This window comes from Chiloscyllium plagiosum, unplaced genomic scaffold (assembly GCF_037043375.1).
Source record: "Chiloscyllium plagiosum isolate Xiang-an unplaced genomic scaffold, Cpla_swu_hap1 HiC_scaffold_2, whole genome shotgun sequence".
Taxonomy (NCBI): Eukaryota; Metazoa; Chordata; class Chondrichthyes; order Orectolobiformes; family Hemiscylliidae; genus Chiloscyllium; species Chiloscyllium plagiosum.
The window spans coordinates 12,801,838-13,090,195 of record NW_028270140.1 but is presented as its reverse complement, the minus strand read 5'-3'; the positions used below and the strand labels follow the sequence as shown (position 1 = coordinate 13,090,195).

At 40.9% G+C, this 288,358-nt stretch overlaps 1 protein-coding gene and 2 long non-coding RNA genes across 7 annotated transcripts; 2 read left to right on the top strand and 1 right to left on the bottom strand.

Annotated features, from left to right (window-relative positions):
• Nucleotides 1-39,077: 39,077 nt before the first annotated feature.
• On the top strand, nucleotides 39,078-54,815 carry LOC148151821 (uncharacterized). Its single transcript, XR_015758966.1, has 3 exons — nucleotides 39,078-39,192; nucleotides 48,631-48,721; nucleotides 54,656-54,815. It is a non-coding gene; the product is annotated as an uncharacterized LOC148151821 (long non-coding RNA).
• Nucleotides 54,816-109,906: 55,091 nt separating this feature from the next.
• LOC122564492 (E3 ubiquitin-protein ligase RNF38) lies at nucleotides 109,907-277,312 on the top strand. 5 transcript variants are annotated; one of them, XM_043719481.2, is made up of 12 exons: nucleotides 109,907-110,081; nucleotides 137,626-137,696; nucleotides 226,100-226,293; nucleotides 229,847-230,060; nucleotides 245,339-245,506; nucleotides 248,056-248,226; nucleotides 248,724-248,885; nucleotides 252,898-253,001; nucleotides 257,890-257,974; nucleotides 260,471-260,592; nucleotides 262,938-263,037; nucleotides 271,050-277,312. In XM_043719481.2, the coding sequence occupies exons 2-12, from the start codon at nucleotides 137,631-137,633 to the stop codon at nucleotides 271,110-271,112; spliced, it is 1,449 nt and encodes a 482-aa protein (XP_043575416.2). In that variant the 5' UTR covers nucleotides 109,907-110,081; nucleotides 137,626-137,630; the 3' UTR covers nucleotides 271,113-277,312. The 5 variants fall into 5 exon arrangements, with proteins under 5 accessions (XP_043575416.2, XP_043575424.2, XP_043575407.2 ...); XM_043719489.2 differs by lacking the exon at nucleotides 109,907-110,081 and adding an exon at nucleotides 110,288-110,326; XM_043719452.2 differs by lacking the exon at nucleotides 109,907-110,081 and adding an exon at nucleotides 110,626-111,669.
• Nucleotides 139,473-159,234, bottom strand: LOC148151820 (uncharacterized). Its single transcript, XR_015759504.1, has 2 exons — nucleotides 158,789-159,234; nucleotides 139,473-141,561 (listed from the first exon to the last, which is right to left on the bottom strand). It is a non-coding gene; the product is annotated as an uncharacterized LOC148151820 (long non-coding RNA).
• Nucleotides 277,313-288,358: the final 11,046 nt, after the last annotated feature.

Below are 288,358 nucleotides of genomic sequence, written 5' to 3'. Positions count from 1 at the left end.
ACAGGTCTATTGAATGAATTTGCATGTTACTTTGCAAAGAGGAAGTGTTAAACTGCAAAATTGGTTTAATGATATTTAAAGTTCCAAACACTTGTGACGAATGTCATTTGACCCAGAAGCAGTAATGTAAAGAAATTTCTTTAAAATGTCCTTGGAATCTGTAATTGTTTGGAAGAATTATTGAAAAAAAGATTTTGAAGAATTTGTTTCAGTTATATTGGGAATAAATGGTCATCCTGGAATAGTAAGAAATGCTATCATAGAAGGACTGCCTGAAACTTAATAGAATGAGAGAACAGGTGATGGATTTAGTAACTAATTGCTAATTAGGTGCAAATTGGTTGTATAAATATGGGGAGCTAGTAATTACTGGACTGTGAGCTTTATGGACTCTGAAATAAAGCTCTCATTAAATGTATGGTCTGCAACTCTGTTTGAATACAAGTATCTTCTGATGTAGGTTAGCTCTGTTGACCGAACCACTGGTTTGTAATGCAGAGTGATGCCAACAGTGTAGGTTTAATTCCCATATCACCCCCCATTTATGACTCCATCCCCGAGGCTCCCAACCTCATTCCTGATGAAGGGCTTTTTTCCAAAATTCAAAGTTTGTGAGAAGATTTGTAGCTCAGGTGCTCGTTGTTGTGGTTCTGTTCGCCGAGCTGGGAATTTGTGTTGCAGACGTTTCGTCCCCTGTCTAGGTGACATTCTCAGTGCTTGGGAGCCTTCTGTGAAGCGCTTCTGTGATCTTTCCTCCGGCATTTGTAGTGGTTTGTCTCTGACCCTTCCGGTTGTCAGTTCCAGCTATCCACTGCAGTGGTCGGTATATTGGGTCAAGGTCGATGTGCTTATTGATTGAATCTGTGGATGAGTGCCATGCCTCTAGGAATTCCCTGGCTGTTCTCTGTTTGGCTTGTCCTATAATAGTAGTGTTGTCCCAGTCGAATTCATGTTGCATGTCATCTGCATGTGTGGCTATTAAGGATAGCTGGTCGTGTTGTTTTGTGGCTAGTTGGATGCGGATGGTTAGCTGTCTTCCTGTTTGTCCTATGTAGTGTTTTGTGCAGTCCTTGCATGGGATTTTGTACACTACATTGGTTTTGCTCATGCTGGGTATTGGGTCCTTCGTTCTGGTGATTGTCCAACATTTGTCCAAAATGTTGATTTTCCTACTCCTCGGATGCTGCCTGACTTGCTGTGCCTTTCCAGAACCAATCTAATCTTGACTCTAATCTCCAGCATCTGCAGTACCCACTTCTGCCTAGCCATACCAACAGGAAGAATGTTAAAAGGTTAGTGACTGGAAGAACACAGCAAGCCAAGCAGCATCAGGAGGTGAAGTCAATGTTTCAGCTGTGACTTCTCCACCTCCTCATGCTACCTGGCTTGCTGTGTTTTTCCAGCCTCCTACTTGTCTACCTTGGATTACAGCATCTGCAGTTTTTTTTTGTCTCTAAAGAAGTTACCAGCTGGCAGAACTAAAGGAAAGCTGCATAAACAAAGAAGTGATAAAAACAGAGGAGCTGGAGGATGAAGGCAATCAGTGCATAGATTCAGATACAGAGAACACAGTCAGTCAGAAAGAGGAACATACACAATTCTTATAAACAGAGGATGCAAACAATTGTCATGAACAAGTCAGTTTTCCTGATGAGTTTAGGAGTTCTTGTAGATATTGTGTGATCCTGCTGTAAACATATAACCCCTACAAAAGCTACATGGATATTGCAAATACTAAATAAACCAGTGTTTCACCAGAAGCAGAAAACCATGAACTGTAAAGTTGTTGATTGTTTGGTTGCAAACAAACTCTGGAACACTACACCATCGGAACTGTCATGACCTGAGGAAGAGAGAATTCATATCAATGAACCTTGCTGAAGATAATTGTACCAGTAAAACATAGAGGCAAAAGCTGCTGTTGGGTAGGACTCCTGATCTTCATTTATAATTAAAATACACATTGTGCAACTGTGGAACTATGTACTGCCTCATTTGTATGGGGAGTGATGCAAATGCTTAGGGTTTGCATAAGAGGTAGTGACGTCTTGTCAGTTTTCAATTTAATAGCCAAGTCCTCTGGACCTGATGGTCTGTATCAAATGGTCTTTCTTATGTTTAAAAAAGTGGCAGGAGAGAGAATAGAAGCCTTGGTTGTAATCTTCCAAAATGTCCTAGATTTTGGAAAGGTCCCAGTGGATTGGAAAATCACAAATATAACACTTTTATTCAAGAAACAAGGGAGAAAAAAAAGGAATCATAGGCCAGTTAAGCAAATACCTGTCGTAGAGAAAATGCTGGAATCCATTTTAAAGGAAGCAATAAAATAGCATTTTAGAAAATCATAATATAGTCAACAGAGTCAACGCGATTTTGTGAAGGGGAAATTGTGTTCAACTAATTAATTAGCGTTCTTTGGGAAGGCAACAAGCAAAGAGGGTTAGAGAAAATGTGCTGATGTAGAGTTCTTAGATTTCCAAAAAACATTCAATTAAGTGCCATATCAAAGTTTACAAAAACAAAAGCTCCCAATTTAGGGAGTAACAGGTCAGCATTGATAACAGGGAGAAAGTGAGGACTGAAGATGCTGGAGATCAAAGTCAAGAGTGTGGTGCTGGAAAAGCACAGCAGGTCAGGCAACATCCAAGGAGCAGGAGAATCAACATTTTGGGCATAAGCCCTTCATCAGGAATGAGGTTTGTGGGCCGGGAGGCTAAGAGATAAATGGGAGGGGAGGGGGTGGGGGTGATGAGTGGGGTGGTTGTGGGGGTGGGGGGAAAGGTAGTTGAGAAAGTGATAGGTAGATGAAGGTGAGGGAGAAGGTGATAGGTCGGGGGGGGGGGGTGGAGCAGATAGATGGGAAAGGTGATGGACAGATTAGGAGGGCGATGCCGAGTTGGAGGCTTGGGACTGGGATAATGTGGGGCAGGGGAAATGAGGAAACTGTTGAAATCCACATTTATCCCGTGTGGTTGCAGTGTCCCAAGGTGGAATATGAGGCGTTCTTCCTCCAGGCGTCAGGTGATAATGGTTTGGCGGTGGAGGAGGCTCAGGACCCGTATGTCCTTGATGGAGTGGGAGGGGGCGTTGAAGTGTTCAGCCACAGGGCGGTGGGGTTGGTAGGTGTGGATGTCCCAGAGATGTTCTCTAAAATGATCCGCAAGAAGGCGTCCTGTCTCCTCAATGTAGAGGAGACCACATTGGATACAGTAGATGACATTGGTAGAGGTACAGGTAAATCTCTGTCAGAAGTGGAAGGATCCTTTGGGGCCTTGGATGGAGGTGAGAGGTGTGGTGTGGGTGCAGACTTTGCACTTCCTGTGGTGGCAGGGAAAGGTGCCAGGAGTGGGGTATGGGCTGGTGAGGGACATGGACCTGATGAGGGAGTCGCAGAGGGAATGAAACGTCGATTCTCCTGCTCCTCGGATGCTGCCTGACCTGCTGTGCTTTTCCAGTACCACACTCTCGACAGCATTGATAACAGGTTGGTTAGCTAACAGGAAATGGAGAGCAGGGAATAAGTGCATCATTTTGGGGATTTACAAACTGTAACTAGTGAATTATCATTGGGATCAGTGCTGGGGTCTGAACTAGTTACCATCTATATCAATGATTTAGAAAAATGTGAATTTCTCCACTTTGAAGGAAGAATAGAAATGTGATATGTTATTTCATTGCTGAGATTCTGCAGAACTTTATGGGACAGAGTATCTAGGTATCTCCATGCATGAATCACAAAACATGAGCCTGCAGGTACTGCAGGTGATTAGGAAAGAAATGGAATTTAGATGTTTATTCCAGGAGTTTGGGGCAAAATCAAATAGAAATGGAGGGACACATTTCTTCTGCTATACAGGATGTTGATGCATTTGGGGTAGTCTGTACGCTGAGAAGGATAATTATTTAAGATACAGTTCACAGGAGATTTTCTAAACTGATTTTCTGGTATTAAAATATTGTTTTGAGGAAATGTTGGGCCTCTACCTAATGAAGATTAGAAGAATTAGAGATGAATGTTTGAAACGTATAAAAACCTGATGGGACTTAACAGGCTGAGAACATGTTTTCACTTGTGGGGCAGTCTTGAACTGGGCTCATCTTCTGTTTAAAACAGGCGTTTCTTATTTAAGATTGAAGGAAGGAAATACCTTTTCTCTCAGAGAGTTAGTAGTCTGTGAAATTCTCTTCCCCAAAGAGCCACAGAGTAGGGACATTGAATGGATTCAAGGCTGAGTTACATAGAGTTTTGACTGACAAAGGAGGCAAAGATTATGGGGTGTAGCGAAGAAAGTGGTGTTGAGACCATAATTAGATCAGCCATGATTTTATCAAATGGAAAAGCAGGCTTGAGGGTATAAATAGCCTCTTCCAAATCTGATCAGATACTAGAGGTTCACCTCCCTAGCCACCATTTTTGATTGAGGGTGATCCCTGAGGGCCTGCTGACCTCCTGTAGAACCATGGCATAACTCTTCCTGCGCACCTCCACTACCAGGGCTACATCATACCCTCACTCTGCCCTGGTTTCCCATTTGCCTCATTTTGAGTTGAGGAATATTATTCAGTACAGTGTCTCCTGAAGAGAGACAGATTGATTAAGGCTAGCAACATCACAATGCAACTCAATACCACACCAAATGCAAAAGCAACTGGAAGTTTGTGAATGCAGTGGTAGTCAAGAGTATGGCTGATGCTCAGTCTTGTTATAATCATGGTAGTAATGTGGCTGCACCAAATTTACGTGCTGTCCATCTTCAATGGAATTGACATGGGCAAGTTTTGAATTGTGACCCCATGCTTAGAAAATAAGGCCAACTTTTAGCCTGTAGATTTTGAGGAGCAACTTAAAAGATGGCAATGAAAATCCAAAGAGGTTTAGAGAAGATGTGGGAAATATAAACTGGTCAATTGCACATGACAGCAAGTGATTGTCTGAGAAGAACAGACAATGGTAACAGAATTCATAATATGAATAATAGAGTCTTCTAGTAACACGGGGAGTCCAGCATAGTTTTTTGAGTTTGCTCCATTGGTTGAATAAGATCATGCACAAGAAAGAAGAGAAATCTAAGCCAGTGTTTTGGCTGAGAACAGGGGTTATTGGTGGAGTAGAATTTCAAAACAGCAAGGAGAGTTCAGGAATGAAGAATAAGATTGAAGGGATAACAATGTTTGCATTGCCCCTGGTGTCCCATCCTTTATAATTAGGAATTTATTCTGCATATCAAAGTATGACTTAATATATTGGGATTGTCGCATAAATTTGGCAAGAAAATTTCTGGAAAAACCATTGTAAACCTTTTCTAAACCATAAGATCTTTTAGCAAATATACCATATAGAAACAAAAGAATATGTGTGATGGAAAATGGGATTAGAATAGTTAGGTGCTTGTTTTTAACTGGTGCAGACCCATTGGGTTGAGGGGCCTTTTTCTGTGTTGTGGACCTCTAGGACTTTATAGCATTCACCCCATGGTGAGCTATTTTGAGTTCAAGATTTATTTATATCTTTCATACTTTATGCAGAAATATCGTGCAGCTCAGTCATCCTGCCTATTCAATGGTAGGTTCAGGGGTGGGAAAGTTAAATCAAAGCCATAAGAGGATAATCCCAAGATAGTTGCAATCCAGAGTATTTCTTTGGAAACACCCCCCCCCCCCCCCCCCCCCCCCCCCCCCCCCCACAAGTCACAAGAAATCAGGTTTAGTGTAGAGATGTAAGGATATATTTCAGGCTAACACCAATGCAATCCTCTTCCAAGGTTGCCTACCTTGAAGAAGTTCTCCTCCTCTCTTTACAAGGATCTCAGTGAGTCTCTCTCTCACTGCAATCTCCAGGTCATCTCCTCTGCCCTGAAGCTCTTCAACCACATTCTGAAACAGACTCGATTCCTGAAGAAGGGCTTTGGCCCAAAACTTCAATTTTTCCTGTTCCTTGGATGTTGCCTGACCTGCTGTGCTTTTCCAGCACCACTCTATTCTTGACACCAATGCAATGGTCAGGGAGTATTGTACTATCACACATGCCATATTTTGAATGAGACATTAACCAGAGTGAAGCTTTTGCTCTCTTAGTTTATGTAAAATCCTGGAACTTCTTCCCTACTCCATCTGTGTCTGCAGTGCTTCAAGAAGATAGTTCACCAACACCAAATCCAAAGATATGCAGGTTAGGTGAATTGGCCATGCTAAATTATCCATAGTGTTCAGGGATGTGTAGGTTAGGTGCATTAATCAGGGTTAAATGTAGAGTAATAGGGTAGGGGAATGGGTCTGGGTGAGTTACTCTTTGGAGGGTCAATGTGGACTTGTTGGGCCCAATGGCCTGTTTCCACACTGTAGGGATTCTATGATTCTACGACCTCCTCAAGGGTAATTAGGGATGAAAGACATATGCTGGCTGCTCACATCCCACGAAGAATAAATATTTTACAAAATATATCATTATACTGTTTGAAGAAGATTTGTCCCCAGTGTTCATCCAATACTTATCCCTCAACCAATATCGCAAATAAACACACTTTCTGATTGCAAATCATAATTTGACAAATATTTTTACTATAATACAAGAACATCAACACTCTGCTGGCTTGCTGGCACTCCGAGGTCTTCACTGGCACTTTATAATTGCAAAATTCTTCAATTTGCTTTACTGTTTGAAATAAGCAGGTGCCCTGGTTACTCAAGGGAAGAATCTTATAACAAGGACAGTGTTGCAGTATCAGCATTAATAGCGATATGTCTATTGAATGCAATTTTGAGGTTAGTCCTACTCTGTTGGTCTGATTTGGCTGGTTACACATGAGCCACACTCCCATCTAATTCTGACTCCTCCACATAAGTGGGAGATATGCAGGTCCAGGACTAGGTACAGAGGATTGAGCAGTACTTGATTAATATTTATTCTAAAATCCATTGGCTATCACAGCAAGCTCATAGAGTTTGGAGTTTTACTTGAGAAAAGTACAGATTTTATGGATATTTGATTGAAGTATTTAAAATAATGAAAGCTACACTGTCTAAAATTTGACAGATTATTCAAATTAAATCAATTAGGAAGATTGAGGAGCTATGGGTATAAATGATGTAAACTTTGATTAGATTAGGTGGTTGGAATGTCAGGATGACATTCTTCCCCTAGAAGATCAAAAAACTTTGGAGCAAGTCGCTGGCTGATGCTACGGCCTCAGATTCACCACAAATATTTAGAGGTGCTGGCTATGTTTGTGGAGAAGATTGGTGTGACTTGGTACAGAATCTGGGGGCAAGGGGTTTTTGGGTAATGTAGCACATGGTCATTGTGATTATCTTCCAGGTTCAGAAGTGAATTTCCTAGAATCCCTTTCCTCTGAATCAGACTTTGATTTTTGAATCTATTCCATTGAACATAACAACTAGAAACAGGAGTAGGCAATTCAGTCTGTTCTGCTATTTAATACGATTATGGCTGATCTCATCTTGGCCTCAACTTGACCTTCCTGCCCTCTCCCCATAACCCTTCAGCCCATTACTAATTAAAAATCTATCCATCTCCTCCTTAAATTTATTCTATGTCCTGGTGTCCACTGTACTCTGGGGTAGTGAATTTGAGTGATGTAATTCCTCCTCATCTGTCATAAATCTGCCATAAATCTGCCTTCCTTTATCCTAAAACTAAAACCTTTCATTTTAGATCGCACCACACAAGGAAACACCTGTTCAATGTCTACTTTGTCAATCCCCTTTAAGACTTTATATACCTCAATTAGATCTCTTGTCATTCTTCTAAACACTATAGCCTTAAACTGCTCAATCTCTGCTCATAAGACAAGTCTCTTATCTCTGGAATTAATCTAGTGAACCCTCTCTGAATTACCTCCAATGTTCATTTCTCAAGTAAAGGGACCAAAACTTGAGCATAGTACTCAAGATGTGTTCTCAGCAATGCCTTGTACAATTGCAACACTTCTTTCCATTATATTCTATTCCTTTTATGGATTTGCCATAAATAAATGCCAAAATTCCATTGTCCTTTTTATTACCTGCTATACCTGCATGCGAGCTTTCTGTAACTCCCAGATATCTCTACACCAAAGCATTTCACAGTTTCTCTCCATTTAAATAATTTTTTATTCTTCTGACCAAAATGGATACCTCACACAATCCGCATTAATACTATCTGTCAAATTTTGGCCCATTCACTTAAGCTATCCATATTATTTGCAAATGTCTTAGTTTTTCGTTGCAATTTATTTTAGAGTCATAGAGTCATAGAGATGTACAGCATGGAAACAGACCCTTCGGTCCAATCCGTCCATGCCGAGCAGATATCCCAACCCAATCTAGTCCCACCTGCCAGCACACGGCTCATATCCCTCCAAACCCTTTCTATTCATATATCCATCCAAATGCCTCTTCAATGTTGCAATTGTACCAGCCTCCACCACTTCCTCTGGCAGCTCATTCCATACACGTACCACCCTCTGCGTGAAAAAGTTGCCCCTTAGGTCTCTTTTATACCTTTCCCCTCTCACCCGAAACCTATGCCCTCTAGTTCTGGACTCCCCGGCCCCAGGTAAATTTGTCTATTTACCCTATCCATGCCCCTCATAATTTTGTAAACCTCTATAAGGTCACCCCTCATCCTCCGTTGCTCCAGGGAAAACAGTCCCAGCTTGTTCAGCCTCTCCCTATAGCTCAAATCCTCCAACCCTGGCAACATCCTTGTAAATCTTTTCTGAACCCTTTCAAGATTCACATCTTTCCGATACACAATTTTCCAACAGTGGCCTAACTAATGTCCTGTACAGCTGCAACATGACCTCCCGACTCCTGTACTCAATACTCTGATCAATAAAGGAAAGCATACCAAATGCCTTCTTTACTATATATTCCCAATTCCTTTGCCTTCGCCGCATCTGCTCCCAGGAGGACCAATTCCAAAACCGAACAACCCAGATGGCCTTCTTCTTCAAAGACCGCAATTTCCCCTCAGACATGGTTGACGATGCTCTCCACCGCATCTCCTCCACTTCCCGCTCCTCTGCCCTTGAACCCCGCCCCTCCAATCGCCACCAGGACAGAACCCCACTAGTCCTCACCTACCATCCCACCAACCTCCTGACACATCGGATCATTCTGTCATTTCCGCCACCTCCAAACAGACCCCACCACCAAGGATATATTTCCCTCCCCACCCCATCAGCATTCCGGAAAGACCATTCCCTCCACGACTCCCTTATCAGATCCACACCCCCCCACCAACCCAACCTCCACTCCCGGCACCTTTCCCTGCAACCGGAAAAAAATGCAAAACTTGTGCCCACACCTCCCCCCTCACTTCCCTCCAAGGCCCCAAGGGATCCTTCAATATCCATCAGAAATTCACCTGCACCTCTACACACATCATTTACTGCATCCACTGCACCTGATGTGGCCTCCTATACATTGGGGAGACAGGCCGCCTACTTGCGGAACGTTTCCAAGAACACCTCTGGGACACCTGCACCAACCAACCCAACCGCCCCGTGGCTGAACACTTTAATTCCTCCTCCCACTCCGCCAAGGACATGCAGGTCCTTGGCCTCCTCCATCGCTAGACCATGGCAACACGACGCCTGGAGGAAGAGCGACTCATTTTCCGACTAGGAACCCTCCAACCACAAGGGATGAATACAGATTTCTCCAGCTTCCTCATTTCCCCTCCCCCCACCTTTTCTCAGTCCCAACCCTCAGACTCAGCACCGCCTTCTTGACCTGCAATCTTCTTCCCGACCTTTCCGTCCCCACCCCCTCTCCGGCCTATCACCCTCACCTTAACCTCCTTCCACCTATTGCATTCCCAACGCCCCTCCCCCAAGTCCCTCCTCCCTACCTGCTTGGCACACCCTCCTCATTCCTGAAGAAGGGCTTATGCCCGAAACGTCGATTCTCCTTCTCCTTTGATGCTGTCTGACCTGCTGCGTTTTTCCAGCAACACATTTTTAAGCTCGGATCCCCAGCATCTGCAGTCCTCACTTTCTCCTAGCCTTCTTCACTATCCTATCTACCTGCGACTCCACTTTAAAGGAGCTATGAACCTGCACTCCAAGGTCTCTTTGTTCAGCAACACTCCCTAGGACCTTACCATTAAGTGTATAAATCCTGCTTAGATTTGCTTTCCCAAAATGCAGAACCTCGCATTTATCTGAATTAGTCATAGAGGTGTATTGCACAGAAACATGCCCTTCAGTCCAGCTCACTCGTGCCAACCAAATATTCTAAATTAATCTAGTTCCATTTGCCAGCATTTGGCCCATATCCCTCTAAACCCTTCCTATTCATTTACCCATCCAGTTGCCTTTTAAATGTTGTAATTGTACCAGCTTCCACCACTTGCTCTGGCAGTTCATTTCATATACACATGACCCTTTGGTTGAAACAGTTGCCCCTTAGTTTCCTTTTAAATCTTTCCCCTCTCATGTTAAACCTATGCCTTCTAGTTCAGGACTTCCCCAACCCAGGGAAAAGACTTTGTCTGTTTACCCTATCCACGCTCCTCATGATTTTACAAACCTCTATAAGGTTACCCCTCAGCCTCTGACGCTCCAGGGAAAGTAGTCCAGCCTATTCAGGCTTTTCCCGATAGCTCAGATACCCACATCCCCCCCACCCACCCATCTTGTAAATCTATTCTGAACCCTTTTAAGTTTCACAACATTCTTCCTATAGGAGGGAGACCAGAATTGATGTAGTATTCCAAAAGTGGCCTAACTAATGTCCTGTACAGCCACATGACCTCCCAACTCCTCTGCAATCTGGTTATAGTATATTCTGTCACTTTATTTAACTCATTAATATATATTATAAATAGTTGGGGCCTGAGGACTGAACTCTATGGCACCTCATTAGTTACATCTTGCCCATGAGAAAAGACCCACTTATCCCAATGCACAGTTTTCTGTTAGTTAGCCAATCCTCTATCCAAGCTAATGTATTATCCCAAGCCCATACGATCTGACCTTATATATTAACCTTTCATGTGATTAAAGGTCATCAAATACATTATCAAATACCTTCTTGATGTTGCCTCTCCCAGGAAGTTAGTTACATAAATGCCTACATTTATACAGCACCTTTCATGACCATAGGAAATCCCAAAATATTGTCAATTTACTTTACCTTTGAAGTATAATCACTGCAATAAATAATGAAACAATTTGAACACAAAATCCCATAATAGCAATATGATAATGACAAAATAGTCTGTCCTTTATTTCAAAGGAAATGGAGTATAAAAATACAGAGGTTTTGCTAAAGCCAGACAAAATGTTATATAAGAGCATAAGAACTAGGAGCAGGAGTAGGCCATCTGGCCCTTTGAGCCCACTCTGCCATTCAATAAGATCATGGCTGATCGTTTTATGGCTTCAGCTCCACTTACCCACCCTTTCTCCATAACCCTTAATTCCTTTATTGTTTAAAAAAGTATCTAACTTAGCTTTAAAAACATTTACTGAGGAAGCCTCAACTAATTCACTGCGCAGAGAATTCCATAGATTCACAACCCTCTGGGTGAAGAAGTTCCTTCTCAATGCCTGCTCCCTCCAATCTTGAGGCTATGCCCTCTTGTCCTAGTTCCACCTGCCAGTGGAAGCATCCTGTCTACCTCTATCTTATATAATTTTATGTTTCGATAAGATCCCCCTTTATTTTTCTAAATTCCAATGAATATAATCTCAGTCAACTCAGTCTCTCCTTGTAAGCCAACCCTCTCAACTCTGGAATCAACCTAGTGAACCTCCTCTGCACCCCCTTTAGTGCCAGTACATTATTTCTGAAGTAAGGAGACCAAAACTGCATGCTGTACTTCAGATGTGGCCTCACCAGCACCCTATACAGCTCCAACATAACCTCCCTGTTTTTAAACTCAATTCCTTTAGCAATGAAGGACAAAATTTGATTTGCCTTTTTAATTACCTGTTGCACCTGCAGACCAACCTTCTGTGATTCATGCATAAGGACACCCAGGTCCATCTGCTCAGCAACTGTAATTTTTTTACCATTCAAATAATAATCCTTTTTACTGTTATTTCTACCAAAATGGATGACTTAACATTTATTAATATTGCACTCCATCTGCCAGACATTTGCCCACTCACTTGAAGTATCTGTATCACTCTGAAAAGCTTCACAGTTGTCTGCACACTTTACACTACTACTCATCTTAGTGTCATCCACAAACTTTGACATACCAAATGTGGTCCCAAGCTCCAAATCAGCTATGTAAATCATGAATAAACACTGATCCCTGAGGCACACCACTAGTTACCGATCGCCAACCAGAAGAGCACTCATTTATTCCCACTCTTTGCTTCCTGTTAGTTAACCAATCCTCTATCCATGCTAATACATTACCCATAACACCATGCATCTTTATCTTATGCAGCATCCTGTTGTGCGGCACTTTGTTGAATGCCTTTTGGAAATTTGCCTTTTGCCATTAGTCAAGCTGAAATACAGTGAACAGTTTTGGGCTCCTTATCTAAGATATACAGACATTGGATGCAGTCCAGGAAATGTCCATTCAATTGATCCTGTGTTTTGAGGGATTTGTGTATGAGGAGAGGTTAGACTTGTACTCATTGGAGTCTGGGAGAAAGATGTAATGTTGAAACATGTAAGATTGTTAGAGGATTTGACAGAGTGGATGTGAAAGATTGTTTCCTGTTGTGGAAGATTTTGGGACCAGAGGACATAATATCAGAAGAAGGGATTGCCTATTTAAATTACATTTAGGGGATTTTGTTTCTCTGAGGGTTGGGATATCTGGTCGGCATGGACGGGTTAGACCGAAGGGTCTGTTTCCATGCTGTACATCTCTATGACTCTAAGTGAATCAAGGATTATGGAGATTAAGCAGAAAACTGATGTTGCAGATTATCAGATCAACCATGATCTCATTGAATCCTTATCAAATACTGGAAAACTAAATGCCAGATGCTTCCCCTTGTAAGGAACCAAATTGCATGGTTTTAGATGAAGAGTTTCAGGTTTAAAACAGATAAGGAGGAATTATTTCTCTAAAGCGTCATGAAACTGTGGGATTCACTACCCAGAATGCAATGGATGATGGGACATTGAATAATGAGGAGTTGGAAAGACAGATTTTCACTTCATACTGGGTTAAAGGATTATGGGAATTGGGCAGGAAAATAGAGTTGAGGCTAAGATGAGATCAACCATGATCATATTAAATGACGGAGCAGGCATGAAGGACTGAATTGCCTACTCCTTCTCCTGGATCTGATGTTAAACGGTTGAGCAAAATCATTGGATTGAAGGCCTACTTCTGTTTCGACATTTTATAATCTTTGATGAGCACTAAGTATTGGCCAGGATAGCAGAGGTCCTTTCATTCCTTCAAGTAGTGCCATGGGATCTGAACTGAGAGCTCAGGCACAGCTGTGGTTTGAAGTGTGGCCCCTTCAGCAGAGCACTCCTACAGCCTGGATCATGTCGTCAAGAATAAGACCTGATAGTCCAGCCTTTGATTCAGCTGAGAATGTTACCTCGGCACTGAGTGTGGGATCACTAGAGAGAACTATTAGAAGATGCTAGCTGTGTCTCAGTTAAGGATGGACTCAGTCAATCAGCTAAACTGTTATGGGTTAAATCTTCCAGTCTCTGGATTGTTGGAGAACAAGAGTATGACTGAAGGTGTATGTCCAGATTCTATGGAATTTCTCAGGAAATTCAAACTTCTTAAAGGTAATCCCCCACTACTGGAGCCCTGAATCCAGGTGAGAACTGGAGACTTGGGAGACTTCTGTGAGACTGACCTAGATAATTACCTGGAATTGTCAGAAACATAAAAGCAGTATGATTTAATACCTAAGTTCCTGCCTATCTTCCCCAGCTGCCTAATAAACATCCCGATTCAACTAAATCACCACTAATCCAAACCAAAAAACCGCACCCCCACTTCCTCATCTGCAACCATTAACATCACCACCACCAACTCCACTACCACCAACAGGAATCTTTTGCCCCCAACTCATCCATCTCCTTGACCCAACTCATCTATCCCACCACCTGACTACCCCATGTGACAACTCAGCTACACCCCTGACCTGACCCAACTTGTTCCCAATCCAGTCTGACCACCTCTTCTACATGGCTATCTGCTCTAATCAAGCCCAACCACACCCCAAAACTCAACTATATCCCCAACCCAATCCTCAATTCTCCGACCACCCAACACCTCTGGCCACTTTCCTGGACAAACTTGACTGCCCCTTGACTAGACTGGATTATTTCCCTACCAAACATGACCACCATTTGACCAACCAAACCCATCCTGATTCTACCCGACCACCAGCGTACTCAGTTACCCAGCTGCTGCCTCTCCCACCCACTTATTTGCCTTACATACCCACTTTACCCAATTAGCAACCTACCGACTTCACTCACCTACTCTCCTCACAGACTAATTCACCTATTAACCTCACCCACTCAAATGTCTACCAACTCAGCCACCTGACCACTCAGTCTCTTACTCACCTCACATACCTGCCTGCTCATCCACCTCCTCGTGCACCCATCCTCTTACTCATCTACCTACCCATTAATTTGCTTTCACACCTATTTACATTCCATTCATTATAATTCAAGGACTGGACTTTTAATTTTGCCAGAATATCTTCGCTAATGCCATAAAAAGGAAACTACTCTGCTTCAATAAAATTCACTGGGTGCATTTCCTTAACAATTGAGATTGGAAGGTCGTGGACAAAAAAATGCACAGCATCTAGCACGACACTAGGAAAATCTTCATATGCAGCAGTTAGTAAGACCAAAGCATTTTCATTCTAGCTCCATTGCTGCATATTTAGGTCTGCTAAGCAATATTAAAAAGTAAGTGTTTTTGTCATGATATGCTGCACTCATTGTTACCACAACTTGAAAGATTCAGGCTTATGTGTTTTTCAAAACTAAAATGCAATTAAAAGTTACTGTGAATTTGTGAATGAAATAAAATGATGAGAAATGGACACCAAACTGATATTTTTAAAGTTGCTCAAACCTGGCAAAATAAAAGGATTAGGGGATTATCTTGCGGGATGATGAGCATCTCAGGAAGGAGAGGGGCGGAGTGACGCTGTTTATCAGTAGATTTCTTGAGTATTACTGAGGCAAAAGAACTGAGAATTGGCAGGGTTTGTTTGGGTGGAACTTGGAAGATAGGAAGGGGAAAGGATCAAGTTACTGCTTGGAATCTGTTCCAAGGTGCCAATAACTAAAAACACAGGATCGGACTGCAGTGGAAGAGCTGGGAAAATGAATGTTGAAATTTTAGTTGCAACAGGAAATGTTAATTTTCCTGACATAGACTGCAACCTACATTAGGAGACTGTCTGTCTGCCTGTCTGTCTGTGTGAGGCTACTTATTTTAGTATTTCAGGAATCTTTTTTTACAGCAGAAAAGTAACCCACAAAGGGAAAGGAGAGTTTGGACTGGCAATGAACCACTGATAGCCAAAAAACCCAGACAGGCTGCAAGAAATGAATGTAAGAAGCTGAGTACTCAGAAAAAAATGTTAATTTTAATGAGAACAAACAGATCATAAAATCTATTAAACTGTTGGGCAGCATGAAATGCTGTAGTGAAGTGGATAAAATTGAAAGGAACAATTAACAATGGGTAATAGATAATTTTAACTAGATCTGCTGGCAGCATTGGCCTTAGACTGCCTTGTTACACTTACTAATCTATTCCTGCCCAGTGTAATTTCTCAGGGCCCCTGGTGTGATTGGTTCCAGTATTGACTGGTTCCATGAAGGCACACAGTTTAGCCTTCAAACATTCTGTAACATGCTGGAGTTAACTGAATAGAACGTAGATTCTGTCCCTCAAGAGACGCAGCGCACATGATTGTCACAGCAAGACATGTCCAAAACAAGTGTAGAAAGCAGCAGTAATCTTTATTCATGGCAGCCTTTGACACCTAAAAGCCTTCAATTCAATCAACTGTGAGAGAAATTTATTGCATAACAATATGGAAGCCATGATCCTTATCAACTGATCCACCACAGACCAAATATGTGTGCAAACTGAGGTCAAGAAAGACTATGTATTTGTACTAATTATCCTGGCACTGTGGCTCAGTGGTTAACACTGCGGCCTCACAGCACCAGGGACCCAGGTTCAATTCCAGCCTCAGATGACTGTCTGTGTGGAGTTTGCACATTCTCTTGTGTCTACCTGGGAATGGGGTTGGGGTTTCCCTCCCAAACGATCAGATTAATCTGTATTCTGTGTGCATTGGAGGGGTGTTAAAGTTTTGGGCAACAGTAAAGCTCAGTTTTTGGGTTACACATTTCTTAGTACCTTTTACTGTGTCTGCGTGGGTTTCCTCCGGGGGCTCCAGTTTCCTCCCACAGTCCAAAGATGTGCAGGTCAGGTGGATTGGCCATGCTAAATTGCCCATAGTGTTAGGTGCATTAGTCAGAGGGAAATGGGTCCGGGTGGATTACTCTTCGGAGGGTCGGTTTGGACTTGTTGGGCTGAAGGGCCTGTTTCCACAGTGTAGGGAATCTAATCTAATCATATCCATGAACCTTCCTGCTGAAGTAGAGCTTTTCAACAGGAAGAGCAGGAAACTATTCAACCAGTGATGCCTCCAGTCCAGAACTAAGACCACCTCAAACACTGCCATTGAGCTTCAGTATCCAGACTGAGTGGCTGAGCTCCAAAGCATCATTGATGCGTTCAGCGAGGTCAATGAGAGAATAGGCCTCCATGGGCTAAACATCTACAAGACAAACGTCCTCTAGCAGCTTCCTCCAGCTACACCACTCTGTCCCCAGTTCTCAAGATTCATGGCAAGCCACTGAACAATGTGAATCAATTCTCATATATTTGATAATTCCTTTTCTATGAGCACAGACATTGATGATGAAATTCAACATCACATCCGGCCTTTGGCTGTCTGAGGGACAAGAGTGTTTGATGACAAAGACCTCAAACTGAGCACTAATCTCATGGTTTGCAGTGCTGTTCTGTTACCTGCCCTTCTGTATATATAGGAGAAAGTAAGGACTGCAGATGCTGGAGATCAGAGTCAAAAGGTGTGGTGCTGGAAAAGTTGAGCCGGTCAGGCAGCATCCAAGAAGCAGGAGACAGCAGAGATTGTAATTCCCCAGAGAAATATTACCAGCAATGCCTCTGCAAAGTCCAGCAAATTCAGTGGCAGGATACATGCTTTAAAATCAGCAACTTCTTTCAGGCCAACATCCCCAGCATCAAAGCATTGGCTACTGTCAATAATCTTGTTGAGCAGGCACCATCATCTGTATACCTGACATAAAACTTCAAAACAAGTTGTCTACTCTGAGCTCCACCGTGGCAAGCAATTCCCAGGAGGTCAGAGAAACACTAATATGAAAAATTGCAATAGTCCCACCAACTCATGGGAATCCCTTATGCAAGTATCCCAACTGAAGAAGTATCTGCCAAAGTGCCAACCATCTTGAGCATTTCTGACTGAGCCCAGGTGGAGACTAGCACAAACATGGGAGGGAGCATGTGAAAACCTGAGCAAACCACCTACCACCCCTTCAAATACCACATGCCCCATCCTTAAAGGGAATGCGAATCCAGCACTGGACCCTTTAATCCCCTCAGGACCCACAGCCTCTGAGTGGAAGAAAGTTCTAATCAGTCTCAGAGGACTGGTTAAGAAGAATATAACAACATACACAACATCCCAATACACTGGAGCAATGCAGTGGCTCAATATTTAACACTGTTGCCTCACAACACCAGGGACCCAAGTTCAATTCTACCCTCAGGTGACTGTGTGGAGTTTGCACATTCTTCCCTTGTCTGCGTGAGTTTCCTCCGGGTGCTCCGGTTTCCTCCCACAGACCAAAGATGGGCAGGTTAGGTGGATTGGTCATACTAAATTGCCTATGATATTAGGGATATGCAAGCGAGGTGGATTAGCCATGGGAAATGCAGGGTTATAGGAATGGGATGGTTCTGGGTGGGATGATCAGTATGGACTTGATGGGCCAAATGGCTTGCTTCCACACTGTGGGGATTCTATAATTATCGCATCCCTCTGTAGGAATGTGTATTGAGCAGGCTGACTGTTGTGGCTCAAGAATTTTCTTCTTCCTGACTCTGCTAAACTTCTGTCAATCAGATCCAACAAGTATGAACCACCTCCCACACTGATTGGCAACTTCCATGGGAGTGCAGCTTTAACATTTACAACTTGATTTAGCAGTGGGCGTTGTGTAAAGGTTGGTGGAAAATGTTGTTTCATTATATTCATTTGAAGTGCCTCACGACTTTGTGCTGTGTTAAACACAGTAAGTAAACCGAATCCCCCACTATTACCATTCTGGGGGTTACCATTGACCAGAAACTGAACTTGGATTAGCCACACAAATACAACAGCTACAAGAGCAGGTCAGTGACACGGAGTCCTGCAGCAAGTAATGCCTCTCTGAACTCACCATCCAGCTAATCTCCACCAGCTAATGTTAATCCAAATGCCCCATGTCCACCAATATTTGTTCTTAGATGTTAAGAGTTTCATTTAGCCCATGTAAGGATGCTCTGATCAAAATTTTCAATGTAATCCTGGGTGTCCCTCAGAGACACACCCTTCACATGAGAGGTTGAAGGCAGTATCATTGTCAGTACACTTCATGTACTGTGTCTGATTTTTTTACTTCAGGAGGGATAAACTCCGATTGGAAGCAACTCAGGAAATGGTTTGCTTGAGTGATTTTTGAGATGGAGGGATTGCTTTATGAGAAAGAGTTGTGTATGTTGGGCCCATACACTTTGAAATTTTAAAGATAAGAGAAGTGGGCGGCATGGTGGCACAGTGGTTAGCACTGCTGCCTCACAGCACCAGAGACCCGGGTTCAATTCCCGCCTCAGGCGACTGACTGTGTGGAGTTTGCACGTTCTCCTCATGTCTGCGTGGGTTTCCTCCAGCTGCTCCGGTTTCCTCCCATAGTCCAAAGATGTGCAGGTCAGGTGAATTGACCATGCTAAATTGCCCGTAGTGTTAGGTAAGGGGTGAATGTAGGGGTATGGGTGGGTTGCGCTTCGGCGGGGCGGTGTGGACTTATTGGGCCGAAGGGTCTGTTTCCACACTGTAAGTAATCTAATCTTGAAATATTTAAAATCCTGAGGGGTGAAAAAATGCAGAGAGGATGTTTCCTCTCATCAGGGAATCTCAAATTACAACCCAAATTTCAACTCCTTAGACACTGGTTCTTAATGGAATTACAAGCCCAAAATCCTGGTTCTGCACTTAATTGTTATCAACTTTTCATAATTTACAGAATATGCAATAGCTGCCGACTTGGGGTTTCTACTGATTTCAAAATGGAAACCAGAATTTTTGTCTTGAAAAGAAGATGAATACTTCAAATAGTTTGACATAATTTCTACCTGAAGTCAGTTTTTGCTGTGATTTGGCTTGAATATACAAGAAATTTAGGTATCAGATGTAATATTTACTGTCAATCTGACCCTATCAGGAAGGGTTCCTACCTTAAGTCAATGTCAAGCATGTAGAACACTGTTATTTAGGAAAAGCAACTGGATTCCTAACTGTATGGAGCATCAGGCCATGATGGAAGTGGGTACTGCAGATGCCGGAGATTAGAGTCAAGATTTGAGTGGTGCTGGAAAAGCACAGCAGGTCAGGCAGCATCTGAGGAGCAGGAAAATCGACATTTCGGGCAAAAGCCCTTCTTACAGGCCATGATTGCCCTACTGTCAATTTCTAACTAATCACTTTTTTGCTTACGTGAAAGCCAACCTTATTTAATTTCAAATCAGTTTAATACGGAGGAAGATGACATTATAATCTTTTTTTAAAAAGTCTTCTCCTTTGATTCTGCACCATTTGACATCAGTATAAACTTGCTCTCAAATTCCCCATTATTTCATGCGACTACCAAAGATCATTTCCACCCCTCTCACCCCTAGGTGTTGTACTAATGAAAGAATTGACCAAAAGAAGTAAAGCAGTAGCACAAAATCTGGGCCTCGGGTGCAGAATCATTCTGTTCCAGGATGAGAGCAGGTCTCTGCTCAATTTTAGTTATAACCTAAACCTAACATTGAGGAAAATCACTTCAGACTTTAACATTTGCTCATTGAGTGGAGGAATTGCATGAACCTTATTTAATTTAGTTAAATTTTGTAAAACTCGAAGTATAAAGATAGATCCAAAATACCAATAGCATTGTTTTCAGAAAATGATACTAGCGGATTTAATTTTTGTTTCAGACTCGTTTGTTTCCACTTTAAGACTGCTGTGTTTCATTGATGATTATGGTGTGCCAGTCGTAGCTTTATTTTATATCAATTCCCCTCCCTCAATGACAACTGAAGTTTCAGTTCAACACTAGGTTGTGATAAATCATGTAACAAAATTAACATCCTATTATTAACATCTGTGTCTTTGGATTCGGCCATTATTCGTGCATTAGAGGTTTGTTGGTTCTCATGTGAGTAGACAAGACCTTTTAATGCAGCTGCAGTCATTTCACGACCTATAGCATTGTAAATGAGCAATGACTGGTCAGGACCGCTTAAGGAACCTAATATGGGATTTACATTAAGGGACTCGAACCAGGTAACTATAATGGATTTCAGAGTTGGAAACTATATGCATTTTACATTTTAAATATTGAATACTGAATAAATGAATTTCCAGTTTATATTGATGACTTTTAAAATGTCTTAGTCACTTGTTTAATTTCCACCTCTGAATTACAGACAATGATTATTTTATTTGTTATGTTTTAATAATCAATTGTATTAGCCCTGAATCACAAAATCAGAATTAATTGGCAGGATCGTTTGGTTTTATCCCTTTACACATTGTCAGTGACCTGTCTCATTGCCTCATGGGTAATTTGAAGCATGGCTGCATTAATTCGTTGCTAACTACAGAATGGAAGGAATTACTGGCCAGTTGGAGGAATTCTGCATGTCACTGGGGGATGGAGGTATATATGGATGGAGCATGAAACTCCCAAAAGCTGGGAGGTGTTCGTAGCTGACTGTGAATGGGTAGATGAAAAAAGTAAAAGGGGCATGAGAAACAGTGTAAGACTGAGGAATATACAAACAGGGTTAAAGCAACCACGCTGTAAAATAAAGAACATAGATTCTACTTGGAATCCCAAGCCTACGTCTGGCATACCGACCCTATTTGAGGATGGGGATTTTATTCTTGGATATCCACTGAGCCCCTAACAAATACAAGAAGGGTAGTAGGGATATTCCAGAAAACTACAGGCAAGTGAGCCTGATGTCAGTGGTGGGAAAGTTGCTGGAGAAGGTACTGAGGGATAAAATCTATTTATATTTGGAAACGAAGGGCTTATCCATGATAGACAACATGGTTTTGTGCAGGGGAGATCATGCCTTACCAACTTAAAAGAGTTCTTTGAGGAAGTTACCAAGTTGTTAGATGAAGGAAGGGCTGTTGATGTCATATACATGGGACTTTAGTAAGGCATTTGATAAGGCTCCCGACGCTAAACTAATGGAGAAAGTGAAGTCACATGGTGTGCAGGATGTTCTAGCTAGGTGGATAAAGAACTGGTTGAGCAACAGGAGACAGAGAGTAGTAGTTGAAGGGAGTTTTTCAAAATGGAGAAAGGTGACCAGTGGTGTTCCACAGGGGTCAGTGCTGTGTCCACTGTTGTTTGTAATGTACATAAATGATCTAGAAGAGGGCACTGTTGGTATGATCAGTAAGTTTGCAGATGACACGAAGATTGGTGAAGTAGCAGAAAGCATAAGGGACTGTCAAAGAATACAGGAGGATGTAGATCGACTGGAGAGTTGGGTGGAGAAGTGGCAGATGGAGTTCAATCCAGACAAATGTGATGTGATGCATTTTGGGAAGTCTAATTCGAGAGCGAACTATACTGTAAACGGAAGAGATCTGGAAGTTCAGGTCCATTGTACCCTTAAGCTGGCTGCACAAGTGAATAGAGTGGTCAAGAAGGCATCTAGTATGCTTGCCTTCATCGGACGGGGTATTGAGTATAAGAGCTGACAGGTCATGTTAAAATTGTACAAGACATTTGTTTAGCCGTATTTAAAATACTGTGTACAGTTCTGGTCGCCACATTACCAAAAGGATGTGGATGCTTTGGAGAGGGTGCAGAGAAGGTTTATGAGGATGTTGCCTGGTATGGAACGTAATAGCTATGAAGAGAGGTTGAGTAGGTTAGGATTGTTTTCATTAGAGAAAAGGAGATTGAGGGGGGAACCTGATGAGGTCTACAAAATCATTAAGGGTATTGACAGGGTGGATACAGATAAGCTTTTTCCCAGGATGATGGATTCAATAATGAGAGGTCATGTGTTCAAGGTGAGAAGTGAAAAGTTTAAGGGGGATACACGCGGCAAGTACTTTACACAGAGGGTGGTGGGTGTCTGGAATGCGTTGCCAGCAGAGGTGGTAGAGGCAGGCACAGTAGATTCATTTAAGGTGTGTGTGGACAGATGCATGAGTAGGTGGGTAGCAGAGGGATACAGATGTTTAGGAATTGGGTGATAGGTTTAGACAGTAGATTTGGATCGGCTCAGGCTTGGAGGGCTGAAGGGCCTGTACCTGGGCTGTAAGTTTTCTTTGTTCTTTCTTTGTTCTTTGTTCTTTAAATGGCTTGTCAGAATCCAATGGACCAAATCTGGATGGTATGCTGTGGGTGGTCGTAGCAAGATGACTTCTGCCCCTCAGTGGGAAAATGCCCTGGTAGTGCCAGCATTTGGTAGTGACCATTGCCAGGACTACAGGCAAAACTGTAAGGATGGCAGCCAGGGGTCTGGACCAAGATAAATCAGGGGTATTGACAGGATAGAATTGGGCATATTGGGTAGCAGGATAGGTGAAGGATAGAGGTAGTGGGTTCGTAGTACAGACAGAGAACAAGGAAGTGGGAGTCCTGTTATTTGGAGTGGCTACCTGGATGTACAAAAAACACTCCCTGGAGATCACCATCTTGCTTCCTGCCTTTTTAAGAAAACATTTAAAACAATCACCTGCCCACACTAAATTTATTATAGCATGGACAGGGTACTACTATGGCTAATTGAGTTTTGGACCAGCTTAAGAGACCCTTAATTATTTATCTACATGTGGCAGGAAGGTTGTCAATTTTCTCACACACACACACAGACACACATATCCCTTGTGTTATGGGATAAGCTACAGTGGGTGGTGGGGTAGCCACCTGAACTATATTAATGCCTCCAGCCCTGCCAAACCAGATCTGGTGAGGGTTGAGAATGTGGTGCTGGAAAAGCACAGCAGGTCAGGCAGCATCCAAGGAGCAAGAGAATCGATATTTTGGGCATAGGCCCTTCATTAGGAATGAGGCTTGTGGGCTGGGGGTCTGAGAGATTAGTGGGAGGGGTGTGGGATTGAGGGGAAGTGGATAGGTCGGAGAGGAGAGTGGAGCAGACAGATGGGAAAGGTGATGGGCAGGTCAAGAGGGCGGTGCCGAGTTGGAGGCTTGGGCCTGGGATAATGTAGGGGGAGGGGAAATGAGGAAACTGGTGAAATCTACATTGGCAATTGCCAAACTCTCACCACCGAAGGAAGTGCGTCTCATATTCCGCCATGGGATCCTACAACCACATGGGATCATTGTGGACGCCTCATTCCTGATGAAAAGCTTATGCCCAAATGTTGATTCTCATGCACCTCGGATGCTGCCTGACCTGCTGTGCTTTTCCAGCACCACACTCTTGACTCGGATCTGCAGTCCTCACTTTCTCCCAGACCTGGTGCAGGCATGTAATACCCAGCCCAATATATATTTCATCAGCATGGAAAGAAAGTAGAAATAAACATCTTGAGCAATTGAATGGAGGGAAGGTAGAACGCAAAAGAAGGTCTGTGATAGGCTGAAGAGCATTAATGATTAACTGACAAGATAGCTGGTGGTACAAAGGCAGACAGAGGTAATCGATGTCGTGAAGAAACAAAAGATTTGACCAGGGAGGATCTGAATAACAGATTAATGAATAGTTGTGTCTGAAAGTAACAACATGAAAAACAAGATTAAGACCAGTACCTGCAAAACAACTAACAAAATTAGGAGAAGGGCTAAGGTCTGAAATTGTTGAACTCAGTGTTGAGTCTGAAAGGCTGCAAAGTGCCTCAGTGAAAGCTGAGGGGGTGTTCCTGAGCTTGAATTGAGTTTTACTGAAATGGCACAGGAAATGTCAACAAGTAAGCATGATGGAGAATTAAAATGGCAAGCCACCAGGAATCTGGAGTCATGCTTGCACAAACTTTATGGATCAAAGCCTTGAAAATTTCATAATCCCCGGATTTTAGGAGAGCAAGTTTCAGATTTCCACTATCAGTTTACCAGGGTCACTTCCGAATCATAGAATCCCTGAATGGCCTACTTCTAATCTAATGGTGATGCCACTTTGGTTTTCCTATGTGAAAAAAACATATAATTACTTTAGAAGCAGTTCAGAGGATCTTTGCTCAACTGATCCCTGATATTAAGGGATGATTTTGAGGAAAGGTTGGGCAAGCTGGGCCTCTACCCATTGGAATTGACAAGAATTAGATATGACCATATTGCAACAAATAAGACCTTGATGGAACTTGACGTGGGGGATGCTGAGGGGGTATTTTCCCTTGTGGGGCAGTTTAGAATCAGGAACACCATTTAAAAATTAAGGGTCTCCTATTGAAGACTGACATGAAGAAATATCTTTTCTCTTGGAGGGTCATGAGTGTGTGGAATGCTCATTCCTAGAAAATAGTGGAGGCCATTGAAATTATTAATGGCTGAGCTAAATATACTTTTGATAGACAAAGGTGTCAAAGACTGGAAAGTTGGGATGTGGAGTTGAGACAACAACTAAATTAGCTATAATTTTAACTGGTGGAGTAGGCTGGAAGGGCTGAATGACCTATTCATGCTTCTAAGTCCCATGTACCTTTGTTCTTATATTGATCCAGATTCTCTTACCAAAGAAAATTATTTCTCTATATTTACCCTGTTGAAATCATTTATCATTTTAATATCTCTATTATGCTATGCAAATTAATAATTTATCTTGTCCAAGTGATTTTAAATTATAAATCCTATGGATTACACCACATACCAGATACCAGATTATGTATCTATTAATATAGTACGGGACAGATCAAATAGAAAGCTGCCTGGTATGAGAAAAAACTAATATAAGGAAAGACTCAAAAATTGTGTTTGTTTTTGTTGAAACTGAGGAAATTAAGAGGCAGTTAGCTAAATTTGTTTAAGATAATGAAGGAACAGAAGAGAACAGATACAATCGACAGTTCATGTTGTTGAGTGTCTGGAACAAGAGAACACAAACATAAGGATAAATTAAAGCGTTTATAACATTGGGTGAAAGTGTTTTGACACAAGTTGTGATACTATGGTTAGTGACTGAAATAGAGAGCCATTAGTATTGAGAATCAGTTAGATAGGCTGTTTGAAGAAAGGAAGATGAAGAGATAAGAAACAGAGAAGGCACTTTGTCCTTTTGAAAAAATAAAAACTGGCACGTTGGTTGACCCAGGTAACCTGGAATTATTTTGCAGTTTTTATGTAATTCTATGTGGAAGATTTGTTTAGGTGCTGTGTATATATTAATGCATTGCATTCACTAAAGGACTTTGTATTGATAATATAGTAGTCTTTTAACATATTTCCTACCCATAATTTATTCCTTGTCATTTATTGTTGATGCACTCTGTTGATATAAAGCAGTATATCCTCCAACTCACTACAAGTAATGCTACAGGGCAGCTCTATGTATTGGCTGAGTAATGGGGGAAGATGATTCTGAGCGATGCTTGAGGCTGGCAATTACTTGCAGACCCATTGTGCACAAATCCAGATATAACTAGTAGCCCTGGCACCCCATCGGCATGCTGTCACATTCAACTCTACCAATAATCAGCTCAGTGGACTGACCCATTCCAACCCCTTCCTTGCATCAAAGCTAAATTCTCCCTATGTGAAAAAACTACAATCAATAAACATATGAAATGATAGACATGGGAATGAGACAACTGAACACAGTCCACATCAGAAAACTGTATAACATAATTACATTGTATTCTCTCTTTACTATATCAGAACCTCCTCCAGTAACAGAGCCAGAGCAGACACCATGATCAAACCACCCTGTCTGAACTATACACAAAGTGCACACCACTCATATTTCAGTTTACTTTTCATGCTTGAGAATGGTGAAATGTTGATAGTTGTATGGGAGACAAGGAGAAACTCAATATTGAATTGACTATGAACAATCCTTGGAGACAGCACTATCATTACTCCTGACTGAGCGTGCTGATAGATGGCACACAAAGAACCAACAGGTTTATTCAGAACACAGCACAATGTTGGACTTTTGACTTTGCACAGCTGTTCTTTGGGTTCATCCGGCTGAGCAGACAGTGAGCCCGGCTGGAGTGCACTTTTCCAGGTGGGTTCCCTGTTTTAACATTTACTCAGAGGGCAAAATATTTGAATTACATTGAGAGATGTGATCAGAATATAATATCACTGAATGACATCTTAACGCAAAGAGCCTTACTGTGGAAAGCCTTAGGCGTTGATGGATTAGGAATGTCGTGTCTGCTTGTTGATTTTTGAATTACTTTTGCAGCAATGATTCTGTCCCAAACTTTTTTAACTTGTTACGACCATTTCCCAGATGAGGTTCTCCAATTTATTACATTTTAGATGGGATATCCCAAATAGACTAGCTCTCCAGTGGAAGGATGAACTGGTTCTCCTTCTTTATACACCTGCCCCCTCAGTTGGTGACAGCAAGATTAATTTATTTAGGATCCCTTCCCTTGTGGATACTTTTTGCCCAGGCTAAATAAATTTGCTTTAAAAGGAGCCAATTCAATGAGACTTTCTTGAGTTAACAAAGACTGAGTTTATTAGTTACTAAATGAAAGAAGAACTAATAATGCACACACACACACAGAAAATGAAAAACTCTGAAGCAATTCCTGTAGGTTGGACAGTGACAAATGTAATCCTAGTACTTAATAAGGGAGGGAGAGAAAAAGCAGAGAATTACAATATGAGTAGTGGAGAAAATGTTTGAGTCTATTTTCAAAGTTGTGATAACAGAAAATTTGGAGAGTATTCATTGGATTGGGCAAAGCCAGCTTAGGTTTATGAAAGGCAAATCATGCTTAACAAATCCACTGGCATTCTTTGAGGATATAATGAATAGAATAGATAACGGAGAACCAGTAGATATAGTGTATTTGGTATCTCAGAAGAATTTTGATAAGGTCACTCAAAGAAGGTTAATGGGCAAAATTAAAGCACATGGGATGGGCCTAATACATTAGCCTAGACTCAGAATTGGTTGACAAACAGGAAACAGAGAGTGGGAATAAAATGGGTCTTCTGGGTTGTAGGCTGTGAATAGTGGGGTACCATAAGGACCGGTGCTTAGCCTCCAGTTACTCACCATGTATATAAATGACTAATACGACATTTCCAAATTTGCTGACAATCCAAAACTGGATGGGATTGCAAGGAGGATGCCCGGAGATTTGAAGTAGATTTCGACAAGTTGAGTGAGTTGGCAAGCAAACGGCAGATACAGTACAACAAGTTATACACTTTAGTGTGAAAGGAAGAGTATTATTTCAATGGTGATATACTTGGAAGTGAGAATGTACAATGGGAGCTAGATGTCCTTGTATATCTGTCATAGAAGTAGATAGACAGGTGCAGCAAGCAATTAAGAAGGCAAATGGCATATTGGCCTTCATTACAAGAGGATTCAAGTTCAGAAGTAGAGCTGTTTTTCAGCAATTACACAGGGCCTTGGTGATACCACAATTGGAGTATTGTGTGCAGTTTTGGTCTCCCTACCTAAGAAAGGATGTACTTGCCAAAGAACTTGCAAGGGTTCACGTGATTAATACTGAGGTAGTTTATGAAATAGTTGGTAAAGAATTACTGTACAGTTATTCGGATTTAATGTTAATTGCTGAGGACACAGAACCAGGCGTCTCATCTGGAACAGCTTTATGGGGAGAGATTTGTTCAACTGGGCTTTTATTCGCTACATTATAGAGGGTTGAAAGGTACCCGATTGTAATGTATAAAATTCTAACAGGGAAGGACTAGATATGGGAAAATGTTTTCACTAATTGAGGAGTCTAGAACCTAGGGTATACAATCTCAGCATACGGGTAATCCATTTAGGACTGAGATTAAGAAACATTTCTTCACTCGAAGAATACTGAACCTGTGGAATTCTTGATCGCGCAAGGCTGTGGAGGTGAAGTCACTGAATATATCCAAGATAGAGACATATAAATGTTTAGGTTTTTAAGGTATCAAGGGGTATGGAGAGAAAGCAGGAACATGACATTGAGATAGAGGATCAACCATGATCCTATCAAATAGCAGAGAAGGATCAAAGGGCCAAATGGCCTACTCATGGTCCTAGTTTCTATGTTTCTGTTTTGTCACCAGTAGAACAAACATTCTAGTTCATTCTCAATATGATATTAATCCTGAATGAAATTTTGAGGAAAGAAGGAAATTGGTGAGTAGAAAATCAGGAAAAAGATATAAAATATGATTGTTCGAAGAAATGTTCAGTGATTGATTTTGCATTAGTGAAATTAAGGACTGAGATTGTAGGCATAGCATATCAAAGGGAAATACTCAAGTACAATAGCTGGGGTTAATTCAAAGGAGTTCGACATGGAGGAGTCAAGAGTGTGGTGGTGAAAAAGCATAGCAGGTCAGGTAGCTGATGAAGGGCTTTTGCCTGAAATGCCGACTCTCCTGTTCCTCGGATGTTGCCTGGCCTGCTGTGCTTTTCCAGCACCACACTCTCGACTCTAATCTCCAGCATCTGCAGTCCTCACTTTCTCCTTTTTGAGATATCGAGGAGCCTAATGTGATAATGTGGAGACAGAATGCCTAGGGTCCAAAGTGGAACAGTAGGGTTCCAGTGGCTAGAATGTGAAACAATGAGAGAACAGTATCTGGGGTCTAGTGTGAAATTGAGATAGAGAAACAGAAGTCTACGACACAGTCGGTGAAGAGTTAATGTACAGTTACTAGGATTTAATGTGAATCTCTAAGGACACAGAACCAGGGTCTCATTTGGAATAGTTAAGGTATTCTGGTGTCTGGTGTGAAAAAGCGAGTACAGGGAGAAAGGTCAAGTGTGAGAAATGGTGTATGGGGGAGGGTATAGTCTGAGACAGAAGGAGTATGTGAACAGGAGACTAGTATGCTGTTGTTGCAGCAATTTTGCTGTATTTTAAATGTTGTCGTAATTAAAACTTGATCAATGCAGAGTACTCAATATGAACAACATTGCGATATGCAATGGATCTGCAAAATTATTGCTATCATCAGATTGATAATGCAGGAACAATACAGAAACTTCATGCATTTTTATCTTTGGAACAAGTAGTAGCAGCAATTGCCAGAGTCCCACATTCTCATTTCAGAGAGAGATGACTGGTGGTGTTTAATCTGAGGGTCACCACACCTTAGGTGAGGGGAGAGGCTGAAAAGGTGCAACATCAGATAGTGCAGGAATTGAAGCTATGCTGTTGGCATCACTCTGCATTATAAACCAGCCATCCAGTCAACTGAGCTAACTAACATCCCTTGGAACAAGTATAGTACTAAACCTTAAAATATTTTATGCTTGTGATGTTGCACTGAGAACACAATTCTTTTGATTATTTATCAGTGCAGAGAACCAACTGAGAGGCTACCATGATTACCAGATTGTGCTTTAAATTTCCAAGCATGACAGTTTGTATTCTGCAAAGGCATTTCAGATCCTGTATCTTCTCAAAGGCATAGGGAACTTTACTTGAATTATACCACAAATGCCAGGAAGCCAATGCTGTGCCCATTTGGACTCCATTCCTGAGCAGTTCCATTTTGCGCATGCCAGTTTAATTTCATGGGAATTGGCCAATCCACTTTCACCACTCAATTAGATAGGGAGGGTATGGCTCCGACCCCACTCCCAGCTCTACACCCACACCAGCTCCCAGCTCCCAGCCCTGCCGAGTTTTCACCATCCCTCCAGACCTCCCCCTCACTGAGGACGAACGATCAGTCCTCAGCAAAGGACTCACCTTCGTCCCCGTCCGTCCACGCATCAATGAATTTAATACACGCCGTGACATCGAACAATTCTTCCGTCGCCTCCGCCTCCGAGCTTACTTTCACAATCAGGACTCCCGCCCACCTTCCGAGGACCCCTTCGCCCACCTCCAACACACTGCATCCACCTGGACACCCCGCGCTGGCCTATTACCTGCCCTCGACCTCTTCATTTCCAACTGCCGCCGGGACATTAACCGCCTCAACCTGTCGACCCCCCTCCCCCACTCCAACCTCTCACCCTCACAACGCGCAGCCCTCCAATCCCTCTGCTCCAATCCTGACCTCACCATCAAGCCAGCGGACAAAGGGGGCGCAGTGGTAGTCTGGCGCACTGACCTCTACATCGCTGAAGCCAAACGCCAACTCGAGGACACCTCTTCCTACCGCCCCCTTGACCATGACCCCACCCCCCATCACCAAACCATCATCTCCCAGACCATACAGAACCTCATCACCTCAGGAGATCTCCCACCCACAGCTTCCAACCTCATAGTCCGGGAACCCCGCACTGCCCGGTTCTACCTCCTTCCCAAGATCCACAAGCCTGACCACCCTGGCCGACCCATTGTCTCAGCATGCTCCTGCCCCACTGAACTCATCTCTACCTACCTCGACACTGTCCTATCCCCCCTAGTCCAGGAACTCCCCACATACGTCCGAGACACCACCCACGCCCTCCACCTCCTCCAAGACTTCCGTTTCCCCGGCCCCCAACACCTCATCTTCACCAAGGATATCCAATCTCTCTACACCTCCATCCGCCATGACCAGGGCCTCCAAGCCCTTCGTTTTATCCTCTCCAGACGTTCCCAACAGTACCCCTCCACCGACACTCTCATTCGTTTGGCCGAACTGGTCCTCACCCTTAACAATTTCTCCTTTGAATCCTCCCACTTCCTCCAGACCAAAGGGGTAGCCATGGGCACACGAATGGGCCCCAGCTATGCCTGTCTCTTTGTTGGCTACGTAGAGCAGTTGATCTTCCGTAATTACACCGGCACCACTCCCCACGTCTTCCTCCGCTACATTGATGACTGCATTGGCGCCACCTCGTGCTCCCGCGAGGAGGTTGAGCAATTCATCAACTTCACCAACACATTCCACCCTGACCTTAAATTTACCTGGACCATCTGTGACACCTCCCTCCCCTTCCTGGACCTCTCCATCTCCATCAGTGACGACCGACTTGACACTGACATCTTCTACAAACCCACCGACTCCCACAGCTACCTGGATTACACCTCTTCCCACCCTACCTCTTGCAAAAATGCCATCCCGTATTCCCAATTCCTCCGCCTCCGCCGTATCTGCTCCCAGGAGGAGCGGTTCCACCATAGAACACACCAGATGGCCTCCTTCTTTAGAGACCGCAATTTCCCTTCCCACGTGGTTAAAGATGCCCTCCAACGCATCTCATCCACATCCCGCACCTCCGCCCTCAGACCCAACCCCTCCAACCGCAACAAGGACAGAACGCCCCTGGTGCTCACCTTCCACCCTACCAACCTTCGCATAAACCAAATCATCCGCCGACATTTCCGCCACCTCCAAATAGACCCCACCACCAGGGATATATTTCCCTCCCCAACCCTGTCCGCCTTCCGCAAAGACCGTTCCCTACGTGACTACCTGGTCAGGTCCACGCCCCCCTACGACCCACCCTCCCATCCTGGCACTTTCCCCTGCCACCGCAGGAACTGTAAAACCTGCGCCCACACCTCCTCCCTCACCTCTATCCAAGGCCCCAAAGGAGCTTTCCACATCCATCAAAGTTTTACCTGCACATCCACTAATATCATCTATTGTATCCGTTGCTCCCGATGCGGTCTCCTCTACATTGGGGAGACTGGGCGCCTCCTAGCAGAGCGCTTTAGGGAACATCTCCGAGACACCCGCACCAATCAACCAAATCGCCCAGTGGCTCAACATTTCAACTCCCCCTCCCACTCTGCCGAGGATATGGAGGTGCTGGGCCTCCTCCACCGCCGGTCCCTCACCACCAGACGCCTGGAGGAAGAACGCCTCATCTTCCGCCTCGGAACACTTCAACCCCAGGGCATCAATGTGGATTTCAACAGTTTCCTCATTTCCCCTTCCCCCACCTCATCCTAGCTTCTAACCTCCAGAAACTCGATCCCCTGACCTGTCTGGACTTGTCCGACCTGCCCAGCTCCTTTTCCACCTATCCACTCCACCCTCTCCTCCCTGACCTATCACCTTCATCTCCTTCCCCACTGACCTATTGTACTCTATGCCACTCTCTCCCCACCCCCACCCTCCTCTAGCTTATCTCTCCACACTTCAGGCTCTCTGCCTTTATTCCTGATGAAGGGCTTTTGCCCGAAACGTCGATTTTGCCTGTCCTCGGATGCTGCCTGAATTGCTGTGCTCTTCCAGCACCATTGATCCAGAATCTGGTTTCCAGCATCTGCAGTCATTGTTTTTACCACCTAGATAGGGAGGGTGCACTGCAGAAGCAGGACAGTCAATTAAGAACTGGGAGATGAAACAGGTCCGTAGCTTTCACTAATAGCTGTGTGGGAGTGCAGCTGTAGTGACTGAGATACCAGAAGAAGCACCACAAAGATGAGCTGGAATGATTATCTCAATCCCTAGCACTGCAGCATTAGTAAAATTTTTTGATGGGATCTGGGTGTCACTGGCAAAGCCAGTATTTATGCTCATTTCCTTGCCTAATTGCCCTTGATCTGAATGGGCATTTCAGACAGTGAAGGGTCAACCACATTACAGTGGGTCTGGAGTCACATGTAGCACAGATATTCTTCCCTGAAGGCTTTAGTAAACAAGATGGGATGTTATGTGACAATCATCAACAGATCAGGGGCAGAATTTCATAGGGATCTGCATAATATAGACTATGATGAGAAATATGTCAGAATTGCTTGAGAGATCTAGCAAGGCCCCTCAATAATGGGAAATGCTCACTGTATCTTTTAACTAAATTTGGGGTGTCAAAGTGAGGCTCTTGTTCGGCAACCGTGAGTTGCATCTTAATGGGGTTTATTGCTTTTTAACAATATTATTAATCGCACACCCTGCCTCATTGATATGCACCTTCCTGTTCTACTGCTTGACTGAGGCAAACAGAATGCTGAGAACCTTCATAGCACATCTCCGATCCACTTCCAGTTTACTCCAGCACTTCCACACTCAATGGTAGCTATTAATGCAGTGCTACAGCAAGGACACTGAGGGGTTAGGGACCTGCACCTAGCTTATGGACTGGGCCAAACTGCATATCTAGGGTTGTCTGATTGCTCCCTTCAAACATACCCAGATGCTCACAGCATCCCTGCCTTGTCTTACCTTGCCTTTTTGCACTTGGTCCCTCAGTCAGAAATAACAGGCTTACAAGTACTGCTGTATTGTCTTGACATTTAGCATAGACACAAAGCTAGGAAGTTTGTTGTGGTTGTTGGCAGTTCTCAGTTAAACCAAGGGAGATAGCCTTCAGTCAGGAGGTCACAACACAATGAAACAAGGGCAGCCTCCAATACCAGTCCAGGGGCTTTTACCTGGTCAGTCAACCACTTCAGAGTGACTAGAATCAGAATCTTTTTCACATAAGGGGTGAGGAGCCGAATGACAGACAGCCACCACCTGTTGGGCCTTTCTGCTCTATTATGGGCTGTTTCCTTCTGGAATGAGAGCACATGGAAAACATTAGCAGAATGGAGTTTAGATCAGAGTGATGCTGGAAAAGCACAGCAGGTCAGGCAGCATCTGAGGAGCAGTAAAATCGACATTTTGGCAAAAGCCCTTCCTCACTGCTCCTTGGATGCTGCCTGACCTGCTGTGCTTTTCCAGCCCGACTCTTATCTAAACTCTGGTTACCAGCATCTGCAGTCCTCACTTTTGACTAGCAGAATGGACATAATTGACATGAATTTACAAAAGGGAAATTATGATTAACAAATCTGCTGGAATATTTTGAGGAAGTAGTGCATTGAATTGACAAGGGGGAGCCAGTAGATATGGTTTATATGGACTTTCAAAAAGCTTTTCAAAAATAAATTAGTATGTAAAATTAAAGTGTGTGGGCTTAGAGTTAATGTACAGACATGGATAGAGAACTGGTTGGCAGATAGGAAATAAAGATTGGTATAAATGGGTTTTTGTCCAAGGGGCAGACAGTGGTTAGTGGGGTACCATAGGGATCAGTGTTTGGAGCACAGCTATTCACAATGTATATTAATGATTTAGATGAGGGAACTAAACTATATATCCACATTTGCATATGATACAAAACTGGATGAGAGGATAAACTGTGAGGAAGTTACAGAGATGTTTAGCAGTGATTTGGACAAATTGAGTGAGCAGGCAAATGCATGACAGAGGAAGTATAATATGGATAAATGTGAGGTCGCAAAAATAGGAAAGCAGATTGTTAACTGAATGGCAATGGATTTTGTGTTCAAATCTCTGGAATGTGACATAAACCCACAATCTACTGACTCAGAGGCATGTGTTCCTACCACCAGGTCATGTTTCCTCCGAAGTTTGAAGGAGAGAATTTTTCTAAAATGAGAGAAGCTCCTCTTTTACAATTCCCTGATTATCTACCCAAGCTTTCTGAGGTGCAGAACATGGAAACACAGATGGTTAGCACATTTTCACAATACCTTTTGGTGTAGCTACTGAGTGTGTAGCAGTGCAGAAAACTGAAATAATGTTTTTATCAATGATAAAGATTACTCTGCAATGTGACATTACTGGAAAAGATTTAATATTGAAGTTGTCCATTCATATTACAGCCCACAGGGATAATTGCTGATGGAGAAGTTAATATCATATGTTAATATCATATTCATATTTACAAAACCAGGCTTCGGAATTTTCAAAGTATTTTGAGATGGAATGCTGCCAGCTAATTTTACATTGTAATGTGCTATTATGAATACAGAGATAAATAAATTGAGATGGATGAATGGACAAGAATTTCAACTACATTCTGCCCATTTCTCACCAAAATTGGTGAAATCTTACATGTCAATTTACCTGCCTGCATCAACCTTGAGGCAGGCTTTTAAATGTGTGCCTAATCCATCAAATGAAAAACTCTAGCTGGAGAAATAAATCAATAGAAAGATAGGTAGATAGACAGATAAATGGAAAAGTACTGATAAATAGACAGACATACAGAGAAATAAATAGATATATTTTTTTGCCATGCAACAATTGGAAAAGCAATTGTGGCAAATTTAAGTTTCTCAGTGACTAAGAGAAAAGTTATAGCCTCTTGTGTATGTGATCAGCTGATTTGACTGTTGATTCTGGAAATGGCAGAATAATATTAGTACCTGATCCAGGATTTCTTAAATGCAATTTTGAGATCTGCAACCCCAAACTGTTATTTCATTATATCTTTCCTGCAAGTCTTCTTTCTGGAGCTTTCGCAGCCTCAGCCTTTCTATACATCTGTATTTGGAGATGCCTGTGTTGGACTGTGGTGTACAAAGTTAAAAATCACACAACACCAGGTTATAGTCCAACAGGTTTAATTGGAAGCACTAGCTTTTGGAGCGCTGCTCCTTCATCAGGTGGTTGTGGACCTGATGAAAAGGAGCAGTGCTCCGAAAGCTAGTGCTTCCAATTAAACCTATTGGATTATAACCTGGTGTTGTGTGATTTTGAACTTTATTCTCCTTTATGCAGTGTAAACAATACAGTAAATTTATGTTCCTAAAGGACTGCTCTGTGTAAATATTAATTCGATAAGCTTCTTCAAAATGTTACAAATATTCCTGTTGACTAATAAAAGGACTTTCGAATTTAACATGCAACCAGGGGCTCTCCAATGTTTTATGTTAAGTATTGACACTTACCTGACCTGCGCTAACATTTGACATTGGGCTCAAATGTCAGATGGCAGTAAATTTGTAATTCTATGTGGAATTGGGAAGGGTGGTAACAATGTGATTAATGGCAGAAACAAGGCAAGTATCAACATGGGCACTGAGACAGAAAAAAAGGGAATGACAGTAGCATTGAGATTGGGGACAAAAATGAAATGGACAATAAGTTTGGAATTGAAAACAGATATGAATTGGACAGTACCAATAGGATTAATGTAGACAAGGAGTAGGCAATAATATTGGAACTGGAAGCACATGTGGAGTGAGCAGTATCACTATGATTGGGAAAATAAGTTAAATGCACAATATCCTTCTGATATTGGGCAGGTATAGCATGACTGTATTCAGGATTTAGAACAGTTATGGCATGAGTAGCAACTTTGAAGTTGAGGGCAGACATCCAATGATGGGATGGCTAATCTACACTGTGATTAGAAGCAGATATAGATTGGGCAGGGACATCAGGATTAGCCTGGGCTAGGCAGTAACATTGGAATTGGAAGATGGTGGGGGATGAGGAAGAACATTACATTAGAGACAGATATGGAATGAATGGGAACAATGATTGACATTCATTATATACTGTTTGTGGAAAAATCTTTACAAGCTGTTTCTTCTTCTCATGTTGTTTGTCTTCCTACAGCTGTATCCAGCCATTAAGAAATATGATGCTTTCTTCTGACTGGACAGTACACTAGACTCAGCAATCCACAGATCAGGCCACTGACTAGTTACACAAAGGTATTATGCATAATGTATTAACATAATGATTTATTTGATTTAAGCTAATAAGTGCTCATTAATTATTTGTTTTCCTGTTCTGTAACTGCTGTGTTGCTGTATCGCTTCCAAACCAGACACGTGTTTACCTTGAGGACAGTTACATGACATCACAACATGTCACATTCTGGTATAAAGATATATCTGTCTTCAGCCAATTCAGCTGAACCCTTCGCATGAGTGCAGCATTCACAGCAAGGACTAGCTCAAAATAGAACTAGATTCCATGTTGCAAAACACAGACATCATCCAGAGAGTCAAACGTCGCACTGATTGATGGAGCTTCATTACTTGTGTTTTGAAGAAAGATGGCACTCTGCATGTATTTTCCAATCCAAGGTGACTAAATCTTGTGCTAAATGATATGCACATGAGATCCCTACACTGAGCTTAATTCCAAACTTTTCTGGGTCCGATGCCAAGAATGGATATTCATCTAAACAGTTTTCCCTGGAGACATGGGAACAGATAACTGTTAGTATACCTTTTGGTCAATACTGTTTCCTTGGGTTACCATCTGGACTAACCATCAACCAGGATATTATTCCAACAAGGTATGGATTGTATCATCAAGAAACTACCAGATTGTCTCTCTATTGCAGATGACATCACAAGACTTGGAAGAATTAACCATGAGCTTGACACAAATCTCCATCAGCTCATGACCTTTGCAGAAATAAAAATCAAAAACCAAAGCACCTCTATTTTAGAATCCAAGTTCCCAATTAATAGTAATTGTGTAACATTAATCATACAAGTTATATGTAGAAATAAAATGTAATAAAATCTGTACTTTGTTTAATCAATCACATGAGACTTATTAAACAACGCTCCTTTCCAAAATATTTAAATTAGGGAACTAGCCCATAATGTTGCTGAAGTTTTTAAGCAGAAATCCTACCTTACTATACTTGGCTACAGTGAATACTGAAAGGAAGATTGCAATGAACAAGAGAACACACAAAGTCACTAGCATCATGCTCTGTTGACTCCTAATGCTACCTTTGCCCCAATGTTTGGCAGTGTTCTTTCTCTCCCTGAGCAAGAAGATGTGCCCTGTGCTGGTCAATAGCAACAGCCTTTTAATGACTGCAGGTATCTAAAATTCTAGTCACTTGTATGACATCAATAATGTAGCCAGAGAAAGAGATTGTTCAAATAAAATGCCCAGGTTTTGTAAGATAAGATTGGCTAATTCCTGCAGCAGTCTGGGAGAGGGAGTACACTTCAACAGCACTAGTACAAACTTGATTATCAACATGCCCGCATACCATACAGATACTATAACCCTCTTGTAATGATTTTAATAAGGTCAGCCAGGTGGACCTCACAGAATATGAGTTCCTTGATTGAAGCTGTTAATCTGGTCCAATCAGGGAGACCTGGCTGATAGCTATAAACAGGAGTGTCCACGTAAGCATCATCCCTATCAGTCCTTGTTTGTTATTGGTTCACTGACCACATGGATGTTTTCTCTGGTGATGGAAATATTGAATCAAGTTATTTTTACACAATGGTGTCTTCACTAAGTCTGTGCTGTTACACAGAAACAACACGGGTGCTGTGGGGAAAATAAGCATAACTGCTGTATAGCATTACGTTACTGTATAGCAGCAGTGTGGACGTAATAAACAAAATAAACAGGAGTGTTATAAACAGGAGTCTGAAAGTTGTCTCTGAGAAAGGTGGATCAGTGTCTCAAGTATGATGCACGTGGAAATAAAGGGTGACTTGGTGACAGGATACTGGTCTCTGTGGAGTTATTTCACTGTTTACAAGTCTAAAGATAAATACTGAAAGCATTTCCTATTTTAGCTCCTCTAGGAGCTTGATGTTTAAGTGCATAATTTATAAAGATCAGGACATTGCCATAGAAAAATTTAGTATAGTAAAGTTTATGCAGCAAAGTTTGCTTTTGTTAGAAAAGAACTAGCAAAAGCTGGTTGAACCTTACTGCAAACATATAGACAAAAACCTACATCCATGTGCAGCCTATAAACTTATTGTATCCTAGACAGGAAGGAAAAGTGACAAGGTTTTTTACAAACCTGCTTTGCTGATCCAGGATCTGAACGTAACCATAAACTCTCAGGAAAGACAACACCTTTTTAAAATAACAGTTTTGAATTAGTGAAAAGGAAGGCAGATGGAAAGGGTTGAAGGCTCAGAACGGCTTGTACAAATATTTCTCAAACCCAGGAGAGAGGCCCAATGTTTGGAATATGTGAGCAAGAGACAACCGAACATAAATGCGTTAACAGTACAAGTACTCGACTCAGGACTAGAGACACAGCTTTCTGTATGTTACAGTTCAGAATAGTGAGGGTCACTGGTAAGAGGCTGTGCCAGCAGATTATTATCTCTTGATACATACTGAATGTCAGCTAACACAGGAACAAGCAAGACAGAATTTGAACATTTTATTTGTATGCTAAGGTTGATTCCAATACAAATGGAGCTTACAATGCATCATCCCAGATGAAGGTATTTTAGAAAATGCAGTGATTAAATCTTACAGTATCAGAAGGCCATCTCTCCCTCAGTCTTTCTCACACACACATCTATATATACAAACACTTCTATTAAATCCTCTATTAACATTCTCTGTTTTAAAAAGAACAATCATTGTTTCTCAAATATCTTCTCTAACTGAAGTCCCTTGCATCATTCTTGCAAATCTGCTTGTCACCCTCCCTAAGACCTGACATCCTTCCTGAAGGGTGTGCCTGGAGTTGGACAGTACTCTAGCTGAAAGATGAACAGTAATTCTTTTAATATTGCTTGTAAAATAGAAGTTGACAGCACAGAAACAGGCCATTTGTCCAAACAGATGTGTGCAGCATTAATTCTTCACTTGAGCCTTCTCCCAGCTGACTTTGTCTAACTCGATCAACATATTTTCTATTCCTTTTTGCTTCATGTACTTCCCTACGTTTATATTTTATGCTTCTATTCATAAAGGATCCTTTTTTAACTTGTACTACTACCATCTAAAGTTTACATATCAGAATCTCCACATTGCTCTGTTCCTGCATACCAAGCTTAACATTTTAATGTCACATTTATATTACTGTTCCTCATTCTTCTGTCCAACTGCATCACCCCACATCTTTGCACTAAAACCTGTCATGTGAATTTGCATTTCATTTGCCTATGTCTTCCTGACTCTTCGCTATGTTTACAAATTTTGTGCCATCTTCAGACTTTGAAATTATGTTCTTTATACTATGCACAGAAGCACCACAGTGCCTCACATTTTGAACCAGACTTTTGCAGAGTTATGGAGACACCCTGAAAGCCTTTAAAATAATGAATAGCACCCTGATCTGGAGGGTCTACTCCCATTTCCAATAGATCCCATTTTCACTGGTAGCATCAAAGGAGGATATAAAGCACACTACTTATCAGCTGAGCCATTTAAACTAACAGGATAAGAAGATGCGATTTTCAGGGCGAAAGTGAGGACTGCAGATGCTGGAGATTAGAGTCGAGAGTGTGGTGCTGGAAAAGCACAGCAGGTCAGGTAGCATCCGAGGAGCAGGAAAATTGACGTTTTGGACTAAAGCCCTTCATCAAGAAGCTGCAACTCATACTGTATGGCGCATGCTTTTATGGTGGATAAATAAACGTTCTTGCAGGGTGGCATGGCTAAGGAGCTGGTTTATGGGAGAATGATTCACATTTTTGGATCATTGGAAGCTGTTTTGGGGTAGGAGTGACCTGTACAAGAAGGATGGATTGCACCTAAATTGGAAGGGGACTAATATACTGGCAGGGAGATTTGCAAGAGCTGCTCAGGAGGATTTAAACTATTAAGGAGGGGACATGGGACCCAGGGAGATAGTGAGGAAAGATTTCAATCTGAGACTGGTACAGTTGAGAACAAAGGCGAGACAAACAGTCAGGACAGGCAGAGGCAAAGCAGAGAACAAGGTAGGACTGATAAATGAAACTGGATTTATTTCAATGAAAGAGACCAAACAGGGAAGGTAGATGAACTCTGGACATGGTTAGGAACATGGGACTGGGATTTCATAGCAATTACAGAAACATGGCTCAGGGATGGACTGGACTGACAGCTTAATGTTCCAGGATACAAATGTTACAGGAAGGACAGAAAGGGAGGCAAGAGAGGAGGGGGAGTTGTGTTTTTGATAAGGGATAGCATTACTGCCGTACTGAGGGAGGATATTCCCAGAAATATATCCAGGGAGGTTATTTGGGTGGAACTGAGAAATAAGAAAGGGATGATCACCTTATTGGGATTGTATTATAGACCCCCTATAGGGAAATTGAGAAACAAACTTGTAAGGAGATCTCAGCTATCTGTAAGAATATTAGGGTGGTTATGGGAGGGGATTTTAACTTTCCAAACATAGACTGGGACTGCCAGAGTGTTAAGGATTTAGATGGATAGAAATTTGTTTTAGTGAGTACAAGAAAATCTTCTGATTCATTATGTGGATGTACCAACTACAGAAGGTGCAAAACTTGACCTACTCTTGGGAAATAAGGCAGGGCAGGTGACTGAGGTGTCAGTGGGGGAGCACTTTGGGGCCAGTGACCATAATTCAATTAGATTTTAAATAGTGATGGAAAAGGATAGACTACATCTAAAAGCTGAAGTTCTAAATTGGAGGAAGGCCAATTTTGACGTTATTTGGCAAGAACTTTCAAAAGCTGATTGGGCGCAGATGTTCACAGGTAAAGGGACGGCTGGAAAGTGGGAAGTCTTCAGAAATGAGATAATGAGAGTCCAGAGAAAGTATATTCCTGTTAGGGTGAAAAGAAAGGCTGGTAGGTATAGGGAATGCTGGATGACTAAAGAAATTGAGTGTTTGGTTAAGAAAAAGAAGGAAACATATGTAAGGTATAGATCAAGTGAAGAAGGGCTCATGCCCGAAACATCAATTCTCCTGCTCCTTGGATGCTGCTGACCTGCTGCGCTTTTCCAGCAACACATTTTCAGCATAGATCAAGTGAATCCTTAGAAGAGTATAAAGAGAGTAGGAGTATACTGAAGAGGGAAATCAGGAGGGCAAAAGGGGGACATGAGATAGCTTTGGCAAATAGAGTTAAGGAGAATCCAAAGGGTTTTTACAAATACATTAAGGACAAAAGGGTAACGAGGAAGAGAATAGGGCCCCTCAAAGATCAGCAAGGCAGCCTTTGCGTGGAGCCACAGGAGATGGGGGAGTACTTAACGAATATTTTGCATCAGTATTTACTGTAGGAAAGGACATGCAAGATATAGAATGCAAGAAAAAAGATGGTGACATCTTGAAAAATGTCCACATTACAGAGGAGGAGGTGCTGGATGTCTTGAAACGCATAAAAGTGGATAAATCCCCAGAATCTGATCAGGTGTATGCTAGAACGCTGTGAGAAGCTAGGGAGGTGATTGCTGGGCCTCTTGCTGAGATATTTGTATCATCGATAGTCACAGTAGATAGCCAGAAGACTGGAAGTTAGCTAACGTGGTACCACTGTTTAAGAAAAGTGGTAAGGACAAGCCAGGGAACTGTAGATTAGTGAACTTGACGTTGGTGGTGGGCAAGTTGTTGAAGGGAATCCTGAGGGATAGGATGTATATGTATTTGGAAAGGCAAGGACTCATTAGGATAGTCAACATGGCTTTATGCATGGGAAATCATGTCTCACAAACTTGATTGAGTTTTCTGAAGAAGTAACAAAGAGGATTGATGAGGGCAGAGCGGTAGATGTGATCTATATAGACTTCATTAAGGCGTTCGACAAGCTTCCCCATGGGAGACTGGTGAGAAAGGTTAGATCTCATGGAATACAGGGAGAACTAGCCATTTGGATACAGATCTGGCACAGATTTAGAAGACAGAGGGTGGTGGTGGAGGATTGGTTTTCAGACTGGAGTGCCACAAGGATCGGTACTGGGTCTCCTACTTTTAGTCATTTATATAAACAATTTGAATGTGAGCTTAAGTAAGTTAGTAAGTTTGCTGATGAGGTGTAGTAGACAGCGAAGAAGGTTACCTTGGATTATAATGGGATCTTGATCAGATGGGCTAATGGGCTGAGGAGTGGCAGATGGAGTTTAATTTAGATAAATATGAAGTGCTGCATTTTGGGAAAGCAAATCTTAGCAGGACTCATACACTTAATGGTAAGGTCCTAGGGAGTGTTGCTGAACAAAGAGACCTTGGAGTGCAGGTTCATAGTTCCTTGAAAGTGGAGTCGCAGGTAGATAGGATAGTGAAGAAGGTGTTTGGTATGCTTTTCTTCATCGGTCAGAGTATTGAGTACAGGCGTTGGAGGTCATGTTGCAGACATTGGTTAGGCCACTGTTAGAATATTGCATGCAATTCTGTTCTCCTTCCTATCGGAAAGATTTACAAGAATGTTGCCAGGTTTGGATGATATGAGCTGCAGGGAGAGGTTGAATAGGCTTGGGCTATTTATCCTGGAGTGTCGGAGGCTGAGGGGTGACCTTATATAGGTTTATAAAATCATGAGGGGCATGGATAGGATAAATAGACAAAGTCTTTTCCCTGGGTTCGGGGAGTCCAGAACTAGAGGGCATAGGTTTAGGGTGAGAGGGGAAAGATATAAAAGAGACCTAAGGGGCAATGTTTTCACTCAGAAGGTGGTACGTATGTAGAATAAGCTGCCAGAGGAAGTGGTGGAGGTTAATACAATTGCAACATTTAAGAGGCATATGGATGGGGTATATGAATAGGAAGGGTTTGGAGGGATATGGGCCGGGTGATGGCAGGTGGGACTAGATTGGGTTAGGATATCTTGTCAGCATGGACGAGTTGGTCAAAAGAGTCTGTTTCCATGCTGTACATCTCTATGACTCTGTGATTATGACTTACTTAACTGCCCACATCATGACAAAGCTTCCCTGCTTCCTTCTCATACCGTATTCACCCACCCAGCTTTGTGATATTTGCAAACTTGGAGATGTGATACATAATTGCCTAATCTAAATTATTAATATATATTATGAATAGCTAACATCCAAACACTGATCCATACGGTACCCCATTAATTTTTGACCAGCACTCAGAAAAAGACCCATTTAATCCTACTCTCTGTTTCCTCTCTGCTCACCATTTCCCGATCCATTTCAGTACATGACTTCCACTCCCATGCGCTTTGACTTTGCATGCTAATCTTTTATATGGGACCTTATGTAAATCCAAGTGAACTACATCCACTGGCTCCCCTATCCACTCTACTAGTTACAGCCTCAAAAGGTTCGTCAAGCAGGACTTCCCCTTCATCAATCCATGCTGACTCTATCCAATCCTGTCACTATTTTCCAAGTGCTCATCTGTTACATCATTTATAATGGACACCCCCGGTACTTTTCCCAGGCTAACTGACATCAGGCCAACTGCTCTATAATTCACTTTTTTCTCTCTGCCTCCCTTCTTAAACAGTAGATTTACATTAGCTATCCTCCAATCCATAGGAACTGTTCCAGAGTCTATAAAATTTTGGAAGATGATCAGGGCAGTGTGGTGGCTCAGTGGTTAACACTGCTGCCTCACAGGGACACAGTTGTGATTCCAGCCTCAGGCTGTGTGGAGTTGCATATTCTCCCTGTGTCTGAGTGGGTTTCCTCCAGTTTCCTCCCACAGTCCAAAAATGTGCAGATTAGGTGGATTGGCTATGCTACTTTTCCCATAATGTTTAGGGTCGTTTAGGTTAGGTAGATTAGTCATGGGAAATGCAGGCTACAAGGACAGGGTAAGGGGTGGGTCTGGATGGGCTACTCTTTGGAGGGTCAGTATGAGCTGAATGGCCTGCTTCCACACTGGAGGAATTTATGGTTCTATGATCATTAGTACATCTGCTATTTCTAGGGCCACTTCCTTAGGTGCTCTGGGACGAAGCTTATCAAGCCTGTAGAATTTATCTGGTTTAATCCCTTTAGTTTCCCCAATACAATTTCCCTACCAATATTCATTATTTTTAATTTCTCCTTCACATTAGGCGTAATATTTGTGTCTTACTTTGTGAAGACAGAACTAAAATATGTATTTAATTGGTCTGCTATCTCTTTGTTCCCCTGTTTCTGACTGAAGAGGACCTATATTTGTCTTTACTGATCTTTTTCTCTTCACATACCTATAATTTCTTCACATATGTATAGAAGCGTTTGCTGTCAGTTGTATGTTTTCTACTGAGCTACTTCCAGCTCAGCACTGTCCCCATGACTTGTCCTACCTGCCTATCTTCTTTTCCACCTATCCACTCTACCCCCCCCCAACCTATCACCTTCATCCCCTCCCCCACTCACCTATCATACTCTATGCTACTTTCTCCCCACCCCCAACCTCCTCTCATTTATCTCTCCACCCTTCAGACTCTCTGCCTGTATTCCTGATAAAGGGCTTTTGCCTGAAACGTCAATTTTCCTGCTCCTCGGATGCTGCCTGAACTACTGTGCTTTTCCAGTACCACTCTATTCTAGAATCTGGTTTCCAGCATCTGCAGTCATTGTTTTTACCTACTGTTCCCAAAGGGCCCACACACTATTAGTTTGTCAATTATTCTTTCCTCATTACTCAAGACCCAATCAAGGACGGCCTTTCCTGAGTTGGTTCCTCAATATACTAATTTGAAAAGACTATCCTGTATGCACTCCAAAAATTCTCCTCTACAGTATTGCTGCTGATGTAATTTGCCCAATCTAGATTGAAATCACTTATAATTACAGCTGAATCTTTATTACTTGTAACTTTAATTTTCTGTAAATGCCTTCTTCAATGTTACTACTGGTTTAAGGGTATATATACAACCCCTATATTATTTTAATCCTCTTGGTGTTTCTAAATTCAATCCTTACAGATTTTACTACACCAGAGCTAATGAACTGCTATTATAATAGTTTTACCTGCCTATTATTAACATGAAATTACGATTTTACCTGGCAGAACCAATGTGATTTTGAGACAGTGAAGTTGTGTTTAACTAATCTATTAGTGTTTTTGATGAAGTAATATTCACAGTGGAGAGAGAAGAACTGGTAGATGGGATACACCTGGGGTTTCCAAAATGCATTTAATAAGGTGCCATATCAAAGATTGTTGCATAAGATAAGAGCACATGGTTTAAGGGGTAGCATATTATAATGTGTAAAGGATTGATTAGTTCATAGGAACTAGGGAGTTGGGATAAATGGATCCATCTTACTTTGACAAGCTGTCATTAGTGGATCATTCCAGATCCTTGACAGATGGAGTATAATGTGGCTAATTATGAACCTGTCCATTTTGGCAGGAAGAATACAAAGTCAGCATACTGTTTAAATGTATACAGGTTACATAATTTGGTGGGCCAGGGGCATCTGGGTTTCCAGGTACATGGATCACACAAGTTAGTATGTAGGTACAACAAGTGATTAGGAGGGCAAATGGAATAAAGCAGTTGGGAAGTTTTGCTGCAACTGTACCAGGCCTTGGTGAGATAATAGCTGGAATACTTTGTACAATTTTGTTCTCCATTCTTGAAGATGAATATGATGGCATTCGAAACAGATCAGAGAAAGTTCACTCAATTCATTCCTAGGATGAGGGGGATATTCTGTGAGAAATGTTCGGATAAACTGGGCATAATCCATTGGAATTTAGAAGAATGAGAGGGAAACTTGCTGAAGCATATATGATTCTGAGTAGACTTGTTAGAGTAGAAATTAGAAGGATGATACCTCTTAGGTGGGAGTCTAGAAATAGGGTACACAGTTTAAGAATAACAGGTCTTCCTTTTAAGAAAGAGATGAGAAAAATTCCCTATTTTTCTCAACAGCATTGTTAGCCCATGGAATTCTCTTCCCCAAAAGGTTTTGAAGGCTCCACCATTGAATTGATTCAAAGTTGATGAACTGATTAGATGCTTCTTTGGCCTCCCAAGACCTTGTCTTCTTTGATCTCCTTCTCCAGTTCTTTCACTTGCTGGCAGGAGCACAGAGCAATTGGTACACTAATTATAAAGTCTCTTAGTTACTGATTAAGTCCAGCAGCTTACAGCAATTGATGGGTGAAAATAACTGGCTTACTTTAGTTTCAGTTACTTCACTTACTTTTACTTTATCTTTTAGAAAGGTACAGACATGGAAGCTGTTCCCTCAGCAGCCCAGAGATTTCTCTCCCTCTATCAAAAACACATAAGCTGTTTATCTGCCCAGCAGCCAATCAATCAGAGTGTTGTCATCTTGCTGATGACCACCAACATCCATAACTGCTCATAATTGCACAAACTTCTCAGTGTCTGTTGTGGGACTTAGTCCACACAAATACACTGGAACTCTCCTGTCTTATCTCTCTTCCTCTGCTGCTTGCAAACCAACAGTGTAAATACAACCCACAATGAGTTCAAGTAACTGAGAGTCATACAGTCATAGAGATGTACAGCATGGAAACAGATCCTTCGGTCCAACTTGTCCATGCCAACCAGATATCCCAATCTAGTCTCGTTGCATTTTCCAGCACTTGCCCCATATTCCTCTACGCCCTTCCTATTCATATACACATTAAGATGCCTTTTAAATGTTACAATTGTACCAGCTTCCACCACTTCCTCTAGCAGCTCATTCCATACATACACAACCCTTTGCGTGAAAACTTCGCCCCTTAGGTCTCTTTTATATCTTTCCCCTCTCACCCTAAACCTATGCCCTCTAGTTCTGGACTCCCCCACCCCAGGGAAGAGACTTTGTCTATTTATCCTATACATGCCCTTCATGATTTTATAAACCTTTTAAGGTAATATTGCTGTTTGTCAAGTTTTCCTAGACGCACTCCGATGTCCAGTGATACATGAATTCAAACAGCAAATGCAGTAACTGTGCAGATTCACTGTTGTGTCAGTTAGCAGCGTGGGTTTCTTCCTTTCTTTCTCTCTCTCTCTCTCCTTCACTGTCCATGTGCTGCCTATTGTCTATCCTTCTTTCTTTTATAAATGTTATTATTTTGACATTTTTTTCTCCAAAGTTCCCAAACAATGCAATAGTTTATAAAACAGCATATAATTGCTGTTCCTGGAATTTGAGAAAATCATCTCCAAAATCTAAAATACCTCAAAAAAGGAATAGTTGTTACACCTATAAATGTTTCCCATCCTCCATCTTGAATTACCCAGAATCGTCTGTTTTTTAAAAGTGTAGCAATTCCTTCCACAATCCTTTTAAACAGTCGTTTTCCCAACAAAAGTAATTAAAAATTAAAAATGGTGGTCTTTACAACATTTATTTCAGTCAGAACTGCCTAACCCTGTTCTGGTTGTACGTATTCTTCCGAACTGAATTTATAGCATATCCAGTTAAGCTGGTATTTATACATCACACTTCACACATCACACACACCTCTTCCACTCTAATTATCTCTTCAAACCTTTGACCCTATGCACCTATATTCTCTTCTTTCTCCTTGTTCCTGCATCAAACCTCTCCTCAAATTCATCAATGTTACTTTCTTCAACTCATCCATTTGCCAGCAAGTTCCACATTTTCATGACTTCCTGTGCAAAGAATTTTCTCATAAATTCTTTATCAGTTCTGTTGGTTATTTAATTACACTAACACCCCCTTGTTCTGGACCCACCCAAAGTGAAACATTTTCTTAATATCTGCCCTATTGAAAAATACTAATCACAGCTACTTTTAAATCTCTCCTGGTTACCTTGAAGAGTGTTGGGTGTAAGAATGTGATGAGATGTTCCTTAGAGATATACTGCTTTGATTTTCATCCTAACCGATGTATCACTGACCTGTATATACTTGATTCAGTCTATAATCAGATTTGCTTGGATCTGGAATCTGCCTACAGTGTTTAAGGACTGATGTGAAAAGTTAAAGAACTGCTTCCTCTACTCTTGGGGTAAGTACAATAAATATGTCAAATATACCCTATTGTTAGCTGTGTGCTGAAGATTTGTTTTCTGTTATTGGATGCTGTAAGAGGTAATTTCGGTTTAAACTTTAAGATGTGCCTGGACCACAGACTGATCTATAATAAAAGACAAAACCTTTGTTTCTTTTCTAACAACCATTTTATATACTCAAAAGTAGAGTAGTTTAAATTGTGCAGAATGCTGACAATTTGTGAGCTATAGTGAAAGCGAGCAGGCTCTTGATTAATGAAGCCATTCACACAGCAGAGAAGGATGAGTCCTTCGCTGATAAGACTCCAGGATGGGAGTGCGACTTGAGACATCTGTTTCAAGATTAAAGCTTTTGACTGATAAGACTACAGGGTGAGAAAAACAACAAACTTTGGAGACTCTGGAGCCTTTTGTTGCAGACTTTGTGATAAAAATAATGATGTTTTTAAGAATGTGAACCTCATGGCTTGTTGGAGCCAAGGAGAGGAGGGACTTGTCCTATAAATAATGGAGACTTTGTAAGCCTCAGCGCGCCTTTTCTTTAAGGGTGCCCGACTCTGCAGACTTGACTTGTTAATAAAACTTTGTTTTCCTGAATTTGTCTAGAGCGATTATTGAGAAGCGATTTTCGTTTCTAACAACTTGGGGGCTCGTCCGGGATCAACACTCCGGCCGCAAGGGGAGTTGAGGAAGGATATCGGAGAAGGTGCACCCTGCTGAGTTCAGCAGTCCCTGATTCCTTGCTTGTCGCCCCGCGCGGCTTGAGCGAGTGATATCCGGGAGGCTCAGGAAAACAAAGGAGGGGTGTACCCGAGGCAGTGGGGACGGTTAACGATCGAGTAATTTCGGTGCACCGAACCCAGGTAAGACAAAACTTGCGGGGACCGTGTTTCCGGAGGACTGGGTACCTACGGGGTGCCTGTGGATTTTTTTTTCTACAGAGACGTGGGACTCAGGAATCTGGAGGCCGGGGCTCGCCTGTGAGGGATTTTGCAGAGACCGTGTTTGAGGAGGAACGTGTACCTACGGGGTGCCTGTGATTTGTGTCACAGAGACGTAGGACACAGGAATCCAAAGACCGGGGGTGCCTGCAAAGGAACCTGGGCGATCACGGGACTGAAGGTCCGGGAATTGGCTACATTGTGATAGATTATCACGGGAAAAATACGAAGTCCTCGGAAATGGGAAATAAGGGATCTAAGGTGATTAAGGGAAAGGTAGGCTTAAACAGGGACAATGACACATACCCCGGGGTACCTGACGATAGTCCGTTAGGGAGAATGCTAAATAATTGGGATCAGGCTGGAAGAAAGGGAAAATCTAAAAGGAAGATGGTAAAATACTGTCAAAAGTGGTCCCAGAAACCTATTCAGGGCGACTCAGTGTGGTGGCCTAGATTCGGTACTGACGAAGACTGGGTCCGGCAAGCCCTCATTTTATATGTCAATTCAAAACCTGATGTTAATCTGGAAGAAAGTGATTATGCCCTTTGTTGGCTGCCGGTTACGATATCTTGTCAAATGCAGGTAACTAATAAAGACTCGAAAGGGCAGAAAGAATGGGACCCTTTAGATCACTTACCGCCGCCCTACGTGACCCCGTCTGCCCCACAGAATGTTCTTTCGGGTGACGACGATTCAGGGGAAGGGGAAGAAGATGGGGAGGAATCACAAACTACCTCAGGGGTACAGACCAGATCTCAAGCTGAAAAGGGTCACAGACAAAACCCTGTCTCGATTGCAAGAATGAATCCACTCCGGGAAGTGCCCATGGGGGGCGAGGAAGGAAGGACGGGGTATGTGAACGTTCCCTTGACGAGTACTGAAGTACGGAATTTCAGGAGGGAGATGAAGGGTCTACTAGAGGACCCCATGGGACTTGCTGAACAATTGGATCAGTTCCTGGGTCCGAATACTTACACGTGGGAAGAGATGTGTTCCATCATGAAAACATTGTTCTCTAGCCAGGAGCGTCAGATGATACGACAAGCTGCGCTCTTGGTCTGGGAGAGAGAGGGGGGAGAAGGAGGGGAGCAGAAGTTTCCCCTCACCGACCCCGAGTGGGATAAGAACACGGAGGGAGGACGGCGCAACATGAGAGACATGCGGGAATATTGGATAAAAGGAATAAGACACGCAGCCCCAAAGGGGCACAATTTTACCAAGGCCTTTGGTAATCATCAAAACCCGGAGGAAACCCCTACGGACTTCCTAGACAGGATTAGGAAGAATGTGCAGCAGTTTGCTGGGGTGGACCCTGAGACGGACGTGGGGCAACAACTCATACGGGTAGAGTTTGTATCAAAGGCCTGGCCGGACATACGAAAGAAGTTAGAGAAAATGGATGATTGGGATAGTAAATCTTTAAGTGAATTACTACGAGAGGCGCAAAAGGTGTTTGTGAGAAGGGACGATGAGAAGCAAAGGAAGGCGACAAAGATAATGATGCAAACGGTGCAACAAATGACAGCTGGAAGAAAGGAAAAGGGAGAGCCGTGGCAGAAACAGGAAAGGGGAGAGTCGTGGCAAGAGCAGAGGAAAAGAGAACCATGGCCGGAACAAAGGAAGAGTGGAGGAACGCGAGACCACGACAGGGAAACGAAGAGGACACTCAGATGTTACTATTGTAATGAAGAGGGACATTTTAAACGAGAGTGCTCCCGCTACAAGCGGGAGGTGAGGTCGTACGCCCTGATGGAGGAAGATTAGGGAGGTCGGGGGTTCCTACCCTTGGGGCAAAAGGACTATCGACAGGAACCCCTGGTAAACTTGAAAGTAGGGCCCCAAGGATCGGAGATCACATTTATGGTGGACTCGGGAGCCGAAAGATCAAGTATAATCCAAATACCCCCCGGCACCCGAGCAGGAGGAAAAGTTATGGGGGTATCTGGAATTGGAGGACAGAAATTACAAGTCCCAGTGGTAGAGGACGTGGAAATTGGATATGAAAACAGAACTACTAAACGAGACCTCCTTCTACTGCCATCGGCGGGATTTAATTTGTTAGGAAGAGACTTGCAGGTCAAACTAGGGATCGGAACGGTACCAAGTAACGGGGAAATGGTGGTAAGGTTGTTCGCCCTCACCGAAGATGATGATCAACAAATAGACCCGGAAGTTTGGTACCGAGAGGGGAATAGAGGGGGTCTAAACATCAAACCTCTCCAAATCACCATGTTACCAGGAAGAGGCCCGGTAAGAAGGAAACAATACCCGATTGCTATGGAAGGACGGGAGGGGTTACAACCTGTGATAGAAAGATTAATCACAGATGGACTACTGGAGGAATGCATGTCCCCTTTCAATACTCCAATACTCCCTGTGAGGAAGCCGGACGGGACATATAGGCTGGTGCAAGACCTGCGGGGGTTGAATGAAGTAGTCCAGGCTAGATACACGGTGGTACCTAATCCCTACACGTTAATGAGTAAAATTCCCCCCGAACATGAATGGTTCAGCGTAATAGATCTGAAGGATGCTTTTTGGAGTTGCCCCCTTGACGAAGAAAGTCAGAACCTTTTTGCCTTTGAATGGGAGAATCCCTTCACAGGACGAAAGCGACAGTTAAGATGGACGGTCTTGCCGCAGGGATTCACGGAGTCACCCAATTTGTTTGGACAAATACTGGAGCAGATCTTAGAAGGATTTCAGTGTAACGCGGAGAATCAATTGCTCCAATATGTCGATGATCTCTTACTCTCAGGACCAAGAGACGAGGAGGTACGAGCAGACACCGTTGCCCTGTTGAACTTCCTGGGGAAACAGGGTCTACGCGTCTCCAGGACAAAACTCCAGTTTGTGGAGCGAGAAGTAAGATATCTGGGCCATCAAGTCAGTAAGGGGCACCGCCGTATCACGCCAGAACGAATATCAGGAATTACGGGTATGCCAATACCCAGGACGAAGAAGGAAGTCAGGCAAATCCTGGGACTAGTAGGGTATTGCCGGATATGGATTGAAAGTTACACCACTTTAGTAAAATTTTTGTACGACAAACTGGGACAAGAAGGACAAAAGGTGGACTGGTCAGATGAGGAGGAGCAGCGATTTAATATTATTAAAAATAAACTGATTCGAGCTCCGGTATTGGCTTTACCCACCCTGAAGGAACCGTTCCAGTTATATGTTAATAGCACCGGCGGAATTGCCCAGGGTGTGCTCACTCAGCTGCGGGCAGGGAAACGTCAGCCGGTTGCATTTTTGTCAAAAATGTTAGACCCTGTGTCACGTGGATGGCCGACCTGTATACAGGCAGTGGCAGCTACGGCAATGTTAGTAGAAGAGGCCCGAAAACTTACCTTTGGAGGAAGGATCACAGTATACTCCCCACATTCGGTTAGTGCCATACTGGCTCAGAAGGCTCACCGCTGGTTAACAGACTCTCGCATCCTAAAGTATGAGACGATTTTGATGACCGGGAACGATCTCAATTTTGCAAAAGATCTCAGTTGCAACCCAGCCCAGTTTCTGTACGGACGTCCTGCAGACGGGGAACAGGAGCATGATTGTGTGGAATTTGTGGACTTGCAGACCAAAAGCCGAGAGGACCTGCAAGAAGCCCCGCTGGATGAGGGACAGGAACTGTATATCGACGGGTCCTCCCGGTGCATCAGTGGGGTACGGTACAGTGGCTATGCTGTTATAGATGGTGCAACGAAACGGACGATTGAGTCTGGACGACTGCCCGGGAAGTGGTCAGCCCAATCCTGTGAGTTGTACGCCCTCCAGAGGGCCCTGAAGCTGTTGGAAGGGAAAGTGGGGACCATATATACTGACTCAAAGTATGCATACGGAGTCGTTCATACTTTCGGGAAAATCTGGAAAGAGCGAGGATTGATAACTTCCCGGGGAAAGGAATTAGCTCACGAACAAATGATCAGCCTAACGTTGGAAGCCCTGGCGTTACCTACAGAACTCGCAGTAGTACATGTACCCGGTCACCAGAAGGGGTCGACACTGGAAGCGGTGGGAAACCGGCTGGCAGACGAGGAAGCCAAGCGGGCAGCGGTCGAAAAATCCGTCCAATTGTTAACGTTAATACCGTTGAGGGAGGGCCTCGCTAAACAACCCGTCTTCACCCAGGGGGAGATTGATAAAATGGATCAATTGGGTGCCCGGCTAGATACTAACGGGAAGTGGACGGTTCCTGATGGGAGACAAGTACTGAACAAACAGATCACCCGGGGTATTCTGCATCGATTACACCATCAGACCCACTGGGGGGTGCAAGCCATGTGTGACACAATCCTGAGAGACTATGTATGCAGGGGGATATACACATTAGCCCAACAAGAGGTAGTCGGATGCCCCACTTGCCGGCGTATTAATCAGAAAACCATGCGTTCTATGCAGCTGGTGGTCAGCCCCTAGCGATTAGGCCATTTCAGAGGATCCAAGTTGACTTTACAGAATTACCCCCAGTACAGAGATGGAAATATCTGCTAGTAATAGTAGACCATTTCACTCACTGGGTAGAGGCTTTCCCAACTGCCAAAGACGATGCACCAACCGTGGCCCGACTGTTGTTAGAGAACATAATCCCGAGATATGGCATAATGGAATCTATTGACTCCGATTGCGGGACGCATTTTATTTCTAAGCTACACCATTTGATCTGTAATGCCCTGGGCATCCAATGGAAATTCCACACACCCTGGCATCCTCAGAGTTCGGGTCGAGTTGAGAGAATGAATGGCACGCTCAAGACCCAATTGACTAAGCTGATGTTAGAAACTAAGTTACCCTGGCCAAAGTGCCTGCCCATTGCCCTAATGAGGATACGTACGGCACCTCACCGAGATGTCGGGGTTTCCCCCTATGAAATGCTCTTCGGATTACCGTATTGGAGTAAGGTTGATGGATGTCCCACTCTACAAGGGGGGGATGTATTTATCCGAACCTATTTACTGGCCTTATCCCGTTCTTTTGCAGAACTCCGAAGGAAAGGTCTCCTGGCTCAGACTCCACCGCTCGACTTCCTCCTGCATAAGGTGGAGCCCGGAGATTGGATACTTGTTAAGACCTGGAAGGCCGAAAAGCTCCAGCCGCGGTGGGAAGGACCGTTCCTGGTTCTGTTAACAACTGAGGCAGCTGTTCGAATGAAAGAAAAAGGGTGGGTCCACGCATCAAGGATAAAGGGGCCCGTTCCGCCTGAAGAAGAAAGCACCTGGACATGCGAACAAGGGGACAAGCCGTTGTCGGTAAAACTGAAAAGACAGCAATAATGAACTCTACTTGGACTGTATTGGTGGGGATATTGATCAGTTTACTCCTGTATGTGGGGGAGGGTGAGGGGAGATGTGACAAATGTCGAACTACAGTAAGACTTGGGATTCGAATCTATTCGGGATCATTTGTGTCCCATTCCTATGTGGACGATAGGTGTTACGATGTGAGTGCACACCATGAACGTTGTGAGGCAGGGAGGGCCTGCTCCAGATGGCCTATTTTGGATATGCGGTAATCAGGCATACTCCAAACTGCCCATGGGATGGGCTGGGGTATGCTTCCTGGGTCTAATACGACCTGCGTTCTTCCTATTACCCCGGGAGGAAGGCGATGATTTGGGAGTTAAACTCTTTGACTCCCTGCGTAGGTCGCCAAGGGATATCCAAGTCGGTGATTGGGGGGATGAGTGGCCACCGGCCCGGATTATTGAATACTATGGGCCGGCTACTTGGGCACAGGACGGATCATGGGGATATCGTACTCCTATCTATATGCTAAATCGTATTATCAGGCTCCAAGCAGTCGTAGAGGTCATTACTAACCGGACTGCCCTGGCCCTAGAGCTGTTGGCTCAGCAGCAGGATCAGATGAGGGCTGCTATATATCAAAACCGACTTGCCTTGGATTATCTGTTGGCCTCGGAGGGGGGTGTGTGCGGGAAATTTAACCTGACAAACTGCTGTCTAGAAATTGACGATAATGGTAAAGCGGTTTTGAAAATTTCCGATGAAATTCGGAGATTGGCCCATGTGCCAGTACAATCTTGGCGTCCTCTTAGTGGCATCGGATGGTGGGATGGTCTCCTAGGTGGTAGCTGGTGGCGCACGGCGTTGCTGGTGGTTGGGGGCGGCATGATTCTTCTTCTCGTATTACCCTGCCTAACTCCCTGTATTCAGTTTTTAATTCAGAAAAATATTTCCCGACTCCAGGCAGTGGTGGTTCCACAACATGGGACACGGGAACTTAAAGTGATGTTGCTGCGAAAGACCAAGGATTTCCCGGGCCCTTGAGGGAAGGGGGGGGGCTTATCTTGGTCAGGCACATCTTAAAGAAAGAAAAGGGTGGAATTGTAAGAGGTAATTTCGGTTTAAACTTTAAGATGTGCCTGGACCACAGACTGATCTATAATAAAAGACAAAACCTTTGTTTCTTTTCTAACAACCATTTTATATACTCAAAAGTAGAGTAGTTTAAATTGTGCAGAATGCTGACAATTTGTGAGCTATAGTGAAAGCGAGCAGGCTCTTGATTAATGAAGCCATTCACACAGCAGAGAAGGATGAGTCCTTCGCTGATAAGACTCCAGGATGGGAGTGCGACTTGAGACATCTGTTTCAAGATTAAAGCTTTTGACTGATAAGACTACAGGGTGAGAAAAACAACAAACTTTGGAGACTCTGAAGCCTTTTGTTGCAGACTTTGTGATAAAAATAATGATGTTTTTAAGAATGTGAACCTCATGGCTTGTTGGAGCCAAGGAGAGGAAGGACTTGTCCTATAAATAATGGAGACTTTGTAAGCCTCAGCGCGCCTTTTCTTTAAGGGTGCCCGACTCTGCAGACTTGACTTGTTAATAAAACTTTGTTTTCCTGAATTTGTCTAGAGCGATTATTGAGAAGCGATTTTCGTTTCTAACAGATGCTATATCACCACTTTCACTGGACCAAATATGTAAGACAAAAATGTAGCAGTGTATTTGCTCCACACTCGTGAAAATGCAAAGTTTATATTGTTGATGGTGTATTTACATCCACCACTGGACTACTTTTTCTGTTCCACTGACTATTTGTCAAAACAGAACAGAAGAGTCAGCAGGAATTAAACTAGCTACCAATGACACAAACTCCCACATCAAGGTGAAACTAATACACAAACTTGTGACAAATTCTATTCACCATCAAAACATATCCACTCTGCTGTAATGATGTCACACATAACATTCCCCAGTGTCCTGAAAATGCACAACATTAAAGCAGACATGGAGCCTCTGCACTTATTAATGTTATATTTGTTTTAGTTCTTTGTTGTAAATCGAATATTTTCTTCCTTCCCTTTTCTCTAATGAAACTGATTTGGCTTCTCGACACAGTTTCACGGGTTATTATGTATCTCAGTAGTTTGCCTAAATGGTTGTTCTGTCATGTGTAAATCTAAGTAACAAATGGCCAGCTACTCGAAGTTCCACATACACACACTTCCAAGGACAGCAATCTGGAGCGGCAACCCTATATGGCTTTTTCATTCTTTCTTTAATTGGAGACACTTCAGCCAATTATAGCACACACCCTGTCTCCTCACCCCAGACTGATTAAGTCAACACAGACTAAAGAATGAGCCCTGAAGGCTCCTGATATGTCTGATTTGATTCAATGTACACTCTTTTTCTGATATCCAAAGGTTTTTATATCTGAGTCTCACTGGAATGTGAACAGTCAATTAGTTGCTTGCCCATTTTGTGTGGTAAACGACAGCTGATTGGTGGTAAGGGGAAGGGAAGTCTGAGGAGGCTCCCAGCAGATGGGCAGAGGAATAGTGTGAGGTTCTCACAGCTGAAAGGGGACATCTGAAACAGCAGAAGCATGGATTTCCCTTTTGCTTCTTTCTCTAATAAAGAAACTTTAAAGTAGGTTCAGTAGCTTCCCGCAGTTTTATCTGCAGAAAAGCCATGTGAAAAGCATGTAGTCAATACAATTCTATTTGGATCCTATACATTTCATGGCTCCCAGTGGCAGTGATAAAATGGAGCATCATTGGAAATTCAGTTTTTGTAATTTTAATTGCTGCACTCCTTCATTTCCTGCTCAGCAGGGAGAAGTTAAAATTTTTCCGTTAATGTTGTGAATTATGTGCTTTGTAGTTGCCCACTTTCTCATTTTGTTTCTTCTCTCTATGCATTGTACTGGCTCCATTGCCTTCAGCAGAGTCTAACTGCTCCTGCTTCATCCTTGTAGCTTGATCCCACGGTGAAAATACTTTCTGGTAAAGCAAGATGACAATTGTTTTTTATTTAATTAGGGCAGGTTCTGCAGGGAATTAAACAATATGGTACAGAACACAATCTATCCTTTCCTGGGGTCTCCATCCAAGGTTAAGTCATTGTCCAACTTGAGCCATTTTCTTGACAGTTTGTGTCAGTGTCAGTTTGCCATTGCCTTCCACTCTAAGGGGCAGGGCAATGAAGTGACCTGAAGTCTATCTCAGCCAGAACATTCTTCATTCATTCACAGAATGCTGACATCAATGGCTAAGTCAGCATTTATTGCAAATCATAAATTGCGTTTGAGATGGTTGTGGAGAGTTGCCTTCTTGAACTAATGCTGACCGTGGGGAATAAGTGCACCAACAGTGCTGTGAGAGAATTCCAGGATTTTCCAGCAACAGCAAAGTAACAGCAATATTGTTCCAAGTCAGGATGATGTGCAGTTTGGGGAGTACCTTCCTGGTTGTAGTGATCCCATGCATCTGCTACCCTTCTAGGCAGTAGAGGTCCTAGGAGGAGGAACCTTGTTAAAGGAACTTTGGTGAATTACTGCAATGCATCTTGTAGATGATACACACTGATGCCATTGTCGATTGGTGATGGAGGGGGCTGAATTCAAAGGTGCTGGATAGGATACAAATCAAGTGGGCTGCTTTATCCTCCTTGGCATCAGGTTTCTTCAGGCTGTACTCATTCAGGTAAGTGGGGAGTATAACATCACTCTTCACTTGTGTCTTACAGATGGTGATAGGTTTTGGATAACTAGGAGGTGAGTTACCTGCTGCCAGATTCCTAGACTTTGACCTACTCTTGTAACCACAGGACAATATTAAAATGCTGGTCCATTCACTTTCAGATCATAGAGTCATAGAGTCTTACAGATATACAGCATGGAAACAATCCTTCAGTCCAACTCATCCATGCCAACCAGATATCCCAACCCAATCTAGTCCCATTTGCCAGCATTTGGCCCATATCCCTCCAAACCCTTCCTATGCATATACCCATCCAGATGCATTTTAAATGTTGTAATTGTACCAGACTTTGCCACTTCCTCTGGCAGCCCATTCCATACACGCACCACCCTCTGCGTGAAAAAGTTGCCCCTTAGGTCCCATTCTTTCTTCTCTCACCCTAAAACTATGCCCTCTAGTTCTGGACTCCCCCACCCCAGGGAAAAGACTTTGTCTATTTACCCTACCCATGCCCCTCATGATTTTGTAAACCTCCATAAGGTCACCCCTCAGCCTCTGATGCTCCAAGGAAAGCAAACCCAGCCTATTCAGCCTCTCCCTATAGCTCAAATCCTCCAACCCTGCCAACATCCTTGAAAGTTTTTTTTGAACCCTTTCAGGTTTTACAACATCCTTCCAATAGGAAGGAGACCAAAATTATACGCAATATTCCAAAAGTGGCCTAACCAATGTCCTGTACAGCTGCAACATGACCTCCCAACTCCTGTACTCAATACTCTGACCAGTAAAGGAAAGCATACCAAACGCCTTCTTGACTATCCTATCTACCTGCAAATGTACTTTCAAGGAGCTATGAACCTGCACTCCATGGTCTCTTTGTTCAGCAACACTCCCTAGGACCTTACCATTAAGTGTATAAGTCCTGCTAAGATTTGCTTTCCCAAAATGCAGTACCTCACATTTATCTAAATTAAACTCCATCTGCCACTTCTCAGCCCATTGGCCCATCTGATCAAGATCCTGTTGTAATCTGAGGTAACCTTCTTTGCTGCCCACTACATCTCCAATTTTGGTGCCATCTGCAAACTTACTAACTATACCTTCTATGTTCACATCCAAATCATTTATATAAATGATGAAAAGTAGTGGACCCAGCCCCGATCCTTGTAGCACTCCACTGGTTACAGGCCTCCAGTCTGAAAAGCAACGCTCCACCACCACCTTCTGTTTTCTATCTTTGAGCCAGTTCTGTATCCAGTTGGCTAGTTCTCCCTGTATTCCATGAGATCTAACATTGCTAACCAGTCTCCCATGGGAAACCTTGTCGAACGCCTTACTGAAGTCCATATAGATCATGTCTATCGCTCTGCTCTCATCATCCTTTTGGTTACTTCTTCAAAAAACTCAATCAAGTTTGTGAGAGATGATTTCCCACACACAAAGCCATGCTGACTACCTCTAATCAGTCCTTACCTTTCCAAGTACATGTAAATCCTGTCCCTTAGGATTCCTCCAACAACATGCCCATCACCAATGTCAGGCTCACCACTCTATAATTCCCTGGCTTGTCCTTACTATCTTTCTTAAATAGTGGCACCACATTAGCCAACCTCCAGTCTTACGGCACCTCACCTGTGACTATCGATGATACAAATATCTCAGCAAGAGGCCAGCAATCACTTCCCTAGCTTCCCACAGTGTTCTAGGGTACATGTGAACAGGTTCTGGGGATTTATCCACTTTCATGTATTTCAAGACATGCAGCACTTCCTCCTCTGTAATATGGACATTTTTTGTCCTTCATGTATTTGTAAAATCCCGTTGGATTCTGCTTAACTCTATTGGCAAAGCTATTTCATGTCCCCTTTTTTTGCCCTCGTGATTTCCCTCTTAAGTATACTCCTACTGCCTTTATATTCTTCTAAGGATTCACGCAATCTCTCCTGTTTGCACCTGACATATGCTTCCTTTTTCTTAACCAAACCCTCAATTTCTCTAATCATCCAGCATTGCCTCCATCTGCCAGCCTTTCCTTTCACCCTAACAGCAATATACTGTCTCTGCACTCCCGTTGTTTCATTTTCAAAGGCTTCCCATTTTCCAGCAGCAGAGAGCCAACGGTCTTTTCGCAGCAGAGAGCGGCGGGAGCTGGGCGGAAGTTCAGGCGGAGCGCAAAGCCGGTCGGGAAGGTAAGTGATTGCTATTAGAGTGGGTGTGTTCTAAACCCCAGGTCCTACAAAGTAGGGTCTCCCTCCCTCCCTCCTCCTCTAACCTAAATTAAGAGTCCACAGACTTGCCACAAAAAGAGGATCTAAAGAAGTTTGGATCGAAGAGTGAGGCTTCAGCTCAGGAGTCTTTGACAAGGAGGTTGAGTGAAGTGATTATGCCACAGTTGAAGAGGGTGAAGACATAACTGCCCAGCTGGTTCAGTGCGCTACGTGCTTGATGTGGGAGGTCAACGACTCTGGTGTGTCTGGCTCGTATATGTGTGGAAAGTGTGTGCACGTTCAGCTACTGACAGAGCATATTGCAGCACTGATAAAAGAACTCGAGGACCTTAGGCTCATCCGAGAGAACGAGATCTTTCTGGACAAGACCTTCAGCGAGGTTATTACACCAATCATGCCAGAAGAGAGCAGAAGAGAGCAGACGATGAGGAAGGCAGAGAGGAGACAGGTGCAAGAGACCCCGGGGGAAGTACCTCTCAGGAACAAGTTGAAGCTTTTGGAAACAGTAGAGACTGATGACACTGCCAGTTCGCAAGGCGGCCAGGTCTGTCAATCAAAAGTTGGCGCAGAGGCAGAGCGGAAGAGTCGGACATCGCACAGAGCCATGGTAATATGGTACTCCGTAGTGAGAGGAACTGACCAGGGTTTTTGTGGCAGCAGGCAGGACTTGAGGATGGTGTGTTGCCTTCCTGGTGCCAGGGTTAAAGACATTACCGACAGATTGCAGGAAATCCTCAAGGACGAGAGTGAAGAGCCAGAAGTGGTGGTACATGTCGGCACAAATGATGTTGGGAAGAAGAGGAGGAACATACTACAGCGGGACTTCGGAGAACTAGGAAGAAGGCTGAAAAGCAGGACGACCAAGGTGGTTATCTCCGGTTTGCTTCCAGTTCCTCAGGCTGGTGAGGCCAGAAACAGGGAGATAATGGACTTGAACGTGTGGTTGGAGAACTGGTGCAAGAAGCAAGGATTTAAGTTCTTGGATCACTGGGGTATATTTTGTGGTAAGTATAAATTCTTCAAGAGAGACAGTTTGCACCTTAATAGGTTAGGGACCAGCATTCGGGCAGGCAGGTTTTCTACTGCAACACCACTACATTTAAACTAAGTAGCGGGGGGGAGGGGACAAACTGGATGTTTAAAAAGGAAATTGAAGGGAAAGTTAGAATAAGAGAAGTCAAGAAAGACAACTGTATCAATGAAGCAGAAAACTCGGAAAGGGATCATGCTGTAAGGTTGAGTGAAATAGGGGTTGATGGGAAGGGTGAGAGCAGTAACAAATTAAAAATACTATACATGAATGCACGAAGCATTAGACATAGGATGAGCTTGAGGCTCTTTTGGAAATTGGCAGATACGATATTGTGGGGATAACTGAGACGTGGCTTCAAGTGGACAAGCCTGGGAAATGAATATTCAAGGCTACACGTGCTATCGTAAGGACAGACTGACGGACAGAGGGGGTGGGGTGGCCTTGTTGGTAAGGGATGATATTCAGTCCCTTGCGTGGGGGGACCTAGAGTCAGGGGATGCAGAGTCAGTGTGGATAGAGCTGCGAAATACTAAGGGTAAAAAGACCCTCTTGGGAGTCATCTAAAGGCCCCCAAACAGTAGTCTGGATGTCGGATGTAAGTTGAATCAGGAGCTGAAATTGGCCTGTCGCAAAGATGTTACGACAGTTGTTATGGGGGATTTTAACATGCAGGTAGACTGGGAGAATCAGGATGGTATTGGACCTCAAGAAAGAGACTTTGTGGAGTGCCTCAGAGATGGATTCTTAGAGCAGCTGGTGCTGGAGCCGACCAGGGAGAAGGCAATTCTGGATCTGGTATTGTGTAACGAATTAGAATTGGTCAGAGACCTCGAAGTGAAGGAGCCATTGGTAAGTAGTGACCATAATACATTAAGCTTCAATCTGCAATTTGAGAGGGAGAGGGTACAGTCGGAAGTGACAGTACTTCTGTTGAATAAAGGGAACTATGGAGCTATGAGGGAGGAGCTGGCCAAAGTTCAATGGTGCAATACCTTAGCAGGGATGACAGTGGAGGAACAATGGTGGATATTTCTGTATATAATGCAGAAGTTGCAGGATCAGTTCATTCGTAAAATGAAGAAAGATCCCAGGAGGAGGCATGGCGGCCATGGCTGATGAGGGAAGTAAAGAAACATATAAAGTTAAAAGAGAAAAAGTATAACATAGCAAAGATAAGTGGGAAAACTGAGGACTGGAAAGCTTTTAAAGAGCAACAGAGGATTACTAAGAAGGAAATACGCAGAGGGAAAATGAGTTACGAAGGTAAACTGGTCAAAAATATAAAGGAGGATAGTAAAAGCTTTTTTAGGTATGTGCAAGGCAAAAAATAGTTAGGACTAAAATTGGGCCCTTGAAGACAGAAACAGGGGAATATATTATGGGGAACAAAGAAATGGCAGAGGAATTAAATGGGTACTTCAGATCTGTGTTCACTGGGGAAGACACAAGCAATCTCCCTGAGGTAACAGTGGCTGAAGGACCTGAACTTAAGGGAATTTATATTTGCCAGGATTTGGTGTTGGAGAGACTGTTAGGTCTGAAGGTTGATAAGTCTCCGGGGCCTGATGGTCTACATCCCAGGATACTGAAGGAGGTGGCTCGGGAAATAGTGGATGCGTTGGTGATTATTTTCCAGAGTTCGATAGATTCGGGGTCGGTTCCTGAGGATTGGAGGGTGGCTAATGTTATACCACTTTTTAAGAAAGGTGGGAGAGAGAAAGCAGGAAATTATAGACCAGTTAGTCTGACCTCAGTGGTGGGAAAGATGCTGGAGTCTATTATAAAGGATGAAATTACGGCACATCTGGATAGTAGTAACAGGATAGGATAGAGTCAGCATGGATTTATGAAGGGGAAATCATGCTTGACTAATCTTCTTGAATTTTTTGAGGATGCAACTCTGAAGATGGACAAGGGAGATCCAGTAGATGTAGTGTACCTGGACTTTCAGAAAGCTTTTGATAAACTCCCACACAGGAGGTTAGTGAGTAAAATTAGGGCGCATGGTATTGGGGGCAAAGTACTAGATTGGATTGAAAATTGGTTGGCTGATAGGAAACAAAGGGTAGTGATAAATGGCTCCATTTCAGAATGGCAGGCAGTGACCAGTAGGGTACCGCAGGGATCCGTACTGGGACCGCAGCTTTTTACAATATATGTTAATGATATAGAAGATGGTATCAGCAATAACATTAGCAAATTTGCTGATGATACAAAGCTGGGTGGCAGGGTGAAATGTGATGAGGATGTTAGGAGATTACAGGGTGACCTGGACAAGTTAGGTGAGTGGTCAGATGCATGGCAGATGCAGTTTAATGTGGATAAATGTATGGTTATCCACTTTGGTTGCAAGAACAGGAAGGCAGATTACCACCTCAATGGAATCAATTTAGGTAAAGGGGCAGTACAGAGAGATCTGGGTGTTCTTGTACACCAGTCAATGAAGGCAAGCATGCAGGTACAGCAGGTAGTGAAGAAGGCTAATAGCATGCTGGCCTTCATAACAAGAGGAATTGAGTATAGAAGCAAAGAAGTGCTTCTGCAGCTGTACAGGGCCCTGGTGAGACCACACCTGGAGTACTGTGTGCAGTTCTGGTCTCCAAATTTGAGGAAAGACATTCTGGCTATTGAGGGAGTGCAGCGTAGGTTCACGAGGTCAATTCCTGGAATGGCGGTACTACATTATGCTGAAAGACTGGAGCGACTGGGCTTGTTTACCCTCGAGTTTGGAAGACTGAGAGGGGATCTGATTGGGACATATAAGATTATTAAAGGATAGGACACTCTGGCAGCAGGAAACATGTTTCCGCTGATGGGTGAGTGCCGAACCAGAGGACACAGCTTAAAAATACGTGGTAGACCATTTAGGACAGAGATGAGGAGAAACTTCTTCACCCAGAAAGTGGTGGCTGTGTGGAATGCTCTGCCCCAGAGGGCAGTGGAGGCCCAGTCTCTGGATTCATTTAAGAAAGAGTTGGATAGAGCTCTCAAAGATAGTGGAATCAAGGGTTATGGAGATAAGGCAGGAAGAGGATACTGATTAGGAATGATCAGCCATGATCATATTGAATGGCGGTGCAGGCTCGAAGGGCTGAATGGCCTACTCCTGCACCTATTGTCTATTGTCTATTGTCCAGCCGTCCCTTTACCTGCGAACATCTGGCCCAGTCAGCTTTTCAAAGTTCTTGCCTCATACCATCAAAATTAGCCTTCTTCCAATTTAGAACTTCAATGTTTAGATTTGGTCTATCTTTTTGCATCACAATTTTAAAACTAATTGAATTACGGTCGCTGGCCCCAAAGTGCTCCCCCACTGACACCTCAGTCACCTGCTCTGCCTTATTTCCCAAGAGTAGGTCAAGTTTTGCACCTTCTCTGGTCGGTACATCCACATACTGAATCAGAAAATTTTCTTGTACACACTTAACAAATTCCTCTCCATCTAAACCTTTAACAGTATGGCAGTCCCAGTCTATGTTTGGAAAGTTAAAATCCCCTCCCATAACCACCCTATTATTCTTACAGATAGCTGAAGTCATAACTATTAGGATGTTGAACAATTGGGATTTGCCATGATACTGCCATTGAATATCAAAGGGGAGACAGTTAACTAATTGCTTTTTCTGGAAATTGTCATTGTCTGGCACTTTGTGATGCAGATGTTACTGCAAGTTAGCAGCCCAAACCTAATGTTGCCCAGATTTTGTGCATATGGCTTTGTGCTGCTTGAGTATCTGAGGATTTGCAAATACTGAACATTGCACAATCAACAGTGAACATTACCATTTCTGACTTTATGATGGACAGAAGATCATTGATGCAACAGCTGAACAATGGTGGGGTATGGACATTACCTGAGGAATTTTGACAATGGCGACTGATTTTGCTCGCACTCCCCATCCCCCAATCTGAAGCAATGAATGAATATTTCTGCAAACTGCTCTTTAGCAAATGTAGCAGCTGAGACCTGGCTAGCTTGAAACCTGTTTGGGATCTGCAGGAGGCTGGAGTTTGCAAACTTCACAACAGCAGCTGCTCCTGAATCAGAGTGAGACATGCCAACCCCACAGCTGCCACTCTTGTGATGTCAGTCAGTGAGAATACCAGCCAGTTAGAGTACAGCCTGACACCAAAAGCGTCTCAACACAATGGAGAGACAAAACTTCTTTTTAATCAGTTCTCAGAGGTAAACAGATGCTGGTACATTCCAGTCAAATGCAGGGATAGAATCTACTCATTCCTTGAATGATGTGGCAAGGAAGTTGGGGCTATGCAGTGAGGAGCTTCCTGACAAAAAGCAAAAAGTCCCATTTTCCAACCAAGTGTCAAATGATGAGACAAGATTCTTGCTAGTGAGCAGTGAAACACCTATCTCTCATTATTACGCTGTAGTATTGCATTGATATGCAGTTCCCCATTCTCCAACCTGCTGGATAGAATCTATACAACAATTTCTGATGTGAAAATCAGAGTAACCTGGTAACTTCAGCTTGCCATATTCTCCTCCAGCCTTCTTCTTTGATCAACAATCACCTACATCTCCAGACAAATGATTGGTAGTGCTCATATAGAATCACAGAATCATAGAGTTCTACAGGATTGAGACAGGCATTTTGGCCCAAACTGGTCCATGCTGACCAAAGTGTCCATCCACACTAACCCCATTTCCCTGCACTTGGGTCCCATATTCATGCCTCTGATGATCTTATATACCTCTTTCAGATCCCCCCACCCCCTCAGTCTCCTACATTCAAAAGGAAAAAGTCCTAGCTTGTCCAACCTTTCCCTATAACTCAGACCATTGAGTCCAGGCAATATCCTTGTAAATTTCTTCTGCACTCTTTCCAGTTTAATAACAACATTCCTATAACAAGATGCCAAAACTGAACATGATACTCTAAAAGTGCCGTGTATAACTGCTATAAACTTCCCAACTTCTATACTCAATGCCCTGACTAATGAAGGCCAGTCTACCTGTGAACTGTGAACCTGAACTCTAAGATCCCTCTGTTCCATTGTACTCCTTAAGGCCTTACCATTCACCATGAAAATCTTACCTTCATTTGACTTCCCAAAATGCAAACCTCATACTTATCTATATTAAACTCCATTTGCCATTTCTCAGCCCACTTACCCACTTACTCAGTCCTGCTGCAATTTCTGATAACCTTCCTCACTGTCCACAATACTGCATATTTAATATCATCAGCAAACATATTAATAAATCCTTGTACATTCTCATCCAAATCATTGATATAGCTAACAAACAGTAATGGGCCCAGCACCCATCCCTGAGGCACTCCACTAGTCACAGGCCTCCAATCTGACAAACATCCTTCCACTATTACCCTCTGCATCTTACCTTCAAGCCAATTTTGTATCGAATTTGCCAGCTCGCCCTGGATTTCATGTGATCTAACCATGCTTGGTCCTGTTCACCAGGACTTCCAGGTCCTCATCAGAAAAGCAGGATGCCAATTTCCCTTGTTTGACATGTCTGGGACGATTGACAGGAACCGTGTAGAGCAGCCCTGGACTGCCAGGAATTGACTGTGTATACAGCTGGGCTTTAAAGATGGTACATCCCAGCAGTAACTCGTACTTCCACCTGTGGTGAGTGGGGAAATATGACAAGCAGGTTGCTATAGGATTATGAGGTGAATTTCAGACAATAGAAGAGAAACCCATTAGGATTGACAAAGAGAATGTCTCCATGAGTTCGTCAAAAATGACACCCCATGTTTTCTCCAAAGATGCATAATACTGTGGCTACTAAAAATATTAAATTAAAACAAATTAAATAAAAATTGGGGCAGCACTGTGGCGTAGTGGTTAGCACTGCTGCCTCACAGCACCAGGGACACAAGTTCGATTCTACACTCGGGTGACTGTGTGGAGTTTGCATGGATTTCCTTTCAGGTACTCCGGTTTCCTCCCACAATCCAAAGATGTGCTGGTTAGGTCCTGTTAAATTGCCCCTAGTGTCCAGGGATGTATAGGTTAGGTGGATTAGTCATGGGAAATGCAGGGTTACAGGAATAGGTGGAACTGGGTGGGATGCTATTCGGAGGGTTGTTGTGGACTCGATGGGCTGAATGGCTTGCTTCCACACTGTAGGGATGCTATTCTATAAAGTGCTGGAAAAAAGTCCAGCTGCATCAGTGGAGAGAGAAACATAGTTAATGTTTTAAGTTAAATATGATTCTTCATTGAGGTTAGTGATATAATCCAGGACATTTAATTGTGGGGGAGTGGAGATGGTGGTCAGGAGTTTCCAGACAGCACCTTTTTACTTTCTGTACTTTTGATCCTACTAAAATAAGATAAAGACATTTTCAAAAACAAAGACTGGGGAAAGAATTGCTCCATTTTCAAAAATAAGTCACTGGAACTCATAATGAATTGGCCTCACAATGTTGCTTTGCCAGCAATGGGGGAGGGGAGTTAAGATGGCACTGACCCAGGGTGTTTGTGCCGAGTGAGATTTGGCTAGCAGTATGTTGCTGATTGGTTTGTGGAATTGTAACCACTTGCAGATGCCATTCTGCAAGTGTGCTTACTTGCGTGCATGTATGTGTGTGTGTGCGTGTGTGTGGGTCTGGAGATAGAAGGATTTCAGATCGGAAGAAGCAGTGTGTATCTCTATCTCTGCAGAATAGTGACACAAGCCTGAAGACAGTCAGTTATTTTCTGTAAACTGTTGTCTCTAACATGTAACTGAACTATTAATTTGTAAATCTGCTGCACCTTTGGCAAAGAACTGAAAGAACCAGGAAGGAAGGATTTTAGAGAATAGGTGATCTTGGGGAGAAAAAGGAACAGCTCATCGAAACCTGTGAATTGGTTCTATTGAATTGTGCTTCACCTGTATTTTTTCTCTATTCTACAAGTAACCCCAATGTTTTTTGTTGTTTGCTTGTTCTATGTGTGCGTAGTGGATTTTAAAGGGGGAGGAGATATTAGAGTCTTAACTAGTAGGAGTTATGTGTTGATAGTTCATTGCTTTGTCTACCTGTGGTTAGAACTCATTTATTTGTAATAAATGGTTGTTTTTATTAAATACAGAAACCTGTTTTGCATTAACCTGAATCAATCAGACAGGTAAACTGGGGACCTGGAAAAATCTGTTGTGGTCACCCTGGCAATAGTAGGGCTGGAATATCAGCACAGTTTCCCAAGTGGGTCATAACAGGGGGGATAAAATTGGAGAGGGGCATGAAGGTAGTGGTTGGGGGAGTGTGGCAATAGTAGCCAGAGGATGAATCTGATTCTGGAAGCGTAGAGATGATAGTTGGGAGAAGGATGTGCAAATGGGGGTGACGTACGATTGTGTAGGAGTGGAGTTGATGGTTGTGGGGAGGAGATTCTGATCATGGAGGGGTGAACATGGTAGTCAGGGATTTCAGTTGTGTCACAGAGTTTATGCCCATTATCTCTAAGTTCATTGGACACTGTATGTACAACAAGAATGAAATAAGAACATTGTTATACAAGAGAGAATTTTGGAAGTACAAGTTTCCACATCAGCTCAAAACTTGCAAAATATCTAAACACATGCTGCATGTTCCAGTGCTAATTGTCAAGTCAGTTTTAATAATGGAATTTATTTTAAAGCATTCAATTACTGTATTTAGTGATTGGGATGGTACAGGGTGAAAAATGTCTGGCCCGGAAATTCAGCTAACTCCAGAACCACTGCTGGCACAAGCAGTGTTATTATCAGCTGGAGCTGCAGGATGTGGGGCAGCTATTGACAATGCTGGAGAGTAGTATGATGACATTGGGTAAACCCCTATGCTAATTTAAACCTGACACACAGAGAAGTTCACACTGTTAAATTTCAAGAGGCAAGAAACTATCCCAGAGGTCACTATTTAAAGCAAAAGTTTACAATTTTATTCTTTAAGTCCAACAGAGAACATTAAAACAACAGCTATTTACAATTCCTTTCTCTTAAACCTATCTTTTACCTGCTACTCTACAATACTGGTCCGATAAATAAACCCCAGATTTACAAAAAAAAAACACTTTTCAAAGCCAGCCAGCTTTGCTGATTTTCCTTTGTCGATTTTCCTCTGTATTTTCCTGGGTCATCACTTCTTTGGTCTTCTGCTGCACAACTTTTCTTATGGACAGGTACCTTTCAGAGAGTTATTCGGCTAGCAGTCCGTACTTGTTGGTTTTCTTTGAAGGTCTCCCCTAACTGTTCAAAATGTGCAGTTTTATACCCCAAAACATAGGATCATTTCATTGGTTTGATGTCATCACAAACAGTTAAATTCAAATTCGATTGGATTATGGTTTTTGGGGCATAATTGACATTTGAAGTTGTTTTTGTACCATGGCAATACAGCACCAGCTATTTGTGTCAGCCAAATGTTACATTTTTAAATTGTTCAGCACACTCTGTGCTTTCAATCAGTCCTTGCTAGCTTCCTCTGTCTTAAAGTTACAGTACGTACTTACACCTTCATAACAGTAGTTACCTCTGCTTACTTCAATGCAGCACAAGGGTGGGGAAGCTTTTGCAAGCAGGCTTTCTTTAAACTACTATCACTGAGCTGATGACAATTGTAGTTAAAAGCACCATTTTTCTCATTTTCTCTGCACCTCCGCCATCATGCATTGTCATAGGGCACCCTAAGTGGCAGCAAAAGGAACAAAGGTTTGGGTGCAAAACCTGGAAATCTGGGTTTTTCACATGTGTGGAATCCACAGAATGTGTCTTTTTATACTTAATGAGCTTCTCTCCAGAGGTCAGCTTGATTAACAGGTTTGGCATCTAATTGGGTAGGGAGGACTCTGCAACTCTGTAGGACCAAGTGGATCCAAAGTCAAGAGCATTAGAATGGGGTCAGGGGAAATGGAATCCTAAAATCTGATCATGGTGTAAGGGATCTGGTTCCTCAATTCTGGATCCCTTTATATGTGAAGACCAGCAGCATCAGTACCGCACCTCCTGGTGCATAAAGCCCAGCCAACTGCTGGTAACACTGCAATGTAATTTAATTTACAAAATGGCCACTCAGTTTAAAATACCAACAGCCTCCTGGAAGTAAGTGGACTGCCTAACCTTTGTCCTACCTGCATTACTCCCAGAAGATCTTTTTAACATTTGATACAGCCAACACCCCCCTCTCCCCCACCACCACCCCCATTTGATGATAATCTAAGAATTTGACCTCAAGATTTTTTTTCTCCCCAGCTAAACATCTTAATGTTTTTGGATATAAATTATTTTTCTGAATGGAAAAAAGATGTCCCACCACTGATCCCAGTGCACTGTATTACTCATGCTCTGCCAATCAACATAATGCTGAGATATTTCTGGCCTTTGCTTCCTCTTGCCTAGCTATTTTGACACGAAAACACATTCACATCCTATATGCTTTAATTTTAAAATCAAACACCTCACATTATCAGATCACGTCTTGAAAACTACATGCAAAATCAGAGTGAATTTCAGAAGAATGCCTTTTCTCAAGCAATGTGATGAATATTTAGGGATAATCTGTCAATCCATGTAATAGAGAGACAGAGTGACAATTAAATGAGATTTCAAAATGCAGCTTGATGCCAGTCTGCATAAGTTTAGTTTATAACTGCATGAGGTTCAGTAGATGAAAGCCTTTCTTTAGTATTTGACAAGAATAATGTCTTTTGTAAGTGAGTTTTTTTTAAACTCTGGGATGTGGGCATCGCTGACTGTGTCATTTATTGCAGAGAGCAGAGCGGTGGACATGATCTATATGGACTTCAGTAAGGTGTTTGACAAGGTTCCTCATGGGAGACTGGTTAGCCAGGTTAGATCTCATTGAATACAAGGAGAACTAGTCATTTGGATACAGAACTGGCTTGAAGGTAGAAGACAGAGGGTGGTGGTGGAAGGTTGCTTTTTCAGACTGGAGGCCTGTGACCAGTGGTGTGCCACAAGGAAGGTGCTGGGTCCACTGCTTTTCATTATTTATGTAAATGATTTGGATGTGAACATAGGAGGTATAGTTAGTAAGTTTGCAGATGACACCAAAATTGGAAGTGTAGTGGACAGCGAAGAAGTTCCCTCAAAGTAAAATGGGATCTTGATCAGATGGGATCTTGATCAGCATGGAAGCAGACCCTTTGGTCCAACTCGTCCATGCCAACCAGATATCCCAACCTAATCTAGTCCCATTTGCCAGCACTTGGCCCATGTCCCTCTAAACCCTTCCTATTCATATACCCATCCAGATGCCCTTTAAATACTGAGGAGTGACAGATGGAGTTTAATTTAGCTAAATGAGAGGTGCTGCATTTTGGAGGGAGTGTTGCTGAACAAAGAGACCTTGGAGTGCCAGTTCATGGTTCCTTGAAAGTGGACTTGCAGAGAGATTGAATAGTGAAGAAGGCATATAGTTTGCTTTCCTATATTGGTCAAAGCATTGAGTATAGGAGTAGGGAGGTCATGTTGTGGTTGTACAGGACATTGTTTAGGCCACTTTTGGAATATTGCATGCAATTCTGGTCTCCTTCCTATCAGAAAGGTGTTGTGAAACTTGACAAGGTTCAGAAAACATTTACCAGGATGTTGCCAGGGTAGGAGGATTTGAGCTATAGGGAGAGGCTGAATAGACTGGGGTTGTTTTCCCTGGAGTGTCGGAGGCTGAGGGGTGACCTTATAGAGGTTTATAAAATCATGAGAGGCATGGATAGGATAAATAGACAAAGTCTTTTCCCTGAGGTGGGGGAGTCCAAAACTAGAGGGCATAGGTTTAGGGTGAGAGGGGAAAGATATAAAAAGGACCTAAGGGGATACCTTTTCACACAGAGCCTGGTGATATATGGAATGAACTGCAAGAAGAAGTGGTGGAGGCTGGTACAATTACAGCATTTAAAAGGCATCTGGATGGGTATATGAATAGGAAGGGTTTAGAGGGACGTGGGCCAAGTGCTGGCAAATGGGACTAGATTAGGTTGGGATATCTGGTTGGCATGGACGAGTTGGACAAAAGGGTCTGTTTCCATGCTGTATTTCTCTATGACTCTATTCCTAGTTACCCCTAACCCTGAAGGAAAAGTGATATATTTCTAAGTCAGGATTGTGTTTGGACTGGAGGTGATGATGTTGCCATGTATCTGCTGTCCTTGACCTTCTAGGTGGTAGAGGTGACTGGTTTAGAAGGCTTTTTCTAAGGATTCTTATGAATGTTTGCAGTGCCTCCTCTAGATGGTACACATTACTGCTACAGTAATGGAGGGAGTGGGTATTTGTGGGTGTTGTTCCAATCATGTGGGCTGCTTTCCTCTGAGTAGTGTTAAGTTATTGAATTTTGTTAGAGTTGCACTCACCCAGGCCAGTGTGGAATATTCCATTACACTCCTGACTTGTGCCTTATAGGTGGTTGACAATCTTTGGGTGGAAAAGCGATAAGTTACTGACTGCAGGATTCCTAAATTGTGGGCGGCACAGTGGCACAGTGGTTAGCACTGCTGCCTCGCAGCGCCAGAGACCCGGGTTCAATTCCCGCCTCAGGCGACTGACTGTGTGGAGTTTGCACGTTCTCCCCGTGTCTGCGTGGGTTTCCTCCGGGTGCTCCGGTTTCCTCCCACAGTCCAAAGATGTGCAGGTTAGGTGAATTGGCCATACTAAATTGCCCGTAGTGTTAGGTAAGGGGTAAATGTAGGGGTATGGGTGGGTTTCGCTTCGGCGGGTCGGTGTGGACTTGTTGGGCCGAAGGGCCTGTTTCCACACTGTAATCTAATCTAATCTAATCTAATCTAAATTTTGATCTGCTCTTGTAGCCACGTTATTTATGTGACTAGTCCAGTTCAGTTTCTGGTCAGTAGTAAACCCAAGGATATTGATGGTGATGGTAATGCAATTGATTTTCAAGGGGTGATGGTTAGACTATGTCTTCTTGGAGATGGTCATTGTCTGATACTTGTGCAATGTGATTGTTACTTGGCACTTGTTGACTCAAGCCTAAATATTATCCAAGTCTTGCTCCATTTGAACTGAAATGGGAGTTGGCATGGACCATGCTGACGCAGGCACACAGACACAAGATGGCCGCTGAGCCATAAGTTGGTCACTTAACACACAAGATGGCCGCTGAGCCATTACATGGAAAAATACAGCAACGCATACACAGATACTGCCTGAGGCTAACAGGATAACAGCACAATAGACATAGAACATAGATGATTAGTTTAAGGCAGGTGGGGGAGAGAGTACACATCAGTAACGTCCACTGCCTGCTGAAGTGTCTGAGTCCAATCACCACCTTCAATAGAAATGTTAACTACCTGAGACTGCTTGTATACATGTGTTAATACTTCAGATTTTCAGTAATGGAAAACGATCTTCCTTCTCAGGAAGAATTACTGCAGCAATGGACTTCTGAGTAGCTGCTGAAACTGACAATGACTCTGTAATGTTTTCTGTAAACAAACCATGCTGTACAAACACAGACTCCATACTTGAATAGGTGTTAGGTGAAGGGGTAAATGTAGGGGAATGGGTCTGGGTGGGTTGCTCTTCGGAGGGTTGGTGTGGACTTGTTGGACTTGCAAGTAATCTAGTCTAATCTTAAACTATTATACCATGAAATGTACAAAATGTTGTGACATGTGCACCGAGGGTGAGAGAAGGCTCGCAGCTGAGAGCCGTGCTGGCGGACCCCTCCCTCTCCCTGGAGCTCCAGTATCTTTTTACAATAAAGTCTGTCGTTGAATCCCAATTCCGACTCCAAGGCTGGTGATTTTCCCCACAACAGAACATAGACTGTTTCAGTGTCATACACTTCTACCACATGCTGGTCAGTTTTGACGAAAAAAGCACAGAAAAAGGCAAAAAAGGAAGAAAATAAAGAAATAAGGAAAAGGGGGAAGGAAGGAAGAAAGTGAAAGAGTGTGAGAGAGAGAGAGAAATAAGGAAAGAGGCAGAACTGGTATTTATCTTATCACAATCTCAAAATATCCTAGTATTTCACAGCAAATGAATTGCACTTCTGATAATTAGCTATGGCTGAATTGTAAAGAACCACAGGAGCCAATCTCCACACAGCAAAGCCCAGACAGAGAAAAGTAACCAGATAATCTGTTTTTGTTGATGCCAGTTCAGCAATAAATATTGGCCAACATACTGGAAGAACACCCTACCAATCCCCTGCCAGCCTTTGTCATAGAGTGTCAAGCTATCCGACCAGAGTTATTGCCTTAGGTTTTGTGTTGTACTACATTATCTTACATGATGTGGGTGTCACTGACTGGGCCAACATTTATTGCCAAGAGGGCGGAGTCAATTGTCAACCTCTTTGCTGTGGGACTGGAGTCACTATATTTCATTCTGATTTCACTTGGCTCTACAGGCCAAAACCACAAGTGCAGGTCATTGGGGAACACTCGTGTTGACATGCTACACAAGGCAGTTTAGCATTCCTGGCATGACTTAAACAATCCTGCAGCTGGTCTCAATAATGTCAAATACATGTAAAAGAACAGAAACAACTTCATCTTGATAATGGAAGGGTGTATTATGATAGGTTTAGCAGCTGTTGCTGTTGCCTGAAAAAGAAAGAGGAGGAGGTCAAATCCTTTGCTGCTTGTTTATCAGTCCTGTTTCCTGGCTTTTAATGAAACTAAGTTGGACAAAGGTTTCTGCTATAGAAACAATGCAACTTATATAGTCTTGTCTATAGATTCAAGCTTCAGCTGCCTGAACATTCACGTGGCTGGCTCTTTTTAATCTGTAGCCAGAAAATCACTGTGGCCCACCTTTAAGATATAGGTGGGTGTATTTATTTAATTCCTGGTTCACCCTTCCAGGATTTATTCTGTTGTCCAGGATTACCGAGCGCCAATGTAACTGGGAAATTTGTCCTTGCTGTTTGTCCTTGTGTTTTAACATAGTATCGTTTAGTGACATCTGACTACGAACATTTTCTTCGAACAACTTTGGATTATCATCAATAATTTTCTTAAGGCTCTCGTTTATATTATTTTATATGCTTTCCAAAGAGGAAAGTATATGTTAATGCTCAGTATTTTAGTTTGAATTTAATTTGGACTTTGATGATTCAGAATAGCTGTTTACAGGAAACTTGAAGGAAGACACCCTGCATGTTTACACACCATAATGTTTCCATTGAAAGGGTGTTCAGTGAATGGGTGTAGAGAGTGGGCTTAGTATGGTCCATTGTGAATGATGGTATTGAGAAAAGGGTAGAACTTTCATGCAATCAGTGAGTGAAATGCAGTAATCTCCTTTCACAAATGGCACCTTGAGTGGAAGACAGCATTGTCCACTTATGAATTAGAGCAGTGAACGGAGGGAAGAATCCCATTCATAACACGGATCAATGAATGGAACTCTCTAATTATGACAGGAAGCAATGGGAGAAGCATCACCTTTAGTTGGCCTTTCATCTGCTCCTTATCAGTTTCAAGGCCCCAATACATTTTCTTTCCAGGTGAAACAGCAATTTAATTACACTTTTTCGAAGTTACTATATTCACTGCTCACAATGCATTTTCCTCTACGTTACGGTAATCAAACACAGATTGCGTGAGCACTTTGCTGAACATTACAAGCTTGACCTTGAGATTCAGGTTGCCTACTGTTTTAATTCTCTTCTTTGTGGGTTCTTCATCCTCAACCTCCCGCAGTATTCCAAAGAAACTCAAAGTAAGCTCAAATAAGGACCTAACGATTATGACAGAACCACAGTACATTTCCAAGCTAGGATAGTATGTAGCCTGGAGGGGAACTTGCAGGTGGTGATGTTTCATGCTGCTCATGTCCTCCTAGGTGGTAGAGTTCACAAGTTTGGAAAGTAGTGTCAACGGACTTTTTGTGAGTTGTTGCCATGTATCATGTAAATGGTACACATTGCTGCCACCCAGTATCGGTTGTGGAGGAACTGATTATTGATGGTAATATATGGGATACCAATCAAGTGGGCTGCTTTTTGAGTGTATTGCAATTGTACTCATCCAGGCAAGTAGAAAGTATTTCATCACACTTCTGACATGTTGTGAGGATGTGCTACTGTACATTCTTCTCAGTTCTACTATTTATTTGCAGCATCTATAATATGCCACAATCATTATGTACTAGAGAAACTCCAGAGAAATTTGTGTTCTTTTAGAATCCAACAGCTGAACTCCGCTTGCCTGGGATTGCAACACAAATGTTGAAAAGAAAATGTTAAAATGCCTAATTAAATTAGATTCTAGAACATGGGTGCATGACCTTAAAATTAGAGCCAACATATCTTCTCACAAAATGAAAGTAAAACCTGCAACTCTATTCCCCCAAAACCAATTAAGACATTAAAAATGTTAAAACTGAAACTGATATTTTTTGGTCTATAAGGGACATGGAACTTTGGTGGGTAAATTACATTGATATAAATCTGCCATGAGCTAATTCAGTAGCTGTGCAGGTTGGAAAGAGTGAATGATTCACTTTTGTTCTTGTATATCTATTGATTTATTTTTGTTCCAGAGAGAATGTTTTCCTGCATACCTGATTTTATATCCCCATTATTCTTCAATTTTATAACGCTGCATTTAAGAAATAAATTCTAGCCTTAAGAAACAATTCGACTTTAGAAATTAATGATAAATTGATTTGTTGTTTCCATATTACAAAGTGCTTTCAGAAAGTGTGTGTTTGTTTGCTTATTGTTTTCTTGTTTATGTTGGACCAAGACACTTCCCTTGAGCTCAGGTCATTCCCCTTAACCAAGCAGTGGGGAAAGGCCTTCTTGTGCAATTTGAGAACCTTTACATTCCAGGAATCTTGCCAGTGATTTTCATAGGTCTTCTAATGGTAACTACATTTTCTTTCCTTGATTGACCCATAGTCCTTACTGAAAATGTCCTCTGCAATACTCTTCATCTGGTTGACAATATTAACTTCAGTAGCGATCTATGCAAACACCCTTTCACCTTTATAGATTAGATTAGATTAGATTAGATTACAGTGTGGAAACAGGCCCTTCGGCCCAACAAGTCCACACCGACCCGCCGAAGCGCAACTCACCCATACCCCTACATTTACCCCTTACCTAACACTACGGGCAATTTAGCATGGCCAATTCACCTGACCTGCACATCTTTGGACTGTGGGAGGAAACCGGAGGACCCGGAGGAAACCCACTGATGTGGCAATTTCTCCAAAATTTATTTCCAGGATCCAAGCCATCTTTATGTTGAAGGAAGGAAGTCCACTCTGGACTGAGATAAACGTGGCCAGGTTTGCCATAATCTCAACAGCATCAGCAGCATTATTGTCAGCTTTGTGGGGAACATCTCCTTGTTGGAGACCTAAGCTCTGAAATTACATCCCTAAACTTCATCACATTTCTCTCCTACTTAGGATTTTCTTTAAAACCTAGCTTTGTGATTTATCCAATGAGACTCAGTGTCGAGCATTGTTTGATAACACTCCTTTAAAGTGTTATGGTCTAATGTTTTATTACAATAATGGTGCTGCATAAATGTAATGCACTGTTTTTTTCATGAGCAAGTGATGGCACTAAGCTTGTACATTGAGCATATTAAAGTAAATAAGCACTTACCACTATGTCTAGGCAGCTGTAGGGACCAGCAGGGAGCCTAAACCTTATTGAACAACACACAAAGCCATTTGTTTTCAAGTGAGGGAACTGCGCCAACACATCTGGATCCTGCTATAGCACTGTTGCCCTCTAAATCAGTAGACCTGGGAATAAGAACAAGGAGAAAATAACTAAAGAATGGCAGCAAAAGGCATATTTTTTAGACAATTAGTTTGCAAAAGCAATCTGTGTAGCCATGAAAATCTTTCATTGTACAGTGACATTAACCTACTTTTCAGCAAAGAACTTGGGCTGAATTTGTTACCGATCCATATCAACTGAATTTGCAGTTCTTCCTCTAAGTGCTTCCTCAAAAACCTCTATGTCCACTGCTGTTGTTAGGCTTCATCTTTGTGCTTCTCCCTGATAGTCATCCTTAACAGATATTCTCCATCCATTTGTTTAATATATGCCATTAATCTCACACATGGGGTCTCTCTTTCTTTGAAGAAGAAAGCACCAAAGACCAGGAAAGGTAAAAAATCAGAGGTCCCTTCCTGCCATCACCATCGTGAAAACTGCAAAAGAGGGAGTGCTGGACATCAGTTGAGTCTTGACATGCTTGGTTGTCAGAAATGGAAGTTTTCAAGCTATTCTGTGACAGAATTAAGTATCAGATAGCCACACTGCACTCAGCACTCAGTTGTTCTCATTTGATTCTGGATCAGTGGTGCTGGAAGAGCACAGCAATTCAGGCAGCATCCGAGGACAGGCAAAATCGACGTTTCGGGCAAAAGCCCTTCAAGGGCTTTTGCCCGAAACGTCGATTTTGCCTGTCCTCGGATGCTGCCTGAATTGCTGTGCTCTTCCAGCACCACTGATCCAGAATCTGGTTTCCAGCATCTGCAGTCATTGTTTTTACCTCGTTCTCATTTGATGCCAGCATGAGTCAAAATTAGCATGTGCATAATCATTGCTTAAAAAAATTCTTATGCTGACAGTAATAATTCATCTGCAGGGGATGATGTAGGAGGATGACAAAAATCCCTCAGAGCATGTCATTCATTCTGCAGTTGTAACATCATTGGATTCTCAGATACTCGCACTTCAGTAGATCTGGTAAGAAAGATAAGGTGTGTTTCATCTGGTAACTCACAAATCAAACAAGAGCAGACAGTACAGACAGGAACAGCAATGAAGAGTCAGTGTTGCAAGATACAGGATGCACCAAGCTTTGCTCAGCTCAGCGCAGATGCTGTACCTCAGAAGCTGAACAGAAACGAATGTGCATTGATGTACAGTCAGTCATTTGAGGTGCATTATGTACACTTGCAGAGAAATTGGAGGAGCTTCACTTAAGCAAGACTGTGTCCAGAAAAAGAGTGACTGCATCACTACCCTCTAAGCTTTCAGAAGAGGGTGTGCACTGTGGGGATCTGGGGGAAGCAGGAATGCATTCATTCCCAATCTAACTTCATTTGAATTTAATCGCTTTCCTCTCTCCCTATCCTTTCTCACTTTTATTGTTGTTGCACTGCCCCTGACAGGCTTTGCATGTAAATTGGTAATTGAACCAGAAATGTGGAGTAATCTAGTAGTGGAGCATAAAGGAAAAAGTAATTGGATGATTTGATGATAGTAAAAACCCATTCAAACAGTGTTGTTTGGTATGTTTTCCTTTATTGGTCAGAATATGGAGATGCCAATGTTGGACTGGGATGTACAAAGTTAAAAATCACACAAGACCAGGTTATAACCCAACAGGTTTAATTGGAAGCACTAGTTTTCAGAGTGCTGCTCCTTCATCAGGTGGTTCCTAATGAAGGAGCAGTGGTCCGAAAGCTAGTGCTTCCAATTAAACCTGTTGGACTGTAACCTGGTCTTGTGTGATTTTTAACTTTATTGGTCAGAGTATTGAGTACAGGAGTTGGGAGGTCATGTTGCGGCTGTACAGGACATTGGTTAGGCCACTGTTGAAATAATGCATGCAATTCTGGTCTCCTTCCTATCGGAAGGATGTTGTGAAACTTGAAAGGGTTTCAGAAAAAATTTACAAGAATGCTGCCAGGGTTGGAGGATTTGAGCTATAAGGAGAGGTTGAATAGGCTAGGGTTGTTTTCCCTGGAGCGTCGGAGGCTGAGGGGTGACCTTATAGAGGTTTATAAAATCATGAAGGGCATGAATAGGATAAGTAGACAAAGTCTTTTCCCTGGTGTGGGGGAGTGCAGAATTAGAGAGTATAGGTTTAGGGTGAGAGGGAAAAGATATAAAAGAGACCTAAGGGGCAACTTTTTCACAGAGGGTGGTATGTGTATGGAACGAGCTGCCAGAGGAAGTGGTGGAGGCTAGTACAATTGCAACATTTAAGAGGCATCTGGAAGGTATATGAATAGGAAGGGTTTGGAGGGATATGAGTCAAGTGATGGCAGGTGGGACTAGATTGGGTTGGGATATCTGGTTGGCATGGATGAGTCAGACCAAAGGGTCTGTTTCTGTGCTGTACATCTCTATGACTCTATGACTCTATAAAAGCATCTCTTGATAGAAAAAAACAAGAAAAATGAAAAGAGTGGCCACTCCCATGAAGAACTAAATGTGGCAATTACTCAAAGGGCTTGCACAGTATAAATATGGGCTTCTTGAAACTGTAGCCATGGCTGCTCATCGTCCCACCGATCTACGGTTCATTGTTGACAGGGAAATGCTGGTGGTACATAAGAGGTATAATGCTGAAAGCCACAAGGACCGTGAGGATTTAACTCAAATTGTATCCACTTCTCACCTGCTGGCTCCCTAATATCAGTATGCTACTGTAAAGACCATTTCATTTTATTTTTCTGCATGTATAATTGTAGGCTGAAATGAGAAAGGAACTGTTTAAAAGCAAGGACTGTTGCATATCTTAAAAGCAAATAATCTGACAATCATTGTTTACACAGCTACTGGTACCAGCAATGATTGATGGTTGCAGATGAGCTGGAGCTGAAGGGTTCTGCACATATAGGGATATTTGTCTACCAACAAGAATTTGATTGAAAATTGGTGACTAGTCCACAGCCCAATGACAAAGGCCTTCTCTCTATCAACAACAACGTGATTGCTTCTCACTGAACTGAAAAGCTTGGGGTTGTTAGCAATATTTTCAGAAGCCATCAGAACTCCACCAGCTCAGAAGTTCTCTTGTTCTCTTCAGTAGAAGCTAATCTAAGCTTGAAGTAAAGCCTTTTATAAGTGTGAACCAGCCCCCTTGGCTTCCTGCAAAGCAGTGAAAACACATTGAGAGAAGGAAGATCAAGAAACAGTGTTCTGATCAGTGCAGGAACCATTTCAGTAGATCCTGTGAACAGAGACTACTGAACTGCTTTCCCAGTTATCCCCTATCCATGCCACTCGTATTGTTTCCCCCTGTTTGTATGTGTCTCTGCCAGTTTGCGTAAGGGAAAATTTATAAGGAGCTTAGAGTTTTGAAGAGCTATCTGCCAATTGTTCATAATTGTTACCTGTAGCTTTAGTCCTGTGCTGTACTGTTTTATGTTCTATGTTTGATTTACTTGTATAAACAGTAATTTTTGTGAAGGACAGAAACCTATGTACTTTCTATCAATCTGGGTTTATAATTCAGGTAAATTGGTGCATTTTGCATATTCAATAAAATCTTTAACTTTTGAGGTGATGCTGGGAATAGTCGGCTTGATTTTTCAGTGTGCTCTCCAGTAAGGCGTGACACCACATGCTGCTTTGTATCATGACTGCTGAGTCTGTGCCTGCTCAGTCTTTGGCAGTAATTTCACAGGCTGCAAATCTCAGAGAATGTCAGCCAAGAGCATTTCAGCAGTCAGGGCATGAGCTGCCTCTCTCCAGCTCCTGTGAATTCAAAATGGATACATGATATGAAAGTGAAAGGAAAAGTCAAAATTCATAGTTGCTCAGGTCATCTGGATTTTCTTTTTTTCCCTTGTTACATCAGATTCCCTTGTTTGCCTTTCTGCACCTCAGTGTTTCTTTTAATGTACCTCAGATCTTTTCCAATTTTGAATATTTGTAAGTCCGCCTGGCATCTAGGTGCTTGTTGAGCGCTGACATGGAACATCATCATATCATACTCACGCTTCATGTTCCTGCAGTTCATCCAGATATGCCACGGTATGTAGGTCAGGCTTTTTGGTGTTCTCTAGTCCTCATTCTGCAGAGCATTATGAGAACTCTCAGTGTAGAGACACCATCAGGATTCTCCCTCAGAGATTCCACCAGGTTCAAGGCCCTGCTGATATTGACTAAAATTTTCTTCTTCGTCCCCATCCACATCCTGATTCACTTCTTGGGTTTGCTTAAAGAATACTTTCCTTCTTTCCAAAAATATGGTGGAAGGCTATTTCATATCATTTTTTTCCACTAACATTTTAAAAGAGAGTTTCTGAGGTTGACCAGCTGTTCCCCCAAGGATGCTGTAAATCCTATTTAAATATATCTATGTGTATTTGATTTGCAATCATTGCATCATACTCCAAATTACACACCAGTTTGAATTGGCACTATATCAAGTGAAAGTGATGCCATAGTGGCAATATGACTACAGCCCTATAAGTGATATAGGACTGCACTAATTCATTGGGTCACAGGTTCAAATCCACCATGGTGACTGATATAAATTCAATGAACCAAATCTTGAAGTAGGAAAGATGAGCTTGTATTTTCCTCATCTCCTTGGTCTTCTTTCTAGCAATCATTCTCGTGATTCAATTAAAGGGGACACCACAAAAACTTTGCCAATTGTTATAAAACCCCATCTGGTTCATTAATATCTGACGTCCTCACCTGATCTGGTCTATGAGATTCCAGGCCCATATGAACAATATAGTTGTCTCTTTACTGTCCTCTGAAATGGCCTAGCAAGCCATGCAGTTCAAAGGTACACATGTTAGATCTCAGGAGTATGATGTACAGTTCTGGGCACTGCAGTAAAGGAAGGGTGTGAACGCACTGGAGGGAATGCAGAAGCAAAAATGCAGTTAGCAAGAATTTTTCATGGGAGGAACTTCAGTTCTGAGGGTAGAATGAAGAAGTCTGGATCGCTCTTCTTGAAGGAAAGTCAATTAAGAGTAGATCTGTTAGAGGTTTCCAAAATCGTGAGGAAGATAGACAGAGTAGATAAGGAGAAATTTTTCTTGTTTGTAAAAGGAACAAGAAAGTATAGATTTAAAGTGATGTACAAATAAGCAAGGATGAAGTGAGGAACTCTTGACATCAAGATGGGCCTCCTCAGACTTCTGTCCAAGGTAAACACCTTAAAGAGTTAAACAGAGGAATAATACAAGTGTCTGGCTAAACGAAGCAGCTGATCGGTGAATAGGTAAATTTTAAAAATAATAGTAAGGTCTTTGTGTTTAATTCACCACTCTTTTTCTTTCTCTTTTCATTCAAAATAATTTGTTAGGTATACGATTAATAATTGTATTTAAACAAGCACAATAAAATGCAAAGGAGCAGGAGACACTTCAAGACTAAAGAGAAGAGATGCAAGATTAATTAGTTAGTTAGTTAATTAATTAATTAAATACAATATTGATTGCAGGATAGGTGATGTGTTGCTGCTGCAGGATGTGGAACTTTCCATGCACCAAGGTGATCTAGTGAACATGACTATGTTGAATGGTTGCAGCTCAAGGAATGTCAGTTTCAAATTGAGATGCTGGGATCCAGCTGCAGTCAATCATTTATCACCTTTAGACCAAATGATACCAGCTTGTGCATGGAAGCACATCTGTTCTCCAGCCATCCCTGAACATTTGTTTTGCTCCTATTTAGCACAAGAACCTCCTTTCTCGTCTTATCGATGTAATCGGTACCTATCGGAAAGATGGTGTGAAACTTGAAAGGGTTCAGAAGAGATTTACAAGGATGTTGCCTGGGTTGGAGGATTTGAGCTAATGGGAGAGGTTGAATAGGCTGGGGCTGTTTTCCCTGGAGTGTTGGAGGTTGTGGGGTGACCTTATAGAGGTTTATAAAATCATGAGGGGCCAGGACCTGATCACTGTCTGGAACATGGTCGAATCGCGTCGCGCCTACCCTCCGGCTGGAGTAGCGGCTGTCGTCAGGGAGCCGTTGCTCAGGAATCCGCACCTCCGTACTCGCGGGTTCGAGTGGCTGTCGGAGGAGAGGGCCGCGGCGGCGAGGGTGACCAGGGTCGGGGACGTGCTGGGTGCCGGGGGCCTGGGCTGGACGCTGCCGCAGGACATAGCAGGCAGGGCGGCGGTAGACGTCCAGTACGTGGCCACCGCCATCCGACGCCTCAAAACGGCGGTGCTCGGACCCGACGTAGTACACCAGTTGGAGGACGCTCAGGCGTGCGGTGGGATCCCGTCCGAGCTCACCCCAGCCCGGACGGAATTTCACATTGGCCCCAAGGTCCCGTACTTCCCGCGGGAGCCTGTGCCCCACAACCTGAGCCGCCTCCGAAATTTTAACTTTGTTTCGTTTAGGGAGGTGAACAGGAGAGCCCTGTACAGACTGCTGCTGCACACCGTCCACCTCTTCTCCCTCATCCACCGTCCGGACACGCCTTGGCGTGCCCATTTGCCACCGGGCGGTGGGGATCCCCAGTGGAGGGCTCTCTACGCGGGAGTCCTCCCCCTTTCTCTCGGGGATCTGGGGTGGAGGGTGCTGCACGCAGCAGTCCCCTGCAACCGCAGATTGCGGTGGTTCACGGACTCCCAGCCCAACTGCTTGTTCTGTGGCGCTGTGGAGTCCGTGGACCACGTGTATATTGGGTGTGGGCGTTTGCACTCCCTTTTTGATTTTCTGAAAAACCTTCTCCTCTGTTTTTGGCTGCACTTCAGTCCCACGCTCCTGATCTTTGGGCACCCGGTACGGAGGAAGGAGGGCAGGTCTGAAGACCTCCTCGTGGGTCTGCTCCTGGGCCTGGCCAAACTGGCCATCAACAGGTCCAGGCAGCGGGCCGTGGAGGGGGTCGTTAGGGCCGACTGCCTGCCCCTCTTCCGCGGTTACGTTAGAGCCCGGGTGTCCTTGGAGAAGGAGCACGCGGCGTCGACCAACACCCTGGAGTTGTTCAGGGAGAGGTGGGCGCCGCAGGGAGTGGAGTGCATCATTTCTCCCTCCAATTCTATTTTGATTTAGTCCCTACCCTCCCCTTCACTGTTTTGATCACACAGCACTGTCCTTTGATGTGAAGGGCAGTGTTTGTCACTGGCCACCCGGGTGTTTTCCTGTCTTCCTGGTGGTGGAAACTGAATAAAGATTCGTGCACTTTGTGTCTTTCACAGTGTCTTACACCTGCACACACACAAAAAAAAAAGAAAAAAAAAAAAAAAAAAGAAAAAAAAAAAAAAAATAAAATCATGAGGGGCATGGATAGCATAAGTAGACCAAATCTTTTCTCTGGGGTGGGGGAGTACAGAACTAAAGGGCATAGATTTAGGGTGAGAGGGAAAAGATATAAAAGAGACTTACGGTGCAACTTTTTCACGCAGAGTGTGGTGCGTATATGGAATGAGCTGCCAGAGGAAGTGGAGGAGGCTAGTTCAATTGCAACATTTAAAAGGCATCTGGATGGGTGTATGAATAGGAAGGGTTTGTAGGAATATGGGCCAGGTGCTGGCAGGTGGGAATAGATTGGGATATCTGGTCGGCATGGACAAGTTGGACCGAGGGTCTGTTTCCGTGCTGTACATCTCTGTGACTCTATGACTCTATGAATGGCAATTGAATGACAAGACGGGGAATGTTACCTTGACACTTTGCTCTGGAGGCAGTCACAGCTCTCATTCAAAGTTGATTTTTAATGAAGGACACAAGAATGTGACTGTAGATGAAGCAGGTATGGGGTGCAAGGGGTAGCATTTGAGGTAATTCAGCTCCTGCAATTGTTCAACAATTATGAGATTCTAACAAGCTGTTGGATGAGAACAGGGTCTGCAGGAGGATAAATTGACCACAGCAACTTTGTACAAGGAGCCATTCAAGTAGTAGGGGGAAATAGGAACACAGTAGTGTTGGGGACTTTATAATTAGGGGGACAAATACTGTTCTTTGAATTTGTGGTAATGGAGATTATGTTGCCTGGAGAGAAATTTTGAGTGGGTGGGGAGGGATCCAATTAGTGTCATTAATGTTGGTACAAATTAAATCGATCAGACCAGAAAGGAGGTTATTGTGCTAAAAAGAAGCAAAACAAATGTTTAAGGATGGCTGGAGAAGAGATGTCAGCTGATGATTCTGACAAGTCAATCTACACCTTACAACAAACCGGTATCATTAGATTTAAATATGAGAAATAATTTGTGATGGTCCGAATGATGATGGTAGAAGAAAAACATCAAATGAACGCAGAGTATCAGATAGTAACTGGGAGTTTCATGCAACATCATGAGGTTTGCATTTCTCTGCAAAGTAGTTCATGATGTTCATCCAAAAATGAAGCCCTTGAAAGTAAGGTTGAGATTCTATAGTGGAACTATCTTCATGTCAAGATGGCAATTGAAACTGAGCCCAGAACAATGGGAAGACAAGGATCTGCAGTTCCAGATAGTAGTATCAATCATCTCAGCTGAAGCAATCTAAAAGCTTTGATAGTAGTCCTAAACATGCCAGAAGTCATCTGTCGCCTTTCACACACCACTAATTCATTGACTGCTGACCAGATTATAAAATATTATAAACATATATATCTGGAGCAGGAGTATGCCTTTCAGTGCCTTGAGCCTGCTCGACCATTCAATAAAATCACACTGAATCAAATTGTTAACATCAAATCACATTTTCAAATACCCTGATACCCTTTCAAGCCCTTGCTTAACAAGAATTTATTTACCTTAAAAATATTCAAGGATTCTGCTTCTATCACATTTCCAAGGAGAGAGTTTCAAAGACTCACAACACTGTGAGAAAAGAAATCACCTAATTCCTGTTTTAAATGGGCAGGCTTTTATTTTTTTAAACTAAGACACCATGGTCTAGATTCTTCCATAACAGGAAGCATCCTCTCCCTACCTACCCTGCCAAGAGCCTTCAGGATCTTATACATTTCAGCAAAGTCACCGCTTGCACTTCTAAACTCCAGTAGATACAAGCTTCACATGTTCATACTCCAATCTTTCTTCATAATGCAAACCGCCTATTTCAGATATTAGCCTAGCAAACCTTATCTCTACTGCATCAAATTCATTTACATATTTATTTAAAGAAGGTGCACAGTACTCCAGTTGGAGTCTCACCAGTATTCTGTCTAACTGAAGTTAGCCTTCCTACTTTTGCATTCAATTCCCCTCGCAATAAGTGGTGATATTCTATCAACTTTCCGAATTACTTGCTGTACCTGTGTCCCAGCATTTTTTGATTCAAGGACTAGGACAGCCAGATCTCAAACATTACAAACGTGTTTTTTAAAGGTCTCAATATCTACCTGTTGAAAATCATTTGAAGTGAAGGGGAGTGTTAGCAGCAAGCAGCAACTGTTGAGGAGCTACAGTTGCCCTTAAGTCTCACCAGAAAGATATGATAGAAGAGTTGGAAAAAAATGGGAGTCATAAAGTGATACCTTTGACAGAATGGATTAATAGCATGGAAGCAATGAGACGTGGAGAGGCATAGAGTCAAAGGACCTCGATAAATCTTTGTTGAGATGTCACCACCCCATACCAACGCTTAAGGAACATTTACCACAACTTGATAAGGCAAATGTCTTTACTCACCACAATATGAAGGCTGATTACTGACTAGCGAAGCTGGAAAGAAATAGCAGTTGACTACATCTACATTCAAAAGATACTTGCTGTTTGGTATTTCCACCAAGTTGAAACAGTAACTTTGCAGACAGTGTGGGATAGTCTTTAAGAAGAAAACGATGGTGGATGTTCTGCTTGTCTATGAATGTGGAGACACAATAGAAGAAACCATCACAGATTGTGATCAGTGTCCGGTGCAATTGCTGGAGCGATTCACCAAATGAACTTGGAAATGAACAAGATAAAGATGTGATTGAAGATGTCTGAAGTCAAGCACATGACAGCAAAACAACTTCATGTGGATCCTGACAAGGTGAAAGCTGTGGCAGAGATGCAGTGACCAACTGGCGTGAAGACAGTGAATGAATTGTTGGATTTGTGAACTACTTACCAAAGTCCTTGCCTAATTTGTCATTAGAGTGTGAACTTTTATGTAGACTTGCTGCTAAAGATGAACAGTGGCATTGGAGTACAGACCACAAAACACTGGAATCAAAAAAACTAATGGCAACAACATGAGCATTTAGGTACTATGGTTCATGATGAAATCACCTCACAGTGTGATGTTAGCAAAACAGGACTTGGAGCAACAATTATGAAACATGGACATACAGTTGCATTTTCATCTGGGGCTATAATGCAAACTGAATAATACTACATCTAGATTGAGAAAGAGTATCTGACTTTTGTCTTTGCTTGTGAGCATTTTAATCAATATCTGTTTGGGATAGTCAAATTGAGAGCAGAGTACAACCATAAGATACTTCAAATCTTGAACTCCAACCATTTCTATCTGATCTAAAGGATCTGTAAAGAACGTTACTTCATTTACGGAAACATCATCTGAAGATGTCATACAAGCAATGTAAACAGATGTATAATGCTGACATGATGTTGAGTGCAGTGCTTGTTACGAAGGAAACTGAGGAAGCTAAAACAATGTGAAATCTTCCAGATTCAATAAGAAGCACAACTTGGCTGCTATGAGTAATATTAATCCAGCAGGCACATTGAAGCTGAAAGACAGAGTATTGCTTAAATCACACAAACACATGCAACTCTCCAACTGCTACAGGAAGTAGTGATGAAAGAATGACATCAGGAACAGACCAGTCCGAAAGGGATATATTGAACTGTAGTGTCAGCCCACTCTTGTATGAAGAAAATGGGTGATTATCTCTAAAGAGATGAGAAAAGAGATGCTGAAGTGTATCCATGCAAGACATCAAAGAATTAGGACAAGCCTTAGTCAGAGAAGAGTACTGCTCCACTGGCCAAAGATGAGCATGAGATGAAGGACCGACATCACCCAGTTCAGTGCTTGTAACCAATACCAAGCTAAGTAAGCTCAATAACCATATATGACATAGAAAATACCACAGAGACCATGGATGCATTTTGGCATAGACCTCTTTACTCCCATAGCAATTGATTTTCTTGTCTCAATGACTACAATTCTGACCAGTGGAGTTAGATTAGCTGTCATCAAAAAACACCAATGTATTGTAGACTGCCCAGAAGCAGACTTCAGTCATTATGGCAATCCAGACATTGTAATGTGTGACAATGGCAATCAATTCACAAGTGAAGAATTCAGCTACTTTGTAAAGCATTGGGAAATTCAACACCATATATCATTTCTACATTGTCTCCAGTCAAATGGCAAGGCTGAGACTCCAATAAAAATCTCTGAAATGAACCGAAAGAAATTGAGTGCATCCAGCACAGAGTTATAAGAGGCAGTCTTCTAGTGGAGAAATACACTTAGTGAGTCCACTCCAAAGGCAGATACCACACTGTATCCAACTAATTCTTTCAATAGTGAAAATAAAACTACTGGAGCCAGAAGGAGCAATAGACATGAATGACAGTCCAAATTTCAATTCAACAAAACTGCCAAGTCATTGCTGGAGCTGAGCATCGGAGAGATGGACAGATTTTTGTTTTATTCATTTGCTGTCCAGTACAGTATTTATTGCCTATCCCTAATTACCCAGAGGGTAGTTAAGAGTCAACAACATTGCTGTGCATCTGGAGTCACATGTAATCCAGGCCAGGAAAGGATGGCAGTTTCCTTTCTTAAAGGACATTAATGAACCAGATGGATTTTTTTCCCCAACAATCATTTCACAATCATCAACAGACTCTTAATTCCAGATTTTTATTGAATTCAAATTCTATCATCTGCCATCACAGGATTCAAACCCAGCTCCCCCGAGTATTATCTGGGTATCTGAATTAATGGTCCAGTGATAATACCAGTAGGCCACCTCCTCTCCATACTGCAGATGTTGAATACCCAAAAAGATGTGGAAACTTGGGACACATGTTGGTTAGTTGTCACCTTGGTTGCATATGTTGAATATGAATAACATTTGCAACTGCAGACATCTACTTAGTTAGACTAGCTAGGTCTTTGCCATAGGCTAACCAAGTAGGTATAATCTCACCTCTGTGATTTCTGACCCTATCTCATGCTCGGTGAAATTTTTTTTCCTCATCCCTCTGTAATCTTCCTACCAAATACTTTAAATCTATGCCCTATAGTTACTGAACAATCTGCTGTGGTAAGTAGACCCTTCCCATCCATTCCATCCACACCCCTTACAATACTGTACAGTTCAATTCAACTTCCTTTAGCATCCTCTGTTCTAAGACAAACAACCCCAGCCAATCCAACCTTTACTTGCAGCTGCATTTTTCCAGTCCTGACAACATCCTTATAAATCCTCCCTGTCCTGTCTCTAATGCTGGTACATTCTTTTGGTAATGAGGTGACCAGGACTGTCAAGGTATTCATTTAACTGTCCAACTATTGATTTATACAGTTCTACCATATCTTTCCTGTTCTTATATTCTATTCATTTTTGTTTATAAACAAAAATGGAAGGATTTCATACGCCTTCTCAACCATCTATTCTGCTGCTTGAAACTCTCAAGCAAATGCCTTGTCTCCTTCGAATCCTCCCACTTCCTCCAAAACCAAAGGAGTAGCCATGGGCACCCAGATGGACCCCAGCTATGCCTGTCACTTTGTTGGCTACATAGAACAGTCCATCTTCCGTAGTTATATCGGCACCACTCCCCACCTCTTCCTCCGCTACATTGATGACTGCATTGGCACCACCTCATGCTCCCGCGAGGAGGTTGAGCAATTCATCAACTTCACCACACATTCCATCCTGACCTTAAATGTACCTGGACTATCTCTGACACCTTCCTCCCCTTCCTGGACCTCTCCATCTCCATTAATGACACCGACATTTTTTACAAACCCACCTATTCCCACAACTACCTGGATTACACCTCTTCCCACCCTACCTCCTGCAAAAATGCCATCCCATATTGCCAATTTCTCCGCCTCCGCTATATCTGCTCCCAGGAGGACTAGTTCCACCCTAGAACACACCAGATGGCCTCCTTCTTTAGAGACCACAATTTACCTTCCCACGTGGTTAAAGATGCCCTCCAAAGCATCTCGTCCACATCCTGCACCTCCGCCCTCAGACCCCACCCCTCCAACCGTAACAAGGACAGAATGCCCCTGGTACTCACCTTCCACCCTACCAACCTTCGCATAAACCAAATCATCCGACAACATTTCCGCCACCTCCAAACGGATCCCACCACCAGGGACATATTTCCCTCCCCACCCCTTTCCGCCTTCCGCAAAGACCATTCCCTCTGTGACCACCTGTTCAGGTCCACAACCCCAACAACCCACCCTCCCGTCCTGGCACCTTCCCCTACCACCGCAGGAATTGCAAAACCTGCGCCCACACCTCCTCTCTCACCTCCATCCAAGGCCCCAAAGGAGCTTCAACATCCGTCAAAGTTTTACCTGCACATCCACCAATATCATTTATTGTATCCGTTGCTCCCGATGCAGTCTCCTCTACATTGGGGAGACTGGACTCCTACTAGCAGAACGCTTTAAGGAACATTTCTGGGACACCCGCACCAATCAACCACACCGCACTGTGGCCCAACATTTCAACTCCCCCTCCCACTCTGCCAAGGACATGGAGGTCCTGGGCCTCCTTCACTGCTGCTCCCTCACCACCCGACACCTGGAGGAAGAACGCCTCACCTTCCACCTCGGAACACTTCAACCCCAGGGCATCAATGTGGACTTCACCAGTTTCCTCATTTCCCCTTCGCCCACCTCACCCCAGTTCCAAACTTCCAGCTCAGCACTGTCCCTATGACTTGTCCCACCTGCCTATCATCCTTTCCACCTATCCACTCCACCCTCCTCTCTGATCTATCATCTCCATCCCCACCCCATTCACCTATTATACTGTATGCTACTTTCTCCCCACCCCCGTCCTCCTCTTATTTATCTCTCCACTCTGAAGGGACTCTGCCTCTATTCCTGATGAAGGGCTTTTGCCTGAAATGTCGATTTTCCTGCTCCTCGGATGCTGCCTGAACTGCTGTGCTTTCCCAGCACCACTCTAATCCAGAACCTTGTTCAACTATATTCATGGTTTGTCCATGGGTGGAAGAACATCCCATAAGGTCTGCAAGTTTAGATTAGATTCCCTACAGTGTGGAAACAGGCCCTTTGGCCCAACCAGTCCATGCCGACCCTCCGAAGAGCAACCCACCCAGACCCGTTTCCCCTCTGACTATTGCACCCAATACTATGGGAAATTTAGCATGGCCAATTCACCTGCCCTGCACATCTTTGGACTGTGGGAGGAAACCCACGCAGACACTGGGAGAATGTGCAAACTCCACACAGTCACCCAAGGCTGGAATCAAACCTGGGACCCTGGTGCTGTGAGGCAGCAGTGCTAACCACTGAATTTAGTTAACTACCCCAGTTCTTGTGTGGAACAGGAAGAAGGGGAGAAACTAGCCATGAACCTAGACGTTGGCTAAGCATGGAACACAGCACCAACAAGATAATGTGATCTATAACAGACCCAGTTAGTGTCCAAAGACCTACCGTCAGTAGATCACCTGATTAGTTATGTTCTTTAGTTAGTTATTAATATTAACAAAGGAATAACCATTTATGGTTGATATTACAATAACAGCATGTAACAAATACTACAAATCATCATTTGACAGAATGCCAAAAACAAATTGCTAGACTAGGCCCACATCTTGCTAACATTACCCCATATTCCCCCCACTTGCCTGGATGGGTGCAGCTCCAAAAACAATCAAGCTTCTTGATGCCATCCAGGACAAAACAGCTGCCTGATTGGCACCCCAACCACAAACATCCATTCCCTCCATAATTGACATTCTGTAGCAGCACTATTTACAAGATGCACTGCAGAAATTCACCAAAAATCCACTGACAGCGTCTTCCAAACTAATGGCCACTTTAATCTAGAAAAACAAGGACAGCGGGTACACAGGAACATTACACTCTGCAAACTCCCCTTCAGACCACTCACCATCCTGACTTGGAAATATACAGCTATTCCTTCACTGTTGCTGGGTAAAATTTGTGGAACTCCCTTCCTAGCAATAGTGAGGATGTATCTACAATACATTGGCTACAGTGGTTCAAGAAGCAACTTGCCATTTCCTTCTCAAGGGCAAATAGGGATGGGCAATAAATATTGGCCCAGCTGGCGAAGCTCACTTCCACTGGCTAAGTTAAAAAACAATCACCAGCAATTCACTTCAAAACAGCCTCCATGGATTTGGAAGGTACTTTGCCTACTGCCCATGGTACAACCCTGGTGGATAGATGAACATTGATGTTTCTTTCCTAATGACTGCTGACATGGGTTGATAGTGCTTATCGTGTCTTGTAGCCTTACGGGCTCATCGATGATCAGAGATCTTCCACTGACTACACAATACTTTCCATGATTTAAAGGGTGACATGTCACATGCTCAAAATGTTATATTCTCAGCAAGTTGCTTTTAAAGCTTCACCACCTCTCAGCCATCATGTGATGTTGTCTCCAGTAGGACCATTTCCATGGCATGACTCACTGTAGCATAGAACTGCAGAGATTCCCACAACTCCATATTAATTCCAATATGGGGAGGAAGCTTAGTAGCAAGAAATCTGTGGGCATTCACTCCAAATTTCCACACTTTACACCTATCAGTATTCTGCCATTAATTGTGTATTCCTTTTTAATTTTTGACTTCGCCAAATCACTGTGAACTTCTCCAGCTGAATTTCCCTTACCATTTCTCTGCCCTGACAGCTTCATGGATACACACCTGGAGTCTACAGCTATCCTCCTCTGCAAATTTCTCAATCATGATCCCCACATTTCGATCCAGGTTATTAATATTTACTGCAAAGAACATGGGAATTTGTTCCTGCAGAATTCTGATGGGAGTCACGAAAATACCAGACAACCATTACCCTTAATTTTCCAACAATGAGCTAATTTGGTATCTAGCTTGTTACATGATGAATTGCATGGGCATTTATTTTATTGAAACTAAGCTCCAAATGGGATCTGGTCAAAAAACATGTTAAAGGGCAGTACCACCCAGCGTTCAGAGGACAGCAGCAGCAGGGACAGAGATGGATCGTTCCAGCGATGAGAGGCAGCAGCAGGGACAGAGGTGGATCGTTCCAGTGATCGGAGGCAGTAGCAGCAGGGACAGAGACGGATCGTTCCAGTGATCGGAGGCAGCAGCAGCAGGGACAGAGACGGATCGTTCCAACGATTGGAGGCAGCAGCAGCAGGGACAGAGTCGGCTCATTCCAGTCATCGGAGGCAGCAGCAGCAGGGACAGAGTCGGCTCGTTCCAGCGATCGGAGGCAGCAACAGGGACAGAGATGGATCGTTCTAGCGATCAGAGGCAGCAGCTGCAGGGACAGAGATGGATCGTTCCAGCGATCGGAGGCAGCAGCAGCAAGGACAGACGGATCGTTCCAATGATCAGAGGCAGCAGCAGGGACAGAGACGGATCGTTCCAGCGATTGGAGGCAGCAGCAGCAAGGACAGACGGATCGTTCCAATGATCAGAGGCAGCAGCAGGGACAGAGACGGATCGTTCCAGCGATTGGAGGCAGCAGCAGCAGGGACAGAGTCGGCTCGTTCCAACGATTGGAGGCAGCAGCAGCAGGGACAGAGTCGGCTCGTTCCAACGATTGGAGGCAGCAGCAGCAGGGACAGAGTCGGCTCGTTCCAGTGATCGGAGGCAGCAGCAGCAGGGACAGAGACAGCTCGTTCAGGTGATCAGAGGCAGCAGCAGGAACAGAGATGGATTGTTCCAGCGATCGGAGGCAGTAACAGCAGGGACAGAGACGGATTGTTCCAGTGATCGGAGGCAGCAACAGCAGGGACAGAGTTGGCTTGTTCCAGCGATCAGAGGCAGCAACAGAGACAGAGATGGATCGTTCCATCGATCAGAGGCAGCAGCAGAGACAGAGATGGCTCGTTCCAGCGATCGGAGGCAGCAGCAGGGACAGAGACGGATCGTTCCAGTGATTGGTGGAGGCAGTGGTGGTAGCAAAGGCGATCAATGGGGCATGTCCAGAAGAAGGCTGATTGAAACGCTAGGCCAAGACTAGACATTTTCCTTTTCTCTTGGATAAGGACTTTAAGAAGTGGACATGTTTATTTTTCTTTTGGCTCTGTTTCTTTTATTTCTTCTCCTGCTTTTTTTTTATAAACTATTCTGGTTTTGTAATTTGTATTTTAAGATGGCACCAGAGAATGGCGACATTGCACATTTTTCACTGTATTCCTGTACTTGAGTACACGTGACAATAAAACATAGTTGCAATTCCAATGGATAGCTGATTCACTACCACCCAGTTTTTGCCACTGTTGAATTGCACTCCCTATGCTTCAGCAGGGAAGAACATGGAAGTCCCAAAGCGGAGCATGCTTCAGGATGGAATGAAGACATAAAGCTGCAAGTGCTGGCATGGAAGAGAAATTGTTGAATGCAATTGAATAAATTTGGTAAAACAAGTAATAGTTGAATTATGAGACAAATGGTGTGGAAATCAAGTATAAAGGAGAGACCTTCCAGGAAAGGTAGCTGAGGGTGGCAATGAGCCAAACTAAGTTAAATGAGTAATAAAAACAGGAAGTGCTGGAAATACACAGCAGGTCCAGCAGCATTTTTAAAAATTCATTCATGGGACGTGGGCATCGCTAGCTGGCCAGCATTTATTGCCTGGCCCTCATTGCCCTTAACAAGGTGGGTTGCCTTCTTGAACTGTTGCAGTCCACATGCTGTAGGTTGATGCACAGTGCCCTCAGAGAGAGAATTCCAGGATTTTTATCCAGCGACAGTGAAGGAACAGTGATATATTTCCAAGTCAGGATGGTGAGTGGCTTGGAGGGAATCTTGCAGGTGATGGTGTTCCTATTTATCTGCTGCCCGTGTCCTTCTGGAGAGAGGTGGTTGTGAGTTTGGAAGATGCTGTCTCAGTACCTTGGGCGAATGTTTGTCATGCATCTTGTAGAAAGGGCACACTGCTGCTCCTGAGTGTCAGATGTGATTCCAGTCAAGTGGACTGCTTTGTCCTGGATGGTGACAAACTTCTTGAGCATTTTTGGAGCTGCACCCATTCAGGCAAGAAGGAAATATTCCATTATAATCCTGACTTGCATCTAATAGATAATGGATAGACTTTCAGGAATTAGGAGATGAGTTACTTGCTACCATATTCCTAGCTTCTGATCTATCGTGTTTATGCGGTGAGTCCAGTCAACTTTCTAATAAATGGTAACCCCAAGGATGTATATTGTGGGGGATTCAGTAATGGTAGCCTCTGCAGTACCCATTGCCTTCAAATGTTTCTTGATATATCACATGGAGTGAATCAAATTCACTGGGGACCATTGGAGGAGGCCAACATAGATCATCCAATCAGCACTTCTGGGTGATGATTGCTGCAAGTGCTTCAGCCTAATCTTTTGCACTGATGTGTTGGGCTCTTCCATGATTGAGAATGGACATATTTGTGGATCCTCTTCTTCCAGCGAGTTACTTAATTGTCCTCCATCATTCACGACTAGATGTGGCAGGACTGTAGAGCTTAGATCTGATTCCTTGTTTGTGGGCTCGCCTAGCTGTGTCTATCACATGCTGGTTATGTTGTTTGATATGCAAGTCCTGTTTGGTAGCTTCACCAGACTGACACCTCATTTTTATGTACTGCTCCTGCCATGTCATCCTGCACTCTCCATTGAAAACCGAATTAACATTTCAAAGGTTTTTTCCTCCTCAAATGGATTAGATTAGATTAGATTCCTGTTATCACACAAGATAAACCCTCCTGCTTAATTTAAAACCAGCAACACAAAAAAGTTTTATCCCATGCAGTAATCTGTAAAAATGTGAGTAGCCAAGTACCATTTAAAGTAAAATTAACAACGTTATTTCTTAAAGTATAACAGAGAATAATTAACTAACAACTATTTACAATTTTAGGATTGTCAGTATACTCAATTCAAACTTGATTGGAAATAGGTATTTTTATTGGGGGATAATTTAAACTGATTGGGGGATTCAAATTTGTTTTTTTGCCTCCAGGCAACTAACTACTCGAGTTGTTCAACCCAGTGATATATACATTGTTGCCTTATTGAGAACACTTAGTGCTGTCCGGTAGTTCTGCTGCTTTTAACTCTCTTAAAGGTATATCCACATCTTCATAACATTCCCTACAGTATGGAATCAAGCCATTTGGCTCAACAAGTCCACACCAACCCTCCAAAGAGTGACCCACCCAGACCCTATATTTACTCCTCACTAATGCACCTAACACTATGGGCAATTTAGCATGGCCAATTCATCTGACCAGCACATCTTTGGATTGTGGGAGGAACCTGGAGCACCTGGAGGAAACCCACACAGACACAGGGAGAATGAGCAAACTCCACAGACATACAGTCGCTTGAGGTGGGAATCAAACCTGGGTCCCTGGCAATGTGAGGCAGCAGTGCTAACCACTGAGCCACCATGCCGCCCAAAAAGCATCCTACCCAGACCCAACCCCCTATTTCTGTAACTGTGCATTTACCTAGGCTGCACATCTCTGGACACAATGGGCAATTTAATGTGGCCAATCCACCTAACCTGCATATCTTTGGACTGTTGGAGGAAACCCACGCAGACAGTCAATCGCCCAAGAGTGGAATCAAACCCAGGTCGCTGGCACTGTAAGGCAGCATCACTAACCAATGAGCCACCGTGCCACCCTGTTGTGGTATCAGATGGTACCATACATGCTGAGTATTTCCAGCACTTTGTTTTTCTTTCAGATTATTTACCATCCACAGTATTTTGCTTTCACTTCAGCCCCACAGGTGACCTTCATAAGTGCTTGAGTCACAGTGCTGTAAGTGGGTTGGTAATCGTGGACACACAATGCCCATACAGGTCATAGAGTCTCAGAGTCATAGCGATGTGCAGCACGGAAACAGAACCTTCAGACCAACCCGTCCATGCCGATCAGCTATCCCAATCCAATCTATTCCCACCTGCCAGCACCTAGCCCATGTCCCTCCAAACCCTTCCTATTCATATACCCTTCCAGATGCCTTATAAATGTTGCAATTGTACCAGCCTCCACCACTTCCTCTGGCAGCTCATTCCATACACGTGCCACCCTCTGCATGAAAAAGTTGCCCCATAGGTCTCTTTTATATCTTTCCCCTCTCACCCTAAACCTATGCCCTCTAGTTCTGGACTCCCCCACCCCACGGAAGAGACTTTGTCTATTTATCCTATCCATGCCCCTCACGATTTTGTAAACCTCTATAAGGTCACCCCTCAGCCTCCGACGCTCCAGAAGGTTCTGCTATAATATGCATTTCATCAACCTGAGTTGGCCATAATGCGATTGACAAATTGTAGACTTTGTTTGGATAATGTGAACTTTCTACTGAACGGGTAGAGCGATTTTCTATTTCCAATCTTCTACAGCATGATTTTCTATCGCGGTTTTCCATAGCACAATTTTTTATAGCGCAAGATTGCAGAGGAACACAACTTTTGCGGTACAGCAGAACACCCTGTATATATGATATTGTCTAGCTATCACCATTGTTAACAGCTAACCCGAGAATGCGACTTTAAAAAAAAGGTTTTGTGATTTACACATGAAAGAAGTGAAACTATCACTGTAATCTATCAGATGAAAGGCTTAACAGACAATCAATTTTTCAATGTATAATTTCAGTTACATCACACTGCAAATTTTTGCTATAAATTCTGTGTTATGATCGAGCCCTCCACTATCACCTGATGAAGGAGCGTCGCTCCGAAAGCTAGTGTGCTTCCAATTAAACCTGTTGGACTATAACCTGGTATTGTGTGATTTTTAACCCTGTATATAGTATTTTATGCAGCCCAACGATCTTGCCAGGTTAATCATCACGACAATATACTGTCAATATTTATTTTATTTCTTTACTATTTAATAAGATCAGGCTTAACTCAAAATATCGTGCTGGGCTCTTCTGTTGCTTTCCAAAAAGGAGATTTATAAAACAGCAGAGGATAGCAATTTTACCTTTTAACTTTTTAACCAGAAAAGTCAAAACTCTCCAAGCAGTGGTCCTCAGGGCAGAATCATGAGAGCCAGAAATGCCTGGAGACAAAAAGAGGCAAAGTACCCCAAAAATGTGAGAGTCCACAACAGGCAGTTGCATATTAATGTTGTCATTAATTTCTGGTCTCAAAATAATTTTGGAATACAACTCGAAGGACATTTTAAATGCATTACTGGAGTCTTTGCAAAATGGTGACTTTTAACCCAGTGGCTCAGAGAGCAGCAGTTTATTGGCATCATCATTTGGGAGTTACTTCATACAACAGAAGTTCAACTATTGCACAACATTCTGGTTTCCAGCCAGTATCTTATCCCACCAGGCACTGAGAATACTTGACACAGAAACTTAAAAGGTGGCGTCTACTGTTCTAGAAATTGGATGTGTCTGTCAGCATTTGGTCTGAAACATGATATTATAAAACCAGTATAACTGCTTCATTGAAAGCAATATTTCAACATTGTGCTGAATAATATTGAGCAAGAGCAAATAGTTTTTTTCTGTGTTCAGACTGTAGAGTTTTACTATGTGATAGCTCAAATGGAAAGTGCAGTTTGATCTTGAGAGAAATAGTCTTTTGTTCTAATGTGTTGGTAATTGTTCAGTTGGCAGCATTCTCTGTTGAGTTTGAAGGTCCTCAGTTTAAGTCTCACTCCAGCACCTGAACATGTAATAGAAGTCTAATACTCCTCCCACTCTACAGCAGTACTGAGGGAGTGCTTCATCGTTGGACATGCCATCTTTCAGAAAATACATTAAAATAATGTCTCATCTGTTCTCTCAGGTCAACATAAGACATACCAAGAATGGGAGTGGGAGTCAGAGAGAGGTTTCAAAATTTGAAAAGTTGAGGTAATAAGAACAGTGTATCAATCTGAGTATAGGTAAAGAAAGTAACAGAGAACTAATGGTATATGAGCTGAGAAAACCAGAAGGATCTCAAAAGCTTATCCACACATCTCTGAAGACGGCATCACAAGTTAACAGGGTAGTTAAGAAGGTACATTGGACAATTGTCTAATCAGTCATGGCACTATAAGAGCTGGGAGGTTATGTTGGAACTGTACTAGATTTCTAGTTAGGCAATAGCTGGAGTACTATGTAGAATTCTGGTCAGTACGCTGTAGGAAGAATGTGATTACTTTGGAGGGGGTACAAAGGAGATTCACTGGAATGTTGCCTGGGTTGGAACAGTTTAGCTATGAAGAAAGGCTGGACAGGCTTGGATTCTTTTCTTTAGAGCAGAGAAAGCTGAGACGAGACTTGATTGAGGTGTATAAGATTACAAGGGGCATGGACAGGGTGAATAGAAAGCAGCTGTTCCCCTTAGTTGAAGGGTCAATATCAAGGGGGCATTATTTTAAGGTGAAAGGATAGAGGTTTATAGGTGATTTGAAGAAAAAAACTTTTAACTCAGAGGGTGGTGAGGATCTGGAATGAACTGAGAGGGTAGTTAAGGGCAGAAGACCTTATAACTTTAAAACAATATTTGGATGAGCATTTGAAATGTCATAACATTCAATCCTATGGGCCTAGTGCTGAAAAGTGGGACTCATGTAGAGTTAATTCTATGATTAACAAATGCAAAGAATCGTTCTTAAAAATTAAATGCTCTGGATTTATAATATATTAATAACTGAAAATATTGATAATGAGATAGATACATTAGCAGTGTAAATAGTGATAAATTATCATCATTATAAAATCATGGCTGCAAGGTGGTCAAGGTTGTGAAATAAAAAACTGACAGTGCACAATAATTGAAAAGACAGGCAGAAAGACAAAGAGGAGAAAATGCCCCATTAACAAAGGATAAATTAAAGACAGTAGCAAGGAAGAATCATGAGTCAGAACGTCCAGAAGTAAAATCAGTATATATGAAGGCTGAGAACAGAACTGAGGATCAGAAACAACCAAATGTGACCAACCAAATTGAAAAAGATATGCTGGAAGTTGATTTTATCATACTTAGAAAACATATTGTAGAAAAAAAACTATTGTAGACCTTCTATTTTGTAATGAAAATGGGTTAATGATCAAATCTATTAGGAAAAGATCTTCTGGAAAAACAAAATGATTATAATTCAATTGAATTCCATATTAAGTTTCGGAGCAAATCTGTGTCTAAAATAAAAAAAAATCAACTCACACATGTATAAGGGAAGATTATCAGGTAAGTGCTGTGGTTAATGGAGTGGACAGACTAAAAACTGTGGTTCATGGGTGACAGTGAGTAAGGGATGTTGTTGCAGATGAGAGCATGAACCTTGATGAGAGGTGGACGTAATATGTCACGGCCCACTGGGATAGGGAGGTGACTGCAAATTAAGCCCTGTGATTCTTGCAGTCATACAGCCATGGAAATATACAACATGGAAACAGACCCTTCAGTCCAACTTGTCCATGCTGACCAGATATCCTAAATTTATCTAGTCCCATTTGTTAGTATTTGGCCCATATCCCTCTAAACCTTTCCTATTCATATGCCCATCCCCATACCTTTTAAATGTGATTGTACAAGACACCATCACCTCTTCTGGCAGCTCATTCCATACACAACATCATCAAAGTTAAAGATTTTATCAAAGTTCAGTAAAGTTTTGTTATAACCGGCGCCTTATCAACTGGCACTCCAAACAAGCAAAAATTATCTAACTCAAATACCACAATCTATCGCACTGTCTGAGTGTTTATGTCGTAAATAAAGTATAACAGTGATTTGTATATCCCTGCATTATGTTTCTATTACCTGCTGCATGTTTTTACATTGATTTTAGGAGGCGTGCTGTTGTTTTTACATAGATATGATTTATTCTTGCCACATGTACCAAGATACAGTGAAAAGTATTGTTTGCGTGCTAACCAGACAAATCATACCTTATATAAGTATATCACAATAATAGAACAGGATGCAGAATGTAGTGTTACAACTACAGAGAAGGTGCAGAGAAAGATCAACTCTAATATCCGTTCTTGAGACTGATAACAATGTGGAAGAAGCTGTGTTTGAGGGATTTTTTGATGGATGTTGATGTCTCATAGCTTTGCTTGGTCAGGGCTTACTGCAGTTATACGTACCTCTTGATTATCTGGAATATTTGATCGACTGGTGCACTCCTGGCCCTATAGATGGTGGTTCATAAAAGGTTTGCTGCAGGTAAAACTTTCTAAACATGTGTATTTCAGACATAGGTTAACAGAAAGCATAGACCAAGTTTCTCTTTAACAGGAATTATTTATTACAAATTAATAGTTTCTAGCAGGTAATCAACTAAGAATCGTCAACATATAATTTTACCAGTTAAATCTCTAACCCCCCCCATAAAGTCCCCCTACAAACACATCAAGACAAAAAACAACTATTGTTGTAACGACTGGAGGGAACATCTGGGAAGGCAGTTCAATGGACCCTGTTCATAGCATTTGCTGAGATTCTCCTTTTGGCTTGTGAGGCCTTGTTGCTCCTTGATCTCTCTTCTCCAGCTATTTTCATTTTCAGTGACTGGTTAACAACTTATACAATCTCTGACCTATTTTTTTAAAAGCAACAGCTTACAGCAATTGGTCAGAGAAAATAAACTAGCTTTCCTCAGGCTTTAGATAACTTTTTATTGCAAAGAAAATGGGCACAACCTCCCCTTCTGGAGGTCTAAGGCTTCTGGCTATGTCATTCACACCTACAAGCTGTTCACCTACCTGCGAGCCAAGCACATGGTTGTTGGCGGGCAGAAAGCCTTTGTCATCAATACCTGGCTGTCACTTCACAGGTTAACAAGCTACATCTTGCTGGCTGAATCTCATTTTTGCAAACACCCTGGTGCCAGTTTGTCTTCAACTATGCTTTCCTCACTGATTTAACAAACAACACTGTAAACAATATTTGCAATGAGTTTTGCTAACTTGCTTTGAAAGAGCGCAACATTCCCTTTCACAATCCCTGTTTTCAAACCCATCCTTTCCCCATTCAGTCTATGATCAAAGGTACAGAAAAGTAAAAAAGTATTGCCTTTACAAGCAGCAGAAATGGAATCAGTATAAGGTATTAGAGAGAAGATGGTGGTATTTATGCTACTAGAGGGGAGGTAATCAACCTTCTTCCCATATTGCTGTTCATTCCTTCCCATAGCTGTGAGTGCACTCAATCCAATGGCAACCTCAGACCGGGCCGGCATGGTTTGGTGTCATGACCTCCACTGTTGGTCCCTGGGGGATAAAGGCATTCTGTGTCTGCACCGCCCCCTCTAGCAGGACCTACGAGACTCTGCCCTCAATGCAGAGCACCAATTTCCACTTGTTACTGACAGCAGGAACCATGCAGTGCAGCTCCAGACTGACAGTGCTTATCTGAGTGCACAGCTGCATTTAAATCAGGGGTACTGGTCCATTCCAAGATATCACAGCAATGTTTCAAGAATGGCAAGTGGTAGGATGCAGCTGCAATCAGAAGAGAGGGATGTCATCTAGGCAAGATAGGTAGTTCATGAGTTGAGTTTGGCAAGGGTTTCTGGTTGTGAATCTGGCAAGATATAGCAAGAGATCTTGCCAGATTCACAGCAAAAAACCCTCTATGAAACTCAAGGAAACTGACACCAAAAAAGTAAGATTCAGACTCTACTGGTAATCCAATTGTTTGAACTTAGTCCTGTCCTATAAAATGCTTCTTTCTTGTCGCAACTTGTTTTTCCCTTTGTCCATTCATACTTGAACTCTTCTGATGCCCTTCACCATTTTAAACAATTCTAGTTTCCTGGCCTTGAACAATCTTTACTTTGAACATCCAAAACCTGTATGTTCATCCTGATCAGGATGGTCTGTGGGCCTTTTATATCTGCCTGGAGTAGAGACAATAACTAGTCTCCATTCATTAGCCTGGACAAACAAGGATATCACATTCATTAATTTCTCTTTTAATGTTTATCTCTTTGCCTAGAAAAATTGTGTCTTCAATAGAACTTGCATTGGTCCTGAAATTAAAACAAAAAGCACAAGGAATATTCCATTTCCTGTGGAGAAAGAACAGAGATAACATTTTGAGTTGAATATAACACTTCATTGGTCCTTGTTATGTCCATTCTTATAGTAGATAAAAATAAACACTCCTGTTCCTTCTTTGTTCCTTTCTCAATCACACCTCCATCTTAACTATTTTTCCCATTACAAGGATGTTGTTTCCTGTGTCAATCACAGTGACTTTAATAAATAATTTGATTCATTTGTCCACTCACTGTTGGTTTTAAATGGCAATCTCAGCTGCTTCATGGACTTTTCTCTTCCCATCTTTGAGAACTTAAATTTTGATTTAAAGAACAATCCAATTCAAAATTGTTGAAATGATCTGAATTGAGTGTGACATAAATACAAACTTATAAAGAAAAAGACATTGGATCGTCTTTCAACTATTAACACTAAAACTGTACAGTTCTATAACACAAAAGGAAGCCATTCAGCTTACTCTCAAGTCTGTGCAAGAACAATCCAAAACCAATCCCCTACTCTATTCTGTCCATATAGTCTACACATCCCTATGCCTCAATATCCATCCAAGTGTTCTGAGAAAAGATGCAATAATTACTAACCTAACCATTCTGTGTGGTAAAGTGTTCAATCCTACAATAATCTTTTCACAAAGAAATCATTATCAGTTCGCCAATTGGAAATAAGTCTTCCTAGAGTGAATAAGGCCATAGTAATTTTATAACCTCTTCTTTTCCATCCAGAATTCATAGTGATGGCAGCAAAGGAGGACACTCAACTCATCGAAGTCATAGCTCTCTGAAGAAGCAAATCAGGTAACTCCTGTAACTTTCTTTTTAATCTTAAAGAAGCTTATCCAACTGTCTTTTGGAAGTCACGCCATCCATCTTCATAACACTCTTAAGCAGCTCTTTCCTAACTATTCTCTGTAAAACAAATCCTTATTTTGCTTTTGATTCATTTGCCAATCATCTTATATTTGTGTCCTTGATGCTTCTGCCAAAGGGAAGCTTCTCTCTCATCTACTCCCTCCAAATATTTTGTGATTTTGAATGGCTATATCAAATTTCCTCTCAACCTTCTTTTTTCAAAGGAGATAAACCCAGCTTCATCAATCTTTCCAGGTAACTGAATTCCCTCACACCTGAATCCATTCTCAGAAATCTATTCTCCATCTTCTTTCAAGCCTTCACATTTTTCCTGGGTCAAGAAATGGCGATTTGTAAATGTTTATTACACCTTCCTTGGTTTTGCACTCTATGCTTCTATTTATAAAGCCAGAATCTTATAGCATTATTAAGCACATTCTCAACCTGCCCTTCACCTTTAATGATTAGTGTACATTTCGCCCAAAGTCACTCTGTTCAGGCAACCCCTTTAGAATTATACCCTTTAGTGTAGATAATCTCTCCTCATTCTTCCTACCAGATGTATTATTCCACATTTCTCTGCAATAAATTTAATTTGGCACATGTCTATCCTTCCCTTCAACTAATCCTCCTCACAGTTCACAATACTACGAAGACCTGTGTCAATTGCAAATTTTGAAAATGAGTCCTGTATACTCATGTCTAATTAATGTATTAGCAGGGAAATCAGTGTTCCTAGAACAGGGAGGCGGCACAGTGGTTAGCACTACTGCCTCACAGCACCAGGGGCCCAGGTTCGATTCCAGCCTTGGGTGACTGTCTGTGTGGAGTTTGCACATTCTCCCTGTGTCTGCGTGGGTTTCCTCCCACAGTCCAAAGATGTGCAGGTTAGGTGAATTGGTCATGCTAAATTGCCCATAGTGTTAGATACATTAATCAGAAGGAAATGGGTCTGGGTGGGTTACTCTTTGGAGGGTTGGTGTGGACTTGTTGGGCTGAAGGGCCTGTTTCCACACTGTAGGGAATCTAATCTAATCTAATCAGAACCAGTCTTGAGGGAATGCCACTGTGTAGCTTTCTCCAACGTGAAAAACTGACACTCTGTTCTTTGTCACTCCTGCAACCTTTTATTCATTCTGCTTCAATTTTACTGCTAAGTCTATTACGTGTCACTTTTCAAATGCCCTCTGGAAATCCATGTTCATCACACATTTAAATGCTTTCTTCTTATCTACCTACCATATGTCATCAAAACACTCAAGTAAGTCAGTTAGACAGGATTTGTTGCTAACAAATCTGTTAGGTTTTCTTAATTAATCAACACATATACAACACTGTTAATTTTGTCCCATTTTATCATATCTAATCACTTTGCTATCACTACGTTTAAATTTATTAGCATGCAGTTACTTGTCTTTTTTGTATCCTTATGCCCTTTTTTGAACAAGGGGCCAGATTTGCTATTTTCTGGTTCTTTGGTATCACCTACTGTTAAAGGGAGATTGGAAGATTATAGCTAGCCCTTACTTTTCCTCAGTATATCTGGACAAATCTCATCTGATGCTGCTTACTTATCCATTCTAAATACAGCAGCCTTTGTAATACCTGGTCTTTATTAATTTTTAGACCATTCAGTGTCTTAGTTACCTCCTAGATGGTAAAGATGCAGCAAAATATTGTTTACTGTCTCTGCCGTGTCTTCTGCTTCTGTGCACAGATTCCCTTTTGGGTCTCTCCTCTCCTCTCATTGATCTTTTTTGCTATTTATATTTCGACAAGAAGATTTTTGATTCCATTTTATATTATTTGCAAGTCTCTTACAATACTGTCCCTTTGCTTCTCATTTTCTTTATGCTTCAACTTTGTCGATTTTTTTTCCATCCAGTGAGTTTGTTGGCTTTGGTCACTTTTCCTTCTTTGAAGAAAGATCATGTTCAGTTACAGGTTTGCCAATCTTTCATTTTACAGAAGGCAAACCTGTTCAGAAAGCACTGAGATCCCCTCCCCCATTGAGGATTATCCGAGATTCAGTGTGTCAGTAGTTGGATGGCTGACACGAATAACAAGGGTCCAATTTTTGCACTGGCTAAAGACGCTCCTTCTCAACCTTTCCCATCACGTGGTGTGGTGACCGCCAGGTTAAACCACCATCAGTCATCTCGCTCTGAGAGCAGCTCTATTGTCTGGTGGGACAATAATGATTTTGCCTTTTACTCTGGAATAATTGTTTTTCCTAATTGGTATTTTTTTCTAAACCATATGTTCATTTGAGTGTGCTTCCTCTGCTGTAGCGGAAACAAGTCACAGCATCTCAAGTGTGTCTTTGCAGTGATAGTTTTCCGCCCTAAACACTGATCTAGTGATTCTATGGAAGTTCACTCTGTTTGTCTAGGTATCCTCTCAGTAATGGGGTGTCCAAAGCTGCACGAAATTTTAACTGCAGCTTAGTCATTTGTCAACTTATGATGACTTATTTTCCCTTGCACTGTGTGCTTCAATTTCTGATGAAGGGCTTTTGCCCGAAACTAGGAGAAAGTGAGGACTGCAGATGCTGGAGACCAGAGTTGAAAAATGTCGTGCTGGAAAAACACAGCAGACCAGGCAGCATCCGAGGAGCAGGAGAATCGACGTTTCAGGCATAAGCCCTTCTTCAGGAATCCCGCAACGTCGATTTTCCTGCTCCTCGGATGCTGCCTGACCTGCTGTGCTTTTCCAGCACCACACTCTCGCCTGCTTCAGTTTATAACCTCCCCAGATGCTGCTTTCCTTTTAATGGTTTTATAGATTTGAACTTGCACTCTCAAGGAATTGTACATTTGAACTCCAGGTCTTTCTGTTAAGCAACCCCCTTCAATTATTTTCCTTCTGAGTATAAATGGCGTATCTACATCAAATCGCTTACTTTCCTATTGACGGCTTGACAAATCTACATTTTTATCAGGGAATTTCAAAAACGCGTTCCCAATATTCTGGCTCAAATCATGTCCGTATATCGAGAACAGAAGTGGAGCAAACGTTCCTGGAGTACTGTACTTTCCAATTCGAGCAGTCAGGAAAGTGCTGACCTGCCAGCTTACCCATGAGGCTACATTTTCCGAATACCATATGGTCTAAATGTTTTAATAAACTTCCTGTCGAGTACTTTATGGCACGGCTACTTCGCAGGTGCTTAATGGCCATTCCTATCCAGTTCGTTGTGGTAATATAGTTTTAATATTAGATTGAATTTAGCTTCAACGTGGACCTGTTATAACAAAAAAAAGCTAATCTTCGACCTCCCAAATCTCTTATAAAAATGCCCACAAAATACTCTAATATGGGATTGCACACGAGAAAAAGTTATAGAATTTGAACTTTTATGAATAAGAATTCAATACGACTAATTAGTGATTAATAGAGATATGTTCATTTACCACCTTATATATACACACACACCATCACAGAAATATATCAAAATCTGTCAACCTTTCTGGGATTCAGCGCTTTTCGATTGACAAGACCGCAATGTGAGAACATGATGTGCCTACAAAAACAATGCCGGAGTTATTGGAATGGGGAGCGTTATGGCGCCTGAACCAGGAGCTTAGGAGAACTACTTGTTCCTTAAATAATGCCAGATGATCTTTCGTGTCCATTTAAACACAGAGACACCAGCCATTCGTTCCAAAGAAATAAGTTACACACACCATGGGTGATGGATTCTGCGTTGGTACACGAAACTTCATATCATCGAGGATGCTTCACCCTAGAATGAAGTGACTGAACTGCTCATTCATAGGTCGATCTTTGTTTTTAAAAACGCGCAGCTAAAATGTGAATTTTGTCAATGTGTGTCAAAGGTATTCTCAGACACCGACTTGGAGCTGTATTTCAGCGTCTGTGATTCTCAGTTAGAAATAACACCGGGAAAAGTAATAACGTGCAGCTGGGGAGAGAGACATGAGGAAAGGAAAAAAAATTGCGTGATTGCTGTGCGAAACCTAGAAAATAATATCACACAGGAACCTAGTGAGAAAATGAATAAACGCCCCTTGGGTAAACGCCAAATAAAGTAATATCTATTCAGTCAGAATGATAATTGATTTCCTATAAATTGTACTTCCACTGCTGATCCTGACAGCAAAATAAAACCAAAGGTCCAACTACAAAGGGGATTTAGTTACTCATCGATGTAACCAGAACAGTCATCCATTGGCAAGGCTTGTGTCTTTTTCTTTGCTAATGAAACAAAAGGATTCAAACATCAATTCGCTAACCACCCCATTGGTCAGCTGCTCTGAGCAGTCACACCCCACCCCCGACTTTACCTATGTTAGTAAATAACTGGCAGCTGCGTTGCTCAGTTCTCCTCTAGCGGAGCCAAGCCTGGCGCAATCGACATCAAACAGTCGATCATAGCCTTCGAAATTGACAGGCTAACTAATAAAGAGACGGGACAGCTGGGGGGAAAAAAACCTTTGTGCGTCTATATTTCTTTTACGGACCATCAATCGAATAAACCGGAGAAAGAAAATAAACAGCCGAGCGACGTGTAACGTATGATTGGTGCAGTCACAATTGTGAGTTGCCGATGTCTCATTTCCTGCTGCTGGTGTCGTCTTGGTTTGATGGGTTGAGTCTGCAGATGAAAGCGCTTTGATCTCCTTCACATTCATTCCAAGTGTTGCACCTATTCTACGAGAATTCCAGTAAAGACCGCACATAGTGAGGGGTGGTCAGCCCCACACACAGACAACCCAATCCCTCTCCTCCCCACACATCATGTAAACCTTTGCAATGAATTGGTTTTAGGAGTTGGTTTAAGGTAGGGTTTTAATCTAGGTTTGGATTGGGCTAAATGGAGTTTAATATTGAACCAGGGACTGAAACAGGTTTGGGTTAAGAATTTATACACTTGTGTCAGGATTTGGATGTATTTTAGAATAGGGTCAGAGGTTGATTTGGATTAGAATGGAGTCAAAAACTGGCGTGGGGTTTGGATCCGTTTCAGATGCGGATTTGGGGTAAAATATCGTTTGAATGAAGTTCAGACGTCTTGGGGGTGTTGTGTTTTGCGTGTTGTTTGGGGAAGAGGGGAATGTGAATGTTTCAGAGCCGGTGACTCAAATCATTTATTTATTCCTCCCCTCCCTCTGGCGAGGAAGGCAACCCATGAGAGCGGGTTGAGTCAGCAGCACATGAGGCCGCTGTAAATAACCCGGCCCCCGGCACAAGACAGCGAGAGAAAGAGGAAGAGAAACAAAAATCAAAACAAGCCGACCTCCTCAAAATAAACACAGGAAAGAAGAAGGAGGAGAGCGAGAAAAAAAGACCAGATTACAGAAACTTGTTGACGTTTTGTTGCAGTCGTCGAGCACGATCGAAGAGGTTGGGGGCGGGGGCGGTGAAACAAGCGACTGGGGCAGCCTGGAGCCCGGGACCTGACCCCCAGCGGCCTCGCTCTGCTCCTGGGGCCCGAAGGGAGTGAAGTGTAGGCGGCGGCGGCGGCCTCGCTGGCTGTGGAGAGGGGGAGCGGCAGCGGCCTCCTGCTCCTCCTCCTCGGCCTCGGTTATTGTATCAAACCGCGGCGACTGTGATAACAAAGTCTGCAAACTTGGGGATCGCGGGAGCCAGCCCTCCTCCTCCTCCCCGGATATACCTTCCCCCACCCCCTCCTTCGGCAGCTGCAGTAGATGCCGATCGCTTCCACTTCTCACTCGGCACAAGAGCCGTGTCTGTACCCGCGGCTGCGGGCCGGACAGTCCGCTCCACCCAAAGACGGCAGCGGGGGCCGCGAACAGGCTGCACCGGCGGAGGAGCCGCGGCCGCCCAGCAGCCAAGAAGCCGCAGGAGGGGGCAGACTGGCGCTGGGCAGCCCACACTCGGAGCTGGTTCCGCGCCTCGAACCGTGGGACAGGGGCGCCGGCAGTGTCAGCAGGTTCCCCCAGGCCGGCCCGCACCCTCTCCTGGAACCGCCCCGGACCAGGAGCAGATCCAGGTCGGGATTCAGCGGCAACTCCAACTGGCCTTACTGCGGCCAAGCGGGGGCGGGCGGGCTCCAGCTCCAGCTCCAGCACCAGGCTCAAACAGGCGGCCAAAGTCACGGAAACAATCCAGCTCTAGGGCAAGGGGCCACGGACATCGCAACTGGAGCAGCCCGGCCAACAGGTAAACCGCATGGCCTTAATAATCACTTAATTATAGAGACGTGGAAAGGGGCGGACCCCGGGTGCCAACGAGCTGGAGCGTTCAGTAACTTTCAGTAGTTGCTGCGCCGCTGGTTTGGGGTCGACTGGGGGAGGCAGTACGAAAGGCAGACGCGTGTGTGTGATATCAGAACATTATTTGCCCTTGTGATGGAAAATAAGATCGTTTGGAAATGTTTCCAGACTTGGCCCAATGTTAAAAATACAAACTGGTAAAGCTGTCTTAGTGGGAGAGATTGGTACACTAGATAATCAATGTCCAGGTCTGGAGGTGTGATAGTTGCTCAGAATCGTTGATCATTGGGAAAGGGCTGATTTATGTGGAAGCTCATGATAAAACGGTGTCGTGAATCAAAAGCCTCCTCCCCTCTCTGAATTTAGGAGGGAGGGGTTTAGTATTAAGGAAATAAACCTCAACCATTTTTGGAGATATTGCAAGGATTTTTGAGACATCTACAACTAAAACACCTTTTTTAAAATAGTTAAATGTCTCCAGGCACATCACGAAAAATATCACACTAAGCCATATAAGGAAATTTTTCATCAAATAACTAAAAACTTGGTCAAAGCAGTGGGTTTTTAAGGACTGACTGAAAGGAGGAAACAAGGTGGAGAAATAAAACAAGGTATTCCAGAGTTTAGGACATGTACATGAAGGCACAGCCAGTAATGGTGAAGCAAGTTAAAATGATAATCCATAAGAGGCCAGTATTAGAACTACAATTCTCTAACAGAGTTGTGGAGTTCAGGAAGATGCAGAGATAGGGAGGGGTGAGGCCACAGAGGGACTTGAAAGCGAAGAATGAGTTATAAAATCAAGATGTTTGACTGGGAGCAAAGTTATGCCAGGAAAGACAGAGGAAACATAATTTGATTTGAATTAAGACAGATTTAAAACCAATCAACAGTAGATAAACAAATTTTAAAAAGTGCTGGAAACATGCAAGTCAGGCAGAATTTGTGGGGAGAGACAAAGGCAACTAATGTTTTGTCATCTTTTCATCAGATATCACATCCTAAATCTTCAATATGTTGCTTTTGTTCTTACTAAAGGAGAGAGGTATCTGTTCAGAAAGGGGAATACTGTAGGATTGATGGCAATTTTAAACAGAAGTTGCTTACATTTACCTGAGTAACAGAAATCAACTCCTGTTATTCCAATCATTCTGTTTACAGCTGTAAATAATTAAGTTCATAGAAGATAGAGTCACTTAGATTAAACTTACATGAAGCTGTTCAGCTTTTATAAGTGGTAAGGGTGCTTCTGCAACTTGATATCAATGGGTTTTGTTCCTGATCACCAATTATCATCTAATTTGTGAAAGCAGACAGTTCGTATTTGTATTTTTTTTGAACTTATAACCTGTAACACCATGAAAATGTTTGGAACGTAAGAATTTTTTTTTGTTACATTAATCTATTTTGACTGTTGGGTTACATTTAATTCTGCAATATTCTGTTAACTACTGTCCATTCAAAACCAATTCAAACTGCTTACCTTGTTTTGATTTCAGTCATTATTTCCATTACTGTGTTGTCAGTTCTTCTTCAGCCTTCCACTTTTACATATTCCCATTTGGTAACACAGTTCACAAAGGTGCTTTACAAATAACTATGCACAGTGATTCCTGATGGATTCAGGCAAACTTTTGTTTGAATTAAAAACTTCTCCCTGTGCAGAGCTGACTTGAGACATATGTTGTTTTGCACTTTGACAATCCAAACTGAAACCATAGTTTGTAGCCTGAAAGATGTCATAAGACTGGATGTTAATATAACCTGTCACCAGTGCATAGTGCCAGATTTTGGTTTTGATACAATATAGCAAGTGGTTTGCTGCATTTTGTGAATCAAGTAAATAATTGTCAAGACTGGTCCAATGATCATTAACTTGATCGCTCTGCTGATTTCAATTCCAAACATAGAACTGCTGGTTTTGAAGCAAACTTATTTGACAAAAATGGTTGGGTTGGCTTTTCTGTGCTTAGCAAATAATTGCTGTGTTATACAGATCAGTGAGGTTCCTGGTTTTATTTCCAGTATGTCATGTGTTAGTTCCTCCATTGATGATGATGTTGTCTGTGGGAGTCCTCAGCTAAGGATGGGGTCAATAGTCAGGGACTGCACCCAACATGGAGTTGATGCTTTTTAAAAAAAATACATGTTTACCAGCTTAATTGAAGCATAACAATGAGTGTATGTTGGCTTTTCCTTTGCATGCTATCTAACAACTGGGATCATGTTACAGCATGATGAAAACCTGCAATCACAATTTACCCTATTCAACCACATTGAACGTAATCCTATCTCTGTTTAAAGTTGCTTAATTCAAATGATCTGATTATTCAATTTATTTGGCACTGAACTCTTTTGTTTGCAAGATCAAATTATTGCTTAATTCCACTTTTACTGCATAAATAATTTTGAATTGGAGCATACTGTAGCAGTAGCAAGAGCTGTTCAGATTTTAATTATTTCACCTTTCAAATTAATTTCTTCTTTTTTTCCTAGAGGTAATGACTCATACAAGGAGTATTATAAAAGTGTTGTCCTTGGCCAAAGTTATACTGTACACTTTAACCCAATTTACTTGGTTGATTGGGATGGCACAATTGCTCAGTGGTTACCATCGCTGTCTCATAACACTAAGGACCCTGGTTCAATTCCAGCTTTGGGCAATTGACTGTGTGGAGATTTGCACATTCCCCCTGTGGTTGCATGGGTTTCCTCTAGGTGCTCTGATGTTCCCCTGCAATCCAAAGATGTGCAAGTCGGGTGGATTGGCCAGGGAAATGTAGTGACAAGGAATGTGCAGACTAGGTGGATTAGCCGTGGGGAATGCAGGGTTACAGTAATAGGGTGAGGGGGTTTGGATGCTCTTTGGATGGTTGGTGTGGACTTGAAGGGCTGAATGGCTTGTTTTCACACTGCAGGGATTTTTTGATTGGCTGTAACATAAGTGATGCTAATCCTGTTTTTGTGATGACCAGAAGCAGTAGTAGAAACCTGTATTTGTGTAATGCCTGCACATTAGAAAAGCATTCCAAAGCATAGGCAATATTTGGATGCCAGTCCAAAAATATACTATGGAAGAGAGCGAGCACTTAAACATTTGCTCAGATTTGGATTTCAGGGTTGGAGAATTTTCGAGCAGAAATTCCAATATGTGGAGCTGTGCGGTTAAAAACTGCCCCCCCGTTGGGATGAAGAAAGGTGAAGGTACATAAACTGTCAAATGTGGTTCAGCGGAGAGTTATGGAAGGACAGAGCCACAGGTATGGTGTTGTAAAGCAGAAGGGGGATAGAGAAGGATATCAGAAAGGAATTTAAATGTGGGGATGAGATTTTTATACTTAATGCCTTATTAGAATCTAGTATTGATTGTGTCTGTGTGTCAGATTATTATGAACTGAAGTTTACAAAGCATAAAAATAGGACATTAGTCAGGAGACAGGAGAGCTTTAGAATGTTCAAGTCATAATATGATTGTAAGAAATAGGAGCAGGTATCGGCCATTTGACTCCCTTGAGCCTGCTCTGCCACTCAGTAAGATCATGGACGATCTGATGGCCTTAACATTTTCTCAGTGTTTCCCTGTCAATTCCTCTCTTTCATAAGATCAACTGCCCACTAATTTTTCTGAATGCCAATTAGCATACATTATATTCAACTTTATCTCATAAGACAACTCCTTTGTACCAGGAGCAAGCCATGTGAACTTTCTCTGAACTGCTTCCAATAAAATTATATCACTGCTTAAGTGGGAAAAAAAACAAAACTTTACCCAGTAGTCCAAATGTGGTTTCACGGCAGCTCAGTACAACTGAATCTACCAGCACATTGTGACTTTTATATTCATTCTCCTTGTAGTAAAGGCCAACACTAAATTTGCCTGCCCAAACCCTTGCTTTACCTACAAGCTAGCTTCTTGTGATGGACGTACAAGGACAGTCAAATCTCTCTGTATCACAGATTTCTGCAGTGCCTCTCCACTTAACCAACATGCTCCTTTTCTATTCTTGTCAAAGTATATAAGCTTACATTTTCTTACGTTATGCTCCATCTTGCAAATTTTTTGCCCACTCACATAACCTACCTGTATTCCTTTGCTGTCCCTGTACAGTCTTCACAATTTACCAGTTTTGCGTCATCAGCAAATTTTAGCAACCATCATTTGATCCCTTCATCAAAACCCTTCAGATAGATTATAGAGTCATAGAGATGTACAGCATGGAAACAGACCCTTCGGTCCAACCCTTTCATGCCGAGCAGATATCCCAACCCAGTCTAGTCCCACCTGCCAGCACCCGGCCCATATCCCTCCAAACCCTTCCCATTCATATACCCATCCAGGTTCCTCTTAAATGTTGCAATTGTATCAGCCTCCACCACTTCCTCTGGCAGCTCATTCCATACCCGTACCACCCTTAGGTCTCTTTTATATTTTGCCCCTCGCGCCCTAAACTTATGCCCTCTAGTTCTGGACTCCCCGACCCCAGGAAAAGACTTTGCCTATTTACCCTATCCATGCCCCTCATAATTTTGTAAACCTCTATAAGGTCACCCCGCAGCCTCCGATGCTCCAGGGAAAACAGCCCCGGCCTGTTCAGCGCCTCCCTATAGCTCAAATCCTCCAACCCTGGCGACATCCTTGTAAATCTTTTCTGAACCCAAATATTCGAGTCCTAAGCACTGATCTGTGTGGTATTCTGCTAATTACAGTTTTTCAACTCAAGAAACATACATTTATTCTTTGTTCTAGATTAGAGTGGTGCTGGAAAAGCACAGCAGTTCAGACAGCATCCAAGGAGCAGGAAAATTGACGTTTCGGGCAAAAGCCCTTCATCAGGAATAGAGGCAGAGTGTCTGCAGGGTGGAGAGATAAATGAGAGGAGGGTGGGGGTGGGGAGAAAGTAGGATAGAGTACAATGGGTGAATGGGGGGGGGGGGGATGAAGGTGATAGGTCAGAGAGGAAGGTGGAGTGGATGGGTGGAAAGAAAGATAGGCAGGTAGGACAAGTCATGGGGACGGTGCTGAGCTGGAAGTTTGGAACTGGGGTGAGGTGGGGAAAGGGGAAATGAGGAAACTGGTGAAGTCCACATTGATGCCCTGGGGTTGAAGTGTTCTGAGGCAGAAGATGAGGCGTTCTTCCTCCAGGCGTCGGGTGGTGAGGGAGCGGTGGTGAAGGAGGTCCAGGACCTCCATGTCTTCGGCTGAGTGGGAGGGGGAGTTGAAATGTTGGGCCACAGGGCAGTGGGGTTGATTGGTGCGGGTGTCCCGGAGATGTTCCCTAAAGCGTTCTGCTAGGAGGCATCCTGTCTCCCCAATGTAGAGGAGACTGCATCGGGAGCAACGGATACAATAAATGATATTAGTGGATGTGCAGGTAAAACTTTGATGGATGTGGAAGGCTCCTTTGGGGCCTTGGATGGAGGTGAGGGAGGAGGTGTGGGTGCAGGTTTTGCAATTCCTACAGTGGCAGGGAAGGTGCCACGACGGGAGGGTGACTGGACGCCTCCTAGCAGAGCACTTTAGGGAACATCTCTGGGACACACGCACCAATCAACCACACCGCACTGTGGCCCAACATTTCAACTCCCCCTCCCACTCTGCCGAAGACATGGAGGTCCTAGACCTCCTTTGCCGCCGCTCCCTCACCATCCGACGCTTGGAGGAAGAACGCCTTATCTTCCGCCTCGGAACACTTCAACCCCAGGGCATCAATGTGGACTTCACCAGTTTCCTCATTTCCCCTTCCCCCATCTCACCCTAGTTCCAAACTTCCAGCTCAGCATTGTCCCCATGACTTGTTCTATCTGCCTATATTCCTTTCCACCTATCCACTCCACCCTCCTCTCTGACCTATCACCTTCATCCCCACCCCTATTCACCCATTGTACTCTTTGCTACCTTCCCCTACCCTCCTCTCTGACCTATCACCTCCACCCCCCCATTCATCTATTGTACTCTATGCTACTTTCTCCCCACCCCCATGGTTGTGGTTGTTGGAGATCAGTCATCTTTGTGACAATATTATAACTTTTGTCCTAGTTTTTTTTGTGAAGAATGGGTCAGACGGGAATCGAGCGGTCTATTCTGAGCTAATAAAGTAAACAGCTTGTGAGGCATTGGGGTTTTTAAAAAGTTGAAACGATAGAAGTGGTCTGAATGGGTGGGGTCAAGGTCTACAGAACCAGGATTTTTAGTTTAAGGCTGTCTACAGTTGCTGGGATCTTGAAGCTGGATGTGGTAGCTCTTATCCCTCTCTCTGTTACAGCTAAAAATTGGGATTCTCTTCCTACTGCTAGAATTGCATGCAAGACAATCTATTTTACTGAATTTGCCTTTGCTAAGGGTGTGTTTATGGGGTATTCCTATATTGGAACAGTTAATTAGTAGTAGCTTATATATCATTTTGTTAATCACTCCAATAGTTGCAGTTAAGCCAATTCTTTTATTTTTATTTTGTTTGCATTTCAACTGCTCTATAAAATAGTTTGTTTTGCTTAAAGTTTGACCAATCAAATTGCATCTGGAACACAATGCCTTACACTTACCGCTAAAATAATAAAAAGTTAAGATCTAAGCTGCTTTAATCTATTTTGAGGGAGTTTGGCCTGGTCTGGCCCATTACATATAAATTTCAGGATATCTCTGTAAAAGATCCTCCGAGGAGTGTCCGAAACCCAACCATCTTCGATTGCTTCATCAATTGCCATCTCTCCATCATAAGGTCAGAAGTGGAGTTTATTTGGTGGTGATTGTGCAATATTTACACCATTCATGACTCCTTAGATGCTGAAGCAGTCCATGTCAAAATGCAGCAAAACCTTGACAATAACCAGACAAGGGCTGACCAGTACCAAATGATATCTGCACCATACGAGTAGCAGGCAATGACCATCACCAACAAAAGAGAATCCAGCCATCTTCCCATGACATTCACTGGCATAATTATCACTGAACCCTGCTCCCCCACTATCAACATCCTGAGGGATTAGCATTGACCAGAAATTGAATTGGACAAGCCATATAAATACTATGGTTACAAGTGCAATTCAAAAGCTAGGTATCCTGCAGGAAGTATCTCACTTCCCAACTCCCCAACCATCTACAAGGCACAAGTCAGGAATGTAATGGTATCCTCTCCATTTGCCTGAACAGTGTAATCTCCTCCACATTAATTTCCTCCACTGTCAACGTTCTGTGGCAGCAGTATATACCATCTACGCAATGCATTGCAGAAATTCACTAAGGTTGCTTAACAGCAGCTTTCACTCATGAGCAGTGCCCTCTAGAAGCAAATACATGGGAACACCATCACTTGCAAATTCCCCTCCAAGCTACTCACCATCCTGACCTTGAAATATATTTCTGTTTCTTCAGTGTTACTAGATCAAAATCTTGGAACTTCCTCCCTAATAGCATTGTGGCTGTACTTATACCAAATGGATTGCAGCAATCCAAGAAGCTACCACCACCGTGTCAAAATCCTGGGGTATCATTGATTAGGAGCTGAACTGTACAAACAGTATATACACAGTCTACAAAAGCAGGCCACAATCCAGGCACCATGCTGCCAGTAACATGCCACCTAGTTCAGTAAAGCATGGCCACCATTTACTGGGCATAACTAAAGAATATGATGGAATATTGTCCACTTGTCTAGATGAATGCAGCTCCAACAACACACACTAAGGTGAACACCATTCACCTCACCCATTGCCCTCAGCATTTGCTTCCTGCACCATTGACGTACAGTGGCAACAGCGTGTATGATGTCCGACTCACCGACAACTCCTTACAAATCTGAAGCCTTTTTACAACAGTAAGGAAAAGGGCATCCAATACCTGTAATTTCCTCTCTCAGGCACACACTATTCTAACCTGGAACAATATCACCTTCATTGGCGCTGTCAAAATCCGAGAACTCCCTTCCTAAGCTATGGGCAATAAATGCTGGCCGAACCAGCAATGTCTACCTTCTGTAGGTGAATAAAAAGAAATAGACTGGATCTAGCCCACATGGTGTACTTGCAGCCTGTGAACATTTGTTGTCTGTGCACATGTATGGCCACTTGCGTAAGTTATTTGCTGCTTATTGGAGAGTGAAAATTTGCATGGAAGAAGCAACCGGGGTTAAACTGGAAAGAAGATCACAAAAATGTATCTATATTTGAATAACCTTTTTCATTACAGGTAGTATTTAGTGTGTACGACTAGCATCTGTTGAGTATTTCTGACAGGCACCTTATTTATAGCTTAGTTGTTCCTACCTTGGATTTCATTTCCTTTATATATCCATAATTCTTTTTCTTCAGTTTCCATGTAAAGACAGACCCGATTCACAGCACTGTAATCTCCTCCACTATTAGGGTAACAAGGCAATTGTTCTGGGATAGGAATTGAACCCCAAGCTGTTGACACCATTCTGACCTGTACCAGCCATCTACTTCTTGAGCAACGTTTTCCTCTAAGGATTCTAAGTGGTTGTGGCAATGTGCAGTTAATGTGTGGTTGTTGTCAGGAGCTAAGGAGAATGATAGCAGAGATTCAAGTTGTCTTATCACATAGCTTGCCAGGACTCACTCTTCACTTCTGCCATTGACATCTGTTAAAAGAATTCACAAGTTGATATTAACCTGTTTGTCTGCGTTACAAACGCACTTCCGTGTGTTATCAGGTCCTGGGGTGGGATTTGAATCCCAAGTTTTTGTCTTTGCCCACTGTGCCGCAAGATTGCCTGTACATTAGCCATGATTTCAGTTTAAAATTTGTAAACTTTCTTAGGATATTGATTCTTCCATGCTAGCAGTTTCATTGAGTGAATTTTGTTTATTTGTGAGTGTGTGTGAGATTCACGTCCATAATTCCAAAAGTTAAATTCAAGTTTGACAGAAATACAGTTCTTTTAGTATCTTATTGTACAGTTCATAAACTTTCAAGCTGATAAAATGAAACCTTTATTGCTGTATGTTTGCAGTTCCCCTGTGCAATAACTGAATCACTATACCCTGATCTCCTCCATCACTGCAACAAAGCAATAAAAATCTCATTTGCTTCAGGTGTTCAAAGGCCTAGTTTCTTATTATGCTCAAATCTAAGTAGAAGCTCTCATCTCTTGCTATCAGTGGCTTTACCCTTAATCCTCCTTCATCTGTCTATGTTCTTGCCTCATTATCTCCTTTTTTAGCCTCAAATAGCACCTCCACATCTTCACTGTTCAAACAGCCTCCAGTTCAATTTGTTGCATGCTGTTTGTATAACATCTTGGCCTCAACATTGACTCCTGGCCTCGAGATGAAGCCTCATGCCATCTGGAGGCTACGTGCTGGCACGGACTGGGTTGTAATTCTGAACATTAGGAAAATAAAGAAATAAAAATTTATTCCTTTTAATTTTGTATTTTTGTACCTAAGGTGGCACGAAGGTCTGTAATGGTAGATGTTTTATTTCTTTGTTTTTCTAATTTTCTTTAAGAATTTGTACTTAATCTATACCAAGATATCTATGAAGCTAATATGGCACCCTAAGTGGCGACTGCTAAACTTGTCACTGTACGCGTGTAACAATAAAGCCAATTTTAATTTTAATCCATTCTGAATCTCTGTATAGAGTCATAGAGCCATAGAGATGTACAGCATGGAAACAGACCCTTAGGTCCAACCCGTCCATGCTGACCAGATATCTGTGAAGCCTTTGTCAGCATCTTCATATCCTGGATAGGAATAAAGAAAAATCTTGTTCTTTGACTCTCGGTTCAAGTTTTTAACATTTCTCTCCATTGGAGTATCACTTTTCTGTTTGTTGTCTCTATAACCAGTAGAGTCATAGAGATATACAGCATGGAAACAGACCCTTCGGTCCAACTCGTCCATGCTGACCAGATATCCCAACCCAATCTAGTCCCACCTGCCATCACCCGGCCCATATCCCTCCAAACCTATTCATTTACCCATTCAGATGCCTTTTAAATATTGCAATTGTACTAGCCTCCACCACTTCCTGTGGCAGCTCATTCCATACATGTTCCACCCTCTGTGTGAAAAAGTTGCCCCTTAGGTCTCTTTTATATCTTTCCCCTCTCACTCTAAACCTATGCCCTCTAGTTCTGGACTCCTGCACCCCAGGGAAAAGACTTTGTCTATTTACCCTATCCATGCCCCTCATGATTTTATTAACCTCTATAAGGTCACTCCTCAGCCTCTGATGCTCTGGGGAAAACAGCCTGAGCATTCAACCTCTCCCGATAGCTCAAATCCTCCAACCCTGGCAACATCCTTGTAAATCTTTTCTGAACCCTTTCAAGTTTCACAACATCTTTCCGATAGGAAAGAGACCAGAATTGCACGTGATATTCCAACAGTGACCTAACCAGTGTCTTGTACAGCCGCAACATAACCTCCCAACTCCTGTACTCAATACTCTGACCAATAAAAGAAAGCATCCTAAATGCCGCCTTCACTATCCTATCTACCTATGACTCTACTTTCAAGGAGCTATGAACCTGCACTCCCAGGTCTCTTTGTTCAGCAACACTCCCTAGGACCTTACCATTAAGTGTATAAATCCTGCTAAGATTTGCTTTCCAAAATGCAGTACCTCGCATTTGTCTAAGTTAATCTCCACCTGCCACTTCTCAGCCCATTGGCCCATCTGATCAAGATCCAGTTGTAATCTGAGGTAACCTTCTTCGCTGTCCACTACACCTCTAATTTTGGTGTCATCTGCAAACTTATTAACTATACCCCTTATGTTCACATCCAAATCATTTATATAAATGATGAAAAGTAGTGACTAGGCACCGATCCTTGTGGCACTCCATGGTCACAGGCCTCCAGTCTGAAAACAACCCTCCACCACCAGTCTCTGTCTTCTACCTTTGAGCCAGTTCTGTATCCACATGGCGAATTCTCCCTGTATTCCATGAGATCTAACCTTGCTAACCAGTCTCCCATGGGGATCCTTGTCGAACACCTTACTGAAGTCAATATAGATCACATCTATCGCTCTGCTCTCATCAATCTTTAAAAAATTACTTCTTCAAAAAACTCAATCAAATTTGTGAGACATGATTTCCCATATACAAAGCCATGTTGATTATCCGTAATCAGTCCTTGCCTTTCCAAATAAATGTACATCCTGTCCCTCAGGATTCCCTCCAACAACTTGCCCACCACCGACGTCAGGTTCACTGGTTAATAGTTCTCTGGCTGTCCTTACCACCTTACTTAAACAGTGGCACCACGTTAGCCAACCTCCAGTCTTCCGGCATCTCACCTGTGACTATCGATGATACAAATATCTCAGTAAGAGGCCCAGCAATCACTTCCCTAGCTTCCCACAGAGTTCTAGGATTACTTTGAATATTGTTCTGGTCCTTGTCTGTTTAAGCTTACTGACCTAGAGATTGGTCCTCCTTTCATTACCATGATGCTGGAACCAAGAATCCTTGCACAATTCTCTACAGTAACTCATTATTGTCATGATCTCAAAATCATGAAAATCGTTATATCTTTCTCTGCTCCATCTGCTACAAGCTTTAGCTTTTCAATATTAATATGTGTTCAGAACACATTTAATAAAGAACAAACCATTAACTACTTATTTGCAATTTCATGAAAAGAAAACAACCATTTGTTTGTTTTTGAACACTTAATAAAAAGAATGTTTGTTTTGCTTTAGCCAATTTAATTTGGGGCATATTGATTGAAAACACCTTGCTATGGATATTCTGGTCTCCTGAAACCAGTTGGGGATAGGGGAATAAGGAGTCCTCTAGCATTGCTGAATGTTGGAAGTATCTAAATGACTAATACCACTTTAGAAAGTTCTATGTGCCACTTTCTGAAATACCATTTCTGTGATGCCGTGTGGTGTCATGAATTCAATAATCACGTGATCAGCTTTTGAAGCATGAGGTTTCAAATTACTTTGCATCTAGTTTGTTTTTAATGATTCTTTACCCTGGAAATTTAAAGTTGGCAAACTAACAAGGATATGATTTACTGTATAGTACATGATGCATATATATCAGCCTGTTCTCTACAAGTGTGTTTGTATTTCTAGTACTCATCTAATACATAAAATACTCTTTTTCAGTAACTCAACCCCCGCCCAGCTTCCTGCATCTCTTCGCATTATTTTCAGATATGTGACTGCTCTTTTTGTATGAGGATCTTGTTTCACAGACTGGTTTGTGGTGTGTATCTCTGTAAATGAGAATCTACATAAAAGTCTTGTTTAAAAAATTCCCTTACTAAAGCAAATTAAAAGCAATCTTGCAAATATTGCAAGTCCAGAGTTAAAGTAATATTAAAGTTAGCATTTTGGGTGTACAAACTTACTGTCAAAACTGAAAGGTGTCAGCCCAGTCTAAGAATAAATAAACAGCAGTTCAGAGAATCAATGAGCAGACTGCAGGAAATAGTTAAGAATTTGAGTGGCTACCATTTTGTTTTTGGAATGCTGGAAAGAGATAAATCCCAGTAGACATTCTGTCACACTGACATGAATTTTAAGCATAAAAGAACAGAAGATGCCAAGTTAGACAAAATGTGAACTGCTAGAAATAAGCAGAGGGTTTGCTGTTACCCAAACAAGAAGGCACACTAATATGACAGCCTTATTTTGTCCTTATCTTTTCTGCCACCAGTTTGTTAAGAGCTTTTAGATTATGATAAACATTTTCTGACCATAAATGTGGTCAATTGCCTCTTTTCATAACCTTTTGATTAAATATTGAGAGCAAACTGATTATTTTTAATAGATAGTGTTTTTATTTCAGACCAAGTGATTCAGTAAACATCAATTGTACATAATTAGATTTCGTTTGGTAATTTTAATTCAATATCTTTAAAAGCCTAAATGGAAATTAAACTTAGAATTCTTATTTGCATTGGAATTCCTAGAATAGCAATGTTCATGTTCAGTTTGCATGAAAGTAGGATTCTTCAGTTTTTAAGAAGCAAAGATTTGTCACTTTTAGTAATGTCCCTTTGTCATTTTTGCAAAAGTCATAGAGTTATAGAGATGTACAGCACAGTCGTCGGAATTATTTTGACTCTGCAAACTGACCTGCAGGAATCACAAATGCAGATGTTGAAAAGTTCGTAAATATGTGGAATACGTTTAGGATCATAATAGTTTCTTGGAATTTTACTGAAGTAAATTGCAGCATTTGTTGGTTATCGATATTGTACTGACAGCTATGGATTTCTTGGTATTCAACTACTGAAATGTGGTGGTAGTAACCTATTAGTTCATTAGTATCATTTTTATTCAAAATTTAGAGTGCTAATCCTTATCAAATTTTATCAAAGATCCCAGTTATGAGTACTGACAAGCTGGAAAGAGTGCAGCAAATATTTAATGAAATAATTTAACCTTTGGAGTCCAATAATTGAGGTGAGATTACACAAACTAAGGTTTCCTTTTTTTTCCCCAATCTGCTTTATTTCCTCTAAGCAAACCCTTATTCCTTTTAGGAGGAACATGATTCCTGAATGTTTTTATTGAGACACATTTTCAGATAGTGAACTCTGCATGTCCATTATGTGGGACATGTGGTACTCAAGCCATATGTTTCCTGCTAATCTGCATTTTGTTATGGCAGAGGCCAAGGTCACCCACAGGGACACCTATTTCATATTTTGTTGATCCTCATCCATCCAACTGTTGCCATTGAAGTGCAGAAAAGCTCCTGCAGGGAACTTGATTTTTGGCATGGCTTTACATTTGAAAATTACCATTGGCTTTAAATTTGTTCCTCTGGCCATGTAGCCAAGTACCACTGTGAGTCATGCCTGCTTGTGTCCTGTGGTTTCGCATTTGAACTGTTTTCAAACCTTTCCATTCCCCAGTTCAGTTGTTGGCATGTCAAAATTCATGTGACGTTTCATCCATATTGCTGATATGGCATAATGGGCTCTCATTTAGTTCCACTTTCTGATGGTGAATTGTTGTCAAGGTTTGTCGGTAGTTTCTAAACAATCTTAGTCGTCTTCCACACTAGACTTTTATGTTCCAGAAAGTAGCTACATCAACTAGTTGTTGCTAATAAGTTTTTGCTGGACTCAAATTTTGATTTGACCCATTTAGAGTGTATGTTCAGAATAAATTTTTGGTGATGTTACCATGCTGATAACTTTTGAGGACCTCATGATCAGGCTAGCAGCTGGTTTTTGTTTTCATGATGCATTCAACTTTGTGCATTTTCAAGGTAGATTCCCTCTTTCCATTCTGGCCAAAGTTTTTCAATAATATTGAACTTATTCACTGCAGCATACATATATGAAATAGCAATCATTATAACTTTTACCTTTAAATCAGAGCCAGACTTCATTTATTTTGTTGGAAGGCTAATTTCTCTTCTTCTTTCTTCATGTACTGTGTAGCTGCATCTTAACACTGTTGCATCATTGCTTTTTGATCTCTGTAGCCCAGTCATAAGATACCTGTAAGGTATCTTGTCTGAGAAATAGAGGTTGACCTAACGAAGCAAGAATAGTATGTTGTGGATAACAGGGGATAAGGACTTGTAGAAAAATGAGATTATTTTGTATCATGATCCTTGCTAATTCATTATCCAAAATACCAGTAATACCCTGGAATAATATATGAATAAAATATTTCCTGGAAGTCAGTGGCCACAATGTTATTCAAAACTGGCACAAATGCTTCTTTTATTATAAAGTAGTGCATACTCTGATCACGTGTATCACTATGGGGAGCTGATAGCATTCATAAAGTGTTTTGACTTCTTTATCTCTCCCAATTTCATGTTCATCCTTTGAATTTTAATACCATATCACAGTCAGGGTCAATATTTTGTTGTTCATGCAAATGTATAGATTAATCATAAAATTCCAGTGCGATGTCACGCCTTGCCTGAGCTGTGTTATGAGACTGAGTTTTATTAGTGTGGCTTTTAGTTAAAATGTAGCTGTATTGATATTTAGCTGAAGCAAGCCACACACTGCAGAAAGTATGAAAAATGTGTTGCTGGAAAAGTGCAGAAGGTCAGGCAGCATCCAAGGAGCAGGAGAATCGACATTTCGGGCATAAGCCCTTCTTCAGGAAGCCCTTGTGAAGAAGGGCTTATGCCCGAAACGTCGATTCTCCTGCTCCTTGGATGCTGCCTGACCTGCTGCGCTTTTCCAGCAAAACATTTTTCGGCTCTGATCTCCAGCATCTGCAGTCCTCACTTTCTCCCACTGTAGAAAGTATGTTTGAAAAGTTCTATCGTCACAAAATGTCTCAACTCTGGGAGTAAATACCTGTAGTGCTAGTGGATAATAGAAGATCTGCTTAGTTTTACGCTCAAATAAATGTGAATTAATCAATTTTGAAGCCAATCCATATTAAAATTGCTGGAGAGATTTAGCTAAATCTGCAGATTGGGAATGGAGTAGATGTTTGAGTCTAGAAACCCTTCTTCCGAATTGTTAAAGCAACTTCTATTACTCCATCTTAGCCTCTGCATGCCATTAAAAAATTATTTTCATTAACAATGGAAATAATTATCTTTGCTTTGCTATTGAATTGTTTGTGAAGGGATCACCAATGTTCCATTAAAATTCCAATGTATCTGCAGTTCTATTCTGTGTAGACTACATTGTGGACCCCTGCTCCTATAGCAGTGGTTTGGCTAAAGTTTTGAAGTTTGCTCAACTGTGAGATCGCATTTGACTGGAACTGTACAGTTGGTATTTTCACAGTTTTATTATTTTCCCCAATTTCATCTATTTGAATTTTATATCTGTTCTCAGCTGTTGCAGACATATGCAACAACTAATGCTAGCTGTCTCTGTGACTTACTCAAAAAAGCTTTTGTTAAAAAAAAATACTGACCAGTTGCAGTATGATTCCCTTCAATTCCTTTCCGTAGTTAAGGGACTGAATTCAAAATACATGCTCCAAATATATCATTGCTCTTCGTAAAGCTTTTTTTTCACCATGGGGTGCTCAGAAAAATACCTTGCTGTGTCATTATTAAACAAAATTTCTTTAGTCATAAGGTTTTATCAATCAGTTGAAATGCTAATCAGTTGAAATTGAAAAAGATGATAGGTAGCTACATAAAAGAATGTAACCACAGTCACATGCCTTTACCTTGAATGAGAAATTTCAGGTTTCCTAGCGAAATATTTGCCTGGCAATTTAACTTGTAATGTTTACTGGATAACAACCAGATTGGTAAATAAAAGAAGTCTGACTGGTAAAACTTAAACCACAAACAATGTGGCTCTGTCTATACTCCAATTAAAGTCCAGAAATTTATTTAAAAAAGTCAAATATTAACACTTTCTGGTATCAAAATGCTACAATCCTATCTCTGTAAAAATGTAACTGTTTATATCACAATGATTATAACAGAAATAAGATGAGTAAATTTGATTGTGCCATAGTAAATTTATTTTTGGAATAAAAATTAGGCCTAGATTTAATATGGCTATCCAGACTTTAGGTATTCTATGACTGAAATTTGGAGAGGTGTAACAGTAATCATAATTTGTGGTATATAATTCCAAATTCCCCACATACGACTAGTGTACTAAGCTGACAGTAGTATCAATGAATGATGCCTTCCTCATGTATTGACCAAATGTTCGCCAAGGTGCTGCTCAAATTTGATGGGCTGCACTTGTAAATACCTTGCAAGAACTGTAGCAAATACTACATTGGATAAATAGGCAGAAAACTAGCCACCAGGATACATGAACATCAGGTAGCCACAAAAAGACATGATCCAGTACCACTAGAATATTTACATATAGATGAGGAAGGACACCATTTCGACTGGGACAACACATTCATCCTAGGACAAGCCAAACAAAGGCACGCATGAAAATTCCGAGAAGCATGGCATTCCGACTGGAACTCTATCAACAAACACATTGACTTGGATCCCATTTTACCACGCTTAAGAAAAAGAACAGGAAATGACATCACCAAACCAAGGAAATCTAAACATATAAATAAAAAGTGGGCCGTACCACCAGTGCTTCATCCAGAGACTCACTGACATTACCTAGTATGGTGATGAAATGTCCGAAAACGAACCTTCCAGCTCCTCAACCCGAGCTACAAATCTTCTCAAAATTTACTAAATAACATCTATCTTCATTTCAGGACTGCAAATAACTCCAGCATGTTTTGTCCAGATTCAGAATGATTTCAACCTTTTGGCTTCAGTAATTGCCTGTTACTTAATTTCATGTAGTGTTTGACCACATAGAAATCCAAATGAATACAGTATATCAAAAGAGGCAAGTAATAATGTCACCAGAGTATTTCCTGCCACTACAATAGTGTGATGGAAATTAAACTACAATATCATGTAATTGTCCATTCTAATTTTCAAGATTGAAATAACTATTTTAGACAGTGTCCTTCAGGGCCACATTACATCCCAAATATTTTATATCCAATTAATTACTTCAAGTATAGCTACTGTGTACAGAAAAGTCTTAAATATAGTGATGAGATATGACCAGATAATCTGTTCTTAGTGAAGCTGGTGAGGGATAAAAGTTGGTTAGAAATCTAGGGAGGATTTCACTGCTGCTTTCTAAATCATGCAATAAGGTCTATCATCCACAACCGTGAGGGTAGATGAAGCCTTGGTTTCATATATTTTCTGAAAGATCTCTAATAATGGTGCATAACATATCTGCCTATGTTCTGAATTCCGTCTCTGAGAACAGAACTTGAATTCACTTTTGACTTTGGTTTGAATTTTACCACTGAGACAAAGCTGATGCTGATTTCAACTAAGCTCAGCGAGCTGTGTGACATTTTAACATCTGACCATTCTGGTACCTTGTGCTTTTTGCCACCTATACCAGTATGTGGGTCTGGGTGAGGGTTATTTTGAGGTTGTTTATTGCCACCAAACCTCCTTTTGTCTTTGATTTGTTTTAGTCCTATCTCGTGATTTTCTTTTGGTACAGGATACACCACCATCGAAACTGAAACTGAACTGTTCTTAGATAATAACAATGTTTGTTTATTTATTGCATGATAGCTATAAGTACAACTACATTTGGTCAGGCATGAAGGGGTGGTGTACAGACATTTGCTACCTCTGAAGGATAGAGTAGAGCTCCTTGCTATACTATTAAACTGTATGTAACACCCATATCATGGGTTGAGTCAATGTAGCAAGAACATAGCTCCTTAAGAACAATTAACTTGTACAACAATACCTCAACTGACTGCAATGTAATTGTGGCAATATTAAAATCTCTGTGACTTACTGATTGAATTCAATTTCATAATTTTAATACCAGCAAGATGAGGAAAATTTGAAAATAAAATCACGATGAAGAACTTACTCGATTTTTAAAACTTTAAAAAAAAAGATAATGGGATAAATAATGAGGACAAAGATATTTAGGATCTGATGATTTCCACCCAAGGATATTAAAAGAAGTAGATGAAAAATTTGAATGATGAGAAACAACCAGTATGGATTTGTGTAAGGTAAATCATTTCTAACTAACCATTGAATTTTTTGAGGAGATCATCAATATGATAGGTGAAAGGATGTTGTTGAGTGTTATTTATATGGACTTCCAGTAAGCATTCAATATAATTCCACATGGTCAGAATTTTTTTTTGTCTGGGCATGGACTTGGGTAGGAGGCTGAGATTGGGATGATGAATATATCATCCAACAGTAGGAAATCATTAATGGTGTCTCCCAGAGATCTGCACTAGAGTATATTATTTCAATATTTCAGTAACTGAGATGAAAGAATAGAGAATTGTTCATCCAGGTTTGGGGACTAAAAACAAGTGCTGGGACTGTACGTCATATAGATTAGACCAGAGTCTTGCAAAGAAATATCAGTAAATTAAGCAAGTAGGGAAAAACTTGCAAGTAGTTGGAATTCATTTTGGGAGACTATGAGCTCATCCATTAATAAAAGCAAACATCTTTTCTGAACATCAAGAAGTTAGAAACTTCCAAGGAGCATGTATGTACAAAAGTCGCTGGAAACTAGTGGATAGGTACAAAACAATCAGTGACTTGGGGAATTTAATTCTTGTTTCGATGAGGCTGGTATATAATGGGGTGAAAGTTATGCCTTAATTATATAGAACTCAGGTGAGACCTTATCTGGTGTACTGCATTATGTTTTGGGCACCATTTCTTAAGGAAGTTGTATTGCTACTGAAGACAATACAACACATGTTTAGCAGAATAATACTTGGGTTTTGAGGGTTTTATTATAATGAGTGGTTGCATAGCCTGACTAGTCTTGCATTCTTTATAGCACAGTGATAAATGTTAAGATGATTTACGTATTCAGTTCCTTTCTCTGATTGCATTTCCAGACTAAGGACACATGATCATAAATTTAGAGTTTGATGACACTTCAGGTCTGAAGGTGGGAAGCATTTCATACAGAGAGTATAAGAAAGTAGAACTTTCTCCCCAACGAAATAGTAGGGAGTGTGTTACTGAATTTATTCAAGACAGCGTACAGGAAGGAAACTGGAGTTGAAACCACAACCAGATCAGCCTATTGAATGGTAGAGCTGGGTCACAGGGCTGACTGGCCTGTTCCTAAGTTCTTGATTTCTATTTCTTACCATTTGCAGTGTTTCAAGAAGGTGGCTCATCACCTCCTTCTCTGGAGTCACTAGGGATAGGCAATAAAAATATCCGCGTATCATGAAATAATTAAAACAAAAACGGAGACCAGGTTAATTGAATATTTCAGAAATAAGACTGATATTTTATTTTCTGAGCTGAGACTATTAGAAGCCATGGACCAAGATGGGTAAAAGGATTCAGTTATAGGTTGACCATGAATTATCTGAATAGCAGAACAGCCTCAAGCTGTCAAATGGTCCACTCTTGACCCTAACTCTGAAAACAATTGGCTGCAAGCATATTAGAGTTATTTGGTGAAAACTTTATTTGGTTTAAGATAATAATGCAACATTATAAGGATATTTGCCGTGCACTGTTAAGAATCGATTTAGGTAAAATTGGTGCTGTGTTGACATTTGGTAACTGCACCATGTCCATTCAAACATACGAATATTGTTACCTGATATTCTTTATTAAGAATACTGACTGTAAAAGTATAAAGACAGTATATAGTCTGCTGTTCCAGTATGTCGTGTCTATGAACAGATGTACTACAAAAATGTAAAACTTAAACCTGCCCTTCTTTGTAATCAGACCATAATTTCTTGATGGTTTGCACCTGACGTATACAATACAAGCAAAAACAGCAGGTTTGGGAATGTTCTGCACAATACCTGACCTGAATTTTTCATAATCTCACAGTAGCTAGAACATTTGTACTCGTTTTGCTGTTGACTGAGATTAGATGAAGTACTCAATCTCTGGAACAGCAGTGGATAATCACCATGACAACTGTGAATAAGTTGGTAAAGGAATTATTCCTAAATGGAATGCATAAATGAATAATAATATGAAGATACTCAAAAGTTAAAATTTAAATATTTTTCCCGGTTGAATATAAAATATCAGTTTGTATATTGCATTTTGTTTGAGATGCCTTTAATATTCCTAGGAGAGATGATTAATTGCATTCGTAAAGTTAATAATTGCAATTTTTATAACTTTTTGAATATTTAGGATTGTCATAAACTTTTGTTAGATCTCATGAATTATGTTTTTAATGTTTGTAGTAATTTATTAATTCTGCTGCAGTAATGAAAATTCTACAGGAGAATACGTTTTCAGTTAAGAAATAAAGCTGCTGAACCACAATGTCTTATCATGTAGGACACCAACAATGTTGTTGGGGGTAAATATATCTAATGTTGTGAAAAATAAAAACAATATATGATGCAATGATATTGTCAGCCTTCAGACTGGGGTGATAAGTTACCAATAAATTAATGTTGTTTGAACTTTTACATAGGGATGATATTTCTAATGTGAAAATACAGTTAAGCATAAATCTGCCCATGTTACTAAATATTCTGTGTTAGATTCTAGTGGAATGTGGTAAACAGAAAGAAGTCATGCTCTAGTCCACATGATTGCAGACCCACAGCATACTAGTTTACTTTTAACTGCCTTTTTGACAATCAGGATGGGCGATAATACTGGTGTAGCCAGTGACACCCACTTCCTAGAAATAAATAAAATAAAAACAGGGTCGTAATCTGGAATTTTGGAGTCATGAATTCTGAGGCAACTATAGCTACTGTAGAGCCCTGACTACGTTAAAGCAATGTTCTAGAGCAAGTCATAAAGATATATAACATGGAAACAGACCCTTTGGTCCAACTCATCCATGCCAACCAGATATCCTAAAGAATCTAGTCCCGTTTGCCAGCATTTGGCCCATATCCCACTAAACCCTTACTATTCATATACCCATCCAGATGCTTTCCAAATGTTGTAATTGTACCAGCCTTCACCATGTATAATTAGGAATTTTTAATCAAGTGACCTTTGGATGTTGGTATCCCCTGTATTTTGTTTTTGTGAAGCAGTTTAGTAATTAACTGGGTAAGTCTTTTCAGGAGCATGATCTTAAACTGTATGGAAGAGAGTAGATGACTGAAAGCTTCCTGGAGTGTTTGGTTAGAAATGTGCATTGGTTATTCAGAGCTGAGAAAATCTAAAATCTCAATGGTGTGAGGATTCAAGGAGTCAAACTTGACAGCTTATAGGACAAAACTCAGTGAACAAAAGCAGAGGATTGGACAGGGAAGGAAATTTTTTTCTTTCCTTTTGAGAAACAGTAAAATGGCATTGGGAAGTAAATGGGACTTTATTTTACTATGTGTTGTGAAATCTTTCAAACTGCACCATGTTTTTTTTATATTCTTCTCGAGTTGTAAACCTGTTTTATTGTTAGAAGCAAATTTGCAGCATTGTATGTTATGTTTCAATGAAAGACAACCACATTAAGGAAAAAATATCTATCAAGCCAGATTTCTTTCTGGGATCTGATTTATCCAATAGTAACATCAATTGGGAGCATAACAATATACATTTGTCTTTCCTCAACTGAAAGTTCTTTCAGCGGAGTGGACCCGATGGACTGAATGGCCTTACTTCCACTCCTATGTCTTATGGTCTTTCCCCACAGTGATTAACAGCACCTTCGACTATGTATCTTCTCCAACTCACATTTCTGCTGTTTCCCATTCCCTGCCCACCTGCAGCCATGATAAATTTCCTCTATCCTTCCCTTTCACCCCAACAGCCTTCATATTAAATGGATCATTCTGTCCTCCATTTTTATAATCTCCAGCTGCAACCAAACGCATTTTCTCATTCTCTCCTCATTGCTTTTAGTCCTCTGAAAAATCAGTTCCCTCCATGCAACCCCTGTCCACTCTTTGGTCTCCCAACAAGCCTTCTGCAACATTTCATGTAAGCATAGGAGATGTGTAACCTCCCCTCCTCTTCTCACCTCGAAAGGCCTTAAAAGGACTTCCGAGGTGCAATGGTGATTTTATATATAGTTCTTTCAATTTAGTGTACTGTCACTGCTATTGTAATGCCACCAGCTTTACATTGTTTAGGCCAAGTGTATGTTGAGTAACTGCTTTGTGAAGTAACTCTGTTCAGTCTGCAGAGATTGTGTGAGTTTCCACTTCTCAACTTATTTTAACACTTCACACCTTGATCTTACACTGCCCTCTGCCTCATTCAGTGTTCCAAGAAAGCTAAGTATAAGTTCATTTTCAGCATCTTGTCTTTTGATAAGACACATCATAGCCATGTGGACTCTAAAGTGCAGTCCCACACTTTTAGACAGTAACCTCTTTTGCTCTTTGTGTTATGTACTGTTATGGCTTTGTTCCATCTTGTTCTGCTTTCAGATGGCAATTGTTGGTTATTATACCTTTCCCACCTTCTGATCTATTTTTGTTTCCTTTACTAATCCAATTTTGGTTCTATTTTTGGCCTATTTTTCATTAGAATTTAAATATTACCAATATTCACCTTTGATATCACCTTATCCTGTTCCAGAATTTTTTCCAATGCCTCAAGTATGTAAATTCATTTCTTCTTACAGCAACTGTGTAGCAACACCAGTGGCCCTTCTCTTCTCTGGCTATCCAGAATATGACATACAAAGCTATCCAGAGATTTAGGATTTATTTTTCCCTCAGTTTTGATACCCTTCATTCTGAAATTATCAATCAAGAATGATGATCTTCCCTGAAAAAAAACATTAGCTCTAACATTAGAACTTAATTCATTGTTTGGAAGATGCCACCTTCAGCAGTATGGCACACAACATGTTTCAATTAGTGGATGGAAAATATAATTTGATAGAGAAAGTAATGAAGTAATGGGCTTAAAAGTGGTAAAAATGTAGGATTTCTACTCCTCACATTGACTCCATGCTCAAAATATTGAAATGTATTGCGGAGTGCTGGGGAAAAATACCAGCATCCACTTTCTCAAAATACCATCCAAAATCAATGTGCATTGTTGCAAGAAGATGTGATGTGAATTTGAAACTGATGTGTGGATGTTACTTTTCTCAAACAGAGTGCATTAATTTTCAGACCAATAGAAGAATAGCTGACCTATAGAAATTCAGTTCTTAGACCTTCTTTAAAAATAACAAGTATAAATGCATTTGACTTCCGACTTACTTCTGTAAAAGAAAATTAGCTTTTCATTTTACTGTAATTGCATAATTAATTTTAAAGAGTCCTGATGTTTCAAGCAAATTATAATGAGCTTATATAGATTTGTTTGAGTAAATAGAGACTTCCTGTGTTTAATAGTAGTGCTACTTTATTTAAAGCATATGACTAAGTATTGCAAGTTCTCTAACCTTGACTACATAAAGGATACATGGGGTGTATGTAGGCTGGTAACAAGCACAGACCAGCTAAAAATGTTAGTAATAAACTAGCAGCTGCACAGAGTCACTTTGCTTTTCAGCTTGAACGTAGCATTTCCTTTGCAGACTTCCTGAATCAAACTTATAATATGCTTATTCAATACAAACGTTTGTAATGTTGCATCAAAGGGGGCTTGAATTTTGTTTCAATGAAATAGCTAATGGTAAAGATGAGAGAAATCCAGCTGGTTTATGAACTGAACAATCACCTGGTCAAACTACTGAGTAATAATTAATAAAATAGAATGATGCACTATATTTTAAATAGCTTTACCATCCTTATTTTAGTAAACGCTTTCAGTTCTATAGGCCCTCCTTCAAAACACTCTTCCTTTGAGAAATATGTGTCAAGCAATTGGGTATTCAATAATAAGCCTCTTTATATTGTGAAAGATTTGAGGAGTATAAATAACTGGCAAAAATTTTTAATGTTGTCTTGTTAAGTTAGTTCCGAAAATGTAACTTAATTTGACTGTTTAGCTATGGGTGAAGGGCTTGCTAGAAAGCAACACAACTAGTCAAATGCTAGCTCAAAAATGATTAAAATATACATGGCAAATGCCTTACACAGGAAACATTGTGTAAAACAAATGAAGAGGAAAGTGTGTGTTAATAGTAATATGATTATGCTACTCTTTCTTGAGGTTTTGCCTTACCAGCATTCATTTTCTTATAGTACCATCCAAATTTAGTGTGCATCTGTTTTGTGACTACAAAAGCTGGATTTTAAAGTTTAGAATTTTTAAATATCTCTTTGAAGAAGCTATTGCTCAATAGGTGCCATGTAGGCCAAGATAATGCATTGAAGGTGTGAGGTGACCCATGTGAGGCTGTGTCCCAATATTCAGACTGATTTTAATCTAGAAAAGGGACTTGGGACAGGCGACAACACAAAGTGGCCAAGCAGAGACTGATAGCCAAGTTCGGTACCCATGGGGATGGCCTCATCCGGGACCTTGGGTTCATGTCACACTTGGGTTCATGTGACCCTACTGCACAACCCACATAAACAGAGGCACGCAGAGACAGGGGTGCACATGTGCGCGCGCACGCACACACACACACACACCCTCTCTCATACACAAGCTGTCTCTCATATGCTGACACATACACTGTCACGCACACACGCACCCTCTACACCCCTTTACAGTCACTCACATACACGTACACTCTCTCACAGACACTCATACCCTGGGCACGCGTATACACACACACACACGTTTGTGGGGTGAATTTGTATTTGCAGAATTGCAGTTTTTGAGCAAAATAAAATGTATGAATCCATGTAAGATTTTGTAAATCCCTTTTTAAAATTAGAATCAGCTTGAACATTGGGGCACAGAAAGCCTGACACAGGGCACCTCACACTTTCAATGCATTACCTGGGGCCAACATGGCACCTATCATTAAAGTTCACTTGAGAATGTAACTTTAAAAAAATTCTGGGATTTACATATGAAACAACCGAAACTAACATGGTCATTCGAAAAGATGAGAGACTTAAACAAACAATCCAGGTCTTTTTCAATATATAACTGCAGTTACATCACACTGTAAACATTTGTGATAAATTCTGTATCTTATGATCTTATACTCCACAACCACCTGATGAAGGAGCAGCATTCCGAAAGCTAGTGCTTCCAAATAAACGTATTGGACTATAATCTGGTGTTGTGTGATTTTTCATTTTGTGTACCCCAGTCCAATACTGGCATCTCCAAATTATGCTGGACAAGCTAGGCAATTCACACTCTCAAACAATTAACATCTTGAAATAAAGCAACCCACCACATCTTTTTAAAGGAAATATCAATTTGCCTTATGTCTGAATATTAATAGATTTTTTTTAAGAAAAAAGAGCAGATCCAGATCTGAATCTGTACCTTTGCCAAAATATTATTCAAGCCTTCCTTGGGTTATCCCCTATTTTTTTACTATGTTTTGTGGAAGATAATTTCCTAGTTTTTGGGAAATATTGTTCATGGATAGATAAACAAAAATTTTGCTGCTAAATTACTCATTGGTATTGTCTATAATTTCATAGGTGGCATGGTTCCTTCCTTTCCCTATCACCCAAGTCCATGTGACCCTCCTTTCAATGAAGACAGTGATAAGGTGAGTTTGAAAATTTTATTTAAATTCTAATTTTCTCCTTTTGAATGAAATGACATTTGATACGTACAGTAGCCTGTGTTGTGGCTAATTTAACGTGTTTTGAAAAAATTCTGCATATCTATTTCTAGTAAAGAGGTGGTCACTCATGTTTCTCACTGACTCCCAACACTTTGAATGATGAATGAAGCAGTGCACTATTGGGTGATAAATGTGTTAATGAGTTGTTGTGCTTAGACTATTGTAGATGCTCATCGAGAACATGATCTGAGTACAGGGGACACTCTTCATGAGAATGATGTAAAAGAAAAGATATTGAATAGAAAAAAAATGTCCTTTCAGATACCAGGATGAAAACTAAGAATGGAGTTGATATTAAAATCTCTTTACTAATTAAGTAAAAAATATATTGTTTTTAGTTGAATAGTTTTGTCAAGTTTCATTAAGAGCTAATTACAATTGGTCTGTTCTACAAGGTATCAACAAATCTATCTAAGCAAGGTGAAAATTAAGATAAAGCATTTTCAACACTATCTAGGTTTTGAGTAGATGTTTTCTACAGACAATATACTTTGGATTATTTGCTCTATTTTTATTGTTAGGAGCATCTTGGACACCAAATGTTAAGAATTATTGATCCAGAATTTGAATTAATATTTTATGTTCAATATTGGATTCAGAGTGTGAAAACACTTACTAGAGAGGTTGATTTGATAAATTTGTTTTTGGTTTATATGCTTTGAATTACAAGATTGTAAACCTGTAATAACTAAATGCAGTTTTATTTTTGGTTTGCATGAATAATCGATTTAGATAAGTTTAACCTTTTCTGTACTGTCTAGCAATCATTCATCTGATAACTAATTAGTATGCTAGTTATATCATAGATGATTATATTATCTGTAATTAGCATTTTGTATTTGAAAGACACTACATAATTGAGAAAAAAATTCAGTTATAATTCACTGTGTTGTGTTAGAATCATTCTGGAATTCTTGTTTAGCTCTCATATTTAGAAACTAACTTTGCACACAGTCTGAGAGTTTCTGATTACAGAAGTCATTGCCAGAAGCACAGTCTGAAAATAACTCTTCCATGTTAGATTAGATTAGATTAGATTAGATTCCCTACACAGTGTAGAAACGGGCCCTTCGGCCGAACCAGTCCACACCGACCCTCCGAACAGGAATCCACCCAGGCCCATTTTCCTCTGACTAATGCACCCAACATTATGGGCAATTTAGCACGGCCAATTCGCCTGACCTGCACATCTTTGGCCTGTGGGAAGAAACCGGAACAAACGGAGGAAACCCACGCATACATGGGAGAATGTGCAAACTCTACACAGTCAGTCAGTCATCTGACGCTGGAATCGAACCTGGGACCCTGGTGCTGTGAGGCAGCAGTGCTAACCTCTGAGCCACCATGCTGCCCCAGATACTTTGTAAGACAACTGTTTCACATGTGTAAGATCAAAATCTAGCAACTCCATTACAGTGAACCATTTCATCTTATGTTAGAAAAGACAGGCTACACACAGCCTGTACCCATATATTCTAATTGTGTGCCCTATTGTAACTCATTGTGGCTGGGCAGCCTACACTTGGGAATACATTGTGAAAACTCGTGTGATTAGCGAAGTATGTTTTCTTTGCTGATGACCATTTGATGAATAAAATTACCTGATGCACCAATTGCTTGTACATCTAAGTCTAAGAAATGGAAAAGAACATTAAGCAACTTTTTTAGTTATGGCATTCAAATAACACAAGAGACTGGTTTGTCAAACAGTTTACATAATGAAGGACTGTGCCAGATTTTCACACCTTCATGTATGCAGGGACCCAGGCAGCTGGGTCACAGATGCTTTATTTCAATTGTCATATTTCAAGAGATGGTGGCACTATTAAATTACAGTTGGTAGTTTTACACATTTTAGTTGAAGCACACAATAAAATTATTTCACACTAATGAGGCATTATTAATGCATTGTATACATGTTTTAATACTGTTTGATTGTTACAAGCAGTATCTTTAATAAAAAGACTGCAAATCTGCAAAAATTTTGACTTTTTGATGTAGCATTAATGTCACTTAGTTCTTTTTAAATGAACTTAACTGATTTTTCTTGAGAAAATGGATTTTCCAAATTCCCACTTGTGAATACCTTTCTGTTATTGTCTTGCGATTCTTTTATGATTTTCAACTGTTTTGTATAGATTCGGTCTCAGGTATTTGTCAAGACACATGGATTTAATCTTTTTTTGTAGATCTGGAGCTTTCTGTTATTTCATTTAAAATGTCAAGATATACCTGATGGACTTTTAAAAAAATCTCTTTTACAAATACTTATTTTGAAAGAGTCTATGACCTCACTTTTGACCCTGCAAGATATCCAAACTAATTCAAATTATGCTGCAAGGGGAAGGCATCTCAAACATTTGAGCTGGGCATCTTGTACTGCTACTTTGTAGTAAACACAAAGATAATATTGTTATGACATGGAACAAGTCCATTGTCTTTTTCTGGTCCCACTATATTGTGCGCTTTATAAAATAGATTTAATTGTTTTACCTAGTTCCCAACATGGCAGATTGTATGCTTTCTCTATATTAGATGGCAAAGTAAAAATATACCAACTGGGTTTCTTTTAATGAATGCAAAATTATTGCTTTTATTATAAAATCATACTTAATGAAGAAGCAAACTGGTCATAGAGATGTACAGCATAGAAACAGACCCTTTGGTCCAACTCGTTCATGCTGACCAGATACCCTAAATTAATCCAGTGCCATTTGCCAGCACTTAGCCCTTATCCCTCTAAACCATTCCTAATCATGTACACATCCAGATGCTTTTTTAAATGTTGTAACTTACCAGCCTGCACCACCTTCTCTGGCAGCTCATTCCAGATAGGCACCACCCTTTGCGTGAAAAAGTTGCCCCTTAGGCTTAGGGTGAGATTTAAACGGGACCGATGTCCTCTAGGTCTGGACATCCGCAACCCAGGGAAAAGATCTTGTCTATTTACCCTATGTATGCCTCTCGCGATTTTATAAACCTCTATAAGGTCACCCCTCAGCCTCTGATGCTCCATGGAAAATAGCCCCAGCCTACTCACTCTCTCCCTATATAGCACAAATTCTCCAACCGTGGCAACATCCTTGTAAATCTTTTATGAACCCTTTCAAGTTTCACAACGTCCTCCCTATAGGAGGGAGACCAGAATTACACAAAATATTCCAAAAGTGACCCAACCAATGTCCTGCCACAACATGACCTCCCAACTCCTATACTTAGTGCTTTGACCAATAATCAATGTACTTAATTTGCAATATAAAAATATGAATATTTACTCTAAATAACCCAAAACACACAGAAATTAACACAGAAATTCTACAAAATTTAACTATGGCAAAACACAAAAGGTCAATAAGTCCTTGTTGTTGAAGTCAAAAGGGATAAGGATTGAGATGTTTTGATGGCTGTCTCTGATGCTGCCTGACTTGCTGTGCTTTTTCAGTAACACACACTCGACTTGATCTCCAGCGTCTGCAGTCCTCATTTTCTCCATGTTTGGATGGCTGTCAGTCTGACATTCTGGCATGTGTAGAGGTGTGTCACCAAACATTAGCAGTTGCTTCTGGATCTTGGCAGATACAGTTTGCTCAGAAAATACAGTATTCCGAAGTCTTCTAATTGTTCTTGAAGAGGACAATCAGGTTTCATGCTGAATTCACCTAGTTTGGGATTATGTTCAGCATGGATTGGTTGGACCAAAAGGTTTGTTTTCATGCTGAATGACTCTACAACAGATTATTCTGTAGCAGACTTTCCCACCAGCTGAAATCCAAAAGTATCTCCAAGTCTGCAAAACACAATTCAAACAGAACAACCAGAAAGTACAGTCATTAAATCATTTAGATGTTTTTCCTGAAGTGAATTCAAGCAACAAAGCTCACAATTATCTGGAACCATGCAGTCCAAGAATTGCTTTGTTCAGAAAAAAGTTCTAATGTCTTTTGATATTTTTCTAAAAAGAAAATCCAGGTATCTCCAAATCCTTCAAACTAGAGTCCACAATGATTAAATATGATGCCATCATAATACTATTCTACACTAACATGCTGCTAAGAACCCAAAAAGATGTTCTGCATGTGACAGAAATGTTGTCTAAGTTTCATTGCTGATTGGGTGCCTCATGGAAACTGTATGTCCCAACACTATATTTTCATGCACTAAATTTTCCACTTCTTTGGTTCTGTTGTATGTTTTGAGTACTTAGAGGCTATGATTTTTTTTCCATTAAATAACATACTGTAGTTTTTTATCTTCAAGTTAAGGCAGAAATATAGTGGCAGAAATGACTTGACAATATGGAAAATAGTGGCAAGACCCCAGAGAGTACAAAGATGAATACATTAGGAGAAATGGATTGATATCTGATGGCAGTTTGAATCCATTATCCTGGGCCACATCCTCCACAACGCTTTGTGATATAATGCTCTCCATATTGCCAAAGTCTAGCAACAAATCCCTATCGTTATGGGCCAGATCCTGTTTACTGCTGACCATCTGGGCTGTATATTTATTTTCCCTTGTATATTATGCCTTCAAAATCTTTCAACTGCATTCCCAAATTCCTCTGATCTTACAACTGACTCCAAGGTACTGACAGCTCACTTAACACTACGCTGATACTCAATCTACTTAGATGTTGAAACCAGATATTGCACTTACCAGTAGCCAACCAGAGATCAGCTACTTCAGCACATTATTAGCGTTCAAACCTAGTGTTGTCTTGATCAGAATATGTAATTTGCTCATTTGATAAATTCAGTGAGCTGCTGGGTAAGCTCCACAAATTCCTTAATACTTGAGACTTCCATCTCTAGTGTTTTTATTACACTGTGAAGAGAAGTCCACAGGCTGATGATCCGCTGAGAAAGAAATTCTGTTCATCTCCAGCTTAAATGGGAGACTGCTTATTTTTAAACTGTCCCTTAGTTTTGTTCTCTTCCATAATGGTAAACATCCTTTCAGTATATTGTACATTTCAATAAGCTCCCCTCCAGTTCTTCTAAACTTCTAATTACAGGTCTAATGTCTCTCCATTCCTTGAAGATAACTCCCGTTATCCCAGAAATCAGTCTAGTGAACCTTCTCTGAATACTTCATATGTAATTAAGTTCTCTCTTAAATAAAGAGATGAGATTGCTCACAATACTCTAGATGTGATCGCACTAACATTTCCTACACCATTAGCAAAATTCCTCTTTTTTTTGTATTTCTTTCCACTTGTATTATATGGCACACCATTCCATTTGCCTTCCTTATCACTTGCTGTACCTGCATAGTAGTTGTGATTCATACACCAAAACATCTACAGTAAATCTCTCTGTACTTCAAAGTTTTGTAATCTCTCTTTGTTCAAATAATGTGCTGCTTTTCTTTCTTCCTGCCAATGTGGATAAGTTCACTCCCCATAATATACTTGTCTGATATTTTTGTACACTCAACCTGTCTATATCTCCTACAGTGTCTTTATGTTCTCTTTGCAACTTACTTTTCCACCTGTCTCCCAGGACAGCACTCCACTTGTTACATCTTACCAAAATGACCTATTTATGCCTACTCTCTGATTCTTGTCAGCTAAATAAACCCCTATTCATGTTATTATGACACACTGTATTTATACCATGAGCTTTTATTTTGTTTAGTAATAATCTTTTAATGTGGTACCTTATCAGTTGTCTTTGGGAAATCTTAAGTACATCCACAGATTTTCATATCAGCATTACTTGTTACTGTTTCAAAGTAACTTAGTAACTTAGTGAAATATGATTTGAGGCATACAGTTTAAGAGTAGGGAGGTTATGCTGAACTGTATGAAAATGTTGGTTAGGCCACAGCTAGAATATTGTGCTGGAATCCACATCATAGAAGGGACGTGACTTCACTAGAGACAGTACAGACAAGAATTAACAGGATGTTATTTGAGCTGGAGCGTTTTAATTATGAAGAGAGATTGGATAGACTTGGGAATGTTTTCCTTGGAGCAGAGGAGACTGGGGGAGATGATGAAGATATATAAAATTATAAGGGGCATAGGCAGGAATTTGTCCTTCTGGTGGAGGAATCAATGATCATAGACCATAGATTTCAGGTAAGGGACAACAGGTTTAGAGGAGTTGTGAGTAAAAATGTTTACAGTCTGAAACTCACTGCCTGTAAGTGTTATAGAGGCAGCAAACCTCATGATATTCGAGAAGTGTTTAGATGTACACTTGGGATGCCAGGACATACAAGGCTATGAATCAAATGCTGGAAAATGGGATGAGAATAATTGGGTTTATGTTTCTGAGCAGTGCAAACTTGATGGGCAGAAGAGCCTTTTTTCGGGTGTGCAGAAGACCTTTATGTCTTAGTGCAGCTCACTCCAATACTTTTCAATCTGTCTTGCATTATGGCCGTCTTATTAGTTTACTTTTAACCAGACTCCTTTAATTCTGTGCATTGTGGTAATGATAGGAGCAGTTTTTCAGACATTACAGTATGAACAGTGAGTGAAATATCGGTATTTAAATCTAGTTGTTTCAATGCCTTGGGTATAATCAAACATTAAGTGCAGAAAATATCAAAATACGTTGGAAGCAGTTTGAAGAAGGATTATTGGACTAATACCTCAAGTGTGCTGTTTGTTTTATCAGGCAATGACCATCTCTAATAAGAATCAGTGGTTAGATTGAGTCTCTTAACATTCAATAGTACTACCATTACTGTATCAACATCCTGGTGTTACCATTGACCAGAAACTCAACTAGCTTCACCATTTAAATGCAGCGGCTGCAAGAGCAGGTCAGAAGCTAGGAATACTGCAGCAAATAACTCACCATCTGACTCCCCAAAGCCACCCACCACTTACAAGGCACATCCCTACTTACCTGGATGAGTGCAGCTTCAACAACACTCGAGAAGCTTGACACCATCCAGGAAAAAGCAGCGTGCCTAATTGGCACCATATCCATTCCCCCCCCATCCCCACCATCAACACTCAGTAGCAGCAGAGTGTACTATCTATCAGATGCAATACAGAAATTTTCCAAAAATGCTCAGACACCATTCCAAACCTATATTTCCATTCAATAGAAGGGCAGCAGATATGTGGAAACACCACCATCTGCAAATTTCCCCCCAAGCCACTCACCATGCTGATATTAAAATATTTCACTGTTCCTTCACCGTTGCTAGGTCAAAATCCTAGAATTCTCTCTTTCATGGCATTGAATCTACCTACTGCACATGGACTATTGTGGTTTAAGAAAGCAGCTCACCATTACTTTCTAGAGGGCAATTACAGACCAGCAATAAATGCTGTCCAGTTAGCAATGTCCCATGAGTGAATAAAAAAATTTAGAAAACTATGAATTGGCTACTGAAACTTGAACACATTGAGGGGAAAGCAACTTCACATTGCAATCCAATGGACCCAGAAGATTCAGATCCATTCGACCCAAGTCAGCTCTGCCATTCAGTGAGATCATGATCTATCTAATAATTGTGAACTCCACTTTCCTGCCATTTTCCTATAACTTTTCATTTCCATACTGATTAAAAATGTATCTATCTCAGCCTTGAATACACTGAATGAACCAGCCTTGAGAGCCATCTGTGGTAAAGAATTAGTCAGATTTACTATCCCCTGAAAAGATATTCCACCCTCCTGTCAAATGGGTGGTGACCCTTTTCTCTGAGATTGCCTTTTGGTCCTAAATTCTCGGACAAGGGAAAACTAGTTATAGGTTGCCATTTTAAAAATGCCCTCAATGTCTTCTAAAATTTACCCAATCCTCTGTTCATGCTAATATTTGTCTTATTGAGTCATTGAGATGTACAGCATGGAAACAGACCCTTCAGTACAACCCGTCCATGCCGACCAGATATTCCAACGTAATCTAGTCCCACCTGCCAGCACCCAGCCCATATCCCTCCAAACCCTTCCTTTTTGCAGCAGAGAACAGCAGGTGCTGGGCGGAAGTGAAGTCGGAGCGCAAAGCCGGTCGGGAAGATAAGTGATTGTTATTTGAGTGGGTGTGTTCTAGACCCCAGGTCCTACAAAGTAGGGCCTCCCTCCCACCCTCCTCCTCTAACATAAATTAAAAGTCCACAGACTTGCCCCAAAAAGAGGGTCCAAGGAAGTTCCTGTGGATTGTAGAGTGAGGCTTTAGCTCAGGAGTCTTTGACAAGGAGGTTGAATGAAGTGATTACGCCACAGTTGAAGAGGGTGAAGACATGACTGCCAAGCTGGTTCAGTGTGCTACGTGCTTGATGTGGGAGGTCAACGACTCTGGTGTGTCTGGCTCGTATAAGTGTGGAAAGTGTGTGCACATTCAGCTACTGACAGAGCATATTTCATATTGATGAAAGAACTCGAGGACCTTAGGCTCATCTGAGAGAACGAGATCTTTCTGGACAAGACCTTCAGCGAAGTTATTACACCGACCGTACCAGAGGATGAGGAAGGCAGAGAGGAGACAGGTGCACGAGACCCCGGGGGAAGTACCTGTCAGGAACAATTTGAATCTTTTGGAAACAGTAGAGACAGATGATACTGCCAGTCCGCGAGGCGGCCAGGTCTGTCAATCAAACATTGGCGCAGAGGCAGAGCGGAAGAATCGGACATCGCACAGAGCCGTGGTAATAGGGTACTCCATAGTGAGAGGAACTGACCGGGGTTTTTGTGGCAGCAGGCAGGACTTAAGGATGGTGTGTTGCCTTCCTGGTGCCAGGGTTAAAGACATTACCGACAGATTGCAGGAAATCCTCAAGGACGAAGGTGAAGAGCCAGAGGTGGTGGTACATGTCAGCACAAATGATGTCGGGAAGAAGAGGAGGAACATACTACAGCAGGACTTCAGAGAACTAGGAAGAAGGCTGAAAAGCAGGACGTCCAGGGTGGTTATCTCCGGTTTGCTTCCAGTTCCTCGGGCTGGTGAGGCCAGAAACAGGGAGATAATGGACTTGAACAACTGGCTGGGGAACTGGTGCAGAAAGTAAGGATTTAAATTCTTGGATCACTGGGGTATGTTTTGTGGTAAGCATAAATTCTACAAGAGAGACGGTTTGCACCTTAATAGGTTGGGGACCAGCATTCTGGCAGGCAGGTTTGCTACTGCAACACAGCTACGTTTAAACTAAGTAGCGGGGGGGGGAGGGGACAAACTGGATGTTTAAGAAGGAAATTGAAGGGAAGGTTAGAACAAGGGAAGTCAAGAAAGACAACTATCAATGAAGCAGAAAACTCAAAAAGGAATCATGCTGTAAGGTTGAGTGAAATAGGAGTTGATGGGAAGAGTGAGGGCAGTACAAATTAAAATACTATATATGAATGCATGAAGCATTAGACATAAGAGGCTCTTTTGGAAATTGGCAGATACGATATTGTGGGGATAACGGAGATGTGGCTTCAAGTAGACAGGGCCTGGGAAATGAATATTCAAGGCTACATGTGTTATCGTAAGGACAGACTGACGGGCAGAGGGGGTGGGGTGGCCATGTTGGTAAGGGATGATATTTTCAGTCCTTTGCGTGGGGGGACCTAGAATCAGGGGATGTAGAGTCAGTATGGATAGAGCTGAGAAATTCTAAGGATAAAAAGACCCTCTTGGGAGTTATCAAAGGCCCCCACACAGTAGTCTGGATGTCGGATGCAAGTTGAATCAGGAGCTGAAATTGGCCTGTCGCAAAGATGTTATCACAGTTGTTATGGGGGATTTCAACATGCAGGTAGACTGGGAGAATCAGGATGGTATTCGACCTCAAGAAAGAGACTTTGTGGAGTGCCTCCGAGATGGATTCTTAGAGCAGCTGGTGCTGGAGCCTACCAGGGAGAAGGCAATTCTGGATCTGGTATTGTGCAATGAACCAGAATTGATTAGGGACCTCGAAGTGAAGGAGCCATTGGGAGGTAGTGACCATAATACAATAAGCTTCAGTCTGCAATTTGAGAGGGAGAGGGTACAATCGGAAGTGACAATATTTCTGTTGAATAAAGGGAACTATGGAGCTATGAGGGAGGAGCTGGCCAAAGTTCAATGGTGCAATACCTTAGCAGGGATGACAGTGGAGGAACAATAGCAGATATTTCTGTGTATAGTGCAGAAGATGCAGGATCAGTTCATTCCAAAAAGGAAGAAAGATCCTAGGAGGAGGCATGGGTGGCCGTGGCTGACGAGGGAAGTTAAACATATAAAGTTAAAAGAGAAAAAGTATAACATAGCAAAGATAAGTGGGAAAATGGAGGACTGGGAAGCTTTTTAAAGAACAACAGAGGATTACTAAGAAGGAAATACGCAAAGAAAAAATGAGGTACGAAGGTAAACTGGCCAAAAATATAAAGGAGGATAGTAAAAGCTTTTTTAGGTATATGCAAGGCAAAACAATGGTTCAGACTAATATTGGGCCCTTGAAGACAGAAACAGGGGGATATATTACGGGGAACAAAGAAATGGCAGAAGAATTGAATTGGTACTTCAGATCTGTGTTCATTGGGGAAGACACAAGCAATCTCCCTGAGGTAACAGTGGCTGAAGGACCTGAACTGAAGGGAATTTATATTTGCCAGGATTTGGTGTTGGAGAGACTGTTCGGTCTGAAGGTTGATAAGTCCCCGGGGCCTGATGGTCTACATCCCTGGGTACTGAAGGACGTGGCTCGAGAATTCGTGGATGCGTTGGTGATTATTTTCCAGAGTTTGATAGATTCGGGATCAGTTCCTGCGGATTGGATGTGGCTAATGTTGTACCACTTTTTAAGAAAGGTGGGAGAGAGAAAGCAGGAAATTATAGACCAGTTAGTCTGACCTGAGTGGTGGAAAAGATGCTGGAGTCTATTATAAAAGGATGAAATTACGACACATCTGGATAGTAGTAACAGGATAGGTCAGAATCAGCATGGATTTATGAAGGGGAAATCATGCTTGACTAATCTTCTGGAATTTTTTGAGGATGTAACTCTGAAGATGGGCGAGGGAGATCCAGTAGATGTAGTGTACCTGGATTTTCAGAAAGCTTTTGATAAAGTCCCACATAGGAGGTCAGTGAGCAAAATTAGGGCGCATGGTATTGGGGGCAAAGTACTAACTTGGATTGAAAGTTGGTTGGCTGACAGGAAACAAAGAGTAGTGATAAACGGCTCCATTTCGGAATGGCAGGCAGTGACCAGTGGGGTACTGCGGGATCAGTGCTGGGACCGCAGCTTTTTACAATATATATTAATGATATAGAAGATGGTATTAGTAATAACATTAGCAAATTTGCTGATGATACTAAGCTGGGTAGCAGGGTGAAATGTGAGGAGGATGTTAGGAGATTACAGAGTGACCTGGACAGGTTTGGTGAGTGGTCAGATGCATGGCAGATGCAGTTTAATGTGGATAAATGTATGGTTATCCACTTTGGTGGCAAGAACAGGAAGGCAGATTACTACTTAAATGGAATCAATTTAGGTAAAGGGGCAGTACAAAGAGATCTGGGTGTTCTTGTACACCAGTCAATGAAGGTAAGCTTGCAGGTACAGCGGGTAGTGAAGGCGGCTAATAGCATGCTGGCCTTCATAACAAGAAGGATTGAGTATAGAAGCAAAGAGGTTCTTCTGCAGCTGTACAGGGCCTTGGTGGAACCACACCTGGAGTACTGTGTGCAGTTCTGGTCTCCAAATTTGAGGAAAGACATTCTGGCTATTGAGGGAGTGCAGCGTAGGTTCACAAGGTCAATTCCTGGAATGGCGGGACTACCTTATGCTGAAAGACTGGAGCGACTGGGCTTGTTTACCCTTGAGTTTAGAAGACTGAGAGGGGATCTGATTGAGACATATAAGATTATTAAAGGATTGGACACTCTGGAGACAGGAAACATGTTTCCATGATGGGTGAGTGCCGGACCAGAGGACACAGCTTAAAAATACAGAGTAGACCATTTAGGACAGAGATGAGGAGAAACTTCTTCACCCAGAGAGTGGTGGCTGTGTGGAATGCTCTGCCCCAGAGGGTAGTGGAGGCCCAGTCTCTGAATTCATTTAAGAAAGAGTTGGATAGAGCTCTCAAGGATAGTGGAATCAAGGGTTATGGAGATAAGGCAGGAACAGGATACTGATTAAGGATGATCAGCCATGATCATATTGAATGGTGGTGCAGGCTCGAAGGGCAGAATGGCCTACTCCTGCACCTATTGCCTATTCAAATACCCATCCAAAAGCTTTTTAAATGTTGCAATTGTATCAGCCTCCACCACTTCTTCTGGCAGCTCATTCCATACCTGTACCACCCTGTGTGTGAAAAAGTTGCCCCTTAGGTCTCTTTTATATCTTTCCCCTCTCACTCCAAACCTATGCCCTCTAGTTCTGGACTCCCTAACCCCAGGGAAAATACTTTGTCTATTTCCCTATCCATGCCCCTCAATTTTGTAAACCTCTATAAGGTCACCCCTCAATCTCCGCTCCAGGGAAAACAGCCCCAGCCTGTTCAGCCTCTCCCTATAGCTCAAATACTCCAACTCTGGCAACATCCTTGTAAATCTTTTCTGAACCCTTTCAAGTTTCACAACATCTCGTGTTTTATATTCTCAAATGTCTTTTGAAAATCTGAATGTGATCCAAATTCTTCTCCCTTTTCTCCCCAGAGTGAAAATATGACTGGTTATGAGTGTAGAGCTAATCAAATTTGAAACAAAAATAGAATTGCTGTCTATGAAATTTTCTAATGTTCCTCAAAAGTCATTCTACTTAGTTTGAGGCTTCCAAATCTGATTTTTCACCAGCAAAGTCAAGTTCATTGATTCCCTGTTCCTTAAATCTCCAAAGAACAAACATCTCTGATCCCTTCCTATCAAACAGAACATAATCACCAAGCAGGACACGAGTGCTAAACACAAACAGTTCTCTTCTGTTCTTCACAGCAACAGTTGCTTTGTTCTTTCACACAGTAGTGTCTAGCTTGTCTCTCTGTCTCAAAGCAGCTGTCCCAATATGAAAACTGTCACTTGATATTTCACTAAATTTCTTTTGAGCTGTTCTTGCCCTTTGGCAACCAGGTTATATGGGCCTGTCTTCATGCGTGCATTTAGTATTACTTTCCCATTTTCCCCCCTTTCCAAAATATGCTGTTTACCTTGAATTAAAGGATCCGTTTTAAAACCAAAATATCTTCTAAAACTCAGTGCTCCTAACAATAAGCATATAAATGGTAAAAGGATAATAAAAGGAGGGTAACATTGATTAGGGATCAAAATGGGAATATGTGCAAAGCAGCTGAGGCTGAGGCTGGTGTATGACTTTACCAAGAAGAAGATGTAGCTAAAATCATTGTGAAAGATGAGATAGTTGGATTAGTTAATAAATGAATAGAAAATGTAGGAGAAATGCTGGCTGTACCTAAAGTTGATAAAATACTAAGGATATATGAGGAAAATATGGTGGAAAATTGTACAACCACTGGTAATTATCTTTCAGTTCTCCTCAGGTATGTGTTGCCAAAGAACTGGCAAATTGCAAGTATTACACCCTTGTTGAAAGAAAAGGTTTTAAATATAAACTCAGCAAATACAGTTCAATTAGTTAACTGTCAGTGGTGTCACGGTTTTAGAAACTGTAATTGAGACATAATAAATAGTCATTTGGACAAGTGTAGATCAAATTAGGAAAATCCAACTCCGAATTGTTAAAGGCAAATTGTGTTTAATTAACTAGAGATTTTTGTGACATAATGGACCGGATTGATGATGGTGATATGGCTGATGTGTTGCACATAGATTTCCAAAAGGCACTGATAAAATAGGTGTAAGTTTGCTCGCTGAGCTGGAAGGTTCTTTGTTAGACATTTCGTCACCATACTTGGAAACATCATCTGTGAGCCTCTGGTGAAGTGCTGGTGTTATGTCCCACTTTATATTTGTGTGTTCGGATTTCCTAGGGTTGCTGATGTCATTTCTGGTTATTTTTCTCAGAGGGTGGTAGATGGGGTCCAAATTGATGTTTGTTGATAGAATTCTGGTTGGAATGCCATGCTTCTTGGAATTCTCGTGAGTGTCTCTTGTTTGGCTTGTCCTAGGATGGATCGATTTTTGGTGGGCATAAAAGTACAGCACATGGAACTGTAGCAGTCTCAACTTATATATTGATCAGTGAAGCTGGTGTGAAGTTAGCAACAGTAAAGATGGCAATGGTGACTTTAACTCGGACTTTGAGGAAAAGGAGCTCAATTTAACTTTGTTTGAATGCAATCTTAAAGTACCTCTGGATCTGGAATGTCTTTCTAAGACATATAATGTGCTTTCAGTTTATGCTGATTGAGGGTTTGGGATACTGAAAGCCTTGGATAATAAGGAGGAACATAAAAAGAGCAGGGAGGGAGGAAGAAAAATAGATCAAATGAGAATTAAGTTGTGGATGGTGGAAGAGATCTGACCAGGATTGCATGTGCTGGAAAAGTAAAGATCATTTTTGGTGTATTGTAGGAGAGTGTTAGTGATTTAGCTTTAGAAGGCATTTTCCGTCATCCATGCTGATGGGGCTCTTAGCTCATTTTAAGAGTGTTTGATTTTATTCAGGTCCTAATTCTTTGGAAATGTTCATCTCTGCTGCTCTCCAACACACTGGGTTTGCATTTTACTTATTCGTAATTGCCTCCATTAAACTACAAATTCTTATAACCTGAGAATGTAACATTGTTAGTAAACCTCAATGAAACATGTTCAATGCATAGTTTTTGTGGATCCAGTTACCACTAGCTAAAATCTAGCTCAAAAGAGAAATCCATGTAGCCAAGGACTAAAAGAGAAGCTCTTTCAACCACTGATCTTAAAAATGCACTGTCTCCCAAGTGTCATGAAATTTATTATCATTCCTAATGTTGAGGACTAAGAAATAAACCCTGACAACAGCTGAGAGAGTTTGTAAGAGAAGGAGGTTGCCATAAAAGTTTGATTTTAAACCTGCTACTTGAACAAATCTGAAAACATTCATCTTGTGAAATTTGATTTGTCTGATCGCTTTAGATTGACAAAGAACTACCAAACAGTACTAGCTTAATGGTATTTAATAGCCATCTGAAGGATGGAGAAGCTTTGTGTTCTGTTAATTTATCTTTGAAGTCAGTATTTTGTCAGATAGTCTCTAAGTATCAAAACAGAATGGAATCAGGAAATATATTTGTAATTGAATTAAACAAAACAGCTTATGAATAACATTCATCGTGTCTAAAAATTGGGCTATTTCTGCAATGTATTTTTGTCTGAAAAGGTGTTTTATGATGCAGTTATATTGCATGTGAATATCCCCTATTGCAGTTATTAATTAAGATAGTCTCAGAGGCTGATGTCCTCAAATTTAGCAGTACAGGTAAACTACTTGGTAAACTAAAACAATAAACCCAGAATAGTTCTCTAGTCAAATTGGCAAAAGTACTGTTGCTAGGAGAAAGTGAGGACCGCAGATGCTGGAGACCAGAGTTGAAAAGTGTGGTGCTGGAAAAGTGTGGTGCTGGAAAAGCACAGCAGGCCAGGCAGCATCTGAGGAGCAGGAGAATAGACGTTTGGAGCATAAGCCCTTCTTCAGGAATGAAGCTGGTGTGCCAAGCGGGCTGAGATAAAGGGGGAGGGGGGAAGAATTTGGGGGAGGGGCACAGGGAATACAATAGGTGGAAGGAGGTGAGGGTGAGAGGCCGGAGAGGGGGTGGGGGCGGAGAGGTCGGGAAGAAGATTGCAGGTCAAGAGGGCGGTGCTGAATCCAGGATTGGGACTGAGATAAGGCGGGGGAGGGAAAATGAAGAAGCTGGAGAAATCTACATTCATCCTGTATGGTTGGAGGGTTCCTAGGCGGAAGATGAGGCGCTCTTCCTCCAGGCGTCGTGTGGCCAGGGTCTGACGATAGAGGAAGCCAAGGACCTGCATGCCCTTGGTGGAGTGGGAGGGGGAGTTAGTGTTCAGCCACGGGGCGGTTGGATTGGTTGGTGCGGGTGTCCCAGAGGTGTTCCCTGAAACGTTCCGCAAGTAGGCGGCCTATCTCCCCAATGTAGAGGAGACCACATCGGGTGCAGCGGATACAGTAAATGTGTGTGGAGGTGCACGTGAATTTGCAACGAATATGGAAGGATCCATTGGGGCCTTGGAGGGAGGTGAGGGGGGAGGTGTGGGCGCACGTTTTGCACTTCTTGTGGTTGCAGGGGGAAGGTGCCTGGAATGGAGGTTGGGTTGGTGGGGGGTGTGGACCTGACAAGGGAGTCGCGGAGGGAGTGGTCTCTCTGGAACGCTGATAGGGGTGGGGAGGGAAATATATCACTGCTGGTGGGGTCTATTTGGAGGTGGCAGAAATGACAGATACACTCAACTATTCTATGCCTTTTTAAATGCTTGCTCCCCATCATTGTTCTGAATGGTTGTCTTCGTGCTTATAGTTGTCTCAAACAAATCTTTATTTTCAATTTGGACTCTAGCCAGGCTACTCTTGGAGACGATGTATCCAGAGGTTGGTGGGGTGGAAGGTGAGGACCAGTGGGTGGCGATTGGAGGGGCGGGGTTCAAGGGCAGAGATGTGGGAAGTGGAGGTGATGCAGTGGAGAGCATCGTCGACCACAGGAGGGGAAATTTTTGGTCTTTGAAGAAGGAGGCCATTTGGGCTGTTCAGTAGTGGAATTGGTGGAAAAGTATTGTTGGGTTCAGTATTGAACTAATGCTCTAGTTATGTGTTTAACTACCTCATAAGTTAATAAGGAGGTATTATAATTGGCATTTGCAACACTTGCTGTAGGAATGTAACCATCTAAGCATGTCTAAGAAAGTGCATGGCTATTTATGTCGGTGTTGGACAAAATTGTACTTGAATATGATGTTCTCCAAGAGTAGCCTGGCTAGAGTCCAAATTGAAAATAAAGAATTGTTTGAGAGGACTATAAGCACAAAGTCAACCATTCAGAACAATGATGGGGAGCAAGCATTTAAAAAGAAGGCACAGAATAGTTGAGTGTATCTGCAGGAGTGGTTATGCTACAAAAAACATGACTTGGCCAGGGAATTTGTACTGTACATTTCAATATGCATATGCAAAGGCTGTGAGACCAGCCAGTTTCATTAGCTACGTTTTTTCTTAAAAGGGATGGGGATTTAACAGTATATTCTCCACTTTCATCTTTCCTTGACAATTCCTCTTCAATGTGATCGAATGATACAACATAGTTGAAAGTGACAGCTCCTCTGCGTGTTATCGGCAAATAGCAGAAATGGAAACTTGCTGTTCTGGTTTGATAAGGAAAGACCAAAGCAATGAGTAGGTTTGTATGGAGCATAAATGCAAATAGGAATGAGTTTGCCTGAATGGCTGGTTTCTGCACTGTACATTCTATGCAGTATATTGTATCAGTCAGCAAAGCAATACACTGGAAGCAATTGGAATTCAAATTCAATGGCTGTGTATGCATTTTAAGACTGACTGCTCTAGCAGTCCTTGTCAGTTGTGGTTCAGTGCTACCTTTGTCACCTCAGAGTTAAAATGTTGTGGGTTCAAGGATGCTTAGCTCCATTGTACGTGAGTGGTTAGCACCCTGTTTGACATCTGTTTTGTTCAGAACGTGATCATGGCAAGAGACTATTAGGACAAGACAAGACATTAAGAATGACCTCTTGGCATCCCTGTATATCTCCACAAACGGACTCATAAGATTTACTGGGTTTATTGTGAAGGTTCATTTTTGAAAGAAACATACACAAAAGATTTGGTCAGGGACATCTGCAAAGTTGAGGTGTCAACCAACAAAACCTTCCAAAAATTAATTTACCTGACCCTCCAAATACCACTTGCCCTGCCCATGGCAGAGTTGGCACATTGTGCATTGGACTTATCAGTCATCTCAAAACTCCTTGAACCAGAATGGAAACAAGTCACCCTCAGCCTCAAGGGACTGTCCAAATAAAAGAGGAATTTTAAATACCTGTGGGAGCACTGCATTGTTGAGGTAGTGTCATTTGCCCCCATAGTTGGCCATAAGATCTCCACTTTGCATCTTCCCCAATTTGATAGAGATGTAGTCATGTATCTTCTCCATTTTGAAGAATATTCCTACGTGTCTCCTATATTGCATTGGAGTACACTATAAATATAAGAAGTGACTTTTAAAACACTTTTAAAAGTTCATGAACGGGATGTGGGTATCACTGGCTGGACACACAATTATTGCCCCATCCCTAATTGTCATTGAGAAGATGATGAGCAGCTGCCTTAATCTGCTGTAATCCATGTACTGTAGGTAGACCACAATGCTGTTAGGGAGGGAATTCCAGGATTTTGACCCAATGACACTAAAGGAACACTATGTAATTCCAAGACAGGATGGGAGTGGTTTGGAAGGAAACTTGCAGGTGGTGGTGTTCCCATGCATCTGCTCCTTTTCATCCTTTTAGATATTAGTGGTTGTTGGATGGAATGTGCGTCTGAGGAGCCGTGGCAAATTTCTGCAGTGCATCTTGTACACACTGTTGCTGAGTATCGGTAGTGGAGAGAGTGCATGCTTATCCAGGTATAGCTGCATTTGCCCAGTCACTCAACTTGCCCAAATTCTTTAAACCAGGGTAGATCTCCTTTCTTGATGGTATTAGTAGAGTGGGGGATATGCTGTACCACGAGGTTGCATATTGTGTTGGGAAAATGATTTTGCTGCTGCACACTTCCTTGTGGATGCCAAATGTTGAGTTACTAGATCCATTCAAAGTTAGTCCTATTTAGCACAGTACTATACAATACTGTGAAGTTGGACTTTGTTTCTGCAAGAACTGTGCGGTGGTCACTCTTACTAATACTGTTGTGCACAGATGCATCAATGGGAGACAAATTGGTGAGAGTGAGTATGTCTTTTGCTCTTGTTGGTTTTTCCCTCCACTGCCACAGATCCAGTCTAGAAGCAGTGTAATTTAGGACACAAGTAGCTTGATCAGTGGTGCTGATGCTGAACCACTCAATGGTGGGCATTCTGTGTGCCAAGTCACGTTCAATGTGGAGGAGCGCTGACTCTTTGGCGAAGGGCATGGAGTACGTGGTGATCAGCAGGACATTTCCTTGATCGTGATCACCCTTGTGCTATGAGACTTTTATGGTCAATGTTGAGGATTCCTAGGGTAACTCCCTCCGGACTGTATACCATTGTGCTGTCACCTCTACTGGGTCTGACTTGCCAGTGGGACAGACATATTGAAGGATGGTGATTGCAACATCGATTTACAGCACAGAAAAAGGCTGTTCAGCTCAAAATCTATGTCAGACAAAAACAAGCACCTAACTATTCTAATCTCAGCCCAGCACGATCCTCATTCCTGATGAAGGGCTGTTGCCCAAAACATAGATTCCTCCTGCTCCTTAGGTGCTGCCTGACCTGCTATGCTTTTCCAGCACCACATACTAAATCCTAACGTTTGAATGCGTTGGCATCACAAAATTTACATCTGAATACTTCATAAATAATGAAGTTTTCTGCCTCTTCCACTCCTACAGGCAGAGAGTTTGATTCTCACCACGGGGTGGAAAAGAAAATTTCCTCACATTCCTGCTAAACCTCTTGTCCCCTACCTTAAATTATGACCCCTGTCATTGTTCTCTCCACCCAAGGGAAAAGTTTCTACCTCGTCTTGTGCCTCTCATTATTTCATACATCTCAATAGCTTGCTCCATGTATGATCTTTCCCATTAATGTATGTGAAAGGAAGATTAATCCATCAGAACTCCTTTTGTATAAACAATAGTTGGATCAAGGATTTAAATACAAAAGTTAAGGCTTCGGTCATAAACCACATGGTGTTTCTGGTGGAAGTTTTGCCTGAATGACAACTGCATTTGGAGGTGTTAAAATGTTGATGTTAAGGCCTTGAAAGTGAAGGTTAACATCAGTAATGAGGTACTCCAGTTTTGCTGAGAAATTACAGAATCTGGGATTACTATTCTTGGTACAGGAAAAGTTAAAAACAATTTAATAAACATTCAAAATTCTGATTCAGAAAGTAAGGACAAACATACTACAAACAATGAATTTCCAACCAAAGGGGACAGATATTAAATAACTGGCAGAAGTACCACAGGGAAACTGCTTGCAATGAGTTACAGTCTAGAATGAATTGCCAAGAGTGTGATGGAACTCTAGGCAACTTTCAAAAAGAAATTGGACACAAACTTTAAAAGGAAGATGTTGTTACCTATGGAACTAACTAATGCAGACAAATGGGACTAGTTCAATTTAGGAAACCTGGTTGATATGGACGAGTTTGGCATCATTACTGTTAATTAAAGATTTTTATTGAATTCAATTTCATAGTCTTCCAAGGTACTGTTCGAACCCAGGTCCCCATAACTAATAGAAAAACAGAAATTGCTGGAGAAACTCAGTAAGTCTGGCACCCTCCGTGCAGAGAAAGCAGAGTTAACGATTGGAGTCCAGTGACCCTTCTCAGAGTTTCTTCAGCAGCCACATTTTTTAAAAAATTACTGTACCCCAGCATTAATAGTCTGGGGATTATTTTATTTATATTTTCAAAAACCTACTTTCGTTATAAATTATCCATAAGTAAATACAAAACAATTCTGGACAGACTTTGTAGAAAATACAGTGGAATTTTGACATTACGCAATAGAGCTTCAATTTCGAGGCATTTTCTAAACATGAAACTATTTACATTCCCATTAAGGAAACTTAACTGACCCTGATATTTCGGCAGAAAGGCGTTATAACAAACACTACCATTTGTTTGCCCATCGCCAGCCGCCCTCCCCCCTTTCTGAGTTGGGGATAGGTAAGCTTCTTCCTGCTTGCCTTTTACCTTTGGCTGTCCTGGGTGGGCGAAACCATTGCGTGACGTATTGGAGGGGGAAGTGGGTGTTTGGAATGGGGGTATGGGTCCTCGGAAGGTTGGAGCGAACCAAGCGGCGGCGACTGTGGTTGCTGCCGGGCCCGAGTAGGATGTAGGAGCTCAGGATGAGGAAAGGGGAGCGGACCTCAACGCCACTAACTTGTACACAATAGGTACGCAAACCGCGAACTGAATGAGAATCAAATCCACTCCACTCACTCATTCACCCTCTCGCATCCCCTCCCTTGTTTCGGTCGCCGCATTATTGCCGACTGCTAACGGAATCGGATGTCTGTTCCCAGTAGCTTCATATATATTAAAAATAAAACAGAGTTTACTCTTCCAAGCGGACCCCGGCTTTCCGCTTCTTTCTGGAAGTATATTTGGGGGAGGGGTAGAGGAAGTAAAACTCTCGCACAATGAGTTCACGGAGGGTTTGCTCCGATCGTTTATTGTTTAAAGCGCGTCACTCGAGCGGCGAGGCGAATTCTGTTTGCGTTCGTGTTTTTAAATTTCTTGGGGGGGCGGTTAAAAAAAAAGTTGCTAACGGCTCCACCTGGAATGTTGGGGTCGGGGGTCGCGCGCACATCAACACACTCGGCAACGGGCTCGAGCCTGTCAGTGACCTCATCACTGGGTGGGGGAGGGGACAGAGATCCTCTGCCTTCTGTACGCCGTGTCCCGGATGAACCTCACGTGTGCTCCGTGGGAGAGTGACAGTCGTCTCGCCTCCCGTCCCTTCTGCACTTGGTGTTTACTTCTCTCTGCGTGGCTCGCTGTGCTACTTCTGCTTTTTTTATTGGAGCCCGTGAAGTTGGGGTGGTGTGAATACAATCAGCTGCCGGCGAGTTTCCTCTTTGTTGTCTCCTCTGGCGCATTCAATTTCGATTACAATCCAAATCTTTATTTGGGAGATGCCGGCGTTGGACTGGGGTGTACAAAATTAAAAATCACACAACACCAGGTTATAGTCCAACAGGTTTAATTGGAAGCACACGAGCTTTCGGAGCGTCGCTCCATCATCAGGTGGTAGTGGAGGGCTCAATCCTAACACAATTTATAGCAAAAATTTACAGTGTGATGTAACTGAAATTATACATGGAAAAATTGATTGTTTGTTAAGCCTTTCATCTGTTAGAATACCGTGATAGTTTCACTTTCATGTGTAAATCACAAAACTTTTTTTAAAAGTTGCATTCTCGGGTTAGCTGTTAACAGTGGTGACAGATAGACAATATGTTGAAGGTGTTGGCCCCCTGTGTTCTCTGTCTATGACATGATGTTTAGATTGATTCTAATCTAAAAAGTGAGATAACGGAGTTCTACATGAATGCATGCAGTTTTTGAGCAAAGTACAATGTAACCCTGCAAGTACAAATTCACCCCAATTTGTCTGTCTTTAGCTTAAAAATGTGTTGCTGGAAAAGCGCAGCAGGTCAGGCAGCATCAAAGGAACACGAGAATCGACGTTTTGGGCATAAGCCCTTCTTCAGGAAACGTCAAAACGTCGATTCTCCTGTTCTTTGATGCTGCCTGACCTGCTGCGCTTTTTCAGCAACACATTTTTAAGCTCTGATCTCCAGCCTCTGCAGTCTTCACTTTCTCCCGGTCTTTGTCTGTCTGGGTTGGGGGTTGTGAGTGTGAGAAAGTGTGTGTGTGTGTAGTGAGTGCAGAGTGTCTTAAGTCTGTGAGGGGGTGCGTTTGGGAGTGTGTGTGTGTCTGTATGGATGTGTGTGTGTCTGCGTGTATAGGAGTGTGTGTGTGTGTGTGGGTGTAGTGCAATGGTGGTCACCTGTAATGTGACATGACCCCAGGTACTGAACTTAGCTATCAGTCTCTGCTCGGCCACTGCTCAAAAACTGCATGAATTCATGTAAAACTCCGTTATCTCACTTTTAAGATTAGAATCAATCTAAATGTCATGGCATAGACAGAGAACATAGGGGGCCAACACCTTCAACATATTGTCTATCTGTCACCATTGTTAAGCTAACCCGAGAATGCAACTTTTTAATAAAAAAAGGTTTTGTGATTTACACATGAAAGAAGTGAAACTATCACGGTATTCTAACAAATGAAAGGCTTAACAGACAATCAATTTTTCAATGTATAATTTCAGTTACATCACACTGTAAATTTTTGCTATAAATTCTGTGTGTTAGGATTGAGGCCTCCAGTACCACCTGATGAACGAGCGACGCTCCGAAAGCTCATGTGCTTCCAGTTAAACCTATTGGACTATAACTTGGTGTTGTGTGATTTTTAACTTTGTAAATCCAAATCTTACCCTCAAAAATCTTTCTTTCTGCTCTGGCTGCATAACTTCACACAGTCGCAATCCTTTTAAGTTTATAGGTATTTTGTAGTTTGAGCGGTTAAAATTTGAGAGGGCGAAGAGGACAGGTTTCTGAACTTGGCACTTGATTTATGAATAATGTAGGAAAGCATACAACTTTGCTTATTTGTAAACGTTTAGTATTACAATCACAGAACTTAATCGGCCCAGAAATATTGTGCTTTTTTTTGTTTTGACTGATACCTTTTAAGCTGTAATGGGACTGAAGAAAATCCAACTGAATTCTAGATATGTACATTGCTGGCTCCCACTATCCAGATTACTAAACATTTAAATGAATGATCATCCTCTTTTTATAGGTAAAATTAATGCCTGAACTTTAGATGAAGATGTGCCAGGACTTCAATGGTAAAAGAATGGCACTTATTCAATACACTTGCATCTGCGCACAGATTCTTTTTGTGGTCTGTAATGCACCTTCATTATGGTCATTAGCAGATTGAGAAAGCATTTTACTTCCTGTTTAAGATAAATTTTTGATTTCTCAGGGAATCAAGGGAAATGGAAAGCTGTTTATAAATGAATTTGAGGCCGAAAATTAACCAAGAATTTGGAGCAGGCTGGAGGGATCGTGTGGTCTACTATTTAAGAAATTGAAACAACAAGCCTCACACCAAGTTCACCAATTGATAAAATTATGGCTGATCCAACTTAACTCATTTTTATCCTTCACTGTGCCATATTCTTTGGTATCCTTGGAGCTTAAATCTCTACTCATCTCAGCCTTGAAATATATCTAATGACTGACCATCAACAGCTCTCTGGGCCTGAGGATTCCAAAAGTTCAAAACCCCTGATTTTTCTCTCATATTGCTTTTTTCAATTTGAAATGACTGTCCTTTATCCTGTGCTTCTTTGTTTCCCTGCTGGAGAATTGTCTCACTAAAGGTCTTGCAGAATTTTTTATATATTTCAATGCATTCAGTTTTCATTCTTCTAAACTCCAGAATGAAAAAGCCCAATTTACTGGATCTGTTCTCAAGGGACAACCATTTCATCCAATTAGTATAATGAACCTTTGTGCGACAGTCAAAGGCAAGTATATCCTTCCTTGAGTAGAGACGAAAACTGTCCATGATACTGAAGTGTAACCTCATTAAGGCACTATCGAATTGTAGCAAGACTTCCATACTCTCTCGTACTCTGACCTCTCTGCAATAAAGGTCAATAAGCACTTTCCTCGAATGTTTGCTATATCCCAACTGTATGGTAAAATTGTATTTCTTGTACAACGAGCCCTCAATACCAAGATTTCATATTTTTAAAGTAGTGAAAAAATACATTGATAGTGATAAAAATGATAAGGCAAAGGTCTACATGTTTTACTCATCTGACATCTTCTTACTCATTTACTTTTCTTTATCCTTCTGCTGATCTTTTTGTAGCTTACTTTCCACCTAGCTTTGTGTGGTCAGCAAATCTAGATACGTTGCAGTCATTCCCTCAAGTGTACCAAGAATATAAATTGTCAGTCGCTGAGGGCTTAGCACTGATCCTTGCATACTTTACTAGAACAAGCTACCACACTGAAAATTATGAAACAAAATCAGAAATCATTGGAGAAACTCAGCAGATCTGTCAGTATCTGTGGAGTGAATGCAGAATTAAAGTTTCAAATCCAGTGACTGTTCTTCGGAGCCTCAGAGTGTGTTTTGCTTACTTTGTTGGTGGTCTTTAATCGATCCTCGAGTCATATAATGTTTTATCCCAACCCCATAAGCTCTTGTGTTTTAAATTATGTTGAGAGTGTGTTGCTGGAAAAGCACAGCAAGTCAGGCAGCATCCGAGGAGCAGAAAAATTGAAGTTTTGGGCTGGAGCCCTTCATCAGGAATGAGGCTGAGAGCCTCGGGGGTGGAGAGATTTATCTCTCCAACCCCCCCCCAGGCTCCCAGCCTCATTCCTGATGAAGGGCTCTGGCCCGAAACTTTGATTTTCCTACTCCTCGGATGCTGCCTGACCTGCTGTGCTTTTCCAGCAACACACTCTCAACTCTGATCTCTAGCATCTGCAGACCTCACTGTCTCCTTTTTAAATTATGTTGCTCACTGTGCCACTTGAGAGGTAATACAAACTTCTGGCATATTGTCATAGAATTCTGCAAAATATTTTTTGACGCAATAGTCGAGATTCAAGAACTGGCATCTCTTGATCCTAAATTGCTTTTGCATAAGGACTAGGAAGCTTACCAACATAGTTTTAATTGATTACGTTTAGGTACTTTCATATTCCGTTTGGGATCCTCAAGTTTTGCTGATCTTCACCTGAAGCGATTAACATTTGAATAAGTTAATAATTTGTACCAGAAGAGAATATACCTATATTGTGAAACAAAGAATTTGTGTGGATTTATCAGTGGCCTAGTTTGGATACTTTTAAGCACAGTTGTTGCATATGTTCAGAATTTGATCAAGGAAAATTCACCTATGAATTACTTTTGAATTGGAAAGGAGAAAGAACTGTTCAAGGAGAGCGTGTTCCAAATAACGTTTATGTAATGTAATTTCCTAAATCATGCAAAATAAATTACCATATCACCTATTTGGTAGGATATGGCCTCATTTTCATGAGGTATTTCTGATTTCATGGGAATCTAGAATTTAGGGTGTTTCCTCTATGCTCATCTGTTCAGTGATGCAAGTTGAGAAGTGCTCCAAAATGCAAGTGCAAAAGAGCTCTTGACTATGGCATCAGTAGAAGGGCAACAAAGACTTAATAGTGGGTCACCATAATGATGAAAATATGTATAGACACAAATAGCTATGGTTTTTTGTATCAATTTTCACACTAGAAGACACCAGCAGCCTACCAGAACTTAGAGATGTGGGTGGAAAAGGTAAATGTAGTGGCTAACACTGAGGAGAAAGTGCGAGAGAAGCTGCAAGGTTTGAAGGTGGATAAATCACCCAGAACAGATGGATTACACCCCAGAGTTCTGAGGGAGATATGAGGAGGTAGAAGCATTGGTGGTGAGCTTTCAAGAACTACTGGGATCAGGGAGGGTGTAAACAAAATGGAAAATGGCTAATGTAACAGCCCTGTTCAAAAAGGAAGGGAGGCAGAAGACAGGAAACGATGGACCAGTTAGCCTGACTTTGGTTGTTAAGATTTTAGAGTCCATTATTAAGGATGTGATTGTGCAGTATTTGAAAGTGCTTGGCAAAGTATGGCAGAGACAGCGTTGCTTCTCAAGGGGAAGTAATGCCTAACAAATCTGTTAGAAATCTTTAAGAAGGTAACAAGTTAAAGGAGAGCCCGTGAATGTGATCTATTTGGATTTCTAGAAGGCCTTCGACCAGGTGCAACACAGGAGGCTGTTAAGTAAGATAAGCCCATGGTATTAGGGGTAAGGTACTGACATGAATAGAAGATTGGCTGACTGGCAGATACAGAGTGTAGGGATAAAGGGATCTTTTTCAGGATGGTAGCCAGTGACTAGTGAAGTTCCGTAGGGGCCAGTGTTGGGATTACAACTATCCATGTTATACGTTAATGATCTTGACGAAGGAACTGAGGGCATTGTTGCTAAGTTTGCAAATGTCAGAAAGGTAGGTGGAGAGAGACAGATATTGTTAATGAGGCAGGAGGCTGCAGAGATAGAGTTAATGATAGTTGTCTTTTGCCTAGAATGGGGAATTTCAAGACTGGGGCACATTTTTAAGATGAGAGAGGAGAGAGATTTAAAAAATACATGAGAGGCAAACTTTTTACAGAGTGTTCGCGTGTGGAATGAACTTCCTGAAGAAGTGGTGGATGTAGGTACAATTGCAGCGTTTAAAAAACATTTTGATAGATAAGTGAACAGGAAAGGTTGGAGGGATACAGGCCAGGAGCAGACAGGTGGGACAAATATAGTTTGGGATTACATTCGACATGGACTGGTTGGACTAAAGGGTCTGTTTCCATGCTGTATGACTCCCTGACTTGGACAGGCAACGAGAGTGGGCAGTGGAGTGACAGATGAAATCCTATGTGGGAAAGTGTGAGGTTATGCACTTTGATAGGTAGAATAGAGGTACGTAGACTATTTTCTAAATAGGGAAAGGCTTCAGAAATCCAAAGCGCAAAGAGACTTTGGAGTCCTAGTTCAGGATTCTGTTCAGGTTAACATGCAGCTTCAGTTGGCTATTAGAAGTCCAGTGTAATATTAGCATTCATTTCAAGAGGGCTAGTATACAAGAGCAGAAATGTACTGCTGAAGCTGTATAAGGCTGTGGTCAGACTATTTAGAATATTGTGAGCAGTTTTGGGAGCATGTGCTGGCATTGGACAGGGTCCAGAAGAGGTTGGAAAAATGATCTCTGGGATGAAGGGCTCTTCATATGAGGAGCAGTTGAGGACTCTGGGTCTTTACTCAATGGAGTTTAGAAGGATGAAAGGTAATTGGACTGAAACCTGCAGAATACTGAGAGGATAAAGTGGATGTGGCAGAGCTGTTTCCCCTAATAGGAGAGACTAGGACCCAAAGCCTCAAGAGTACAGGGTTGACCTTTTAGAATGGAGATGAGAAATTTCTTCAGCCAGAGAATGGTTAATCTGTGCACCTTGTTGCCTCAGGGCTGTGAGGCCAAGTCATTGAGTGTTTTTAAGATTGAAAGAGAGAGAGATACTTGTTTGGTATCAGGTGAAGGTAAGACAATGAGGTTGAGAAACCTATCAGCTGTGATTGAATAGTGGAGCAGATTCGATGATCTGAATGGCCTAATTCTGCTCCTATATCTATGGTCTTGCTATTGGATAATTTCTTCTTAACAAGCTCAGGATATCACCACCTTATTGTGGTGGAGGCAATTATCCATTTTAAAATAAGCAGCTTAATCCCCCTGTTAAGAGTGGGCAAATGTAATATAAATCGTTGAGTAGTCAGACTTGTACTGTGAACTTATTTTCTAGTTTGTAGTTTTGAAAGTGGTCTGATTCTGAATATCTAGTAAAATGTAAATATGTTTTATAATGGTGAGTGCTGCTTTTGAATTGGCACTCTTGATTATATTTTGCCATTACAGAAATAAAGAATTATGCATTATTTTGGACAATTACTTTAATGTTTTCTATCTGTCACATTTCTTGGTAATGTATCACAGTTTTTGCCTCTGATTCCCTTGGGTATGTAGTGTAAAAATGTAAGTGATATGTTGGAGACTGCTAGAATATTTAACTTCCATAAGTGTTTTACCAAAGCTCTTTGGGGCAACTAATATCAAAATTGTTTTAAATCTCCAACAAGCACATGCTTACCCAATCACTACATTGGTACTTTCAGTATAGAGTATAATTGAAGGATTTGTGTTGGCTGTAGCTTCTGTCTCTAAAGCAGCAATTGATTGCCAAACAATTTGTTTACACTCTTGCCTGAGTCTTCACCCTGAAAAACTTCGAGGTTCCAAGATGTGTTACTTCAAGAAATATGTAACTTCCTTTTTTTGATGATTTGGAGATGCTGGTGTTGAACTGGGGTGTACACAGTTAAAAATCACACAACACCAGGTTATAGTCCAACCTATATGAAGGAACAGCATTCCAAAAGCTAATGCTTCCAATTAAATCATTTTTTGATGTATATTACACTCATTTTGATAATCAAACTCCTTAAACTTTGAAGTTATTGAAGAAAGGTTTGTGGCTTTGAAATAAATAAGTGCATATATGAGTACTCTTCATGTAGTTAAAGGATAGAATGTTGAAACTTTGTCATGGAATCTTTGACAACTTGAAAAAGAATTTTTGAGAAGAAGTGAAGCAAACAGTGCTTCAAAATATCTCAAAACAATGGTAATTTGTATTTTATCAATACACTTTTATTTGCTGTCCATCACATATCAAGCAAAATCTATCGTTTCTTAAAATGCAACGTTGCAAAAAGTGTAATCGCTTTACTTGCTGGTATCATCATCGCAACAAGATTGGTGTATGAATAAGAATAGTTCATCAAATCATGTTAATAAGTCTGCATTCGTATTTGATTCCCATGGCTAGAAACTTCAGTTAATATCGACTTGTAAAGTTATTTTCTAACTTGTATTTATAGTTTTGTAAGTGGCCTGATTTTGAATATCTAGTGGAATGCGTGTTTTATAGTGGAGTGCTACTTTTGAATGATCTCTTTCTCAAATATATCTTGCCCTTAGACATGAAGAATTATGCATGATGTTGGATGATTATTTGAATGAAGTCCTTACATTTTGCACCAAAGTGGCACTGTCACATTTTTGTTTTGCTTGGAAGTTGCCTGTGTTTCTGATACATTAAGTAATTGCTTATTGTTGGGGAAAAAACGTTTTTTGCATGTTGCTGCTTTTTATTATGCTAGTAGCTAAAATAAATATTTAGAATACTCTCATAACTCAGTAATACTAGTTAGTAACAGGATTAAGTAGAATTTAAATTCCCTTAAATATTTTCTCATTTCATGTTGTTAAAAAGTACACAATGTCATTTACAAATGTTAATCACCTTCATTTTCATGCAATCAAGATGATCACAATTTTTAAAAGTCTGGCTGGTGCTGAAAATATAAGTACGATGAATTTGTTAAATATATTTCATATTATCTGTACTTCTGACATGGATAAAAGGCTAGCAGAATAAATTGAAGAGACTTCATAAATTATTCTAATGTAAAAAAAAGGTTGTGCTTGCAATGATTGCTCAGGGAAGAAATTCATTTTTAGTAGTAAAATTGATTCGGCCATATGTCTTTTAACTATTAATTAATGAACTTATTTTACATTTGCTTTACATTGTAGACTGTTTGTGAAGATAGAAGGGAGAATATTTGGAATTTGAATTTAAAACTAGGAGGAATCAGAGAGTAGAAATACAAGGCACTTCTTTCAGAGTGTTCAGAAATTGTGCCATTTGCATTTTAAGCTGGATTTTCAAAAATTCATTTTGGATATCAACTGATTTGGATTAGACCTTGCAGAGGTGATGCCTAAATTTGCAGGCAGTACTGAAAATAAGAGCTACAATCATTCTGAGGTTGAATGAAATCTGCAAGGGAAACTAATGACAGTGGAATGGGCAAATTTGTGATGGATGAAGTTCCATATTCAAAAATGTGAAATGGTTTACCGTCTTTGAAAAAAATATATAAATGCTTTGGGGGAATGATGGTAATGTAGAAGAGTAGGAAGAGAGTTGGGGGATCAAATTCACAGATCTTTAAAAGTGGTACGTCCAGTGGGTTTTATGGTAAGATGTATAGACTATATTAGTCAAAATATGAATCTGCTTAAAACTTTCATGAGACCACAGATATAGAACGGCATTTTTGGACTTTATATTATTGAAAGGTGGTTAAAACAATTGAAAAGGTGCAGTGTACATTCACTATGATGCTACCATAAGAGATCAAAGGGTAATTTTAATATTTAAAGTGATAAAAGGATACTTGATTTGTAAATCTAGAATGAGGGGAGCGGCTTTAGTCTTAGATATAAGAGAATTAGGACAATCAGGTTTTTCTTGACATAATGTCATGGACCTGTAGATTACTTTGACAATTGTAGCAGAGACCACGCTAGCAATAGGTTGAAGGTAAAGGGAGACAGTGAGGTCTGCAGATGCTGGAGATCAGAGTTGAGAGTGTGTTGCTGGAAAAGCACAGCAGGTCAGGCAGCATCCGAGGAGCAGGAAAACCGAAACGTCGATTTTCCTGCTCCTTGGATGCTCCTGACCTGTTGTGCCTTTTCAGCAACACATACTCAACTCTGAAGGTAAAGGGAGCATGTTAAGGAATTAGGGTGGTGATGTAGAATTAAACTCTTGTTTGTTTCGTGGTTTGGTTAAGTGACTTGTTTTAGTGTTGTAATTTCTCTGGAAACTATTGGACATGTGAAAACTGCATGTTTCACTCCTCCTTTTCTGATAATTCTGTTGCTGATTTGTGTGATATACTATGATTTACTTTTCAAATTTTTTCTGTTTCTGAAATTTTGTGAGCTATTTTAGAAAGTGATACATTAATTATATTTGAAACTAAGAAATTTTATTGGAATTTTATTTTATCTGCTTGTCTTTTGCCCTTCTTGGGGGCAATTACAAATGGCCAATAAATGAAGTTTTAGTAGGTGACAGCTACATCATTCAACTTAATAAAATAATTAGATGTAATTGTGCCAATTGTGAGTCTGACTATACTCTGCTTGAAACTTACGGTAAGCTTCACTTTTATTGATTTAAGAAGTAAATCTGCCATAGTCCCAAAGGCCCCTCATTAGGGAGATAATCAGTGAGTTTAACCTGAGAGTTATCATACCTCAGGTGAGTGATGAGTTTGAGAAGGAGAGTCCTTCATGATAACCTCAGCCGGTGTGAGAATAAAACTGGCTGTTGGCATGACTCTGCATTGCAAACTAGCTGTCCAGCCAATTGGAGTTAACTGACTTTTATTTATGATAATATTACATGGCTAACATAAACTTATTCCCTATTTTTGTTACAGTATATTCATTTTGAGAGCATTGGGTTTGTTTTAGCTATGTGGATGATAGAGTTGAGGAGTCCAGGTGGTGCTGGAAAAGCACATCAGGTCAGGCAGCATCTGAGGAGCAATAGAGTCCATGATTCTGGCATAAGCCCTTCATCAGGATTAGGGGAGGGGTGGAAGAAGGGAGTTGAGAGATAAATAGGAAGGTGGGGGGAATGTAGCTGGGAATGCAATGGGGCGATGCAGGTGGGGGACGATAGTGATAGGTTGGAGGGGAAGGGAGAGTAGATCGGTAGGAAAGAAGATGGACAGGTAAGTCAGTTTGAGAGTGGTGCTGTGTTGCAGGGTTGGATCTGGGATGAGGTGGGGGGAGGGGAGATGAGGAAACTGGTGAAATCGATGTTGATGCCTTGGACTGGAGGGTCCCAAGGTAGAGGATGAGGCATTCTTCTTTCAGCGACGGGTGGGTTGGATTTGGCATTGGAGGAGGCCCAGGATTTGCATGTCCTTGGCAGATTGGGAGTTGAAGTGTTCTGCCACAGGGTGGTGGGGTTGTTTGGTGCGTGTGTCCCAGAGACATTCCCTGAAATGTTCTGTGAGATGGCGTCCTGTCTACCCAATGCAGAGACCACATCGAGAGCAACGGACACGGTAGATGAGATGTTGTTTGAATGTGCAGGAAAATCTCTGCCAGATGTGAAAAGGTCTTTTGGAGCCTTGAACGAAGGTGAGGGCGCAGGTTTACACCTCTTGTGGTGGCAAGGGAAGGTTCCCGGTGTGGAGGGTGGGTTGGTGCAGGACGTTGCCTAACAAGGGTGTCACAGGGGAGTGGTCTCTCCGGAATGCAGATAGGGGTGGGGAGGAAAATATATTTCTGGTGGTGGGAGTCTGATTGTAGGTGGTAGATATTGCGCTGCATTATTTGGGTAGAAGGTGAGGATCGAGGACTTTATTCTTGTTGTGGTTGGAGTTGTGGGGTTCAAAATTTGGTTAATGTTGTTCATTCGTTGAATAATACTCATAAGGGGCTGTAAGAGATTCTTTTAACAACAGAAGTCCATTCCATAAGAGACAAAACCAAAAAAAAATTATCCAACTAGGGAAGACAGTTTTACAAAAAAATCTCAAAACTCCAGTTAAACAAAGTCTATGGAGTTTTAAAATTAAAATTGACCCTTGATTATTTTGAATCAAAAACAAGTTAATGACCTTCAAAGTTTACTCCACCTATCGAAAAACTACCTTTGTATCAACAATTTCCAGTGAACACAAGGTGATTCCTGCTGTCTGATGCATACTGGATTCGCCCACTGTCTGGAGGTACTGTCTGACCTAGTTACTTAAAAACCACAAAAATAAACAAGACCCTTAGGACACCATTTAAAATCCAAACTCTTAAGAATTATATTATAAATGTATTATAAATCACATACTTTGTAACACTATCTAGTTCTAGGGTATTTGAGGTCAAATAGAACATTTCTGAAGCCCTCCAAGGACTTTCCAACAGAATATTGTATCGATATTTACAAGGCACTTGTCAGGATTGTGATGGAATACCTTCCGCATGTCTGAATTAGTATAGTTCTAGTAACATTTGAAGCATGACATTATTCAGGACAAAGCGACCAGCTTGATTCACACCCCATTCACATTCTTTAAGATTCACAATCACTGACCCACAGAGACAGCAACGTGTATCATCTACAGGTTGTATTGAAGTAACTCACCAAGGCTCCTTTGACAACACCTTCCAAATCTACAGCCTCCGAGGAGAGTGGGCAGCAGATGCATGGCAGTGCTACCACCTGTAAAATCCCCTCCAGTCCACACACCATCCTCTCTTGGAATTATATTACTAGTTCTTCACTATTGCGGGGTCAAATTCTTGGAACTTCTTCCTTAACAGCACTTATAGTGTACCTACACCAATGAACTGAAGTGGTTCAAGAAGGCAGTTAACTGCTCGAGACAATTAGGAATAGGCAATAAATATTGATGTAGTCAGCGATACCCACATTCCATGAATGCTTGTAAGTAAAAAGACAGAGCATTGAAATGACAGACGAAGCATTGTCTGACAAAGGCAGAGAGTTGGGATAAAAGGTTCTTTTTCGGAATGGCAGCTGTTGACAAGTGGTGTCCTGTAGGGTTCAGTGTTACAGCTGCAGCTGTTCACTTTATATATAAATGATCTGGCCGAAGAGACTGGGGCATTCTGACAAAGTTCACCAATGATGTGAAGTTAGGCGCTCAGGCAGATGAGGAGGTGGGGAGGCTACAGAAAGATTTAGATAGTTTAGGAAAATGGTCCAAGAAATGGCTGATGAAATTCAATGTGAGCAAATGTGAGGTCTTGCTCTTTGTACACAGAAGTACACAGGCATGGACTATTTTATAAACGGCGAGAAAATTCATCAAGCCAAAGTACAAAGGGATCTGGGAGTGCTAGTACAGGATTTTCTAAAGGTTGACTTGCAGGTTGAGTCCATGGTTAAGAAAGCAAATGCAATATTGTCATTTATCTGAAGAGGGTTGGAATGTAAAAGCAGCAATGTACTACTGAGACTTTGTAAAGCTCTTGTTAGGCTCCATTTAGAATACTGTGTCCAGTTTTGGGCCCCACACCTCATGAAGGACATACTGGCACTGGAGCATGTCCAGCGGAGATTCACATAGATGATCCCTGGAATGGTAGGCCTAACGTACGATGATCGGCTGAGGATCCTTGGATTGTATTCGTTAGAGTTAAGAAGGTTGAGTGGAGATCTAATAGAAACTTAGATAATTCATGGCTTAGAAAGGGTGGACGCTGGGAAATTGTTTCTGTCAGGCGGGATACTAGGACTCGTGCGTACAGCCTTAGAATAGGAGGGGGTCAATTTAGAACAGAAATGAGGAGACATTTCTTCAGCCAGAGAGTGGTGGGCCTGTGGAATTCACTGCCACGGAGCACAGTGGAGGCCGGGATGTTAAATGTTTTCAAGGCAGAGATTGATAAATTCTTAATCTCGCAAGGAATTAAGGGTTGCGGGGAGAGTGCGGGGTAAGTGACATTGAAATGCCCATTAGCCATGACTGAATGGCGGAATGGACTCGATGGATTGAATGGCCTTCCTTCCACTCCTATTTCTTATGGTCTTATGAAATAACTGCCAAGCACTATTACAGAGAAATTTGAAGCTGGTGTTGTGTTATTCTTGTAGAACCAGCCTATATGTTAAATTACAAAAAAAAGTGTGAAACCGTGTCTTCAAATCTATTACGTGTACGCACTTTCTAATTCAATTAATATGCTCCAGCTTTAATGGATGGGGGTTTTGTGTTATTGAAGCAGACTCTGAACTTGAGAAAGTGTTATACTTCTCTAAATTTGTAAACTATTAGGTTAAATTGTCTTAGCCTTTTATTCTGACAATGTAGTGTGACAGTAAACTTTAGTACTATACTAGCTTTGGAGAATGAGTTATTTCTCTTTGGGTCATCAGTCACCAAATCTGACCAAAGTCAGTTCAAGTGCCTTCCAATTACAGGCTTCATCTCAAAAGTTAAGTCATTGTGCCATTAGCAACGTCCTTGTTTCCCCACTCCCAAAAAGCTGGGGGTTGATGATGCATAAAAGTTGTTTCTGAAGAGAAACAGAGAATGTCTTACTACTTTTGACTTTCATAATTTGGAGAATTGTACTGGTGTAGAAAATACATTCGAGTCTTTTATGCTGCAGTTTTGGCCAAAACAACATGTAGATATACTCATTGTAAGATCATCTTCCACTAATGTTAGTTGAAGATAATTTCTGGGATCTACGTTAGCATTTTAGTAATCGCAGTATCAAACATTTAATTTTGCAAAATAGATGTTTATGAACAGTGAATGATACATGAAAGAATTTTCAGAATGGGACAACCATGGACAACCACAAGTTGACCCAAGAACGTCATTCTCACTATCAGCCTCTTTCCAGCCTGTGCTATGTCAGGCAAATCTGTATCAGCGAGAACAACAGTGCAATATAATGCTGCTATCAGAATTATTATGCTGGGATCCTAACTATCAGGCTGAACTGATGGTTAATGGTTTCGCATGAATAAAAAACTGAGCTGAATCTGTGCTTGCATTCTTGTTATTCCCCATGTTTGTCTCATGAGGTTGGTACTACTTTGCAATTATAAAATTTACACTGGCCTGTGAAAGTTTTGTTCAGTTAGAACAGTGTTTTCTTCTGACTCTTAACTGAACTCCTAAAACTGAGATGAACTGTATGGCTCCCTTACATACAGTACATAAGAGAGTTATGCATTATTGCTTGTTATGGACTAGGCCAGACCCGCTCAAAACATTTCAAAAGGTAGTCCAGACCCTAACGTTTCAAAGCAGGTGTAATGTGAATATCCTAGGAGTGGTGAAGATAGCCAAACCACTCAGTTTTAAATAAAACAAAGTTTTTTCAAGTAGATATTTCCAGACATCTTGGAACCTCTGCCTTTACAACCCCTCTATAGAAAAAAAGGACAGAATAACTTTGTTAAAACAAAAGGTCATTTCAGGATTATACAGTTATGCAGTATCTATTGAGAATGTGGTGATTTTTAGTCACACCTGGAAGGAAAAGAAGATTAAACCTTGTTCAACTCTTTCTCCCCCCCACCCCCCCAAACATAATGAGCCATCGATATTCAAAGATGGCTTCATTTTAAACTTACGCTGTTAATCTTACCCCTTCATCTTACACTGTTAGTACTTTGCAAAATACATAGACATTACTTTGGCAATAAGCATGCAAACGTGCACTACTACATTCTGTTTCAGTCCATTTACTTCTGCCACTGATCGCCTCCCTTTCTCATCAAAGTATCGACAACGTGTTTGCAATCACCTTTTCCCGTCCTGCCACAGGCGCAATTTTCAAATTGAATGGCTGTAACAGCAAGCGCCACCTAAACAGTCTGGAACGTTTGTCCTTAACTTTCTTGACAAACTTCAATGGGTTAGGATCTGTGTATATGATCGTCTCAGTTACAATACTGGTAACATAAATGTTGACCAACACCAAGCTCGAAGTCTTCCTTCTCAACTGTTGAATATTTCTGCTGATGAATGTTTAGTTTCCTGGAGAAATATCTGATGGGTCTTTCTATCTACTTGTCATCTGATCTTCTAAGAGCACAGTACCGACATCCACGTCACTTGTATCGATTGCCCCGGTATTAGCCATAGCTAATTATGCCATGCCATTCAAGGTGGCTGTGTTAACACCGCTTTCAGCCTCACAAATGCCTTCTGACAGTCAGCTGTCCATTGAAACTTCTTGCCTTTCTTTAGTAATTCAGTGAGTGGACACTCTGCTAAAATTTGGTATGAATTGCCAATAAAACCCATTTAATTCAAGGAATTGTAGTACTGCTGTTTTTGTTAATGGTATTGGAAACTCCCCAATTACCTTTGCTTTTGCATCTATAGGGTCATTTGTCCATGTCCAATAATATGGCCCAGGAAGGTGACTTGTGCTTCGGCAAATTCACTCTTAGCCGGGTTTATCACCAAGCCTGCCTCCTGAAGTCAATCGAAGAATTTTGATAAAGGTTACAAGTGTTCCTTCCATGTGTGACTAAAAATCACCAGGTAATAGAGATTACAGCACAGAAACAGACCCTTCGATCCAACTCGTCCATGCTGACCAGATCTCCCAACCTAATCTGGTCCCATTTGCCAGCACTTGGCCCATATCCTTCCAAACCCTTCCTTTTCATATGCCCATCGAGATACCTTTTAAATGCTGTAATTGTACCAGCCTCCACCACTTCCCTGGCAGCTTATTCGATATACGCATCACCCCCTACATGAAGATGTTGCCCCTTAGGTCCCTTTATATCTTTCCCCTCTCACCCTAAGCCTATGCTCTCTAGTTCTGGACTCCCCCACCCCAGGGAAAAGACTTGGTCTATTTATCCTATCTATGCCCCTCATGATTTTGTAAATCTCTGAGGTACTCTCAACCTTGGCGCTCCAGGAAAACAGCCCCAGCCAATTCAGCTTTTCCCTATAGCTCAAATCCTCCAACCCTGGCAACATTCTTGTAACTCTTTCTTGAACCCTTTCACATTTCACAACATCCTTCCAATAGGAAGGAGACCAGAATTGCACACAATATTCCAACAGTGGCCTAACCAATGTCCTGTACAGCCGCAACATGACCTCCCAACACCTGTACTCAATACTCTGACCAATAAAGGAAAGCATATCAAACACCTTCTCCACTATCCTATCTACCTGCATCTTACTTTCAAGGAGCTATGAACCTGCACTCCAAGGTCTCTTTGTTCAGCAACACTCCCGAGGATGTTACCATTAAGTGTATAAGATTAGATTAGATTACATTACAGCGTGGAAATAGGCCCTTCGGCCCAACAAGTCCACACCGACCCTCCGAGGCGCAACCCACCCATACCCCTACATTTACCCCTGACCTAACACTATGGGCAATTTAGCATGGCCAATTCACCTGACTGTGGGAGGAAACCAGAGCACCCGGAGGAAACCCACGCAGACACGGGGAGAACGTGCAAACTCCACACAGTCAGTCGCCTGAGGCGGGAATTGAACCCGGGTCTCAGGCGCTGTGAGGCAGCAGTGCTAACCACCGTGCCGCCCACAGGTCCTGCTAAGATTTGCTTTCCCAAAATGCAGCACCTCACATTTATCTAAATTAACTCCATCTGCCACTCCTCAGCCCATTGGCCCATCTAATAAGATCCCATTGTAATCTGAGGAAACCATCTTCACTGTCCACTACATTTCCAATTTCGGTGTCATTTGAAAACTTACTAACTATATAGGGTCCTCAATATATACTGCAAAACTGGGTAATCCAGTTGGTTAGTTTCTGAAATTTGGCTGGCACATTTTTCATACCAAATGGCATGACTTTAAATTCATACGGTCCATTTAACGTTACGAAAGCTGAAACTATTTTTTCTCTTTTAGACAAAGGTACCTGCCAGTATCCTCTGAGAAAGTCCAACTTAGAAATAGCCCACCTGTTCAACACTAGTCTTCCAAACGTGGAATCGGATGTGCATCAGTCTTTGTAACTGCATTGACTTTGTAATAGACCATGCATGCCTGTTAGATACCATCTGGTTTTGGCGCCATGACCTTTTCTGTGAATCCCTTTTGATACAATTCCTTTAGTTTCTCATATCTTTCTGCTATAACTCAGTTAATTTCTCTGAACAAAAGATGTCTGCTTTGTCAACCATCTGCTCCTGGTTTGTCTCAACCATTTGATCAACCAGGGTTTCTGCTAATTCTGCTTCAATTTTCTTATCAGTATTCTTTGATGTCTCCTGTTTCAACTGGTGAGTTTGTGACCTTATTACCACGCACTCAGGAAAACATCCCTGGATATGTTTCCTGTTGCTTGAGTTTCCACTGGCTTTTCAACCACAGTAGGCAGCACTCCTACCTGTGAGCCAGCTATATCATTAGCAAGGACACATTGTATTTCTGGAGTTGAGAGTTTGACCAGTACTCCTACAGACAGCTTCTCCACTCTTCACTTGATACTTTAACCTCACTCTACACAACTGAGCACTTCTTGTCTCACCATGAATTCCCGTTACTAGCACTTTTTCTTGCAATTGTCCTTCATATTTCCTCATCTTTCAACATCAAAGAGTGTGAGGATACTCTATCTCTTAATATTGTAACCTGTTTTCGTGCTGCTCCTGGCCTGTGCGAGCAAACTTTACCTTTGCAGGTATATGGTTTAAGAAGATCAGGCAGTTTATCCTTAACCAACCTCTGACCAGGTTCTAAATTTTGGTGCAGCTTTTTAGCCTCCATTGTGCTGTCCGTTACCACTCCAACAAAATTCACTGGCTTATGCTGTTTTCCTACATCTGGCTTCCCAGTGCTTTTTCCAACCCACCAACACTGATTTTATGTGGCCTACTTTATTGCAGTGAAAACACTGAAGCTTTTTAACTTGTCTTTCCCCTTCTATTCTGTGGTAAGTTATCTTTAAGATCTTCACCAAGATCTATCATTCCCTTACCAAGTGAGGATATCTCTTTTCCCCAATTTCTATCCCTCATGGATTGAAATTGATGCTGAAAGCCAAACTTTGATTTTTGAATGAACTCATATTCATAAGTCATTTCAACTGCTAATCTTGCCGTTTTTAACTCACTGCTTTTCCACATGAGTTCTCACTACCTCAGGATGGTAATTTTTGAACTCCTCCGACATAATCATGTCTCTAAGGATGTCATAGGTTTGTTCTATTTTCGTGCCCTTATCCACCTACCAAAATTACTTTGATCCTTTCAAACTCAATGTAGGTTTGACCAGAGTCCCTCTTTAGATTCCTGAAATGTTGTCTGTAGGCTTATAGCACAAGCTCATATGCACTTAAATGGCTTTTTTCACCTCCTCATATGCCCCAGATACCTCCTCTGCTAGTGATGCGAATACCTCACTAGATATATCTGTTTCAATCAACAACACCTACATGGTCACTTGCCACTTCACTTGTTTAGCCATCTTTTAAAATGAGATGAAAAGGCTTCTGTATCCTTCTCACCAGATTTAGGCAGTGCTTGAATAAATTTAAACAGATCCCCACCAGGCCTTTGGCTACCATGGGTTTTCTCATCCTCACCCTCTTCCTCACAAAGCTTATGTCCAGCCTTCATTTCCATCCTTTTAAGCTGACTTTCTCTAAGTGCTAATGTCTGAAGTTCCAACCCCCTCTGTTTCTCCCTTTCTTATCTTTTTCTTTTTGTTCAGCTAGGGCCTTTTGTACTTATTCTCTTTCCTCTGCTTTTCATCATAATTCAACAGTTTCATTTCTTTTTCCCTTTTTTTTGCCTCTAACTCAAGCTGCTTCATTTTCAATGGAATTTTAGCCATCTCTAAAGATCCCGATGGCATTTCCAGCGAATTTAAATGCTGAGCTATTGCTGTAATTATCTCTCCTTTCCTTAGAGAAGGAGGGCAATTCCAACTTCAGTTAGATTACCAATTCCAGCAACTTTTCTTTGTCCACCTTTTGTAAAACGCCCAAAGTCACTTCTGCCACCCTCAGAAAACTCTACGTTTGAAAGAGCCATTACTACACCAAGAACTGTTAAACCAATCAAATTCAACACTCTGGAAAAAAAGACACTAACATCTACTCACTACCTTTGAGACCAACAACCCTAATTCATTGTGAAAGTGACATTTTCGTGGTGGCACTGGACATTGCTTTCGTTTGTATTTTTTTCCACGTTTTAGGTAAGTCACTCTTAGCATCAACAGATTTGAACACACTTTTGGTGTTAGTCTGTCTTGTGGTTGTTTCGAATGTTTACACTTTTTATTGAAGGGTTCTGATGGTCTCCTGGTGTAAATTTGATGGCAACGGGAGATTGTTTTTCCATTGTAAAAGATCTGAGGTGAATCAGAAATGTCAATGAGAATTGTCTCTAATTATTCTGGTTGTCTAAATCTTGTCAGTGTAGTGCATTACAATGTATAAAAATCATTGAAGTTGAGAACAGCTTTTCATGCAGAGAATGGTGCATGTATGGAATGTGCCACCAGAGGAAGGTGTGGAGGCTGCTACAATTACATTTAAAAGGCATATGGATTGGTATTTGAATAGGAAGGGTTTAAGAGGGATATGGGCCAAATGCTGGCAAATGAGACTAGATTTATTTAGGATATCTGGTCATCAGAGACAAGTTGGACCGAAGGGTCTGTGTCCATGCTATATGTCTCAATGACTCTATGTTCTGCCTGGTAACTATTTTTGATGCTTGCTCTTTGTATAATATGATTCTAAAAGTAAAATAATTGTCAGTTGTTTTATAACTATATCACCAAAGGTATCATATTTGATCTGAAGTCTGTTAGCGGATCTACTGAGTAAAGAAGTGTATTAATATATAAATGTACAAATTAGGAGCAGGAGTAGGCCATTCAGCCTCTTGAGCCCACTCTGCCATTCAACAAGATCATGGCTCATCTGATTGTAACCTCAAACCCATATTTCCACCTACCCTTGATAATGTTTCACCCTCTTGTCAGTTTCAACATTTTTTTGTTAAAGCAATGTTTTGACATGCTTTAAAGCAATTGAATTGAAACCACAATTCAAATTTAAGATCTGGAAATACACAATTATTTTCTCATAAGAAATAGGTCTATGCTATCTGGCTGTAGACATTAGAACTAACTAGCATAGAACCAACCAGCCCTTCCCAGAAACAGTCATTTATATATCAATGGGTGGAACTATTCCAAAGTTTCTGTGTTGACCCTTTTAGACCAACTGTCTTATACAGTTGTGGGGATTCCGGTTTCACAAATCCATTGACTGTCAAAGGTAGGTGGTTAAATATTTATTGTTCGAGATGGTCATTGCTTAGCATGAATGCTGCAAATGTTACTTGTCACTTATTAGTCCAAACCAGAACATCATTGCTGCTTTGTGATGATTAATAAGACCATAAGACCAAGAAGCAAAAAATAGGCTCTGCCATACAATCAGGGCTACTACGTTTCTCAACCCCATTGCACTGCCTTCTTCTGTACTCCTTGATCTTTTTACTAATTAAGAACCTATCCATTTTTGTCTTAAGTACACTAAATGCCTTGGCTTACATAATCCAGACATGGCTCATTAAGTCAGAGACCAAACATGGAATGACGTAGGCTCTATATGCACCAGTCATACATGTGTTGGGAAATAGATGACTTAATACTTAATTGAATGTTATTTCAGATTGGAAACTGTTCTTTCAGATTTGGTATCCAGATATAAATTCATCCCAAAATGTTACAATGGCACCGTCTCTTTTTGATGATTGAAATTAATTTTGGGTTATTTACATCTAATACTAAATGTTTAAGGCAGATGTGACAAAGTTCCTTGTTGTTTCACTTTTGGCACTAAATTTGGGATCTCACTCATTGGGTATAAAAATTTTTGTATGTAAAATGAAATAATGCTGGGGCAAGGACTGCATATTTAAGATTTGATAAGGTATCTTTTTAGATTAAGGTGCACTTACAAACATATTGCAAATAATCCGTTTGTTTTCAGCATAGTCTGGTGGGACAGCTGGCGTTGTTTGGTTCTCTTCTGCCTTTATTGCGGTTTCGCTCTGTCCGCATTTTATTGAATCTTTTGCTCTGAATGTAAATGAGGCAAAACAAACATTATGGTTCTAAGTACCAAAGGAAAAACCCAGATTTCTGTGATGTAAGTTGTATAATATTCAAAGCGGGAGGCAGGTGGATTTAGGTCACATCTATGAAGGTTACTTTAAAAAGGTCACAAAGTCAATTTAGAACAGTGACCAAAATATATCATGCAAGAAAGCATGTGGCTGAGTGTACCCGAGTGCTAGGGAAAACTCCTGGGGGTGTTAATGGATAAAATGCTTATATAGTTGAGTTTATGAAAGGCAAATTAAACATGTTGAGGCAATTAGTTTAGTTTTGACTTCAGAACTGAATTTTTAAGCTTGTTGTTCAGAGTAATCCAGAGTTCAGTTTAGAAAGTGCAATAGTTGCTCCTAGTAGGAGAATCAAGTAGCTTCAGAGGAACTATTCACCAGATCTTTTTCCAGCTTGTGGGCCTTCCAAGTCAGGATAGTGAATAGAAATTTTCCACGCTGTTAGAACTGAAAATTTGAGCTGTGCATGATGCCTAAGTGAGGCACTGGTCTGGCAGCTATATTAAAGAAGCACACATTTCTGTATTTGAAGGTGAACCGGGAAGTATGAAGGGAACCTCAATGAAATAGAATATAAAACCCTACAGCCAACTAAAATGCCTGGAAGCCAGAACTCTACCATATGCGTCTGACCAAAGTTTCAAGCATTCCTGAGGCATCTCGTCATGAGTGATGTAGGCCCTTGTTACTTGCAGGCAACATCAATTGTTTCTGCATTGAAGAAGGATGGCTGTATTTGAATTTGTGTGAATATTAATGTCTCTATGAGCGCAGTGTTGTGTGCTGTACAAAACCCATTCTACTTTACTGATCTATTTGCTGGCTTGGTAGGTCATCAGAAATTCAGCAAGATTGATCTTTGTCAAGCCCACAGATACATGTTGATGGGAGATCATGAATTGTTGACAATCACGACAATAAGGACCTTTATTAATACTGTCATTTGCTTTTTGGCATAAAATCTGCTTCAGCTTTGTTTCAGAGGGCTATTGACCATATCTTAAGTGGATTGCGTAGGGTCCAGTGCTATTTTGATGACATTCTTGTCGCTGGCAAGAATGAAGATTACCACTTGAACTTGGATACTTCTCTGTAAGGACTGAAAGAGTATGGTCTTTATGTTTGCAACAATAAATGTGAATTCTTCCTGCCTTCAGTAGAATTTCTTGGGTATGTAATGAATTCAGCTGGCTTCCATTAAGCTCCATCAAAAGTTAAGGCTATTGAAGAAGTACCAACACCTCAGAATTTTAGCCAACTCCACTCACTTTCTGGGGTTCCTGAATTACTAGGGAAGATTTGTCCCACAGTTGGCAACACTACTGAAGCCATTACATGAATAACTTTGCCCAGACAAGACCTGGAAGTGGATTAAGCTTGTAATGTTGCATTTCATAAGGCTAAACAAGCACTACTATGCTCAGATACACTGACACATTTCAAAACTCTTCCTTAACTTTTTAATTGGTTTTTATCTCCATATGGTGTGTGAAGGGTTTAATCACACATTACTTTCTGGAGAAGAGAAGCCCATTGTCTTTGCTTCACACACCCATGAGGAAAGTAGAAAACGACTATGCACAAATTGAAACAGAGGCACTAGGAATCCTCTTCGCTATTCAGAAATTTCCCAATACTATCATTAGCTGCTAGACATGGTGACAATGCTCTATCTTAATACTCTTTGCACATACATGTGACATCAAGTATCAACAATCCTGTCTTCATGGTAATGAAGATGGTCTCTTGACTGCATCTTACCATCCCTCCACAAGTGGACTTGCAGCAGGGCGATTTGTACAGACAGTGAAACAGATTTTGAGATCAAGAGGGGATTCATCTATCCAAAAGCACAGGGATACTATCATTAAGAAACACACCCCCATGCTGTTACCAAAGCATCTCCAGTATTTCTAACCCAACTTGCTTTAATCTTCTGAAACCTTCTCAGGCACGACAATTAGTTCAACAGCAACAACAGGATCAAGTCAACAGACACACACATGTAAGGCAAAATGTCGAACTTTTGGGGAGATGAAATGCAGCTTTATGAAACACCTATGCTCTGTCTGTAAAAATGACCGAGTTTTCAGCTGCATCCCAACACATGACCGTTTTTTTTTTGCAACATTTCGAATCTTATGTTTGCTACAGTGCTCTATTGAGGCTCAACAAAAGCTGGAAGAGCAATATATCATTTATGCTTGGCAACATTACAGCCATTAGAACTCTATTAAGTTTAATAATTTTAGAGCATGAATACCTCCATCCATCTCTATTGCCCACTTCTACGCCTCAAGTCCTGTCATGACATAGGTTGCTTTCAGCACAGCGAACCCATTTTCTACCTAATGAACACCCATTATTACCTGAGTGGCTTCTTCACTAGTTTACATCAATCCCTTTCTCTGCCTAGCTGTGTTTTTTCTCTCGGCTCACTCTTCTGTGATCTTTTCTTAGCTGCTATCAGTTCTGAAGAAGAGTCACTGGATTTGAAATGTTAACTATGTTTTCTGTCCACTGATGCTGCCAGACAAGCTGAGTTTCTCTGGTCTTTTCTGTTTTTCCTGGTTTCTGATCTTTAGCATTTGCATTTCTTCATTATATTTTTGTTTTGTTATTCTTGAGACTTTTATTGTTGACTGACCTATGCTTGCTTACATTATACTCCTGACCTAAATGGATTCCTGCTATGGTGTTCACTCAGACAGGAACTGAAACAACAGATGATCTTGCCTGGATACAGCATATTGATCAATTGTTGGTAGATTATACAAACACTGACAAGACATCAAAAATGGAACCACATGACCTCACCATTTGTGACTTGTCTATTTCTGACTTGCCTCCTCCATCCACTATAGTGGATGTAGCGCCTACATGTGTTTGTGCTGAGTCTTGAACGTGTTCAAGTGCACACACACAAACAGCATCTCCCCATTCAGGGACACCAGGAGTTTGTCATTGCACACCTTGAGAAAGAAGACCACCTCAAAGGTTAAACTTCAGTTATGGCAAAACCATGTTTTTGGAGCAGAATAATCCCAAGGTTAAGCCAGGGCAATGAGGCAGCCTATCCTCATTCTGTAGTTAAGATTATATTCTGGGCATTTCCTTTGAAGGGGGAGAGCAAGACAATATGATTTGTATTTTGTGTTCCAGTTGACTTTCTGTATTTTTTTAAATGGTAAGGCATTGTGAGACATCTTAGCTTACCATCTTGTCTAATGTAAAACTTCACGTGTATGCAATAAATTGCATCGTGCATTCTTTTAACTCAGCTCTCTGCCTGCTGATTTCCTAACATGACATGGACAAGGTTGAATGTCCAGTGTTAATAACTTTCATGTTAACTAACTGCAAAAATTAAACATATGTCTATCAGGCCAGGTTTCAACCTTGGGTCTGATTTGTCTGGTATTATCATCAGCTGGATCATAACAACTTGAAGAGCTGAGATACTTGATGTGGATAGTTTAATTACTTTGGCAAGATAATAAACACAAAATGTACATCCATGAATAAAATTTAAGTTAGATCAGCTACTGGTATAGGCATGTCCAGTAACTCCAAGCTTCTCGAAATTCAAAAGCATCAACATGAAGCTGAAAAAAGGTCTAGTACAGTTACTAGCATAGTATGTTTCCTCTCTGGATGCATGCGTTGGATCTTAAGAAAGAGGAGAGTAACAGCTTTTGAAGTGTGGGTATGGTGGAGAATGCACAGACTCAGGTGATTGAACAGAAAGACAAATGAGTGGATTAAATCAAGATTCACGTTTGGGAATCAACAATTGCAAAGTACAGTTCGAGAATAAAAGATAGTCAATTACACACAGTTGAATCAACAATTCTGGTGTGTAATGAACAGAAAATGCTTCTTTATTTAAATAATTAAATGAGAACCTAATAATTTGTTACTTGCAGCACAGAATCGGTAGCTTTTTTAAAATTTATTGACCCATTGTAATTGTGGGTATTTGGAGTGATGTAGTTAACAACAATTTAATATTTATAAACATTTTATTCTAATGGCTGCCAGTAGTAATACTCTGATTAAACTTTGACATGCTGGTTATATAATTCTTGTCAAATGTATTTGGTTGTGATGCATCATCATTTAATAATGCATTATATTTTAGACCTGATCACAGATGTTCAGCTCCATATGCCCAAATTTTGTTGTGACATGTATAAACTTGACACTTACTCATACATGAGCAAGAGTAAAATTCTGTTGCAAGTTGTGCCAGATTCCATTTTAATAAAGGCCAAATAAGAGCTGTCCTTCACCCAGTTCTGTGGCAGATGTTGGACCACTTCCAGATGCACGCAAGACACTTAGTGCCTCTTCAGCACTGTGTTACAACTTTAGTTTGCAGCTGAGACAGCCAACAACAGTTTTGACTTTCTACAAAAGCAAATTCTATAAAAAGGAAGGTTCATATTTATTTATCATAATCATCATGCTGCCAGTACCACTTGTGACTTTGGTCCTGTCTCTGACCTCAATCTCACTCCTGACTAGCACCACTCCCCCAATCCATCCCTACTTCCTCCTCCTTTCACTGCAGTCCTTTGATTACACTCCAACGCCAACTGTTAATGTAACTACTTGAACTTCTTTCTGACAGCCTATAGTTATATTCTGAAGTCCATGTCCTGTTACTGCAAAATACTCATTCACCCCAGGTCATCTTTTGTGTTCCTTAAAGCTCTTTGGTTGCAGTTTGAGGCCCATCTATTTCTCTTTCAGACTCTACAAGTGGAAATTTGTACAAGAACTATGCAGGCCTAAAATGCTGGACTCTTCTGACATTCACATTTGAATCCAGGCTGTGAGGCACACAACATCTTGAGGTTTCTATTGACCAAAAAATGATTTAGTCTTGCCATATGAGTATTGTGCCTCTAGAAGCAGGTCAGAAGCTAGAATTCTTACAGCGGGTAACTCACCTCCCAACTCTCCAGAGTCTGTTTGCCATCTGCAAGGTGCAAGTCGGGAATGTGATAGAATATGTCCCAATTGCTTTGAAATGTGCACCTCCAACAGCAGCCAAGAACCTTGATGTCAACCAGACGTAGTAACCCATTTGATTGTCACCATTTCCACAAATGTTCACTACCCATACCACTGAAACTCAGTTGTAACAGTTTGTATCATTTACAAGATCCACTTCAGAATTCACCAAGGGTCCTGAGACAGTCTGTCCCAAACCCACAACCACCTCTATCTAGAAGGACAAGGGCAGGAGATGCATCGCAATACCACCACCATCTGCAAGTTCCCTTCCAATTCCTTTGCCATCATGACTTAAAACTATATTGTCTTTTCTTCAGTGTTGCCAAGCCAAAATGATGGAACTCCCTCCCTGTTGGTCTACCTACAGCAAAGATACTGCAGCAGTTCAAGCAGGCAGCTCACCACCACCACCTCAAAGCCAACTGGGGATGGGCAATAAATACTGGCCCAGCCAGTGACTCTCAAATCTATTTTGATGTTGTTAAAATGCTTCTGATGATATCTTCAATATTGCAGATCAGGCTAGCTATCATTCATATATCCAATCAATTTATTTAATTCCGGTTCCCTTAAGTTGGAAATAAACCCACTTTTGACACACAGTGAAATTCCAGTCTACTTCTTGTTGCTTTTAATGTGGCAACTGGTCCGATGGATTGTTGCTTGGCATATGACTGATCAATAATTGGCCTCTATAAATAAATGAAACACGTTTAGAATCTGTTATAGCTTGCTTTCTTTTGTCAAACTATTATTTATGGTATCATTTTAGTGGTAGGATATCATGCCTCTAGATTCTGCATTTGTTGCCCTTGGTGGTGAGTGAGTATGTTAGACATGCTATGTTAGAACATAGAACATAGAAGAATACAGCGCAGTACAGGCCCTTTGGCCCTCGATGTTGCGCCGATCCAAGCCCACCTAACCTATACTAACCCACTATCCTCCATATACCTATCCAATGCCCGCTTAAATGCCCATAAAGAGGGAGAGTCCACCACTGCTGCTGGCAGGGCATTCCATGAACTTACGACTCGCTGAGTGAAGAACCTACCCCTAACTTCAGTCCTATATCTACCCCCCCTTAATTTAAAGCTATGCCCCCTTGTAATACCCGACTCCATACGCGGGAAAAGGTTCACACTGTCCACCCTATCTAACCCCCTAATCATCTTGTACACCTCAATCAAGTCACCCCTAAACCTTCTTTTCTCTAATGAAAACAGCCCCAAGTGTCTCAGTCTTTCCTCATACGATCTTCCTTCCATACCAGGCAACATCCTGGTAAACCTCCTCTGCACCCGTTCCAGTGCCTCCACATCCTTCCTATAGTATGGCGACCAAAACTGCACACAATATTCCAGATGCGGCCGCACCAGAGTTTTATACAACTGCATCATGACCTCAGGACTCCGGAACTCAATTCCTCTACCAATAAAAGCCAGTACGCCATATGCCTTCCTCACCGCACTATTTACCTGGGTGGCAACTTTCAGAGATCTGTGTACATGGACACCAAGATCCCTCTGCTCATCCACACTACCAAGTATCCGACCATTAGCCCAGTACCCCATCTTTTTGTTATTCTTCCCAAAGTGAATCACCTCACATTTAGCTACATTGAATTCCATTTGCCACCTTTCTGCCCAGCTCTGCAGCTTCTCTATATCCTGCTGTAACCTGCCACATCCTTCCTCACTGTCAACAACTCCTCCGACTTTCGTATCATCCGCAAACTTGCTCACCCAACCTTCTAACCCCTCTTCCAGGTCATTTATAAAAATGACAAACAGCAATGGTCCCAAAACAGATCCTTGCGGAACACCGCTAGTGACGGCACTCCATGAAGAAACTTTGCCATCAACTACTACCCTCTGTCTTCTTCCATCCAGCCAATTCCTAATCCAAACCTCCAACTCACCCTCAATGCCATATCTCCGTATTTTCTGCAGTAGCCTACCATGGGGAACCTTATCAAACGCCTTACTAAAATCCATATATACCACATCTACCGCTTTCCCCTCATCAACCTCCTTCGTCACCTTTTCAAAGAATTCAATAAGGTTTGTGAGGCACGACCTGCCCTTCACAAAACCATGCTGACTATCCTTGATCACATTATTCCTATCCAGATGTGCATAAATCCTATCCCTTACAATTCTCTCTAAGACTTTGCCCACAACAGAAGTGAGACTCACCGGCCTATAGTTACTAGGGTTATCCCTACTCCCCTTTTTGAACAAGGGAACCACATTTGCTATCCTCCAGTCTTCTGGCACTACTCCTGTAGACAAAGAGGACATAAAAATCAAGGCCAATGGCTCTGCAATCTCCTCCCTTGCTTCCCAGAGAATCCTAGGATAAATGCCATCAGGCCCAGGGGACTTATCTATTTTCACCTTTTCCAGGATTTCCAACACCTCTTCTCTACATACCTCAAAGCCATCCATTCTACTTATTTGTGACTCAGTATTCACATCGACGACAATGCCCTGTTCCTGAGTAAATACTGAAGAAAAGTATTCATTCAGTGTCTCCCCAATCTCTTCCGCCTCCACACGCAACTTCCCACTACTATCCTTGACTGGACCTATTCCTACCCTAGTCATTCTTTTATTCCTAACATACCTATAGAAAGCCTTAGGGTTTTCCCTAATCCTAACGACTAAGGACCTTTCATGTCCCCTCCTTGCTGCTCTTAACTCTCTCTTCAGGTCCTTCCTGGCTACCCTATAACTCTCAATCGCCCCAATTGAACCTTCACGTCTCATCTTGAGATAGGCCGCCCTCTTCCATTTAACAAGGGATTCCAATTCCTTATTAAACCACGGCTCCCTTGCACGACCCTTTCCTCCCTGCCTGACAGGTACATAATTATCAAGGACACTCAATAGTTGCTCCTTGAACAAGCTCCACATATCATTTACACTCTTGCCTTGGAGTCTACTTTTCCAGGCCACACATCCTAAGTCATGCCTCACCGCATCATAATTTCCCTGACCCCAGCTATAACTCTTGCCCTGCAGTGCACACTTAAACCTCTCCATCACGAGAGTAAAAATCACCGAATTATGGTCACTATCCCCAAAGTGCTCACCTACCTCTAATTCTAACACCTGGCCTGGTTCGTTACCCAGAACCAAATCCAGTATGGCCTCACCTCTTGTTGGCCTGTCTACATATTGTGTCAGGCAACTCTCCTGCACACATTGAACAAACACTGACCCATCTAACGAACTTGAGCTATAGCTTTCCCAATCAATATCAGGAAAGTTAAAGTCCCCCATAACCACCACCCTATTACTGTCACTCATCTCCTGAATCACCTTCCCTATCCTTTCTTCTACGTTTCTAGGACTATTGGGAGGCCTGTAAAAGACTCCTAACAGGGTGACCTCACCTTTCCTATTCCGAACCTCAGCCCAAACTACCTCAGATGGCAAGTCCTCATCCATCGTCCTTTCCACCACTGTAATACTATCTTTGACAAGCAATGCCACACCTCCCCCTCTTTTACCCCCACCTCTGACCCTACTAAAACATTTAAATCCTGGAACCTGCAACAGCCAATCCTGTCCCTGTTCTAGCCATGTCTCCGTAATAGCCACAACATCGAAGTCCCAGGTACCAACCCACGCTGCAAGTTCACCTACCTTATTTCGTATACTTCTTGCATTGAAGTATACACACTTCAAGCCACTTTCCTGTTTACAGACACCCTCCTTGGAAATTGATGCCATGTTCCTAACCTCCCTACACTCCTGGCCCTGCACCCTGAAGCTACAATCTGGGTTCCCATGCCCCTGCAGAGTTAGTTTAAACCCCCCCCAAGAGCACTAGCAAACCTCCCCCCAAGGATACTGGTGCCCCTCAGGTTCAGGTGTAGACCATCCTGTTTATAGAGGTCCCACCGTCCCCAGAAAGAACCCCAGTTATCCAAAAACCGGAATCCCTCCCTCCTGCACCATCCCTGTAGCCACGCATTTAAGTGTTCTCTTTCCCTATTCCTTGAATCTCTATCACGTGGCACGGGTAACAAACCAGAGACAACAACTCTGTTCGTTCTAACTCTGAGCTTCCAACCTAGCTCCCTGAAAGCCTGTTGTGTGTGATAACTCTGGTTTGTAAAAAGTCATGCTTCACATCACTATTAACCATTTTTTGGTTATGGCATCATATGTTGGTGATTCTGTTCATGTGGCACAACTTGGTCATATGCTAGTGTTTTTTATCTTTTCCTGCTTTTCTTGCTTAGGCATAGATCAAATATGGATTCTGTTTCTTCTCCTCTGATTACTGGTATTGGTTTTAAATGTTGTAAAAGTTTTGCTAAAAGCTGAAACTCCAAGGTCATGCATAATTAAAACCAATATCGGTAAGCAGATGAGAAAGTTTTATTTTCACTAGGTGATGGATCTTTATAGCTGGATCTTTCATCTTGTGGCTTCTGTGACAGCAACTGAAATGGGCATCTGCTAGCCCCATTTTCCTTCCTGGCTTGGATTTCAGTGTGAATTTGTAATTCTGAAGCATTGGAAATAATATCTGCAATCTTGCTGGAATCCTAGATAGATCTGTCTTGTAGATATATTTCAGTGGACAATGATCACTCTGTATTGTGAGCTTTCTCCTATAAAGATATGTATAGAATACATATCTCTCTCACCCATACATGACTACCCAGCAATCTTTTTTATGTTAGCATATTTGGTCTCAGCCAATGTTAGAGCTTTGGGTGCAAATGCTATTAATCTTTCTTCTTGTATAGGCCCGTTCTTGATCCTTTAATAGAAACATCCACTTGCAGACTAACAGGTTCCATTGTTGAAATTTCTCTCAGATTCTGTTGATCACGGTTGCTCAACAACATCTTTCAGCAATTTTCAGAAATTTGTTATGTACTCTGACCTAAAGCATGAAAGAATCCATGCACTAATTTTCAAATTTTTTTCTTGGCTTTTGGAGTTTTCGTTTCTGAGATGGCCGTGACTTTCAGGACTTGGGTTGACTCTGTCAGGGTATATACACTTTACCGAGAGAAAATGAGGTCTGCAGATGCTGGAGATCAGAGATGGAAATGTGTTGCTGGAGAAGCGCAGCAGGTCAGGCAGCCTCTAGGGAACAGGAGAATCGACGTTTCGGGCATTAGCCCTTCTTCAGGAATGAGGAAAGTTTGTCCAGCAGGCTAAGATAAAAGATAGGGAGGAGGGACTTGGAGGAGGGGCGTCGGAAATGTGATAGGTGGAAAAAGGTCAAGGTGAGGGTGATAGGACAGATTGGGGTGGGGGCGGAGAGGTCGGGAAGAAGATTGCAGGTTAGGGAGGCGGTGCTGAATTTGATGGATTTGACTGAGACAGGCTGGGGGGAGGGGAAATGAGGAAACTGGTGAAATCCGAGTTCATCCCTTGTGGTTGGAGGGTTCCTAGCCGGAAGATGAGGCGTTCTTCCTCCAACCGTCGTTTTGTTGTGGCCTGACGATGGAGGAGTCCAAAGACCTGCATATCCTTGGTGGAGTGGGAGGGGGAATTGAAATGTTGAGCTACAGGGTGGTTGGGTTGGTTGGTCCGGGTGTCCCAGAGGTGTTCTCTGAAACGCTCCGCAAGTAGGCGGCCTGTCTCCCCAATATAGAGGAGGCCACATCGGGTACAGAGGATGCAATAGATGATATGTGTGGAGGTACAGGTGAATCTGTGGCGGATATGGAAGTTTCCTTTGGGGCCTTGGAGGGAGGTGTGGGCGCAAGTCTTGCACCTCCTGCGGTTGCAGGGGAAGGTGCCGGGAGTGGAGGTTGGGTTGGTGGGGGGTGTGGATCTGACGAGGGAGTCACGGAGGGAGTGGTCTTTACGGAATGCTGAAAGGTATATACACTTTACCAAAGACCTGGATTCTGCCATCTTCTCAAAGCATTTGTGTGTTTAGCTTGACTCCAATTTTACCGATCCTTTCTATAGCTTCAAGTCGATTCTGATCATGTTCTTTTCATCATGACTATCATAGATCTGGCTATGCTGACTGTACTTTTACATGTCACATTCACTTTATACTAGAACACATCCTGGTTCGCTTAATGGCTAAAAGGTAGACACAAGAATTTAAATTGATCAAAAGGTATGTTGAATGTTGTCAGTAGTAAAGATTCTTCATCAAGCTTCCTGCCCCAGTAGCCATTTTTGGCATCAGTCTTTGGAAAGACATTTGTCCTTCCAAGTTCTGTGATTTTTTTTTTGTCAGTGTTGGAATAAGATTTTGATTCCTATTTTTGCTTGATTGAGATCTTTGGCATCAAAGCTGTCCATTTGGTTACTTTGTGCTGTTAACAGACTTTATCCAGTCTGTAAACTCTGCTGATCATCTTCCCTTCCATTTCTTCGAGCTCCCTCTCAAACTTTCCTTGAAATTCTGTTGGTCTTTTATTTGGGGGTGAATCACTGATTTCATCCCTAGATGGACCAATTCTGTGAGAAGTCACATGACTCGAAGCATTAAATCTGTTTTTTTTCCCCACAGATGTTGCAAGACCTGCTGAATTTATTCAGCAATTTTTTTGTTTTATTCCATGAGCCTTTCTAAATACCTTCCAGGAAGCCACAATCAGAGTGGATAGAGGGTAACCAGTAGATGTGTTATTTTTAGACTTCAAAGCTTTCCACAAGGTAACTCACAAAAGGTTAAGTCATAAGCTATGAGCTCACTGCGTTGGAGATAGAGTATTGGCTCAAGTAGGAGCATGGGGTTCCTTTTCAGCTTGGCAACCTGTGACTAGTGGGCTAGCTTTCTATGTTTTGTGTACTAGTACCTTGAAGTCCCTTTTGTTGTTGCAGGTTTCTGCTGTTCTCCTCCATTTATGGGGAGGTGATGGCCTCATGGTATTATCACTAGACTGTTAACCCAGAGACCCAGGTAATGTTCCAGGGACCAGAGTTTGAATCCCACCACAGCAGATGGTGGAATTTGAATTCAATAAATATCTGCAATTAAGAATCTAATGAATACTATAAATCCATTGCCAATTGTCTGAAAAACCCATCTGGTTCACTAATGTCCTTTTAGGGAAGAAAATTGCCATCCTTACTTGGTCTGGCCTACATGTGACTCCAGACCCACAGCAATGTGGTTGATTCTCAACTGCCCTCTGGGTAATTAGGGATGGGCAATAAATGCTGCCTTGCCAGCGATGCCCTCATCCTGTTACAGAATAAAGAAGAAAAAATTTGAATAGTATTCCTTTCTTTTGTTCTCTCAAAATTAACAGTTTGCATTTTCCCATGCTATATTCCACTTTCCAATGTTTTGCCCACTTAACCTATTACTATCTCTGTAAACTATTCATATTCCTCTCACAACCTGCCTTTCCATTTATTTCTGTGTCATCTCCAAATTTGATTACAGTACATTCATTGCCTTCCTCCAAGTCATTAAGAGAAATTGTAAACAATTGCAGTCTTAGCTCTGATCCCTGTGAAACCCCGCAGGTCACAGGCATCCTCTGGTACTCTTTCAGAATTCAATGATTTTTGGAAAATTACAACCAATGCATCCGCTATCTAACTACTACTTTTAAGATCCTAGAATGCAAGCCATGAGGGCTAGGGGACCTATCTGTTTTTGACCCTGTTAGTTTGTCTAATACTATTTTTGGTGATGGTAATGATACCTAATTTCCTCCCCCATATTCTTTAGTAATAATGGAAGGTTGAAAATATCTTCCACCATAAAGACTGATGCAAAATATCTGTAACTTTTCTGCCATTTCTATTCTCAATAAATGGTACCTTTAGAATTTGCAGAGAATGTTCTGGGAGCTGGAGAAAAATGAAGAGTTGTTCAGCACAAATTGACCACTGGTCCTCTTGAACCTTTGGGAAAATGAAAAAGCAAGTAAAATAGCTACTTTTGGTTAGTACAAGTGAGCTGAGTTTGTTAGCCTTCTGATGCTTTGGAAAGATGACTGCATTGAACTCTGACAAGCCGCTCCCATTTCTAGGAGTTGTTGCTAGGAGACACCCTTGAAAAAAGTTCTTTGGTTGTGTGCAAGCTGCTGAGAGAGCACCACCCCATTCTGTTAACCACGTTGTCTACGGTATTAGGCCTGCACAGTTTTGCAACCTGAAGTGACATTACACAGAGCTCAGGTTCACAGTTAGTGCAATGTGAGCAGTACTTCAGATCAAGCAATGCGTTACAGATATTTTATACCAGGTAATATTTTTGTTGTTACTGTTACTTCAAAGGTTTAAAAAGGCGAGTCTGATTTCTTGAATAGTTCTTATACGTTTGACAAATTTCTTAAGAAGTGATACCCAATACTTGCTCTATCTGATGAGACTTACATATTTCTTTTACAATTAATTGACATTCTACTTTGATGAAAAGGTAAATTAACTTTAGCTAGAAGACGTCATTTAATTGGATTGAGTTAGGGATTATTTAATAATAAATACATTTCTGAATATTTTGAGGAAAGAAGGCCAAGAGAACAAAATATTTGATAATTTGTTGAACCAGTTTTAATTAGGTGTATATTTTGAAAAGCAAAGTATATTTTGATATCATTTTAAAAGTAAATCCCACCATAAAATGGCACTAAAATGTTAAGTCCTATTAAAAATTGAAAGCGTAAAATACTTTTCAATTATTTGTTTAGAAATAGATGTTTTGAAATAATTTGGATCTGTTTTGATATGTACAGAGCATAAGAAAGGATTAGCCGATTCAGAAGTTGGACCTTGCTCTGCTATTCAGCAAGGTCAGAACTGATCTTTTACTTCAATTCCCATCCTTTTTTACTATCCATACCATGTCTCTTGATTGAAATTGTGTTGCTGGAAAAGCGCAGCAGGTCAGGCAGCATCCAGGGAACAGGAGAATCGACGTTTTGGGCATAAGCCTGACCTGCTGCGCTTTTCCAGCAACACATTTTCAGCTCTGATCTCCAGCATCTGCAGACCTCACTTTCTCCTCATGTCTCTTGATTGCCTTTATAACCTAAAATCAGTTCATCTGTCTTGAATATACTCAAGAACTTAACATCCATACCCCTCATGGGTAAATTATTCTGAAATTGTACCTGACATTATTGCTCCTTACCATAATCCTAAATGGTTGACCTTAGTTCCACACGCACTAACCAGGAAAATCATTTTCTAAACATCTATTCTGTTGAGATCCCTAACAATTTTGTACTTTTTAAGCAGATCACTTATGAACTCCAGGAAACATGGGGCTAACCTACGCTATCACAGCGGAGTTGAAGATTTTTACAGCAACCATGATCACATTGAATGCTGCAGCAGACTCGATTTGACTGAATGGCCAACTTCTGCTTGTATGTCTTGTGGTTGAAATAACTCCACACAGGCCAGTATCCTGTCACCAAGTCACCCTTTATTTACATATCAAGAGCCATTTAATCAAAGAATCACTACAGAGTTTAAGCAGGCCATTTGGCCCATTGAGTCCACACCAACCCTTTGAAGAGCAGCCCACCCAGAGCCCAACTTGATGATAACACTGCATTTCCCATGGTCAACAATCCACCTAGCCAACACGTCCCTAGCAATGCCAATCCACAATCTGCATATCTTTAGACTCTGAGAGGAAACAAGAGCACGTGGAGAATGTGCAAACTCTACAAAGACATTCACCCAGGTGGAATTGAAACCGGGTCTCTGGTGCTGTGAGGTGGCAGTGCTAACCACTTAGCCACCATAGTCAGAGTTAGCTCTGCCTGCAGAATCTCTTACACACCTCTTTTTATCTGTCAGCCAGGGCATACTGATTGGGGCTATTAATCTTGTCCAATCAGTGAAATCATATCCTATGATGTCCAGCTGGTTCACCTTGTTTCAACCACTACAGTAGTCTTTTGGCTAATCATCTTATCCTAGAAATCTGTCTCGTGAATGTTCATTGCATTCTCTTTAGGAAGTTATAGCCTTCCTTGGATTAAGAAATCAATGTGGTCTCACTAGGACTTTGAAACTAAAGTATTACAGTTATTTAATCTTGACTGTTATTAAGAGATTGGAGTACAAAATGCCATTTTCTTTGCTAATCACTTGATGTTTCTGTATATTAACTTGGTGTCTTTGGACTTGAATCACAAAGTTCCTCTGAATACCAACATTTTCCAGCCTTTCACCATTTTAAAGGTGAATTAAGCTTTTCTATTTTTCCTTCTAAATTGCTCATGTCACAGTTCTGCACAAGTTCAAGTCCAAACTGCTTTAGAGTTGTGTAGTAATATCTCTGAACAAGTTGATTAGAAAATGTCTATATTATCTGTCATTTTCTTGCCCACTCATTAATCTACCTATAACCTATTTCAGCTTCTTGGCAGCCTTCTTAGGAGCCTACTTTCTGACCTAATCTGCATCATCAGCAAACTTTGACGTTATATTATGATCGGTATCCAAAAGTATGTCATTGATGAGAGATCATAATTACCTGAGCCCTACGTACTGATCCATGCTGTTACTTAGCTACCATTAATTTTTTACCTAGTTTTCTAACCTACTTTAGACATCTCACCTTCATAATTAAACAGGTTGTTTTGTTCATATTTAATAGCTGAGTATATTATTCTCAGACTCAATATGAAGTTTGTCATATAACTCTTCCTCTTGATCATATGGTGCACAACTCTACATCTAGAATAACTTCGTTAGAAATCACACAACAACAGGTTATAGTCCAACAGGTCATTTGGAGGTACTAGCGCCACAGCTACCTGATGATAGAGCAACTCGCCAAAAGCTAGTACTTTCAAATAAACTTGTTGGACTATAATCTGATGTTGTATTATTTTTAACTTTGCCCACCCCAGCCTAACGCCAATATCTCCCCATAGTAAAATAACGTACTTAGTTCTTCAACATATAGATCTTGAAACTGATGTTAAATAAATTTTGCAGAATGGTCATCTACACCATCCGAAGATGGCATGTTTTTATTTGGCTTTTATGTTTGACTTTTGACTGAATTGGGAAAATAACCATCTTAGAACAAAGAATTGAGGAAGAAACTGCTGTACTTTTAAAAAGCAAGTTACTGAAACTTGTCATAAGCCATGTTTGCACTTGCTTTGCAAGCAGTAGAGAAAGGTATTAAAGTGGATGGAACAGCATCAGAGCGTGTGTGCAAAGTGAAATTCAGCTGGCAGCAAGTAGCTGATTGGTTTCTGCAATTGTAACAAGTTATATATACCAAAGATCATCAGCTTGGTGACAGTTTGCTAGTTCCTTAGTAGCTGAACAGATGTGAACTCTCTGGAGGGGGAAGTAGTGTGTCTTGCTCTTCAGTAAAATACCTGAAGCTAAAAGCAGCCAGTTGTTTTCTCCCCCATCATATGCTGTAAGCTGTTGCTCCTAACAAATGTATTAGAGACTTTATAATTTGTTGCTCTGTGTCTCCAAAGAAGAAGTGAAAGAACAGCTTGGAGAGCTTATTGACTACAGTAACAACAGGAAAGCTGCCATCAAACCTTGAGCACTGGTACCATTAAACTGTTTCCCATAAATTTTTACCCTCCATCTGCAATGCCTGGTTTTTATTTTGTTTGTGTGTTTGTTTGTAGAGGAATGTTATAAGGTTATTTTTGTTTTAACGATGCGTAGAGTTGTATGTGAACAGTTTATAGTTGTTCACCTGTTGTTAGATTCAATCATAACAAGTAGTTCTTATTAAGAAGAGAAATCTGGTCTGTGCTTGCTGTTAACCTGAGTCCATCAGATAGGAAAGCTGTGGACTTGGAATCCTTCTACAAGAAATGTTATATCAGCTCAAGGGGTAACAGGGCTTGATTTCTTATGCACTACCTGAGTGAGGTATAATGACTATTACAACAAATTTGATTTGTCCAGCTTATATAAAGTATTATTATCCAAGATATCGGAATACTGGACATGCGTAATCTTTGTTATGGTCTGGCTAGACGAATCATAATCTTCTAAAGAGTAGAATGTCTGGAAGAACCAAGACCAAGAAAATTGGTGGGATTCCTGAGTTGAATTGCAATGCTAAAAAATCTTTATACAAACTTGAACAAAAACAAAAGCAATAATGACTAATGGAAATAGTGAACAGGTAAGATAATGACTCTTAAACTGTGTACACTATATATAATCTAGATTCTTAACATCCAAGATTACAGTGAGACAAACTATGATTGAACACTCCACATACTGTTGGCCGATATGATCAAGACATATCTCCTACCATATGATAGTGACACTGTCGGTCATTTCCTGAAAACTCCTTTTCCAGGGATTCCAATTCTTTACTTTTGATGATTGTCTGGAATACCCTCAAAACAGCTGACTCAAGATTATCTCATGTCCAAATAATTCAAACTCTCCTCCCAAGATCAAGTTTCCTCGAACTCCTGAGGCGGTTCTCAAGCATCCAAAAACCAGGACAATTCCCACCTTTATTCAAAAAAAACTTCATGAATCTGTTGCTGAATTTATCTTAGCTCAAATCTTTCTCAGCTGCATCAAGCAAATATTGCTTGTGAGCTTCTTTCACCTAATTCAGAGTTGCATTAAATACGGAGGCTTCTTTTCAATCCTGTGGCACAGAACTATCACTACCTGGTGATAGCAGCACTTTTGCTATCCTGAGCCACTTCTGCTTCAGTGCTCTCTCAGCTCCAAGTTGCATGTAATTTCTTCCAGCAAACACAGAGATAAATTAAAACCAGAGAATGTTCTTAAGCTCCACCAGTCTCCGTGACAGAGCCTGCTCCAGGCTTTTCTTAACTTGAATTTTTTTTGGAGTTCACTAAATGCTTTTAAGCTAATTTAGTTCTAACTCATTCTGTACCACTATTACTGAATCTTGTAGACATCATATCTCTACTGAAGTAAACTCAACTGATAATTTATAACTCAATTTCCTCTATTCTGATTCTGTTAAACAGACATGAGCGATTTGCTAAACTACTGTTTATTTTGAGTTTTCTGATCATTAAAGCGCAGTATTTCAGTGCTTTGCCTTCCTAGCTATTAACCTCTTAAAACAACATGAGCCCAACCATTTTAAGTGCAATATACTTCATGGTGTTTCAATTGTATGTATCTCATTTTCTACTCTTAAACATTAATTAGAGTCATAGAGATGCACAGCACAAAACAGACCCTTCAGTCCAACTCGTCCATGTTGACCAGATATCCCAATCTAATCTAGTCCCATTTGCCAGCACTTGGCCCATATCCCTCTAAACCCTTCCTATACATATACATGTCCAGATGCCTTTTAAATGTTGTAATTGTACCAGCCTCCACCACTTCCTCTGGCAACTCATTCCATACACTCACCATCTTCTGCGTGAAAAAGTTGCCCCTTAGGCCCCTTTTAAATTTTCCCCCTCACCCTAAACTCATGCCGTCTTGTTCTGGACTCACCCTAAGCCAAGGAAAAGACTTTGTTTATTTATCCTATCCATGCCCCACATGATTTTATAAATCTCTATAAGGTCACCCCTCAGCCTCCCTCTGCTCCAGGGAAAACAGTCCCAGCCTATTCAGCTGCTTCCTATAGCTCAAATCCTCCAACCCTGGCAACATCCTTGTAAATCCTTTCTGAACCCTTTCAAGTTTCACAACATCTTTCTGGTAGGAGGGAAACCAGAATTACACACAATATTCCAAAAATGACCTAACCAATGTCCTGTACAGCCACAACATGACCTCTCAACTCCGATATTCAATGCTCTGACCAATAAAGGAAAGCATACCAAATGCCTTCTTCGCTATCATATTTACCTGTGAGTCCACTTTCAAAGAGCTATGAACCTGCACTCCAAGGTCTCTTTGTTCAGCAACACTCTTCGGGACCTTACCATTAAATGTATAAGTCCTGCTTAGATTTGCTTTTCCACAATACAGCACCATGCATTTATCTAAATTTAAACTTCATCTGCCACTCCTCTGCCCATTGGCCCATCTGATCAAGATCCCGTTGTACTCAGAGATAACCTTTTTTTGCTGTCCAATACACCCCAATTTAGGTGTCTTTTGCAGACTTACGAACTATACCTCCTGCGTTGACATTCAAATCATTTATATAAATGACAAAAAGCAGTGGCATCGATCCTTGTGGCACTCCACTGGTCACTGGCCTTCCGTCTGAAAGACACCCTCCACCACCACCCTCTGTCCTCCACCTTTGAGCCAGTTCTCCCTGTATTGCATGTGATCTAACCTTGCTAACCAGTCTACCATGAGGAACCTTGTCAAATGCCTTACTAAAGTCCATATAGATCCCGTCCACCAGTCTGCCCCCATCAATCCTCCTCATTACCTCTTCAATTCCTAGAACTACCACTCATACTAAAACATAGAAAATAGGAGCAGAATGAGGCCTTTTGGCCCTTTTGAGCCTACTCCACCATTGATCATGATCATGGCTGATCGCCCAACTCAGTAGCCTAATCCTGCTTTCTCCCCATATCCTTTGATCTCATTCGCCCCAAGTGCTATATCTAGCCGCTTCTTGAATATATTCAATGTTTTGATATCAACTACTTGTGGTAATGAAGTCCACAGGCTCACCACTCTTTGGGTGAAGAAATGTCTCCTCCTTTCCATCCTAAATGGTGTACCCTGAATCCTCAGACTGTGACCCCTAGTTCTGGACATACCCACCATCGGGAATATCCTCCGTGCATCAAATCCTGTTTAGTCCTGTTATAATTTTATAAGTCTCTGTGAGTATCCCCTCATTCGTCTGAACTCCAGCAAAAACAATCCGAATCTAGTTAAATCGTTCCTCATATGTCAGTCCAGCCGTCAGCCTGACAAACCTTCTCTGCACTCCCTCGAGAGCAAGAGCATCCTTCCTCAGAAAAGGAGACCAAAACTGCGCACATGATTCGAGGTGTGGCCTCACCAAGGCCCTGTATAATTGCAACAACACAACCCTGCTCCTGTACTGAACTTCTCGCAATGAAGGCCTACATATCATTTTCCTTCTTTACTACCTGCTGCACCTGCCTGTTTACCTTCAACAACTGGTGCACAAGGACACCCAGGTCCCGCTGCACACTCCCTTCTTCCAATTTACAGCCATTCAGGTAGTGGATTACCTTCTTGTTTTTGCTTCCAAAGTGAATAACCTCACATTTATCCAAATAATACTGCATCTGCTATTGATTTGCCCACTCCCCCAACCTGTCCAAATCATGCTGAAGGATCCCTGCATCTTATCACCATTCACCCTCCTAACCAACTTGGTAACTTTGCTGCCATCTGCAAACTTTGTGGTGTTACATTTTGTTCCCTCATTTAAATAAATAATGTATATAGTGAATAGCTGGGGTCCCAGCACTGATCACTGTGGCACCCCATTACTTACTGCCTGCCAGTTTGGAAAGGACCCATTAATTCCTACTGTTTCCTGTTTGCCAACCTGTTTTCTACTCATCTCAATACACTTTCCCCCAATCCCATGCGCTTTAATCTTGCACAATAATCTCTTATGTGCGACTTTGTCAAAACGCATGAAGCGTGAACTAGATATTTGCAACAAAAAATTGAAGTCCCCAGTAATCAATGTATTATTCTAATTAACTTCCTGATTTGCACTGAATCTAACATGACAACTGTTGTTATCGGCCTATGGACAAATGTATCCTACCTCTTGGCATTTTTTCCAAGCTCTCAACTGTCTTCATCCTAGGCTGGATTATTGGGGCTTAACTACTTCTCTCTCGCTCTGTATATCTCTCACCCTGCCCCCAATCATCATCTTTATCTATTTTGCTTATTTCTTCTAAAGGTGAAGTATCATAAGCTGTTCAGTTCCCAACCTTGGTCATTCTGTGACCATGCTGTCGAAATGGCATTTATATGAAATCTTTTCATTTTCACTTAGTCTATTAATTCATCTATTTTAGTTGCAAATTTATGGTGTATTTAAGTATTATTCTTTTAATTCCATAAATATTCAATTTTTCTCTGATGCCTCAGATTTTTAAAAAAATGATGAGATATAAGAAGCTACGTTTCTCCTTGACTCATCGCTCGCTTTTAGCAAGTTAAGACTGGTGTTTTTGATCAGCCTTGTGTTTCCTCACTACCCTGCATGTTCAAATTTTGAAGCACTTTTTAAAACTGTTTTGATACACGAACATCTTTAATTAAGAAATGAAACTTTATTCCATCAATATTTTGTAAATAGACTGAGTGTGGTTACATGTTTTCTGCTGTAGAGCAAACCTGCAGAAGAGTTGTGGTCAAATTGTCTCACACTAAGTGAGTTTTATCTTTGAGCGCCATAAACAGGAAATTGAAAGAGTTCTTCTACTTTAAGATGGGGCAGCTTTGTATTTTGTAAAATCACCAATTTGAGTGAGCATGCATTATTGATGAGCAGGCAGCTCTGGGCTTGCATTGCTGTAAATAATTTAGTTACAACAGAACTTATCTTTAAATGTGTAGGGTTTTTGGGGCCTTTGATTCTGATCAGTTGAAGCATCAGCAGTAAAACAAGATTAGTAGTTAAAATTATACATGTCTTTAGGATGCTGTAATATGCAACCCTGTAACTAGATGTGAAGTCTTTTTACTGTATTTGAAAAAATGTAGCATAATGCATTTTTCTTTGAACTATGTACTAAAATAAGCACACTGGACGTTCCCACCAAGTCTTGTACTTTCAGCAATGAATGTTAATCTAACAGATTTATGTTACCAACTATGGTCAATGGTTTCAATATATTCGAAGGATCGGACACTTCTCACAGTGCTATGATTTGGAGATGCCGGTGTTGGACTGGGGTGTACAAAGTTAAAAATCACACAACACCAGGTTATAGTCCAACAGGTTTGTTTGGACGCGCCTTCATCAGATGGTTGTACAGAATAAGATTGTAAGACACAGAATTTATAGTAAAAGTTTACAGAATGATGTAACTGAAATTATATATTGAAAAAGACCCGGATTGTTTGTTAAGTCTGTCATCTTTTAGAATGACCACGTTGGTTTCAGTTCTTTCATACGTAAATCGCAAAACTTTTAAAAAAAGTTACATTCTCAAGTGCACTTTAACAATTGGTGTCATGTCGGCCCAGATAAGGTATTGAAGGTGTTAACTCCCTGTGAGGCTGTCTGTGCCGCAATGGCCAGACTGATTCTAATCTAAAAACTGGATTTACAGAATCTTATATGGATTCATGCAGTTTTTTTAGCAAAGTCAAATGTAATTCTGCAAGTACAAATTCACCTGACAAACTTAAATGTGTATGGGGGGGGGGGTTGTCGGGCGTGGTTATGAGTGTCTGTGAGAGTGTCTGTATGTGAGAGTGTAAAGGGCTTTAAGTCTGAGAGGGTGTGTGTGGGAGTGTATGAGAGAGTGTGTATGTGTGTGTGTGTGTAGGAGTGTCTGTGTATGTGTCCGTCTGTCTGTCTGTATAGTGCAATGGGGTAATTAAAACCTATTCTTAAAACAAAATGCAGGGACATTTTATGGTATAACCGTTTCTAGTACGGGAAAATATTTGACTGTTAAAGTATATAATTTTTACATTGCAATTCTCTAGCAAAACTATAGAGGTTACAGTCTGCTTTCAAATCCTTATTTGTGAGAAATAAAACCAAATGGTAAAAAGTAAAAGCATTTGATATCATACTTAGTATCTTGCCAGAGTCCTCTTTAAAATCAAGCATTTTACACCAAATAATATTGCGCATCAGGGAAAATTAGTCAACTTTGTGGTGTTTAAATGTACTCTGTGTAAAATGTAAATTAGCTGAATTTCATTTGTGGTAACTTAGTAAGGCAAAGAAGGGAAATGTGTCAATTTATATATTTTTTACTGATTTGTAAATTCGTTTTTGGATTCAGCTTTTTATAAAGTGCCCCAAGTGGGAAAATTATAAGACCCTCTCTCTTCTACTTTCCAATGTAGTTTCATTTTAGTGTCTTTTCTCACAAAGCATTTTTAAAAACATTTTGATCTGTTGGCTCCCACATTCTTTTATATCAAAGATGGATTTTTTTTAAATAGTCGCTGCTATCATTCCATGATTTTCTAATGAAGTTCTCATTGAAAAAGTGAAATCTAATTAGATTTGGTAGTAATAACTACTTGCGCTTTTCGATTTCAAAAATCCCACCAAAGTCCAAATAGTGAATTTAATCAGTAAAATATACCATTACTTATCTAAAACATTCCATTACTTCAACATTTTCAAACAGCAATACTGGGGAAATGGAAATATGTATTGTCACCGAGGTTGAATTGCTTGGAGTTTGTCTTAATGTTAGATTTGTCCATGGCTTCCTACAAGTAAAAGCATCTTCTCTCTATTAGCAATGTCAAAACTCTTTCAAATCTCACATGGAGTATTGTTAGATTAGGTGACTAGGTTAGATTAGGCAAAATTGTCACAGTGGAGTTCACTGTAAGCTAGTGTGAGGTTATTAATTTTTGGACTGAGTAAAGGATAAATCCGGGAACTTTCTAGATGGTATCCAGTTAAATACAGTGGGTGTCCAAGAGATTTGGGGGTTCAGGTGCTTTGAACTTTAAAATGCCCTGACAACTACAGAAAACAATCAAGAAAGCCAACGAGAGGATTGGAGAATAAGAGTGCAGAGATTATGCTGCAGCAATGTAAAATCTTGGTGAAGTCTCCTTTTGGAGTTTGATGAGCAGATCTGGGCTCTACAGCTTAGGAATGATATATTGGCCTTGGAGGGAGTATAACATATGTTTATAAGAATAATACCTGAACTTCAAGGGATGTTGGCATCTGTTTTGTCTCTACTCATTTGTCTACATTCCAGAGAACGTAGTCTGTATCTCTGAAGTTTCTCCTCACATAATGGCCTTCTCATCCTGGGAATCATAGAGTTGTAGAGTTATACAGCATGGAAACAGACCCTTTGGTCCAACTTGTCTGTGCCGACCAGATATTCTAAACTAATCTGGTCCCATTTGCCAGCATTTGACCTAAATCCCTTTATACCCTTCCTATTTATGTACTCATCCAGATGCATTTTAAATGTTGTAATTGTACCAGCTTTCTTCACTTTCTCTGGCAGCTCATTCCAGACACACTCTGCAAGAAAAAGTTGCCCATCAGGTCCCTTTTAAGTCTTTACCCTCTCACCTTAAACCAATGCTCTCTAGTTTTGGACTACTGTATCCTGGGAGAAAGGCCTTGACTATTCACCTTATCCATGTCCCTCATGATTTGGTAAACATCTATAAGGCCACCTCTCAGCCTCTGACACTCCAGGGAAAAATGTTTCAGGTACTCAACCTCTCTGTATAGCTCAAACCTTCAAATCCTGGCAAATTTTTCTGAACCCCTTTAAATTTCACAACATTTTTTATTATGGATGTAGGTTTGCACGCTGAGCTGGAAGGTTCATTTGCAGACATTTCGTCACCATATGAAGCTTCGTCTGGAGGCTCACTGAAGATGTCACCTAGTATGATGACAAAACATCTGAAAATGAACCTTCCAGCTCAGCAAGCAAACCTACATCCCGAACTTCAACCTGAGCTACAAATTTTCTCAAAACTCATTATCTTTTCCTATCGCGCAGAGATCCAAATTGAATGCAGTATTCTAAACATGGTCTCACCACTGTTCTGTACAGCGACACCAAGATGTCCCAACTCCTATAATCAATGCACTGACCAATGAAGGCATGTGTGCCAAACACCACCTTCACCACCCTGTCTACATGCAACCCCCCTTTCAAGGAACTGTGCACCTACACCCCTATGTCTCTGTTCGGCAACATTCCCCAGGGCTCCACCATTAATTGTATAAGTATTGCCCTGGTTTGCCTTACCAAAATGCAACGTCTGAATCAACCTAAGTGAACCTCCATTGTACCCCCTCATTGGGTAAGTGTAGACTTTAAGGTGTGGACTGCCAGAGTCTGATATAATTGAAACAAGGCTTTCTTTTCCTGTCCACCAATTCCTTTACAATGAAGGCCAACATGACATTTTTTTTTAATTACTTGCTGTGGCTTTTAACTTTGTTATTCTTGTGCAGGGGCACCAAGATCCTTTTGAATATCAACATTTAACAAATGCTTCACTTTTAAAGAATATTCTGTTTATATTCCTGTTACCAGATGGATAGTTTCATACTTCCTATTTTATATTCCGATCACTTAACCAATCTATAATCTCTTTCTGCTTACTTTCTCTTGAGCTTTGTATCATCAGAAAGCATGGATACATGACATTTGGTTTTTCAAGCTCATTCATTATAAATATTAAATATCTGAAGCCCAAGCACTAACTGATCCTTATGGCATTTCATGATATACATCCTGTTATCTCCATAATAACACATTTATTCCTGCTCTGTATTCCGTCCTTTAAACAATCTTCAGTTCTAGTGGATATATGAGCTTTAATGTCTTGTTTGACATGTTTTCTCAAGCCTTTCGAAAATGTAAACACAAATCCATGGTTTTCTGTTATCTGCTATGTACACCCTCTAAAAGCTAATAGATTTGACAAATGCAGATTCCTTTTCATAAAATCATGTCGACTTTACTCAGTTACGTTATGATATTCTGCGTGTGCTTGTTATCACAAGCCTAGTAATAGAATGCAGTATTTTTCTTCTTCCTGATATCAGGCTAGCTGACCTATGGTTTTCTGCTTTCTCTGTCCTTTTTTCTAAATAGCAGGGTTTTATTCGTTATCTTCTCATTTGTGAAGACTTCTCCAGAATCCATAAAATTCTGGAGATCTATACTAAAATGCATCCACTATGTCTGCAGCCACCTCTTAAAACTCTCAACATATCAACCATCAATTTCAAGGAATTAATTTAATTTTTCCAGTACCATTTCTCATAAACATTAATTGTTTCAAGCACTATTTCTTTCTCATTTGAATTTTAGTTGCTGGCATTTTTTTTTAAAAGAATCTCCTATACACCACCACCTTCTCAAGGGCAACTAGGGATGGACAACAAATGCTGGCCCAGCCAGCGATGCCCCCGACCCATGAGTTGGGGGGGGGAAGAAGATTTGAGATATGCCATTTCCTTATACCCCATTTTTCCTGTCTCTGCACCAAATGGACCCATTTTTAGTATTGTAAATCCTTTTTATTCAACATTCTTAAAAGAAGAATGGGGCTGCATGGTGGCTCAGTGCTTCACAGTGCCAGGGACCCCGGTTCGATTCCAGCCTCAGGCGACTGTGTGCAGTTTGCACATTCTCCCCGTGTCTACGTGGATTTTCTCTGGGTGCTTCAGTTTCCACCCACAGTCCAAAGATGTGCAAGTTAGGTGAATTGGCCATGTTAATTTGTCCACAGTGTTCAGGGATGTGTAGGTTGGCTGCATTAGTCAGAGGTTAAATGTAGGGGAATGGGCCTGGGTGGGTTACTCTTTGAAGGGTCGGTGTGGACATGTTGGGCTGAAGGGCCTATTTCCATACTGTAGGGATTCTGTGATACTAGGTCTTTACAATCTGTTCTTTCTGTCTCTACCTAATTTCATTCTATTTTCTTTCAATCATTTTCTTCAGCATCGTTTGCTGTTTTATTTTATCTATATGGACTTCAGTAAGGCGTTCAACAAGGTTCCCCATGGGAGACTGATTAGCAAGGTTAGATCTCATGGAATGCAGGGAGAACTAGCCATTTGGATACAGAATTGGCCCAAAGGTAGAAGACAGAGGGTGGTGGTGGAAGGTTGTTTTTCAGACTGGAGGCCCTTGACCAGTGGAGTGCCACAAGGATCAGTGCTGGGTCCTCTACTTTTCGTCATTTATATAAATGATTTGGATGTGAGCATAAGAGGTATAGTTAGTAAGTTTGCAGATGACACCAAAATTGGAAGTGTAGTGGACAGCGAAAAAGGTTACCTCAGATTACAACAGGATCTTGACCAGATGGGGCCAATGGGCTGAGAAGTGGCAGATGGAGTTTAACTTAGATAAATGCAAGGTGTTGCATTTTGGGGAAGCAAATCTTAGCAGGACTTATACACTTAATGGTAAGGTCCTAGGGAGTATTGCTGAACAAAGAGACCTTGGAGTGCAAGTTTATAGCTCCTTGAAAGTGGAGTTGCAGATGGATAGGATAGTGAAGAAGGCGTTTGATATGCTTTCCTTTATTGGTCAGACTATTGAGTACAGGAGTTGGGAGGTCATGTTGCGGCTGTACAGGACATTGGTTAGGCTACTGTTGGAATATTGCGTGCAATTCTGGTCTCCTTCCTATCGGAAAGATGTTGTGAAACTTGAAAGGGCTCAGAAAAGATTCATAAGAATGTTGCCAGGGTTGGAGGATTTGAGCTAAAGGGAGAGGTTGCAAAGGCTAGGGCTGCTTTCCTGGAGTGTTAGAGGCTGAGGGGTGACCTTATAGAGGTTTACAAAATCATGAAGGGCATGGACATGGTAAATAGGCATGGTTTTTTCGCTGAGGTGGGGGAGTCCAGAACTAGAGAGGATAGGTTTAGGATAGGAGGGGAAAGACATAAAAGAGATCTAAGGAGAAACCTTTTAACGCTGTGGGTGGTGCGTGTATGGAAGGAGCTGCCAGAGGAAGTGGAGGAGGCTGATGCAATTGTAACATTTAAAAGGCATTTGGAAGGGTATATGAATCGGAAGGGTTTGGAGGGATATGGGCCGGGTGCTGGCAGGTGGGATTAGATTGGATGGGGATATCTGGTTGGCATCAACAAGTTGGACGGAAGTGTCTGTTTCTGTGCTGTACATTCTCTATGACTCTATGACCCTCTGAGTCTTTAAGCTTGTTGCTGTTTTTGTCAACATTGTCAGTATTTTCATTCAATCTGAAACCTTTCTTTTAACTATTCTAATAGAGGTTTTATCCCCCAGGTTGATACATCTTTGAGAATCATGAATTGTTTCCAGAATATTTATCATCGCTTGTCCACCATTATTTATTTTAATCCACTGTTGCCGTCTTCCTCGTTCAGCTTACCCTTCACACTGCTACTTTGTAAGACTCTAACTTCTCACCTGTCTCAATAACATTATGATCATTTTGCTCCCCCCAGAGGATCTTTTACTATAGTTTACTAATTTACTCTGTACTAGCCTCAGCTGCTAGTCCAGATTGAGATCCATCAGTAATTGAAATGATCATGTTTGAAGGTCAGTTGAAGAGAGACTGGCTTGTTGTGTTTTCCCATGGTTAAATGGCTTTCTACTAGCTGTTGAAGTTTATAATATGAATAATTGATACTTCATGGTTTGTTGAAGCAACCATATCCCAACAATACCATCTGTAATTCTGGGAAAAGATTTTTTTTTGAGATTGGCAAAATAAAGAAAGCCAGATTAATAGTTCAGGAATTTGGGAAAATGCACCCCGACTAGAGAATTGATCTTTCATCCATCGATTTTGATCGTTCATAGAATCACAACTATGAACAAACACAAGTACAGAAGCTGATGATTGTCCAGAAAAATGTAATCAGGTTGAAACAAAACATGTTTTTGTAAAATAGTGTTATTTTCCAAAATCTAATAAGGGATCCACTTATTGAATAAACTTTAAAATTGAATTTTTATATATTTTACTGTGTTCTCGAGCTACACATACAACAGCAATTAACTAAAATAAATTGGGAAAACATTATAGTTTGAGTATGAACAAAAATCTCGAGTAGTGGTTGTCTTTAACTTGTGATGAAAGCTATCATAAATCAATTGTGTAAAACGGTGTTGAAAGATTCATAGTTGTCAGCACTTCAGTTTCATTCCATTATGAAATCCTTCAGTAATTCAATTATGAGGTCACAGTCTGCATAGAAAGCAGACTCCCATACACTGGTACTGCCTCATTCTTCCTCTGATTCACAGGCAGTTCATTCCCAACATCAGTTATGTTTTAATTCACTGGTTACCCGTAAGGTTTCTTTTCAAGTCCTTGATAGAACAATGTACAAATTTAAAAATCTGTGTACTGCTCTGTTAAGAGTTTCTTGTACTTCAATAACCTCATTCAATAAGGCTGAGAATTCATGATTGTTGTCAAAGTGTTGCCTTCCCTCGACACCAAATGGGAATTCCAAATCTTAGAAGCACCTGATGATGGTTTCTGAGTTGACCTGATTATGTTCAGTTAATCATTGAATGAACTAAGAGTTACAACACATAGGTAGCACTTCCACTGCCGTCCATCTTGATAATGGTGGAAATATTACAATACCTGTAGCCAGTCTTGCAACCAAGGCATCTTGATTTACAGTCATAGAAATGTACAGCATAGAAACAGACCCTTCGGTCCAACTCATTCATGCCAACCAAATATCCCAACCTAATCTAGTCCCACTTATCAGCACCCAGCCCATATTCCTTCAAACCCTTCCTATTCATACCTATCCAGATGCCTTTTAAATGTTGTAGATTAGAATGGTGCTGGAAAAGCACAGCAGAAGGCTGTATTCCTGATGAAGGGCTTTTGCCCGAAACATTGATTTTACTGCTCCTCGGATGCTGCCTGAACTGTTGTGCTTTTCCAGCACCATTCTAATATAGACTCTGGTTTCCAGCATCTGCAGTCATTGTTTTTACCTTTTAAATGTTGTAGTTGCACTGGCCTCCACCATTTCCTCTAGCAGCTCATTCTGTACATGTACCACCCTTCGTGTGAAAAGGTTGCCCCTTGGGTCCCTTTTATATCTTTCCCCTCTCACCTTAAACCTATCCCCTCTAGTTCTGGACTCCGCCACCCCAGGGAAAAGACTTGTCTATTTATCCTATCCATGCCCTTCACAATTTTATAAACCTCTATAAGGTCACCCCTCAGCCTCCAACACTCCAGGGGAAACAGCCCCAGCCTATTCAATCTCTCCATTGTTGCAACAAAGTTAATTCTGACATTCCAAAGTAGTCAAGTCGAGAAATGGCAACCAGAATTGCCAACAAACAAGAAGAATTTTGCCATTCTAGTTTCTTTCAATTAAATCCCCGAACCATTTTAGATAAAACATACTTGGTGATTATAATTTTCTATACATTGGTAAGTGATAATCATTTTTTGACAGCCACCTTTTCAAAATAGTGAGAATTAAATTTACCTTTTTATCTGTAGTACAACACAGAATTGTAACAATTGGTATTCTTTTTCCTCTTCCACTCCATCTGCCTTTGTAAGTTTACCTTCATTTGTAAATACAAGAAGTTAAGGATTTATAAATTATACCATATTATACATTGGGTGCTTATAATTGGGTAATTAGTGTACCAAAGATTGCTCGGCTGATCTGTAATGTTGGAATATCATGCACACACACACAACAACATCGGTTTAAGGTGAGAGGGGAAAGATTTAAAAGGGACCTGAGGTGCAATATTTTCATGCATTGGGTGGTGTGAGTATGGAACAAGCTGCCAGAGGAGGTATTGGAATCGGGTACGATTACAACATTTAAAAGGCATCTGAATAGACACATAATTAGGAAGGGTTTAGAATGATATGAGCCAAATGCTGGTAAATGGGTCTAGATCAGTTTATGAAATCTGGTCGGCGCGGACGAGTTGAACCGAAGGATCTGCTTCCATGCTGTATGACTCTCTTCACTCTTATGCCTCAGTAGATATCCAAACTCTGATTTTGTTTTGTTCCCCAGATCATGGAGAGTGGATCCAGTTGAACTTAGCTATTTGGCACTGGCTGGCTGATTTAACAGTGATACAGACTTAATTCAGCTGAAATTATTAAGTTTACTATCAAGGGAGCAATTATAACAGGCCGTGTTCTTTCCAGATTTTATTTTAGCAGACTTGAAATTACAATTCAATCAAAGATTTCTAATCATTAATTGTAATTATTTTTGTCCATAAATGACAGAGAACTAATAAACTTGCATCTGCAGATCTATTATTTCTTAAAACAATAACTGGCTGCAGAGTGCAGTTGTGTGCTTATAGGTGGCTTGCAAAATTGTGTCATGTGGGCCTAGAAAGTACACTGGAGCTCCACTAGCATTGTACGATAATTTTACTGTGCTAAGCCTGAACCAACCCACTAAAATATTTCTTGGCTTATCTGGTTATGTCTGTCACTCCCCTCCATTATTTCACTCGTTTTGGAAGTGTGCATTCATCTGTGTTGCTCCAGACCCTTTTTGCAAAAAAGCTTTCAGCTGGGGCTAACTAAGTCTAACTGTATTACAGATAAGTTTTTCCCCTGAGTCCCTATCCAACTAGATGCTTTGACCTAAATGGTTTGAGTGTTGTTGGAGTTGCACTCATCAGGCAAATGGGATGCACTCCATCTCATTCCTGGCCTTGTGCTTTGTGATAGTGGACAGGCTTTGGTGAGTCAAGAGGTGAATTACTTGCAATAGGATTCATAGCCTCTGTGACCTACACAGTACTAAACATGGTTCATCCAGTTCAGTTTCTGGTCAATGATGGGGTCTGCACGATGATGTTAGTGAGGGATTCAGCTATGGCAATGCCACTAAATGTTGAGGGATAATGGTTAGATTCTCTGTTGGAAATCACCATTGTCTTGCACTTATGTGGTGTAAATGTTGCTTGCTACTTGTCAGCCCAAGCCTGGGCATTGTCCATATTTTGCTGCATTTTGGCATGAATTACCTCAGTAGCTGAGGAGTCATGAATGGTGCTAAACATTTGTGCAGCTATCAATGAGCATCCTCTCTCTGACATTTTGATGAAGGAAAGGTTATTGATGAAGCAGATGAGAATGGTTGGGCCTAGGACAAAACTCTGAGGAACTCCTGCAATTTCCTGAAGCTGAGATGACTCACCTCCAGCAATCACAGTCACCTACCAAAGTGCATCAGGGTAGTAGAACAGAATGCCACACCTGCAGAAAAAGTGCAAAGGAGAAATCAGACATAACATTTGAGAGATGCATTCAAAAGTCTAATAACAGCGGGGAAGAAGCTGTCCTTGAATCTGACCCACAGCAATGGTATCTTCAATAAGCTTGTAAATGTAGTTTGGGGAATTTAGCCACACAGTCGTAAGTGTATAAGGAGTAAAGTAGAGGGCTGAGTATGCAGCCTTGCGGGGCACCGGTGCTGAGGATTATGGTGTCGTCTATTCTTACTAATTGCAGAATATAGCTCAGGAAGTTGAGGATCCAGTTACAAAGGGGGGAGAGCTGAAACTTAGATCTTGGAGTTTAGAAATGCTTTTGATTGGGGTTGAAGGCGGAGTTGTAGTTAATAAGTAGGCATTATGCAACAGCCCATTTACATTTTCTAAGCCTTTTGATTTAATTTAGAACTTTTTTAAAGTAAGTAATGCAGTGAGTAATAGTGTGACATGCAAAAAGTTTTTTTTTGCTAATTTATTTATAATAATGTGGAATTTGTTTAATCTGTTCTTTCAGATTTGTCAGGAGAATATGACCACTAAACCAGTGTACAGATGTTGTTTCAGGTTGCCATGAGTTGTTAAATTCTCTGCCTTTGTCACTTATAAACAAATACTAAAACAACATGATTTTTTGATTTGTTAGTAAACCATCTGCATAACAAAATTGGTTTATAAATTAAAAGTAAATGGATGACCAGGTAACTAGTTAAACTATGATGTTGGTTGGGTTTGAAAGCTGACAAATGGGATTAGTCTCGACATTAATGATAAATTAGTTTCTGAGGGCGGTGCAGTAGAATCACAGAATCCCTACAGTGTGGAAAGAGGCCATTCAGCCCATCAGGTCTTCTCTGACCCTTCAAAGTGCATCCCATTCAGTCCCAGTGCCCCACCTTATCCTAGTAACCTTTCATTTACCATGGTTAATCCACCTAGCCTGCACATCCCTGGACACCACCGGACAATTTAGCATGGCCAATTCACCTAAACTGCCCATCGTTGGACTGTGGGAGGAAACCAGAGCATCCAGAGGAAACCCACGCAGACACAAGGGGAATGTATACACTCCACATGACAGTCACTCAAGGCTGGAATTAAACCTGAGTCCCTGGCGCTTTGAGGCTACAGTGCTAACCACTATACAACAAGAAAAAGGGAGATCATTAATGCAAGTTGCAAATTTGTGAAGTTGGATTCTAATTTTGAATTTATTAAGGTACAAAATTGTTTTTCAAGCATGCAAAGGTTGAATGCTTGTGTTAATATTTATCGACATTTCCCTCATCTCCAGAGATGGAAGTATGGCAATGCTTTATGGTTGGATCCAATGTGATGGGTGTCAATGTAATTACTATTAACTGCAGACATAAGTCAGGAGCCATGGAATACACCCCACTTGCCTGGAAAAGTGCAGTTCCAACAACTAAAGAAGCTTAATAACATCCAAGACAACGCAGCCTGTCTGTTTGGGACCACATTCTCAGACATTTGCTCTCTCGACTGATGACACACAGTGGCAACAGTTTCTTATTCATTTGTGAGATGTGGACATTGATGTGTGGCCAGCATTTATTATCTGCTTCTAATTTCCCTTGAGGTGGTGGTGGTAAGCTGCCTTCTTGCACCACTGCAGTCTGTGCTGGAGATTTGCCCACAATGGCAATAAGGAGGGAATTCAAGGATTTTGACCTAGCAATGCTGAAGGAACAGCAGTATATTTCCAAGTCAGGATGGTGAATCATCTGGAGGGGAACTTTGTGTAATGTGGTTCCCATGTATCTGCTTTCCTTGTTTTTCCAGGTGGAGGTGGCTGTAGGTTTGGAAGGTGCTTTCTAAGGATCTTTGAATTTCTGCAGTGCTTCTTGTAGTTGGTACATGCAATTGCTACGATGGTCTGTAGTGGAGGGAATCATAGTTTCTGGATGTGGTGCCTATCAAGTGGACTGCTTTTTTTGGATGGTGTCCAATTTCTTGAGTGTTGTTGGAGCTGCACCCCTCCAGGCAGGTGGGGATTATTCCATCAGACTCCTGACTTGCACTTTGTTGAAGGTGGACAGGCTTTGGAGAGTCAGGAAATAAGTTACTCACTGCAATATTCTTAGCCTCTAACCTGCTCTTGTAATCACTATTCATATTGCTAGTATTGATTTCTGGTCAATGTTAACTCCCAGGATGGTAGTGAAGAATTCAGTGACACCACTGACAATCGAGGTAGTTAATTTGTCTCTTCTTGGAGATGGTCATCGTCTGGCATTTATGTTTCATGAATATTACTTGCCACTTTTCAGCTGAAGTGTTTCCTATCCTACAAGATGCAGTTGGGAAATTTCATCAAGAATTCTTAGATCACACCTTCCAAACCCACGGCCATTGCATCTGCGCCTGCTAGTCTCAATAATGAATATACAACCATCTGCAACATGTTCCCTTAAGCTGCACACTTGCAGCTACTAAGAACATCTGCGTACAGTGATCAGCATGCCGATGTCATTCACAGCATGCCGATGTCATTCACAGCATTGACTTCAAGCCTCTGATGTTATAGCCACACATGGACCATGGAAATCTGTACCGAATAAATAACTTAACGGGACCTACAACTATCCGTCCAAGGCACTCATCATCCTGACTTAATAATACATTGCCATTCCTTCACTGTCCATAACACCAGAAGGCATAGGAGCGGAATTAGGCCCATCGCCCCGGTCCAGCAGTCGAACTCAGCTGATATGTTTCTCAACCCCATTCTCCTGCCTGGACCCTGTAACCTTTTTATCCCCTTACTAATCAAGAACTTTTGTATCTGTCTTAAATACACTTAATAACTTCGCCCTCACAGCCCTCTGTGGCAATGAGTTCCAAAGATTAATTGCCCCCTGGCTGAAGAAATTCCTCCTCATCTCAATTCTAAAGGGCCATTCCTTCACCCTGTGACTGTGCCCTCAGCCCTAGTCCCCCTGTTAGTCCACTCATCCCTCTCAGTATTCTGCAATCAATCAGATTCCCTCCTTTATCCTTCTAAACTCCAAGTACAGACCTAGAGTCCTCAATCACAACTCATATCTGGGTCAAAATCCTGGAACACCCTCCCTGTCAGCACTGTGAACTTACTTGCACCATTGGGAGTGCAACAGTTCAGGAAGGCAGCTTGCCATCATTTCCTCCAAAAAAGAATTTCTAACTGATTATGTCCAGCTCAAACAGATGAGAATTTTTAAAATCAACATTTCTCACCTGCACCCATTATTGGTCTGTGAACATGGGTGATGGAGCAGCATGACTTCCTGTGAATTAGAACACTGACAGCAGAGTTTTGGGTAGTTTATTGTTCACGTGAGTGACCAAACAGGCATGCTTTTTAATAATTGCATCTAGAGATGATGAAGACATGAATGAGGGTTCAGCAGATGAACTGAGTCAGTTGAAGTCATGCAGTGTAATATAGGTGAAAGTATATGGTTTTAAGGATGGCATGAGTGTAAGTCCTGGAGTTCATCTTGGAGTCAAGTGTGATATCAAGATTGAGACCAGACTCTCATCTTGGAATTATACCAAGCTGAGGGATGGGATTGGTAACTAGGGATTGGAGTTTGAAATAGGAATCGAAAACAATTACTTCCATCTCCCCAATGGTTGATTGGACAAAATTTCTACTCATCCAAAATTGATGTCAGCAATAGGCAGCTGATAACTTAGCAAAAGAAGAGAGGTTGAGTGAGATGGTGATAAAGTAAAACTGGGTGTCATTATCATACATATAAAAACTAACGTTGTACATTGATAAAGACAGCATTTAGATGATTATAATGGGAAATTTGGGTAGATCCTTTGGGGAAACCAGAGGTAACAATGCATGAACAAGAAGAGAAGCCTTTGCAAGTGAGTTTCTGGCTTTGTTTAGATGGAACCACATTTCAGCAGTTCCACCTAGTTGGACAACAAATGGAGAGGACTTGGAGGAGAATGCTGTGGTCGGTTGTGTAAAAGGCTACAGACAGGCCTGAGGAGGATGAGAAGTGCAAGTTTGCTTATGCCACAGACATTTTGGATGTCACAACAGGGGAGAGCATGATATGAGTTGTTTAAACTTCTGAATCTTTATTGTGTTGATTATAAAGTTACAGAATTTTCCTGTAGTACTTCAGATGTTGATGACTAATATAATGACTAATATCCTTGCTGACTATTGCTGTTTCTGCATAATTTTTATAACTGCAAAATTTCTCTTGTGTTTGCTGCCAAAAGCTACGCCCATAAGGGAAAACTCCCTGCAGGCTGAAATATGACACAGTATCCAGCATTTATGTCTAATTTGTTCACTGGAAATTGTGTGTGCGCACTCTCATCTCCTCCTAATCTTCAGATGATGGAAAAATAATCATTGTGTCACCTTGTGGTTAAACTGAATCTGGAGTTACAATAAGCATAAATTATATAGTGGCAAGAATTTTGTGTAAACAATTTCATTCACTTGCAGCTTAAAACTCTTTCTAGATATATCACAAGAAAGGATGTGAAATATTGCTTAATCCCTCTTTAAAACAGAATCTGGAACCACTAGCTGTACCTACAATATATATATATATATATATATATATAGAAATCTTTGCCAATACTTGTTGACATAAACAATGCAATTAACTGGCCCAAATGGACATTACTGTATTCCAATAGCGATATGTTTCTATTGCTTAAATGAGCCAGATTTCCGAGAAAGAGACAGAGATACTTGAAGACGTTTTCAAATTTCAATTGAGATTTATCCTCTCCAAATAAAAAACTGTACCCTCTCAAATTATTAACTAAACAGAAAAGATTGCTGTGAGAATAATTCTGGGTTTTTACTTTCAAATGAACATGTTGGGAGCTAGAATTTTTTGATGGACATTTCTTTGTTTTTGCTTCTTTTCACTTGAAGTCACTGATATATTGGTAGGCAAGTTGACCTGATTTGCTGTGTTGGGTACCACCAATCACTGGTGATTTCACTCACTGTGCAATGAGAAGGAGCTTCTCCTCTTTATCTGTTTCAAATGAAAGTTTGAAATCCAGGAACAGTTGCACTCTGAATTGCTCAACTCCTAACCTTTGTTTGTACAATGCCATTGACTGTTAAAATGTATTTTTCTACGTGGGACATGGATTGAATGTAATATTTGTACTGTATAAAAACATGTAACAGTTGTGTATGTGTAATAATCCTGTGATTGACAATCAGTGGCCTGTGGTTTCTTTTCCACTAAAATGCTCATTCAGGATTAATATGAGATAAATATGAATTGACAGAAACTGTTGTTGACCACACCACAGACAATCCCTCAGTCTCTGTAACATTGATCACTTTAATCACTGCTCATGTCGTGGTAGTACAATCTCTTTTCCTGTAATTGAGCTCCCCAGCACTCCAGAGACTTCTCCCAAGCACCTAACTATAGGCACATTGTCAGCTTTTATCAAAAAACTAGTTTCACTGAGCTACTACTGAATTTCACTAAACACCAGTATTTCTCCACTGCATCAAGCAAATACTGCTACAGATCTTCTCTATCCCACTCTTGGCTATCAGTAACTCCCTGGTTGTCTTTTTCAGCCCTAACCTTTTTCCATGGCACTTAACCACTAATCTCTGAGATGCCACCTGAGTTCTAACACTTTGCAAGTTTTAACAGCAGTAGCATTTGTGCTACTTGGAGCCACTTCTTTTGCTTCATTAGTCTTCCAAGTCTGAACTAAACTAATGAGGAGAAAGTGTGGAAAGCGCAGCAGGTCAGGCAGCATCCAGGGAGCAGGAGAATTGACGTTTCGGACATAAGCCCTTCTTCAGGACTGCGGAAAGTGTGTCCAGCAGGTTAAGATAAAAGGTAGGGAGGAGGGACTTGGGGGGAGGGGCATTGGAAATGCGATAGGTGGAAGGAGGTCAAGGTGAGGGTGATAGGCTGGAGTGTGGGTGGGCGCGGAGAGGCCAGGAAGAAGATTGCAGGTTAGGAAGGCGGTGCTGAGTTCGAGGGATTTGACTGAGACAAGGTGGGGGGAGGGGGAATGAGGAAACTGGAGAAATCTGAGTTCATCCGTTGTGGTTGGAAGGAGCTAACTAAACTAACGTCTCCCAGCACAAATGTACCCAGGTAAATTGAAACCAGAGATCCTTTTTCAGATGCACCCATGTCCACAATGATGTAGTCTGCTTCATGCTGTCCTTAATGTGGGATTACTGAATGTTTTTAAGATAATTTAGTTTTTGTCTGAACTTCCTTTGCTGCCAGATTTGCAGACACCGCATCTCTAGCTAAGTAATCGCACCTGCTCTTTTACAGCTCCATCTCTTCATTCTGATTCTACTAAACAAATCTAGGTAACCTTCTGAATTGCCATTGGTTTTATAATAATCACAATCAGTAAAGCCCAACATTTCAAATACCTTAACCTTGCGAGCTGTTAACCTCTTAAATCAACATGATCCCAGCCTTTAATGTGTACATTTTGTTCCATTTCTACTTTGGGTTTTAATTTAAGCATTTAAAGTTTATACTTGAAAACACATAAACTAGATAATCACAACACATTACAGTACTTTTAAAAAATTATTTATTTCATCATTTTTAGTTTTGGCTTGGGAAAATTATGATTCAAATATAGCTGACTTTTACCAATCAAACACAAACTTCATAGCAACTACTGGATTGTACTGGTAGATATTGCACTCGAATTGTCATGATTCAATCAAATGTGGAGCAATCTGCAGTGATACTGCATGAAAGGATAATATTGCGATTTTAATGCTTGAAGGGAACAGGAAAATTCTTCAAGCAAGTGACACAGTACTGGTCCCAATTCTCCATATAGTACTAGCAGTAGCATAGGTGATTAACCGAATATTATCTTTTAGCCTACCATTTTGTGGACACTGACATTGGCCTGATGCTTCTATTAATAGTTAGTGACTATAACACTTAAACATTTTCAATGGGAAAATATAATTCAGTGTTTTTCAAATCCTTTAAAAGATATATGTGCAGGATGCCTAAAGAATTGAAATTGTATTTTTTACTTGCTGTACTGCAGTATGCTTTTACATTTGGTTATTTGAGAGAAAACGCTTAATATTACATATAATTATAAATACTTGTATAAGAGATTTTTTTACAAGATGGAGATTTGTAGTATATTAGCCTCATTTTTCATCTACAAATCTGGTTTAATAGCCTGATTCTGATTTTTGTGATCAGCGGTGTGCCACAAGGATCGGTGCTGGGTCCACTGCTGGCTGTTATTTATATAAATGATTTGGATGTGAATGTAGAAGGAATGGTTAGTAAGTTTGTAGATGACACCAAAATTGGTGGTCTGGTGGCCAGTGATAAAGGTTACCTCTGAATGCAACGGGACCTTGATCAGATGAGCAAATGGGCTGAGGATTGGCAAATGGAATTTAAATAAATGTGAGGTATTGCATTTTGGTAGGGCAAATCAGAGTCAAAAACTAGAGGGCATAGGTTTTAAGGTGAGAGGGGAAAGATATAAAAGGAACCTAAGGGGCAACTTTTTCATGCAGAAGGTGGTGCGTGTATGGAATGAGCTGCCAGAGGAAGTGGTGGAGGCTGGTACAATTACAACATTTACAAGGCATCTGGATGGGTATCTGAATAGGAAGGGTTTAGAGGGATAGGGGCCAAAGGATACCATGAGGACATAGACAGACTGATGAAATGGGCAGATGTGTCAGATGAACTTTAAATGCAGATAATGTTAAATGATGGATTTGGTAGCAAGAATGTGGAGAAGCAATGAAAGAATAAAAGGTACAATTCTAAAGGAGATTCAAGGGCAAAGAGACCTGATGGTGTATATGTAAAAATCATTGAAGATGTCAGGCAGGTTCAAGATGTGGTTGAAAAGCCATACAGAATCCAGGACTTCAAAGGTTGAGGCATTGTGTCTAAAAGCAAAGAACCATTATGAAAGGTTTGGCCTCAGTTGACGTATCCTGTCTAATTCTGGGCACGGCATCTCAGGTGGATATGATGGCTTTAGAGCAGGTGCAGAAAAGATGGCCAAAAGACTTAGGCTGGACAAGTTGGAATTGTTTCTCCTTGGAGGACAGACGGTATATAAAACCATGAATTAAGACAGACTAGGTTGAAATAAACTATTGCCTTTGACAGAGAATTCCAGAAGTATAGAATACAGAATTGGGGTGATTTAAAAAAAGAGCCTAAGAGAACATGATAAAACCTATTTATTTTTATGCAATATATAGTTACAATCTGGAATGCACTTTTGAGAGGGTGTTGGAGGCAGATTCCATAGTGGATTTCAAAGGGAATTAATAAGCACCTTAAAACATCAGTAGTTATATGGAAAGTGCAGAGAAATAGTACTAGTTGAATTTTTCTTACAGAGAAAATGAAACTGATTGAATGACATCTTTCTGTAATGTAACCATCTGTTATGTAAGAAGCTTTAAACCAATAAATATTCTCACTGTATATGAATGGTAGTTGTTATTGAAAGTGCCATTTGTAGAATTGTCTGCCAACAGTTCTGTTATGAAGAATTGTCTTCTCATATATCCAGGGTGAAATTGAGTTGGTGAAAGATTACTTATCTATGCTCATTAACCAGTTTGAAGGTGAGGAGAGACAATCCCAAAGAATGCCATTGCTTGCTAAGATGCTTGATATTTGGATGAAATCTCACACTAAGTTTGAAAACCATATTTGTGAGACCAAAAAGCATTTGTGTGAAGTGGAAGAGGGAAGGAGGTAAAGAGAGTGTTTGTTTAGTATATTTTTTCCTCAGTCTTTGTATTTGTATAAAAATGTAAACAAGTTATTTGCATGTGGGCTTTAATACACCCTCAGTATAGGTAAGGCAGCTACAGAATTTGTTTTTAAAATTCATTTGTGGGATGTGAAGCTCGCTAGCTGGCCAGCATTTATTGCCTGTTCCCTAGGTGCACTTGTTAAAGAAACTGGAATATGTATTTTCTACTTTAAAATTCCTCAAAGCCATCCTATGTTTTCCCAACTCTACTCTTACACTGTCTTGTGATCATAATACATAAAAGGTATTTTTTGAATAGTGATCTGTCACCTTTTATAATCTTTTTAATCTGATTTATTGGAAACTGTAGCATTGTGTACTGGTTTTGTCTACTGATCTACTGAGCAATCCACTTGTCATCAAAGGAATGCAACAAAGATTCACCAGACTAATCCATTAGATGGCAGATTTGTATTCTGCCAAGATATTAAGGAAACTGGGCCCTTGTTTCTAGAGTTTTAAGAATGAGAGATGACCTCATTGAAACTTAGAAAATTCTTATAAGGCGTGATACAGTGGATAAAGACATAATGTTTTTACTTATCTGATAAGTTTACGACAAGGGGGTGTGAAATGAGGAGGAATTTCTTCAGTCAGATGGTTGTGAATCTTTGGAATTTTCTACCTCAGAGAACTGTGAAAGTTCAATTATTTAGAATGTTCAAGACAGATTTTATTGATAATGAATATTGTTTTGGAATCCAGTGTTTTATGCTCCTCGTGTTTTTCTTTTAATTTCTCTGTTATAGATGTGTCCATTTGTACAGGAGTTTTTTTCGCTGTCATTGTGCACATGTAAACGTTTGGTGTGTCAAAACAAAAAAAAAAATTGGGAGCCCAGATGATCCAGAAGACCCTTTCCTTTCAGGCTTTGAGTTTCCTAAAATATCAGCTACTGGAGGAGGAGGATGAAGTTGTGGATGGGGAGGGCAAATGAAGGAAAATTGTTCAATTGTTGTTAGCTTCCTTGGCACATGCCTGATAATGAATCTCTTGTTTCTTAATACCCTGTAATAAAGGTGCGGAACAAGCATCCAAATGCTTGCTTGCTTAAGTACTGTACTTGGGTTTCTAATCTGCTTTACCTTCAAGGGGTTCCTGAAAACCAAAAATCCAAATTTAGCCATTGAGAAATATTCAAAAAAAAGTCCTTGTAAAATATACAGTTTGTCTGCCCAACAAGGGTCAAAATTTATTGGTGCTTTGTGTTTTAATTTCCATTTATGTTATGGCATGCTCCATCTTTCTCCCCCTCCCTATTTCCTTGTCAGTTCCCAGTGCTATTTTCTTAGTACAGATTGTTGCACACTTTAAACACCTAGCTTATACTTGTGTCTACCATCATCAGATGTACTCAGTGAAGTGAATGTTTGGTGTAGTTTTGCCTTCTCTCTCGTGCTGTCCTCTCCCATTTTAATTGGTAAAATGCTGCAGTGAGACTCAGCAAATCCTGACGATAGCGTGCGTGATGCTTGCATACAATTTTCAAATTTCAATGGGAAGAGATACGCTGTTCAAACCCCTCCATCGATGTCTCTGGCAATTACCCTGTGATGCCCTGAACAACTGGGATTCCCCAGAAGTTTACAGTTGTTAATCACAGGCATGGGCCCTGCGTTGGAGATAATTAACAGCAGAATCAGTACTGGGAAAAACCTCAGTGCTGAAAGTAAACTTGTTGAACAATTTCCATCCTACTGTGCTTCCTTTCACCCCACTTCTCCAATCTCTAGTGGACCTCAAAGGGATGTTCCTGCTGATATCAGATTTGGCAATTAATGCTTCCACACCTAATTATTAGTCCTTATAGCTCTCTTTGTGAATGAATACATCCTGCAGCTGGCTCAGGAATAAGGCTGCAGTTGAATCACAGTCAACAGTGTGCACTTTGTTTTCACAATTCAGTAAGGTATCTTCACTGTTGTTTCAGGTCAGTGACGTTATGTCAGAACTGGGAAAATAGAGATGTTTAAAACTTTCAACAACAAGTACAAAGGTAAAGAAAGTTGGGAAAGAGTGTAAAGTGCACAAGGAACAGTCCATGATATGGTTGGTGGTAGTGATGTTGGGATGACAGTACAGGCCAAAAAGGGCTATATAGTATTCTGTTTAGTTTAGAAGGCTTGAGACCAAGCCATTTGTAGATTGTACTTTTTTTTGGATTATAGATTAACGTTAGAAAGCCTATCCTCAATATTAATTCCTACCTACGTTGTTCTTAAGCTATCCAACTGAAATTGCCAGATTTTGGATTTCTAACTGAAAGTTGTTAGTGGAATACTGTAATGGGAATGGTTAAAATGAGTAGAGTTTATGATTTGAAATTCTTGGACTCTGAGAGTCTGAAAGTGTATTAGATTTCTAATTTTTCCAAGTTCTGGTGAAAGGTAATTGACTTGTAATGTTACTTCTGTTTCTTCATGTGCAGATGCTGGCCAGACCAGCTAAGTATTTTCACTGTTTTCACTATTTTCTATTTGTGCTTCACATTTCTAAAATCTGCCTGTAGTTTTGTATTTTCTGACCCAGAGATATGCTTGAAGTTCTGATGGTTAATTTTAACCCCCTTTTGGATGGGTAAGATGGTTGGGAAGGAGAATGATGGGAGAAAGGAGGGTTAAATTGTTAAAACTGGGAAATCCAGCCTACTATCAATACCTGGAGAAAGTGAGGACTGGAGATCAGAGTTGCGAGTGTGGTACTGGAAAACCACAGCAGGTCAGGCATCCGGCGTTTTGGGCGTAAGCCCTTCATCAGGAGTGAATTCCTGATGAAGGGCTTATGCCCAAAATGTCAATTCTCCTGCTTCTCGGATACTACTAGATATGCTGTGCTTTTCCAGCACCACACTCTCAACTACCGTTGACACCCTTCTAGCTCAAAATTCACGCTTTTGTGGGAGAGGTCCATAGTTATAATATTTAAGTAAGGCTCCATGCCTCAGACTTCATTAAACATTTGAACTTAATTCCTCCAGTACAGGTTCCCCGGGCCCCAGGAACTCAGGAAATCTGGCTGCAAAACAAAACAAGATCTACCAGATTCAGTAGATGGTGTTTTGCTAGTAATACTGGTGGGCCAAGAGCAGCAGGAGAGATTTTCCCTTGCTCCCTTAGTAAGCCTGCTAAACTTTCCACCTCCAAGTACTTGGTCTCCTCTCCCCACCAAACTCCATTTCCCAATCACACATTCTGTCTCCCATCTTGCCTTCCAGCATGTCCTGAGCACCCTTCCCACCAGCTGTGTTATGTATATCCCATGAATGCCAATTAAAATGGGCTCTGAAAATCACTTTGGGGTGTAGGTTTTTGCTAAATCCAGCATCTGGGAAGTTAGACTTATGGAAGAATTACCTCAAAACCCATTGAAAGTTTAAGGTGATCTCTAAGGGAAAGTAAAAACTTTCATATGGTTTAGTGACCAATATTTGTTCAATTAACAAAAATTCTAGTTGCAAATTGGAGTTGAGTTGATTAATAACTTGCAAGATAAACTGTTACACAAGTGTTTGGAATATTTTAAATTCAGTTTTGTTAAAAGGGATGAAGTTTACGTTAGGTGATACCATACTTGGTTAAAATATAAAATGTAAACCTTTATGAAATGTCGTTTAAAATTAGATGAATCAGGAAGTAAGAATAACATGCCATACTCTTCTAAAGCCTTGTTCAATAGTGTTTTTCTTAATTAAAATTTATTAAAAAAAATTGTTTAACACAATCAAATGTTTGGAGCTAATTCAAGGAGAGCTGTTGTTGGAAAGTTGTTTCAGCACTACCAAACTCATTAACTTGGAAGAAGAAGTGAGGAACCTCAGCACATATACATGGTGAAACAATATCTTCTGGTGGTCAGTACTTTTGCAGAGTTTAAGAAGCCTATCAGGTAGTGATCTGCAAATGTTTCAGATGGCTAAGTGTGCTTTATTTGGCACAATCTTTGTTGAGAGAATGAGGTGTGCAAGGGAAAGGTATTAGGATGAAAGGTCTTAACCTGAAACATTGACTGCCCTGCTCCTCTGCTGCTTGACCTGCTGTGCTTTTTCCAGCTTCACACTTTATCGACTCTGACTTTTTAGCAGCTGTAGTCCTCACTATCTCCAAAGGTAAAGTATCAACTGGCTATTTCCAGTTATGTATAGTTTGGCTCCCTTCACACCAATAAAGCATAAAATAATCACAAACACTCTGGAACAGTTTTTGATAAACAACTGGAAACCGCTAACAAAAATTGCTTCTTTCTTCTGTAAAGCATTTTCATGCGCGATTGGGGCTGCTCTCATTAGAGAGAAGCGGCTGGTGGTGATTTAGCCTGAGGGCCACCAGACCTCAGGTGAGGGAAGAGGTTGAGAAGGAGAGACTTTCATTGTAACCTCAAACCCGTGATGTGAATTGAACCCACACTGTTGGCATCACACTGTTCTGACAAGACCGTTGACCATATATTTTGGTTTGACATGTTTTGTGTATGTTCTGTTCCTGTTAATGGATTCAAACCTGTAAAAGAATTAATTGCTTCGTTATTGTTCCCCTGGTCTTTTCAATTGTCGTACAGTCTCTCCTTCCCTACATCCAGTCAGCCCTCAAACTGAACGGGTGGGAAACAGAAATTAAATAAAATAGCAATGAGATTTTGTAGTTAATTTCAAAAGGATCTCCCAAGTTCCTCAAATGTTCAGATTTCTTAGCTAACTTAACCACATGCTTTCACATGTTCCTTTAAGTATAGGGACTGATGTCTACGGAAGATTAGCTTTATATCAGATCTTTACTATATTCCAATAAATGAATTATAATGTGTGTCTATATGGAAAAGAATTATAATATTATTTTTCTCCTTACGTTAATGTAGAGTGAAGAAAGCCCAAGCCCTAAACGTCAACGCCTCTCCCAGTCGTATTTTGAATATACAGCAGTATCTCCTGCCCCGTCACCACCAATGCGACCATGGGAAATGACATCTAATAGGCGACCTCCCTCAGCTCGACCAAATCAACACCATTTCTCAGGGGAAAGGTGCAATACACCTGCACGAAACAGAAGAAGGTAAATTACAGTAAATCAAATGCTGATTGAGGAGGTTTCTTATTATCAGGACGGCAATGGCCTAATGGAATTATCGAATCAAAAAACTCAAGTAATGTTCTGGGGTCCCAGGTTCAAATCCTACCGTGTTGGATGTTAGAATTTGAATTCGATATATATCTGGAAATATGAGTGTAACCGTGACTATGAAATCTCTGTTGATTGTCAGAAAAACCCATTTGGTTCATTAGTGTCCTTCAGGAAAAGAAATCTGTTTTTCTTAGTCTGGCCTCTAGGTAACTTCAGACCCACAACAATATGGCCTGGCAAGGCACTCAAGAGGGCAGCTCACATCACCACCTTCACAGCAATTAGGGATGGATAATATAAAGTCAGCGAGTGGTTTAAAGAAAACCTTCATAGTACTTGTTCTGTAATATATTTCATAGAATTATACCTGTTTGGAATAATGTTTAAAAATGAAGTTAGCATTTCAGCACTGAGGTGCTTTTTTTAAAATAAAACATTTTTATAATTTTTCATGGAAAGAATGCTGCCAGTGAAAATTGGTGCTTCAATACAATTCACTCATTCTTTTTAGTGCTGTTCATTCTCTGAGAAGAGTCTGATGTCTGTTTTTTGAAACAGAAGGGAAAAAAAGATTCTACAAGAGAATGTTTTCTGATGTTAAAAGAACTGTATGGAACCATAGGGGACGTGAATGTTTTTCAATGTACACTCTTTCAAAGCTTAAAATATCTCTAGTGCCATTCTTCGAGCACTGTTTAACTAATTTCAGATCCATGGATTAACCACTTTATCACAACAGTGCATGGAGAAACCTAATGCTAATGTACTGCCAAATGTGTTAATGGAAATGAAGAGGAATGGTATACACCTAATGATTTGAGTACTGCAATAGTGGAAGACTCCACAAAGAAGCTATATAATGTGATATGGGTGTTCTTGTGCATGAAACACAAATGATTAGTATATAGATGCGGCAAGTAGTTAAGGCAACTCAAATTTTTTTTGTCATTTTATAACTCGGGTTGGATTTTAAAACTAGGAAACTTTACATGCTCTTGGTGATGCAGGATGTGGCGTTCTGTGTACAGTTTGGTCCCTATTTAAGAAAGGATATACTAGCATTGGAGGAAGTTCAGAAGAGATTCACTAGGCTGATTCCTGGGTTGAAGGATATCACGAAAGGCTAAACGGTTATAATCAATGAATGAATAGCCAAAGAATGAGGGGTGACCTTCTTAAAATATGCAAGATTCTGATGGGAGTGGGCAGGGTAAACATTCAGTAGGTGTCTCCAGTAATGGAAGGATTTCGAGCTACAGGACATAGTTACAAAGTAAGGGGACACTCACTTAAAACTGAGATGCAAAGGTATTTCTTCTCCCAAAAGGTGATAAATGTAGAATTCTCGACCCCAGAGAGTTGTGAAGGTTAGATGATTAGGATATTTAAGGAGGAGGACGATAGAATTTTTGAAATATAAAGGAGTTGAGGCCTTTGCAGAGCTGCCATGAAATAGGTGTTGAGATCTAGGGCAAATCACCAAGGTTCTTATGAAATGGCAGTGCAAGTTTAAGAGCCCTGAATGGCCTTCTCCTATTTCTGATGTTCATTTACATCATTTAAATGTTCATTTAAATTGTGTCAGAGATAAAACATTTAATTTCCCAAATGTGATGTGGATTGTTATTCCATCATAATGCAACATACATTTAGTTAAATTATATGTTTCATCGTGTGGTTTGCTTCATGAAAGGAATGTGAGAAGTATTTTCTTGAGCTAACCATTCTTCACAAGTTAAATCATATGATGAAGCAAATGCTGTTTCCTATTTCAGCTAAAAATATATAACTTATTTTAACAACATGATTAAAATAACGCATTTCCATATGCAGGATATAAGTTATTGTCTTTGCTAATTGTAGAAGTCAAAGGAATAGAATAAAAAAATGCAAAGTGGTGAAACATCAGCTCAGTTTACGTCAACGTTTGCTAAAATGAAAAATACTCGGATCTCAGCCGTGATGGTGATATATAGTATGCAGTAAGTGTTTATTGAGTTTCCAAGACTAATTGTTGCTGCAAATGCTTTTGAGATTTTAACATTGTACAGTATCCATACTGTGTACCAACAGTTCCCGTAATTGTTTTTTTTCATTAGAACATATCAAACATTACATTATCAATTTTGTAATGTAAGGCATATTTTGCATGTGTTGGGTATTGCAGTAGTGGGTTTTGGTCTGCGTATCTGCAAGAGTTTAAAAATTATTTTGTAAGTATTTCTGTAGCCGTGGTGATTTTTAAAAACAATATAGGAGAGTGTTCTTAATCACTAATGAAATTTTGGTTTCATTTAGAAGAGGTTATACGGTGAAGTGAGGAAGAGTTTGCATTGGACTTTCATTTTCAAAGATCAATGATTGATTTTCTTTTTCAGTGGAATGCAGGAAACATCACAGCTTGAAAAAGGCGTTTTGGTTTCAGTTCAGTAATTTTGCAAAAGTCATGGCTGAAGCTGGATGTGAAAAACATTTGTTTCTAAAGAAGGGAGATAGTTTAAAACTGTTAAGAAATTGACTACCTCCCATGTAAGAGTTTAGTTTTAGACCAGGAATGTTTGGTTACTACCTTGATGGAGATATTAAAATCCCAATATTGTGTGAAAACAGGCCCTTCAGCCCAGCAAGTCCCTTCCGAAGAGTAACCCACCCAGACCCATTCACCTACCCTATTATCCAATATTTACTCCTGACTAATGCATCTAACCAACACATTCCCGAACACAATGAGCAATTTAGCACAGTCAATTCACCAAACCTGCACATCTTTGGAGCAAATCTTTCCTCCGGAGCACCCGGAAGAAACCTATGCAGACACTGGGAGAATGTGCAAACTCGACACAGACAGTCACCCGAGGCTGGAATCGAACCCGGGTCCCTGGCGCTGTGAGGCAGCAGTTCTAACCACTGAGCCACCGTGCCATCCCGAGAAAGTCTACGCTTGGTTGTTCCAGGAACATGCTATCAGATTCTCAAGGCACGGAATTGAAGCCACAGTTAAATTAAATCCTATGGCTTTGAATTCTCTCTATTATGCGTACTATACAGGCATGTTCTGGGATTAATGGGTATGTATTATACCATGTGTTTCAAAATCTTTAAATTTGTATTAACACGAAAGAATTTTATGCACAGGGGTTGGTTTATTTGATCATGATTTTGTGTGACTAAGTTCTGTCTTACTGCTAAGATCAAATCTGCTGCATTGTGTGCTTGTGTTTCAATGAAAAACTACCTTGTTAAAACCAAAAGAAAAAGAAAATGTGATCTATGAAGCCAAATTTCATCAGGATCTGACTTGTCCAGTTGTAACATCACCTGTGTGCATTGCAAACATTCACTTAAAATAATGCACATATGATAAATCACAGGTTGAAATCTATGAAGTGGCTTATCTGGAAAGTGAAGATGTAATCAAAAACAGGTATTGTTCAACTATGTTCTATATTTTATACAATTAATATTCTGATCTACTTTTGCACAGTCCTCCTGTTAGGCGTCAAAGAGGAAGACGAGAAAGACTGACTAGACATAATTCTGTGAACCAAGATGAAAACTACCACCATCATCCTTACGGACAGCAGCCGGCTGCAGAGGAGCCCAGAGCATTTCACCCTCCGAACGTATCTCCACGCATGCTCCACCCTGCTGCACACCCTCCACAACAGAATGCAGTGGTGGTTGACATCCATGAACAGGTAGGTAAATTGATTTGGATGCACTACTTGAATGTGTGCCTTGTTTCTTGGTTATTGACAATAATGAGCTTTCACTTTGTATAAGCCTCTTAATGTGTGTCACTTCAGCCACAAATAATCCTTTTCATAGCTTGTATTCAGCTGTCAAGTAGAATATAACTGGAATATAGCTGAGCAAGTATTTTTGAAATGGGATGTTTGTATTGACAACAACTTTTGCGTAGATTTGGAAATCATAAATAGTCATTCGTTCTTACAAAATTGTAAGCTGCCTTGGCAATCGTGACCTTGACAAGTATTAAACCAGTTTACCCATTTGTATGCCCCCTGTGTATGTCTGTCAATAAAGATCTGAATACAGTGTACAACCTTACAATAATGTCTGAAATACACCTGAAACCTATATGGTCCTATCAGCAGTCACACAGATGATTCACCAATGTTTGCGTTTGTGAAGATGTAATATATGCACAATATCAAAACTTGCAAATTACGGAATGAGAGGAATTAGATTAGATTAGATTACTTACAGTGTGGAAACAGGCCCTTCGGCCCAACAAGTCCACACTGACCTGTCGAAGCGCAACCCACCTAGACCCATTTCCCTACACCTAACACTACGGGCAATTTCTCATGGCCAATTCACCTGACCTGCAGATTTTTGAACTGTGGGAGGAAACCGGAGCACCCGGAGGAAACCCACGCAGATACGGGGAGAATGTGCAAACTCCACACAGTCAGTCACCTGAGGCGGGAATTGAACCCGGGTCTCTGGCGCTGTGAAGCAGCAGTGCTAACCACCGTGCCAGTGGCTATGTCTCTTGACTACCACCCTTGTGTGAAATCCTCTAGTGGGTAAAAATGTTCTGAACTGGGGATTTTTCTCATATAGTGCCATTCTTTTGACTTTGTAACGAAGCATACATACTCAAGATGTTGACTGGCCATCTTGAGAGGTAGACCGTGATGTGTGGTTGAGGAGGGAATGGGGAGGATGGAAGCTATCATCAACATTAATGAGTTTCACAGACCAAAACCTACATTTTGTTCACTAATTTCCCTGACCCTTTCCCATGAAAGATTATTGTATCATTCTTTTCTTTCACTAATCTATTAACAGTGAATCCTGTCTCCAGCCAGGATGCTATTTGATAATTCAGCCTATCTAATTCCATGTTTTATAAGGGAACTAGATGTAATACATCCAAATGTGCAGATCTGAATGGCAGTGGAAAAGGGAAGGTGCAACAAAGCCTGGGTGTCCTCGTACACCTGTTACTGAAAATAAGCAGGAATCTGCAGCAGGCGGTGAAGAAGGTGCATAGTATGTTGGCGTTCATAGCACGAGTATTTGAGTACTGAAGAGGGATGTCTGCTCCAATTGTATGGAGCTGCAGTGAGACTGCACTTGAAATATTATTTGCAAATTTGATCTCCTTATCAAAAGAAGAATATTCTGGTTATAGAGTCATAGAGGTGTACAGCAAGGAAACAGACCCCTCTGTCCATCTTGTCAATGCTAACCAGGTATCTTAAATAAAGCTAGTCCCATTTGCCAGCATTTGGCCCATATCCCTCAAAACCCTTCTTAATCACATACCCATCCAGATGCCTCTTATAGTCCAACAGGTTAATTATGAGGCACTAGCTTTCGAAGTGCTGCTGCTTCTTCAGGTGGTTGTGAAGCAGGATCGTAAGACACAAAATTTAGAGCAATATTCGGTGTTATGTGATTTTTAACTTTGTCCACCCCAATCCAAGACCAGCTCCTCCAAATCACTCTTAAATGTAGTAAATGTACCAGCCTCCACCATTCTAAAATTCAACAGGACTAGACAGGGTAAAAGCAGAAGGACGTGCCTGATGACTTCGGAGTTCAGAATCTGGGGTCATAGTTCAAGGATATGGGGTAAGCCATTTAGGATGAGATGAGAAATTTCTTCACCCAGCGAGTGTGAGCCAGTGGAATTCTCTGCCACAGAAAATGGTTGAGGCCAAAACATTGTATGTTTTTAAGGAAATGCAGTAAAAATAGTTCTTAGCGTTTAAGGGATCAAAGAGTATAGAAAGAAAGCTGGATCAGGGTGTTGAGTTGGATGCTCAACCATTATCATAGTCAATGGTGGACCAGTCTCAAAGGCTGAAGAGCCTATAATACTCCTTTCCTATTTTCTTTGTTTATATGTTGATCCTAATTGTCTTGCACATTGTTACCAGCTGCATCAGCTGACAGGACTGTGTATGGTTATGCCAGCTTACTAATCAAAGAGCTTGCATCTTCCTTATTTTATGATTTGTTTGGCAGTGTGATGGTTTCTGTCGGCTTTTTGAGCAGAGAAGTTAATGAACGTAGGAATCAGTCGTAGGAAAATGACATTTTGCTCATCATGTTTGTTACACCATTCAATAAGTTCATTGCTAATCTGGCCCAGTTGTCTCAGCTGCAGTCCATAACCCATAACCCCGAAGTCTATCAAAAATCTAACTCTACCTTCAATAAATTTAAAGATTCAGTTGCCGATATTTTTTGGTGAAGAGAATTCCACATGCCAGCAACTCTGAGAAAAACTATCTCCTCATCTCTGTCTTACCCTTAAGTTATGTCCCCTCATTTTAGTCTCCCCCTGTAAGAAAACATTATACCAGTACCAATCTGATCAATCCCCCTCAGGATCTTGTATGTTTAAATAAGATTACTTTTTATTTAGATTTAACCATTCTTATGATGACACTGGCCTGGATGAACAGTTTAAGTGAACCTGCTCTGAACTTCTTTTGACGCAGTTTTTCTTTCAAATAAGGAAATTAAAACTGTACACAGGACTTCTGTTCTCAGCATAATCCTGTACAGTTGCAGTAAAACTTTGCTACTTTTATGTTGCAATTCCCTTGCAATAAGCAACTAAACTCCATTTGCTGTCCTAATCACTTGCTGCATTTGCATACTAACTTTGTGATTCATGTATCAGGGCACCCACCTCCCACTGTAATGCCAACTTCTGCAGTCCCTCTTCATTTAATTGATATATTGCTTTTATATTCTTCATACTAAAATGGATAAATTGACATTTCACACTTTTTACTGCACCTGCCAAATATTGATCCAGCCAATTAACCTGTCTAAATACCTTTGGAGGCTATACCTCCACTTGACCACTTACTTCCCTATTTATCTTGGTGGTTTTGGCAAATTTAGTTACTGTACATTTGGTCCTTTGATCATTGATATAGTTTTATTCATTGGTGGGACATGGACATTTGGTAGTCAGCCAGCATTAACTGCCAGTCCCCAGTTGCCCTTGAGAAGGTGATAGTGAGCTGCCTTCTTGAACAGCTGCAGTCCACATGCTGTACGTTGATCCCTTAGGTAAGGAATTCCAGGTTTTTGATCTAGTGACCATGAAGGAATGGTGATATATTTCCAAGTCAGGATGGTGAGTGGCTTGGAAGGGAATTTGCAGGTGGTGGTCTTCTCATGAATCTGCTGCCCTTGTCCTTTTAGATAGGAGTGGTTATGGTTTGGGAGGTACTGTCTAAGGGTCTTCGGTGAATTTCTGCAGTGTATCTTGTAGCTAGTACACACTGCTGCTACCGAGTGTTGGTTTGGAAGGAATGGATGTAGTGCCAGTCAAGTGGGCTACTTTGGCTGAGTGTTGTTGAAACTGCACCCATCCAGGAAAGTGAGGAATATTCCATCACATTCCTGACTTGTGCCTTGTAGATGGTGGACAGGCTTTGGGGAGTCAGGAGATGAATTACTCACCACAGTATTCCTAGTCTCTGACTTGTTGTAACCACTGTATTGATGTGGTGAGTTCAGTCAAATTTCTGGTCAATGGTAACCCCCAAGGATGTTCATAGTAGGGGAATTCAGTGGTGGTGACAGCATTGAACTTAAGAGACAGTGGTTAGATCATCTCTTATTGGAGATGGTCATTGCCTGGTATTTGTGTGGTGTGAATTTTACTTGCCATGTGTCAGCCCAAGCCTGGATATTGTCTAGATCTTGTTGCATTTGAACATTGTCTGCTTCAGTATCTGAGGAGTCTTGAATGGTGATAAACACTGTGCAATCAATTCCCACTTCTGCTCTTATGATGGAGGGAAGGTCATTGATGAAGCAGCTGAAGATAGTTGGGTCTAGGATACTACCCTGAGGAACTCCTGCAGAGATGTCCTTGAGCTGAGACGACTGAGCTCAGACAACCGCAACTATCTTCCGAATGACACTAATCAATGGAGAGCTTCCCCCTGATGCCCATGCATTCCAGTTTGCTAGGGCTTCTTCATGCCACTTTTGTTTGAATGTGGCCTTGATATCAAAGGCTGTCACTTTTGCCTCACTTCTGGAATTCAGCTCATTTGTTCATGTTTGAGCCAGAGCTGTAATGTGGTCCTGTCAGAACCCAACTGGGTATCAGTGAGCAGGTTATTGCTGAGCATCTGCTGCTGGATGACACTTGCATTACTTTACTAATGATTGAGAGTTGACTGATGGGGTGATAATTGGCTGGGTTGGATTTATCCTGTTTTTGTGTACGGGACATATCTGACAATTTTCCACATTGTTGAATAATTGGACTGGAACAGCTTTGTTAGGGGAGCGACAAGTTTTGGTGCACAGGTCTTTGCAGGAATGTTGTCAGAGCCCATAGCCTTTCCAGTGCCTCTGACCATTTCTTGATATCATGTGAAGTGAATTGAATTGACTGAAGATTGGTATCTGTAATGCTGGGGACCACTGAAGGAGGTTGAGATGGATCATCTACTCAACACTTCTGGCTAAAGATTGCTGCGAATGTTTCAGCCGTATCTTTTGCACTGATCTGTTGGGCTCTTGCATCATTTAAGGATGGGCATATTTGTGGAGCTGTTTCCTCCACTTGTTTAATTGTCCACTACTGTCCAGGACTACACATCTTAGATCTGCTCTGTTGCTTGTGGGATCACTTAGCTCTATCATTTGCTGCTTATGTTGTTTGGCGTGCAAGAAGTCTAGTTTGGTAGCTTGAGGTATGTCTGGTGCTGCTTCTGGCATGCCCTCCTAGAGTCTCTACTGAATAAGAATTGTTCTTCTGGCTTGATGGTAGTGGGTTGAGTGGGGGATATACTGGGAAATGAGGATGTAGATTGTGCTGGAGTACAGTTCTGCTGTTGATGGTCCATAGATGCCTAGTCTTGAATTGCTAGATCTGTTTGAAGTCTGTCCTGTTTAGCACAGTGATAGTGCTATGCATGATGATGGAGGGTATTCTCAGTGTGAAGGTGGGACCTCAACTCCACAAGAACGATGTGGTGGTCACTGTTACTGATGCTGTGATGGACAGATGCATCAGTAGCCAGCAGATTGGTAAGGATGAGATTTAACATGTTTTTCTTTTTTGTTGGTTCCCTCACCACCTGCCATAGACCCAGTCCAGCAGTTACGTCCTTTAGGATCCGACTAGTTCTATTGGTAGTGCTGCTGCCAAGTCATTCTTGATGGTGGACATTGAAATCCTCCACCCAGAGTGCATTTTGCCACCCTTCATGCTTCCTCCAAGTGTTGCTCAACATAGAGGAACACTGATTCATCAGCCAAGGGAAGATAGTATGCGGTAATCAGCAGGAGGTTTCCTTGCCCCATGTTTAACCTAAAATTATAAGACTTCATGGGATTCAGAGTCAATGTTGATGATTATATACCACTGTGTCATTACTCGTGGTGCATCTGTCCTGCTGGTGGATCAGGATGCATTCAGGGATGGTAATGGTCATGTTTGAGGCATTGTCTGTAAGGTATGTTGCTTGACTGGTCTTTGAGACAGCTCTCCCAATCTTGATGACAGGTGGTCATTACTGTGTCATTTTTTTGCTAAGGCTTCATAGTAATTAATATTACTGGCCATTTCAGAAGGCAGTTAAGAGTCAACAGCACATGTAAGTTGGACCAGATGAGGATGGCAAATCTCCTTCCATGAAGGACATCAATGAGCCACAAGGGTTTTTCGAACAATTGACAATGGTTTTGTCATCTTGGTCAAGTCTTAATTCCAGCTTTTTTAAAAATTGAATTCAAATTCCACCATCCACTGTAGCAGGATTTTAACCCAGATCCCCAGAGCATTTGCCGAGTTTCTGGTTTAATAGACTAATAATATTACCACTAGGACATTGCCTTCGCTTGATTATAAATCATTGAAGATCAGCACTGATTCCTGTGACTCCACATTAGATAAATATTGCCAACCAAAAATGTTCTATTTATGCTATTCTTTGCATTTGTTAGCTAACCAAACACCACATTGAAGTAGATGGACCATAGTGACTCAACATCTTCCGGTTTGGCCATGCCTGATCTGAGGTGAATGGTGGCTGACCAATGGAACAAGGTCACCAACTGTTGGAGACAGTGCATAGCGACAGTTCTCTAAGCTAGTCACAGTTGGGTTATCATTTGTAACTGCTGGCTCCAAGGTAGAGGTAATGCTCTTCAGTGAAACTGCAATGTCTTCTCTGAGGCACAAGCCTGGGCAGATGGAATGCAGTTCCTAATCTGTCTAAAAGTGAAAATCCCCCACTTGACTTGGTTGATTACAAAGGAAGACACAGCACTAAGTTTGGCACTGACTAGTTCAAGGAGTTGCTGGAAAGATGACATATTTAGGCTTCATTCCATTTTTTGCTTTTACTCGTCATTTTCTGTGAGTTTACTCCCAGAACATTAGTCTCTTCTAAGGCATTCACTAGGTTCTACCACGTGTCAGTAAGCCTGCACACTACGTGTCTGATGGCAAAACCTCCTCTTGAGTTCCCCTGATGCTTCAAGGGACCAAGTTTCCATGTGTCACCACAAGGTAGCACAGCTGAGGACTTGCTGATGGAGAAACTATACAGTCTGAGGGAGAATGAATATTTGGCTTTTCACAAAGCAGCTAGTCAGTAATGTAAGCTAAAAATGAAAAGCCAACTTGCATAAAAAGCACATGACATTCTTAATATCTTCACCCACAGACTATATGTATCACATTAACCAGGTGGATACAACAGATAAGTGAGTTGATAACTGAAGAGTATTCAACATTTCCCAAAAGTAATAAATTAGTAGTGTATCCTTTTTATTTAAAGGGTTGTTAATTTTAATCATTCTTTTGGGAAAGACTTTCATCATATCTGGTCGGCATGGACGGGTTGGACCAAAGGGTCTGTTTCTATACTGTACATCTCTGTGACTCTATTAGGATAAAACTGGTTCTTTCATGTACCTACTAGTCACACCCACAGTTTTTGTTTAAGCAAATGTTTATAAATTTAATCAGTCTATACAAATAGCAACGACAAAATGCTAAAGTATAAGGAGAGTGCATGTGTTTCAAGGTCTTCTTCGAGATACGTTTGTATTTATTTTAAAAAGACACACAAAGAGTCCATAATCTTCTAAAGATGCAGAAAATGTAACCAAAAGGATGAAGACTACCCCACACATTTCAGCCATTGTTAGTTTCCATCAGCTGGCAGTGGTGCTCAACATTATCCCTCCAATGCTATTTCATTCTGATTCCTCTATCTATAAGACCATATAGTCGTGGGCGGCACGGTGGCACAGTGGTTAGCACTGCTGCCTCACAGCGCCAGAGATCCGGGTTCAATTCCCGCCTCCGGCGACTGACTGTGTGGAGTTTGCACGTTCTCCCCGTGTCTGCGTGGGTTTCCTCCGGGTGCTCCGGTTTCCTCCCACAATCCAAAGATGTGCAGGTCAGGTGAATTGGCCATGCTAAATTGCCCGTAGTGTTAGGTAAGGGGTAAATGTAGGGGTATGGGTGGGTTGCACTTCGGCGGGTCGGTGTGGACTTGTTGGGCTGAAGGGCCTGTTTCCACACTGTAAGTAATCTAATCTAATCAAAAGATGTAGGAGTCGAAGTAAGCCATTTGACCCATAAAATCTGCTCGACTGTTCAGTGAGATCATGCCTAATCTGATAATCCTGAACACCACTTACCTGTGTTTTCCCCATAATCTTTGATTCATGATCTCATTACAAATGTCTATCTCAGCCTTGAATGTATTTGACAACTCAGCCTCATTGTCTCTCTGCAGTGAAACATTTCACAGAATCACTATCCTCTGACAAAAAAAAAATCTCTTCTCTGTTTTAAATCGGCAACCCTTAATCTGAGATTATGCTCTTTGGAACTATACTGTGTCCCACAAGGAGAACCAACCTCTCCATATCTACCCTGTCAAAAGCCCAAGAATCTTGTATGTTTCAATAAGGTCTCTCCTCATTCTTTTAAACTCCAATGAATACATGCTCAAACTACTTCACCTCTCCTCGTACAAAAGTCCTGAATACCCAGGATTAAGCTAGTGAACCTTCTTTGGACTGCTTGCAATGCCAGCACACTTTTCCTGAGATATGGAGACCAAAACTGTTCATCACATTCTAGGTTTGGTCCAACCACCATCTTTTATAGTTTCAGCAAGACTTCAATATTTAGCCAGACTTAAAAGTCAGCATTCCACATGGCTTCCATATTACTTGCTGAACTTGAATGCTAGACATATGTGACTTATGCTTCAGCACTCCCAGATCGCACTGTGCTGTAGCTTTCTGCAGTCTTTTTCCATTTAAATAACATTCAATTCCTCTATTCTCCCCGCCAAAGTGCAAAACCAGACATTATATATCATCTGCCAAGTGTTTGCCTACCACTTAACCAATCTATCTCCTTCTGTGCACTGTTTGTGTCATCCTGATACAGTCATTCATTACTGTAGAGTTCCAATGGATTGGAAAGTCATAATATGACATCCATGTAAACGAAGGAAAGGAGATAGAAGACTATAAGATGTAGGCATAGAAGTAGTCTATTCACCCTAGTGAGTCTGCTCTGGCATTCGATAAGATCATGACTGATCTGATGATTCTCAACACGACTTTCCTGCCTTTCCTCCATGATCTTTTGATTGCTTTATTGATTAAAAATGTGTTTTTCTCAACCTTGAATGTACATAACATTCGAGCATCAACAGTCCTCTATGGTAAAGATTCATTATCCTCTGAGCAAAGCTCCTCCATCTCAATCTTAAATGTGTGATCCCATATTCCGAGACTTAAATGCACCCACAAGTGGAACTGCCTTTTCCACATCAAACCTGTCAGGTCCTCTAAGAATCCTGTATGTTTCACTAAGGTTGCCTCTCATTTTCTCAAATCACAGTGAGTTCATGGCCAGCCTACTTTACCTATTCTTCATATAATGATGCCTCCCAAGGTGGTATCAGCCTAGAGATCCTTCTCTGAACTGTATCCATTCTTGTTCATAGAATGGCAACTGTCGCCTGACTGGTGCTTTGTATCATTTTAGCAAGACATCCCTATTTTTCTGCTGCATTCTCTTTGTCTTTCCTATAACCTGCTGAATTTGGATGCAAATGGTTTGTGATTCCTGAATGAGGACTTATAAATTCTTCTGTAGTTTTCTGCAGTCTTTCTTCTTTTACATAACATTAAACTCAAGATGTATGACCCCACCTTTTCCCTCTAAATGTTTTATCTGTCAAGATTTTGTCATCTCGCTTAACCTGTCTATATCCCTCTGCAAATATTTGTTGTCATCACTGTTGCCTTCCCATTTAATTTTGTCGTCCAAACATTTGGCTATACCACATTCACTCATCTCATCCGAGTCATCAATGTATATTGTAAATAATTGTGGTTCCCCCTTATCTCATCTTGCTATCTTCTGTTCGTTGTTCATTTCTCTATCCCTGCCTTTATGCAAATTCCAACACCATAGGTTCTTTTCAGTAGCCGAAAGTCTGATACCTTATCAAACACCTTATGAAAATCCAGACATATTACTTTCACTGCTTCCCCTCTATCTATCCAACTTGTTACCTCCTCTGGGTTTTCATAAGTCATCCAGCAAGGTGCTATATTGCACAAGAGCTCACAGTATTGGGGGTAATGCATTAGCATGGATTGTGGATTATCTGACACACATACGGCAGCGAGAATGGATAAGTAGTTTGTTCACAGATTGGAAATACTTAACTAACTAGTCATCCAGCAAGGTGCTATATTGCACAAGAGCTCACAGTATTGGGGGTAATGCATTAGCATGGATTGTGGATTATCTGACACACAGACGGCAGCGAGAATGGATAAGTAGTTTGTTCACAGATTGGAAATACTTAACTAACTAGTAGGCCATTGCAAGGAACAGTCCTCTAACCTCACTTATTTACTTTTTATATTATTGATGTGGAGGAGGGGACTGAGTGTAATGTATCCAAAGATGCTGACATTGCAAAATTAAATGTGAGGATATGTCATGACAAGGATGCAAGGAATCTGCAAGGGGATTGAAATAGGTTTTTACCCATTCAGTGAACCTAGCAGATTGGAGTTTAATGTAAGAAAGTATGAGGTCATGCATTTGGTAGGAAGAATCAAAAAGCAGACAATTAGTTACACAGAGAAAAACTTCAAAAACATGCAGTACAGAGGGATCTGAGTGTTCTTGTGCATAAAACAAGTCTTGTAACAACTGTACAGGGTGGTGGTGAAGCTGTACCTAGAGTACTGTGCACAATTTCAGTCCTGGTATTTAAGAAAAGGTACACAAGCATTGAAGACCATTCAAAAGAGATTCTCTGAGCTAATTTCAACAACGAAGGAGTTGACATACCAAGAATGGCTGAACAGGTGCAGCCAAATGCTAGGTGATCCTATTGAAGCATATGAGATTATGAGGGGGCATGGCAGAGTAGATACTGAGAAATTTTATCCACTGCTGAGCAAATCTCAAAGAGCACTCAAAGTGACAGAATAAGGGACTTTAATTTAAAACTAAGATTCAATGTAATTTCTTCCAGAGCTTAGTTAATCTCTGAACATAGTCATATAGCACAGAAACAGCCCCTTCGGTCCAATCAGTTCATGCCCAACATAATTCCAAAATAAACTAGTTCCACCTGCCTGCTCCTGTCCCTTATCCCTCTAAACCTTTCCTATTCATGTACCTTTCCAAATGTCTTTTAAACATTGTAATTGTACCACATCCACCACTTCCTCAGGAACTTCATTCCATATGCAAACCAACCCCTGTGCATAAAATAATTTGCCCCTCATCTTTTTTAAAATATCTGTCCTGTCACCTTAAAAATGTGTCACTTAGTCTAGAAATCCCCCATCCTAGGGAAAAGACAACTACCATTAACTCTATCTCTCCCCATTATTATTTTACAAACCTCTATTAGGTCACCTTTCAACCTCCTATGCTCCAGTGAAAAACGTCCCAGGCTGAATAGCCTTTCTTTATAACTCAAACCTTACACATCCAACAACATCGTGGTAAATCTTTTCTGAACTTCTCTAGCTTAATAATATCTTTCCTATAACTGAGCGACCAGAACTGGACATAGTATTCCAGAAAAGGCCTTAGCAATGTCCTGCACAACCTCAACGTTTATCTCTGAAAGTTGCCACCCAGGTAAATAGTGCGGTGAGGAAGGCATATGGCGTACTGGCTTTTATTGGTAGAGGAATTGAGTTCCGGAGTCCTGAGGTCATGATGCAGTTGTATAAGACTCTGGTGCGGCCGCATCTGGAATATTGTGTGCAGTTTTGGTCGCCATACTATAGGAAGGATGTGGAGGCACTGGAACGGGTGCAGAGGAGGTTTACCAGGATGTTGCCTGGTATGGAAGGAAGATCGTATGAGGAAAGACTGAGACACTTGGGGCTATTTTCATAAGAGAAAAGAAGGTTTAGGGGTGACTTGATTGAGGTGTACAAGATGATTAGGGGGTTAGATAGGGTTGACAGTGTGAACCTTTTCCCGCGTATGGAGTCGGGTATTACAAGGGGGCATAGCTTTAAATTAAGGGGGGGTAGATATAGGACTGAAGTTAGGGGTAGGTTCTTCACTCAGCGAGTCGTAAGTTCATGGAATGCCCTGCCAGTAGCAGTGGTGGACTCTCCCTCTTTATGGGCATTTAAGCGGGCATTGGATAGGTATATGGAGGATAGTGGGCTAGTGTAGGCTAGGTGGGCTTGGATCGGCGCAACATCGAGGGCCAAAGGGCCTGTACTGCGCTGTATTCTTCTATGTTCTATGTTCAACGTGACTTCTCAACTCCTATACTCCAAGTACTGGGTAATGAAGACAAGCATGCCAAACGCCTTTTTAACCACCCTGTCTATATGTGACACAAACTTCGGTTGACAGATTTTTCATATATCAGGGAGTTGAAGGCAATAAGGTCCTGGAATAAAAGTAGAGTTGAGGCCTGACTAGATCAGCCATGGCCTCATTGGATGGTGGGGGAAGCTTGAGAGTCTGAATGGACTAGTACAGCTCCTATGTCTTATGTTCTTTTGAACACTACATATATTTGGGCTAAATTTGGAGATTAGATGCTCATTGAGCATACAGTATCATCTTGCAATTTTATTGAAATCTTCAATTCTTTCCACTTCATCAATTTTTTGGTGTATTTTGTTCTTATCAAGGTAAGAAATGTTAGCAGTAGGACATCAAGCATCCAGTATTTCCCACAGTTATTATCAAACAATTCTAGATCAGGGAAACAGTGAACATAATGCAACATGTCTTAGACTGCTGCAACAGTTATTTTGAACTTCAACATCAGAAAACTGTTTCTACTCCCTATGATCTATTCTGACGATGGACTGATTTGAGCAACTCTTAACTCGTTATTTAATTTGATATCCATTGGTCAGTTTAAAACTCTCATCTGAATGTCATAGGGAATTTCTGAATTAGATTATTCAGCATCTCGGAGAAATAAACCAAGGCTTACTGCATAGGTTTTTAACCAGCCATGTTAAACAACCAGATACAATACATTGGGTAAAAGTATCCAGATAGCTCTACTGTAAAGTCACAATGTTATGTATTTGCAGTGATAAACTCCTAAAATTGGTTTTGTGATTCTTCAAAAGTGGCGATTCTCAAAATATTAGGACAGTTTCCCCTATGGCTATCAAGAGGATTATACTGATTCATGGTTTCGGAGAAGGCAAAAGTAAATGCTGGTGTTTTCAGCATTGCATACAGAGATAACTGTTTTGGAGGTGAACTTTCAGAGTAATCATTTGGAATTGCGGATCTTGAATATTGCTTAAAATAAAGGCACGTTTTGTCAAAGCTTTTCATGCATTACCAGGACAAGCATACTCAATTCAAAAGGGCAACCAAAATTCATACTGCCAGTCTGACAATATTTACATTGTCAATCAATGTGTTGCACTTGGCATGTACTGAAAGCTTCATATTTTATTATACAGAGCCTTGTTCTTTGCGAACTGAACGAAAACATTCATGAGCTGTGCATAGGTGACAGCCATTCACTGGTGCATTTCTTACCACATTGTCACGAATAAGAGTCAACTGCTTGGTTTAAAATTTATACAAAGCCTGTAAATTAACATCCAATCATCATTAATGGGTGCAAAACCGCAGATCTTCCGGTTTCTGTACTTATTTGTTTATCTAATTGGCAGATAGGAGAAAGTGAGGACTGCAGATCAGAGCTGAAAATGTGTTGCTGCAAAAGCGCAGCAGGTCAGGCAGCATGCAGGGTGCAGGAGAATCGACGTTTCGGGCATGAGCCCTTCTTCAGGAAGGTAGCTAGACAACTTGTAATGCCACAGGATTTGCTGTTGATGCACTCCTCCAAGGATCCATTCTTGAAGAAGGGCTCATGCCCGAAACATCGATTCTCCTGCTCCTTGGATGCTGCCTGACCTGCTGCGCTTTTCCAGCAACACATTTTCAGCTAATTGGCAGATATCCAAAGATTGCAACTTCAGAGATCCTCCTTCCTAATTTTCTACTCCATGCCTTTAAGTCTGATTGCAGTACTACATATACTTTGCTAAGTGTGATATTAGTACTATGTGGGCCATGATCTATGACTGTTTGCCCTACCCCAGAGGATACCCTGTAACATTATGTGACATCTTTGATTTTAGTGTCAGGGCAACAACATACTGTCTTCGAATTGCATCAAGGTCACACTTATCTGTTCCTTGATTAAAGAATCCCCTATCAGTACTGGCCTTGCACTCTCCTTTCTCACTTCTGTATAGCTAGACAACTTGTGATGCCACAGGATTCACTGTTGATGCACTCCTCCAAGGATCCATTGACCGTACCAATATCCAGAAAAGAAAAGTGGTTAGTGAGCTTATCTCTGGGGACCCGTGCACTACATCCCTGTTTCTGTCAGCAATCTCCTATCTGCTAGCTTGCCCCCAAATGTGATGAGACCACTCTCTAAGCATGATATCAGAGTAGTTCTCTGCTCTTAGATGCTGGAGCTCAAGTTTGTGTAGTCAGTCATACACTTGAGCTCATCTTAGTCATGAGAAGTGTCTATGGCTCCCACATTGGATATTCTGCATGGCCAAGCTGCATTGATTTTACTTTGAAATTACTTAATACTACAAGAGTAATGATAAATTAAGTATAAACTGAAGATTAATAGAATGTAGAAATTCCTCACCGTTCCATACAAATCAGCCCCTCTCTGTGCCTATAACTTCTGACTTGCCCTGTACTGGTTTAGAAATATTGATTTTCAAAATTTCTAGATCATCACCACCTTCTTGAGGGGAACTAGGGATTGGCAGTAAAAGCTGGCCAAGCCAGCAAAGCCCACATTCACTTGAATGAACAAAAAAAGTGGCTAATTGTTTGAGAGATCATACATGTGGTCAACCACTGTGCAACTTCTCTGTTGTGAAATGCAATATTATGGAAAAGTTTTCTGGTGCTTCTACTCAGAAATTTGCTTAGGAAATATTATTCTTCTCCTGACTCAGTATGCATAGTAACATAGAAAGTGACAGCTGAAGATAGTTTTCTTATACTGTCTAATTCATGAAACTATACCAGCTTGAACAAGAACCCTCTCAGCACACAGCTGCTCAAACATTCCTAAATGGTTTTTCAAGACTTTACTCCTTGTTACCCCTTTGTCTTAGGTTTTTGTTGCATTTAGTTTGCTCACAATTAACTGCATTGCCAGTTTTTTGTTAAATTGTTATTTGAGCCAACATGAACTAGAGGGCACAGGTTTAGGGTAAGAGGGGAAAGATATAAAAGAGACCTAAGGGGCAACTTTTTCACGCAGAGGATAGTGTGTGTGTCAGAGGAAGTGGTGGAGGCTAGTACAATTGCAGCATTTAAAAGGTATCTGAACTCTAACCATTTTTGTTTCAGTCTCTGAATGCTAACTATTTCTGTGTTTGTGTTACTGTGCAGATTCACCAGGGTGCGGTTCCTGTCTCATACACTGTTACTACTGTAGCACCACATGGAATCCCGCTTTGCACAGGACCACACGTCCCAGCATGTAACACGCAACAAGTTCCAGGGTGCTCAGTTGTATTTAGTGGGCAACATTATCCTGTGTGCAGCGTACCACCTCCGGTCAGTGCTAAGATTGTTATTCTATTATTAACGATGGTTGAATGAAATAAGGAGGTTCTGTATGTTTTCACAGATATTCTTAATCATTGGTTTATAATGCCAAGCTCTAACATTTTGAATTATGGCAAAACTATTGATTTTGATATAACATAGTACCCTATTTGCGCTTTGCACCAGTTGTTCAGTAGGTTAGAACTTTGTATGCAATCTAAAACCATGGTGCGAGGATGTAAATGTAAAGGTTAGAAACTAATTGTAGTGGAAAAGGGTGAAGCAGGATTATAAAGATAACGAAAAATAGTTAAATGGAATTTTTTTTTAAAAATGTGACCAGGAAAGCTAAGAAGGACTGAGAGGAAACATGTTCAAAAACATCATAAAACAGTGAAGCACATCTGAACAGTCTCAGGTGCTTGACTGCCCTATAACTGCTGGAAGTTAAGGGATTGCAAAGAAAGTGAGTTAGGACTGACAGACAGAATAGAATTGTCTATTTGTAGACGATTAAAATACAATATTTTGTATAAGCCTTTACTAAAGCAAAAGATTTTAAGAGGAGATTGAAAAAAGATCAACATTCTTGTTATGGATGAAAGAAAAATATTTAGTAAACTGATTAAAGATAGACAAAGTAGCAAGATCCAGCAGGTTGTGTTTGGAGAAAGATAAAGGAAGAAATTTGCAAAATTTAGAAATTACGCTTCATAGCTCTCCTTGAGTTCATGGAAATTGGAAATGGGCAGTGTAGTACCTTAAAAGTATTTAAAAACCAGTCAAGTTATTATCTGGAGTTGAGGATTAAATGACTGTATCCAAGTAAAGAAATAGTGATTAGAAACTGCTAGCACAAATTTTTAAAGAAGTTACATATCCTAGATTGCTTGAGGTTGTCACAGAATGTTTTGAGAATTACATTTGGTGTACCTTATTTGACTATAGGAAAACTTTTGACAAGGTACCATCATCTGTGAGTATATTAGAGAACATTCAGGTCTAAGGAATTGTCGAGAGTTGAGCAAACTCGTTCAAATTGCTTTCAAAACGTGGGAAACAGTGGAGCAAGGGGAGGTTTGCAGATTGGCTGAAAGTGGGTTCACATGTTTCAGTTCTGTGGCAATTGGGCCTAGAAAGAATGATGTTAAAATTTTCAGAAAAGACTAAAATTTGAGGTGTAGCTACCTTTGTAAGAGGGCAGAGTTGTTTGTTAAAAGTGACAAATGGGATTCAATGCAAGTAAGTGTGAGACGATGCATTTTCAAAATAAAACTAACTGTACCCTGAATGGAAATACAGTCGTCCCCCTGTGCGCACGGGGGATACGTTCCAAGACCTACTGAGGAAGCCCAAAACCGCGGATGAGTGCAAACCCATTCATTTAGATGGGAAATGTACCTTCCCGGCAGCCTCCTGATCCCTGGTTCTGGAACGTTCCCTTTTATATGTTCGGGCCGCGGTAACCAGACCTGCGGATACGGGGGGTCGCCCTGTAAGCTTTGTACGGTGTATGAACAAAGCAGTTTTAAAGTACAATTTCACAAGCCACTAAAAGCAGCAGCTATGGTTGAAAAGGCTGGAAGTGGAAGCCAAGTTGTTATCGTCAAGGGTAGAATTTAAAAGCCAAGAATTAATAATGAACCTATATACAAGAGACCTGTTAGAACTAGGATTCTGTACGGTTTCAGCAAATATGAATTCAATGAAAGACTCTGAAAAGTTTTTTTTCCAATATTATATGGTAATTGTTCAAGATAATGAAACAATGAGATGAGGTAGCATGCTCAGGCTGAAGGAACCATGAATGCAAGATTATTGTGAGCTAATTAGAATTAGACCAAGGCATCTTTACAGGCATTCATAAGGAGTAGAATTCACTTGCAAGGTTAATGGTTGAGGAAGAAACTATGTCAGCATTCAAGATAAGTTTGATAAGTGTCCGAGGAAGAGAATAAAGTGGAAAGGAATTTGCGATATGTAAATGTGATTGGCACTATTTGCTCATTCGAAGGCTAAACATCGATATGAATGTTATTGGACCTACATTCATGTATTTCCATCTAAGATTTGACATTCCTTAATGCTCCCAGCTCATCAACTTAAAATCAGACAAAATGTACAAACAAAACTGGAATTTCTAAATTAAATTTAGAGTTTCTCCATTTCGTGAAATGGGCCTTTTTTTTGATATTGAAATGATAGGTTCTGGATTTCGCAGGTATGTTGGCTTAGCAGTTTACAGGATCAGGCACTGCCTACCACTATACGATTGAGCTGTGCAAAATTAGCTTGGTAGAATTCCCAAACATAACTGTTTGTTTATATTTTAACTCTGTTAACTATATTTTGTTTATGGTATGCTTTCCACCTGTAACCTGCTGAGATTAATTATTTTCCTTTCTCTCTGTCACAAGAGTGATGTGTACAACTGAAAAGTTAAGTAGAAAGAATGAAACCTGGATGGTTATAAATTTCATTTATTCCCGACACTGTAACATCTTTTCTAATACCGTGGTGATTTGAAATGTTTAATTTATCTTTTTTATCCCCTCCAGATGCTCCAGGCATGTTCTGTACAACATTTGCCAGTCTCATATGCTGCATTTCCTCCTCTTATCTCAAGTGATCCCTTTATATTGCACCCTCCACATCTGTCGCCCCACCATCATCCTCACGTGCCACCACCGGGCCAGTTTGTACCATTCCAAACACAACAGTCACGGTCGGTAAGTGGTATTTGAGTATTTATGGTATTGGACAGGTTTTTGAAAGAGTGTACAATGCTTAATTTTTGAAAAAGCTCAGCTACTTAAACAAATTAGTATAAGTAGCATTAATTTAAACAGATTAGTTCTGAGTATTGTTTTGGGATCAATCTTTTCATTGCAAGTGTCATGGAATGATCTAAAGTTGTATGTATGCAAGATGCTGTGTGTGCAGCTTTTCAGCATATATTAGTCCCTCCTCGATGCTTGTGCAAGTAGAATGAAGAGCTACATCTTGCAGAAGATATCATAACTTCATTGTTTCTCATTCCCATGTATAATCATGTAAGCTGCCTTTAAATTATCAATGTCTGTTTTGTTTTTTGTTAATTGCCTATTTGGTTTGAAATATTAGAAAAAATTTACAATACTGAAAACTATTTGAATACAACAGGTAGAATGTCACACTAATGGATGAGTATAGAAACAACACTTAAGTTCTCCAAATCTTTTGTCAGCCTTTACAAAGGATAGAGAACGAGGTGGAGTTACTGGGAGAACATCTTCCTGTTGGTGGTTTTACTTATCCTCCATCACCACACCCACCTACCCTTCCTCCTTCTGCGCCACTCCAGTTCCTGCCACATGACCCTCTGCACCAAGAGCTGCCCTTTGGAGTAGTGAGTACTGAACTGCTTCTTTGCTTCATCCTCAGTTGGGAGTTTGAGCATTTATTGCAGGGTTAACTACTGTTGTTCCAACATGGAAAAAGCACAAACCATTTTACATTGTGTTCTAAGGTCTTTTGTTGTATCTCTCTTAAAATGCTGGTGCTCTAATATTTGTGATGCTGCAGTTTACGGTATTTGTGAGATTTGAATGGATTCAGCGTTCATTGGAGTTGTAAATGGTTTTGAATGATTTTCCAAGATGAGTTATGGTCTTCGCACTTAATGCACTAAAACTCTCTAAACTAAGTAATTAGCTTATAGCTGTAAATGTTATAACTAAATGTTTTATGCAAAATAATATATTTAGATTTTTTAAATATATTTGGGTTTGACTCTGTGAGTTTCATGTGACATGAGTCTATTGATACAAGTACGTCTGTATTCAAAAATGGATTTAAACTTGCTTTGCTAAGGAAGCCAGGTCTTACTGTTTTTAAGGCTTATATTGTACATCTGAGATTGCTAGAGACTGGTTCTAAAGACACGTTTAATGACCTGAAGTGCTAGCCCTACCATTCTCTTTCCCAGCTGCTGCATTTTTTGCAGCATTTTTTGTTTGTATTTACAATCTGTTCATTGTGACCATACTTTATTCATGCATCTCTAATATGTAAAAATGGCATAGTTTATCCATTACTTTGTTTTTTATGAAAAGTGGTGATCTTTAGTTATGTCCAAGGATCCCCTAATGTTTGTAAGAATTGTTCCTTTAAAAGTTGATAGCTAGATAATTAAATATGATATCGAGCTAAGTTGAAAATCATTCATCAAGCCCATCTGAGGCATTTGTAAGACATGGTGCCATAAAATTTACAGTCACGGAAGTACACAAATTGTGATTGACTCTGATAACTAGTATCTGTTAAATTCATGAATATGATTACTTCACATTGAAGTAAAAATTATTTGAATCAATTAAATGTCTGTTTCAGTCACTGAACGAACAGGAAAATTGCAGTTGATAACAAGCAAGCACCACTAACAAACCAAATTAAATTATTATTTTCCAGTATCTGAAATCGATATCTGCAAGTATCACAAAAGAAAATTCTTGAAAAGATTTGATGTCTTGAAAAGTGCTGATGAATTGTGGGTTCCATAACAAACTCCGTGTAAGCAAAAATCTTGGAGTTGTAGATTTTAAACACTGTTGCAGGGAGCCAGATTTTATTATAACTGAGAGAGGTAACATAAGCAAATTCATTCAATTCAAATGTATTTCATTTTTATAGCATTTTATATAATTAAAGCTATTAAATTAAAATAAATGAATTAATGCTCTGTTTGGGAGAATGAGAGATTGTATCATAGAACTTTAGAATCCTTCCAGTGCAGATAGAGGTCATTCAGTCCACTAAGTCTGCACCGACCATCTGAAGAGCATCCCACCCCATCCTCATAGCCCTCCATTTACCATTGCTAATTCGGCGAGCCTGCATATCCCTGGACACTGTGGAGTAATTTTTAGCATGACTAATCCACGTAACCTGCACATCTTTGGACTGGAAATGGAATTCAGGAATCAGGAAAGGGAGGAATATTTGTGGAAGATTTTGATGCTGTTGTGCTAATACAAGGGATAATACTTACCTGATTTTATGAACAACTGAATCAAAGAAGGGATGGGAACAGATGGAAATAAATTATTCCTGGATTTTAAAGTATTTAGTTTTATTATGGAAGATTTAAGAAAAATACGCTTTTTATTATGAAAAACCAGAAATAAGAGTTAGGAATTTCCATTAAACGTACTAAATTCATCTAGCTTGATGAAACCTGTGTAAAGTATTGAGGATTTTTAAAATCAAATTACATTCAAACAACGCAAAGTGAGCTGCCACAGGGGAGCACTCCACAAAGGGAGTAGAAACGTCTTCTCAGCATTCACCCTGTCAAGGCCCCCCCTGAATCTTGCATATTTCAACAAGTTGACACCAAAGTTGAGGTGTAGTGGACAGCGAAGAAGGTCACCTCAGATTACAATGGGATCTTGATCAGATGGGCCAATGGGCTGAGGAGTGGCAAATGTGAGGTGCTGCATTTTAGGAAAGTAAATCTAGCAGGACTTATACACTTAATGGTAAGGTCCTAGGGAGTGTTGCTGAACAAAGAGACATTGGAGTGCAGGTTCACAGCTCCTTGAAGGTAGAGTCGCAGGTAGGAAGAATAGTGAAGAAAGCACTTGGTATGTTTTCCTTTATTGAGTATAGGAGTTGGGAGGTCGTGTTGCAACTGTACAATACATTGCTTAGTTCACTTTTGGAATATTGCGTGTAATTTTCATCTCCTTCCTATTGGAAGGATGTTGTGAAACTTGAAAGGGTTCAGAAAAGATTTATAAGGATGTTGCCAGGCTTGGAGGATTTGAGCTAGAGGGACAGGCTGAATAGGCTGGGGCTGTTTTCCCTGGAGCATCAGAGACTGAGGGGTGACCTTACAGAGATTTACAAAATCATGAGGGGCACGGATAGGATAAATAGATAAAGTCTTTCCCCTGGGATCGGGGTGTCCAGAACTGGAGGGCATAGGTTAAGGATGAGAGCTGCCACAGGAAGTGGTGGAGGCTGGTACAATTACAACATTTAAAAGGCATCTGGATGGGTATATGAATACAAAAGGTTTAAAGGAATAATACCAAGTGCTAGCAAATGGGACTAGGTTGGTTTGGGATACCTGGTCGACATGGATGAATTGGACTGAAGGGTCTGTTTCCTAGCTGTACATCTCTGAATCTAAGATCATCCCTCAATCTTCTAACTCGAATGAAGACCAAACGTGTTTAGCTGTTCTTGATAAGTTGGACTCATCACCCCAGGAATCAGCCAAGTGACTACTGTCTTTTAGAATTGCCTCCAAAGCCAGTTTACCCTTTTTTAAAACTTGGGGATCAAAACTATAAACTATATACCAGATGGAGCCTCAACAACACCCTGTACGGTTGTAACAAGACTTCACTTTTTTAAACTCCCTAGCAATAAAGGACAAAATTCCAGTTGCCGACTTAATTTATTGCCATACCTGCTTGCTACCTTTTGGGGTTGCATATGCAAAAAACACACCGATGCCTCTGAACTGCTTTTTTGGAGTCTCTCTATTTAAGTAATAGTATGCCTTTTGATTTTTCCTCTCAAAGTGTTTTACCTATCAGTTTCCTACATTAAGCTCTGCACCTGTGAAGTTCTTGTTCAGTCACTCAACCTATTTTCCCTTGCAGATTCTTTATGTCCACATCACAGTGTGTTCTTCTACCTATTATTGTATTCAGTATATTTAAGGCAAAGTTAGATTGAAAAGGAAATCAAGAGTTATGGAGGAACAGACAGGAAAATAAGTTAAGACCACTAAGAGATCAGTCATGACCTTTTGATGGCAGAGCAGGCTTAACGGGGCGAAGGTTGACTGCTGCACTTGTTATTTTATGCTGTTATGTTCTGTTACATCATTCTGAAAGTAATGTACCACTTTTACATCTCAGGTTTACTGTCTGAACACAAGTTTTATCCTTGGGGATTTTACAATGTTACGTAATCACTTATTTTGAGAATGCAAATTACACAGCATTCAGTAATTGTTTATTTTGCAGTAAATAAGTGATGATGCTTAATTTTGAAGAAGCTCTCTAAGATAAAATCTATCCATGAAAAGGTAATGCTGTCACTTTCTTGGTGGGCATTTTGTTCTGTTACATTTTTACTTCACAAATTGTTGTATCTACAGGCAATCCTTCTTACCTGTGTGCAATCACTAACTATTCCCAGTATAAATAAATGTGGTATGTAAAGCTGTCTGTTTTGTAACCTTCACTATTATCTGGCAGTAAGTGCATTTTACCATGAATGCTTTATGTCAAGCTCATTTATTCATTAAATAGTTGAGAACAATTGCGGATTTTATTATTTGCAGTGATGTATCTCAATTCCTACTTATGCATCTTGTTGCTTTGCTATTTTCTCTTAAACAGCCATATCCTCATTTCATGCCTCGAAGACTGACAGGGCGCAGATATCGTTCGCAGCAACCTTTACCACCTCCACCTTATCACCCTAGCTTCTTACCATATTTCCTGTAAGTGAATTTATTTCTTTCAAAGTGGCTTGCAATTTATTAGTGTACTGTGACATTTAAGTATTTAATGTATAATACTTAAAAATTTGCAACATATTCAGTGGTTCAACCAATGTACAAACACTTCATTCTAGAGAGGAAGGAATAAAGTAAATTTAAAGAAGCGTTTCAAAATTGAAAGATTTTGAAAGATTAAACAGTGCATTTTAGTATGGTATGGTACAGTCCAATTCCAATACATTTCAGGTTGTAATATCATAGGTTTTCTTTATATTTGCTTGTATATCATTAAAATTTAGTATTCTTATTCAGTAAGATTACAGAGATCACAAAATCCAAACAAATCTCTGTCTGCTACATATTTCTGGCTGTTATCAACAATTATAATTTTGTGCTCAGATCATATATTTGGAGTCTACAATTAGGATCAATTTTGCAAAATTGAGCTCTCTGCTCAGTAAGTCATCTAGTGAGTGAGCTTCTAGGTATTCAACTCTTGGTAAATGTTCGTGAGCATTAGTTCCAATTTACAAAGGTTGCAAAACATAAATGGGAAATTCTGTGCTGTCCTCACAAGTACTTCTGGGGTTTTATGCTTGTAGGCAGGTCAGATCCACATTGCTATGACCTTCACCATTGGTAGGGCAGAGAAGCAAGTCCTGAATCCACGCCGACCAGAGGACCAAACCTGGTTGACCCACACTGGCTATCCAACCAGCTGCACCAAGCCTCCTCCAAAGAGGCCAAGTTCTGTAACAGTATGTGCTTTTATGTGCATGTTATAGTTTGAGGTAGTGGGAAGTGCTGTTAGAACCTTTCGTTTCTTAGAATCACATGAAATTATCCAGGAATCTTTCCTACTCTGCCACTACCTTATTTACAAGTTTACATTACGAAAACACCTTTCTTGGCCACCTAGTACTGGAGTGAGATTTGAAAACCTGGAACTCCTGACTCCGAGGCAGGGGCACTACCACTCTGTTATAACACATCCCCACCCCCATCACCCTAGCTAAGCAGTAAATGAAAATCCCTTTGGCCCCCAATTGTTCCTGTTAGTTCTAGATATGTATTTTGATGTTTTTTTCAGACAGGCTTGATATAAAGTTAGCAAATCAGTCTTTAGACCAAGATTTTAATTAGAAATTAGGTTAAAGTTGTTTTCTCAAACTGGTATTTCCAGCACTTTTCTCTGCAATTAATTGTCATCTTTGTGACCTTAAGCTTTTCAATTTCCTCATTCATTTGATTCAGTAAGGATGTGAGGTGGGGACACGTTCCTATTGCCTGAGTAAACAGCTTTCCACTCTGTTTTTATACTGAAGTTATGTTCTAATTCATCTTTCTCTTTTAATTAAGCAGAAATCTACTGCAGATTTATGACCTGATTTTAAATTAGACGCGTAGAACTAATTACCTTATGATTTACATTGTAAACATCTGAAAAAGCAGACAGTACCTCTGTTTAGCCTCACATTAAAAGTTGACACTTCTGCTTCTCATTCAGTGCTGTGTTGGATTTCCAGCTTACGTTTTGTGTTCCAACACAGTCAAGGGTGAAATCATTGCCATTGCTGGCACCAATAAGTTATTCTTATACAATATTATGCAAAGGTATAGTTGCACAGCTTTGTATCCTAATTTTAAAATTTGTATTGAAATTAGTCTCCATTTGCAAGACTGAAGCCAAGTGCAATTATCGATTGGCTGTTGGAAAGATCAATCTAACGTTTACTAGTTGATTAGTTACACGACCCATTCAAGGTGCAGAAATGTTTTCACAATTTTTAGAGAATTTATTAAGCTTTCATGAAAACAAATTCAAAAGAATTGAAACTTTTGAAATAAGTTGACTCATAATGAAATATTAGCTCAATTTCATGTTGACTGGGATGCTATCTCTTACGTTCTTTTGATTGAAGGTTTCTTTCTGTCATCCTTCTATTACCTATACCACTAAAACCCAGGATAATGAAATAAAACAAAGAACTGCAGGTGTTGGAAATCTGAATTAGCCACTACCCACTGTGCATGATAATTCTTCACGAACTCTTATTTAGTTAATGGTCAGTCTTGGATTGGCTAAACAATATTGATCTAATTTCTAATTTGATTTCTTAAAAGTCAACTCACTTCTTACTATCTCCTCATTTATTCTTTAATATGCCAATCATTGTATAAGATTGTCCCCTTTAGCTTACCAATTCCATAGCTCCTTACCAAGATAAAATGGCTGAAAATGTGTTGCTGGAAAAGTGCAGCAGGTCAGGCAGCATCCAGGGAACAGGAGAATCGACGTTTCGGGCATAAGCCCTTCTTCAGGAATGGTTTTATGGATAAAATGGCACCAATGAACAGTTAATGCATCTGCTTTGAGTATGTAGTTCACTTCTTAGTGATTAACTATGACCCCCCCAAAGACATATCTAAAAATTCTGAAAAATCTATCAATATCCTTTTACTGTACCACCATGTGTGTCTCCAGATAATTGCTGACACCTAAAACAAATGATAACTCAAAATAAGCATAAGGCAGAAAAGTCTATTATAGACTTTAAATGACAACATTGAACCATTTTAAAACACGGTTGTATCTTTGGGTAAGGGTCTATGACTACTAAATATTCTCACATCTATCGGCCTAAGTTTACATTAGCCTGAGCAATAAAAAGCAATAAAACCATAACAAATGCACTTTTGAACTGACCATATGATTTCTTCCCTGTAGAAACTGCTTAACAACTAACCACAATTAAACAATATTATATAATTAATTACTTAAATTAAGATTATTAATTATTTTAAAAAAAAGCTCATACCTACAATAATGTCTTCACTCAAACTGCATGCAGCTGCCTTCTCTTAAGAGTTCAAATCCTAACTGACATCTTTTTTTTCCACATTTCCAAAGCCAAATGCAGAAAGCATGTTTCAACACTCTGTCTTCAGCCTGAAATTAGCTAAAGTTGCACACACTAGCATCAAACTGAGGGTTTAAATCTGTATTCCTTGGCATGTCATTGGGCACCATCAATCTGAGACCTGAGAAGCTTTCTTTTCAGTTGGGCACTCCCCTCTCATGCATCAAATGTTGCACAAGATCAATCTACTATACTCTTGGAGTAATTGAACCCTTTTTTGATAAACAATAACAATGCAGAATAACAATAAACAATAACAATAACAGCGTAAGGCTGAAAACTGAACAGGAGAAAACTCTTTGTGGTTGAGTCTTGTTGTTAATGTCAAGCTTATTCTGAATTGGGAAGGAATCTCAAAATTTTGAACATCTACATTGCTCAAGTATTTTAATATTTTTCAATTTTTCTTTTTTGCCTCTGGTTCTTCAAAGTTTCCAGTCCATAATTTCGGTGTTTGTGAAGTGACCAAAGTGAATAGCAATATTAAAATTCAGTTAAGATTTTGGGGTACCTAATTTTTAAATATAAATGAGGATCAGAATAATTTACTTAAATTTTAACCAAGATTATTCTGAATCATTTACCAAGGAGTTAAACAAGGAGCAATAAGAAACATTTTGGATTGATATAATATTGTATTGTAGTTACTCCAGTTGTGCCCTTTTACTTCAGTATGGTGTAAACAGTACTGTGCAGTTGATAGATTTGAATACTCCCTTACATAACATAATTGTGACAAGCGTCAGCATATTTTTTCAGTTACATGTTTGCTTCCAAGTCAACCATGTCTGATTTCTATGTTCAACATTCAGTGGCCTTAATTCATAGTAAGTGACATATTGTGTTATTATGCCTCAGACCACAGAGTGGGCGAGCAAAATTAGTTCTTTAAAGATTTTTAATGTGCATGCCCCCCACCAAGTGATCTCAACAAAAAGTAAATAAATTGCTAGGGTTACAAAGAATCTCCATCTCTATTAGTGCCATTACCACAGAACAACACCAATCTCTCATTATAGAACCCTTAACACGATAAAATACCTGAAGTTGCTTCATAGCGACCAAAATTTAACACACTGCCATATAATGAGGTATTAGGGACTATGACTGTAGGCTGTGTGTAAGGATCATATAAAAGAGAAACAGAAAGTAAAAAAAAGTGGAGAAGAATTTCTAGAGCTTAAGGCCTTAAGAGATTAACAACTCTGGAGCTAATGGATCCTTTGATAAGCATCCCACCCAGACTCACCTCCACCCTATCTCCGTAACCCCGCATTTATCATGACCCATCCACTTAATGTGCATATCTTTGGACTGTGGGAGGAACCAGAGCACCTGGCAGAAACCCATGCAGACACGAAAAGAGTCCACTACTCTAGCTTAACATAGCTTGCTTTTTAATTCCTTCCTCCCTGCATTACATTTAAAATCCACCTCGTCACTCCATAAGGTTGTCAAATCCCACTTAACTCCCATTACTTAGCTGGGTCCCAGAAACTAACAGTACATTCATCGTAGGACTGCCAGGACTTCTGGAGCTAGAACCAATCTCATTGGTAATCAGCTCCAAAGCTCCCATTGAAGGGAAGACCAACCGTCCACTAATGTTTCCAGCCTACATGGTGGTATGGCTATTGGCAGAGTTGTCTGAAGTTTTCAGGCTGGCTGCAGATCTTCCAGTCTTCCTCTCTGCCTTCCTTCCTTTCCTTCCTCCCTCCACTCCTTTCCAACTCATAACTTTCTACCTATTATTCTTTTGATCTAGGCTGGATATAACCTATATGAAAACTTGTGCATTTCATGCTGTCAGCCAATAGATTATTTCTGGTGGCCAAATGTTAACACTGAATGTTATAATTATATAAATATAAAACCTTCAATTTTTGTTTGTTGTAAAGTGCATTGCACTTAAAATGTGATCTTTATTACATTCTTTTTAAACAAATGCATAATATTTTTCTGTGCAGATCAATGCTTCCAGTTCCCCCTGCTGTGGGACCAGCTTTTAGTTTGGAATTGGATGTCGAAGATGGTGAGGTGGAAAACTATGAGGTTAGTGTAATAAGTGAAACTGAGGCTAGGGAAGTTTGTGGAAAGAAAGGTTTTCTTAATGATTAAACAAAAAATAATTCTTCAATACAAGATGAAATGCGATCAAAAGGGGTCAGTTCTGAAGCGTGGATAGCCTAAATTTCATTAACTGAAATATTACCAAAACCTGATAGAGTAAGAAGGGCAGTGGAGGGGATTTAATCTAATAAATTAGTGATGTACAAACCCGAGGCAAGAGACTTGATGTTGAGACCAGAATTAATAAGGCATTTGGAATGGGAATAGAAGGCTTGGAGAAAATAAGTAATGAGCAGCTGTTAGGAGGGGAGAAAAGTCAGTGCAGGCTTTGAGACAGTAACCGATAAGCATGTAACAATATAAATAAAGATACTAGGACAAAGTGGCCAGTGCTTTAAAATAGAATCCGAATTGAGTTGTAAACAAGTAATGTCAAAAAAGAACATTCAGCACACAATTGGAAAGTGTGAAGCACCTGCTAATTGTGAAAGAGTGTAACAGACATGGTCTAGGTTTTGAAAAGAGAATACAACTGACAATGCTATAATCAGAAATGTTAGGAAGGATACAATTCATGGGAAATACACTATTAGGGAAGGATTCCACGATGGCAGTAGAATGTAGGGGTTACATTTAGGAAGCATCCTTATGGATCAGGTAAGAGGAGGAAAAGAAATGTTGGAATTCTTTTGTGCATTGCAGGCCGCTGTGCAATTTTAATTACCTGCAGATTTCTCTTCAAAGGTACAGTCTGTAAGAACAAAGGGCCAATGGCATTGGGTTATTTTAACTATCCCAATTGGGATAAAGTTAAACATCCAGAACTTCCAGATGAGTACATTTTTAGCCTGGCCAAGAAAGGTGCAAGGTGCATTGCTAAATTTTCTGTATTAGAAGAGGTGGTAAAACATGGTCAAACTGGTTGAGTTTAAAGTTGGGAAGGAAAGGTTGGGAAAGGAATTCCAGAAAATGGCACCATGACAACTGAAGTCATAATTTCAGGGATGCAGTGGATAGCGATAATATCTCTGGACTAATAATCCAGAAACCCAGGCTAATGTTCTGAGGCTTTTATTAATGATCTGAGGAATGGATTGAAATCCAACCATGGCAGCCAGTGAAATTTGAATTCAATAAAAGAATCTGGAATAAAAAGCTAGGCTAATAATGATCATATAACCACTGTTGCTTGTCATAGAATACCATCTGGTTCACTTACGTGTTTACTAGGTCTGGCCTACATGTGATTCCAGATCCGCATCAATGTGCTTGACTCTTGGGCAATTATAGATTGGCAATTAATGCCAGTGATGCCTACATCCTATTAATGAAATGAAAAAATACTAATAATGGGGAAAAGAGAATAGTGGAGCAGTGTTTTGGTTTGAGATGAAATTTGTGAAGTGAGAAAGTGTCAAAAGAAAAGGTGATTTTAGCATCAGGTGTTATAGATGTGAATGATATTTGAGGTGCAGTTAGGGGGTCTTTTTGTAATTAAAACAAAATGGCATTGGAAGACTCAAATATGCAGATGTTGCAATGTGTGCTTCTATCTGAAACAACAGTAAAGAAAGGGAAAGTAATTAGTGATAGAAGTAGGCGATTACAATGAGAACCAAAAATCTTCTGAATGATTAATCAAAAATTTCAGTTTATTCAAGAATGGATGTAAGGCACCTTGTCTGACAAAACAGAGATGGAGTGGTTGATTATAGATGACTGAGAGATATACCAAATATATGGACGCTGATCTCCTGTCTTTGAGTGATGTCAGCATGTAATAAGCAAAAGGAGAACGGCCATTTGGATCCATGACATCTTCAGAGGAAATGTGAGGGGTGTGAAAGAAGAGATTGCTGGAGATGCCCCAACAGTGAACTGATAGATAAGCATGCAGTCAAGTAAGGGTATAACACGATTAAAGCAAATGCAAGTTTGAAAATATATATGGTCTTTATTTGGAGAGTATATTCAGCAATATATTGGATTTTTTTTATTAACATAGACATGGTAGATTATGAGTCAAGATTAGCGTGGTGCTGGAAAAGCATAATGGCCTTTTCCTATGGTTCTATGTTCACCCACCCTCAGTAACGTACATTCCACGTAAAGGTTTCAAATCCGTTAGTAAACTTGCATTTTGCGATAATGACCAAGGAATGTAGGTGAAAAATAACTATTTCATGGGTGGAAAGTGTCTCACATTTATTCTCTCAATTAAATGTAGGAAGAATACATGTATGACATGTGTAAAAACGAGATTTACTTTATAATGGTCATGTATTTATGTGCCTCCATATGAACAGTCACTAAACCTTCCAATCATCTCAGACGTCTGTTGATCTAAATAAATTTCAGGCAGTTAAACAATTCATTATAAGTAAAATACTCTCACATCTGAATGTTGGTTGAGTGCTGAAATGAAGCAATAACTTTCATCTGATAAATCACTAAATGATGCGTATATTTTGAATATAGGCACTTCTTAACCTAGCAGAACGACTGGGAGAAGCCAAACCACGTGGACTTACAAAAGCAGACATCGAACAACTTCCATCTTATAGGTTTAACCCTAACAACCACCAGTCAGAGCAGACTTTGTAAGTATATCTGATAATAATTTTACAGTAAGATTGGAATGCACCAAAAATAACCATCTTAGATTTTAAAGTGAGCAATGTTTTCATATTTTGGTGGTGTTTGTGTCAAATATACACAATTACCTTTAAAAGTAGGAGAGATAATTATAATCAAATGGGAAAGATATAGTTCCAGTTAGTTCAAAATAAGTGTTTTTACTAGCACTGACATACCTTTACTGTATATCATGAATTTTCTGGATGCTAACTATTCATGTGACAAGGATACATTTTTTAGTGCTGAATTAATTCCTTTATTAGAAGGTAAATTTTCAACATTAGCTACTTTGTGGTATAGATGTGCATGTAATTAAACCCTACTAAATTTAGTAAAGAGACAAATCAACTGGACATTGATATACAAACTGTAAACTTTAGCCATTGCACATAACATGATGTTGACAACATTTTATATTTGGAATAATTGCAAAAACACGTGGAAACATCGAATGTTGGAGCAAGAGTAGGCTTGCTCAGCCATTCAATTCGATCATGGTTAGTCATCTTATTTCAGCACCACACTCCGCTCCCTCCCCGTACCCCTTAAAGCCTTTAATGTCTATAAATCTATCTCCTTCTTTCTTGAGTATATTCAATGAATTGGCCTCCACCAACTTGTGTGGTAAAGAATCCACCACCTTCTGAGTAAAGAAATTTCTCCTCACCTCAGTCAGAAATGGTCGACCATGTACCGACAATGTGACCTGTTGTTCTAGAACCCCTAGCCAAGGGACACATTATACCTGCATCCAGTCTCTCCAGTTCTGTCAGAATTTTATACATTTCAATGAGATCCCTTCTCATTCTTCAACACTAGTGAATCCAGACTTAATATATACAATCTCCCCTCCTTTGACAAATCTGCCACTCCAGGAAACAACCTGGTGAGTCTTTGTTCTAATGCAGGTATATCTTAAGATCAGTAAGTAGACTATGACTGTATAAACTATGATAAACTCTTTGACTTGTAACAGGTTAGGTTAACCCATGTCTCCATGAACCAACTAGTTTTATTTATTCTCCCTCATCTGAACACTGCTTTTTTGAGTTTCTTCATGAAACAAAGGTATTTTTGAGTAAATGTTGGCCAGTAAGGAGGAGTTGCTGTGCTTCTCCAGTTCATTATTTCCTGATGCTGTTTATTTTTAAAATGTGGGTAAAACTGTGGTCCAGATATTTATAGGAAAGGTGCAAGGGCGATAATAGTAGATGGGAAATGTAGAGATTCTCATAATTTTAATAACAGGACCTCATAATTTTTTTTCTCTTATTTCCCACCCAGCACCTGACTAAATTGGCAAGCTGGCCAGCTATCACAGGATACAAGTCACAAGCATCAGAAGGCTGCAGCCAGAGACCCATGTGGACAGTCCCCAGCAATCAGGAAGTGTTGAGACCAGAGATCGGGGCTCAATAAGAATGGGGAAGTGTGATGAACAAGAGGATAGAAGATCAGTCTTGGGCAGGGTGAGGAAAACAGAGGTATTCTAGGGAAAGAAGGCTGGAGACTTGGTCTGTGGGAATGGAGCAGGGAAGCCGATCCAAACTAGGATTAGGACTGGCCTGGAGATCAGGGTTAGTAGAGTGGTGCTGAAGCAGAGTACCAATCAGAGGGATCAAAGCCAGAGATCAGAGCTCATGTAGGAGAAAAAGATGACCCTGAGGAGTTAAAGGTTGGTGACCTGGGAAAAGGTAGAGGAGAACCAGTTAAAGGAGATCAGAACATAGTAAATATGTAACAAAGAGGCAGTCAGAAAGAAAGAAGACCAAGAATAAGGGCTTGGTGTTGGTGCAAAAGTGGAAATTGAGAGAGAGGAAGGCCAGAGATTGGCGGGGGAAAGAAGTATCCTGAAATCAGCAAAGTGGAGGCTGAAGTAATGGAGTCATAGAGATGTACAGCACAGAAACAGACCCTTCGGTACAGCCTGTCCATGCCGACCAAATATCCCACTCAATCTAGTCCCACCTCCCAACACCCGGCCCATATCCCTCCAAACTCTTCCTATTCATATACCCATCTACATGCCTTTTAAATGTTGCAATTGCACTGGCCTCCACCACTTCCTCTGGCAGCTCATTCCATACACGTACCACCCTCTGTGTGAAAGAGTTGCCCCTGACGTCTCTTTTATATCTTTCCCCTCTCACCCTAAACCTATGCCCTGTCTTGAGAGACTCTGGGAGCACAGCAGCACCACCTCACTGGCCAACTAACTGTACTCCACACTTAATTTAAAATACCACACCATGTAATAATCTGTTGAAAACTTAATCAGCAGTTATCCCTTTTTCTACATTTTATACAGATGCGTAGTGTGCATGTGTGATTTTGAATTAAGGCAACTACTTCGAGTCTTGCCCTGCAGCCATGAGTTTCATGCCAAGTGTGTCGACAAATGGCTGAAGGTAAAATGAACTTACAATCATACACTTTGACCTGGTATCTATGTCTCCTCCTTCATTATTTTTATGATTTGAGTTTAACCTTTCTTATGCAAAAGATTTGAGAATATTTGCACAGCATTGATTCTCTTTATTTGCTATAGCTTGCATTGACAAAACTGTCATTAATTTGCTTCCGAGAGATCAATCTGAATTATTGGGAATACTGTAGTATTTGTGTTAGAGTTTGCCAAAAAACATTACCTTCAATCAACACAATGTTTTATGTCATCTCAGTATGTCTAAGACATTAGAAATGTTCTCATCTAATACAAAGTACTGACCACACTTTATCATTGCTCAATTTGTGTTTTGACTTGTTGTTTCTGGCAAAAAAAAGTCTAGTTGAAGAAAATTGCATCACTGTTTCTAATTACACTGCAAGCTTTTGTTTTGTTTAAGCAGTATAATTTCACAAATAGTGCAATCAAAAAAAATATTGTATTTCTGTAGTAACTTCCATACCCTTGGTCTCAGTTGATGATTGGTGAACAAACTGAGTATTAATTGACAGGCATTTATGGTAATACATTCAGATAAACAGCTGGGAAAAAGCTGATGTTAGAATATTGGACTTTAGAGCAGTTTCAATTTGTTTATTTTGGAGTATGGATCTGTATATTCCATTTTTGTAAACCTAATTGTGCTTCATAAAATCAAGGTGTAAAGTATCTACTGAAACGTCTATTCAGCTTTTTTAGGAAAAGATCAAATCTTTGCATATTTATGATCAATTCACTTTTTTGTTGTATCCATTTGATCTGTATAGAGGCCAACAATCTATTCAGTGTAACATTCAGGAAACAGAGTTACCATATTTTATTGAATGAGTAAGTTGCCTAAAATGATGCTGATTGGGCAGGTTCTAAGCCTTTAGGACTCAGGATAGATCTGGGGAACCAGCAGATACAGCTAAGTGTTATGATACGGGCTTAGGAAAAGCCTGGGGTTCTGTGAATGCACCAGCTTGTTATCTCATCGAATATTATAACTTGGGGTCAGTAAAATAATATCTTTTGGTGATCCAAACTGCATGTGTGCCACAAAAGTGGGCAATACTTAACACTCACAACCCACTTTACACATAGTAGGACTGAAGTCACTAGAAAAGAAAATTGGTGAAAGTAAAATCCCAGTGTGGTTATGCCCAAAACAATTTCACGTACCCCGCATCTCTTTCACGTGTGCCTGCATATTTGCATTTTCAGTCATTTGGAAGGCATACAGATGAACTTAAGACCCGTGCTATGGACCGGGCCAGATCCCCTCGAAACATTTTAAGAAAGTGGCCCAGACTCTAACTTTGCTGCTTGTTTTAAGCAGGTGTAGTGCTAATATTCCAGGAGGGATGCAGCTGGTCAAACCACTTAGTTTTAAACAAAACATTATTTATTTACAAAACTACCAAATGAAACATACACAAACGAGAACAGCACGTAGAAAAACTTAACTAATCTGAAAACTCAACAGTTTATCCCAACTTAATGATGCTGTTCCCAATATTTGCAACAATCCCCATGAACACCCCTTGGCACAAAAGGTAAAATCAAACACAGGGTCTTCTAAGAGAGAAGTCCGAGAGAGGGATCGACATGGACCTGCCTCTTTCATTTAGCTGTTGCTTGGACCAACAGCCTCAAACTGCCTGACTGCTTTCAGGAAAGTACCAGACTGCCAAAACCAAATCAAACCAGAGAAAAGCTGAGCTGGGAGAACTGGCCACTTTCCTTTCATTGTGCAAGTGTTATTTTAAAAACTTGAAAGCCTTTGGCCTGAGGCAGTATCAGTTAGCTATAATCAAACAGGCCCTAAAACCCTTCATAGATTCATAGAGATGTACAGCAAGGAAACAGACCCTTTTGGTCCAATTTGTCCAAGCCAACCAGATCTCCCAAACCAATCTAGTCGCACCTCCCAATACCTGGCCCATATCCCCCCAAACCCTTCCTATTCATGTACCCATCCAGATGCCTTTTAAGTGTTGCAATTGTACCAGCCTCCACCACTTCCTCTAGCAGCTCATTCCAAACACGTACCACCCTCTGTGTGAAAACGTTGCCCCTTAGGTCTCTTTTATATCTTTCTCCTCACCCTAAACCTATGCCCTCTACTTCTGGACTCCCCCATCCCGGGGAAAAGACTTTGTCTATTTATCATATCCATGCCCCTCATGATTTTGTAAACCTCTATAAGGTTACCCCTCAGCTTCCGACGCTCCAGGGAAAACAGCCCCAGCCTATTCAACTTCTCCCTATAGCTCAAATCCTCCAACCGTGGCAACATCCTTGTAAATCTTTTCTGAACCCTTTCAAGTTTCATAACATCTTTCAGATAGGAAGGAGACCAGAATTGCACATTAATATTCCAACAGTGGCCTAACCAATGTCCTATACAGCCGCAACATGACCTCCCAACTCCTGTACTCAATACGCTGACCAATATAGGAAAGCATACCAAAGGCCGCCTTCACTATCCTATCTACCTGCGACTCCACTTTCAAGGAGCTATGAACCTGCACTCCAAGGTCTCTTTGTTCAGCAACACTCCCTAGGACCTTACCATTAAGTGTATAAGTCCTGCTAAGATTTGCTTTCCCAAAATGCAGCATCTCACATTTATCTAAGTAAATTCCATCTGCCACTTCTCAGCCCATTGGCCCATCTGATAAGATCCTGTTGTAATCTGAGGTAATCTTCTCTGCTGTCTACTACACCTCCAATTTTGCTGTCATCTGCAAACTTACTAACTATACCTCTTTTGCTCGCATCCAAATCATTTATATAAATGATGAAAAGTAGTTGACCCAACACCAATCATTGTGGCACTCCACTGGTCACAGGCCTCCAGTCTGAAAAACGACCTTTCACCACCAACTTCTGTCTTCTACTTATGAGCCAGTTCTGTATCCAAATGGCTAGTTCTCCCTGTATTCCATGAGATGTAACCTTGCTAACCAGTCTCCCATGGGGAACCTTGTCGAATCCTTTACTGAAGTCCACATAAATTACATCTACCGCTCTGCCCTCATCAATCCTCTTTGTTACTTCTTCAAAAAAACTCAAACCAAGTTTGTGAGACATGGTTTCCCATGCACCAAGCCATATTGACTATCCCTAATCAGTCCTTGCCTTTCCAAATATATGTACATCTTGTCCCTCAGGATTCCCTCCAACAACTTGCCCACCACCGTCAGGCTCACTGGTGTATAATTCTCTGGCTTTTCCTTACCACTTTTCTTTAAACAGTGACACCACATTAGCCAACCTCCAGTCTTCCGGCATCTCACCTGTGACTATCGATGATACAAATATCTCAGTAAGAGGGCCAGCAATCTCTTCCCTCGCTTCCCACAGAGTTCGAGGGTACACCTGATCTGGTCCTGGGGATTTATCCACTTGAATGGTTTTCAAGACATCCTGCACTTCCTCCTCTGTAATATGGACATTTTTAAGATGTCACCATTTATTTCGCTACGTTCTACATCTTCTACAGTCCTTTTCCACAGTAAATACTCACTTAGTATCTCCCCATTTTCTGCTCCACAGACAAGCCGTCTTGAGGGGCCCTATTCTCTCCCTAGTTACCCTTTGTCCTTAATGTATTTGTAAATACCCTTTGGATTCTCCTTAACTCTATTTGCCAAAGCTATCTCATGCTCCCTTTTTGCCCTCCTGATTTCCCTCTTAAGTATACTCCTACTCTCTTAATACTCTTCTAAGGATTCACTCAATCTATCCTGTCTGTATCTGATATATGCTTCCTTCTTTTTCTTAACCAAACCCTCAATTTCTTTAGCCATCCAGTATTCCCTATACCTGCCAGCCTTTCCTTTCATCCTAACAGGAATATACTTGCTCTGGACTCTCATTATCTCATTTCTGAAGGCTTCCCATTTTCCAGCCGTCCCTTTACCTGTGAGCATCTGCCCCCAATCAGCTTTTGAAAGTTCTTGTCTAATGCCGTCAAAATTAGCCTTCCTTCAATTTAGAACTTCAACTTTCAGATCTGGTCTATCCTTTTCCATAGAATTATGGTCGCTGTCCCCAGAGTGCGCCCCCACTGATACCTCAGTCACCTGCCCTACCTTATTTCCTAAGAGTAGGTCAAGTTTTGCACCTTCTCAAGTAGGTACATCCACATACTGAATCAGAAAATGTTCTCGTATACACTTAACAAATTCCTCTCTATCTAAACGCTTAATACTATGGCAGTCCCAGCCTATGACTGGAAAGTTAAAATCCCCTACCATAAACCACCCTGTTATCCTTACAGATAACTGAGATCTTCTTACAAATTTCTTTCTCAATTTCCTTCTGACTATTAGGGGGTCTATAATACAATCCCCATAAGGTGATCATCCCTTTCTTATTTCTCAGTTCCACCCAAATAACTTCCTTGGTTGTATTTCCCGGAATATCCTCCCTCAGTACAGCTGTAATGCTATCCCTTATCAAAAACGCCACTTCCCCTCCTCTCTTGCCTCCCTTTCTGTCCTTTCTGTCGCACTTGTATTCTAGAACATTAAGCTACCAGTACTGTCCATCCTGAGCCAGCTTTCTGTAATTGCTATGATATCCCAGTCCCATGTTCCTAACCATGCCCTGAGTTCATCTGCCTTTCCTGTTAGGTTTCTTGCATTGAAATAAATTAAATTTAATGTATCAGTCCTACCTTGTTCTCTGCTTTGTCCCTGCCTGCCCTGACTGTTTGACTCGCCTTTGTTCTCAAGTGTACCTGCTCAGATTGATTTCTTTCCTCACTATCTCCCTGGGTTTCCCCCCCCCCCCCCCCCCCCCACACACACACACACACACACACACACACACACACACTCTCGCCCCCCCACCCCACCCCCACCTTACTAATTTAAATCAGCCCTAGCAAATCTCCCTGCTGATATATTTGTCCCCTTCCAATTTAGGTGCAATCCGTCCTTCTTGTACGGGTCACCTCTACCCCAAAAGTGCATCCAATGATCCAAAAATGTGAATCCTTCTCCCATACACCAGCTCCTCAGCCATGCATTCATCTGCTCTATCCTCCTATTCCTGCCCTCACTAGCTCATAGCAGCAGGAGTAATCCAAATATTACTACTCTCGAGGACCTCCTTTTTAAATTCCTGCCTTATTGTCTGTAATTTACCTTCAGAATCTCAACCTTTTCCCTTCCTATGTCGTTGATTCCATATGATCTCTTGGAACTCACTGTACCCCTTATTGCATTAAAACCAGTCTCAGTACCAGAAACTTAGCTGTTCGTGCTACGTTCCCCTGAGAATCCAACACCGCCCTACTTTTTCCAAAACACCATACTTGTTTGAAATGGGAATCGCCACAGATGACTCCTGCACTAGCTGCCTACCTCTCTTACCTTTCCTGGAGTTAACCCATCTATGTGACAGTATCCGCAACTTTTTCTCCCTTCCTATACCTGCCATCCATCACATCCCCTTGCTCTTGTAAATTCCTCATTGCCTCTAACTGTCTCTCCAACCGATCCATTCGATCTGATAGGATTTGCAATCAATGGCATTTATTGCAGATATGATCCTCAGTAACCCCTAAACTCCCACATCCGACATGAAGAGGATATCTCTGTACCAAAGGCCATTTTTGCTTCTTTCAGTCTACAGACCCAGAAAATAGCACTGTCTTATTCCTCTACAAAACACTGGTCCAGTTTAAATTAATACTTATGGCTTATGTTTTAAGTTTAATCCAGAGACATATCTCAATAAAACATATAATCAAGAAAGAGCCCACTCTACTCACTACTGTAGTCTTACTGTAAGGCCACACTTAAAATATCTACTTACCTGTTTCTGTGCTGTGACCTCTCCCAAACAGGTTCCTCCAAGATTAGTCGTGAATTTCACTGTTTGTTAATTCTCCCAGACGCACTCCAATGTCCAGCGATACATGAATACAAACAGCAAAGGCAGTAACTGTGCAGGTTCACTGCTGTGTTAGTTAGTTATGTGGGTTTCTTTCTCTCTCTCTGTCTCTCCTGCACTGACTTCACCATGTGCTGGCTTTGTCTGTTCCTCTCCCTTTTAAAAGTGCTGTTGTTTTGACTTTTTTTCTCTCCAAAATTCCAAAACAATGCAACAGCATATAAAACAGTAATTGCTGCTCCTGGAATTCGAGGAAATCACCTCCAATACCTAAAACACCTCAAAAAAGGAGCAGCTGTTACAACCAGAAATTTTTCCTTTCCTCCATCTTGGATTACCCAGAATCCCCTCAAACTTAGACTTTTCGGAGCCTGTGTCTTTTATGACCACTGAAAAAAAATCCAAGGACAACATAACCTTTTTAAAGAAGCAGCATCATTACACCCGAGAGATATCATTAACTATTATTTTTATGCATAGTAGGTGAATGTACAGAATAGTCATTATAATCAAATTTCACCTTGACATAACTAATTAAGAAGTCAAAACATATACTATGCCATCAGCAGACCCAGCCAATACTTCCTAAGCAAGGAATCTTGTATACTGATGTGTTCTGGATCTCCCTAAAAATAGAAGAGTTTGTATAAATCCATCGAAACTGGGTACGAAGTTTAAAAAGCTGAAAATGTGTTGCTGGAAAAACGCAGCAGGTCAGGCAGCATCCAAGGAGCAGGAGAATCAACGTTTCGGCCTGAGCCGTTCTTCAGGAATTCCTGCTCCTTGGATGCTGCCTGACCTGCTGCGCTTTTCCAGCAACACATTTTCAGCTCTGATCTCCAGCATCTGCAGTCCTCACTTCCTCCACAAAGTTTAAAAAGTCAAGAAATACAGCAGTGAAATTTCACATACTATTTTTCCAGTAAAGTTGGTATAAACAGCAATACTACTTGAAGGTTATGACAACACATGTAGAGCTCATTAATTCTGCTTTAGCTTTACTGTATATTGCTGAGTAATATGTGCTGTTCATTCACTTTATAGAGAGCCGTATCATAGAGTTTGGTATAATGGGATAAATATTCGCCGATGGTAAATTTATGACATGATTTTGCCTCAGTGTAATTTTATTCAATTCTTTCTCGGCATCATCACCTGTTCCTGTGACACCTAATATGTGATTTTAAAAAATATATATGAATAATTGTAAAAGATATTTACTTTCTTTCCCATTCATTTTTGTACTCTGCTACATATAGTTACTTTTGCTGAAATTGCATTGAAGAGTTTTTTTCAGTTCTTCATTGTGTATTTAACCACACAAGATATACAACGATGTTCTGTTTAACTGTGCAATGAGCATTTAACAAGCAAGAATGCAATAGTTTCAATATTTAAATAAACCTGAAGATACTAACATCACCTGGAATCTGTTCTGGAATTTTAAAATAACTTGAATTGGGATAAATGCAAAATGTGCCATTGGATGCATTGCAAATATTTTGGGAGAGTTGGAAGAGGTATGCTGAATTTATGATTTGTGCCTTTTATTGTTGTATAATAAAATGCTGTAATGCATGATTAGTAATCTAACGTGTTTATTTCAGATTCTGCTCCAGATACACGGGTCATCCTACATTAACATAGGAACTGGGAGTGGGAGTAGGCAATTCAGCCCTTCTTGCCTGCTCCACCATTTACCATGATCATGACTGACCTTATCCTGGTCTCAACTCCACTTTCCTGCCTGCTTCCCATAGCCCTGTATTCCACTTTTCATCAGAAACCTATCTGTTCCTTTCTTGAGAAATCTGTTGGTTGATTCTGCCTCCACTGCACCCTGAGCAGTGAGTTCTACAGATTCACAACCCTCTGAGAAAATGTGAGGCATGCTGCATGAATATCAGTGTCTGTTTTGTGTGAAGTGATATATGGTTAAGATGAATCCATGAAGATACTTGAGTTTGGGACCAGGAATCACAGGATTGGTTTATGACGTTTTTTCAGTATACTTTTGATTTTAGTGTCTTCAAAATGTAATACAAATATATTAAACATGATTTTGCTTTTCTTTTTCTCCAGGCAAATCGTACATGTCCAATTTGTCGAGCTGATGCTTCGGAAGTTCACAGAGATTCAGAATGAAACCAATCAAATAGCACAAATTTGGGTGTACTTTGTGGCATATAAATGAACTATTCATTGAACTTAACCTATTGTGGCTTCCAGCCTTCCCTTTACATTAAGGGTCATAATGTGATGCAGTCATTTGACCTTCCTTTGCACTGTGTGATTCAATGACTTATAAAGCTTATATAGTCTTCACATTGAAACAATTATGGGATTGTTATACTAACAGTGTGATTGGAACTCCAAAGATTTTTTTTCAGCTTAAATTTGTGTGTGCACTAACATTCCCTGGTTTTTGTGTGATCATTCCAGGTGTTGCTGCAGGATTACTATAGATGTGATCTTTTGGCATGTGTGCTTTTTTGATTTTATTTATATATATATATATATATATAAAATATATATATATGTATAAATAAAGAGGTAGTTAAACTGTTTTAGCGATCTACCTTATAGAGCATTCAGGTACTGTGAGTGAGTATGATTGTAAGCGTGCAAGTATTTTAGCCACATGTACTACTTCCAGACAAGCTTAAGTACTGGCATAACGTGAGTTGTATGTGTGTAGTCTTAATTATGCTGAAATGTATAGCTGTGTTATTTAAACAGTACTAGTACTGTACACTGGTTTCTCTCTTTGTTTGCAGTTGCACACTGTATACTAAGGGTGCAACAATTATGAATTTTTTTTCACTCAGTTGCTCCTCAGTATTTTATATTGGCAGATTAGAAGAGCATATATTTATAACACACCCCAGCTAAATGATTAAGGGTGAAAGATTGTGCAAATTTATAAAACTATTATTACCCAGAGAACCAAAGCGGTGAGTGGCTGAAATAATTTGCTGCGTTTTCCTGTAATATATGGTGACTGGAAGTCTTATACAAGCAGAGTGACAGAGGTTTAAAACTGGGTGTGCTATAAAAATATCATTTATTGCTAGATATTACTGGCCAGTCTAAAAATGTGGGTCTCAGGTGTGCAACAAAGTCCTATCAGCACCTTAAAATGTAACCTTGGTTGTTAAACTACTTTGCTATCTTGAAAAATTTAATTCTCTGCTTTATCCTTTGATCTTAATATCAATGCCATGTTTTAACACTACCTTCAACTTAATGTTGCTTTCTTTTAAAAATCTGGTTTGAGCACAGCATAAGTAGGCACTCTGCTCCAAATTTTATACTAGCTTTCAGCTCCGCCTTTCAAATTATATTTCTAACTAATTGAATATTTTCTCCCATCTTTAATTTTTAGTTCCATTGTATGTAATATTTTATATAATTACATTTTCTTAGATTTGGTTATATACGTTTCTCCATGTATATCTCAAACTAACCCAATTAGAATTATTCACACTTGCAAAAGGCCAAGTCACAGAACTAAGCAGATTCTGTTTTAAAACTTGTAGGAAAGCATTGAGCAGTTATTTTTTGCCCCTGAGCAATTATTAGACCAGAGACCTATTACGTCGTGATGAGGACAATAATCAACAGTCATGAAGAGCTCCTCAAAAGAAGTATTTGATTCAATTCTAAGGAAATTTTGTAAAGAAAAATTACTATTTTTATAGTATAGTCGGGATTAATTGTTGAATGTGAACATTTGGGGATAAAGTAGAGATCATACAGATTTGCAATGAAGAAAAAACGAAACTTATTTTTTGTTTCTCCAAGAATGTCATTGCTCAGTGGTCATCTTTGAATCTGTATTGATTATTCTTGTAGACTTAACACTTTGCTAGTAAAAATTGAACCCAATGTTTGATTAAAGCAATGATTGCAATCTGTTGGTTTGGAAACTGTTATTATGAATACAACTTGAGACTTATTGTAATTATTTAATGGTCACACCTACAGCAGGTGATTTATTTGTTTTCTATTTGGTTGGATTATTGAGATGTTTGGGAACTTGGTATTGTCACAGATCAGACCTGTCTATAACTGCTTAACACTTAAATTGGGTGCAAAAGCAGAACTAATGTTCCCTTCCCCTACCTAATTATTTTTCATTTTATAAACATGGTCTAAAAAAATCTTGGAACTGATGATTTCTGGTCTTTTGCTTCAGTTGTAGTAGAAACTAAATGCAAACCCCATCTGTGGACTCAAGTTTTCTTCTCTCTATTTTCATCATGGAATAATGGTATCAGTATGTCAATGTTATTGGTTTGAAACATGCTATAAAATTGGATTCAGTAGAATTTCACAAGAACGTTGAGTAATCCGACCACCAAGAAATTTGTCTTGAGTCTGTGTTTTTGATTTTCAGTATTCACCAGATGTTACCAACCAGTGTTAATTTTTCACACACATGCTGCTGGTCCTGAACTGAATGCTGTTTCTCAAGGCCTATCTAGTGTTTCTAAAAGACTTGCTGAAAGCTTTGCTCAGACATTTAAAATGCAAGAATAGATGCCTAATTTATCTGTTCAGTTATTTGTATAAACATGAGCATTCTTTATCATTGAGCCTGAATGCATTGTGTGTGGGTTCTTGAATGGAAATTAGATATATATAAAGAAAATTTGCTGAAATTTTCAACATTGCACAATGAATTTGTAAACTTAACTAGAATGACCTGTATTTCAGAACGTTTGATAAATTCTAAGCTAATTGCTCTTATTTATTATTTATGCAACACAACATTTGCACATCATGAAAGAGAAGTTGGAAATGCAAGTCTTTTAGAAATGCTGTTTTTCTCCTCTTGTCCAGTCTCTTCTCAGTTACATCTATGATTTCTCTGACATTTTATCATCCGTTTCAGAATTTCCAGTTTGTGGGCTCCAGCCGCCTCCTGTTTACTATGACCGTGCAGTCCCTTTACATGTCCATCTCCCATCAGGATGGTCTCAGGGCTCTGTGTGCTTCTAGAAAAAAAGCCTAAACTGTCCTCATCCACCACCACCCTCCTCCGTGTGGCCGAGCTCGTTCTCACTTCAAACAACTTCTCTTTTAATCCTTCTCACTTTCTTCAGGTCAAAGAGTTACTCACATGGGGCCCCATTTATTCCTGTCTCTTTGTGGAGTACATGAACATTTCTTGTTCCAGTCCTTTCCGGCCACCAACCACAACCTTCTCCAGTGTATCAATGATCTCGCTGGTGCTGCTTACCTCTCTCATCCAGAATTGGGATGGTTTATCAATTTCTCTTCCAATTTCAACCCTGTTCTCACCTTCATCTGGTCCATCTCTGACTCCTCCCTTCTTTTCCTTGGCAAGTCTGTTTCTATTTCTCAGGAAAGGCAGTCCGTCAATATCAACTACAAATTAACCAACTCTACATTTACCTTGAATGTACTTCCTCACATCCTACTTCCTGTAAAGACTCTTCCATTCACACAGTTCCTGTGTCTCCATCACATCTGTTCTGATGATGCCAACTTTGAAGAGGAGGCTTCCAAAATGTCCACCTTCCTCAACTCTTGATTCCCCAGCAATATAATTGAAAGGGCCCTCAGCCAGGTCTGACCCATCTCCCGTAGTTCAGTCCTTACCCCCTTCTCTTCCCTGACACAACGGAGGTAGAGCTCCCCTCCCTTTTGTCCTGACCTTCCATCCCACCAGTTTCCACAGTTAGAGGATTATTAGCCCCCTCCAGCAGGATGCCACCACCAGACATATATTCTTCTCCTCTACCTTGTCAGCCTTCTGCAAGGACCATTCCTCTGGGTCCACTCCTCCTTCACTCCCAGCAGCCCCCTCAAAGCCCCAGGCACCTTCCCCTGCAACAGCAGTAGTTGTAACTTGTTGAAAACCTGCTCATTTATTTCCGCCCTCTTAAGTATCCAAAGGCCCAAACGCACCTTCCAAATGAAGCAGTGCTTTACCTGCGCTTCACTCAATCTGGTGTATGCTCACTGCTCATTATGTGATCTCCTCTGTATTGAAGAAGCAAAGCATAGATTGGGTGACCACTTCATGGAACATCTACATTCTGTCCGCAAAAAGATCCTGAGTTTCAAATTGCCTGCCACTTCAACGCACCACCTTGTTCCCTGGCCAAAGTTTATCTCAAGATTGCTGTAGTGCTCCAGCAAAATTTAGCTTAAGCTGGAAGAACAGCGCTTCACCTTCTGCTTGGAAACTCTATCTACATCTGGACTCAATATGTAGTTCGACAGTTTTGGAGCTTGAGGCACCTTCTCCATGTCCTTATCCTCAGCCCCATGCACCAGGCCTTTGTATCACATGGTCACTACTCATTGTTAGCTGCTAACAATCACCATGAGCATCTAATCATTCTTCTAAGCTGACCATTACCCAATCTTTTGTCTGTCCAACTGTTCTTCTGTCCGAGCTCTGTGTCCACTTATAGTTTACCCCATCGGTCGGTCGTGTGCACACCTATATAAACACAAATTTTTCCTAGCTACCATCAGTTCCGAAGACAGGTCACCAGATGCAAAACATTAGCTGATCTCCCTCCACAGATGCTGCCAAAACTGCTGAGATTTTCCAGCAATTGTTTTAAATAAATGCTGGATTGTTACGATGCAGTCTGTTCTAGCATCATTATATGGATATTTACAATTAATTCTGATTCTAAAGTTATGGGACTTTGTTGAAATGTATACATTCTACTTAAGAAAATTTGTAGCTTGGGTAATGTTATGTCTGTCCTTGAAAATGGCTATAGGAGACTAATTGAAAGAGCTCCTATCTGTCTTAAAACAACATTGAAGTTAGCGTTTTCTGTTATCAGTGCTTTCTTTAACTATTTCCTGTAACACCAAATATAAACAACTCACAACTGCCGCATGATACCACATTGCATTACAATGACATTTCTAGTGACAATGCATTATAAGCAGAATGTACACAGATATTGTATCCCTGCTACACTGCAAGCACTTAAAATGTTTTTAAGCAGCTGTATATCAGTTGTTTTGCTTATAGTGTACTATAGCTATGAATGCTGAGACTGAAATGCATACGTAGTATTAACTGGACAACATCATTTAGGTTGAACAGTGCTGCCTTATTTGTTAAAATAGACCATAATCTTCTTCATAAAAAAGTTAATTATCATTGTGACCGTATAACTTAGGAAGTCCAACCTGAAGGATAAAATTTGCGTAAGCCAGGATTGGAGTTTTTTTTAATTTGGGGGGAAGGAATATATAACTTAGTTATATATTCCTTATAACTTAGTTGAATGATGTAAATTGAGGCTGAGAGGAGGTACTGTAATAGTTAGGTTGGGTTATTGGCAAAGTTAATTGTTGCACTCTTAATACTTAATCACTTTTGAAATGTTTCTCATGTTGTTTGCATGGAAACTCTAGAACAGTTGTGTGCAGACCTTGCTTTCTGTGGTCAGTGTGTACTAAACACATGTGCATGTGTATCAAAGGAGACCATATTGGCAACGGCTGCTTTTGCCCAGCTAGGTCTGGTGTGGGTGGAAATGGGGAGTCATGCTGAACTATTACTGCCATGAAATGAAATGCGCATTTATATATTTAATCCCGCAGTCCGTATGATACAAGAAAAGCAACAATATACAATAAGATTTAATATGTCTTGGTCAACCCCACAAGTTTATTGATTGTGTCCTGCTTAAAGTTTTGTGTTTTGCATGGGTTTTTGGTGGATAGTTTCAAACTTACATTAATTTTGTAAACAAAAATCAATAAGATCTTGTGATATCCCAGGTTATAGTCATTATATTGAGAAGCCAAAACTAGACTGCTAAAGTTTAAACATTTAGCATTACTTGGTCCATTGTCTTAACACTGTCGTATTGGATTCTGGAATGCTAGTTTTTCAACAGCAGTCTAAACTTTGAGGAGAAGCATAACCTAAAGCACAAAATCTGGGTCATCTTTAGGTCTTAATAGACATTTTAGTGTGGGATTTTTCTTTGGTACATATACATTTACCTCATTTTGCCACTTATGTATTTAAAATTGCTAACGAATCAGAAACAAAAACAAATTATTTCTATTGACTTCATTTTGGAGTGTTTCATTAAATCATACATACATTGTATCATTTACTATGACAAGTAGTTTTCAATGTTGTATTATAAATCGACCTGTAACCAAATCATTTGAAGGCTTGATAAATTTTTAACAAAATTTGTACATTTTTTATGAAAGTTACTAGTAATGCTTTACTAAGTAGTGCAATTAATTTTTATTTTTAATCCCTGTGCCCAGTTTTGGAGTTGAGAGGGTTGTTCATTAATAAATGTACGATGTATACTTGCTCAGTTGACTTTTTATCTTGGCTGGTCAGAATGTTGACTTTATTTTTCTACCAACATTTTCTGTCTTTTATCCCACAAGTCTAGAGATATTTTCTCATGTTATTTTGTGTTTAAAGAAATGAAATCAGTAAGATCTAAAAGATAGTGATCTAGCTCCATATCCATAATCCTGATGGGAAACTGGAATTATGAAATAAAAACAAAGTAAGTTGGCGTATAATGGCTGCCAGTGTTTGAGGAGAGATCGACAGTGAGTTTTTAAACATGATCAGCTCTCTCATCTCTGCATCCTTGCTGATTCTGTCGCTCCTAGTTTTGCCAGTGATGATGAATCGACCCCTGTAAGCCAAGAAACTTGAACTGTCGATGGGCAGGCAAGCTGGCTTCTGGTGGTTGGCTGCTGACCAACTAGTTTCCAGTTTCTGCTCTGTTGTTGTGGTCTTCCCTCTCGATTATGTATCATAAGTTTAATTCAAATGTCTTGCTTAAAAATTTGTGTATTAAATTTTTTTAAATTGCCACACTTTTGCTAAAAAAAACATACGTGTAGACTGTTTAAATATCCTGCACTGAAATCAGGCCTGCAATTGAATCGACCTTCTGAGCAGAATCTGCCTTTGAAACATCATTTTGTTCCAGGAAATCTGCTAATTATAACTACTGGGGTCACCCTTTGGAAAGGGAGTGCCAGAATTGGGATGATAATGTTGGCAGCTGAAAATGTGTTGTTGGAAAAGCACAGCAGGGCAGGCAGCATCCAAGGAACAGGAGAATCGACGTTTCGGGCATAAGCCCTTCTTCAGCATCCCTCGGATGCTGCCTGACCTGCTGCGCTTTTCCAGCAACACATTTTCAGCTCTGATCTCCAGCATCTGCAGTCCTCACTTTCTCCTCAATGATAATGTTGGCAGTCTGGAAAGATAACAGGAGTGCTTAGCAAATTATCATTTCTCTGTAGAAGAAGAAATTTTGTAGGCTATAAAGAAAAAGGGAAATGAGACCTATCAGAGACACCTCTATGAAGAGCACAGGGTTTGTCTTCAGTGAGAACATGAAATCGAACCGCATCTGGCATCCCTTCAAGAATATGACTTCAGGAAAAAAGCTGGATTTATAAGATTTGCTGTTGGTAATGGTAACCATGAAACTGCTGAAAAGCATGACTGGTTCATTACCCTTCAGGGAAGGAACCCTACATCATAGAACATAGAACAATACAGCACAGAACAGGCCATTCAGCCCACGATGTTGTGCCGAACATTTGTCCTTACCAGTCTAAGCAATGTGGTTGATTCAGCTGCCTTATGTGAGATAGAAAGCCACACTGTCTTATGAAAGCTGCTTTCTAACAGAATCATGAAACAAATAATTTGCTTCACACAATATCTTTCACAACATCAAGATGTCCAAAATGCTTTGTGGCCAATTAATTACTTTAAAGTGTAGCCATTATTGTAGGGCAGCATGACAGCCAATTAGCACAGATGGTTAAATAAATGATATTTTGATCCGTTTAATGACATTTGTGGGATAAATATTGGCTAGGACATACCCACATTTTATTCAGTTAAGAATCACACAACACCAGGTTATAGTCCAATAGGTTTATTCGGAAGGACTAACTTTCGGAGTGCTGCTCATTCATCAGGTAGCTGTCAAGGAGCAGTGCTCCGAAAGCTAGTGCTTCCAAATAAGTCTGTTGGACTATAACCTGGTGTTGTGTGATTTTTAACTTTGTCCACCCCAGTCCAATACTGGCACCTCCACATCTTGGATATATTTTATTCAAGTTGTGCCATGGAGTATTTTATGTGCAGATGAGAGGGCTGACAGTACTTCAATTCTAGAAAACATCTGCACTGTACAGTACTGAGTATATATTACAGAGGCATCACTGATGCTGTTCACTGGTACTAGGAAGAACTGAGACAGCCAACAAAGCTCGTTCTTGGGGTAACTAGAGAATGGCTAATAATAAAGCCTTGCCAGCGACTGACTCCTTTCAAGAATGGATAAGATTATTCTTTAAAAAAGTATTACAGGGCACTGGGGACATAGCTTCAAATCCAATCATAAAACTTGGTGGAATTTAAATTGGAATATAAACCTAACTTGAGTAATGATAACTATGAAGCTTGCATCAACTGTTGTAAAAACCCATCACATATTAAAACATCCCTTGAGATGTTGGAAGTGTGTAATCAGACAAAATTTGACACAGAGTGGGGGGGGGGGTTGACCTAGGTTTCAACCAGCATCTTGAAGGAGGGAAAGTATTTAGGGAGGAAATTTCAGAACTTCACACAAAGGCAGCTGATGGCAAACCCACCATAATAGGATAATAGAAGTTACTATCTGGGTGGCAACATTTTAGGTGAACTCAAGTTGACAGACAGTGAAAGATATGAGGCCAACCAGAAAAGTAGTGGAACAGTCAAATTGGTGAGCCTGGCCCATATCATAACTGAAGGTCAAACATGGATACTGAAATTTAGAATTCATAATTCAAGTCTATAATTGCCCTTGCTTACCATCACCCTTTTCTTTGCAGAGGAACAGAATCAATTTGAATATAACAGTTCTAAGGAAATTCCTGACTCAAAACTGCTTCCCACATGCTCCACCCAGTTCATTTGGCTTAAATGTGATCATTTGCTACATGAGTCATTAGTTTAGTCTTGCCTCCTGCCGTATCCTGATGCCTTGATAAAAGAAACAAAATTGAGGAGCAAGGAACTTAGTGTTCCACGTTTAGTGGGAGACACTGCTGCTAAGATGTGTAAAACTTAATACCCTGCCATTCCATATTTTTAAATTATAATTGCAAATTTTCAAGGTGTGCAAGAGTAGAATGGTGCACAGTGCCATGGCTATTGCAAACGTCTTAAAGGGAAAACATCTGTGGAATCCATGAGAGAATAGTCAGTCATGTTTTTTTTTAAAACCTTTGAAGGGAAAATTGGCTAAACACCAGTGAGGATATAATAGAGACATATGCAGATAGAGTTAAAAGAAGCAGTGTGGAGGAGGCTTGTGTCGTGCCTAAAGATTGCTCGAAAACTAGAACATTTAAAGGGAGCTATTGAGACATCTTTATAATGCAATCTCTTTGCTGTGGATAACATACACTTCTATTTCGGCATTATTACTTTGATACTCAATCAGTACTGCAGCAGTGCAGATCCTTTCACCTTATGAAAAGTACTGTTAACACTTTCTTGTATTTCTAAAACTATTATTCCACAATTTTCCCACCCACCTCAGTAAATAAAATGGCTGGAACAAGAGGCAGTCTCCTCTACATTGGGGAGACAGGATGCCTACTTGCAGAGCCCTTCAGAGAACATCTCCAGGATACTTGGACTAACCAACCCCACTGCCCCGTGGCTGAAAACTTCAACTGCCCCTCCCACTCCCCCAAGGACATACAGGTCCTGGGCTGTCTCCATCGCGACACCCTAACCATCCAATGCCTGGAGGAATAGCACCTCATTTTCTGCCTTGGGACACTCCACCCCTTCGACATCAATGTGGACTTCACTAGTTTCCTCATTTCTCCTCCCACCTTATCTCAGTTCCAACCTTCCAACTCGGCTCCACCCTCATGATGTCTTACCTGTCCATCTTCCCACCTATCCTTTCCACCCTTCTTCTGACCTATCACCATTACCCCCACCTCTAGCTATCTATCACAATCTCAGCTACCTTTCCCCCCAGCCCTACTCCTTTCCCATTTATCTCTCTACCCCTTCAGCTCACAAGCCTCATTCTTGATGAAGGCCTCTTGGCAGAAACATTGATTCTCCTGCTCCTTGGATGTTGCCTGACCTGCTGTGCTTTTCCAGCACCACACTCTCGACTCTGATCTCCAGCATCTGCTGTCCCCACTTTCTCCTAAGACAGTTGGAGCAGTCCATCACTTCAGGTTTCAACTACTGTTCTATGTTTATCTAAATTATTCATGAAATTTTCAGAAAATTGATTCTGTAGGCTGCTCCCAGCCAGACGAAGTGGTGGAGCCTAGTACCGTTGCAGCATTTAAAAGGCATCTGGATGGGTACATGAATAGGAAGGTTTTAGAGGGATGTGGGCTGGGTGCTGGCAGGTGGGACTAGATTGGGTTGGGATATCTGGTCGGCATGGACAGGTTGGACTGAAGTGTCTGTTTCTGTGCTGTATATCTCTATGACTCAATTACCTGCCCCTTCACACACATCCACACACCTAAATGCTGTTTTTGAGAGATGCGTGCATTCTCACTCAGTGAGAAATCCACCCTATGCAGACTTTGAAAGTATACTAACACACTGGTAGGATATATGATGAGTCAGAATGGAAATTTAAAATTCAAGCCAGTGTACTAATATGCTGGAGAACTGTGCTTAATGTTACCATGGTATTCAGGAAAACTGGAGTTGCATTTATTATGAAAATGTAAGCATACAAATTAGGAGCAGCCATAGACATTTGTTCTCCCAGCCTACACTGCCATTCACTAAGATTGTGCCTGACCTGATTACCCCCACAGTCCTGCCTCAATAACCTTTCAGCTCTTGCTTCTCAAAAAATCCAACTGTTTACAATTTTCAAAGACTCTACTTCCACCACCTTTTGAGAAGGGAAGTTGCAAACACTCAACCTCTAAGAAAACAAATACTCTCTACCTCTGTTTTAGATGAGCATTCAAGTCAATTTAGGGAAACCAGTCACCTCAGCAGCTGTGGTGTCTGGTTCGTGGAATTTGTAAGCCAAGAGAGTTTGAATAAAAATCTGCAAGTTATTAGAACTGAATATGTTTAGTGACCAGAATTTGGAGATTCATGTTATGGATGTCAAAAGGAATCATAAATAGAAACAACAGCAGCAGTCTAAGTGAAATAAACTGGAAAGAGGTTACTGATTTAAAAAGCTAAGATACGAGTGATATTTCTCTGGGATTACATCTCTAAATGGATGGTGTTAAGAAACAGATTTTTCTTTTAATGTTTAGAGCCATAGAGATGTACACTACGGAAATAGATCCTTTAGTCCAACTCGTCCATGCCAACCAGATATCCCAACCTAACCTAGTCCCATTTGCCAGCTCCCGGCCCATATCCCTCTTTAACCTTCCTATTCATATACCCATCCAAATACCTTTTAAATGTTGCAATTGTACCAGCCTCCACCACTTCCTCTGGTGAAGGGCTTTTGCCAGAAATGTCAATTTTCCTGCTCGTTGGATACTACCTGACCTGCTGTAATTTTCCAGCACCACTCTAATTTAGACCCTCACTTCCTCTGGAAGCCCATTCCATATACGCACCACCCTCTGAGTGAAAACATTGCCCCTTAGGTCCCTTTTATATATTTTCCCTCTCACCCTAAACCTATGCCCTCTAGTTCTGGACTCCCCCACCCCAGGGAAAAGACTTTGTCTATTTATCTTATCCATGCCCCTCATGATTTTATAAACCTCTGTAAGGTCACCCCTCAGCTTTGACACTCCAGAGAAAATAGCCCCAGCTTATTCAACCTCTCCCTATAGCTCAAACCCTCCAACCCTGGCAATATCCTTGTAAATCTTTTCCGAACCTTTTCACTTTTCACAACATCCTTCTGATAGGGAGGAGACCAGAATTGCATGCAATATTCCAAAAGTGGCTTAACCAACATCCTGTATAGCCACAACATGACCTCCCAACTCCTATAGTCAATGCTCTGACCAATAAAGGAAAGCATACCAAACACCTTCTTCACTATGGAGAAAGTGAGGTCTGCAGATGCTGGAGATCAGAGCTGGAAATGTGTTGCTGGAAAAGCGCAGCAGGTCAGGCAGCATCCAGGGAACAGGAGAATCGACGTTTCGGGCATAAGCCCTTCTTCAGGAATGGGGAAAGTTTGTCCAGCAGGCTAAGATAAAAGGTAGGGAGGAGGGACTTGGGGGAGGGGCGTCGGAAATGTGATAGGTGGAAAGAGGTCAAGGTGAGGGTGATAGGTCAGACTGGGGTGGGGGCGGAGAGGTCGGGAAGAAGATCTCAGGTTAGGAAGGCGGTGCTGAATTTGATGGATTTGACTGAGACAGGGTGGGGGGAGGGGAAATGAGGAAACTGGTGAAATCCGAGTTCATCCCTTGTGGTTGGAGGGTTCCTAGCTGGAAGATGAGGCGTTCTTCCTCCAACCGTCGTTTTGTTGTGGTCTGACGATGGAGGAGTCCAAAGACCTGCATATCCTTGGTGGAGTGGGAGGGGGAATTGAAATGTTGAGCTACAGGGTGGTTGGGTTGGTTGGTCCGGGTGTCCCAGAGGTGTTGTTGGGTTGGTTGGTCCGGGTGTCCCAGAGGTGTACACCACCAAGGATATATTTCCCTCCCCTCCCCTCCCCTATCGGCATTTCGTAAAGACCACTCCCTCCGTGACTCCCTCGTCAGATCCACACCCCCCACCAACCCAACCTCCACTCCCGGCACCTTCCCCTGCAACCGCAGGAGGTGCAAGACTTGCGCCCACACCTCCCCCCTCACCTCCCTCCAAGGCCCCAAAGGAAACTTCCATATCCGCCACAGATTCACCTGCACCTCCACACATATCATCTATTGCATCCTCTGCACCCGATGTGGCCTCCTCTATATTGGGGAGACAGGCCGGCTACTTGCGGAGCGTTTCAGAGAACACCTCTGGGACACCCGGACCAACCAACCCAACCACCCTGTAGCTCAACATTTCAATTCCCCCTCCCACTCCACCAAGGATATGCAGGTCTTTGGACTCCTCAGACCACAACAAAACGACGGTTGGAGGAAGAACGCCTCATCTTCCGGCTAGGAACCCTCCAACCACAAGGGATGAACTCGGATTTCACCAGTTTCCTCATTTCCCCTCCCCCACCCTGTCTCAGTCAAATCCATCAAATTCAGCACCGCCTTCCTAACCTGAGATCTTCTTCCTGACCTCTCCCCCCCCACCCCAGTCTGACCTATCACCCTCACCTTGACCTCTTTCCACCTATCACATTTCCGACGCCCCTCCCCCAAGTCCCTCCTCCCTACCTTTTATCTTAGCCTGCTGGACAAACTTTCCCCATTCCTGAAGAAGGGCTTATGCCCGAAACGTCGATTCTCCTGTTCCCTGGATGCTGCCTGACCTGCTGCGCTTTTCCAGCAACCTTCTTCACTATCCCATCTACCTGTGACTCTACTTTCGAGGAGCTATGAACCTGCACTCTCTTTGTTCAGCAACACTCCCTAGGACTTTACCATTAAGCGTATAAGTCCTGCTAAAATTTGCTTTCCAAAAGTGCAGCACCTCGCATTTATCTAAGTAAAGCTCCATTTGCCACTCCTCAGCCCATTGGCTCATCTGATCAAGATCCCATTGTAATCTGAGGTAACCACCTTCTCTGTCCACTACACCTCCAATTTTTGTTAGATTCTGTATAAGGCTATTTTTGTTTTCCTTTTGTGTAATGAGCAAATGTACCCTTGTGCATATGTTTCCATTACTAATCAACATTTTAAAAATTAAGCATGTATGTCAAGCCAGATTGCATTCCAGCATCTATTGCAGTATTACCATCATGGTGGGTTGTGAAAGAGTGGATGCTCTTATGCAATCGGAATTCATTGAGTTTGTATCTCTTCAAAAGAAATAAATATGTGAGAGTTCTGGACTGAAATCAGGACTGGTATGATGCTGTTTCTTATGCAGATTGGGCTTTTAAAATGGCTTTGAGTGTTGCAAAGACCTTTCTGGTGGAAGATGTAACACTGATTATTTGAACCCTTTGAGTATGGCAAAACTGAAAAAGTAGGTAAGATGAGGGAACAAATAAAATCAAACTCTTGTTAGTGATTATGCAGCAATTAGAATTGGGAGGGCGCCCTGAACTTGATGTGTGTTTACTAGAATTATCTAATTTTTTAAACTAGCAATGGAAAAAGAAATGACTTGGAGAAAGTGAAATTAAGTGACTTGAAAAGATAAGAAAAGAGTGATATAAAAGGGAGAGAATGAAATAGATGGAGTGTTGAAAATGAAACTTGATTAAAGTGTGAGAAGAAGGAGGGAAAGTAAAATCAAAAGAGAGGAGAAAGAAAAAGACAGGAAATTGAATTTTAAAAAGCTTAAACTTCAAGGAGGTAGGCAATCAAGCAAGATGACATTTCTGATGAAGGGTTTGTGCTCGAAATGTCAACTGCCCTTTTTGACTCGGTCTCCGGCATCTGCAGTCCTCACTTTCTCCTAACCAGACAGCATGAGTAGACTAAAGGAAGAAAGAAGTCGTAGCTCAGAGGATGATTCTGATCCAGTGAAGGATTTGATTAACTAGAAATCTACATTTTGTGCCTCAGTTTACAGAAGATTGAATTGAAAGATATTATTTTGAAAGGGTAGCTGGACAGAATATGTCAAGAAAATGTCTGGTCTTAAAATGTCAGTGTTTGGATCAGTAGACGTATGAAAGTATATACTGTACCAGTTTTGTCAGAAGTGCAAGCATCAAACTATGAAACTTAAGTATTGAGATTTGTTTTCTTTTTTATGAGCTTGTCCCTAAAGCTTCTGAGTTAACATTTAGGACTACAAAAAAGAAAACTTGATCAGACATTTGCAGAATTTAAAAGGGAAAAATTAATGGTGTGGGATCAGTGGTTTTGCTCACTGACATTTGAGCGAAAAATAATGTTGATCATGTGAAGGAAGCCATGCTTATGAAATGACTTAAAACTATTATTTCATGAAACTTTAAGACTTATTTAGATGCATGTCACACACATCAAAGATCTGAGAAGCAACAATTCAGGAGATGGATATGATAACTCACACAGACAGCTGGAACAACTAGTGTAATTCTTTTTAAAAACTTAGATGCTGCAGGAGGAAAATCCTGATTTGTTTCTGCTGTGACTGAGTGTTGGACCCTGGGAATAGGCAGGCAGAGGAATCACCTATGGAAAAGGGAGATGGCTTAGGAATTCAGTTATCAAAGACAATTTTTTAAAAATATCTGAGAAAGATGAAGGCAAAAAGAATGGGGCCCATATATTTAGTCCATTGTCTTCCAAAGAAATTCAACAATAGGATCTTGAATTACAAGGTTTGGTGTACACCAAACACCCTGTTCAGAAATTGAATCAAAGTGAACGGCTTGAGTGTTGTTATTAAAATTGCAAATTGCATCTCTTTTCACAAGGTATGGATTACATGAAGAAATAATATCCATTGAAGATTCACATTTATATTACAAATATTCAAAAAATAATGAGTAATTTCAGATTAAAACAATTTACATCTTCATCTTATCACTCACAATCTCAGGGAATATTCAGAAGATGGCGTGAAACATTAGAGACCATGATTAGAACTTATTATCATGAATATACTAATGATTAGGATAAAGAAAAGCAGTTGTTAATGTTTATCATTAGGAGTGATGATTCAATCTTTTTGAGCTGATGTATGGTCATAAGGTGAGCAGACCATTTAAAATGATTAAAAATACATTTTATGGCCAAAATCTCAGAGCCTGCACTTCCAATCTATGTTTCCAAGTTTCAGAGAGAAGCTAACCAAAGTTGTGAGGTGGCATTTTAAGTCAGAAATTATAAATCCAAATATTGACCCTCCAGTAATCAAATAATTTGGAGTTACTTAAGCATTTGTGAAATATTATCCTATATTCCAAAAAACCATTGAAGTGACTTACAGAAACTTTCACAGACTTCCAATATATTATTGTTTATTTGTGTGAATAGGCTAGGAAAAATGTCATTGGCTATACATGATGTTAATGTAGTGATTCATCACCCATAAAACAATGTTCTTACAGATTCAATCCACTGAAATTAGCTTGAGAGGGAAGAGATTAAACTCATGACAGAAAAAAGACATCATTGGAAGGAATTCTGATAGAGCTCTACTCTGATGATGACAAACCCAGATGGATCACAAAGATTTTGAATTATCTCAAATTTAATAAAGCAACAAAGACCAATTTCTATCTAATTTCATGACTGGAGGTGTGCAGTGAAAGAACTGGTTAAGTGTGATTTTTCTTCAAAATTGACTTGATAAAAGGATATTTGCAAGTTCCATTGACAGAACCAAGGGATTATCAGTTTTACTTAGACAAGATGGACTTTTTTCAATCTAAAGTCATGTTATTTGAAATTAATTCTGGATTAGTGGTGCTGGAAGAGCACAACAGTTCAGGCAGCATCCAAGGAGCTTCGAAATCGACGTCTCGGGCAAAAGCCCTTCATCAGGAATAAAGGCAGTGAGCCTGAAGCGTGGAGAGATAAGCTAGAGGAGGGTGGGGGTGGGGAGAAAGTAGCATAGAGTACAATGGGTGAGTGGGGGAGGGGGTGAAGGTGATAGGTCAGGGAGGAGAGGGTGGAGTGGATAGGTGGAAAAGGAGATAGGCAGGTAGGACAAGTCATGGGGACAGTGCTGAGCTGGAAGTTTGGAACTAGGTTGAGGTGGGGGAAGGGGAAATGAGGAAACTGTTGAAGTCCACATTGATGCCCTGGGGTTGAAGTGTTCCAAGGTGGAAGATGAGGCGTTCTTCCTCCAGGCGTCTGATGGTGAGGGAGCGGCAGTGAAGGAGGCCCAGGACCTCCATGTCCTTGGCAGAGTGGGAGGGGGAGTTGAAATGTTGGGCCACGGGGCGGTGTGGTTGATTGGTGCGGATGTCCCGGAGGTGTTCCCTAAGCGCTCTGCTGGGAGGTGCCCAGTCTCCCCAATGTAGAGGAGACTGCATCAGGAGCAACGGATACAATAAATGATATTAGTGGATGTGCAAGTAAAACTTTGATGGATGTGGAAGGCACCTTTAGGGCCTTGGATAGAGGTGAGGGAGAAGGTGCGGGCGCAGGTTTTAAAGTTCCTGTGGTGGCAGGGGAAAGTGCCAGGATGGGAGGGTGGGTTGTAGGGGGGCGTGGACCTAACCAGGTAGTCACAGAGGGAACGGTCTTTGCGGAAGGCAGAAAGGGGTGGGGAGGGAAATATATTCCTGGTGGTGGGGTCTGTTTGGAGGTGGCGGAAATGTTGGCGGATGATTTGGTTTATG

Coding starts and splice junctions, on each gene's coding strand:
- LOC122564492 (XM_043719452.2), top strand. CDS start 111,195: ATGCCGATCGCTTCCACTTCTCACTCGGCACAAGAGCCGTGTCTGTAC. Junction 230,061..245,338: donor TGGTTGACATCCATGAACAG/GTAGGTAAATTG, acceptor GTTACTGTGCAG/ATTCACCAGGGTGCGGTTCC. Junction 245,507..248,055: donor TGTGCAGCGTACCACCTCCG/GTCAGTGCTAAG, acceptor TATCCCCTCCAG/ATGCTCCAGGCATGTTCTGT.